Source organism: Astatotilapia calliptera, chromosome 10 (genome assembly GCF_900246225.1).
Source record: "Astatotilapia calliptera chromosome 10, fAstCal1.2, whole genome shotgun sequence".
In the NCBI taxonomy this organism is placed as follows: Eukaryota; Metazoa; Chordata; class Actinopteri; order Cichliformes; family Cichlidae; genus Astatotilapia; species Astatotilapia calliptera.
The window spans coordinates 10,343,453-10,581,667 of NC_039311.1; the positions used below are offsets into that span (position 1 = coordinate 10,343,453).

The 238,215-nt window shown below is 40.5% G+C and overlaps 4 protein-coding genes across 6 annotated transcripts; 3 read left to right on the forward strand and 1 right to left on the reverse strand.

Moving 5' to 3' along the window:
- Positions 1-4,350: 4,350 nt before the first annotated feature.
- On the forward strand, positions 4,351-131,743 carry gabra3 (gamma-aminobutyric acid type A receptor subunit alpha3). 2 transcript variants are annotated; one of them, XM_026181152.1, is made up of 11 exons: positions 4,351-4,771; positions 36,777-36,874; positions 76,009-76,130; positions 81,635-81,702; positions 100,781-101,001; positions 108,879-108,961; positions 109,755-109,898; positions 112,042-112,194; positions 114,556-114,761; positions 125,026-125,064; positions 125,210-131,743. In XM_026181152.1, the coding sequence occupies exons 2-11, from the start codon at positions 36,792-36,794 to the stop codon at positions 125,516-125,518; spliced, it is 1,428 nt and encodes a 475-aa protein (XP_026036937.1). In that variant the 5' UTR covers positions 4,351-4,771; positions 36,777-36,791; the 3' UTR covers positions 125,519-131,743. The 2 variants fall into 2 exon arrangements, with proteins under 2 accessions (XP_026036937.1, XP_026036938.1); XM_026181153.1 differs by lacking the exon at positions 125,026-125,064.
- Positions 131,744-147,673: 15,930 nt separating this feature from the next.
- On the forward strand, positions 147,674-173,693 carry tmem164 (transmembrane protein 164). The gene is made up of 6 exons (XM_026181918.1): positions 147,674-148,549; positions 159,632-159,681; positions 162,029-162,095; positions 163,730-163,808; positions 169,450-169,550; positions 172,251-173,693. The coding sequence occupies exons 1-6, from the start codon at positions 148,112-148,114 to the stop codon at positions 172,455-172,457; spliced, it is 942 nt and encodes a 313-aa protein (XP_026037703.1). The 5' UTR covers positions 147,674-148,111; the 3' UTR covers positions 172,458-173,693.
- A 12,855-nt stretch (positions 173,694-186,548) lies between these two features.
- Positions 186,549-201,193, reverse strand: ammecr1 (AMMECR nuclear protein 1). The gene is made up of 6 exons (XM_026181819.1): positions 199,522-201,193; positions 194,707-194,817; positions 191,095-191,209; positions 190,371-190,461; positions 190,156-190,252; positions 186,549-188,468 (listed from the first exon to the last, which is right to left on the reverse strand). The coding sequence occupies exons 1-6, from the start codon at positions 199,992-199,994 to the stop codon at positions 188,354-188,356; spliced, it is 1,002 nt and encodes a 333-aa protein (XP_026037604.1). The 5' UTR covers positions 199,995-201,193; the 3' UTR covers positions 186,549-188,353.
- Positions 201,194-206,761: 5,568 nt separating this feature from the next.
- kif4 (kinesin family member 4) lies at positions 206,762-224,059 on the forward strand. Of its 2 annotated transcripts, none has more exons than XM_026182532.1 (31): positions 206,762-207,024; positions 207,799-207,943; positions 208,071-208,185; positions 208,368-208,558; positions 208,641-208,730; positions 208,848-209,014; positions 210,429-210,523; positions 210,664-210,783; positions 212,414-212,589; positions 212,721-212,782; positions 212,895-213,027; positions 213,209-213,267; positions 213,444-213,549; positions 213,806-213,913; positions 214,058-214,234; positions 214,498-214,601; positions 214,694-214,838; positions 215,925-216,035; positions 216,177-216,260; positions 216,389-216,502; positions 216,605-216,760; positions 217,885-217,982; positions 219,185-219,314; positions 219,447-219,617; positions 219,704-219,823; positions 219,937-220,014; positions 220,722-220,823; positions 220,902-221,069; positions 221,274-221,399; positions 222,019-222,126; positions 223,377-224,059. In XM_026182532.1, exons 2-31 carry the CDS (start codon positions 207,821-207,823, stop codon positions 223,563-223,565), a joined length of 3,726 nt encoding a protein of 1,241 aa, XP_026038317.1. In that variant the 5' UTR covers positions 206,762-207,024; positions 207,799-207,820; the 3' UTR covers positions 223,566-224,059. The 2 variants fall into 2 exon arrangements, with proteins under 2 accessions (XP_026038317.1, XP_026038318.1); XM_026182533.1 differs by having other exon boundaries at positions 221,274-221,387.
- Positions 224,060-238,215: the final 14,156 nt, after the last annotated feature.

The following is a 238,215-nucleotide window of genomic DNA, read 5'->3' on the forward strand; positions in this document are numbered from 1 at the left end:
GAGCACAGATTCACTACTGGGAACTCAAGTCAGTCTGATCCAATAGCTCAACTGTGCGGTCTCTGGAGGACTGTTTTTGAGACCAAATATAAACTTCTGTTCTGTGCTCAACAATCAAATAGGCTTCAACACACTTCTGGGACAAGCAATACTTATGTAGTCTCACGAGACCTGTTTTACATATACATCTGGGGACGACTGCGCACGGGCTTCTATTTAAATAAGTTCTTGGCCTTCTTTTCAGCCATCTAATCAAGGACTGATTAAGGACCAGAATACTAAGAAAAATGTGATGAGCTTCAATTAAGGAGTTGATGGAATAGAAAAGCAGCCTGTAGCCCAAGCGCCAGGCACCGGATTGAGAAGCATTGCTGTAGTGCATTTGGCTCTAAGCACCTCTTGTCCTCAGAGCAGCTACACATCTTGTGTAGAAAATGCCAGAGTCCCATCTGGGATTATTTTGAGCTAAATGGTCTGAATTCAGATTGCTGCCGAGTCTTTTATTTGTGCAAGTGGTAGTCATGGCCTCATTATACATTTAAATCTCACCCCAGCAAAGTCACTAACTAAATGAAACTGCAAAACGAATGTGGGCACAGAAAAAAAAATTACTCACACAGCAAACAGGCCCTATCAATGAGGCCTAATGGGAAGCCATGCAACAGTTTTATAGCATAGTGTAAGGGAAAGAAAGTAGGTGGAAACTGGAATTGTAGATGGGCAGCTGGCCATTTGGGCTTCCGTTGCTTCCGTTGCATTTGAGTGCCTTTTTTCTTCTTTAACAGTGGGTCTGTTTTTCACTCCCAAAATACAACTAGAAAATCAGTTCATACCACCACTGAATGTTTGGTGGTAAACTTAATTATCCTCACCGCATGCACACGCAGTGCTCTGATCTCCAGCAGCAGCAGCAACACAGTGTCTTCTCACTCTGCTCTGGAGAGCAGGGCAGACAGCTTTATAATCGTAGTGGGGCCATAAAGAAAAGGAGTAGGAGTAGGAGGTCTGATATTGTGGCTTTATAAATTAAAATAAATTAAAATAAATTAACTTATCATTGATGTGAACTGGTGACTCATGCAGATTTAAGCAGGTTACTTCCCCAAAGCAAACGGAGCCTAATATCCGACAAAACTGTCGACTCCTTGTGCTCTCTGTCACATCTGGAGTCTTGCAAACAGGGTGGAAGAGCTAAGCATGTGTCTATAAGTGTGTTGAGAGGTTTTCCACGAGAAAAGTCGATGATAACTATTTGAAAACGACACAGAATGGCCAAGAGTCTTCCGGACATTTCTACCATAAACAGAAAGAGCAGAAAGGGTACAGAATGGTGCATAGAAATTCACCAGAATGTAGGTAATGAAAAGTCTGATGCTCAAATTGTCCTGGGGGAGGACCTCTTGACCCCCCCTTCCCCCCCACCCCCACACACCACACACACTGAATGTTTCCACCCCAGCGCTCTGACAAAACAAACACACACACGCGTAAACACACACAAACACACCAAAAAAGCTGTTTCTTGCTGGAGATAAGCAAAGCTGCTGAAAGTAAATAGACTGATGGATGATGTGAGGACATATTAATGAAGCAGCAATATCTTTCAGTTAATTGCAGGGCTGACAATGATTTGTGTGGCTTGATTTCGAGGCGATGATGCCAGCACTTCCTCAGGAAACAGTCACTCCAGCTGAGGCATCATGCAGCAGTTGGATGTGGTGTTTTGTGTCAAATGTCCATTTATATAGATTCTGCTTTCCATTGGGGTTTTTTTTTCCTCCCATGAGAATAACACACAGTTCAAGATGAAAACGACCAGGGTGCCATGAGATGCCTGCAAATGTCATCGTCATAGGAGACAGGTCTGCAGAAACACACCACAAGCTGCTGTATTTGATTACTGACAGAGGAGATAGAACAGGAAGTGGCCGGGCGGTGTTGTAGAACCGCCGCAAGACGGGATGAGCCTTAAATGAAGCGCTGACAGCTTCAATGAAATGCTTGGCACTAAATGGTGAAGGTAATTAACGCTAATAAGGATCAGCTGATGGCAAGTCGATGCGTTCTGTTTCCTGCCCAAACTCGCGGAAGGTTTCATCTCTAAATACCCCGCTTCTTCACATTTAACGCACCACGCACACGCTCCTGCTTTATGAATGGTGATGGAATGGAGTGTTCATTTACTTAAGCAGCTGCTCAAGGATGCCACAAGGGGGCTCCGCACTTGGTTAGTTACAGTGATGATCTAATCTGACAGGGCAATGCACACATCTGCAAGAACACAACACCCTGCTCCATCTTCATGACAGCAAAGCCATCAGGTTCCACAAATCACTTGTTTACCGGAGCCTCTGAAAACCTGTGCACCTGTGGCTCAGACCTGGCTACATATACACACACATCCACACGGCGTAATGAAAAGTGAGCCACCTTTGCCTGAATTTTCAGTATGAGATCATTATTATAGAAAAAACACAGCATGGAGACTCATATTCGAGAATACGAAATGTCTAAAAGGTCACACTCATTAGGTGCTGGGGGGGGGGGCAAAGGGTTGGATGTAACAATGAGACAGCTTAACAACATATTCATATTGGCTATGTACATTCACATCCTTCACATGGGATGCTGAGAGCAGACTTTTAGGCCAGCAGCACCTCTTGAGGCACAAGTGCCTCATTCAGGGTGACCCCAGAAGCTGTTGTTATCAAGCAATGAGAGTTACTAAATTGCGACTAAACTATGGACAGTGACTCCTCTTTAAATGACACAAAACATGTCAAATCTATTTTTAAATACACTGTGGTCCTATTTCTGCATACCCCCCCCCCCCCCCCAAAAGAAAAAAAGGCTGATTCATCTTTGTCCGACTAATTAAGAAAAGCAGCCCAGACGCACACACACATCTCAGTGTCGGTCTTTCCAGAGTTTATAATTATTAGCTGGAGGACATGATTATGCCGGCTCAAGGAATTTTTGGGGGGAGGGAAATAAAGCGAACTATAAAGCACTTGGTAACTGCAGAAAGCATGGAAATGGCACATTGTGCTCAATTCATTTTATCGCCGTGGGAAAGAAGTGAAGCAGATGTGAAATGTTCTCGGCTGGTCCCCTTTTATGCGAGGCGTCGACTCTTACGCGCACATAAAACAAACAAACAAGCTTCCGCGGCTTGTGGCGTCCGTGATGTAGACACCCGAGTGGGGAACGTTATAGCTCTGGGATGCGTGGCTGAGAAGCAGCCTGGATCCTGTACCAGCGCTCTCTCTCCTCAGCTCACATGCTCCTTTGAAGAACTGGCCAGCACCTCTCTCTCTTTCTCCTTCCCCTCGCCCACAGCAGCTCCCAGCAAATCAAGTTTATTACAGCCTCTAATTACAATTACAGTCTCGAAGGGCTTCACAATGAAACAATAAATGAAAATGATAAATGAAAAAGGCACACCACCCCAACCTTAGACCCCCAGTGAGAGCGGGGAGAAAAGCCTTTCAACGAAACCTAATTAGGGACAAGATGCGAGATGCCTTAGGCTGGACCACACAGCGAGGAATTCCCCTCTTTCCAGGAAAGCAGTGGTGGATGTAGTGAAAGTTTGTGTAGTGTATTTCGTTTAAAAAATAATAATAATAACAATTTGCTGACTTGGTGTTGCACTGTTTCCATTTTGCACTGTTGATGTAAGCAACAGATAGTAGATGAAGACTGACAGGAGGCACAATTTGTGGTCTTTTTTATTGACAGAAATACAGAAGTGTGCGGATTTGTACTGTGAACTGTGAAAAAAAAGGTTCTTATATCGCCTGCAGACTTAAAATGCAGGCTTCACTGGCAGGTCACTTGCAGCAGTTTTGTCTGTTCTTGACAGATTTGTGTATGGCACGGCACACCCGGGAGTTGCAGAGTACAAGAGCAGTCTTGTACTATTTGCTGCTGACTGAGCAGAGGTTAGAGGTGGCATTACGCGCCATGCAAAAAGGGCACTTTGTTCAAACAGAGGTTGAGACGTCTTGTGTTCCTACTGCCTTGCCCAGATTTTTCCCATCTCCACTCCTTGATCAGACCACAACATCCCCCCTCCAAGGTCACAGAGTGGGGATGATCTGCTCCCATTTCCTACCACTGCAATGACTCAGATGAGATTGCTGTATCACTGTCAGCAGCAGCTCTTAGGCTTGGCATCTCTTGTCTGTCGCGGTTGGACCTTGGGCACCTGCGTCAGTGCTCAATCCGCCGGAGTAAGTGGGCCCACTCACTGCTGCCTCTCGCCTGGGAGGTTGCTGTGCAATAACTGCACAAGAGGGGCGGTGGGGGGCGGTGTGTGTTTTGGGGGGCTGGGGGGGAGAGCCCCCTTCCAGCTGTCGGGAACATCAGTGACGAGCTGATCAGTTAACAGTGAGCCCTCCCGCAAACATCCACGCGGGATTTGATCAGCGCGACAGATCACCCCTCCTAAACCAGCCCCCGTTCAAGGTTCAAGGTTTGCCCCTCCCGCCCAGCGCCAATCTGAGATGGGCAGAAGGAGGGGGCGGGAAGGTTAGTTTGAAGAGGGCAGAGCTCTGCGAGAGGACGCCGCTTCCCCCCGTTATTTCACCGCTGGATTAAAAAAAAGAAAGAAAGAGAAAAATTATCCAAATCCAGTGGCCGGTAACAGCTGAGGGAGAAATCAGTCGGACCAAACGGCAGAACCTCATCAACTCCAAGGAAAGCCAGGAGTGAGAGAGAGAGAAGACACACACACACAACAGCAGGAACATCATCCTCATTGCTGCTGGTGAGACTGTTGTTATTTTTCTTATTATTAGTCATTACCTCTGCTGTGTCTTCTGTGATGCGATTTTTTTTCCTTCTTCTTCTTCTTGTTAAGATCTCGCACACGTCGCCGGCAGGATAATTGCCGGAGACGGTTGCAAATGGGCTCAGCGGCAATGTTTCATTCACATGCAACAACTGCTGTTTGTGTAGCTACCGCAGTATAATTGATGGTTTAACAGGTCTCCCCTCGCATGCTGAAGTGGAAAAGATGCACGGTGAGGGGGATGCGCGGCTTGCATGCGACTAGCTCTGGCTCTGCTCAACCGCGACGATTTCGCCCGCGAATTAAAGTAGTAAGCAACAAATGTGAGGGGGTTGTTTTTGTGGAGATACACCTGTCACAGGGGTGGTTGAATTTTATTTATTTGTTTGTTTATTTAAAAGCTTAGGTCGACTTCTAAGGACAGTCAAAATAGCAGCACAATGCGACACTACTGCTTGAGCGGCTGTTACTTTCCCTTAATGGGCAATTAGCGGTGAAGACGCGCGAGACGTTTCTGGTAATGATTAAAAAAAAGAAGGGGAAAAAAAAGCCGCACCTGCACAGGAACTCCGGGCTCGTGCTTTGACCCCGCGTGCTGGGAATCGTGTTCGGAACGAGCTACCGCAACCTGTGACAAGACTGTTGAGCACAGGCTAACTTAACCTTGGATTAAAAACCGTCTTCCATTAAAGCGAAGGGTCTCAACTCCACCGCCAGTGAAATAAACACCACTGCGGTTTGTCTTTTATTAATATCAGTATTTTTTTTTTCTTTAATTCACCGGGACTGACAAGTTTACCAAAAAAAAAAAGCAGATTAAGAGATGACGACAGTGGAAAAACAGTTCCATGTGCATGCGCGTTTTTTATTTCTTATTTAAACGATTTTCTTGCTCTTAATCATTTAAATTCGGCGTAGTTGTGTGCTTTTGCCGTAGCGCAACACGAGAGGGAACACGACTATCTCTTTCGTCATCCTCTCTGTCAGTTAGCCACGCGTGGTGTAGCTTATGGAGTGTCAGTGGGCGCACATGCTGAGCGATGTCCAGCTGGAATGATGCAAATGTAATAATGACATGAGCTTCCCAAGTGCACAAGTAAATCCAGCAATCCCAACCCCTCTTTAAAATCATGTGAAATTGGGTCAACACACACAAACAAGACACAATTAGAGAATTTGCATCTCCTGTTTGTTTGCTGCCTGAGACAAGGGTGACAACAAATGGTATCCATGCTGTCAGAGTGCTGAATGGAGTCCCTGACAGGGTAGTCCTTTGGTTCTGATCTTTTCCTTTTTTGTAATAGACAGTGTGGCACCTTTTCAGACATCTGCTCCTGCATGTCTTTTTTTTTTTAGTGTCATGGTGAAAAGGTTAACAAGCAGGCTCCATATGCAGACACACGTCAGGAAGAGCTGTGGTACACCTGCATGAATCCTTGCATTCATCTTTTCCACGCTTGAATCCAGCCTGTGTCAGAGGCCAGGAGCTGGTTTTAATTGCCAGACCTGGGAGGCGTCGCTCAAGCACAGCACTGAATGGTGCTCATCCTTTCCCTCCCTCACCCTGATGTTGCCACGTTTTTTCAGGCGTTTGCTCCTCTGCAACATCATGCATGAATGTTTTTTTTCTTCCTACCACACCTCATGTTTTGATGTGATGCACAGTCATCCGGCTCTCAGTCTTGCAAGCTACAGGGCTCGTAATGCGATGACGCCCGTGAGTGTGACCACAAGTAAATGACTTTTCTCAGCCAGTTTCTTCATCTGTTGAGACATACGGAGAGAGAGTCTCCGCACACACACAGAACCCTTTTCGCAGTGCATGGGTGTGTGGTGAAAAAGGAAGTAAACTCAGATTTATTGTCCAGCAGGGAATGTGTCAGCCAGAGCAGATTTTGTTTGAAGGAGAAGGTGCTGTCTCATCCGAGAGCTACAGATGGATGTGCCGTGCTTGTGTGAGACTTGTGTGAACCCGTCGCATCTGAAGTGATTAGAGAATCTATTTTGTAATTGCTATTGTTGGGATTCAGCGTGCAGATGCAGGCAAATAAAAGAGAGAGGCAGACTGTTGCAGGGATTTGCATTATTGTTACTCGAGGCACCGTAAGACGTGATGCAGTAAAAATGCAAAGTATCTTGAGTCTTGAGTGATTAGAAAATAAATGGGGGTAATGGCTCCCAGGGAAAAGTAGTATAAGTGTTTATATTTATATATATGTATATACATATATATACATATATAATTGTGAGTTTGTATTTTGTGAGCAGAAAGAAAATAATTCCTGCATAAATAATGGCGTTACCCTCCACTTCACTGAATTTCCGTACAAGTTAGTCTTGTTTTTGAGATGGCAGTGTGTTCTGAGGTTCCACCACACAGGTCAAGTGGGCACAGGAGTCAGGCATGATGCAACGCTCAGAGGATGATAATGAAAACAGCTGACAAGAGGTAATCATCAGAGCCATCCACATACACCGAAACCTCGACCAGGACAGTGTCAGTCACGACCAATAAGCTCTGAGGGGAAATTTTACAGCTTGGCTCCACAGAGTGACAGTGATGATGAGAGGTGGAGCAAAGCAGGACCATGGGAAGGCAGAGCAGGGTTAGCACACAGATTCTGGATGCTCTCCTCATCCAGGAAAAGCCTAATGTTGTTGTTTTGGATGAAGTCAAGAAATGCAGTATGTTGAAGCTGCTGACTTCTTTTGTCTTAACTTTTTTTTTTCTTTGTCTGCATACTTGGAGCTTCCAAGAATTGCACTTGCCTTAGTCTTTTTCCCTTAATGTGAGATCCAATCATTTCCCCATTTCTGTGCACGAGAGACGATTAATCACAGAAGCTCCGTTCACACAGGAATAACGTTACCACCAGACGCCCGCTGATTTATGCTAATTCCCATGATTGTCACTGATTTTCACCCTGCGAGCAGTTGCTCCTTTAAATGTAGTTTATGTTAAAGCCTCCGCCAGTGCGGTGACTTTTATTACTGTATTTTTGGCTGAGACAGAACAGTCCTGACGAGGATGATCATGTGTGGAACGCAAATCCCAGTCATTTATTTAGGAAGTAGAGAACCGCCTGCCAAGGCTGCATAAAGCATTTTCAACAAGTGCATTATGAGCAGAGCAAATTATCATCTGCTGTTTGATAAAAGACTGCAGGAGCCCGAACTGTAGTTGCGCAACGCGCCAACAACAATTCCAACCTTTCTTGTTAGATCATCAGAGGTCAGACTTGATGTTTTATTTTTTGGATGATTTCTTTTTCTTTCAATTGAGCCGTTTTTCATAAAGGCTAAGATAACCTTTAGACGAACATTCAGCATGTTGCAGGATTCGGTACACTTCTATCTTTAATGAATTCATTATTTTTTTCAGTGTTTCCAGCTGAATGGATTTGTACTGGTGGGGTGGGGTGGTGGATATAGATGTACGCACAACAAATCAATATAATCAGCTGCCTCTCCAGTGAGTCTCTTATCTTGCGGATGGACTCCACCTCCACCATGTTGGACTGCAGCTGGTGATGATATTCGCCACAGTTCACCCATCTGCTGCAGGTTGGCCTTAAAGTGGCTCTCCAACTATGAGTGGAGGATCGCTATCACCAGCTGCAGTCAAAGATGCTGAAGTTGGAGTATGTTTCTCTGAGGAAATATTCGAATGATATCAGGACAGCTGCAACATCAACTCGGCCAACAAGACAGAGAAAATACTAAAAACACAAAACATTCAAATGAGTGATCTTTAATTTATCTGAGCAGTGTACCCAAATGAAGTCTGTGTCAGGCACACGGTTACTGTTAAATGAAACGTTCTTCAGCTTTGGAGTCTCTATATAATCTGTATGCTGTAATCCCTGAAATAAAATTGTCATTTAGGGACTTGAATGCATAAGAAGCTGAAGGTTGTATAACATATAGCGTCACCTTGCTCTGACTTATTTTCACCCACTCTTCAAAACCCCACGCGTCTTTCACACTGTCAATGACCTTTAAGATTGACAGTCAAATCTTTCAAATGTCAGAATCTTCTAAGAGCCTAAAGCTTCATATTGGGACCGCCTGTTTCTGAGAGGCAGACTGTCTTTGCAGGTCCTGAGATACTCATAAAATGTCAGCGATTGTTATAGACATTCAGGATCTGAAATGGTGTTTAAAGAAGGATACTTTCTTTCTTTATAACTTTAAAAATGCGTGTGTCCGCTAAGAAATTACCTAAGTCATGCATTTATTTCATCATCTATCAGTGGAAGGGATTTAAAGTATTAAATCGGGGCTTTTGATCGAGGCTGGCAGTCGACTAAAAGGTATTTTTGGCTTTTTAAAGCAAAGACATTGAGTAGCCTGATTTTTGGTTATGATCCAGATAAGCTGAGAAACATTGCTTAAAGGTTATTGGCAAAGACGGCAAGTGTACTTTTCATGAATCAAGGTGCTTGGTAAAAAATGCAGTGAAGTGTAATGTGTGCAGAGGGAGTGGAGGCACACGGGCAAAGATTTACATGACTACATAAATTTCTTGCACACTAGTTTTTGTCTCCTGTCGTGCATGTATGGAATTTAAACCACACACTTAGAGACACAGAAATAATTCAGCCCCAGTCATCTCTGCCACAGGTCTGCCTTGATTGCAATTATAAGTGTGATGCTTCAGGTACCGCTTTTGTCACACACGCTTCCATGAAGCTACACCATCAATGCAGCTGTTGCCCTGGTAACATAGTGTTTTCGGCTGAAGATAGTGGGGATTATTGGGAACCAAAGGTCCTGAGGGGTGAGAGAGAGATGCTTTAATTGTCTCTTCTTTATTTCTTTCTTTCTTTTAAGTATTATATTTAAGTATTTGACTATTTTTTTACTGTATCAAGTGGGACTGTGTGTGGAACATCAAGATACAAGAGATCAATGTGAGGGGCATGCATGTTTGTTCATTATTATGTAACATCCTGGTGTTTGCTGCTGTAATTCTACTGGCAGTTCTTTTATGCATATTTTTGACTGAGCTGTTAAATAAAAAATAAAAAATAAAAGCAGAATAATCAAACACACAAGAGCAAGGGCAAAATCTGACTGTGCCCTTTCATCTAGATGGTGCCTGTTGAGTTTGGGCTTTGAACCAATTTAAATGGCTTCATATTATCTACCAAAAATGTGTACGTGCAAATGACCCACAGACGTTTTATCTAACCCTTCGCTGACTCGAGGCTTGGCACTGCCCTTAAGATAACACTTACTGTAGGCCTCAGCTGGAATATTGAATAGCATGGAAAACAGTAGTATTTTATCCTCTCACTTAATTCTTTTGCTTGTGTTTAGTGTGGTAGTAAAATACCTTCGAGTTGCAGAACAAGCAGTTTTAAGATGACATCTTGGGCTTTAAGATACAGCGTGCTTCATTCAGGTGTCACTAAAATTTGATTTATCAAGAATATATAGCCCGACTGATATAAGATTTTTAAAAGTTATACCGATATTTGGTCCTTTAAAAAATCAGATATATCAACTAATACTTAAATAATGCAGTAATGTGTAAGTAATCCAATGACTAGTGTAACAAATGACTTTTTCTGCTGAGTAATTAAGTAATTTATTGCATTAAATGTGGAGTAATATGTAAAACATTATTTAGGTAGCGACTAATCAAAACTCATAACAAAGTTGAAGAGTAAATCTTTACTTATCATCCATTTTCAAAAGTTTTCATGACGTTTTCACACAGCCATCTCACTGTCCAATATACATTATTCTTTTCTGTAGCCTGTCTCTGCCTGTCTCTGTAGCTTGTTTTGGTGTGTGTTGCCCTATTGAGGAGACAGTGGCTGTAAGGATCTTTCTTGACTATAATGGAACTGGGTGCCATGTTTTTGTGGTGTTCATAAGTTTTTAAAAAAGAAGCAACAACTGCAGTAATATCTGTTTTTTAGAAATTATGATCAAGGTTCTCAAAAAGTCCACAAACCTTTCCATGGGTGGTTTCATGTGAGAACTATTTTATTTAAATGGAGCTACATCTGGCAGTCAAGCAGAGCTTACACTTAGCTAACATTAAAGCTCAGTCAAAGGAGACACACTCATCATTTACATCCTGTCAGAGTAGTCGAAGCATGAGCATCTTGTCATTGGTTGATGATTGCTTTCTTCTCCAGAGCAATATTGTTTGCAAAAGTGTTGTAGTTCAGTAGTTTATACATGAAAGTACTCACTGCAACTTTGTGGTCTTTTGAGAAACTAGGTCAAGATTTCTAGAAAGAGACGTTGTTGCTGAGTTTTTAAAAATGTAACTTTTTGGTGCTTTGAGCTCCCCAAGCAACTGCCATCACATCCCATTATATCTGTACAACAGATAGACCCAAAACTGGGCAAATTGCAGCGAAACAATCTCGATGGATAAATGGCGCTAAAGGCGAGGGGAAAATATGTAAATCATTTTGGTACCGTGAACTGTCCCTTAAAGACATAGTCTATGCAAAGTACTGTAAAGATTTCTATGTGATTCAAAGCATATTTGGATGCAGACAGTTTGTCTTTTTGCTCTCTGAGACCATAGTGTTTATTGTTTTTTATCACAAGCTGCCAGATGATTGTGTCTGGTTTTATTTAATGTGTGTAGCTTTTGGCCACCTTCATGTCATCTCAACCCACACTGTATTACACCAGGTACCGCACAGTAAAAATGTATTCTTCACAGATTATTTTACATCACTGTTGCATTGCTGTGCGCAAACATAGAGTAGGTGTCATTATAGCTGCTGAAACATATCTTTAAGATGCAAAAGGGGATTTTACAGTTTATATTACAACATAAAGTGTTCCTGTCAACAACTGTGACTATGAGATTTCTCGCCATTCGCCACAGGAAATTTGTTAGTCTAGGTTATAATGCCTGACAAACATAAATGCCTTAAACAAAGGGAGTCATTTAGGGATAAGAAATGCGACATCCTGAGAGCCGTCAAAGCAGCAGGGATGCAAGAAGAATAAATATCAAAGATGATTTTTTTTTTTTTTTAAGAAAAAAGCTTTAATTGTGACACGATCTTGCTGGAAAGTGGCTCATAAGTTTTCGGAGCTCTGACAACAACAGCATGGTCACCTTTAGTCTTTAACCTTGACAGAAAAACTGTCAGGTTGCTCCTGTCTGAGGATTTCAGGCTGCACACCGAGCCATAAGGCAGCTTAAGTTCAGAGACAAGCCAGGGCTAGGTCATTCAAAGACTACTAAACATTAGGAGCTCTAAAAAAAAATCAATGCTAAAACAGGCGTCCAGTGAGATGGTAAAACAGAGGGGATGCTCCTGTCCTTTCACTTTAGTGAAAAGCTTTCAAGCAGCTTAGACAAAGCAGGCGCTGCAATATTAAAGCAGTCATTGTGAGCACTTAAAATGCTATCTAGATATTTGAAAGATCATTTTACTGTGTTTTTTATTGCAGCTATAAATATTCAAAACTTACTGAGAGGCAACAAAAAAGCAAGCATGGATTTTCTAAAATGTTATGGCTTCACAAACACTTTTATCAAGAGACAGTGCCACTTTATTAGATTTTGTATTTGCCCATGAAAGTGCATTGTAGACACAATATACATCAAAAACAAAATCTTTTATATCTCAGGTTTTCGCTGTTTGGTTGCAGCCTGCCACAAGCTTTTATTGATGTGATAGTGCATCTTGCATAAAAAATATATACTACACTAAAAACACTTTTATGAAACCTTTATACAAGAGCCAAAGGAGAGACCCGTGAAGGGTTATTCACTGTGAAACTAGGGCTATACAAACAGCAATCCCAGCTGTCAGCAGTGTCAGTTTGTCCTCTAAGAGTGATGGGAGGGTAGTGATATTTATATAAAACAAAGCCTTTAACACATGATGTGCACAAATGTGAGTAGCAAACCCAACTGTGGAAAAGATGATGAAAAGATGATGTTTTTCTGTAATCAGCAAGAATACCACTGTAATGTCCCTGAGCTGTGGAGTCAGACCTTGGCTTTGCCTCGACACATATCCATGAAAACCGCAGACAGGCAAGGTGACAACTTTGCTGGATTGAGACGCCCACCTTGAATAGGCCTGACTTCTTGCCAAGAATGTGAACACAGTTCCCTGGGAGGACAGAATGACTTGCTGTGGTGATTCTGTCCTCCTGTAAAACCTGTCGTGAGTGACCCCCAGATAACGTGGTCATTTCTGCTACGTGTTTAAAATAGGAAGAGCTGGCAGTCCTGCAAAGATGCAGTACATTTTCTGTCAGTGGAATTATATAGCTCAATGATTCTGTTGTCTTAACTGGGTGGCACAGTGGTGGAGAGGACACTGTTGCCTCATCCCTAGAGGGTTCCTGGTTCAAACCCCACCAGGCTGAGTTTTCTCCTGTTCTCCTTGTGCCTGCAAAGGTTTCTTCCAGGTACAGCTTCCTCTCAAGATATTGTCTAAGCAAATTGGGGCTGTTGATGCATATTCACAGTTTAGCGTCACGTCAGTTAAACTTGTGGGATAGAGTTGGCAGAGAGGTTTGTTAATCAGTTTCAGCTACTTTGGTGTTAATGAAATTAAAAACATGTCCACTAGAGGGGCAACAATGAAATAATCACAAAACAGAAATAGTTTTAAAGGTGGAGGCCATTGACATTTTTTCCCTCCACATCTTTTTTGACTGTTCAGACTGTTCTAGTTTTGCACTTGGCTAGGGTCAGTGTAACTACCGGTGGCATAAGGTGATGCCTGGACCGTACAGAGGCTCTACAGGTAGTCTGGCACAATACATGCCATCGCCAGAAGGTTTGGTGTGGCTCCCAGCGAAGTCTCAAGAACATGGAAGCGATTCCAGGAGACAGACAGTTACTCTAGGAGAGCTGGACAGAAGGTCCTTAACCCATCAGCAGGACTGGAATCTGCTCCTTTGTACAAAAAGGAACAGGATGAGCACTGTCAGAGCCCTACGCAACAATGTCCAGCAGACCATTGATGTAAATGTGTCTGACAAAAAAAAAATCACAAACATGGTGACTTGAGGGCACAACATCCTCCATTGGTTTCTGTGCTCTCTGCCCAGCATCCTGACGCTCAATTAGCATTCGGTCAGAAAATACAAGAACTGACAGGCCCACCATTGGTGCCCTGTTCTTTTCACAGATAAATGCAGGTTCACCCTGAGCACATGTGACAGACAAAAAAGGGTCCAGAGAGGACGTGGTAACATGACCGGTTTGATGGTGGGACAGTGGTAGTGTGGGAAGGTATATCCATGAAGGGACACAGACCTCTATAGGCTGGGCCACAGCCCTGTGACTGCCATTACATTTTGGGATGTAATCTTGGATCCACTGTCAGTCCCTACACATCCTACCTGGTGCTCTGGGTCCCGGGGTCCTCCTGGTACACGACAGTGCCTGTCCTCTTATGGTGAGTGCAAACAGTTCCTGGAATGGATACCATTGACTAGCCACCAGGCTCACCTGTCCTCAATCCAATAGAACACCTCTGACACATTATATTTTATTGCCATGAAGTTCTATGAATCACATACTCCAGTGAGCCAAAAGCATCCATATCTAATGTGCTGTTGACCTTTCACATGCTTCCATGTGAAAGGTCAACACGCTGCCTAAGTCTGGACTGAAAAGAGCTCTAAAGGTGCACTGTGTTATCTGGCATCAAGACTGAAGCTACAGAACCTTTTGAGGTCTGTCTTTCCTCGTCATTGTGAATACCAATGCCTATGAACAAGCCCATAACCTCCATAACATACTGCTCCTTTTTGCCAGGTCCTTCCCACACAGTAACCACAGATATACTGGCTATTTTGAGTCATCTAGTCAATCATTAATGTATCGCCTCACCGGTTCTCTCTACCCACAGCTTGCTGTATATTGTAGATTTTAATGCAGAATGTTTATGTTTTTTTAATCTGCATTTTCAAATTTCAGACCTTTTGAGCTATCCTCTTCATAGTTATTAACTGACTATAGTTTCATAATTATTATTGAAACAAAGGCTTCGTCTTTTATTCTATACATTTGTGTATTACACAAGTATTTGAATGACATGACATGCTTATTCAGATGTTAGTCAGGTTTATTACATTTTCAGTAGAAAAGAAATGAGGATGAAGTGAAATTGGAAGCTTGCGTATCATAAAAAAGAATGCCGTCTTTTTCTCTTAATATTGCCCGTTCCTGCCCTCATGAGCTCACTCCTATTTTATTTTATTTTTTTTATGTAGTTGACTTGAATTTTACCTGCAACACACACACACACAATAAACTGGAACGGCCCAGTGGTCTGTGTTTAGTGTTGTGTGACGAGTTACGGTCAGAGTTTTCAAGAAGTAAGTCTAAAAGTTTTCAATTATGGATGAGGAAAGCAGGAAAAAAGAGCAGGGGAGCTTTAGTGAATACAAACTCACTGGAAGCCATTGTTGGGAGTTTTGCTGGCCTTGAAGTCTATTCAGAGAGAGGGCACAAAAATAAATTGTATGTACTCAAGATGCACGTCAATTCAAATGCAGCTACTGAGCTATAATTTAAAAAATGCCAAGTAATCAATGCTTACAATTATTGTTTGCCACTTGACTAATTGATTGAATGTTTCTGTGCTTAGCTGGATTTTTCTATTGATGGGTAAATACCACTTTGCAGCAAATGTTTTTTAAGTACTTTTCATGATAAAAGGCTGCTTTTGTGAATTAGATTGCTCAGTGTTGAAAGCAAAAGACTAAAGCGGTGTGACCTTACACGGACTGACTGCAGTAAGCTGCAGTAACCAAATAATGCAGGCAGGAAGGAAGGAGCGGAAAATCACGCTCAATCACGATATCGTTTTTGTTGCGATGGGTTTTTTGAGTGTTATTAAGAATTACACGTAGAAGCTATATTTTATTTTGATGATGTTAGGTAATGTAGACAGAAATAGCGGTGTTTTATACTGTCATTTTCCATAATGCTGATAGTACGATTACTATGTATATCTCAGGTGCATTCTGTGAAGCAGATGAACTTTGAAACATTTACATCTTTGAACTGATAGACGAGTGAAAAGATTAGTCATTGTGAGCGGTGCCTCGGGAATTGGAAGCACTCACAGCTTTGCTGGGAACATTGGCTGCTGTTTATTTTAAGACCAGACTGTAACCTCACAAGTTTACTTTCTATCAGAAAGAAAGAAAAGAAGGCAACCATACAAGTCAGGAAATTACGACCATGGTGCTGTCCAAGATTTATGAAGCTGGTGAAAAACTTTGTTCTTTTTTTGTTTTAGTTAGTTGTGTACATTTTGGGGCCCTGAATAAAGCAAGAGTACAAGGAGTCTTCTTTCTGTATGAAAAAAATATATATAAGCCTTTTTTAAAAACAGGTTAGCTGTTACTTCTGTTAAGATTAAAGTCCCAGTCAAAGATTATGAAGTGTAGTGATGTTATATGTGATAACTGAGCCCTGTGTAGATGTCCTTGGTGTGCATTAGATAAGTTCTTTTCCAGGACCATTAAAGCCAGTGTTCTTTATGAATTACTTGTATCTGTTATTTAAGTTACATGTTTCAAAGTCAGGATAACTATCTTCTAGTCAGTTGCCATAGCTACATTAACCTCTGGTTTTATCCTAAAACTAAATTCAAGTGATCTAGGCCACATGTAAATTAATGGATGCTTTCTACCTTTGTAACCACAATAATAGTCAACTGTGTGTGTCCAGACTGAAGGTGCTGGAGCCCAACAGTCCACCACTCCATTTGTGCTTGAAATAGTGTAGCTTGAACCATGTTCTACTGAGTCGCATTCACCACTGCTGCAGTCACACTTGTTGTTGTTGTTGTTGTTGTTGTGTTCATCGCAGCCTCTGCCCAACCAGCAAACTCCACCAGAGTGATAACTTGCTGCTCCAGCAGTCAAAGCTGCCGTGATCACAAAATCACCCTCACCAGTTTGCCAGCTTGCGTGGCAGCAGCCTGCACTTACGCCTTCCACAGAAACTCAGTCGCACTTGCCACAGTTGGACTAATGCAGTGACAATCTCAAGCATCCAGATGCACCAAGATGATGTTTTTGGTGAGGTACAGTCAGGGTTGTGCTCACCCCTTGCTGCATTCAGCATCATTCTCGCCAGAGACGTGCTTACCTCAGCCACAATCGGTCGTGCTCACTGGAGTGCTACTCAGCCTGAGCAGCTGGCGTTATACTCTACATGAGACCGAGCAGCCATAGTCAGAATCACACTTGCCAGAGGCACCCTCACAGCTGCCATCATTCACACTAAGTGGGATCCTACTGGCCACACAAAAAGCGCCAGTAAACAGCTCATCCACAGAGACTCACAGCAGGGCCCAAAGCAGATCGCAGCTCTGTTCAGATTCACACGCACCTCATCCAGCTGAAGAGAAAAACAGTTATTATCCAGTCCGGGGAAAGACAACATGGAGTGGTAGGGGACACTGGAAATGCTGCGAATAACTTGCTGTACATGCGTTTGTGCACTGTAGCAATGTCTCTGGATCAAAGTTGTCTTTCCATCCATCTGTGTGGTGTAATAAGAAGGCAATGAAACTCAGTGTGCAACTTTAGATTTGTGGGATCCACATTTGCAACGTAAGGCCTTTTTTTGATGCAGCGCATCTGCTCTTGAGATAAGATTTGCTATTTCTTGCAAGCCTGATGTACTCCATGGAAGAACACCATCAGTAATATCTCTCTGTGTCATATGGAGAAATGGGTGGCCAGCTCTTGCCTATGGCAGAGCCAGAGCCTACATAATGTATTCGGCTGACTGACGATAAGTCTAAATACGAATTGCCTATTTAAAATTCAGTCCGATGACGGTGCTTGTTAAATACATTACCATTTGAAATAATATTCTTCTTGCTCACTTGGGTAATCTGTATCAGATTAAGGTAATTATTCAGGTTTCAGTGGAAATTGTTGAGTTTTTAAGATTGCATATTTCTGCAAATACTCATCAAGGTAAAGCGTTGTGACTGATGTTTTATTCCTTTCTTATTTTATAATTAATTCTTTGCAAGATATTAATAGACTTTCTCTAATGTTAAAAATGCTCTTTTCAAATTGAAATTTAGGTCGATCTTAACTGGAACAACAGATCACATTCAATTTATTTCCGCAAATGAAACAACTGTCTCGCCTTTGAAACTATCCCCATTCACTCTGCTGCACATTTATATTGTGTATTGTTATATAATACATCCTTGAATCCTTACAGTATATCCTTGTTTAGGTAGGATACAAAAACAAGAACTCATATTTAACACAATTTAGCACTAAGTGGCAAAGACAAGCCTGTAGAGCTTCAAGGTGAACTGCTGCATGGATTTTTGATTTATGGTTCAAATTATTCTGTTGGGCCAGTATAGTGCGTGTACTGAACTCTCCTGCTCTTTGTATGGCTATTACCTGGGAGTGAAACCTTGCATTCCAATTACAGTTGGGCTATATAGCTGTCATTCATGTTAGTAATGACTATAGCTTCTACTTACTCTGAATCTTAACCCTGCCTGTGAGTACTTTCCCTTTCAGTATGATCGATGATACTCTTAAGTTACAAGACTTAGCTCTCAAAAATTATTTTAAAAAACAAAGAAGAGTGGGATTTAATTTGTAAACCTTGCTATGTATGTTCCAAATTGATCTTCTTTTCATTGCAGAAGTCAGTATTTACCTTGAGGTCTATCTCGATATTGGATTCACCACGACCATCTGTCTTTGGCATCTAAATTTGATGACTCAATATAATAATTCAGCTCTATTACGTCATAGCTTTAGCACAGTTTTTCGGACTTGATCCTGAGGACGGGGCATGTACGCTTTCAAAATTTTTGGCAACCAGTTCAATAGACATTTAGCTCCAAATCACAAATGCCAACCTCATGTTTGTGCTTTAGGATTTGTAAGTCATTAGAGTTCATCGTCCGTACAAAATTTGCTCTTTTGACTTGCTGCTGCTGTAGAGGAAATGTCAGAAGATGTGTAAAGTCAGCCTCGCTCCTCTGGGAACACAAATGCCTGTCCAGTATTTCACGTCAATCCATCGGACAGTTATTGAAATATTCTGGTCTGGTCCGGAGCAGCAAATTGTCTGACAAACTGACGCTGCCGCACCGAAAACCCTGCAGCTAGCAGTGAAGAATCCCTGACATGTTAATGCACGGACCGTCTTTCCTACAATAGTGATTCAAAGTGACATACAGAGCATTTGATTGATGGCAATGACATGGAAGACCCACTGGAGAATTAACAGCCCGAGTCGTGTTTTTGCACTCATGCACCTGAAAACATGGAAAGAACCACACAACTCTACGGACAAAATGAAGTTGGACAGATATTTGCGCTGTGCCCTGCTTCTTCAGACCCTGTTTAACTGATGACTTTGGGGGACTATCTGTCAGTCTTATGAATGGTCTTTTATGTTGAAATATTAATGCTGTTGCATTTTCCAGACTCACTTTATGTCCTAGAAAGCTTTGATGTAAGTCAGGGTGCACTAGATTAATGGACCAACAAATAAATGATTCTGCAGTGGTAACAGACAACTTGTCAGTATTGCTGTCTAAAAGACCAGGTCACGTCCTCTTTTAAAACACCCAGTCGTATTAGGCTCATAAGTAGGCACCTTTCCTTACATAACTAGTCAACTTAATGCTGTCTGAATTTCATTTAGCCTTTGCAGGCTAGGGCCTCTCTCTAGTGAGTGCAAGCCTGTCCAAGACTCACTCTTGTTTCACTTTCCCTCTTCACCTTCTTTGTCTCCTTAGATAATGAGGTTCTTTTTCACAGGTACACCAGTTGTTCCACTAGCTGCTATTTAAGCTACCAAACAAAGCCTACAGAATAAAATAAAAGCACTTACCTCTTCGTGTTTGTGCGTCTTCATTTCCCCAGGTATGTAAAACAGGCTGGTGTAAAAGACTTAAAGCCAAGTCTAAATGCAGGCGATGTCATTATTTTATAGCCATTAGACTGGACAATCCACGTTTATTGTTATAATTAAAAATAAAGCAGAAAAGTTTCCTAGGTGGCACATTGTGACTCGTTTTAGGTGTCGGTGATAGTGACCGTATGATTTCTTTTAACCTTTTTGCGGCAACCAGGCCGTGGGTGCCGTTCAGCCCTTCACCAATTAGTAAAGCACACCTAGCTCGGCAAAATGAAATCCGCTGTGATGTGACAGCAGATTAAAGTAATGGTTCATTAGTGTTTCAGAATGTATTGAAGTAGCACTTGGAAAAAGCATTTTGCATAGTGCCTGAAAACTTCAATATGGTATGGATGGTAACAAAACTAGACGGTGTGAAAGTGTGAGAGGCTGAGCTGCTGTTGCTCCTGGCCTCATCTTAAAATTGTCTTGTTAGCCGTATACTTTATTGGATGTGAAAGATAAAAATTAACAGGATTGTGAGCTACTCTGTACAGAGTGATTCCTTGTTCATGATTTATTGTGTTCTGGCTTGCAGCCATTGCTCTTTTGGGAAGCGTATTCGATGGAGCTGTGACTTGGCATCTGACGGTGAACAACTGACTGTTCATAGCTGAGTAATGGATATTCTTTCCTCGAAAGCCTTTTACAGATAATTATTCTGAGTTCATAACATGACCATGAGATTAATCTGATTTCTTCGAATCTTTGATGACAGCTGTTAGCATGGTAATTTTTAATATGGGTTATGGAGAAGAAAAATGAACTTGGATTCATTGTGAAATTTCTTTCAGTGATGAAAGCCTTGAAAGCATCCCCTCCAGGTACCAAGTGTGTTGAGGCTGCTGTGAAATCCAACACTTTAGACGGTAATAAGGTGAGCGAGCGCTGTCTCAATGTATCTGTATCTACTTGTTTTTCGATTTCATTTTCCCCTGAATTTATTGGCAAAGGACCGCGATAAAAGGATTGGTTTGCTCCAACAATCAGACATCGGTGAGGTGCTTAAGAAAATGTATCAAGCGAGCAGCCAGCAGGTTAATCATATAACAATTACTGCCATCCAAACAAGTGGAGCATGCTGTGACATGAATAATGCAGGTTACCCCCACCCCAGGCCAGTTAGCAGGGTGCATCGTCACCTAAATCTGATTTCTCACGTGATAATTTAAATGCAAATGGATTTATAGTAACGAAACTGGGTCCAGACTTTGAGCCTTATTGCTTATTTTTATTAGCCCAGAGTTGCCTCAGGGCAATTTATCTTCTACCGTATACGTTATCTTCCCCATTTCATTATATCTGAATTCACATGTCCTTTCTCTCTGGCGAGCCAGTACATGGCGTATCTATTGCACGCTTTGCCAGGCAACGCTCATTTGTATTCCCATAGCAATGTCACTGTTAACTGATTGGCTAAACATGTCTCACTGTGTTCAGCCTTAGTTCTGTGCAGCAGCATCAATATAGCTTCAGAGTAAGATGACGGCAAATCTATCAGTCCGGCTTTCACGTACATCTAAAGAGATATGTTCTTTTTTCTTACTGCACCGTCAATAATGGCTTCTGCAAGGATGTTTTAATTGAAGTAGAAGACGTACACAGTCTCAGATGTGGACTGCCACCATGATGAAATTGGTTCCTCCATTTTTGCGACTGGACCATTTTTTAAAATTTAGAAATATGTAAGGAAAAGAAAAGGCAGCATTTAAAATAAAGCATTTACACACAAAAAACAGATGATCAAAGTGTCTCCAGCCTAATAGAAATCTACCATTAGTGGGGGAACTCTGTAAACAGTCAATACTTTAAACTGTTCATCTTCTCAATCCTTTCCTTCTGGTGCCTACTTCTTCTGATTGTCAGCCAATTTGATTCGCCTCCTACTGGGCAAAGACTTTGTTCCAGCTGTAATCATAATCCATTGAGGAGATGCAGAACTTGTCACAGTCTGAACTGGGATATTAATTTTCCCTCCATGTGGGGACCTGCTTTGCTGGCCATGTAATGCTTTCAGCTTTGAAGGAATTTTGCCTGCTTAAGCCGTGTGAAAATACTCCATTTGACATCTATTTTCTGCTAAGAATATATTTGTGCTAATGGTCAGAGAAAAAACATCTCTTATTTACAATGAGCAGCACATTTAAAGCTCGCGTGTTTTCGTTTCCAGTAGCATGCAAAAAATTTGTGGCTTTTATTAGGAACTATAAACGATCCAAATGTGGTACTTTCGATGTCTGTTAGTAGATCTAAAATTTGTGCCTCAGACAAAATCTTCTTTTTTTCATCTTGATAAATTAATGCTCAAGGAAATATTAGTTGACAATCAGTCTTCTAGTGATCAAAACATGTAGCATTTCATGCATTTTTGAAAGGACACCAGATGGAAATTTCATTTCTTTATGTGATCTAAAGTTATTTTTTCTCTTAAACAACCTCTGATCTTGGACAAACAGGGACTTGGTTTCGTTATCCCAAAAAGCTTTGTGAAGACTTTTTTCTATTTATTTTATGATGGTGTTAAAACTGCATTAGCAGAAAATTACTTGATTGCTTCTCAACAGCTGACAGCTGGGATAGGCCTCTCCGCAACCCTGAATCGGCTAAGTGGTTAAGAAGATGAATGGCTGGATGGATGACTGATTAACTTTTTCTGTCATTCATATTTTTCTATTATTCACACAAAGCATTTACATCCTCAACGATACCATAGAGGACAGAAATATTTTGCCTTTTGTAAAAAGTAAAAAACATAAACAGATTCTGGACAACATGGCGATAAATATATCTGTGATAGAGCAGACGTATCAGTGAGATTCTATCAAAGGTGCAGAATGGAAATGTCAAGACTCAAGGTCTTCATTCTGGATTGTTCAGGCTTTGAGCTGCACACAGTGTAACAAGGCCAGCGTTAACGCATGTGCACAGGTGGTCAGTGCTAGAAAAGGTAATGCTCTTCACCAGGAGTCCTTGATGAACTCTGACAGATTACACCTACGAGGCAGCCACCCTGTCTCCGGTTTAACATCTGCTTTCCAGTTTTTCAAGCTGTGGCGGCGCTGACTTGTGTGCAGAGCCGCACTAGTTTAGTTATAATTGTAAAAGTCGCACTGATTTACATGATTATTCTATTTATCTGATGAAATCTCTTCCTCCCAGCAGAGTAATGAATGTTATTGCAGGCAAAATTGCCCCATTACAGTATCCTTATAATCATGTTTGATTTCAGCATTTATTTTCTCAGCTCCACTCTTATAATAGGAATTACTTTTACAAATAATTGATAGCGACTGGAAAATATTGTGAATAATGGGATGCTCTCTATGACATATTAGCTTTGTTCGCTTTGCTGGGTTAGAGTGGGAATGCATTTTGTTGAGCTCTGTTGGAATCAAATTCCAGCCATTTCTTTATTGTATGCTTTGCAGATTTAATAAATGGATCTCAAATATAGTCGACTCAGCAGTATTTATAGAGAAGCTGTGCTCCATGTGTGCAAATGTGCTCAACTGGGTAAGCTTTATGCTGCAGATCTTTCCCATTTGTAGCTTGACAGGTGAGAACTTTTGATGGTGTATAGAAATATTGAATCAAGGTGTTAGCCAAATCGGCTTTATTCAGACCGAAGGGACTGTTGGATCAATCTGGCTGTGAATGTATTCTGCTCTCTCACTCTTACATGTGAAAGGGGAAGTAAAAATGGGTCGTAATTGATCAAACTGGCCGGGGAGCGGCCTTATATGGCTCACTGGTGCATTTGAACAGTGCGGTAGCTGCAAGTATGTACAGGAATTTGCACTTTCTCTCACTGTTTTATCACTTGTTTCCTCGAGAGAAGCTAAATCCCATGAAAGCTTTGCCTTGTGGAATATCAAATCTCATTTGATGTCACATGCACGTACTGTCACCACACTGTGTACATTTTATTTCCGAAAAAGTTTCAAGTACTCTCTGAACATCAAATGACAAAGGTTTAAGGGCTGTGACAGTGTTTTGCTTTCAACCACTTTGGTCTCATTTTTTTGGAAGCCAGATATCTGTTTTTCCCTCTCTGCTGTCATGTAAATGTGTGCGCTCGGCATGAAAAGTCCAAATCCGTCTCTATAAAAATAACTCCATCTGTTATATATTTTTTATTATGTCCTTTATGCTAATAAACCACTGATGTCATACATTTTTCTGGCCCTGTTAACATTCAGTCAGGAGAGGATGTTTCCTTAAGTAGATCTCGGTAAAAGCAGGAAGTGAGAGACTTCGATTCCTGCCAAGTTCAGCACTAATAAAACCTCTTCGAAGTCACTTCGCTTTATATTCAGACACGATTAAATATGTTTAGCTTTCATTAAACTGGACCATCAGGCCACTTTAGCTGTTTCACGCCATAATTTTATCATTCCTTTCACCACTTGTGAACAACTCTGCAAATGAGTCAGCCAAGCCTTAGCAGTGAGATGGAAATAACTGAATGAAATATATCGTTCTCTCTCCTCCCTAAAAACAGCAACATAGACTTATTGTCATGTGGCGCTGTGTTCATAATGGATTCATTTTACTCTCATTACATGTCTGTGAGGAAGAAACCCAAATCTTGACAAATTATCTCTGGCGTAACATAATCGTGATGGGTCCCAGTAGAAACTGTTTTGCCTTGCAGCCCAATGCATTGATCATTTGGTTGAGAACAGTCTGATGATCATTATATCACACACAGTCCCAAAGCAGAGAGGAAAATCGTGCTTCTTCCCTTATTAGAGCTCCACCTGTCTGCTTTGTAGAAGGAATCATTTACAATGGTGGTTCCCAGACTTTTTTATTTGTCAGACATGGCCGCAGACAGATGAACTCACTCCACGTTCCAAATAGGTTATTATGAACTGGACCACATATCATTAATACACATAATACATCATTTGCTAGGAATTAATAAAGTATTCTGATTCTGATTGCACAGCAAAGTTTACTCTCAAGCATTTTATGGTTTTTATTTTTGTTTTTCCAGTTTCAAATTTCAGCCATATTTCACAATATCTAATAAAGTTTCACATTTTGCATTTAGCTGGATTCATACTCTCAAGCCACTTAATAGCAAATAATAACCAAAACCCATTTTTCACTGTTCACTGTACTTTTTCAACCATTCATTATATTTTGCAAATACAGTTAATCGTTATTTAGTATTTTAGCTGCCAAAAGAGCATAAATGTTTGAAAGTTTTACCATTAATATTTCAAATGACCACGCTGTTTCAGCTCTTATTTAAGCTAACGCTTTGAACTATTTATCAAGTTATTTTTGCTAACTTTCCAACTGTCTACTAGCATTTGCTATTTGAATTCCTTATCCAGGAGGCTACATTAAGCTACTTAAACACCTGTTGTTTACTTTAAGCTATTTTAGCTGTTCATTTATTTTCTTAATAGCTCAATCACACTACAGCAAAAGTACGTTGGCAGCCTCCTTTCAACTTTGAAAACAGTCACAGACTGAAAGTGAGTGCAGACTTGGTCCCCATTTCCAGAGCAACCATTTCAAAGGCAACAAGATCATGAGTTCATTGCACTTGGTGATATCAGCAGTTGATAACCAGTTAATGTTTTCACTGGTCTGACTGTAGGGAGTTATTTCAGCAAACCAATCGATGTGTTTTTTCTTGATCTTTTCTAATTATTGTTCGTGTTTGTATTCATGTTATTACTATTAATTACCAATGACATGATTGTTTTGTTTCATTACTTTAGGACTGTTTTATTTAGTCAATGATTTGTTTCAAGAGAAAGAAACGTATTCAGTTTCAGTACTTGTGCTTTCTTACGACTCTAAATCTGTGGGTTTCTCTGTATTAACTACACTGAATGAAGCTATTTTCAATTCCTAACTTGTCACTCGGTTTTGCAGCTGGGAGTAGCTCCACATGAATGTACGCTTTTAATTCTCTGTGCTTTAATATGATTTTAGACAAACCCCACGATATTAATGTGTCCTGCTATCCTGAACACTAGTGATTCCCTCAACTTTGAAGCAATGAGTCTTTTTTGATGTATGTTGTAAATAATAGACTGCTGGTAGATGCACAGTGCATAATCATTGCATCAAAGCAAATATGACAGGATTTGGGGCTATTTTTAGTTAACAGCCACATGGATTAGATAGCTATAGAGCTGTGCCCTGAATTCAACAATTACTGGAGTGATTGGTATTTATTGGCTGATTAGATTTCCTGTTTTTATTAAATGTTCCTCGTCGTCCCGGCTGTGCAGTAGCTGCAGCAGTAGTATTTTGCACACCGTGAAATGGCCTGTATAATACATTCAGTTTGAATTTCACTTTCTTTTATGTTTCAACTGGCAGTGTAACTACGAACAATAAACAAATTTGTCTCAGAGTGACATTTCGCTTGTAGGAAACTAGGCCCTGACACTTTTTATTTTACCACCTATTATCACTCAGCATAGTTGCCCATTCAGATAATTCACCTCCTTTGCGTCAAAGGCATTTACAGCCTTTAATTCTGTAAAATGTGATTGCATTATTCATAACATATGCTTTTATCCCCAGGAAAAAAATAGACTGACAGCAGAATTGAAAACAAATGTTAGAAGAGCAGGAAACGGAAAGTGGTTTAGGTCTACTGTCACTTTAGGCGAGCTATTTTTAATTTGCCAACAAAAGCACCATGTCTTTATTCCCCCTCCTTCGTTTTCTCTTTTTCAAGCCCAATCTGAGCCCCAGGGACGGCTGGAGCCCTCATTTACATGACAGGTATTGGTAAATCTGGTGCAGAATTGTATACAGTGAATAGAAGCCAGCCTTTTAGTGCCTGTTTGCCTTTTTTATTGGAAAGGACTTAAGGACACTTAATAAGAGTGATGTCTCGTATGCTTTCTAGATGAATTAACAGATAGATTATGGAGTTTATGGGCTGACTAATGAAAATAATTAGGTCATCTTTTTTTTTTTTTTACGTAGTCATTTGAAATAGTCAATATTCTGTATTTTCATCTTTTTAACTAGAAAATACTTTTTCAGCCACAAATTACAAAGACTACTTGTGGTGAAACCGTGTTATGACTGAGCCTAAGGGCACAGAAATGTCTACATATTTTCAAAAGATTTATTCACCCCGGACATTTGAAGCCTTAAAGATGACACATATGCAGTGATGAGTATGAGTGGAAGTGACTCGAATAGGTGGTAATATATGTCAGGAAATTAGCAATGCAATTTTCAGACAGACGTTAGAAGACAAGGAAATGATACCTCTGGTACCAGAGGGCATCAAGTAGCTTTTATGGGAACATAAAATCTTTAATGGCTAACGAGCCAGGATTATTTTTAACAAAAACACAGCGCAGAAGGGAATGAAAGAGAGAGGCAGAGCCTGGAAACCGAATGTGATGTGTGTAAAGAATAAAACAAAATCTTGCATGGCAGACTGCAGCTTTCTGTTTGACCAGCATTTCTTAAGCACAAGATTGGTATAATTTGACACTGGGTCTTGGCATGGCCTCAAGCATGACATGTGTTGAAATGATTAAAAGTAGCATTTCAGCTGATTTGCATGAACCATGCTCAATTCAAATGGCTACATTTACAATTCACCTCCTAATGTGGCTGCTCAAGTAACCCAGTTTTAGGTGAATTCATGTGAAATAATGAGAGTGCTCTTGAATTCTGGTTCAGTTGTCCTGATAAGATTATGTGATAGGTGGGCATGGAAACATGTTCAGATCCCGTCTCTTTCTTCTTTAAAGAGACCATCAGGATTGCGTTTCCATGTTAGAAAAAAGCCCCACTGTAATATTTCTCATCCAAAGGTATACGTGATGCTTTATTTAACAATGACAGCCACTGGTTTATAACAGAGACTGTAAGCATACATCGATTAGGCATATATGACCACCTTCCTAATATTGTTTTTGGTCCCCCTTTTGCTGCCCTGAGAAGTCGAAGCATAAACTCTACTAGACCACTGGAGGTGTGCTGTGGTGTCTGGCACAAAGATGTTAGTAACAGATCCTTTAAGTCCTGTAAGTTTCAAGGTGGGGCATCTTGTCATCTTAATAGGATTGAGATCTGGGGAATTTGGAGGCCAAGTCAACACCTCAGACTCTTTGTTGTGCTCCTCAGACAATCCCTGAGCCATTCTTGCTTTGTGGCAATGCTAGTGCAAGGTGTTCCCCAGGTAAGCGACGCAGCTGGCGATCCACATGATGTTCTTCCATTTCTCCAGGGGTCACTTCTGATGCTCGTGCTTATTGTTGGCGTTTTCGTCACTGGACAGAGGTCATATAGGCACCCTGTTTGGTCTGCAGTCTCTTCTGCAGGCAACAAACTGTATTCTGACATCTTTCTATCAGACCAGCAGTTTTTGCAGGTCTTCAGCAATTTGAGGTAGTGTAGCTCATTTATTGGACTGGACCACACGGATCAGCCTTTGCTCCACATGTGCATCGGTGAGTCTTGGTCTCCCATGACCCTGTCGCTATTCCTACCTTGGACCACGTTTGATAGATACTGACCACTGCAGACCGGGAACATCCCACAAGAGCTGCAGTGCTACTTATCAAACAGTTTGTTCATTGCAGTTTGCATTGTGATGCGGTCTTAGCTATTTAATCTGACAAGGAAATTGTGAAGGCTTGTCCTAAATGCCACCAGCAGCAACACTGAGGCATCTCTTTATTTGCTACTTCGGGTCTTGGAAAAATTTAGGTGACAAACTGCCAAGAAGCATCAAAGACTGTTTAAAATAATTGCCAATTCTCGCAAGCACAGCTGCCAGTATAAAGACTTAAAGTAGATGTGGATCTTGGCTTATCTTGGTGCTTAGCTACTTCAGTCAATATTAAGACACCCTTATTGAAACGGCTTCACCTCAGCTCCATCGCAGATATAGTGTAGGAAGATAGTCACAGGTTGGAACACTGTTAATGCGACTGCATGTTTGAACACCAGCCCGAGTTGTATTTTTGCATCCACTCATTTGTTTACTCCTCCTGTAATGATCAGTGCTCTAAGGTAACATAGAGATCAGTGATTCCCCTGAGGAAAGGGTTTGATCTTCTCTCTGTACGGTGGCAATGGAGAGGGAGGGCTGAATCTCACAAAAGCATGATGAAAGCCTTGAAATTGCCACACGCCTGCTTCACGTGTGTGCGTGCATTCATGTGACTGCGTGACTGCTGTACCCCAGTCATCGGGCTTCTTGTTTCTCATCTTCTCAGTGTTTTCAGACTGCATTCAGTAGAAGCTTTGCCAATTTTTGAATGCATTCATTTTTAATGCAAGGTAATACCTTTCTGTAAATTGCCCCGCTTCTTATTAGCTGCATTATTAATGACCGTTTTAATTTTAAGATAGCAGTTGTTCTGCATCATAAAGAGAGCGCATATACTGTATAAAGGAAACTGTTTTATGTAGGTACATGTACTAATATGTTTGTTTGAGTGCAACAGCAAATGCAGAAGATCCTAACATGAAGCAACAAACTGAACATGTGTGTCATGCAGTGAGTGGTAATAATAGCTTGTATGTTTTCAGCATCATTTGTTTTGAGAATATGTATTTAGAATTTTATGAATTTAGTTTCAGTTTAGCTGTAGGTAATAGTTACATAGACATGAAGGCATAAATAAAGGTTAGTTTTTTTTACTCTAGCCTAACAGCTGTGGAAAGAGTCACAGTATGTGCGTGATTTCACTATGAAGTTGCGTTTATATAGTGTATATGATGTCCCTCACAGACAGGCCCAGAGAGAAGAGATCTCCATTTTTGAGCTTTTATTTACATGCATATCCAAGTCCTTTATTTGGTTTTTGGATGCAGTTCTTTAGTTGTTGTTCTGGGTTCTTTTCTGACCTCCTGATGGGTCGTGAATGTGCTCTTAGATTAATTTTGGTAGGCCAGTCACTCCTGCAAAGGTTCACCACTATTTTAAGTTCTCCATTTGTGATAATGGCTCTTACTGTGGTTTGCTGAGGTCCGATGACCTTAGAAATGGCTTTATAACCACAGATGATGTCTTTGTTTCCCATCTGTTCCTGAGTTCCTTTAGGCTGTGGTACGATCTGTTTCTTTTTGAGATCTTTAAGCCAGCTTCACTTTGTGAGGCTGTTTAAGTGATTTCTTGATTCCACATGTGTAGCAGTAATCAAACCTGGGTGTGGCTGCTGAAACTGAACTCAGCTTTCCAAAAACGAATTTACTAATCACAGTTACAGTTATTTTTTCAGGTAGATTTGGATGGACTTCTTCCTCCTTTATAAATGAAATCATCATTTGAAGACTGCATTTTGAAACATTAATGTATAAGAAATATGAACAAATCTAAGAAATTAACAGGGGACAAAATCATTTTCACGTCATTGTACATTTCTAGTTTGTGCTGTGTTAAACACTATGGATAAATATAGTTAGACATGTCCTTGTAAAATTGATGTTTGGACATTTTTACAGCAGAATTAATGGGCCTGCTCATTCTGGAAACCATGTGTTTATATACTGTTAATCCAATTATGAACTATTACTTTCAATATCTGCCACCAAAGACATTCATGACAAACAATAAAACAATGAATTGAATTTTAACTAAGCACATGCATCACTTCTTTGTCTACAGATGGGCTTGAGCCCAATAATATCATTCCAGCCAGGTCTCAAATCATAAAGTAAATTGGATGTGGAGTAAGGGATAAAAAAGACATTCAGAAAATTAAATGAATGTTACTGTTGCGATAATAGAATTTCAGTCAATAACAATTCTTGATAAAGTGAAGCATTGTTGCAAACAATTTGCAAACACTTGAAACCTGAGTTGAGTGTTAAACTCTGTTCTCTGTCGTGTTGCACACCTGCAGAACAAGTAGAATATAAACCTGTGGTGGCAAAACAACAAACTAACAAGCTGTCTTTGATAATTACCACAGCAGTCTTTATCTAAACCTCATCACATTTTCCGGCAGATTATTTTAAAGCAAGTTTCTAACAAGTGCATGTTGCGTGTTCACAGCTGAGCCTATGGAGCTACATTTTAAACTTTGCTGAAGTCAGGAAGATGATGTGACTTCACTGCAGAACCCAAGGGAGGAAGATGAAGGAGAGGATGAAGGCTGCCACAGAGCCGTTTAGGTTATCCTCTCATGCACACAATGTCTTGAAGACGTTTTTCCCCATCCTGTGCCCCACTTAGACTGGCAGCCACAGTTTTACTGCATGGCCTGAGTTCTTCTCCCAGATAGCCAAAACCCTTGGGCAACCATTAATTAGCGCACAGTATGCGAAGTTGTTTATATAGCCTATGCATGCTTGTTAAAGAGATAAGGTCTAATCATTAATTAAAGTAAAGTATATATTAAGTACTAAACCATGCAGTTTACAATAAGCATGTGCTTAAAGGGATTCTGAAGGCTGTATAAACAGTATTATTACTGACTATTGTAGTCAAATAATTATGTAGAAAAAATAATTATTACTGGTTACAATTTCAGTTCCATAAGTGTACATCTTTAGCAAAGAGTCGTGCCTTATTTCATTGTCTGGTGTGCTAACCAGGCTCGTTTTGGATCAGCAAACGGAAACTCAGAGGGGACTGTTTCCAGCACGGAAGAAAATGAAGTCTTTGCTGATGGGGAACAGCTGTCTGAAGGCATATGATGTATGTGTGGAAGATGTCCATGTGAGTGACCATAGTTGTATATTCTTTAATTTGTCATTTTACGTGGATCCTTCACCTCCTAAATTGATGATCCAAAGGCGGATTATAAACCAGGATGCTGCTAGAAGGTTTTCTGCCATGTTTGTCCCTCGCATGGCTCAAAATGATATGGATTCACTTATTTTGTCTTTTAACAATCAATGTAAATCTATTTTAGATACGGTGGCACCTCTGAAACTAAATGTTGTCCATTCTTCAAATTTCTGTCCTTGGATAAATGAAAGTATTCGAAATTTTAGGAGATATTGTCGCAAATTAGAACGTTTATGGAAGGCTTCCAAGCTTGAGGTCCATAGGGTACATCTCAAGGAATCAATTTTCTCACTTAACAACATGATAAAAAATGCCAGAACGGAATATTTTGCTAATTTAATAGCTTCAAAAAAGAAAAATCCCAGAGTATTGTTTGATACAATTAAAAACATTGTCTCTCCTGATATTCCTCATGTACCAGTCTATACTAAATCTGACTGTAATGACTTTTTAAACTATTTTGTTAATAAGGTCGCTGCTGTCAGGTCTAATATTTCTCCATCATCCTCTCAGTATCACATTGACACGTTGTTTACCTCTGATACCTGGTCCTCTTTTACTCCTGTTACCTTACAGGACATCAGTGCTCTGCTTGGTCGAATGAAACTGACTTCAAGCCACCTTGATGTACTTCCTCCATCATTTTTCATTAGTGTGTTTGACTCTATTGGCCCCTGTATTCTGGAAATAATTAATACTTCTCTTTATACTGGCTCAGTTCCCAGCTATTTTAAACAAGCTATTGTTGAACCAATATTAAAGAAACCAAATTTGGACCCATCTCTTCCAAGCAGTTACAGGCCAATATCAAAACTTCCATTGGTGTCAAAGATTTTGGAAAAAATAGTTGCAGAACAACTTATAAACTTTTTGGAAAAGAACAATGTTCTGGACATTTTCCAGTCTGGTTTCCGCAAATTGCACTCCACTGAAACCGCTTTGCTTAAAGTGTCTAGTGACATTCTGATGGCAGCAGACTCTGGAGAGTACACTGTTCTGGTTATGTTGGATCTCAGCTCTGCTTTTGATACTGTTGATCACAGCATCATGATAAATAGGCTGAAGGACTTGTTTGGGATTACTGGCGTTGTTTTAAAATGGTTTATGTCATATCTATCTGAGAGATCCTTTACTGTCTGTATAAATCATGTGCTGTCGGAAACATCAGTTCTGTCTTCTGGGGTACCTCAAGGATCTGTTTTAGGTCCTATTCTCTTTTTGCTGTATATCCTCCCTCTAGGCCACATTATCAGACGTTACAATAATATTTCTTATCATCTCTATGCTGATGACATTCAGTTGTACTGTTCTTTCAAAGCTTCTGAGTTGTATAAATTGTCTTGTTTAAATAATTGTCTGTCAGAAATCAAACAATGGTTAAATGACAATTTCCTTCAGTTAAATGCAGATAAAACAGAAACTTTGATTATTGCACCTGATCACATGCTCTCAGAAATTAGGCAGCATATCAGTTTTTTAGACCCTTCATTTCAGTCGAGTCTCAGAAACTTAGGTGTTATATTTGACAGTTCGATGTCTCTTGAGAAACACTCTAAACAACTTGTCCGGAACTGTTTTTATCATCTAAGAAACATTTCTAAACTCAGGCTACTGGTGTCAAAGGCAGAACTTGAGATGATTATTCATGCTTTTATCTCTTCTCGTTTGGATTATTGTAACGGTCTTTTTACGTGTCTTAACAAATCAGCTCTGGATCGCCTTCAGTCTGTACAGAATGCAGCGGCAAGACTTTTAACTGGTACAAACAAGAGGTCACACATTACTCCAGTTTTGGCTTCTCTTCATTGGTTGCCTGTAAATTTTAGGGTTCATTTTAAAATTTTAGTTGTAACTTTTAGAGCTCTGCATGGTGAAGCTCCCCAGTATATCTCTGACCTGTTGAAACCTCATGCTTCATCCCGAGCACTTAGGTCTTCAGGTCAGAGGCTACTGGTGGTTCCACGTACTAGATTTAAAACACGTGGGGATCGGGCTTTTCAGGCACTGGCACCTAGGCTGTGGAACTCTCTGCCGTTGTCTTTACGCTGTCTAGACTCTACTGACTCCTTTAAAAAGCAGCTGAAGACATTTTTATACAAACGGGCTTTTAACTAATTTAATTAATTTTAACTTGTATGTCTGATCTTACTGTAAAGCACTTTGTGATTTTTATCTGTGAAATGTGCTATATAAATAAATTTTACTTACTTACTTACTTACTGTCTGTGTTCTTACTCTGTGCACCAGCAAGCTGCAGTTTTGTGTGGTTGGTGCATTAAACTGCAAAACTTCTGCAAGGTTACACATGTATACAAAGAGTGTCTTTTGAGATCACCTGCTGATGCAAGGAGATGCAAAATGCAAAAATACTGTGAAATCTAACTGTTTTTGACACATTTGTCTTCATTGCTGTTCTGTTTTTGTGGTGATGCAAAAGAACCTTATAAGCCCATGTCATTTCAAATCACTAGTGTCCTAAAAGAAATTCTCTATTATGATAAGAAAATAAAGGCGCAGAATAAATGAAGCCAGCTCTCGTAAATAAGTCAGGCCATCCCTGTTAAGCACAGAGGAAATTTATACACATTGCTTTTCTGAGTATTATTTGGACAATGTGTCATTTTTTTCTTCCACACTGATCATTTAAACACTGAGTTGGACATAAAGCGTCTTTTGATTTTAACCCACATAATAGACAGACTCACAGGATTATGTGTTTAAGACTGAAAAACACCATAAATACCATGAATATAACTTATCGAGCACAGGAGAACAGGCAGGTTATTGTTGAGGCTTTGGTGAGTAATTTAAAAGAAAAGCAGTCTTAGGTTTGGTTTGATCAGTAATCAATTCTGTACTTACAGTTGCAAGAAAAATTTTGAACTTTTCACATTTTCACTGAATAAATTGTAATGATTCAAAAGGCAGGCTGGGAAAAATAAGTGAACCTTTGTGCTAAAGCTATTTAAAGTCAGGCATTCAAATTAAGGAGATGAGATTAGAAGTGTGAGTTTTAGAGGTGCCCTGCCCTGTGAATTCAGCCATGCAAAACCCAGTTGCTGAGTCTGCTTTTCTTGAGAAAGAATGACTCGTGCAGCCATGCTTCAATCACGAACGCTCTCATCGCACCTTAGAAGAAGCTGGAAATCCTCCAAAAGCATTTCTAAAGACTTTGGTGTTTCTTTATCCACAATAAGAAAAGCTGTCAACAAATGGATGAAATTCAGTAGAGCTACTAGGTGTGGGCGTCCTACTAAGAGCACACCAAGAGCACACTGTGTAATTTTAAAAGCGTAACAGAAAGAATAGAAAGAATAAACACCTGCAGAAATCTCAACAACTTGCTAAAACATTTGTTCACAGTAGAATCAGTCAATTGCTATTACAAACCTAAAGAAAATATTTTTGCTTGTTGGTGTCGATTGTTGGTGCATCGCATGCAAGAATTTTAAAAAGGAGATTTGGGTTTGTGTCCAAATTGCAAGACAAGCTTTGTCAGTTTAGAAGTATCTTCTCTATTTTCTCAATTTTGCCTCAAGAGCCTTTCTGAAAAGATCAGACAAAAGAGTTCTCCTAAGTGGCCCTCATCAAATACATTTACTGCTATCGTTTTGTTTTTTGGAGTGGGGGAAAAAGGAGACTTTGCGCACCAACATCAAGAACTAGCCCCAACTGTGAGGCAAGGTGGAGGGAGCAACTTGGTTTGGAGCTGCTTTTTGACCTCAAGGGCTGAACAGTTTGCAATAGACTGTAAAGTAAATTGAATTAAACAGTGTTACAGTGTTACAGAAGTATGTCAGGGCAGTCTGGGACCTACAAATAAAGAAAACCCAAGGCACACAAATAAAGAACCGAATAGTTGAGAAAGAATGGAATTCAGACCAAGACTCCTGAACATAATCCAACTTAGATATTGGGGCATCACCTATGGTAATTCACGTTAATAGAACCTCTGTCACCTAGAATCCATAGTTTTGGGTCCAGTTCAATTTGGATCCCCATTACCCCTGAGATTATTTGAATGGCCCGTCTGCAAAATTCTTCTATCACTGCGCAATTCCACAGCATGTATAGGAGATTGCCATCTGTGACCTTACATCTCAAGCATCTGGGGCAATAATTACTATCAATTTTATGTCGTATGTAAGGGGTCTAATATATCCTATGAAATATGTTAAATTGCATTTGCCTGTTCCAATAAGTGGTGCCACTCTACCTCTTCATAGACATAGCCCAGGTCTGTTTTAAAGAGGGCTGTTTAATCATTAAAAGGTTTAAAAAACATTATTATCCGGAGCTTTTAAACAGCTACAAGAAAACACTGATGAGGACGGTTTCTTTTTTTTCTTTTTTTTCATCAGAATTGTTGTCTAAAGGCAAAGAAAGATGCCCAACGGATTTACTTTACCAAATTGACCATCCCAGCCTTGCCGTAATGGTCCATTTGATTCACCTTTTATTGTTTATTTTATTTTCACTTACTGAATACGGGACAGACTTGACTGGGGGAAAGAAAGAGGGAAAGAGAAACAGCTGAGAAGAGGGACGGGGGAGAAGGGCAAAAAACAAAAACCAACAGAACGGGCAGAGAAAAAAAATGCATATATCAATCACCTGGGTCACCTGCTGAGAAAGAAAAAAGAAAACAAGCAAAAGAGAACAAGAGTAATAGAATAAACAACATCACAATGATATATGGGAATATGACAGTAAATACTAAATATTAAACATTATTGTGCAGCACATAAGATCAACAGAACACAGTGTGCTTTGAGGTAGGAGCCAAAAAGGGTGTAGTTTGATGAGGACGGTTTCTACTAAAAGAGGTTCTGAGTTACTATATTTAGTCCAGTTGTTTGTGTTATTTCATCATAGCGTAGTCATGTTGTTTGTTTATAATCATGACTTAGATCGGACAACATTTTGTGAGTAATACATTCAGAAGTCTGAGTAATTCAGAATCACATTTATTGGCCAAGTATGTGCACAAATACAGGGAATTGGGCCTTGTTATTTTCTTTGCTCTCAATGTATTTTGCAGAGTAGACAGACTAGAACAGCATCCATCTATCCATTCTCTTCCGCTTGTTCAATTCGGAGCCTATCCCAGCTACCATAGGGAGAAAGGGCTGGATACAGCCTGGACAGGTCGCAATAACAACATGTATAGCATATTTATATTGATATGTGCAGTGGTGCAGAGTGCGAAGATGAAATAAATTATGGAATAAATAAGGAATGGAAAACTGGATATTTTGGTTGAGTCTCCAAACATAACACCATCCACTTATGTCTCCTCTTTCCTTCTGCAGACCTGCGCAGAGACTATGGCTGCTGCACGTTGGAAGCCTCAGTCAGTGGATATTGGCTTTTGGCTCCTCCTGCTCCTCAGCCTCATTCCTGAATGCAGGTACACAAAAATATATATGTCACGCTGTAATGCCCATTCAAGTTCAGTACTCGGGTGTCTGCTGCTGATGTGGGGTTGTTTTTTTTAGGACCTGTTTGATCAGGCTCGCTTCTGCAGCCTAACCAACTTTTTTTATTTGCATGGAAAATTTAAGAAATGTATGAAATTAGAATCTTAGTTGTGACTGTCAGATGCAATAACTGTAATGCTGTATGGATTACTGAACCACCTATACATTGCACCTGCTCTGCCATGGGAACCCATGCCATGAAGCTCCCGTTGCACAGTTTTTGTGCTGATGTTAACACCAGAGGAGATTTGTTACTCTGCACTTATTCCGTCCGCAGAGCATTGGCAACTTGTTGAGTCTTCATTTAATTTTCCGTGGTCTGAGTTGCTGTGGTTCCTAAATGCTTCCATTTTGCAATACTACCACTTTGAGATTTTAGTGGAACATCCAGGAAGGCAGAAATTTCACAAAGTGAATGTTGCAACAGTGGCATCATATTACAGCACCCCACTTGAGTTCAATGAGTTCTTCAGAGCGACTCATTCTTTCCCAAATATTTTTACAGTAAAGGCAGACTGCAAGGCCAGATGCTCAGTTTATTCACCTGTGACAGTGGGACTGAAAACACCTGAATTGAAATGTTAAGAATTATGGCTCAATTCTTGTGTATATAGTTCTGCAAGAGCTTAATAATTCAGTGTATAGAGAAAAACTCATCTTCTTTTGTTCTTGCACATATTGAAGTTTTTGTACCCAAGGACCTCAGAGCACTGTGACTCTTAAAATAGAATACATGACATGTGTCCTCAAGAACAGAACAGACATAAAGTGAATTATCCTCCCATCTAAATGCACCTAGTGCTGTCTTCACCACTCGTCTAAATTTCACTGACTGCTGAGTTAATTTGCGTTGTGCAGCACAACATAGCTATGATTGTCCATTCACAGCATTTTCACTCCTGCATCCTGTGCATATTTTTTCAGGCTGCGTGTTACGAGTCAGCGAAAAAAGAAAACTCCAGCATGTCTAGGAGTCATTTTAATCATACTCCTTGTAATTTCAAACGCAGAGATTGCACAGGTTGCCTTGTTTGCATTGTTGATAAGGTAGGATGTTATGGCAGGCAGACGCGACGGCGTGTAAATCACTTTAAGATTTTACACGCTAGGAAAGGCTTGCCGAACCTGGAAGAAAGCCGGTCGGGGAAGGAAATCAGAACACTGTGACAGGGATTAGCCCAGTTTGCTTTGTCACTGTGCCACTTGGCTCTTCTTGCTTATTAGGAGCACACAGTGCTTGTAATTACATATATTAAATAGAAATGTGGGACCAGGGGAAGGTGCTGGCCAAGCCTGGCAAGACATCTTTTTACAAGAACCTGTGCCCTGGTCTTAAAGTAGCTTTCAATTCAGCCAGGTTCATACAGTGTATGTAGATCAACAGATCTTTAGTCAGTGATGAACACAGACTAAACTGACTGAAAAAGTGTCCAGACATATAAGACAGAACTTAACTCTAACAGTCAGCTGCACTTGTGCCACATTGTTGTATTTATAAAAAAAAGTTTGACATTTATCTAAATAGATGCAGCAGAACCAGGCAAATTACTTTATTTAAGACATTCTTCTTCTTCATGAAGCTCTGGAGCCTACTTCTTTCAGCCGGCCCAAACACACACGCATGCACACAGTTCTTATTTTGCAAACTTATTGTCTCCAGTAAACAGTGTCTCAGTGACTTCACTGAACGTTTTTCACAGCTGATCTCTGGAGGTGTCACACTACCTCGAGCTAGAGTTTGCATCAAAATTTGTATCCGTACCATAACTCAGTCAAACAGGAGCACGCCGGCGTAACACACATTTTTAGAAAGAGTGTTACCTTTTCTTCTCGAGGTTTTGACTAAACTCCCCTGGTCTTAGAAAACAAGGTGTTCCCTTCATCTGCAGTACTTGGCTAAGACTGATCTAATTTTAAGGTTTACTTCAGTTTAAAAGCATCTGGTGATGGCAGCCATATCTCTATGATCCAAAAGCTCAGGCTGCAGACTATGCTAACGTTTAGTTTCTAACATATCTGATATGAGAGCACATATCCCTTGCATGGCCATCTGGCTTTGAGCACAGCAGCCCTACCCACATGCTGCTGCAGCACTGCCCGAGCAGTCAGAGAAGGTTTTAATGCATGTGCCTGATGTGACACGTGACAGGGACTCACTAAAAATCATCTTCCAGTTATTTCAGACGCAATGTAGCACAGCAGTCTCTGCTTAAAACATTTTTCTTTGGTTTAACTTGTACTACATGAGGCTTCACATTTGCTTATTTGAATAAAGACTTTTTTTATGTGTTGCCTCTCCTGAAATCTAAACCTAAACTGAAAAATGGATTTTTTTGCATCTGAAAGTAAAAGTATATTTTAATTGTCCATCAAACTTTGGGTATAATCCTCAGACCATGAGCTTGCACATGCTCCCAGAATATCTGCATATCAGCAAAGCTGTTTCTCTCTGAGAACTGCCACCTCCCTGATGCCCACTGATGCTATCAACAAGCTCCAAATCGGCTTTACTACAGTTGAAGCAGGAGACTTTCCTAATGGATTAAGGTGTAACAGACAAATCCTCTATATAAGGATCTGTCATTCTGCACATCAACAAATTTCCTCACCCCACACTGAAAGTCAGGGCATGATTAAGCTGTTATTCCCAGCAATCCATGGACCACATATAAATGAGAAGTCTGCATAATGGCGAAGGTCCATCAGTCCTTCAGCTTGCCTCGCTTCCACTCTGCCTTCCACTTATACAGTCAACGCTTAACAAGTGTCGACAGTCAGGCCATCTTGTTGTCTGTTTTGTTTGTAATCTATTGCCAAGCTTCTGGATAACATGGCACATAATCAATAGCTATAAGAATGAAAGTGCTATATGTACACTTTGCCTGTATATTGGCTCTGAAGTTGCCCAGGCTCTGCTGGCTTTGTAAGCTCATCCCACATGAATTATTTACAGCAGGGCAGAGAGGGGCATCACTTTGAGAAGTGACCAGGTCAACAGTTAACATTCTGTTTCAGTGGTGTTGTCAAGGTTAATGTTTCACGGGTCTGGACAAGGGTAAGGTATTCATGGCGGAACTGCTTTCCTGATTGAATGACCAGCCAAATAGTTTCTCAGAGGAGTCAAAAGAAATAGAAAGTCAGAGGTTTGAGAATCTACTTAATGTCAAATCATAGGTTACCTGTCAAGATTTGCCAATTGTATACATTACGTTTCCTTTCTAATTTGATTTAATTAGTTGGCTTATCAGTTATTTTGGCTTAGCCAGTGTTATAGGGGCCTCAATCATTTGAACAATTGAGTCACTGGTCAAGTGGTCAAAGAGCACACACACACACACACAGATCTTTTTTCAATCAAGTTTTTCATTGAACATTAACGTCCTTTTTCACATTCAGGGGATTTTTTTAGTTTGTTTGTTAAGCAACTTAACACTGACCTATGAGCCATTCAAGTTTCGACCATAAAAAGGCACTTATGGGATGAAACAGTGTTGTGTCTACACATAATAGAAAACTTGGCAAAGAACCAATGACGTCTCAGGCACTTTTTACCTGAAGCCTTTTTGCAACACACAAGTTCTTTTCCAATTTCTTTAGCTGAAGCTTTAAAAAGGGGAAAAATAGCAGAGTTTGACATGAAGTAGTAATTCTGCACCAAGCTGATTCCCAGAAGTTGATTTATCTCAGCATGATATGCAGTGCATCCTCCAAAAATATGAGGAAACTGAACAAATGGAGGACAAACAAGTGTCAGGCCAAAAAAAACACAATGTACAGCAGATAAACGGTATCTGAAAGTCATGTTGTTAAGAAATATGAAAAATTCAAGTCTGAAATAAATGGTACAATAAATGGACTGGTCCTTTTAAAACACATTTCTACTCTAGCTGAGTACCGTATTTCCCGGACTACAAAGCGCACCTAAATATTAGCCGCACAAGCTAAAATCAGGGGAAAATCCTGTTTTGTACATACATTAGCCGCACCTGACTAAAAGCCGCAGGTGTTTCAATGTTGACTTATCATATGTAAGAGAATATGCACAAAGGGAATTGTCAGGAAAGAGATGGCTGTTTGGAGACATCACTTTTATTAATATTTTGAAAAACAAGTTATGGGTACATATTTGCACATGTAGTACATAACAATAACCTACAGCACACCAGAACAATAGATTCGGCCTACCTTTTAGGCTCAGGTGCAGTGACACAGCTTTAACAAGAAGAAAAGTCAGTCATTCACCATCATCTTTCTCTTCTTCCTGCGCACTAAAACCACCAAAGTCCTCTTCTCCAGTGTCGGATACAAACAGGCTCAGGATGGCTTCGTCATCCACTCTCAGCTTCTCTCCTTCGTTGTCACTTTCAAAACCAAAGAAATCCTCGTTGTCAGTGTCAGAGTCGAACACCCTCAGAAGGGCCGTGGCGGTGTCCTCCTCTCCATCATGCAGCAGTCCAGCCCTTCAAATCCGTTGGTGATCGTGGATGTTTTCACACTTTTCCACGCTGTCAGAATCCACCGGTGGAGTTGGGCATAACTTGCTTTTCGCAAGTTTATTGCCGCTCATCATCCACGCCTCCCGCTGAACGCGTAGCGCTACTTTGAAGTTTGTTTTTCGAGCTACTTCGTACGGCACTACGTTGCCTGGCGGACGGACATGTGACTAACATACCACTCTTGAACCCCGATCCTTCCGCCAGGCAACGTAGTGCCGTACAACAGCGGAACAAACAAAACAAATCGTCTTACGATATGACAAAAATCATGGACAATCCATAGAAAAGCCGCACCTGACTAAAAGCCGCAGGGTTCAAAGCTTGTGCAAAAAGTAGCGGCTTATAGCCCGACATTTACGGTAATCAAAGCGCTTTATACAGCTTGCGTCATTCACAGAAGTTCTTTTTATCTAACATTCACACTCTGATGGATGCATAGACGAACATTTTGGGGTAAGTATCTTGCCTCCAAGAATACTTCGCATGTAGACGTGAGCAGGCAGGGATTAAACCAGCAACCTTCCAATTAGTAGATGACCTGTTCTACCTCCTGAGCTACAGCCACCAATAGTACTTGACAGGTGTAACTTGGCCTTCTGCAGATCCATCTAACATGCAGAAAAAACCTCATCAAAAGTAGTCTCAGGGGAAGGGTGGCTGTCAAGAAGCCATACTTAAGGAAAGGAAGCAGGGAAAAATGTATGATAAATTATACAAGAACTAAACTGACAGACAGTGACAGAGGTCTTATGGAGTGATGACTCCAAATTTGAACCTTTTGGTTTAAAATCATTGTCAAAATATGTGGAGGAGGTCAAAAGAGAGGTACAAAAGTGAGTGTCTACAGCTGTAATAGATGTTGAATACAGATTTAGATACAATACATGCTCCGTCATGACAATGATTGCAAACATACTGCCAATGCACTAAAAGCATAGATACATACATAGAAAAACACACAGTGGATCATCTAGATGGAGAACAGAACAAAAAGCACACAGCATCCAAAGACGAGTTTTGAATGTCCTTCTAGAAGCCTGGGGAACTATTCCTGAAAATCTCTTCACCTAGTTCCAGTTTTCCTAGCAAAATATAAAAAATTAAGGCGTGGCTCAAGAGGGAGAGAGAGAAAATTGCAGGGGCAGGGCTGTAGGTCACTTGGACCACAAACCAGCTCAACCACAAACCGTGCCAAACTGGGTCCTTTAAGAGCACCAGCAAGACGCTAATATAGAACTGAACAGGGATCATGGACAAAATATACAGTTAGATCAGGTACAGCATGAAAGGGAAAAATTTTTATTGATCCGTGCTCTAATTACTTTGAAGTTTCAGTCAATTTTATATTGATATACTGAAGATCTGGTCAATAATGTTCCAAGCAACCAATTAGCTGACATCCCCAGCAGGCATGAATCAAAATGAAGACAGAATAGATTTCCCAGTGTCTGTGCAGCTGGGTGTTAGACACAGACCGCTCATTCCTGAAAATGCACAAATGTTGAAAATAATGTGTGATCCTTGTTAAAATGGCCCCTCAGATATTACCAGTTTATAGACTTGTTGGATTCAATTTTGCTTTTGTTGTTTTAACATAACTCTGTGGGTTCTGTTCCTTTCTTTTTGGGAAAAGCTCTGACTCACTTTCAGTGGAGCACAATCATTTTCAGTGCATCCCATATTTTTTGCCACCAGCAACATCCACCCCCGACCCCTTCTGAAGTTGAGTCTGAGTCAGTAAAGCTATGGATAAACAAGCCGTACAGATTAAAATACTTAAACGTAGCGGTGCCTTTGAAATTGTCACGCCGACTCCAGTGTTGTGAACAAAAGATTGCAATAGGTTTTCATGGACTATATAGACGTAGATATACAAAAAAAGTGTATAAAAACGTTTTTTTACATCTTATGAGCTAATTTGTATTTTTCATCAAGTGATATGCATCAAAGTTTATTTTTTAGATCATCATCATAACTGCATCTGTGAACTCTGTCCCTCAGAGTACATGGGCTGTTTCAGTTTGAAAGTGATTTTTGTTTTTTTTATTTAGTTTTTTTTTTTTTTTTTTTTTTTTACTCTTCATCTGAAAACACAGTAGAAGTATTACAGTTTACATACTGAATTACACATTATTTGCTTGAAATTTAACAAGCAAACAGGTTCAAATAGCTGTTTGGTCAACAGCCAAAGACTTTATACAAGAAGAGCAGCTTTAGGGTTTGGCTACCAGGGGAGAAGTATGTGGAAGTCAAAGGGAAAAATTTTACTGAAAAAAAAAAAACCTAATGCAAAGAATAGTTTATGGTGAACGAGGCAGGAATAAATAGCAATCGGGAGAAATACATATATACAAAACAAGAGAAATGCAAACAAGACAGGAGGAGCTGGCGATGGCCTCCAGGGATGGCAGAGGGCTTTCTTTACCAGGGCATTTATAATGAGAGGAGATTGAACCTGTCTGTGCCTCCTGAAGTCCATTATGAGTTCTTTTGTTTTAAGCAGAGGTGGGAGCAAGTCATTGTTTTGCAAGTCTCAAGTAAGTCTCAAGTCTTTATCCTCAAGTCTCAAGTCAAGTCTCAAGTAATGTCAGGCAAGTCAGAGTCGAGTCTCAAGTCACTGGTGTAAAAGTCCGAGTCAAGTCACAAGTCTGAAATTTTGAATTTCAAGTCCTTTCGAGTCTTTAAAAAAAAAAACGAAAAAATAATGTTGCAGTTATGCTAAATGTAAATATTAGACCATGTAGTTTTTAAATCTGTGTTTTTCTCAACACATGACAAAATAGTGAACTTAGAAAATATACACAAATTGTGAAATTGCACCTCTTTAGAATGCAGCTGAATTAAACCTAGCTCCAAGAATAATTTTCACCGACAGTTCTGAGATAAGCTGCATGTTATTCTTGGATGCGGTTGTAGGACCAGCTTTAAAATCGCATGACAAAAATATCATACATATTAAAAAAAACTGCATCACCAACGTAGCCTGGACAACATTTGCTAGTTAGATGAAGTCAGCTATCTCATTGTAGCATATTTATATGCATATTTATAATTATACGGTTCTTGGAGTGAGTGCATACACTCATGAAGTTTAGTAACTTCAGGTCACTGCAATAAGCCCAGGTACAGTTTACCGCCGGATGGGTGCAGGACCTTGAAATGCACCGTGTAGAACGAAAGACCATCGTACCCAGGGCCGGCCCGTGGCATAGGCCGTATAGGCAAATGCTAAGGGCGCTGTCCATCAGGGGGCGCCACGCCAGTGCCACAAATGTTGAAAAAAAAAAAAAAAAGTTGGTACTATTATTTCTAAATACAAAAAATAATCCCACGTTAATGAAAATGCAAAGTAAAGCTTATTTAATAGAAATATTATTTGTTACAACATTACACTACACTGCTGATGTAGGGGGGCGCCACCTAAAATCTTGCCTAGGGCGCCAGATTGGTTACGGCCGTTTCTGATCGTACCTATCATAAGTTTACCAGTCTCACAAATTGTCTTCATAAATACACATTCGTTAACCGTTTATTAATAGGACCTTTGAGCTCAAGGGTAATTAATTAGTAGTGGAAATAATTTCTGGTACGCGTTACAGAAATGTAGCAGTGACAATAATATTGTATGCCGTAATCGTACTGGGCAATTAGTGATACAAAAAACCTGTTTTATCCTGTGAATAAAAGTATATGTTTTTGTCAATGTACCATAATAACAGAAGCAAAACGCAATATTGTGTCAGGACAATTCACTATTTATGCACAATAAATAAAGGAGCATAGCGCGACAATTTCTGTTCAGCGCCAGACTTGCTTGTAACCTATATCACCAATTATGTTAAGAACATGACGTATTAACTACTAAAAAACACTGACCTTCGTGTAAATGCTTGGAGCAGACTAACCTGTGAGCTGGAGTGTTCTGGGACGTTATATTTGATCTTTGAATGGCTGCAATCCAGGCCATCCGTCGCGTCTTTGTTACTTCGGAAATATGGCTCGAACAATTTCTCTTCAACGACGTGATCCGATAACAACCGATCTCTTTACCCGTCGGCTTCCCGTGGCTGTCATGCGACCGGCTATTGCAGTTAATAATACAACAGCTTCTTGACATTTTTGTGTTTCTTTTTATCGCTGTGTGACTGATTTCAATTGAAAGCCTGCGTGCGCTAGTACCTCTTGCCACAAGTTCCCAGAATCCTTTGCGGTTCTACCCCTGAATGACGTCACATTTTCAATCTCTATATAATATGCATGTTAAATTTTATATTTGGGGTGAAATATCAAGTCTTTTCAAGTAAACCGGTTCAAGTCCAATTCAAGTCCCAAGTCATTGGTGTAAAAGTCCAAGTCAAGTCACAAGTCTTAGAACATTTTTTCAAGTCAAGTCTAAAGTCATAAAATTAATGACTCGAGTCTGACTCGAGTCAAAGTCATGTGACTCGAGTCCACACCTCTGGTTTTAAGAACGTTCAGCTTCAGGTTATTTTCTAAGCACCAGTGGGACAAGTTCTCTACCTCCATGTACGATGTCTTATCCCCATCGGAGATGAGCCCACCCACAGTGGTGTCATCGGCATACTTGACAATGACGTTGGTTGGATGGGTTGGTGTACAGTCAGGGCAGACCGATTGAGGCCAGTTGGTTAGGAAGTCCTTGATCCAGGATCAGGTGGCGGGGGGATCTGAAGGTGGTCCAGTTTGGTGGTGAGGATGTCTGTGATATTTCTTTATCACAAAATCAAAGGGAGCACAGTATCTTTTGCTTTCAAATTCAGTTACCACAGAATCATTTTTAATTATCTAAAAATAATTATCAGCAAGCTCATAACTTGCTCACATATTAAGTTTTACTCTCATTAATATTAATGTGATATTTACCTTATAGTAAAACTTAAGCTACGTTCACACTGCAGGCGAAAGTGCATCAAATCCTGCTTTTCTGACCCTATGCGACCCATATCCGATCATGGTATGACAGTTTGAACAGCACAAATCTGATATTTTGAAATCCAATCTGGGTCACTTTCATATGTGGTACTGAATCCGATACATATCTGATGTTTTAGAAAGCGACTGCTGTTTGAATGGTCAACATTAAATCCGTCTTTTACGTCACTCACACAAGACAAAAGGCAATTATCAGCGCCGGAGAAGACAAACAAGAAAGCATGGCGGCGGACACTGGAGACGGAGCGAGTCAGTGGACTTGATTAGCATGTGGGGAGACAGTTCTATTCAAGCTAAACAACTCTGTGTCCATATATGCCTCTGCACGGAGGTAGCAGCCACTACTCCAAACAAAGCCATTGTTAAAGCACGGGCTCTCTTTTTTTCTCAGTGTCCTTTTTTCTCTAATTAATTTGTCAAAATTCTGTCGGTTACGACTGCAGAAATCGATAGACTGCTGCAACAACACCTACTAGCTCTGTAGCCACCATTTTTACTTCCGGAAACAGAGCGCGTTGTCTGCGACGTTTTCTTTTGCACATGCGGGGCCGCTCTGAGGGCCATGAACCGTTCACACTAGAGCTGTTTGCTTTCACATTTTATTTGCAGTGTGAACAACCAGACAAAAAAATCGGATTTGATCAAAAAGTTGGAATTGAGCATTAAGGCCTGCAGTGTGAACGTAGCCTTAGTGTTCCTGAAATATTCCTGCAGCTCACTTGAATTTTGGTCTAAACGTGGTAAAAATGTTTAACACAGTCTGCAGAAAGATGAACAAAATACAATGGTGCTACTAGGTCTTATGCATGAGCATCACTATAATGTTTTGGATGAGGTCATGTTGATCTGGAATAAAGTGGAAATATTATTCCAAGGTGCCTTATGTTGTCATTATGCATTACAGTTGTATATTTGGAGAACAGTGTGTGGTTTTTACAAATGCATTTTTGATATGTGGGTTGGACTTGATGCATGAAGACCTTATAAATGTACATATTTTTTCGTGTTTTGAGTCTGTCTTTTCTACGTATTGTAGTGAAATCTGTTTTAACAGCCAACAAGGGGTCAAACAGAATGTGCGTAAGGTGTGTAATATTTAAAATCTTGCATCTATTTACCACTAATAAAGTGCTATTTTTACCACAGCCCTACACCTTCAAGACATCTCAATATATTGACTGTTTATAAGGCTGATATGATACGACACTTGAAATTGAATTTAAGACGAGAACATCTGTGTGTTCAGTTTTCCGTTCAGTCAGAGCTGTGCACATTTATTCTTGTTATATCACAGGAAAAGATTCATAAAATATGGGAGCCGGTGTCGTTCTGGTTATAATTAGCTATGGGAGACTACATGTCTTTAGGAATTTCTTTTTAAATGACTTGCAGATTTAAATGTGGTCAAGATTTTGTATCCACATGATGGGCTCAATGACTATATGGGAAATTACAGTGACTGGCTAGTTAAAGCTGTGCAGCAGGAAGCAATTTTTCCTTAAAGAGTGAAAAAACACATATTGCTGACTATTAGATTATTAATCGATTACATAGCACTTCCTTCCTTCCTTCAGCTGCAGTTGTACCGGTAGCTTTAGCACATGTGGTGTCGCAGGTGGTAGTGTGATGTACACCACCAGGTTGTCACATCTCATTGAAATCGGCAAGCACAATGTTGCCTGGAAGCTTTAGACAGCATCCAGGTGTGCCAGTTGATCTGGGTTTACAGTCCACTTCCCATTTTTTTTATTTTCTCATTAACCAGCTGGTGCCCATTCTTCAGACGTAACATATTTCTGTACAAATTACTTTGTACAGCAGATGGAAACAGACTTTTTTGTTTTTGTTTTTTAAGCATTAAGCGAAAAGAATAGAGACTTCTTCATAATTCATTTAGAGGGATGGGAATCAAGATCTGGTTCTTATAGAGAATCAGCTGATTTTACTTTGGGTCCCAGGGGAGGAAAATAGTGGCGCAGTTACAGCGTGGATATAGATGCATATAGATATAAATATTTTTATTTGGCTGAATATTTTCTATAACCAAGATATGTACAAGTTCTTTTCCTATCACATTCAAGAGCTCATAGTGCAGATTTAACCTACATAGTTATTTAACGTTCTTAACAAATTCAGTAAGTTAATCAACAGAAACTTACTATACAAGTAAGTTTTCATAGTATCTGAAGTACTTTTTTACAGGTGACAATATGCAGCATTTTCAGGCTTGATAACATAGCTCAAACATTATCATTTTATTATTAGCCAAAGCCCCTAACCAGTACCTAGTACCTTAAAGATGACTTAATAGAAAACTAATATGGCTCCAGGTTATTACTAATAGTTAAACAACTAAGGTCAGTATTCCATCAAGGTCATGAAAAGTGTTTAACACTTCAATGTTACTGAACTTTTGAAATTCTTCCTAAAATGTTGTTCAGTGTTGTGGACGTCAACTTTAGCTGCTAATGAGGGGCGGAGCTGTGTGTCTATCTGTCTGCAGTGGTTGTGTGTGAAGTTGTCAACTGGAGGGCGTGAAGAAGTTGTTGGTATAAATACTGCTGCAAATGAGTATCTAATCTGAATTTTTGGTATCAAGTTGTATTTTGTTGTTTGTTTGTTTTTTGGACAATGCTACATTGGGTAGGTCCTCCTTGTGACGCTAGCAGCAGAGTAGGGCTTGTAGGGATCCAACTTGCTTTTTTGTGCACATGCCAAAGGAGCTTGATCGTGCTGCCACCCAGACCAGTTTCTTGAGGAATGATTTTCTGTTGTACCAACCACTCAACTTGGGTTAAAACAGGAACTAAAACAATTATGGGGATTCTTCTATAGTTTTCTGCAGAACATCTCCTCTTTCACAGCTGTTACACTAAATCTGTCACGGACCCAGTTCCAGGGATTCGGGGTCCGTGAGCAGTGTGGACTACTATTGTAGTTATTATTATTATTATTATTATTATTATTATTATTATTATTATTATCATTATTGTGGTTGTTGTTATTATGGTTGTGTCTGCTGTCCTGTTTTTCCGTGTTGGTGTACTGTCAGGTGTTTAGGGGTGTGTGCTTGTGTATGTGAGGGTGCGGTCGTGGCAGGCACTTTTAGGCCTGGTGGGTGTGGCCCTGCCAGCTGACCGGTCCCACCCAGGAATCCACACACACCTGGCGCCGATCAAGCCTCGTCAGAGGAGCTTCAAAACAGTGTGGCTGAGAGCTCCTCGACGCTGGATCGTTGAGTGACTTCCCGAGGAATTGTGGCAACCAGGAGGCAGCACACGGACAGTACACAGGGAACGGAGACAGAGCACGGAGCACGGAGCACGGGATAAAGGAGAAGACACGGAACGGGAGTTGGGATCGCACGGGGAATTTATTGTTGTTTGGATTGTCACCACTGTAAATAAACGCACTGCCTTCAGCGCCAAGTCCTGCATTTTGGGTCCTCATTTCTCACATCCCCACGGTCTGCCAGCCAGACCGTGACAGAACGATCCAGCCATTATGGGCCCAGCGGACTCAAGAACCGTCTCACAGGAGGAATTGCTCGCCCAGCTCTGGAAATACTGTCGGAGCATTATCCAGGCGGCAGATCCACATCAGAGACACTTACAGGTCGTATTTTTTGATTCCTTCTTATCATCAATCACCTCATCTGTGAGCTTTTTGGACATTAAGAGACTAATTTCGATTATAACCACGCTGAGGGAAAGTTCCTGTTTTGAGCTGTTTGGTTTGGGCTGTCCGGGCGAGGAGGATATGGCAACCTCCCTGGGAGCCCTTGCTGCCTATTTCTTTTTTCATAGGCTGATAGCCTCCCCGCCGTCGCTTGCAGCTCGCTTGTTGGACCCTCCATTGCGGGGGAAACGTTTCACACACCCTCTGCACCTCACCACATCTCCACTCACCTCTGCGGCACCTGCTGAGTCAGCAGACCAAGGACCGGCAGCTCAAAATCACACAGCTGCTCTCCTGTCCGGCCGGCTGGTGGAACCTCAGCCTGATACGCTGGCCCCGGCATCGTTAAAGAAGCGACGCTTGCGCCGCCGGCGTGCCTCACCGCAGTCAGACTCTAAAACTTTCCAACAGCCGGCTGTGGTGAGTCATATGGACAATTCATCTTCATTCACCTCATCTGTTTATTCACGGGACTGTCACAGGCTGGGTCTCCGACCCAGCACTCTGAGTTTTCTTTGTATTTTTTGATATGTTATTAGTTTGTGTTATTTCCTATTTTGCCTTTAGTTTAGGCAGTTATTGGTTATTGTTCCTGGGTTTTCTATGTTTTGGGGTTTGGTATTTATTCATCACGTGTTGGGTCTGTTGAGTTGTGTTGTCATGTTTAGTTGTTAGTATTTCCTGTTTTATTTTGACAATGTCATGTGTTCTTTGTTCATTGTATTTAGCTTTCTCTCCTGGTCCTGTCATTAGGTTTATGTCTGTCAGCTGTTCCCCCATGTGTCCCCACTTCCCCTGATCACCTCATGTCTGTATTTAAGCCTTTTGTTTTCTTCATGCCATTGTCGGTTTGTCTGTTTATCTCACCAGGGTCACAGTTTTAGTCATGGTCTTAGCCTGTTTACCTCACCTCAGTCATAGTTCTAGTTTTCATCTGTTATGTATTATTAGTCTTAGTCATGGTCTTTGTTTATTATTTTTCCACCACAGTCATAGTTTAGGTTTTGGTCTCAGTACCATTTAGTATTTTGTTTCTTAGTGTTTTGCCTGTTTGTTTTTGGTCTCTCGGTTCATTTCCCTGCCGTCATCGCATTAAAGGTTCACCTTTCTGTTAATCATTACAATTCCTCGTCATCATTCTGCTTTTGGGTCCTGTTTCCACACACATCGGCGCACCCCGCCGTGACAGTACGAACCGACCAGTCATGGACCCAGCGGATTCTGCTCTCACCGAGTGTCTGGAGGAGACTGCTCGGATCCAAGCGATCCTCGACCGCATCTTTTCAGCGCCCGATTTGAAGAGCAAGTTGGTAATGATTAACGTTGCTGAAGCTATTATGGAGAGGGATCCCCGCCTTCTCCAGCTCCCGGACTCACCTGCCATAGTTGCTGCCTTTACGAGGATAAAGGAGATGCTCCAGGCTCAGGGACTGTCGAGTCAGGAAATGGCTCCCAGCACCCACCAGTCACAACAACCCCACAATCAGTCATCACCATTGCTGCCTCCGGAACCTGAGTGTGTTCGTGTCGGTTCGCTGAGATTCGCTGCAGCGTCACCACCTCTCAGCTCGCCAGTTTCCACGCCCTCATCAAGACTCCAGCCAGCTTCATGCTTCGTTTGCTGGAGGTTCAGGAGAATCCAGCCAGCTTCATGCTTCGTCTGCTGGAGGTTCAGAAGAATCCAGCCAGCTTCATGCTTCGTCTGCTGGAGGTTCAGGAGAACCCAGCCAGCTTCATGCTTCGTCTGCTGGAGGTTCAGGAGAACCCAGCCAGCTTCATGCTTCGTCTGCTGGAGGTTCAGGAGAACCCAGCCAGCTTCAAGTTTCGTCTGCTGGGGGTTCGGGTGAACCCAGCCGGCTTCAAGTTTCGTCTGCTGGGGGTTCGGGTGAACCCAGCCGGCTTCAAGTTTCGTCTGCTGGAGGGCCCGAGGAGCCCGTCCAGCCTCATGCCACGTCAGCTGGGGGTTCAGGAGAACCGCACCAGCCTCATGCCACGTCTGCTGGGGGGCCCGAGGAGCCTTTCCGGCCTCATGCCACGTCTGCTGGGGGGCCCGAGGAGCCCTTCCAGCCTCATGCCACGTCTGCTGGGGGGCCCGAGGAGCCCTTCCGGCCTCATGCCACGTCTGCTGGGGGGCCCGAGGAGCCTTTCCGGCCTCATGCCACGTCTGCTGGGGGGCCCGAGGAGCCTTTCCGGCCTCATGCCACGTCTGCTGGGGGGCCCGAGGAGCCCTTCCGGCCTCATGCCACGTCTGCTGGGGGGCCCGAGGAGCCTTTCCGGCCTCATGCCACGTCTGCTGGGGGGCCCGAGGAGCCTTTCCGGCCTCATGCCACGTCTGCTGGGGGGCCCGAGGAGCCTTTCCGGCCTCATGCCACGTCTGCTGGGGGGCCCGAGGAGCCTTTCCGGCCTCATGCCACGTCTGCTGGGGGGCCCGAGGAGCCTTTCCGGCCTCATGCCACGTCTGCTGGGGGGCCCGAGGAGCCCTTCCGGCCTCATGCCACGTCTGCTGGGGGGCCCGAGGAGCCCTTCCGGCCTCATGCCACGTCTGCTGGGGGGCCCGAGGAGCCCTTCCAGCCTCATGCCACGTCTGCTGGCGGGCCCGAGGAGCTCGTCCAGCCACCTTCTGCTTCTGCTACGCCTGTTCCAGCTTCAGCCTGTGCTTCTGCTTCGCCTGGTCCAGCTTCAGCCTGTGCTTCTGCTTCGCCTGGTCCAGCTTCAGCCTGTGCTTCGCCTGGTCCAGCTTCGGCCTGTGCTTCGCCTGGTCCAGCTTCGGCCTGTGCTTCGCCTGGTCCAGCTTCGGCCTGTGCTTCGCCTGGTCCAGCTTCAGCCTGTGCTTCGCCTGGTCCAGTTCCAGCCTGTGCTCCATCTGCTGCGGCTCCGGCCTGTGCTTCGTCTGCTGCGGCTCCGGCCTGTGCTTCGTCTGCTGCGGCTCCGGCCTGTGCGTCTTCAGCCTCGTCTGGTCCGGCCTGTGCGTCTTCAGCCTCGTCTGGTCCGGCCTCCGTGTCTTCAGCCTCGTCTGGTCCGGCCTCCGTGTCTTCAGCCTCGTCTGGTCCGGCTTCCGTGTCTTCAGCCTCGTCTGGTCCGGCTTCGGTGTCTTCATCTTCGCCTGGTCCGGCTTCGTCAGAGTCGTCATCTTCGCCTGGTCCGGCTTCGTCAGAGTCGTCATCTTCGCCTGGTCCGGCTGCGTCAGAGTCTTCATCTTCGCCTGGTCCGGCTGCGGCCTCTGCTACGCCTGGTCCGGCTTCTGCTTTTGTTTCACCTGGTCCGGTTTCGGCCTCGACTCCTGTTTCGCTGTCGTCAGTTCCGGCCTCGGCTTTTGTTCCTGCTTAGCCTCTGCCTGGTCCAGCTTCGGCTTTTGTTCCTGCTTCGCCTCTGCCTGGTCCGGCTTCGGCCTCTGTTTCTGTGTCGGCCTCGCCTGGTTCTGCGGTTGTGTTGCTGTCGCCCAAGCCTCGTTTTGTCCCTCGGGATCGCCGGCCGCTTTCCGGGCCGTCAGCTAGACATCATTGCCGTCGGGGTCGGCCCCCTGGACCTTTGACCTCCGACCTGCTGTGCTCTCGACCTCCGGGTCGGCCTCCTGAACTTTTGTCTTCTGACCTGCTGTGCTCTCGACCTCCGGGTCGGCCCCCTGAGCTCATGGGTTTTGGACTGCTGGACCGTTGGCCTCCTGGTCGGCCTCCTGAATTTTTGGATTTTCTTTGGTTTTGCTGTCGACCTCCGGGGCGGCCTCCTGAACTTTTGGATTTTCTTTGGTTTCGCTGTCGACCTCCGGGGCGGCCTCCTGAACCGCTTCGCCATGCGCTCCTGTTCTGCCGGGTTCGTGGTCGCCCTCCTGAAGATGGGTCTCGGATTCTTGTGCCCTTGTTGTTTTTGGCCTGTGTGCTTCTGGTGCTTTGTTTTTGGTTTTGTTTCCGGCCGTCCTTCCTGGTCCCCCTCCGCCCGCCCTGGGTGGGTTGTTGTGGTTTTTGTGTTTGTTTTCTGGTTGTTTTCGGGTGTCTGGAATCCGCCCTTAAGGGGGGGGCTCTGTCACAGGCTGGGTCTCCGACCCAGCACTCTGAGTTTTCTTTGTATTTTTTGATATGTTATTAGTTTGTGTTATTTCCTATTTTGCCTTTAGTTTAGGCAGTTATTGGTTATTGTTCCTGGGTTTTCTATGTTTTGGGGTTTGGTATTTATTCATCACGTGTTGGGTCTGTTGAGTTGTGTTGTCATGTTTAGTTGTTAGTATTTCCTGTTTTATTTTGACAATGTCATGTGTTTTTTGTTCATTGTATTTAGCTTTCTCTCCTGGTCCTGTCATTAGGTTTATGTCTGTCAGCTGTTCCCCCATGTGTCCCCACTTCCCCTGATCACCTCATGTCTGTATTTAAGCCTTTTGTTTTCTTCATGCCATTGTCGGTTCGTCTGTTTATCTCACCAGGGTCACAGTTTTAGTCATGGTCTTAGCCTGTTTACCTCACCTCAGTCATAGTTCTAGTTTTCATCTGTTATGTATTATTAGTCTTAGTCATGGTCTTTGTTTATTATTTTTCCACCACAGTCATAGTTTAGGTTTTGGTCTCAGTACCATTTAGTATTTTGTTTCTTAGTGTTTTGCCTGTTTGTTTTTGGTCTCTTGGTTCATTTCCCTGCCGTCATCGCATTAAAGGTTCACCTTTCTGTTAATCATTACAATTCCTCGTCATCATTCTGCTTTTGGGTCCTGTTTCCACACACATCGGCGCACCCCGCCGTGACAGGGACTGTGTGAAAGCTAACCTCGTAGCACAGCCAGCTGCCCAGCCTGTAGCCGTAGCACAGCCAGCCCAGTCAGCCTCTCGTCTTCATCCTCAGTTGGAGGCTGATATGCCTGCTGGAACTACCCTGCCATTATGTCACCCGCCTGTTGTTTCTACATCGCTGTCCAGTCTACCACGAGTAGCTGCCGCACCATTATCACCTCCGCCCTTTGCAGCTACTTCTCCACCAGCGTCCCATCAGACTGCAGCGACCGCAGAACTCTTGACTTCACCATCCACATCACCCGCTCGACCGTCATCTTCGCCACCTGCAGCTTCCGCATCGCCATCTTCACCTCCGGATCAACGACCATCTATACCCGCGTCGCAGCCGGAGGAGCGGCTCAGTGAGCGGGAGGAGCCCGCGTCGCCAGCTGTGGAGCTCAGCGAGCCGGAGGAGCTCAGCATGCCCGAGCGGGAGCTCAGCGAGCGGGAGGAGCCCGCGTCGCCAGCTGTGGAGCTCAGCGAGCCGGAGGAGCCCGCGTCGCCAGCTGTGGAGCTCAGCGAGCCGGAGGAGCTCAGCATGCCCGAGCAGGAGCAGCTCAGCGAGCAGGAGCAGCTCAGCGAGCCGGAGGAGCTCAGCATGCCCGAGCGGGAGCTCAGCGAGCGGGAGGAGCCCGCGTCGCCAGCTGTGGAGCTCAGCGAGCCGGAGGAGCTCAGCATGCCCGAGCCGGAGCAGCTCAGCGAGCCGGAGGAGCTCAGCGAGCTGGAGGAGCTCAGCGAGCCACCAGCAGAGGAGCTCGGCGAGCGGAAGGAACAACCGGCGCTGCCAGCCGAGGAGGGGCTCTCGCTGCCAGCCGAGGAGGGGCTCTCGCTGCCAGCCGAGGAGGGGCTCTCACTGCCAGCCGAGGAGGGACCCGCTCAGCCGGAGGTCAGCGAACCGGAGGGACCTCCACGTCTAGCGCGGCCTCCACGCCATCCACGTCCAGTGCGTCCACGTCAGCGACCGGCGCGTCATAGACCATGTGCCACGCCTCGCTGTTGCTCACCGGAGCAGCGACGTTGCCATCGAACCCGTGGCAGGCCACCAGAACCGTTCCGCCGCCACCGGACCCGTGGCAGGCCGCCGGAGGAGCAGCGCCGCCGCCACCGGACCCGTGGCAGGCCGCCGGAGGAGCAGCGCCGCCGCCACCGGATCCGTGGCAGGCCGCCTGAAGCGTTCCGCTTCCATCATGGGGTTGGAGGTAGGCCGCCCGAACTGTTTTCCCACCACTGCCTGACCCGTAGCGGGTTTTGCCTGCTTGCGGTCCACTGGGTCGGCCGCAAGAACTGTTGTTCCCACCATGGCAGTGGTTGGACATTTGAACTGGGGTTTTGGGGCCCTCCGTCCGGGACCCCCCGCCGCCCGCCCGGGGTTGGTTGTACTGTGGTTTTTGTTTTGTTTTTGTTTTTGGGTCGTCGGGTGCCGACCCTTAGAGGGGGGGTACTGTCACGGACCCAGTTCCAGGGATTCGGGGTCCGTGAGCAGTGTGGACTACTATTGTAGTTGTTATTATTATTATTATTATTATTATTATTATTATTATTATCATTATTGTGGTTGTTGTTATTATGGTTGTGTCTGCTGTCCTGTTTTTCCGTGTTGGTGTACTGTCAGGTGTTTAGGGGTGTGTGCTTGTGTATGTGAGGGTACGGTCGTGGCAGGCACTTTTAGGCCTGGTGGGTGTGGCCCTGCCAGCTGACCGGTCCCACCCAGGAATCCACACACACCTGGCGCCGATCAAGCCTCGTCAGAGGAGCTTCAAAACAGTGTGGCTGAGAGCTCCTCGACGCTGGATCATTGAGTGATTTCCCGAGGAATTGTGGCGACCAGGAGGCAGCACACGGACAGTACACAGGGAACGGAGACAGAGCACGGAGCACGGGATAAAGGAGAAGACACGAAACGGGAGTTGGGATCGCACGGGGAATTTATTGTTGTTCGGATTGTCACCACTGTAAATAAACGCACTGCCTTCAGCGCCAAGTCCTGCATTTTGGGTCCTCATTTCTCACATCCCCACGGTCTGCCAGCCAGACCATGACAAAATCTGGGATTTACCTAATTTACTACCTGTGCTCCTGGATTGATACATCATAGAAATTCTACACAAATGAGACCAACTTGCTTCCAGCTTCGTGACTTTTGCCCAGCCCACTTGGCTGTTTTATGTGACAGATTGCAAAACTTTGCAGGCACATTGCAAGCCAACATAACTCTAGTGGCATGCTGCAGGCTTTCATGCACAGAAACGGCAAAGATGAGAAAAAAAAACTATGTAATATATCAAACTCCCTGACAGGTGGCATTCTAATGAGATCATCAGGGTCACTTCAGCTGTCAGTGGTTCTAATGTTGGAGTTTATTGGTACAAACACTGAATAAAACAGGACTTGATCGATCTATTAATTGAATACTGAAAAAAAGTACATAATGGATATTTTAATTAATAAAGGTATGATAACGATGATAATCTTTGGGTGTAGCATTATTTCGAAAACTCGCATCACATGTTTAAGTTCAGCCAACATCAGGACATCAATGGCCTCCTTCAGAAAAAAATAATGAGACATTTTTTCATCTTACTCTTAAAGACAAATTAGTTTGATTTTCAAATTAAGAGTCCATGATTTCATTTCTAATTCTCAAATGGACCTGAGTACTGCAGATGTGCGATTGTGTGCATGGAAGGTCAGTTGAATGTCCTGGATGTTGCAGTGTAGCTGCTGTGACTGACTCACTGACCACAGGCTTTTACCGCAGGAGCTATTCTGCCAACACCCATGAAAAATGTCACGTCAGATGGTAAATGTTTGCTTCACACATTTACCTTCAACACATGATTGGATATATTGTAATAGATGACACAGTAGTGAATAGTATATACTAGTTCAATAACATTTACATTTTTAGAGGTCGGAAGATGTTTGTTTCTGCTGGAGGCAGCTAAAAACAGAGAGGGGGATATCAAGTTGAAAAGAGAGTAAGGCGGGAGAACATGTGATTCTGAGATGGAAAAACGATGAAAGGATAACACTTCTGTCAAGGAAGAGAAAAAGTGCCGTTCCAGTGATTTCACCTCGCCGTCAGATGGAGATACATATGTTGGTCATAAAAGCTGCAAGATTCTGCTGTGTATACTCTTTAAAGATGGATTCCTAATCAGTAAATCATGACAATCTAAGAAACGTAAAAAGAAATAGACACCCATTTCTTTGCTAGAAATTCCATGGATTGCGACATGTATGACCGAGATTTTAGGTGTAGACTTTACTGCAAAGCGTGCTCCCATGAAATTAATTCTCTTGTAGCTGCAATATATTCAGAAAGAAACTGTGAAGTAATTCTGAATTTAAAGGTGGGAATTGTCATCTAGATCCTAGATGGCACCCAAACGCATATCTAGGATTAAAAATAAAATGAAAATGCCATATTTTCTGCACTATAAGGCACACTTAAAGTCCTTTAATTTTCTCAAAAATCGACAGTGCGCCTTATAATCCGGTGCGCCTTATGTATGAATTCTGGTTGTGCTTACTGACCTCAAACCGATTTTATGTGGTCAAAAATCTGTCAAAAAATGTTTAGTCTTTCATCTTTCATCTTTACTGAAATGATCAGTGTTGCTGCAGGAGTAACAATTAATTTTAACATCCGTTAACGTTAGCAGGAAGTTAGCTTGCTAGTTTCCACTTAAACATGATATATCATGTTCTGACTGAGAGATTTCTAAAAAAATTAAAAAGTACAGCTCTGCTATCACTTCCAACATAAATAAATACAGAAAACTAAAAAGCAGTGACTTTTGTAGGGTTACTGAAGTTGGGCTAGCTGGTATATAATGATGTGCTACGTGATTGCTAGCGACACAGCTATGTTAGCATAACATAAACACAGTGAAGCTGGAGGATGAAAGCTAGCTTTTTTCCACTTGATAAAAGTTAACATAAGGGTTTCACTAAGATAGGAGCAAATGCAATCACATAGCAGGATGCTGTAAACAGACCAAACTTCAGTCAGGAGAACAACTGAAATAATTCATCCACAATACAAGGTTAGTCATTAATATACTACAACAGGGGTCGGCAACCTTTCTGATGATGAGTGCCATCTAAAATTTCCTCAGAAGTCAGTGTGTTATATGATTGCATTAGCAATAAATTTAATAACACTCTATATTAACAGTTACACAATATAGAGAACCACTTTATAGAATTATATTTATTTGCAGATGTTGGCAGCTATCAGCGAAGTTATCAGCTATTTTGAAACAAAAGAAAGACACTTTTTATCCATAACAAGAATTCCATAACAGCAAATGAACTGTACAACAGAAAATGCAAGTGCTATTTATGGTCTCCTCACAAGAATCATAAGAAAAATAAACTGAGCCAATATGGCATGTTTGTTAATACACTCGGATCTCTGGTCTCCCACTGAGAGACACAGGTCTCCGAGTGTCCAGCATTCAGACGGCTACCTGAAGACACTCATGTGAGAGAAAATCTGCTCACACAGATATGTAGAGCCAAATACTGTCAATAGGGCCTCTGCAATGCTCTGAAGACAGTTAAACTTGTCAGGTAGTGATGTTCAGCAGGTGAAAATGCAAGCTCCATGAGCACACACAGCTGTAGATTCCAGCTGCTTCGATGTTGCATTAACTGGCATTAACTGAGCCAGTTAATGCGAGACAAGTCTAGCTGCTCATTAAAGCTTTCTGGTTTGATCAGAAAATAAAACATTGGTCCATACACCTGAAAGTCCCAAAAACGCATTGTGAATTCTGTCTCGAATCTACAGATGTATCCGTGTATTTCTTCCTTCCCTTATAACTTCCCTTCAACTCATTCATGTCACCTAAAAGGTAAACCTGTTTCTCCATCACCTGTTCAGCTCTGATGATTCAGTAAGGACATCTCCTGGTTTCATCTGCATGTTTCCCTCCCACCTGATAACCAAACCAACATCATGACCAGCAGCTTTTACAGCTGTGGCTCCAGCAAACATCAACTGATACTGGAAATTAATGTTAAATAAATTCTAACAACAGCTGATCAAGCTTAAACGTGCTGCTGTAGTTTAACGCGACCTCCGGCGGTTTCCTCTTTCTGGCGAAAAGTGGGCGATAAACAAACGAGAGAAAAGCCGATCAGCTGATCATTGAACGGTTTCATGATTGAAGTAGAAACAGGAGAGGGAGGGGGAGAGAATGACAGAAGACGAGGCAGCTGTGCAGTGTAAAGACACAGAATAACTCCAGCTTTGTGTCAAGACGAAACGCGTAATATTTTCTCTGAATACGGGACGATTCTGTCTTTTTACGGGACGGTTGGCAACTCTACTAACTAACCTTATGAATAAAATAAAGTTCACTATCAGTAACATCATAGCACCGACCCAGCTGTATAGAAACTCCATCATGCTAGCTAGTACGCAGTACGAGTTATTGTAACTGACTGTAAAAAGTCAGCACAATGAAAATAAACTACCCCTAAACTTGGTTTATATCTGACCCAGATAAACTGCAGGTCATAACCTCTTACCTGAAATTCAGTTCACCTGACACTCGGACCAGCGGCCGCCTCGGGTCTCTCCTCCTCCTGCCTCCCCGGGTCTCTCCTCCTCTTGCCTCCCCTTTCCCTCATCCACCTGCTGGCCTCCACCACTTGCTAATGTTACTGAATCTGTGGAAGCTCCGCGATAGCCACCACCAAACAACTGAGTTATTTTTACACACCGGCCAGCATCTGGCCAATCCACAACCTTTCATTGTTTATACCGTTACAAAAAAAAAAAATCATCGGCCCATAAAAACGGAAAATCACCATTGGGCATACCGGGCATTTGCCATTAGCCCAGCTATGGTCGTGCCAGCTGTGGCACGCGCGCCTGGGCTTGCCGACCCCTGTACTACAACAACATGTGAATGGAGCAGCTGCGAAAGAATTTAACGTAATGAATCAATGGTATGGAAGTGGAGGAAACGCATCCAAAATTTGCCGTTTTTTATTCCGCGGGTGCTCTCTAAGTGTAACCCTCAAAAGTTTCGGGAGTCGGCTGCACTTTGGTATACAGATAAGTTCATGGTCGACTCTTTTCCTGTGAATGCAAAATAAGCCCAAACCATAGCCCCTCCACCACCGTGCTTGACAGTTGTAGTGCTGTGTATTATGGCCAAACAGCTGTACTTTGTCTCGCTTGCCTAAAGGACATTGTTCCAGAAGCTTTGTGATTTGTTCAGGTGAATTTTGCAATGGCTGCTACTTACTGTTTTTAATTCCCATGGAAGCAGAAATGATGTGCTTAGACTCCGAGATCTCTCTTTTTCACACGACTGCTGTAATCATGTTTCATAATGAAGACTAATAGTTTGTCAGTTGTTTATGTTTTTTCTTGGAGAGTAATTTGCAAAATCCAGATATTACATATTTTGCAAGCAGAGAGTTAGGGATTAGGGTTACTTAGATGTGAGAGGGTTAAAGTTGTAATTGATATCTTCATTGCTGCTGATGGTGCTGGTAGAGCTTTTGTAATCCCCGATGAAATCAGTAGTGCAGGTGAAACTCTGGGCCTCCAAAGCAGATTGGTGTCGCAACACGTTTCAGATCATATCTCTACGTTAGATAATTTCCTCCTGTTGTAAGGAGTTGTTACACCAAAGCATATATCTATTGTGGTGGCATACTTCCAAATAAAGCATCCAAGGCTTTCCTCTTGCAATGTCTCATCACTACTGGAGTATTAAAGCACGTGTTACTTTAAATTCAGTATGGTATAACCTTGCTGTGGATCTCTGCATGGAGTCCAAATCTGATTAGACTCAAATAGCTGTTATGACAGCAATACTGAACTATGCTGACCTTGCTCTCATTATTTTTGAGATTTCATTTCTCTGGCTTTTCTTTTTCGCTGCAACTCGATCATTTCTGATTAGTCAGTTTTTTGTCTGCGAGCTGAACGGACACCAGAAAGACATTTCTCTGCCCTCTCGCCGACCTTGGTTGTCATGGCACTGAATTAAAGCTAGTTACAGATCAAGGACAACAAGAGAGGCGAAAACTGTTAAATTCCAAGATCAAGTAAGTCAGAGGCTTTTACAGCGATGGACTGGGGAATTCAGACTGTGTGTGGGATGACCATGCAAGATGAATGTGTGTACTGAATGGAAAGAGGAGCTAGTTTTTCTAAAAATGAGCAACTACTAGCTGAAACATACACCTGCTGTACACTTAAAGAAATTACATATTAATGGTTTTAACTCCTATCATAGTATAATATACGTGTAGCTTTTATTTCTGGTGACAGAAATGTCACATACATACAGTGGGGCAAAAAAGTATTTAGTCAGCCACCGATTGTGCAAGTTCCCCCACTTAAAATGATGACAGAGGTCAGTAATTTGCACCAGAGGTACACTTCAACTGTGAGAGACAGAATGTGAAAAAAAAATCCATGAATTCACATGGTAGGATTTGTAAAGAATTTATTTGTAAATTAGGGTGGAAAATAAGTATTTGGTCACCTCAAACAAGGAAAATCTCTGGCTCTCACAGACCTGTAACGTCTTCTGTAAGAAGCTTTTCTGTCCCCCACTCGTTACCTGTATGAATGGCACCTGTTTGAACCCATCATCTGTATAAAAGACACCTGTCCACAGCCTCAAACAGTCAGACTCCAAACTCCGCCATGGCCAAGACCAAAGAGCTTTCGAAGGACACCAGGAAAAGTATTGTAGACCTGCACCAGACTGGGAAGAGTGAATCTACAATAGGCAAGCAGCTTGGTGTGAAAAAATCAACTGTGGGAGCAATCATCAGAAAATGGAAGACATACAAGACCATTGATAATCTCCCTCGATCTGGGGCTCCACGCAAGATCTCATCCCGTGGGGTCAAAATGATCATGAGAACGGTGAGCAAAGATCCCAGAACCACACGGGGGGACCTGGTGAATGACCTGCAGAGAGCTGGGACCAAAGTAACAAAGGTCACCATCAGTAACACACTACAACGGCAGGGAATCAAATCCCGCAGTGCCAGACGTGTTCCGCTGCTGAAGCCAGTGCATGTCCAGGCCCGTCTGAAGTTTGCCAGAGAGCACATGGATGATACAGCAGAGGATTGGGAGAATGTCATGTGGTCAGATGAAACCAAAGTAGAACTTTTTGGTATAAACTCAACTCGTCGTGTTTGGAGGAAGAAGAATACTGAGTTGCATCCCAAGAACACCATACCTACTGTGAAGCATGGGGGTGGAAACATCATGCTATGGGGCTGTTTTTCTGCCAAGGGGACAGGATGACTGATCCATGTTAAGGACAGAATGAATGGGCCAAAATACCAGCTACTGTGTGTGCAAACCTGGTAAAGACCTATAGTAAACGTTTGACCTCTGTTATTGCCAACAAAGGTTATGTTACAAAGTATTGAGTTGTATTTTTGTTATTGACCAAATACTTATTTTCCACCCTAATTTACGAATAAATTCTTTACAAATCCTACCATGTGGATTCATGGATTTTTTTTTTCACATTCTGTCTCTCACAGTTGAAGTGTACCTCTGGTGCAAATTACTGACCTCTGTCATCATTTTAGGTGGGGGAACTTGCACAATCGGTGGCTGACTAAATACTTTTTTGCCCCACTGTATTTCTGTGCAAATCTGTGCAAACTTCCAAAAATACCGATGACACAGCAACCACAAGAGACAGAACAATTTTCGACAAATCTGATGGTAGTACAGCTGGAAATTAACGTTTTTCAATTGATTTTATTTTCCTCTTCTTGTTCTTCTGTCTGAACAGATTGTGCCACAGTCTCCAACTTTAAGCCTAATGGTAATCAATGGGCTGAGGAGGCTCCAAATTGGCCTGCTCCTGTTTCTTTAGTGTTAAACAGATGTTGGGAAGAATTGCTGGACATGCCTGTCATTAATGCTGAACAATTATTGAAAACCTTTTTCCAAAGGTTTCTTTCACTCTTCTGCTCTGAGTGAAAAACTCAATGTAAATCTCCCGACATCGTATGAAATCTGTAGCAGTTTCTCATAAGTCAATACAGTGATATAAAGCTCAGAGGAAATGTTCCCAGTGGACACATAACCTAAGTTGGCATCTACTCCAAACACACACTAGAAAAGTATGTCCAGTACTAAAAATGTCCCCGAGGTGCCTGCCTTAAAAAGAGTGCCAGGTGTGGCATACTTGGTAAAAGGCCTAGGGGGGGCTAACTGAGAAAATACTGGAGGGACTCCAGCCCAGCTGCCAGGGGAGTGCCTGGAGTTCCTGTGGGAAGAGCGCCATAAGAAACTGCATAGGGAAAGATTCAAGGTTTAGTAGAAAGATGATTGGATGAGATGGACTGTAAGAGGAAAATTTATCAGGCTGCATGGTATAAAAAGTCTAGGAATTTAGCACATAATAAGTCCGACATTCTTATTTCTTTGAATCTTAACCAATGCACTGGATGCACAATATGATCGCACTTATAACTGTAATGATGGTAGGAACTGGTACTTATATAGTATAAATATGTCATTAAAAAAAAAGGTGTTATTGTAAAATGGATTCTTTGTACAGGGAGTGAGTGTGTGCACAACAATTTCACAGCATCTGAAATGATAAGTATCAGGGACCAAGCAGTAAGGCATAAAGGACACAGGTGTTTAATTTAAAAAAAAGGGGTTTTATTGACCCCAAAATATGAAAATATATTTAACAAAGCCAAAAAACTTAAACAGGCAGACCAATAAAAGAGGTCAACTCAATAAACTAAACTCAAGATAACAATTAACAAACCCTGAAACAAACATAAGACAAACTGACCTGCTGAAATGACACAGGGGGAACATAAATACTGGTTTAGCTAAACCAAATGACACATACAGGGGGAAAACAAAATGGCTGCCGTATAACCAACTAATACAAAACAATTAAACAAACTTGAAACACCCCCCAGGCAATGAAGCATGTGGTGCTATCCAATTAGGCTGTCAGTGGTACTTCAGCCTCCCAGTCCTTTGCCACACCTTTAGCCAGACAGGAGGAGAAGCCAAACCCCAGGTAACTCAAACAAAGAAAGATGTATTAATATAACATAAAACAGAACTTTGACCTTGCAGTGTTAATATGTGTGCACACCATATAAACATTGGAAGGTGCGATGGAAAAATAAATAAATTTAATAAAGAAACAACATTGAACAATAAGTAGAATATATTTAAAGTAGTGACTGCAAAGTAAACTAAAGTGGCGGTGAGGTGTGGAGCTTACCATGTGTGGCTTGCCATCACAATGAGAAAAATGCTCCCAAAGAAAGTGATGGACAACAAGAACACCGTTAGCACGGCCAAAAGGCCTTTTGTCATTCTGATGTGTTTAAACGCCTGTTTATCACATTTTCAAACAGTTTCCACTCCAACAGATTCTGAACTTCTTTGACTAGCTCCTCTCAAACACTTCAACTACAGTGAGTGAAAGATGTGAGAAATCTTGGCCTAGAGGAATGACTGCAGATGAGACATTTGCAGTCGGGCAAAGGTACCGTTTGATATTACCCAAAGCACTTCACCCCCACCCTCCTACTTCAGCTTCTCTCTGGTGCATATTATCTGCTTAAACCAGGCGAGTGGATGACAGAATAAAGACGCAAGCAAAGAAAAATCAGTCACATTGAAAAGGCTATGAATGATACAAGGCAAGGGACAATATACTGCATAATGCCACGCCGGATAATATTATCAATATATTGTTGGTAGATGTGGCAAGAATATGAGTGGGAGGATCTGGTGAGGAAGATTAGTTATAATGTAAAGGTTATCTCATGCATAAATGCAAACTTTAAATTCAAAAATTATTGACAAAAGGCCTGTAGAAATCTCTTCCCATCATGCCTTCTTCCCAGGAAGATGGAAATATTTGTCTTCATATGTTTAAATTAATTAATTAATCAGTCCCTCCCATAGCTGCAGTCAAGAAAAATGATCAGCTTCCAGTATATCTTTTCTCCCAAAGCTCCAAGCAGCTTCACTAATCCCCTCCATTCGATTTGAGTCGCCTTTGGCTCTCAGCGGCAAGACAGCGAGAAGTTCAGCGGGTGCGTCGTCAGGCCACTTTGGATATCAGGATTCTTATCAGTCATCCGGCAGCTCTCACGTCAACTCAGATGGGGTGACGCACATTTGAGATAGAGACAAGGTAGTTGGACGAGGATGCTGTGGCATTTCCTGAGGTGCCCACTTGGAATTCAGACTGCATGAGCAGTAACAGCAGCAGCAGCCAAATGCTTAAGAGATTAAAAATTTGTTGGAATGGAAGTTAATCAACGAGACCGTTTGTTTGTTCCTTCCTTTTCTCCTGTTCTATTATCAGGGTTCAACAGCTTTTCAAGCCGCTAACTTTAAAAGGGTGCTCTCGGTAATATACGAATGATGCAGCACTACAATAGGTGCGTCAAATCCACATGTACTGCTTTAATATGAGCTGTAGAGTGCTGCATTTACTGTCCAATATATATTGTAATTCTCCAGTGTACAAGTATGTATTCACTATGTGCACAGGAGCAAAAATCATGCCCTTCTTTCTTCATTTAAAAACAATCCAAGGGCACACACTGTTGGGGATTAACATATGAAACACAATTTATGAAGTCCATTGCAAGTACTAGTGTGAAAAGCATTGCACTGTTGTTATTACAATGTAATCTACCAGGAATGAGCATCTATGTGACATCTTTCCAGTTGTTGCCTCCTCCTGTTCCATCAAATGTTAAAGGGGACCCGTTCTGCTCTTTTCCAGCAATATATATTTTTTATTTTGGGACTCCACTAGAGTAGCTTTGCATAATTTACTTTTAAAGCTGCAGATAGAAAAAAGAAAAACCTTTTATTTAACTGATACTGGCCCTTTATGCAGCTCTCTAAAAGATGACTTTCTTCTGATTGACTGACTGCAGAAAAAGAGGCTCCTCTTCCTGCTGCTGTGGAGGTTTCAAACTGTTCCTGGCAACTAATTTGTTTGTTAAGGCAAGATAGATCTATGCTTTCATGCTATTTACACCTAGCTTTTGACCCTATCATCTCAATGTCGCAGCAGAAATCAGACCAACATTTTTCACATCTTCTATCATCCAATTCTAGTGGAATCACTGTGTGAACAGTAGCCTCAGTTTCCTGTTTTTAGCTGACAGGACTGGCAGTTGGGTTTGAATATCAAGACAAGACATTTGTCTTTAAGTGATTTAATGTTGCTTCTACCTCAAAATTCCAGAATAGCTCAGTAGGTATAGTGTTTGCCCCATGATCAGAAGTTCGAGGGTTCAAATCCACTGAACGGCTACCCTGAGGTACCCTTGAGCAAGGTAACGTTTCTACACACTGCTTCCTGGGCTCTGGGGTGAATTTGATGTCTGTGAAATATACAGACAAAAACTTTGGCCGTTAATATCAGCCACGGCCAAAAGTAGAAAAAAATAGTTGGAAAGTAGTTCCTTAGAGCAATTCAATTAGATTTTATTCATACAGCTCCAAAAAACAACAACAGCCACCTTTATATTGCAATACTCGATATTGTAAAGCTAAGACTCAGAGAGAACCCCAACAATCAGACGAACCCCTATGGGCAAGCATTTGGGAATGGTGGGAAGGAAAAACCTGCTACTTTAAATTTTGCCTGTGTTTAACCCTTTAGAGCCGATCGGAGCGGGAACGCTCTGTTATGCGTAACTATTTTTAAATCCCAGTAGCACTGCAACCACGTAAGCTAGCGCAAAAATTTTTTTTGCATATGAAACCGGAGGAGTTGTACTTACATCTGATGCCATCAGCTTGTCCTAGGTCACGGTTTCCTTCCACATAAAGCTTTGCAAAAACTGCATAAAAAGCGCTTGCAGGAACAAAAACATAATATTCCAGAAACACGCTTTACCGATCTGATCAGCTGTTCAAAACACTTCCTACGTTGGAATAGACGTCAGCGCGAACTTTTGCATTTCCGCCATTACCTGCCCGAAACCGGAAGTGACGTCATTTTCGCGGAAATGTAGTCTTTTTTGCGATCAGGGCCTCAGGGCCTATACTGCTCTTTTTAAAAGTTATCTTTGACTTTATGACTTTCTGTGTCGTTTCTGGGATGCTTAGCACTCATATTGCACTGCTGGAAATAGTTTATTTTGATGCATATGCTGCTTTTTTGCAAATTTGCAGTATAATATTTATTTTCGTTTTTCCTGCAGTGTATAAAAATTGGTGTATTTCAAAAATAAAACTATGAAGACACTCAAAATAAATTTCCTGTGGTAGGAAACTATTTTGTGCAACTTTTTTGTATTTACAGTTTTGAGGGATAAGACTCTTAAATTTCTCTAACTACAAATATATGTTAAAAAATCAAAAACGATTTTCAATTTTTTTGTAGTTTATTGCACTTTTTTGCAATTTATGTAATTACTATGCACTTAATGAATACATATTATTAAAATCTGGGCTATAATGGTTGTATTGATGTATAGCAACTTGAAATGCTCCCAAAAATGGCTCCACAGCATGTAAAAATATAATATAAGCTCTGGCGGACTTGGTTCTATGGTAGGTCTTAAAGGGTTAATATGAACATCCACCATTGTAACAGAATCGATGACAGTAAGGAAAAGCAAATAGGTCCATCTATTTTGTATTCTTCAGCGCACTCTGCTTCATTGCTAGACAAGTCACATTCTTGTTAATGAAAAGGCTGGTTTTTTGTTTGTTTTTAAATGGGGTTCAACATGGATTTGGTTTGTTTAGCTGTGTTTAGGTCAAAGCTACTGAGAACCTTCAGGAGAACAAAGCATTTTCAGAGGTGACTCATGCTGCACAAGTGGGTGTAACCTGAAGGTTCAATGAATAAAATCCTCACAATTTTTCCAGCGGCCTCACCTTTCTGACCCTTCTCTCTAATAAAACCACCGAAGCTCATTGCCTCACACTTGAGATTCGCCCCTCACTGTCTTCACAGACATCCTGTTTGAAATGAGGATGCATCACACTGAGGAAGTGACGGGGCGTTTAAGTTGGTGGTAGGTGTATAGCAGTAAATCTTCAAATCCAATCACAACTTTTCTCTAAAATCTGATTTGGTTACCTTTTCCTCTGGCCAGTCCCGATGTAACCTCAGAGCTCCTTTAGCTGGTAATGAAATTCAGTCCCTGTTGTGTGTACAGCGAAGATTTAATCAAATAGTTTGAAACTGCTTTATATATTCAGCATCCTGAGGCTGTGGGATAAAATAACTGGCCCCACAAAACGAGGCAGATCCGTCACCGAGCGAAGCACACATTTGCACACAACAGCACACTTGAACTTTACCTTCCACAATTACTCCTCTTCACTAAGGTTTATTTGCCATCACTCTGTCAGCTCATGAAGCACCTTCATCTCTTCCTGCCACCCGAACAGCTCTCATTACCGCTCACTTCCCTCCAGCCTCGCTGCTCATTCCACACCTTCTGGCTGCCAGCAGGCACCAGCATGCCCTGGGAGACCAACACTACATCTCTTCCCCGGCCAAGAGTGCAATCCTTCACCTGTCAGACTGGTTCAGTGCACTAACCTTGGATTGGCGCCAGTCCACTCACTCAGTGCATGCCCGTTCCACTAACTCAGACTGCTGGGCCCACACGCATTTTGTTCCCACCACCAGCCCAGCGAGTCTGCTTCTTCTTCTCAGGGTGTCAGTCATCCATGTAAGACGCTAACACTACAGCAGAAAGTGACTACATCGAGGTTAGCTTTCACAAACAATATGGTGTGCCACTAAAAGTATCAAAGGCCTTTGATGTTTAGTCCCTTTCATTTCAGCTGAGGAATATTGGAAATCAGGGATGCCCTTCAGAAATGGGACTAAGTAATAATTAATTAAAGAGACACCTTTTACAGAACATTGCTAATTAAGAAACTTTCACAGGATAACATTTAAATCCATAGTGTCTACTACAGAAAGTAAACTTCCCAAAAAGTTTACGCATATATGATTAGGTTAGAAACTTTTCCTTGTGCTCCAGGAGGCAGAATACCCTTGATTTAATACCCGTGTTTATCCCATCTAATGATGCCATCAGAAAATATGCCACCAGCAGCTTGGTTTTAATGCGCTCTCCTGCCTTGTACTGCAACCATGGAAGTGACAAAACAGCCAATTTAAATTCCAAATTAAAGCTTTCTCTGCAAAAGTACGCAGTCAAAATCTAAGCCAAAAATCCAAACTAAATTAAAGTGATTAAATATTATAATTTAGGCTTTAAATATTTTAAAACTATGGTAACACCAACCTCAGGTTAACGGCGTGCACCATTCGCCGCTCCAGTGAGTCGGCGTTTTTGATATCATTAATTTGGTGACAAATGCTGCAGCGTTGGGTTTTTAATTTCAGGGCTGTAAAATGCTTTACTATAATCTGTTTCTGCAACACTGTGTGCTTGCTGCTCCTAAACATCGAGGATAAAGCTCTGCAAAAGTCCATGCAAGTTTGTTTCCTGTCTATAGAAAATAGTCAGTCGTCATCACTTTAACAGGGAGTGTAGTGCTGTTGTGTACAAATATTAATTACTGTCTGGATTTTGAGATATAGCAGCTCACTGTCTGCCTTTTCATGTAAGTGAGCAATTGTGCAGTGTGGGGAAACTGAGACTTTTTGTGGAAAATATGTAGGAATCGGCTATCAAGAGGACCAAAAGCACAGAGTGACTCCTGTTAATGGTTGTTAACAAGTAATCGTTCAGTGTAACACTTCACAGTTCAATTCTTTTTTTAATTTGTGTCATCAAAATAAATAACATAAAAATGGGCTTACACCACCCTTTTAAATAAATAGACAAATGGATATTTTACATGAAAAAAACATGGACTGTACCATTGTCATGTAGGCAGTAATAGACTGCAACTAACAAGTCTTTACTTACATTTCTCTGTCTATTCATTTAACTAGCAGTAGCTAGTCATTGTAACTCAGATATAAGGATCGTTAAATACACAATATATTCAAACCCTCTGCAGTGTGGAAAGAGAGGACATGCTCAAGGTGGGCGCTTTGAAGGTTACTCTGTGTCCTCTCATCAACAATACTTCACTGGCCTTTGGATCCAGTCCACGAGTTAACATTTAATGCCTTAGTGTTGCTGATAAATTAACATGTGTTCAAATGCACATATTACGTCATATTTTCGTCAAGTTAGTGGGTTTAGACACCCCCGGAAACTGGTACAGTCCACTCCCACAGACAAAACAAAGCAAAGAACCAGGTGGCGATGTTACAAATGAAGTGAAGCAACCAGGAAAATAAAATGGATAACGAGAATTTCAAATGCATTTTTCATATGGATAATTTTGCAAATTGAACAAAGAACTACAAAGCACAGACGTTTGTTATCCTTTTGAATTGAATACCATTTATCTGCTCCTGTTTCAGGCTCCTGCTGCTGCCATGCCGTTTTCTGCAGCACGATATAACAGAGCCATTGTTAAAGTTAGTTGTAACACCTGTGCTCTTCCTAGATACAAGTCAAGTACCCACTGTGAAAAAGGCCCATTGTTAGCTTAAAGGTCCTGCACACCCACACAGCTGTTTCCACTTATCCTTATTATTAAACCTGCTCAGGCTGGAGAAGAATACAAGCCGAAGCTCCGAGCACTAGCGCACTGCACCTTTTTTAGAGCAGTCATATCGGTTTCATTTACAGTCACTGCCTCAGTAAATAAAACAGGAGCCACTTGTGTTCAATGTCACAAGTGGCTCGTGTTAGTCTGTGTTAGTCACTCATTTGATATGAAAATGGTCAATAAGAATTAAAAAGTACGAGATCCAACTAATCTTTCCATGTCTTCCTGCAGCCACTAATGAAAATTAATTAATTCTCACAATTCTGTTGCAAACTGATCTGATGATGAATTGGGGCCTTTTACTGATAGTTTTCCGGGCTGTCTTCACACAGCATCGGTAAATATCACTCATCTCATGTTCAAATATTCATAATTCACTTTTAACCATCAAAGTCCAACTTTAGAGTAGCTACACAGAATAATGCGATCAGACATCCTGGAAGTCATTAATAATTAACAGTATTTATATGCTGAGCCTATGACTAATATCAATGTTTAATAAAAGAAAGTATTTGTCAAATTTGGCGTTGACACGAAACTAAGACATACAGCAGTAATTGTTTTTTTCGGGGGTCTTTTTGCTCCTATTGCAACTCCCCCCCCCCCCCCCCCCGAAATTCAAACATCGTGTTATGTGCAGATATAATGGCTGTTTGGTTCTTTGTGCTTCTTTTAAAATTGGATTCATGTGCTTGTGTTGAGATGGTGTGAATAATGAAGGGGGTTGAGGGAGTGAAACACAGCAGCTGGCACGATTATAAAACCTCTGTGTTTCAATAAAAATGATGTCAAATACAGAGGGAATGTCCCATTTCTTTAGTCCTCATCAGTGAATTTAAACAGCTGGCGCCTACTGGAAGAGGTTACAAGAGTGTGTGTTTTTGTGTGTGTGTGTGTCACAGAAAGCGTGTGTGTTTCAGTTAAACATGCAGATGCTACACGCCACACATTTGCTTTGTTTTTTTCTGAAGTGGATATTTGTGCAGCAGATGTTGCTCGAACGGTTTCTTAGCGACTAAGGGGTTCTCATTAATTTTTGAATTTCCATCGGTGCCGTCTGAGAGGCCACAGAGGCTTTTTGTTTGATATATGATTCATGTTAAGTGAGATATCACCTATTGCAGTTAAACTCTTCCCAGCCATTTCTAAAAGCTTTTTTTGTATTTTGGTGTTTTCGGTGTGTCTGAGCTACTTCAAACACACATGCCTGTCCATTTTTGATAAGTTGCGTGAATGGAAAATCCAGAATTATCCAGTATTACTTCATTCAAATATTTATGAGTACACTGTTATGCTGTCATATTTTAATATATTTTTTTGCCAGAGCATAATTATAGAGGTAGGTGCTTATTTGACAGTTGGAATATATCAAAACATGCCCTGCTCGATGGGGTTCAAGTCGTGAGCTTGGAGTTAAAAGGCTCGGTCTCAGTGGAATGCACTCACAAGTTACGAAGCCTCAAACATCTGACATCATCTGTCTTATCACTTGCCCTCGGTTCTGGAAGTTGCATTCTTTATTATTTTCCATGTTCACCTTGGTGCAGAGGTGGCATTAGGTTTTGATTCTGTCATTTTGATGGACGCGGTTGTAAAAAGAAATCCATTGTAATCAGATTTTGTCTTTTTTTAAAATATTTTTTTAATGGTAAAATGATGAGTCATACTAGAAGAGTCAATTTTGTTACAATAACTAATATACAGCATAGAAAAGAGTGTCCATTTATGAGGGCATGAAAAGGAAAGACGAACAGAAATTCCAGTTGTGTCATGTCAACAAAACGAGAAGAAGATTAATGATTTTTTTAAATCTTGTGCAGTTACAGCAGAAATGCACAAAAACACCACTGTCGTTGTTCAAACAAAACGTGCACTTAGTGAACTCGGTGTACTTGCGCCTGCTTGGCATCATCAAGTCTATCAAGGGAGATTGCTGCAGAGGCAATTTCTTCCATTTTACATTTTTCCTCTGGGTAGACAACTTTTTTGGGCCCTATTTGATTTTATTGTGAAGTCTCAACTCGTCCCTCTGCTGCCACCCTGAATGCTAAAATTACCAGCAGCATTTCAGCACAAGTTTCATAACTGAGGAAGGTTTTCACCCGGGGAAGTGATATGAACCCTCTGAAAGTTTCCGACTTTCTTGGGACTTTCTGAGCATGTGCTGTTAATACTTGGGGGTACAGCCAAACCTGTGAACCTGTCGTGGTCATACAGTTAGTCCCAGGTGCACAACTTTTGTACACAACCTCAGTGAATTTTAAATCAAACAACCAAGATGTGATTGAAGGGCATACTTTCCAGCTTTAATTTAAGGGTTTACAACAAATTAGTAACTGTTTAGTAATTGGAGCCATTTTTACTTGAGCCTCAGGCTCAAAACCAGTCGGACAATTGGCTGTAAGCTGTTTGCTGCCCAAGTGAAACCACTGGTTTCAAACAGCTCTCGAACAAGACATTTCAAAGTTCTGAAAAAAATAAACTCATTGGACAGATAAAACCAAGATGAACTTTTCAACCAGAAGCTGTAAAACTGACAGGACTTCACATTGTAAATGGATACTGACCCAAAGCAATCTGCAAAAACAACCCTAGAGTTTCTCAAGGCAGAGAAATGAGAAATTTTTCAGTGGCCAAGTCAGTTACCTGATCTCAGTCCAATAAAGAGCTTGCTTTTCTGCTGTTAAATACAAAACTGGAGGCCGAAAGAAGCACAAACAAGCAGCAACTGAAGGCAGCTGCAGTAAAGGCCTCGAGGGAGGAAACACAGCATTTGGTGATGTTCAAAATAACAGAAAACAAAGTATGAACCTAACTGTAGACATGGTATGAGACCTCAGTGGAAGATTTTACAGCACATCTTGAATGCTATGTTATTAAAGACACAAATCACTGAGTGCTGCAAGTACTTTTCTCAGTAGTGTTGTGTGAGAGTTATGCAATGTACTGGTAGAAGGCCCCCAGTGTTCTTATTTCAAAATGAGCAGCTTTCAGATGAGTTAAATACTTAAAACACACAAGAGCAACTTGTTTCTGTTTACTGTGAAGTCCAACAAACAATGTTTCAAAGAGTCAATCACAAATAATTGGAAGTGTAATTTGCAGACAGTGGAGGTGTGCCGTCTTTCGCCTCCGGCTCTTCATCTAAGAGCTCACCCCATTAAACTTCTATTACTGTCGTCCATAATTAAAACTGATCCACTGTCAAAAAAGAAAATAAAATGTTATTTCATACATGCATTTTATGCAATAACCATCTTGCTTCATTAGCTTTTCACAGTAAAAGTCACCCAACCCAAATGCTTTCCCTGTGAGGCGCCAACAATTTAACGCAGCCCCCAGTACATGTTAGGAAATCGATTAGTAAACAGTCAAGGTTTCTCTACTAATGCAGAACATAAAAGAAAGTTAAAAGCAATAAAAAACACATTGTAAAAGAAGTGCTAACTGTGCCGCATTACATTACCTTTATAATCAATATAAATACAAAGTTCCCTATAATATTGATAGCACAGTATCCTTTATATAAACCAGAGGGTTTTAATGTTTAATTTAACACCGAATAAAGTATAACTGGCAGAGTTTACACATTTCAACCTGCCTAATATAAAAACAGCACTTTATCATATTTTGTAAAGCTTTAAAAGCATTTATGCTTGGTGTATTGTACAACATGAGTGCCACTACATTATGGAGGGAATAATCGCTAGAACACGAAGGAACCCTGATGCTTAATTGATATTTTTTATTGCCCACACATGCCCTCATAATGGCCACTTAGCTAAACTGAAGTACTTTGCCCAGATGCCTCAAAATTATGATGCGTTTTGTGTAGGAAGGCCATTTTTAAGATCCCTAACTCCCCGAGCTGATAATAATTACAATTGCATACATTTAAAGAGGTGACCTTCACCCAGTAAGTGTTTTAATGGATAATGCTGTAGCTCCAGTGGACTCTTTATATTGACTTGTTATTTTAGCAGGCATTAAGCTACAGAAAGTCAAGAGAAAACACAGTTTCCCAGTTTTCTGGGATTTCCTTTGAGGATCTTTCACGGAATATACACGATTCGTTTCCTTCCTTACAGAAGTGTGAAGGGCTGCATGTGGAAGAGTGCATGTGGGCATGGAGGGGTGGTTGACGAGGATTACTTTTATATTATAGGTCAGCTCCCAGGGGGATTTTAACTTAATTAAAGATGGTACTCATTAACTCATCACTGTTCCACATATAGTGGCCTTTTCATTTCACTACAGTATTGTTATGTTGGGGATTGTGGGTCGTGTAAATTAATAACTAATGGTTGATAGCATATGATGAATTCTCTAACAAAATGCTGCTGAGTGTTTTCTTTTTGGGAAACAACTCATTACTATAAATGTATTCTTTTTCTAAAAACGGAGAGTCCACCCAGTCGAGACAGTGGGAGATACTAACAAACAGCAGGCTTTCACACTGTTGTACGCAGTGTCAGCATATCAGTGGTTTTGCTAAATCTGACAGCTTTTGTTATTCTTGAACTCCACTTTCTTTTCCTTGTTTTTCCCTGCAGGGCAGTAGTTGGACACAGAGAGCCGTTGCCTGATGACAGTAAAGACAACATCACCATTTTCACCCGAATCTTAGACAGGCTGTTGGATGGATATGACAACAGGCTCCGTCCCGGGTTGGGAGGTAAGCAGTGCTTAGTTCCTAAACAGCTGTACTGATGATGGATACACAAAAATGTTAATCACACTGTAATCCCAAATGCTGAAAATCATTAAATACATTAATTAATCTACTAGGTCCTATGTCATTTCCTTCCTGTTGCGTTAATGAAATGGATTATTTTTGATTAAGTTGAACTTCTTTTGCAGATTAAGTGAGATTAAGTCATTTTACTTATTTTCATACTTTTCTTTCACTGTTGTGGCTTTTTCCCATTAATATTAGTTAATATAGAGTGGGTGTGCTGGGTAAGTTCTGGATTTAAGTAGCAAATTATCATCGTGTTTTGCAGAGTGATGTTTGCTGTGCAAAGACAGAACTTTGATGTAAACCTCAAGCTGTCGTCCTGATGCGTGAATCATTGCGTACAGTAGAATAAAGCGTAACAGTCGCATTTAATTTAAATATCAGGAGTTTATGTTGTTTCATTTCAGAATAGAATTACTTACATCTTCCTAAGGGAGTGGGAAAAAAGTGCTATAGTGCAAAATTTATTAACATAGTTGTGTAATAGAATATGAGTCCTGTTAAAGAAAATGTTGAAGTTGAATTATTGGCGTTTTTGTAATCAAGGGGTGTGTGAAGCATGAATCCATCTATTTAACTTGTGACTTAAATGCATGGGTTACAAGGTGTCAGATATTTATGGCTCTTTAGCCATTATTAGGGTTGGCGAAAAATAATCTTAATTACAGTGGGGCAAAAAAGTATTTAGTCAGCCACCGATTGTGCAAGTTCCCCCACCTTAAAATGATGACAGAGGTCAGTAATTTGCACCAGTGGTACACTTCAACTGTGAGAGACAGAATGGGAAAAAAAAAATCCATGAATCCACATGGTAGGATTTGTAAAGAATTTATTTGTAAATTAGGGTGGAAAATAAGTATTTGGTCAATAACAAAAATACAACTCAATACTTTGTAACATAACCTTTGTTGGCAATAACAGAGGTCAAACGTTTACTATAGGTCTTTACCAGGTTTGCACACACAGTAGCTGGTATTTTGGCCCATTCCTCCATGCAGATCTTCTCGAGAGCAGTGATGTTTTGGGGCTGTCGCCGAGCAACGCGGACTTTCAACTCCCGCCACAGATTTTCTATGGGGTTGAGGTCTGGAGACTGGCTAGGCCACTCCAGGACTTTCAAATGCTTCTTACGGAGCCACTCCTTTGTTGCCCGGGCGGTGTGTTTTGGATCATTGTCATGTTGGAAGACCCAGCCTCGTTTCATCTTCAAAGTTCTCACTGATGGAAGGAGGTTTTGGCTCAAAATCTCACGATACATGGCCCCATTCATTCTGTCCTTAACACGGATCAGTCGTCCTGTCCCCTTGGCAGAAAAACAGCCCCATAGCATGATGTTTCCACCCCCATGCTTCACAGTAGGTATGGTGTTCTTGGGATGCAACTCAGTATTCTTCTTCCTCCAAACACGACGAGTTGAGTTTATACCAAAAAGTTCTACTTTGGTTTCATCTGACCACATGACATTCTCCCAATCCTCTGCTGTATCATCCATGTGCTCTCTGGCAAACTTCAGACGGGCCTGGACATGCACTGGCTTCAGCAGCGGAACACGTCTGGCACTGCGGGATTTGATTCCCTGCCGTTGTAGTGTGTTACTGATGGTGACCTTTGTTACTTTGGTCCCAGCTCTCTGCAGGTCATTCACCAGGTCCCCCCGTGTGGTTCTGGGATCTTTTCTCACCATTCTCATGATCATTTTGACCCCACGGGATGAGATCTTGCGTGGAGCCCCAGATCGAGGGAGATTATCAGTGGTCTTGTATGTCTTCCATTTTCTGATGATTGCTCCCACAGTTGATTTTTTTCACACCAAGCTGCTTGCCTATTGTAGATTCACTCTTCCCAGTCTGGTGCAGGTCTACAATACTTTTCCTGGTGTCCTTCGAAAGCTCTTTGGTCTTGGCCATGGCAGAGTTTGGAGTCTGACTCTTTGAGGCTGTGGACAGGTGTCTTTTATACAGATGATGAGTTCAAATAGGTGCCATTCATACAGGTAACGAGTGGGGGACAGAAAAGCTTCTTACAGAAGACGTTACAGGTCTGTGAGAGCCAGAGATTTTCCTTGTTTGAGGTGACCAAATACTTATTTTCCACCCTGATTTACGAATAAATTCTTTACAAATCCTACCATGTGGATTCATGGATTTTTTTTTTCACATTCTGTCTCTCACAGTTGAAGTGTACCTCTGGTGCAAATTACTGACCTCTGTCATCATTTTAGGTGGGGGAACTTGCACAATCGGTGGCTGACTAAATACTTTTTTGCCCCACTGTATGTCTTTTGACTATGTTTAGTCAAAAGAGCAGGTCTAAGGAGCAGCATTTCTATGCTTCACTGAGGCACTTATTGATCCAACTGAACACTGTGGTTCAGTCCAGATGTAGAGGAGACACATTTATTTATAAATAGAATTGATATATTTTTTTCTTTAAAAAAAAACTGTTACATAACTGATATGTGTCATGTTCTACATCTCAAACTGGTGCTTGAGGAAGTGAGTTAGGTGAGGTCGGAAGGCTAATTTGGCCCCTTATCAACACAGTCAGCAGTTGCTGCAGCAGTGCCTGACACATATTTATGAAGGTTATAAACTTCTAAGCCTGTAGCACACTCCTGTTCATCAGCACACATACTTACAGGTGCCATTGGCCCAACATGCACAGGGTGCAGGTTATTTTATATATCCTTATGCAATTTTCATGTTGCTCTTTTCTAAATGTATATATTCAAACAAACTACTGACATTTTCTTTGTGGTGTAAATATCAGATATTAGACTAGTGTAGCTGAAACTTCAATTTTCTTCTCAACTGAAGGTTTTTGGCTTCATGAAACCAAACTGACACTATGCACTGCTAGTGGACAATACGGAGCATTTTTTTTTTTTACATCACTCTTGTGGAAAAGTGCGTTCCCTTGGGTGAACATCTTTGTTCAATCATGCCCAAATGGCAAATAAGCACACACGTCAGTGGAAATCCCACTAATTGATGCCATTTCATCCAAATATCCGTGCCCTAAAAGACAACAGCAAGCCCACATGCTCAAACGTGCTTTACCATTTCTCAGCCAGTCAGCTGGAATGTCCAATTCTGCTCTACTGCTTGATTCACATGCCATGAGCATACCTACTGGGCAACAGGCCTACCATGCTGGATGACTCGGGCTCTGTGGCAGTAACCAGGAAAAGGAACCAAACATAGGTTGTTCGTGTTATATTCCCATCTCCAAAGGCAAAACAGATGATCAGGTGTCTCTCTGTACAGAAGTGACTGCCTATAGGTTAAAGCACAATTCTATCAACACCTCTTTACTCACAGTTCTTTAGGAAAATTGTCACTAAGCAAAGCAAATAGTAGGACTGAAGCTGAAATGATTCTGATTGGTTAAAATATGTCAGTTATTTGTATGTAAGTAGGGTGCCATAGCTGTACATATTTCTAAAGTTGCTTTATGCACTGGTGTATCATAGCTTTATTACTTTTTATGAAGGCACAGAATGGGGACCTGTTTGAATTTTTCATATTTGAAATCCTCTTTGATATTTAATAGACAGGAAGGTGGTGACATTTATTATCCTCTTATTTCTTTATTCATCAAAAATATGACAGGAATATATAAAATATATAAATTATAAATTTAACATTTTATGATATATTTTAAAATGTATTTTAAATGTAAAATATTGTAAAACTATTTGACACAGGTTTAAATCTGCAGATTAGATTAGGAGCATCTGCCCTTCACACAGACCAGGCGCCACGCTTTTGTATAGCAGGGACGCTTTAATGTCTAAAGCTGCTGCCTGCACAAGAAGAAAAGCACCAATCTTCCTCCTGCTGGCCACCCCATGCCTTCTGAAAAAACAGTCATGTGGGACCATCTCAGACAAGCAGACTGGGCAGAAACTGGAAAAATGCCATTTCATTTTATTTTCAGCAGCATCTATTAGCTCTGCCCTATGCTCCAGTGCTTTGTTGTAAACAGAAACAGGGCAAATCATTCTGTTCCCCTGCCTATGTCTTCCATGCAAACTGCTGACTTGGTGTTGTGATAATCGTGTATTTGTGAGAGCTATTTGAGTCACAGAAATGATTAATGTGGAAGTGGATCTCCTCCCTTGGGATGGAAAGGGGGGGGTCTTTGCTAAAGGATTAAAGACCTCACCTGTGGGTGGCCATTTAGATCTGGGACACAGTTAGAGCGAGGATCCATTCACTTTTGGAGAAAAGCCTCATCACTCTCTAGTCGTTGCACCACCGGGAGCAGCTATTTGTCTCGCCAGCGGCCCAAGAGCCTGCTTTACACGGTTACCCCAGAGGAGCTGATTCAGCCCACACTGAAGAGGGCAAATTTTGATCTGTCATGACTTTCATCTCATGCCCTACTTAATGCGATGTTAAAATCATTAGTGACGTGTTTGGAAACAATCCTTCCACATCGCATATTTCATATCACAATTAAAGGTCTGCACTAGCATGCCGTATAATGATCAGTGTGATCGGTGTTGCAAATTCAGGAATCATCTATAAATCATTATGACAGAAAAGCAATTATGGGGCTTTTATTGTTACATAACATGCAAGGATGCATGTCATTAAAACTGAAGAAATACATCTTCCTTAAGAATAGACACAGTAGAAAGTCTTATAGAGTTATGACAGAATCAGACTCAGTGTTTGTATGTGTGTGTAACTGCAAAACATGTGTACATTATCTGAGTTAAAAAATGCTTAATGTTAAGCTGCTGCATATTATTCCTGAGCCAGTAGTCCTTTAAGGCTGACTAAAATCATTTTGGGTCAAAAGGGAATCTCATCTCTGAAGATACAGACTTGGGCGTGGCCCAAAGCAAATTTTATGCCTCAGTGGTCAAAAACGAGCTTGAGCCAAACAAATGGTAGTTTTACTGAATGGATAACTTTCAGAAGCATCTGTGAAGCTGCTCGCAGCAACATTTTGCCTCCGAATTGAGGTCAAGGAAGAAGGAAAAAAAACAAACAACAACTCCTGGGCCAAATCCTTAGGACTGTTATAGCCAGTGCTGTGTGTATTTTAGAAAATGTCTTATATTATTGGTGTAGCATTATGTTCTTAAACCAGCAGCCTGTGCTACAAGAACACGGATTTGATGAAATGATCCATAAAGACAGTTTGAATCCAGGTATTAAGCCGTCCAGGAGGACACAAATTCCTCCCTGAGCATGCATAAGTCTTCTGCATTTGTTTTATTTTTTTCCTTCAAATTGAGGTGTTTCTCTAACCGTTTAATACTCTAGGCTTTTTCTAAGGTAGCTTAGTTAAAATCCAACCAGCAAACTTCACTGTCATGCACACAAACAATCAGCTTAACAAAGACAGAGCTCCAGCAATGCTTTTTTTGTGTACAGACTGAGTAATGACCGTAATGTGTTCTGGTCCTCGTTGTCTCTTTTCCTCAGAGAGCGTAACAGAAGTGAGGACAAACATCTATGTCACGAGTTTTGGACCCGTTTCAGACACAGACATGGTGAGTATCAGTTTCCTCAGCTTCCTCCTCACTCTGATCAGAATCATCAAACCTAAGAAGGCTTTCATCCCTTTACCTGTTACTGTTTGGCAGAGGTGCTTAGTGTGGCATTTGGATTGTGTAAGCATCTTTGCTTCAAGGTCCTTGTAGAGGATGTTGGATTTGTTGGTCTTAGCTATTCATGCATTTTTTATTATTATTATTAGTAGTAGTAGTAATGGTTTTGTGTACATATATTTATGTTATATACTAGCAGACAACTTTCGGATGGTGCTGTTCCTTGTCAAAGTGGTCTCCCTGTAAAACACAGCCTTTAAAAGCCTCAGATGACCCTCTTTAAGCAGCAATTGCCTGAGAATTTTTATGCGTTGTCATGAGACCCTGTACAGCATTTGACATATTTGATCATGCAGCTCTAATTGACCGCCTTGAGCTCTGGGTTTGTTTCCGAGGCTGAGCACAGAGCTGGCTTGACAGCCTGCATGACATAGCAAGATTAGTGCGTTTTTGCCAAACTTTGAGTGTTTCGGTCTCACTGGAGCTCTGCTTCACTCTGTTCTGGGGCTCTAAGCGTAGCTCCTCTACAGCAGCTTGTGTTCACACTGTCAGACTCGAACGCGAGTCGATGAGGATCTCCTGAGGATGTCATAAACTTGTGTGAAGACGGTTACAGAGGATGTTAAAGGTGAACGGCTTTACTTCCTTAATGGTATATGACAGATGTTCTTTATGTTAACTAACTCAACTGTAGAGTACAGAGACACATAAATATTCATGCTGTCATGGTTAAGTGTGCCGGGTAACAAAGACACAAATAAAATGAGTGGGTGTATATCTGTATATAATTAGATAAGTACAGTGGGGCAAAAAAGTATTTAGTCAGCCACCGATTGTGCAAGTTCCCCCACTTAAAATGATGACAGAGGTCAGTAATTTGCACCAGAGGTACACTTCAACTGTGAGAGACAGAATGTGAAAAAAAAATCCATGAATTCACATGGTAGGATTTGTAAAGAATTTATTCGTAAATCAGGGTGGAAAATAAGTATTTGGTCACCTCAAACATGGAAAATCTCTGGCCCTCACAGACCTGTAACGTCTTCTGTAAGAAGCTTTTCTGTCCCCCACTCGTTACCTGTATGAATGGCACCTGTTTGAACTCATCATCTGTATAAAAGACACCTGTCCACAGCCTCAAACAGTCAGACTCCAAACTCCGCCATGGCCAAGACCAAAGAGCTTTCGAAGGACACCAGGAAAAGTATTGTAGACCTGCACCAGACTGGGAAGAGTGAATCTACAATAGGCAAGCAGCTTGGTGTGAAAAAATCAACTGTGGGAGCAATCATCAGAAAATGGAAGACATACAAGACCACTGATAATCTCTTTCGATCTGGGGCTCCACGCATCCCGTGGGGTCAAAATGATCATGAGAACGGTGAGTAAAGATCCCAGAACCACACGGGGGGACCTGGTGAATGACCTGCAGAGAGCTGGGACCAAAGTAACAAAGGTCACCATCAGTAACACACTACAACGGCAGGGAATCAAATCCCGCAGTGCCAGACGTGTTCCGCTGCTGAAGCCAGTGCATGTCCAGGCCCGTCTGAAGTTTGCCAGAGAGCACATGGATGATACAGCAGAGGATTGGGAGAATGTCATGTGGTCAGATGAAACCAAAGTAGAACTTTTTGGTATAAACTCAACTCGTCGTGTTTGGAGGAAGAAGAATACTGAGTTGCATCCCAAGAACACCATACCTACTGTGAAGCATGGGGGTGGAAACATCATGCTATGGGGCTGTTTTTCTGCCAAGGGGACAGGACGACTGATCCGTGTTAAGGACAGAATGAATGGGGCCATGTATCGTGAGATTTTGAGCCAAAACCTCCTTCCATCAGTGAGAACTTTGAAGATGAAACGAGGCTGGGTCTTCCAACATGACAATGATCCAAAACACACCGCCCGGGCAACAAAGGAGTGGCTCCGTAAGAAGCATTTGAAAGTCCTGGAGTGGCCTAGCCAGTCTCCAGACCTCAACCCCATAGAAAATCTGTGGCGGGAGTTGAAAGTCCGCGTTGCTCGGCGACAGCCCCAAAACATCACTGCTCTCGAGAAGATCTGCATGGAGGAATGGGCCAAAATACCAGCTACTGTGTGTGCAAACCTGGTAAAGACCTATAGTAAACGTTTGACCTCTGTTATTGCCAACAAAGGTTATGTTACAAAGTATTGAGTTGTATTTTTGTTATTGACCAAATACTTATTTTCCACCCTAATTTACGAATAAATTCTTTACAAATCCTACCATGTGGATTCATGGATTTTTTTTTCACATTCTGTCTCTCACAGTTGAAGTGTACCTCTGGTGCAAATTACTGACCTCTGTCATCATTTTAGGTGGGGGAACTTGCACAATCGGTGGCTGACTAAATACTTTTTTGCCCCACTGTAAATGAAATATAATTAAATGAGATGAAGTAATTAAATGTCAGTATTAGTACACAAAAGAAGAGATTTGTTGGAAGAATCAGAAAATTAATTAATTAGTGAAAAGAAAAAAGAACAAATAGAGGAGGAGACCAGCCAACCGACGACAAAAGAGGTACCGCCATGCAAGTCAGAATTGATATTAGTCTACGTGGTTGGTGGCTTCTTTATTTTCCTATGCTATGCAATCCCTGAGTCAACACACACCTTTCTAATGGCCCAAATCAATCCAAAGTTATTGCAATCATGTGCAGTCAGCTTGCAATCTCAATACTTTAGATTCAAAGACCAGGCCTGCAACCACTTGCAGTCATTCGCTTTCTTTCAAGCAACTTTGGTGTCTCAGGATGGCGATAATCAACAATAAATCTATCTCTCTATCAGTTGAATGGGGTCTGAGATTGATTCAGATGTGTTGGAAATCTGTCCACATTTATAAATTAGACAACAGTTATTTGCAAATGTTTCCAGAGTCGGGACTCAACTGTTTGGAGACCAGTTGCTACCTGTTCAGTAACTCTGCAGTCAACTGTGGTTGTTTCAGCTACTTACTTTTGATTGTCAAATGCGAAAATGTAATGCAATAACTGGGCAGGCACTGGCTTTTGGTAGTCACGAGAAAATTGCCATCCTGTTGCCAACCTATCCCCACAAGCTGCATGTCTTTGGATGGTGGGAGGAAGCCGGAGTACCCAGAGGGAATCCACACAAACACGGGGAGAACATGCAAACTCCACACAGAAAGACCCTGGCCTGATGGTGGAATTGAATTCAGGTCCTTCTTGCTGTTGCTGTACCGCAACAGTGCTAACCACCGTGCTGCCCCGCAATATATAAATATTCAGCATATTGATTGGATGTTCAAACAGCGGTCTTTCAACATTTATTTCAACATAATGTGAGCTACAGTGTGAACACACTGCTTATTTGACAGATGAAATGATAGTGTAGCTTCTGATCAAGCACAGTTCATTTCATGAGCTATTTCTATGTCGATCTAAATAAGCATATCCATAAGTATGTGCTCTATGAGCTATGTGACTGTCATGTAAGGCTGATACAACAGCTGTGTCTTTTGTATTTTGCAAACAGTGCTGGCATCATTTCAGTACATGAACATGCTGACAAACTGTTGTAAAGAAGGAACACTCTCACATCAAAATCTTGATAAATCTTCTCTAAACGTCTTGGAAAAGCTTGAGGCTCTTTGTTAACATACTGACTTGGTTATCCATGGCTCCAGTCACACGGGCTTAGAGATCAGAGGCGACAGCCTGGCAACCACCAACTGTTACAGGAATATTCCCCTGCCAGTTGCTGGAGATTGCAGGCAGACATTGTGATATCGATCGCTAATACCCTCAGTTTCACTGAGACCATTCAGGTGCCCCCTGTCAACAACCGATCGCTAGGGAAAAATGTGCGTTCCCTGGCCAATTGATGAGTTGTTGCTGAAGGTTGCCGAGTGACAGAGGGTTTTGCACCAAAAACCTCCTTGCCGTTTCCTTGGTTGCTAGCAGTTTGCCACAGTTGTCTTTAGTTTGCATGGAAGACTCATCTGCAAACTCTTGTTTATTAACCACAGAGCAAAAGTGAACATTCATAAAGTGCAGATCTGCTGACAACTCTGTATCTTTCAAACAAAAACTCTAGGCCCATAACTTTTCAATGATCATCAAATTCACATGTAAAATACTGCATTTCCATATGGGACTCGTTCTTTGCATTTTTTTTCTCAACATATCGCAGGCCTTTTGATACACCTGCACTCACAGCCACCTTTTCGCACATGCCACATTCCAGCTGCCACAGAACACATCTGTCCCGCTGTACGCAGCCTGCTCCAAATCCAGTGGCAGGCAGTAACTAGCTCGTGAACATAGCATTAAGCAATAAAGGAGACACTTGGCTCATGTGTTGGCAGACACCAAATAAAGTGCTAGAAGAGTTTCCTGGGATCAATGTTCACTATATGGACACAAATAAAACAAAATAAGAGGAAATTTTTATATGTGAATAAGTACCTGTATGCTAACAACTGTGCCATGTCAACTAAAAGTTAATGACATATCAATGTCCCTCCTACAACTAGCCTAAAAAAAGTGATTACTCATTTAATGTTTGCATGTGACACTTGCTGAGTATGATTATTAATATGAGAAAGACAGCAGTTTCCCTGCTTTGAGAGAAGGGCTCTGTTGCATTAGTACAGAAGACAGTGCTTTCTCTTTTTCAGGACATGTCACCTTTGGGGTCTCTCAGAGCTCAGTTCTAGACCCAGTCTTTTATTCTCTTCACATGCTCCACTTGGCAGTTGCATGAATCAACAGAAAACACCACGGGACACAGAAGCCCACTTGTGGTAATGCTTTGGTCAGAGCTGCAGTTAGCTAGGTCAGTGCTGGTTCACACACGCTGGCACCTTTGTCTTGCTGTCAGTGTATGTGGAGTAGCAGCGTGGGAAACACAGCATCAACATATTATTATTATTATTTTAATTTCTTCATTGTCTTGTCAGTTTTAGGTCATTACCCAAGAAGGACTCATCTTGGCCCCAGGCTACACTGGGTTTTCTTGCTCCATGAAAGCTGCATAACGGCTCCAAGTACTTCCTTTCAAGATTTTCCACAGCCTAGTCTGAAAAGATGATCAGGCTTAAGCCGTCAAAAGGCATCCCACAATGGAACTGACGTCGAAAGTCAAGTGTCTGAATATCTGCATTGCAAATGTGTTTATAGGACATCTTTTGCATATGTAGTGCCGACGCTCTTTTTGTTCCTCTCGCTTGCTCACATCTTGTCTGTACCAGTGAACTGCTTAAAGTGTTGTGTTTGCATTGTTGTGCATACATTGCAAGGGTCCAGTTCAGATAGCAACTTTTTGGAGATTAACATCTCTTTTTTTTTATACTCCAGTAATCTCCTCCTACACTATCTACTAAATTCTGTCTTCAAAGGTTTTGTGTAGCATTGCATGAATAAAATGTTGGTCATAGATCAGCACTCTGAGCTTTTTCGGTTCCTTTAAGCAGAGGAAGAAATAACACAAGACAAGAGCAACTGCTGTACAAGGAAAATATGTGGATAGTAGGCTGGGTTAAAATCCCCATTGTGCATTTTAATAAGGAGTTGTCTGAAATTGGTGCCTGTCTCCACATCGACGGGTGACTTCTAGGACAAGTGAAGTTGGCGTAGTTTTTCTTTCAAATTTAGAAAATTAGTGCTGTCTTATATATAATCCTATAGGGTGGGTTATTTTATGGTTGTATATTTGAGCTTTGAAGACACTCGTCAGAGCCGACGGTGGCATCTCTAGAGTAGGTTGAGGTCGCGGGATCGTGTTTTCTGGATGATGAGTTTTCAGGCTAACAAGCTGAATGAGCGTGGAGCAGGACAGCCTCTGAGTAGGGCATTGCAGTAAACAGTACTGGGGAAGCAAAAGCCTGAACCATTTTTCTAGGTCAGTTAAAAAAGAGGAAACGGCTAATCTTGGAGGTATTTCAGAGGTGGAGAGAAGCTTTTTGAGGTATTCCCTTGATGTGTTCACACAAGAGAGTTTTGTTTTGTCTACAGCTAACCGCAGTTTAACTGATTACTTTGAGGCAGCTGCAGAGTCACTGAAACAAAAAGGCAAACCAGCTCTATAGGAGCATAAGATATCTTTTGAATTAGCCATTAAAGTATCTTATCGTGCAACGCTGTCTCCTAAAAAAAAGCGTTCTCATACTAGACCTCATTCTTATGTGTATAAGGGGAAACAAACAATTTCAAGAAGAAAAATATCACCAAACAAAGTCTCATGAAATCAGATCAGGCAATAGGTTGATGTGGGATCATGAAAAAACAAACACTATACTTGTAGAGATATTTCTCTCCAAACTGTTACAAGAAATTCACAGTCAGAGCACACTCAATGACCTCTTAATCTTATCTTCTGCTGTATACATCCAACTACCGATCTCCGTAACATCAAGTGTCCTAGAAATGTCTGCTCGCCCTGGGGCCACACATTTAGACGTCACTTGTACCCCTTTCCGCCACATCTACCTTTAGTGTCCCATACTGGAAGAAGAGGAACGCTCACATCTGCGTATTCATCGTGCTTGATTCAAATATTAGGCCAGTAGCAGGGCACTTTGTACAGTTGTGTCTGACTAAGAGAAGATTTCTGCACTTTGTCACACTAAGACACAGAATGTAGGTTACGATCTTGATGCTGATCTCTAGTAAGTAGGTTGGTGTGTTTCTCTATCCCGAGCTCCCCCTTTCTCACTCGATCTGGTGGATTTTTTTCTGTCTTTCGTATGTGTCTTTCTCCTGCCCTTTCGGTAAGTCAATGGAGTCACGTCGTATCCACATGCATGCTGTGTCACAGCACATGTACCTGTTTCATGGTGGAATTTGACAGGCCTTTGCTGATGAAATGGGAAGCGATTTAGGCTGTCACATGCACTGTGCTGAGGCTCGGTTTGACAAAGACGGCAGTGATGGCCCGATCTCACCAGGGCTGCAAAATTTTCTGGGGATAAAAATTACTGGGTTATGTGAAAAAATGACAGCCTATATTTGTATGTTTACAATTCAGAAAAAATTTGCTCCAAAAACAAACCCCCTACAAGTTAAAATTCTGGAGAGAACAGATGAATCTTTGTGCTGCTAAAATTTGAAGGTTAACTCCTGGAATCTGTATCAATCATGTTGTCCTTATTCAAGGACTTGCTAACCCAGTTATGCCATTTTTAGAGAATAAACCAAATTTAAATTGGTCATCACCACCACCTTTTATAAAAAAAAAAAAGTGAAAAAAAAAAAACTTTACTCTGAAAATAGAGCTTTTTTCCACTCACTGTACAGGTCATTGTATTCCCCAGTGTCGCGGCATGATTCATGTGTCGGACAGGAACAACTTGAAAGCAGAACAGGAAGACTTTTTTGCAACCTAAAAGCCTATATTTTTCTTCTAATAGCAGCCAGAAGTAAGAAGGCTGTAGCATCCTTCATGGGGATGGGAAGTGATAAGAATTTAGCTATTCCAGTTCCATTATCGATATCACTTATTCATTCAATTGCTTATCGGTTCTCACTGGGTTTTCGTTGGCCTCGATGTCACCACACACCATCGCTAAGAAGCATATCCAAGACATTACATTGGTGCAACTTGACAGCATGCTGTGTGGTCAAATCTTTGTGAATGTTGGAGGTATTTCACCTTTTTGTTGTGATCAGCATTAGAGTCATTACTCAAAAAAAGTAATGTATTACAAATATGCCACAGAACAGAACTCTTTAAAGCAATACTCCCAGAATAAAGTTTTCTCTATAAAATGACCCAAAACACAGTCTCATGTGGCTACAGATCTATACACCGAGACAAATCATTATCTGAATGAGGCTACACATATGATCTCTCTCCTCGTATTTAGGTATGAACACAAAGCAAAGACAAAAACCAGTACAAAGAGACTATAAAGTGATCGCCACAGCGATTCACCTTAGAAACATGAATAGGTAGAAACACAGGCTGGAGTCTGACTGCTTATCAGTTTGATACCTGTTGAGGTTTAGGGTCTGCCTGCTGGGCGGGGGTTGGCTCAGCTAACGTTGCTTTGGGTTCTTGGCTAGCTTAGCGTTAGCATGATGTCTGTGCAGATGCTTGCAAAGAGCCAAAGTTGTGTTAGCCGCATAGTGCAATTGTCCCCGATGCACTTTGCACCATAACACTCTTGTTTTTTTGTCCAGTAAAAATAAAAGTAATGTCCATGTTCACGCTGTAGACTGCAACTCTATAGTCGTCCTTCAGCACACAAACTGAAATCAGTTGATTGTAGCGCAAGTGAAAGTGGAACAGATAAGCAGGATCGATAGGCTAGCAGACTACCAATTCCAAGGAATTGAACTACTAACTTGAAACCCCATGATTCCCATCCCTAATCCTAATCCCTTAGCAAGTAAATGGCAGTGGCGGCTTGCGTTTTTTTGATTACAAGCAAAACTGTTGTATGGCTTCTATGCTTTTGAGTCTTGCAGCTGCAGCCATCTTCTCTTTTTTTTAAGGGAAATCTAATGTTAAATACTGGAAAAGTTATAAGGAGCTCATTGTATTGTTTGAAATTGTAGTGAGCCGGTAGCACAGGCTTCAGATAGTTCTAAATGTCCTGTTCTCATACATTCAGACAGACCCAGAGTATCAAAATTTACTGGATACTTTCCCAAAGTGCTGAAAGTGCCCAAAGTGACAGTGAACACAGCTCAAGGACGGAGATGAGTTGGCACCGGATAGTGAAGGTAGTATCCCTGAGATGTCCAACCATTCTGACACAGAATCTGCCTATGGAACCAGAGCAACGCTTCACCAACGCAGCCCAGAGCAAAGCCACAAACAAGTCATACTTTATGCAATTGATTTTTAAAACATAAATACACGCAAGATGTGAACTTGACCAGTGAAACCTTACTCGAGCTTGTAGGCAGTTATTCCATATTTCTAGATATTTCAGTAATCTAAATATTTTGAATGTTTCTGCACAAAATAGGTTAAATCTGCAGAAAAAAATCTTTGTTTGCACTTATAAAGGATGAGAAAACTGTATTCTGGTCATTTAAAATACCAGAATACTGCAATGCATTACTGATTCAAACATACCTCAGGTTTTAAAAATGAAATATTATTAGTATTACAACAAGTAGCATTAGATTCTGTAATTAAATGTAAATGTGTTCATATAGATTTACATTTAAGTGCTTGGTTGCTTGAGGGTTAAATAGAGGAAAGCTAATCAGCTTCTTTCAAACAGGATGAATTAAGGGACTGCACCAAAGGGCAGTGTAAGATAAATACAGACTAGAACTCAAGGGAAGTTCAAGGATAAAAAAAACATCCATGTTAAAGTAGTACAGCAGAGCCACTATAAATCTAATATAGCAGATCTACTATAATGGTATTCAGTTTTTATACATATGCCACACATCAGTTTACATATATTCCATAGTGTGTCCTGGGGGTGGGCGATAGAAACGATATATAATAGAAACGATATAAATCGTATATCTAAATTTGGCCAACGATAGAGATTTTGACTATATCGCTCTATCGCGATAGCGCATGTTGATGATGTCATCAAGCTGTGCCTGTTTTGGTCGAAAGCATCGCAGCGGTTACAACCATTATCATCTGCAAATTATGGCGGGTGACAGTCATAGCAAAGAGATTAATCACTCTTGAAATAAGGGGAAAGCCACAAACTGCGCTTCCTCCACTTCCGTAACATTGATTCATTAATGTTGAATTCTCTCGCAGCTGTTCTATTCCCATATTGTTGCAGTATATCAATAACTAACCTCGTATTGTGGATGAATAATCTCAGTTGTTCTCTTGACTGAAGTTTGGCCCGTGTATAGCATCTTGCTATGCGATTGCATTTGTCCCTGACCACCAGAATCCCTCACGTTAACTTTTATTGAGTGGAAACAAAAGCTGGTGTTCATCCTCCAGCTTCACTGTGCTAAAGTTATGCTAACATAGCTGTGTCACTAGCAATCATGTAGCACAACATTATATACCAGGTAGTCCAACTTCAGTAACCCTGCAAACGCCACTGCTGTTTAGTTTTCTGTCTTCATTTATGTTAGAAGTGGTAGCAGAGCTGTACGTTTTAATTATTTTCAAAAAATCTCTCGTTCAGAACATGGTATGAAATGTTTAGGTGTAAACTAGCGAGCTAACTTCCTGTAACTTCTAAAACTTAATTGTCACACCTGACAAAGCAGCAACGCTGATGATTTAATTAAAGATGAAAGAATTTAGACCGTTTTTTAACTCTCAGTGTTCGTTTGACTTTGGGACCTGAAATGGACGGAGTTTTGGACCCAGATTACTCCGCGAAGCTCCTCACTACGGCAGCCGTAATGCTCCGACAATCCATCAAGCAGTGCGGCTTACCAAAGTTGTACTAAAACATTTTTTAACAGATTTCTGCACGCCCAAATCGGTTCGAGGTCAGTAAGCACAACCAGAATTCATACATAAGGCACACTCTCGATTTTTGAGAAAATTAAAGGATTTTAAGTGTGCCTTATAGTGTAGAAAATACGTTATACAGAAGAAAAGAATATATCGTGATATATATGCTTCAAATTATATCGCGATATGAATTTTAGGCCATATAGCCCAGCTCTAGTGTGTCCTTTGTTCTGGCTGCCCCTCCCTGAGCTGGGTTCTGCCGGAGGTTTCTTCCTTTTAAAAAGGAGTTTTTCCTTCCCACTGTTGCCAAGTGCTTGCTCAGAGGGACAGATGTCTGGTTGTTGGGATTTTCCTCTGATATTGTAGGGTCTTACAATATAAAGCACTTCAAGGCAACTCTTGTTGTGATTTGGTGATATATAAATTGAATTGAATATGTTCCATCTAAATCACGTGATTTCCATTGGACACAAGATGGAAACCCTGATCTCTCATAAATCTCTCTTGCATTTTCTACTGCGGACTGTGAAAACACTGTCAGGGGACACTACGTATGCATTTTTTTAACATGCATGGATGGATTTATTCTATTTTTGTAGTAGTGATGATGGATAAACCAAAATTTCCTTTCTAAATGTAATTCATTCATGTTTGCATCACTGCATGCAGCTCCAAACAGTCATAATTTGCTAATGAGTCCCATTTCCATATTGCTTTTATGTGATTACTGCTACATACTTGACTTTATATTCGTGGAACAAAATGTTCCTATTTGAAGTGTGATGCAGTGAAGTGCTAAAACATGTTTACGGCTCAGAGCTGCAGAAGCTTGTGAGCTCTGACAATAATTGGAGTTGGTATGGGATTCACAACTCAATGCAAGTCTCACGCAGGTTCTACTCTCAGCAGGGAAAGGTGAACAGCAAACAAGAATCCAAGTGAGACAGAATAATTGGCAAGGGGAGAGAGAAAGGCGAAATTGTAATTATTAATCAAGCCTCTGACTGATCGACACGATGCCCACAGAAGAGAAGAACTGGGCCCAAAAGCTGTGTTAATTCTGTATCATTACCACACCAGCGAACCAGTATCTTATCTCTGGGCTGCTGTGCACTGTCAAAAACAAGACATGATGACATATTGTGTACCACGCATAGCATTTCTGCACAGTAAATTGGGGAAACGGCGCTTGTGCACAATATGCTATCTTGTCAGAGGCACTAAATCAAACCTGTCAAACCAGTCTGCTAATCTAAAGAAAAAATGTCTCCAGTTGTAGTCACGAATAACAGTAGCATGGGTTACCGAGTGGAAATTCCCTGGCATAAACGGCTTGTTCAGGTTGCTTGGCTAAAAACTGATTTGATAAAAAGAACTCATTGAAACGAAAAAAAGAAAAGAAACAATTTAAAACAAAGCCATAGTGACATTATTACAAGAGGATGTAATAATTAAATGTTTAGAATTTAATGAACTCATTAATTTATGATAAAAGGCTGCATTAATATTCTATCAGATATTAGACACAACCTTCCTGCCATTACCAGAGATCCAGACACTCGATCTCGTTTTTTAACATCTAGACTCATTTAGCCCAGTCTCGTGTACATCCTACCTCAACAACTGTTCATATTTTCCTAATTTCCTTTCATTCCATAATTCACTAATGTGAATTATTTTTTTTACTGCAGTGGCAAGCCCTTCAGTATCTACTGAAATTTCTCAGCCATTAAACCCAACTTGAAAACATTAGAGACCCATTTAGTTGTGGCATGTGAGAGAGTGGCAGAGATTTGGTTTTACCTAATTCATTTTAGTTCATTTGGTTCTGCAGTACCCAAGGCAGAAAAAACATGAACACAAATATGTTCGATTTTATTAAGAGTTGTTCCCATAATGCACTGTGCTCTTTATACGCAACAAATAAAATGAAACCTTATCTGATTTCCCCAGTAAACCTTCTCACAAGATGGTGAAACAGACATACAGTGGGGCAAAAAAGTATTTAGTCAGCCACCGATTGTGCAAGCTCCCCCACCTAAAATGATGACAGAGGTCAGTAATTTGCACCAGAGGTACACTTCAACTGTGAGAGACAGAATATGAAAAAAAAATCCATGAATCCACATGGTAGGATTTGTAAAGAATTTATTCGTAAATTAGGGTGGAAAATAAGTATTTGGTCAATAACAAAAATACAACTCAATACTTTGTAACATAACCTTTGTTGGCAATAACAGAGGTCAAACGTTTACTATAGGTCTTTACCAGGTTTGCACACACAGTAGCTGGTATTTTGGCCCATTCCTCCATGCAGATCTTCTCGAGAGCAGTGATGTTTTGGGGCTGTCGCCGAGCAACGCGGACTTTCAACTCCCGCCACAGATTTTCTATGGGGTTGAGGTCTGGAGACTGGCTAGGCCACTCCAGGACTTTCAAATGCTTCTTACGGAGCCACTCCTTTGTTGCCCGGGCGGTGTGTTTTGGATCATTGTCATGTTGGAAGACCCAGCCTCGTTTCATCTTCAAAGTTCTCACTGATGGAAGGAGGTTTTGGCTCAAAATCTCACGATACATGGCCCCATTCATTCTGTCCTTAACACGGATCAGTCGTCCTGTCCCCTTGGCAGAAAAACAGCCCCATAGCATGATGTTTCCACCCCCATGCTTCACAGTAGGTATGGTGTTCTTGGGATGCAACTCAGTATTCTTCTTCCTCCAAACACGACGAGTTGAGTTTATACCAAAAAGTTCTACTTTGGTTTCATCTGACCACATGACATTCTCCCAATCCTCTGCTGCATCATCCATGTGCTCTCTGGCAAACTTCAGACGGGCCTGGACATGCACTGGCTTCAGCAGCGGAACACGTCTGGCACCGCGGGATTTGATTCCCTGCCGTTGTAGTGTGTTACTGATGGTGACCTTTGTTACTTTGGTCCCAGCTCTCTGCAGGTCATTCACCAGGTCCCCCCGTGTGGTTCTGGGATCTTTGCTCACCGTTCTCATGATCATTTTGACCCCACGGGATGAGATCTTGCGTGGAGCCCCAGATCGAGGGAGATTATCAGTGGTCTTGTATGTCTTCCATTTTCTGATGATTGCTCCCACAGTTGATTTTTTCACACCAAGCTGCTTGCCTATTATAGATTCACTCTTCCCAGTCTGGTGCAGGTCTACAATACTTTTCCTGGTGTCCTTCGAAAGCTCTTTGGTCTTGGCCATGGCGGAGTTTGGAGTCTGACTGTTTGAGGCTGTGGACAGGTGTCTTTTATACAGATGATGAGTTCAAACAGGTGCCATTCATACAGGTAACGTGTGGGGGACAGAAAAGCTTCTTACAGAAGACGTTACAGGTCTGTGAGAGCCAGAGATTTTCCTTGTTTGAGGTGACCAAATACTTATTTTCCACCCTAATTTACGAATAAATTCTTTACAAATCCTACCATGTGGATTCATGGATTTTTTTTCACATTCTGTTTCTCACAGTTGAAGTGTACCTCTGGTGCAAATTACTGACCTCTGTCATCATTTTAGGTGGGGGAACTTGCACAATCGGTGGCTGAATAAATTCTTTTTTGCCCCACTGTAACCCCAGCTGTGCCCTTTGAAGCTTTCACTTCATGAAATTTCATTTTTTTATGGTCTTAGAGGGGTGCAGTTAGGCAGTTTAGGAGGAATTTAATTTACATCTAAGCCCATTAAAAGAGGACATTTATTATCAAACATCTGCAGCTGGTGATAAATCTGTTGATGATATAGTGAGAAAAAAATCAAATGGAAACTGTTTGTACTTACACATCTAACTCAAAAGTCATTATTAGCATTTATTTGGAGTCATCGCTGTGTTTATCAGATCAAAGTCCAGATTTTCTCGCCGTTTAGCCACATTGTGGTCCTTTCACAACATGTGAGAAAAATGTCAGTCTAATCTATCTGTCCATCCCAGCTCGTAGCTATCTTTGGTGAGCAGCGAGGGTACAGAGGCTTCATCAAAGCTCCGTAGCTGAAAATTGCTGCTTCTCGAAACAACTAAGGGCTTGAAAGATAATTTGTGACTTTGTAACTGTGACTGAATCCTTTCATAAAATACACTCACTGGCCACTTTTTTGGGTCCACCTGTCCAACTTCTCTTTAATGCAAATATAATTAGCCATTCACATGGCAGTAAGAGTGCATTTAGGCATGTAATCATGGTCAAGATGACTTTTGGAAGTTCAAACCAAACATCTGAATGGGGAGGAAACAGTATTTAAGTGACTTTGAATGTGACATGGTCGTTGGTGCCATATGGGCTAAACTAAAAATTTCAGAAACTGATGATGTGCTACAATTTTCCCACATATACTGTCTATAGGGTTTACAGAAAATGGTCTGAAAAAGAGAAAATATCCATTAAGTGTCAGTTCTCTGTGCAAAAACACCTTGCTAATTCGAGAGGTCAGAGGAAAATGGTTTTTTAGCTGATATGGAGGCAAAATTAACTCAAATAACTAGTCTTTACAACCAAGGTATGCAGAAGCTAATATGTTACAGCAACAGAAGACCACACCAGTTGCCACTTGTGTATACTAAGAACAGGAAACTATATTTGCGAGTCTCACCAAAATTGGGCAATAGAAGATTTGAAAAGCATGACGAGTCCTGATTTTTTCTGATGAGTCTGAGTCTTGTGACATTCAGTTAGAATTTGGTATAAACAGCAAGAAAGCATGGATCCATCTTGCCTTGTATCAATGATTCAGGCTGTCGGTGATGTAATGTTGTGTGGAACATTTTCCTGCCACCTTTTGGGTGTTTAGTACCAAATCAGCATCATTTGAGTATTGGTGTTGTCCGTTCCTTTATAACCACATTGACAAAGGCGCATTATCCCAGCAGGATAACCCACCATATGACAAAGCTCAGATCACCTTAGATTGGTTTCTTCAACGCAATATTAAGTTTATTTTACTTAAATGACCATCAGATTTATATCCAGTAGTACCTGTGGGATTTAGTGGAACAAGAGATTCATATCATGGGTTACAAACATGCAGCTGGCACATCTGCAGCCACAATCTCTGAGGAATGTTTCTATCACCTTGTGGATTTATGGCATGAAGAAATAAGGCAATTCTGAAAAGAAAAGGGGCATTCAGTGAAGTGGCCAGTGAGCTCATCTTAGTTTACTTTAGTCTTGGTTTAATTGTTATTCTAATATTGATTATAGCAGTCATTTACGGTATTTTGTTGTGAAGTACCTTTCTTTAGTTCTTTTTCACATTAAGTAATGACTATAATAAGGGTAGCCTTAGATAATTACTTTCTATAGTAATTAAACTGTAACTTCACCCCACTGCTAAATTACAAAAGAACAACAGTCCAAGACTGCACACCCACACAAAGGCTGACTATTCCCTCCACATCATACCTGAACTGAGTTCCTGCTTCCAGAAGTATGTCATCAAGAGAATGTCTCCCATTTTTTCCTGTGTTGCTGCGGTAATTAATCCTACTGAAAATTCATGAACCCAAATTTCAGTCAACTCCAAAAGTAACAGTTTCATGCAAATTGTTTTAGAATTTTTTAATAGATCTGCTCGCAAACAGTGGGCTAAAAATTGGTTGTTGTGGAAAACTACATCTCTATCAATTAGAGTTGTTGCTATATCCCCAATAATGTCAAAAGCAGGGATATTTTTTATTGTTTAGTCAATGCGAGACCAAGAGAGGAGTAAAATGAGTCAAGGAGCCCATCCTGCCAGCTGCTACCTTTGCCAAGTCATCTAAAAGTCTAGGTTAGGGTTAATGTCTAGGGTTAATGTACAGTGATGCTTCTACAGACATCAGAAGTCCAAGTTTAAACTATAGCTCCAAACATCACTCCTGTGAATCGGGAGCCTTGAGGATTAATTGAAAATGAGCGCCGTTTCACAGACCTGCCACTGAAGGGTGGGCAGCTGAAGGAAGTGGACCACCCACCTCTGATTGGTCTCAAGCTGTTGACTTTATGTCAGCACTAGCTTTACAAGGTGACCCTTCATCTGCTCATTTTCAAAACTGAATATCCAACTAGGATTCCAGGGAAATAGATTCAGTCTCAGCTGATAGTGAACAGATTAGAGTACATCCTGTACAGGTCAGCAGTCCTTCACAGGTTATATATACATGTCCACAATACATAACATTTAAAGGCACCTTTTTGTTTTAAGGTGAGCTTATACATCCTGTTGAGGAATTTTCAACCCATAAAATGCAAATCTTTACATTTTTTTATCAGAGCCCAATCAAATGATTTAATTTACAGCTCAGCATGCTCCACAAATTTTCTTGTAGTCTAGATCCAGTTGCCACTTTTATGATGTCATTGGTTTTTTTAACTGCAGCAATAAACATACATCCTTAGCAAATATGTTTTTACAGTTATGGAATTTGTACTTATTTGTGGGCTGTCTGGGTAAAAAAAGGCAGAGCATCTGCACCTTTCACTTTGAATCCATCCAGGGCACATCAATCACCCCAAATATCCATCTTTCTAATAAAGGCAAGATGCCAGCAATCTTGTAAAAAATGGTCTGTGTATTATGTGAAGACAAATAATGAATGCAGTTGCAATACTTGTGTCATGTGTTTAAAGGGGTTCTTTAAATTAGAGTTGTTTGCCATAGTTAATCTATTCATGATTCTGACTGCTGTAAAAAAAGATATTTGACAGCCACTGTTGGGTAGACGCTCCGCTCTGTCTCCTCTGTCAAGGAGAAATCAATCACTCAGTCCCTGGAGGAACACCAGCTGGCATCTGAATGGTTTGTGCCATTTGGCCTTGTGGAGATTGACTATACTTTTCCTCACTTCTGTCTTTCAGTCTTCAAATTAATTCCCCATGTTTACAGAAGGTTCTGTCCAAAAGAAACAAACAAATGATGGCTTCACCCCAGCTGGGCCAAGCTCACTATTGTCAGTTTACATCACTGCATGTTTTACACTAATTGAGGCCTGATTTGGCATCTCATAAAGACGTGATTAACATGCATAACAAAAGGATAACCTTGGCGATGGGGATTTAAATGTTTTACTAGGGTTCCTTTTTTGTATGCCAAGATAGAGCAAACTTTCTTAGACTGTGCAGGAAAGTTTTTGTTAAAGATGCACAGGACAGAACAATAAATCAGTGTCATGGTTGCCCTACTGTCCACATGTGTTTGGTCATTAGTCTTTTTTGTGATCTGGAGAGTCCTTTGATGACAGCACTGAGAACTTAGTGCATGAAGGAATCAGTCTGACATAATTAATGGGAAAAACAGTTAACGATTTACTTTTTGAACTCTTTAGTAGGTGATTGTGGCTCAAGAGTTGGGCGTTCGTCTTGTAATCGGAAGGTTGCCGGTTCGAGCCCCGGCTCCGACAGTCTCTCGTTGTGTCCTTGTGCAAGACACTTCACCCGTTACCTACTGGTGGTGGTCAGAGGGCCCGGTGGCGCCAGTGTCTGGCAGCCTCGCCTCTGTCAGTGCGCCCCAGGGTGGCTGTGGCTACACTGAAGCTTGCTGTCACCAGTGTGTGAATGGGTGGATGATTGTGTATAGTGTAAAGTGCTTTGGGGTCCTTAGGACCAAGTAAAGCGCTATACAAATACAGACCATTTACCATTTTAAAAAAAGAAAGAACCAGAGACTGCAGTTAATTAATAAATGGGGCAAAGATGAAATAAAGTGATTGAGGGTTGCGCACGTTAGTCACATTCTGGCTTTTATCAGTCTGTGAAGCTCTCTGTGGGCTTTATTTAGAGCACTGCTGTGAGGACAGATGCGATGTAATTATTGTATAGCATTGCAAGTTTGCAGGCCTTTAGGAGGTCAATCGCATCAATTAACAGACGTCCATCCTGTGCTGTTTAGAGGAGACCTGTTGCTGTATTGAATGAAAGCTGCACACCCTCTCCCACTGAGCATGACGGGATCCTGTTGTTAAAACCAATGGGAAATGACTTAATCAAGGTGTCACTCAGGGGGGCAGCCAGTTACAGTTCACAGTACCTGAGCTGTTTCAGTGAACAAGCAAAAAGCTCCAAAATGGCTAGCAACACGTGGACCGTGCCTTTGTTGCGCACTGTTGTGGCATAGCTTCCCCACATCTCACTCTGTTCAAGCTTCAGCTCTCTGTCTGCAAAGCCGCTGTACACAGCTGGCGAGGAAAAGCAGTTGCTAGGACACCAAGACCCATTGAATGAATAATGTGAAATAAATTCATTTTGAACAGCTACTTCCCGCATTTGTTTTAGTTTGTTTGGTCTTTCGTGTGTTGGTGACGATGCAGAAATACTGTGTCGCACATTAATAAAACATGAAACAGATGTTCTACAAGCTTTCTCGCTGAGGCTCCAACACCTTAAGTGTGAGAGAAACACAACATTGTTAACGGAGCAGTAATCGTGTCACACAAAAAAGGAAATGCACTTTGACTCATTAAAGCAGGAAAAGCAAAAGTGGAAATAAAGGAACAAAAAAGGTGGCTCAACTTAACATCATGTAGCCTTTTTTTTGTATGCTTTCACAAATAAGAGCATCGTAAGGCTTGAATGAGAGCCATGTTCCCAGTTTTGTGAATTGTTGCCTTGCTAACTATTTCTTCAAACTCTCTTCCCATCAGGAGTACACCATCGATGTCTTCTTTCGCCAGAGTTGGAGGGATGAGCGGCTGAAGTTCGATGGGCCCATGCAGGTTTTACCCCTCAACAACCTCCTGGCCAGTAAGATCTGGACTCCTGATACTTTTTTCCACAACGGAAAGAAATCTGTAGCCCACAACATGACAACTCCTAACAAACTGCTACGACTAGTCGACAACGGCACGCTTCTATACACAATGAGGTGAGCATTTTTTGTGGTGATTCGGAGGTCAACACCATCACTTGAAAAAAAAAAATCTGCAGGTGCTGTTTAGTAGATATATTAACCGTCTTAATTTGGCATGAGAGCATCCTTATTTTGATATTCCTAAAAGAAAAAAGAAAGCATAATAAAAGATTTCACCCACTGGCACTCAGCACTTTTTACAGCCAGAAGTTCTCCATATGTATGAAAGGGTGACTCGCTTCCTTATAAGCTTATGCTAGGAAGCTTGGGATACAGTTGACTGTGACAGCATTCCTCTCCTATCATTCAGCCTCAAATACACTAACCGGTCGTTAAGTGATGACATGACGAATCCTACTTCTGGGCCTAAAGTAGTCTGTGTTTAATATGGCTTTTGTGTTGTTAACATGTTTAATGTTTTGTATTTTCTTCTATTTAATCTCAAAAAGCTCCTAAAACAGTCAGTAATCACTGTTGACCTCCCTCGGCTTTTATTACCACTAATCATTTATTTAAGCTCAGTTTTTAAAACCTTAGGATGTAACTACAGCTCAGCACTCACGTTAACTTTTATCGAGTGGAAAAAAAGTTAGCTTGTTTATATTATACTAACATAGCTGTGTCGCTAGCGGTCATGTAGCACATCATTAGCTACAGCTAGCCAAACTTCAGTAACCCTACAAACGTCACTGCTGTTTCGTTTTCTTTCTTCATTTATGTTTGAAGTGATAACAGAGCTGTATGTTTTAATTTGTTTCCAAAACCACGCAGTCAGGACATGCTATATTGTATTTCGATGGAAGCTAGCAAGCTAACTTCCTGCTAACTTCCAACTCCGTTAAATGTCATAAATTCCGTTTTCATGGATGCCTGGATGTTAAACTCAATTGTTACACCTGGTAGAGCAGAACGTTGATCATTTTATTAAAGATGAAAGACTTTAGACAGTTTTTCAACTCTCAGTAATGCCATAGTGATCGACCTGCAGCGGAGTTTAGGCCCAGACACGGCTAGTGACGTCAGACTTAACGACTGGATTATTATTATTAGTTGTAGTAATAGTAGTAGTAGTATTATACACTACCAGTAAAAACTTTTAGAACACCCCAATTTTTCTAATTTTTGACTCATCAAAGTAGCCACCTTTGACAGATATAACAGCTGAACACACCCTTGGCATTCTTTCTACAATAGACATCAAATGTTTTTCAGAAAGTTTTTCATATATCTGTTGCAGAAGTTCTCATAAATGTGTGGCACTTAAAGGTTGCTCTGCTTTCACTCTTCTGTCCTGTTCATCCCAAACGATCTCACTGAGGTTTAAGTCCGGAGACTGTGCTGGCCACTCCATGTTTTCAAGCTTACCATCTTGTTCTTTTTTCCTGAGGTAGTTCTGGCATGTCTTGGACTTAAGTTTTGGGTCACTATCTGGCTGTAGGATGAACCCCTGACCAACTAGGTGCAACCAGTGGGTACTGCAGAATTCTGTGGTAGCTGTTTTAGTTTAGTTTCTCACTCTGTACAAGTCACCGACCCTGGATCCAGCAAAACAGCCCCAGACCATCACACCTCCTCCTCCATGTCTGACAGTTGATGCCACACACTGTGGAACCATCCTTTTCGTCTGCTTGATGGCATACTGTTGAACCTTATTTTTTAAATCTGAGCACTTACTTTTGTAACATTTCAAGCTATGCATTGGACTTAAACAACTTGAATCACAATAAATAACTGAAAAAAATGGGGTGTTCTAAAACTTTTGACCAGTAGTTTATGTAGATGGGTTGATTCAAACAAAATTGACCCACCATATGAAAAGGAAAACTATCCATAAAGATCAAAGCCATTTTCTGTATCAGTGTGTAAAAATGTTGTGTTAATGTTGTTTTGTTGGACGAATAAAACTCCAGCCTGTGGGCAGTTTTTGCCAGGCCTGTAATGGTTTTTCAAATTCATCATCCTGTATTTAGTCAAGTCAAGCAAAATTCTGTCGCCAATATTAAAACATTTTTAAAAACTTAGTTTTGATTTATAATAAATGGGGTTTTTTAAAGATCATATAGAAGTTACTGGAAGTTACTGTATATGTCACCATGTCCATGCAAAGTTTCATTCAGATTGGCCCAATGTTAAGGGTACATAGAGGCATATTTACATAAATATGCTCTAATCATTATATACAGATATTTGAACATGGCAGTCTATTGACTCACTTTCCCAGCTTGCCTCAACTGGCTATTAGAGGAACAGCAGCAATAATAGTCAATATTGAATCATTGAAAACATTTTTCAAGCTGAGAATTTACAAAATTCTCATCCTTCATCAAATGAAATCGGAATGTTTGTCATATTTTTTTCAGTTAGAACATGAACATTTGATAGAAAGAAAATTGGAAACTATAGTCCCGGATTCCAAAGAAAAGTTAGAAGATTATGAGAGAACCAAGTTTAGCTTTTACAAGATGATGTGTGTATATCAGCAAATTCAATAGCTAGAGACATTTTATTTAAAAGCATGAATGCAAACACCGTGGTGGCACTAGGGTGAAAATTAACATCTTAGGAATAAAATTGTGCTTTTTACCTGTCTGTGAGTCAGATAGCTGATTTGCAGCCAGTCTGGCCCATATATGTATCACACGCAGACAGCCGAGTGAATAATACTCACTTGATCAAAGGAGTGTCATTGTGTGTATGTCATGCGTAAAGTACACTGTAAATAGCATCAGCAAGACAGTCATAGTCACTGAATACCATTATGTACTGAATAACAGCAAAAATAATTCTGTGATTGCTTTGGCTGGAAACACTGAACCTGTCGATCAGCATTCACCAGCTTTGCACTAGGCCGTGAAAAGGCTGCAGAAATGTTTTTATGATGCTCGTGCACAAGGTCAGTATAGATTTTTAGGGGTGAAAATGAAATGGTGAAAAAAATCATTTTGTGCTCCCACATGAGTAGATCTGATGCTGTGGCAGTTCTGCCAAGGCCAACAAAGATCCCTGAGCTCTGATGTAGTATTACAAGGACTAACATGTTTAAATAAGCAGGGAAATGTATTGTGAGATGATGAAAAAGTTGCATGATTAAGTATGATAATCCTTGGCATCCTTGATAATCCTTAGAGGCCCAAAAGCATTTTTGGAACCAGCTTAGTTGTATTATGGAGCTAAAATAAACACCAGCAAATAAAACTCATTTATAGGAATTCTGTATTTCCCATTGCAATGCTTTTGGGGGGGGGGGGGGTATGGCATACTTTAATATTATTAACACTATTATACATTAGAGACCTTAATATTATTACATTATATAATATTAGCATTAAAACCATAGTTCCGCAGTGTGCTATTTGTCCTCCCATCATCCCCAAATGGTTGCAGCACATGGCTACCCCTCCTTCCTGTTAAAAGGGAGTTTTTCCTTCCCACTGTCGCCAATTGCACGTTCAAATGTGGTTATTTGATCGTTGGGGTTTTCTCTACATTATTAAAGGGTCTTAACTTAAGAATGTAAAGCACCCTGAGGCGATGGAATGGAAATGAACTGAATAGTTCAAGTAAAAATAGTGTTATTACATAAATCCAAATGTTGTTAACCATCTTTACTGCCTGAATAAAGAAAATAAACACTTACTTCATGCAAATTTACAACTGCATCCCCCTCTATCATTGCAGAGTTGAGCCAAAAAAGTAAAAACACTAAGATCTGGAATTCTAATGTGTGAGCAGTCGGCGAGAGAGATTAACTGTTTTGAACCGCTAAAATGCATGTAGGTGAAAATCTGCGCGCTCAATGTACAGCATCAATAATGTCATGTCTTATATAAAATTCTGTCAAATATATTGATATCTTGCCAAGCCCTAATGAAAAACTGCAAAGTATTCTTTAGACCATCCCTACTTTTACTGACTCTATCATAAAACTCATATCATAAACTTAATATGGAATGTATTTTTGAAAGCACTGGCAAAGAACTTTCTCAATTTTAGGGCTACCTTTCATCTATCTTAAGCTTTGGGTGATTAGTTGAAGGGGATCTGCATGAAAATATTGCTGTGTTATTAGAGGTACTGGAAAACACTCCCAAGGAGAGACTGATACCTTAAATTTCCACATACTGCACAGGTATTAGGCTTTAGAATATAAATCTGTCTCACGGGAAGTTTAGTGCACAGTGCGTCACCATAGCGCCCCGCTTTGATTGACATTCCTCACTAAACAACTGCTTAAATCCATTTAATCAGCACGTCTACAGGATCTGAACTGACAAATGCTATGAAGGCCTCGGCTCTGCAGGATTGCATCATTATTTCTGAATTTAGAGAGCTGGTATTGTCTGCCAGCGCTGCTGCGGTTATTTTTTGTGAAAGCATTTGTCACTCATTTACAGTTCACCTCATTTTAACTCAACCTCCTTGCTTCTTCTTCGGCATTTCTCTGTCCCTCACTAATATTAATTTGTGAGAAGACTCGGGTGTACTTTTTAAAGAGAGAGAGGTTTATGCAGGTTTATATTTGTCATTAAAAGCTGTTTCAAGAATTTATTGTATGCGAATGTATCATTTACTAAGTGGACTTAACAGCTTAGAGACCACCAAAAACAAATACAACTGTACAGCCGTACTTGGGGATTTACAATGCCAGAAAGCCCTTTCAACACGGCCAAAGCTGAGAAGTAATGCTTCACTTAACACGCTGCTATGTGACTATAAAAGCAACACAATACAAAAGCAATGCTGCTAAGACACAAGTTTTTGTCTTGTCTTTAAACATTTGGTATATTTAGCATATAAAAAACTAAATAAATAGATTGTTTTATATGATCTATAGCTTGCTAGTAGCATGACTCCTGTGTCTCCCCCCCCCCCCCCCCCCCCCTTTTCCAGAGTGAAATACATTTTTACTTTAACAAAAGAATTGTATTTAACTAAAGAAAGACTTCAGTGATGGCAGTGGGTGTGATCCACATGAACAAATAAAGACAGGCATCAAACAAATATAAAAACTGGTATCTGTGAAGGCAAGTGTTGTATTATTGTACACAGTGAATACACTGCAAAGCAGCTAAGCAGTGTGAGGATTAAAAGTCTGAAGACATGGTTCTCTGCTGGAAGAGGGTGGACTGATCACTCTACCTTGAAGCAGCAGGTTGATCAGTGGATCAGTGCAGCTATAGAGGTCTGTTGTGGTGAAAACAGCCACAAGGCATAGCTGTTGATTTTCTGGGCAGCAACTGTTCAGACCCTCCCTTATGGCCACAACCAGTCAGTAGCGAGCAAAACAAAAGGACCGACACAATGAGCTTTTCCTGAAGGATGTCTGGGTTCACTCTAAGAAGGGAGTTCAGGAGGGAGAAGATTCCGATGAGGTTCTGGGACACACTTGGGAAATTTTTACTCCCTGGTGGTTTGGAAGCTTTCTGATATCCGAAACACACATATGCACACATACACAAGAAGTGGAGGAGGTGGTGGGGTTCTGCTTAGACTGCTGCCCCCACAGTCCTGGATTAGAAAATAGTTGGGTGGTACCCATCATGTCTCACATTGTTCAAAAGAGCACAGTGGTAGCAGTCGCCTCATTAATTCTTTGCTTTGTCTTCCTTTATTATTGTTCTAGTCTGGCTGTTCTTGCATATGCCTGCAAATGTTTCAAGCCCTTCAAGAAATTAAGAATTTCTGTGGGGGCAGATCAAAACGATGCTTTCCAAATGAAGCTTTCTACTCAAATTATACTAATATTTTAGTAACATGTTTTAACAGCTATTCAGTCGATTGTCATTCACTTTGCACATCAATATTTACTTTGTAATAACGATCACTTAACTTGCACCAGTCATCAGATCCAATTTCAAATTGCCCAGTGCTTTGGTTTATGAACAGTGCTGCATTTCCTGTCACCCGTCATCAGCAGTACTTTAATAAATTAATACTGGAAGGAGTAATACTGTTAAATTAAATTTGAGTAATCAGTCACTGTCAATCAGTTAAGTGTTTTTGTTTGATTTGATAAGTCTCGGGTTATGAAACAGAGCATAAGTGATGGGTGAAATAATACTTTTTTATAATATATATACATTTTATTTTTTTTGTCCGGTTGCACATATAAGTGTGGCCAATTCTTTCTGTATATATTTAATTATCATATGATTTTAAATATATACATATATTTTAATATATATATGCTAAAACTAAAATTAGGCATGAGAGGTTTAATAAGGCTTTGAAAGTATAATAAGCTAGGTCTATTTAAATACATTAAAGTGGAATATATTATTTTAGAGAAAATGCCAGAACAAATTGTAAGGCAAGAGGAAGGGTTAAGAGAAGAAAGGCAGAAATGTCGGTTCAGACAAGAATTCCATTCAGCGGCTTGAAGGCAGCAAAGAAACATTAAGCAAAATACATTTAACTTAATTTTTAGACGCAATCACACTGTAATGTTAGACAACCCTACCAAAAAACTACTAGTACTAATTTTATTTTTGCAATTTTATTATTTTCGTTAATTTTTTTCTCTCTATCATATATTGGAACATGTGGTCCATTTCACCTGATTACAATCCTGAGTCTGAAATGTAAACACCTCTAGAATATAAAAAATACCATTTACTAGGTTACTAAGGGTGGCTAAGGAGAAGTGGCTGACAGAAAAAGGAACCTTTTTTTAGAGGTTTCAATGTGTGTTCATATGGTTCTGTAAACGTTGCCAAAGTTTATCAGACTTCACCTCCCCAAAAAACACCAGCATGTCTGCATTGTCATTGTGAGTACCATAAATTGCTGACACATGCTGTGTAAGGTACCTCTATGCCCAAGCGCTTCTTTGCAAGGCTGATGATATAGTTGTAAGCTCTGTATGAAGACAGCTTGCCTTTTTGTCTTTAATCAAAACCATTCTGTCTTCTTGTAGCCTTTGTTTCTGTCAGAGTATAAGTACAGCGCGTGAATGTTGATTTTAAGTGCCGTGTGATGCAAAAGATTCTCACATTTATGTTGTAAAGCATTAGCTTGTGTAGATAGTGAGCCACTTATCAGTAATGAGGCAGCAACAGAGAGCACAGAAGCGAGTTAGAGGCAAAAACAGGCTTGGCATTGTTGTAAATACAACACAATGAGCTAATTGGAAACAGAAAGTTTGTCTGTGGAGGCAGCCTGCGATGTTACACATTTTAAGGCTGTGGCTACAAATAAACTTGTGGGACTTTCTGCAACATTAAACAGTGAGACCAAAAGAATCTACCCAATAAAAACCCAGTTTTCAATGGATGTACAGGGTAAATATGGTATAATTGAGTTTAAATAACCCAGTTTGGGGGGTTTATGTGTGAGTTAGTGCACCAAAGGATGGCATTTAATTAATTGCTGTGTTGTTTGAACTCGGCAAATGTAGCCCCGATGTTGATTAAACATGTATGAGTGAGATAACGTGCACAATTTCTCTGTTTACTTGCAGAGTGCCTTTTGTGGCCTGGCCATTTGACCAACTGAAACAAATTTGGGTGCTCTCTGGAGATTTAGTCCATGTCTGCCTTCTAATTACCACTGACAGGGTGGTGATGCAAAGGAGGAGAGAGAGAGAGGATATAATCTGTTCTCCTTCAGTTTTTATTCACACGTACACAAATCCCTGGTTTTGAAATAAACTCAGAGATTAAAGCATTATTTGGTCTACATTTGGATTTGTGGGAAAGCCAATTTTGATGCACGATAAAGCAATTTGCATAAGACCTTCCCAACATGTCTCACATATCTCTATGAAAATGCTCCAAATTATGTTTCTGCAGAAATATTTGACATCATTATGCATCATCATTTGTTTATAATGACCTGTTCAACCATCCTGCAGACTGAACAGTGATGCATTTTCTTTCCCTCTGCCCCCACAGGTTGACCATTCATGCCGAGTGCCCCATGCACCTGGAGGATTTCCCGATGGATGCACACGCCTGTCCTCTGAAGTTTGGAAGTTGTAAGTCAGTCCAGATGGTCAAAACAAAAGTGTTTTATATAAGATCAGACATCTGAAACAGTGGGGATGGTTCTCTGCAGGTGTTAGGAACCTTTTCCTGAACTATAAAAAAAGAAGAAAAACAAAACAAAGGCTAAAACTACACTGCAGTATGATGTTTGGTAATATAACAAAAGCAGTTAAGAGAAAATTTTATTAATAAAGATCTTCTCCCTCTTTGGGCTGCACCCTTTAGGCATCGCCACAGCGACAGTTAATGTGCTTAAATTACTTTCAGTATGCTCATAGTGCGGGGCATGTAACCATCCATACACAAGCATAGGCTATTTACTGTTTCAAACACAGCATTAGATATAGTTTGATGTGTTAGCATCAATGCTTATATCTCTCAACATAAAATGATGCTGATAGGTAGAGCATTCATTTTGGATACATTTAGTTAAAAAAGTGGCAATGGAGGAAAAGTCAGTGATCCCCTGAAGCGTGAGGATTAAATCTCAGGGTGGTGAACACAGTAAAAGGAATTTTTTTGTGAAACCTGATATCATTATCGGCCGCAGGTCTATCAGCCCGATCAATACTGGATGGACGCTGCGTATTATCATGAATGACTTACTGGAATTTAGGAAAAATGTCTTTTAGATCCTGAAGTCAGCAGTTAACTTTTTGCCAAAGCAAATGCTGATAATCCTACAATGTGCAGAGGTAGGAGAAAAACAGAAAATATTGCACCCATATTTTGAGCTCTCACCTATGCTGTCTGTTTTTTGGGGGCTGTCTTCTGTTTGCTCAGATGCTTACACAAATAATGAGGTGATCTACCTGTGGACCCAGGGTGACGAGAGGTCTGTCGCTGTGGCAGAGGACGGCTCCAGGCTGAACCAATATGACTTACTGGGACATGTTATTGGCAAAGAAACCATCAGTTCCAGCACAGGTATGCCATTCTGGGTACAGACAGCAGCATACAATACACTGTAAGGGAAATCAGAGTTTGTCTGGAACAGGCAAAAAGTTGATTTTGAGTACTCAAAAGTGATCGAATTCTCACTTTTGAAAGATAAACTGCATATAATCTATTCCACTGAGATATAGTGGCTCTTGTGTAATTTGTCTTCCTAATTAATAAACAGTCTGCAGTTTCTCAACAGTTTCTGTCAGTTTAAATTCATCTTGCATTGTTTGGCTCCATCGAGAAAATGATGACTGAAACTATTCAGCATATTTACCAAGATAATATGAAGACGTTTGCCAGAGGTGAAAGTTTCTTTTTGGTTTTTTTCACTTTCCTTTGGGGTTCAGCCAAGAGTCAACTATGATAACCATCGTCTAGCCCTTTCTTTTGATTGCATATTCATTTGATCTTAAAATCTTATCTTCAAAACTGTTGCAGAATCCTTTTTATCTGTCACACAAAAATAAATGTTTTTGTTATTTCCCCATTGGAGGGCTTAAAGCTTATGTTAGCAATTTAATATAAAGGGATGAAATAGCACGGTGAGGGCAGGGTACTCACATATGCTGAAAATATTTACAGCAGCAGCATCTCACTGGTAATAGATCATTTGAGTTCAAACACCTTCAAGAATGTGCTGCATTTTTATTATACTTATCAGTCACTATCATGTACCGCTAACATCAATCAGCAGCTTTAGTTAATGGTGTAATAGGACTAGATAAAGTACCAAAGAGCTTGTAATGGTAAAGCTAAAAATAAAAAGTTGCTTTAGTGGGGCATTTGGAAATCACAAGAGTAAAACAGCTTACCAGCGAGCCACGCTGCTCTCAGTTTTGAGAGATTTAACCTTTGCATTCAAGCTGTTTGCTTGTGAAACTTTCAAGAGGTGAGCCACAGAGTCGCTGATATCTGTCAGACTTCAGTTGTCTTTGGAGACTAAAGCACCAAGAATCCACTTTGTTAGATGGCACTCCTGTTTTCCAAGAAATAAAAGTGTGTGTGTGTATGTGTGTGTCTCCTTTAAATAACTGCACCTGTTTAACTCTACAGAGGATGCGTTCCTTGAGAGTATCTTTATTGTTTGTGCTGTTTGGTGGGTTGAATGTAAGTCAGGAGAATTGCAGCGATGGAAGAAGACCAACAGAAGTCTGACAAGTACCAAAGATTCATGATAGAGTCAGTGCGATTTCTTTCATAAACCACTTCAGCTTATGGCGGTTGGAAAAGCTCATTTCCTTAGACTTTAAACCTAATGGACTATAGTGATCTAGGGGGATGGGAGGATTTGAGCCCGTTCAGCTCTGGTTTGATTCTCCTCAGAAAAAAACAAAACCAAAAAAACACCTCAGGGATGGAAATCTGTTTTTCGTCCTATCTTCGTAACACAGATTGCAAACATGGCACTGAGAGCTGGCAGTTGGAGAAGATGTGAGTTTATCCATTTGCTAGTATAATTGACATATTTATATGAACAGCAAAAAACATCCCAAAGAACATGTAAATGTGCACTTAAAAGAATGTGACACTTTGTATATGTCTTATTAATGACATCAATGTGATGTCATCTGCCAGTCTGTTTGTTTACAGTCTTTATTATTTAGTTATTATTATACTTTTTTGTCTCTTACGGTTAAAAACTCTTGCTGTAAGTAAAAGATGGACATAGCTTCTCATCTGAGCCAATGCAAGTTACTTAAACTTACATTCTTACTATCAGCCAGCAGGTGGCGACTCCTGTTGTTCCAAAATCAAATCATGTTGTATAGAAACCTTTGAGAATGCAGTCCTTCAGCTCATTAGGACCTAGCATTCTCAGCTTGAGGCATTAAGGCCAAACTAGCCAATGGGTGTTGACACAGTGGCTATGTCCATCTTTTATATACAGTCTGTAGCTTAAGGTTTGGAAGTGTGCATCAACATCTTTGGAATATTTTAAGCATCTAAGCATTTTCTGTCTCAATACTGCTCACGTCTTGTCACATGCACGTTAATGTTCAAACATTAATGCATCAATTTTCAAATATTTTTCCTTGTGTTGCTCTGAGCGAGGAACAAGTATATTAATAATCATGACCCTGTCTGTGTCTCTCCATCTTTTTCTGTTTGTCTCTTTTCCCCTCAGGCGAATATGTAGTGATGACAACATATTTCCATTTGAAAAGGAAAATTGGCTATTTTGTGATTCAAACCTACCTTCCGTGCATCATGACTGTCATACTGTCTCAGGTCTCCTTCTGGCTAAACAGAGAATCCGTTCCGGCGCGCACAGTATTCGGTGAGTGCTATCTCGTGTTTTAAATCCAGCTCAAATAAATGCATTAAATGATTCATTGAAGAAGCTAGTTAATCAGAGGGCTATTAAATGATGAGGTAACAGAAATGCACTGTCTAAGGACTTGGCAAACAAGTAAACGGTTTGAAAAGGTTTGAGCATGAAAGTTCTCTTTTTTTAGCTTTAGTTAGCTTAGTACATTCAGGTGCACAGGAGCACTGAAAATAATTTATTTTATCAGTTCTGACTTTATTCTGCTGTTAATACAGAGAACATAAAACAAGATTTAAAGCATTTACATGTCATATTTTTCCTTTATTTTTCATAACAATTCCTCTTTAATATAGAGACATTTCCCAGTTGCCATCGCGACAATTGACTGTGTTTTCTCCCTTTAAGCCATGAATAATAATAGATTCAATTTGTCCATCGAACTTGATTCATGCTAAGAACATTGCGTCAGATGTGATCAACTCAAAGGTACTCAAATAAGGAATGTAATTTTCCTTCTCCTGCAGTTGTTGTTATTGCGCTGCATAATCAATATGAGTAGTCTTATGTAATTCTAAACATGGTTAGCATTTTTGCATTTAGACAGGTACATGCAGAAGCATATATTGCGCAAAAGATTTTAAAAATGTATGCAAGGCAAAGCGTTGCTGAGAAGATAAAAACTGTTCCAGCTCCCTTTGTGCAGTCTGAATAACCATATCTCCTTCACTTCTGCACAAATACACCCACTATTAGATTTTTCTTACACAGTCGTCTAAGAATCACTTCAGCCCCATAAGAGGTTGAATTTTTAGGGGACAATTTCCTTCACATTATGATAGTAATTTTAATCAGTGCCGTTTTCTCAGTGGACAGTTTCAAGCTGTGTTGGTTTTAGTTTTCTCGCCATCATGCTTACAGTCCCTTGGTTTATGAGAGCATGTGGCTGTCATTACCTGCGTAATCTAATTTATTTTTTTTGTTTTTGCATCCTCAGTCACCTTCCAAGTTATATTTCTAGTTAAGACTCGATACTTTTTGATTTATACCTGCATTTTATATAAGAGCATTACTCACTGTTACCGCAAGCACCGGATGTCCTCGTCTCTGACACCAGTTAATTGCTGTTGTAATGAGGACTGCTTTTTGTACAGATGAATATTCTAATTTTATGTAAATGGTGGAACAAAGTCAAGATTAGAAATGCATTACCTGCAAATCAATCAGCCCATGAATAGCCATGTATCACTCTTTTGTTGCAGCCTTTTTAAGCCTCCTTTGTATCCGTCTTTTATCAGATGAGAAAGGTTGGAACAGATAAAGCGATGCGCTTCGATGGGCGAACATTGTCCGAGCTGCCTTTCATTTCCATTCGCCCTGACTGTAAAGGCCAGGTTGTGAAATGATCTGCGAAATTTAGAAAGTTTTAAGACATCGTTTTCGCCTTAATTAATTTTAGCAGATGTAGATCTGCTGCTCATTTTTCAAAAGTGGTGTCATTTAGCGATTTACCTTTGCACGCAATCCTGCAGCTTAGACAGGTTGTGCTTTATGTATGCAGGTCAATAGCATGTCTCTTTGTTTGTGTATAAGCTAAAGGAAACTTTCAATATTTTCATTCGTTGTACTGTAGATAAGTCTAGTAAGAAAATACATTCATCAGACTGGTTTGAACAGAAGAACATAGCCTGAAAAATCCTCCGTAGTGGGTCATTACAGAGATTCTACATTCTCATTGTTTGAACTTGCAAGACTGACCCAGTGTACTTTGAATGTTTATGCACCACTGAGTTGTGTCATCTGTATGAGGCTAGACTTTTTGATTTCATACAGTAGATTATGTAAAGCTCTGCAATGCAGGGAACTACACCATCATTTTTAGTTTATAACTTACACCTAATACCAAACCCAGGAAAGTGAATCTATATTAGGTTTAAAGAGACAGTACGCATTAACATTTCTTTTTCTAGCCATAATCCAGACTATTGTTATGTTGCAGTGCAGCTTTCTTTTCTCTTAAATCTCTAAAGAGATGTTGGTCAGTATAAAGTGAGAGTTTAGTGCCAGGATAGCAAAACCCAAACAAACCATGACTGAGTTGTAAGTAACTTTCTTTTAAAGGGACAGTTCACTGCCACATTGTTATTTATCCAATTTTTGAAGAGAATTTCCCAGTGACTGAAGACATTGGTAGAAAATTTCCTTCTCTTGAATGCACAGGAACTACATGGCACTTGCTTACGCTTAATATAAAGCACCTTGAGGCGACTGTTGTTGTGATTGGCGCTATATAAATAAAATTGAATTGAATTACCGCAAATGTTTAATTTCAGAAATAATGAAATATCTGCTGATCTTTTATTTTCTCCTCAGGTGTCACCACTGTCCTAACCATGACTACCTTGAGCATCAGTGCTAGAAACTCCCTTCCTAAAGTGGCCTATGCCACCGCCATGGACTGGTTCATGGCTGTGTGCTATGCCTTTGTCTTCTCTGCCTTGATTGAGTTTGCCACAGTCAACTACTTCACCAAGCGCAGCTGGGCATGGGATGGGAAAAAAGAGGGCATGGAAATAAGGGTGAGTGATTCTCATTTGCAACAGTTTCATGTAATCAAAAAAAAAATGATGGATGTGTGACGCCTGCTCTTTCGATTCATCGCAGCGCACCAACATTAACTATCACCAATATGTGAGGACAAAAACAGAATGAAAGGCAGCTAGTTCAGGGGAAAGGCTCACGCAACTTTTCTTTGCTTACTAAATTCAAAATTAATCCAAAAAAAAGAAGTTGCTAAAAATGTCACTTGATTCTGGAGGAGTGATGAGGGGAAATTGCAGTTTGGAAACACATAGAAAGTATCCTTAATGCAGCATGGAGTACTTTGTAAAGCCTGTAAAGAGACCTTTTATTTATTCATTGCCAAATGGAACAGAGACAGTGGGGCGGAACAGTGAGAGCAAAAACAGAGGTAAACTCCTAGAGACGCTGGCCCTGATTTATGATGGCAGCATATGTTCAACTCTCATCCTAAAGTCAATGCAGCCTTATTCTCCCCAGAAAAGATGGTGCATTTACATCTATATAGTATATTGTTTAAAATGAATCACGTGATATTGAAGATAAATCACATCTTGTACATTATCAATAGCCAAACAAAGAAAATAAAATAAAAAGATCTCCGTGCCTGAGCCTATTTAATGGTTTATATTGAGGGAACAACCAGATATGTATCCAAAGAAGTTGTTGTTCAAAGAGAAAAAAAAAACACCTAAATCAAGCCACATGTTTCTCATGACAGCTTCAGCCTTTAAATGCAATATGATCTGTATGATTACCTTACTGGAAAGATCATTCCGTCTGTAATCACGACAGCTTGAAAAGTTTTCAATGAATTCTGATCAAACTTTTTTGTAGTGTAGAGCACGAGCCATTAAAAAGTGTCTTAGATCCACCACGGTCTTCATGGTCACCCTCGTGATTTATTGGTCGAAGAGTGACAAAAAGCCTTATAACTTAAAACGTATGGCAAGCGTTGTGTTTGCTGTCAACATATAGAAAGATTTAAAATATCATGTCACATTTGACCTCTGACCTCTTCTTTAACTCAATGATTTGAAGGTCAAAGTGATAATAACTGATTGATAATAATTGAAATAATAATAATGGTGATAAAATAAGGCCAGACCTTCATAAAATGACCTTTATGTGCTTAAAATTTCACAGCCTTTGTTTGTATTGGAAGATTTAGGAAATGCTGCCAGTATATGGAGGTTCTAAATATTAACACTATAGTTTGCATCTAAATGTCATGTCACATTTGACCTCTGACCTCACTTTTACATCTGCCTTTTTTTGAAGTTATTTGTCGTATGTTTAAAGTATTGTCAAAATCTGCTCAGTTAGTTAAAAATATATACAGTAGTATAATATTATATAATAATATAATAATTATATCCAATTATTTACAAATCCATACCTATTATCTATTACCTACTCCCACATAAAATACTCTGCTGTTCCCTTAAAAGTTAATCCTGCCCAGGGCGAGCCTCTCTGGTGGACTTTTCATGTGTTTGTAAATGATAGCATTAAATCAAAAACAATTGTAGGCACACAGATGTAGTGAAATGAAAGAAACTAAGTCAGATTAAAAACTTACATTAAATATCAAAATAGTCTTCTTTTCTTTTAACATCAATCTCACCAGGCACTAAATACCAGTTTAAAATCAGGCTGTGTCATTTACTGTTATGATATAAGATTCTCATGTTATTTAGCTCTTTTACAAAAGCCTTAGATAGACATATGTAAAAATGCTCCTAGAAAGTCAAAAGCAAAAGACTTTAGCATGTACTGAACATCACCTTTATTTCTCTTAACTTACATAGTGAGTCACTGACATTGGAACCATGGAGAGATTCTTGGAGGAGCATTTTGCATGTCAGCCAGTTACAACAACAACAACAACAATCTTTATTTATAGAGCACATTAAAAGCCCGGGGCATGCCAAAGTGCTTTACATGAAACAATAAAACAATAAAATGATTTACACTAAAACATCAGAATCATATAGGTGTGGGATTATGTTCACAGGTAAAAACCACTAATAGGAACAGTCAATAGCACACAGCTGTAGCAAAGAGAACTGTACCATCATACACAGTGATAGAGGACATAGGCAACGCAACAATAAAATAATAAAATAATTAAGACTATAACGTCAGAGTCATATAAGTGTGAGATTATGTTCACAGGTAAAAACCACTAATAAGAATAAACTATAGCACAGAGCTATAGCAGAGTAAAGCTGTAAAGCTGAACCATCAAACACAGTGATGGAAAACATTGACAGCACAGGACAACGCAAAACAACCAGACACATTAGAACATTAGAACAACACACTAGAAGCAAGGCGAGAAATTAACTGGTAGGAAAAGCAAGTTCAAACAGATATGTTTTAAGCCGTGATTTAAAAGATTGAATAGAATCAGACGCCCGGATGCCAATCGGGAGACTGTTCCACAGCTCAGGTGCAGCTAGAGCGAACGCTCGATCACCTCTAGACTTCAAGCGAGTTAGAACTATAGACTGCATATAAAACACTGACGTAGCTTCCAGGTCTGAAAAGTGAAAGTGCTAAAGTCGCTCAGGTTTGGATTCTTTCTTGTGGCCAGCAGGAGGCAACTTCTCTGGATGCAAGAAGAAGTCTCTCTTTGGGGAAATGACCCTACTGCTCACTTAAACTTTGACTTCACTAAACACTTTTCTGCAGTCCCCAGCCATGAGAGCTATAGTTTCAAGTCTTACTGAATGTGCATGATATTCTTTTTACAGCTTTCTGTCCTCATTAGACTCAAAAAGGAGCAAAAGGCTGGGTATGCTTTGGGGTGATCAGTCAGACTTTTCCTGTTTTTGTCAAAAAAACAAAAAAACAAAACAGGGTCTTGGTGGCTACACCCATCTTTTATATAAAGTCAAAAGTCAAAGTCAAAGTCAACTTTATTTGTCGATTCTGCCACATGTACAGGACATACAGAGAATAGAAATTGCGTTACTCTCAATCCCTGGATAAATAGCAAATGAACATTTAAATACAGTCTATGATCAGAGTGAGTTCATCTAAAAAAGGGGGGGCTGCATGAAGAAGTAGCTTAAGTTCAATAAGGACAGACCTGGTACATAGAACTGAACATTAGAACAATAAAAACAAAGCACACCAGCATAAAAAGACTAATATAAGTTAGTAATTGTGCAGCTAAAATGAGTTTACCTGATATATGTATAACACAGTCCATTTCAAACTGAGAAAAGGAGTATTAACTGTGGCTTATAAGCAAAGCTATATTAAAAGGACAGCCTTCTGGGGTGCTTGGAAAAACATATAAGACTCATATAAGAAACATTATGAAGCTGTGCCAGTGGTAAATAGTGGCAGTGCTATTACTGTATTGCTGTGAGCGCATAAAAACACAGCCACAGACACAACATAAAGGGAAAGTTATTTCTTCTGTGACAGACAGTGCCACGAATCTATTTTCTGCTACCATTGTACAAACTGTTTGACACAATCAGTACAGCCTTTTCCCGCTTTTTCTATAGTTTGACATTTGGTCCTCGGAGCGATTGGCAGAAATGCATATTGCTGCCACAGAACTTTTCAGTTGGTGGGGATAATTTGCTGCGTTACACTGCTGCAGAGAGGAGGTTTTTTTCTCTTTTCTTTTTCTTTTTTTTCCCCGCCCCTCCTCTTTGATGGCTCGTCTTAATGGCAACAGCCTGGACTGGGTTCTCAGGGACTGTGCTGAGCATGCAGTTGTCATGATAGATAAAATAGAATGGGGTCACAGAGGGAGACGTGACACTCCTAACACACTGCCTGCTAGAACGAGCTACTGGAATCCAAAGCAATCAGGCACTGCATATATTTCCCTTTTTTGTTTTAGCAAATTTAGAAAAATGACTGTTAATGAGCACGAGCTACATAAGCAAAACCTCTTCTTCAGGAGAGAAGTTTTAGCTAGTAAGTCTTTTTTAAAAATCTAGCCCCGCAGCCATCAGAGCTAGGGTTTCAGCCACCACTCCTACCGGAACCAAATGATGACTTCATCACCCTTAGGCTGCTTTCTTTTTTTAGGTCTCAGATATGATCCACAGATGAGTGTGTGCGCACTAATTTACTTTACTGGTTATGGAGCATCGATGTAGTTTTCCTTTGCTTTTATTCGACCATTTTCTGTGACAGGCAATCTGCCTAATTAGCTCTCCCCTCTCCGGCTGAAGGTGAGGTTATTACAGAAATTAGCCGGTGGGGAGTTTGGTTGGAAAAGCCTGCATATTCTCAGCACTCTGTGACACATGATTGGACACTGCTATGTTGGATATCATGTGCTGTTTTATCAGCAGAGGCAGAAGCACTGGCTGTGGGTTGCACTGGCTGTGGGTTGCTCTGCTGCGGCCAAGGGGTGATCGCGGTTTCGTGTGTGCGTGTGTGTGCGCATGTGTGTGTCTACGCACCTGCAGTACATAATAACTTCATCAACATTTTACCAGAATAATTCATTATCTCTTATTAGCACAAGCACTTGCATGTCAGTAGAATGTATTCTGGAAGTTTTGATGCACTCAGGTGGAAAGAACAAAGGTGAGTTGACATTTCTGGAGGCCAGGGGTGCACTTTTGTACTTTTTCAGTCCCAATAATGATAGAGATACTTGGGTGTTAAGCTGTGTTCCTCACTGCAAGGAGGATACTTGGAAGCATTCTTTTGTACAAGTTTTTTGATGTAGCAAGCATGAAATACCACTAAATTGCTGACCCCTTGTTGTTGGCGTTTTCCATGCGATGCTATATTAACAAATGTAATAGGCCGCCTACACACTAGACCCTACAGGAACTGCTCTCCTAAAGAAACCCATGTCATGAAGCTCCTGGTGCACCATTTTTGTGCTGATGTTAATGCCAGAGTTAGCAGACTGTTGGTGGCTTTCACACCCTATGCACCTCAGCACATGGCAGCCCCACTCTGTAAATTTACGTTGCCCGAGTTCATCCAGTTCTCAAGATTCTCACAGCTGTTTGTGGAATAGCTTGCAACTTTTACGAACTGACTTGTTGCCATCATGGCACCCTATTACAGTGCCACACTTGAAATCAGTGAACTCTTTAGAGTGACTCATTCTTTAACAAATGTTTGTAAAGGCAGACCGCATGGCTAGGTGTTTGATTTCATAGATCTGTGGCAAAAGGACAGAAAACACCTGAATTCAAATGTTAGAATCCTTTTTTTCCATATAGTGTACATTAACACATCCTTAAGTGAAATCAGAAAGGTCTATTTCATGTTTATATATAATATCATAAGTAAATGACATAATTATTAAGAGAGGCCACCCATGCAACTAGCAAGTTCCTCCAAATTTTGATAGTGCAAGTGCCTCTACCTAAATACACACTTAAATGCTCACGTCAAAACGTGTCCACAGGAACACAAACAGGGACATCGTGGCTCCCTATAGACAGTCTGCACACTCACATACCCACATGCTCACATACTTGGGGCTATTTATTACGCCAACACTTCAGCTCCAGTCTTAGAGAGGGACAGACTGTCACAAGGTTCAGTTACACGCACACATGCACACACTGAGCTCCAAACAGCAGGACACAGCAAGGCACAATTACCCCCAGGACACTTAAACACACTCATCAAGAAATTCTGATGCAACAATTTTCAGAAGTTACAAAGACAAGGTCAATAGATGCATTGTATTCATGGAGTATTTTTGCCTGCAGCTATTGAAATGACTTTGAATAGTACACAGGAATCTGTGGCTGCTAGTGAATTATGTGCTCTGTTACATAAGGTTCATAAAAACATGCATACAGCCCAGTGCTACATACTGTTCCCCCAATAATTAGACCATATAAATTATTACCTACAAGGACAATGGAACAGCAAAAAAGAAGAGAAAATTTGCTACATTACTGTGCAGATAGCATCCATAGTCTAAAAGACTGAACAGTTTGGGATGGTATTATTAGAGCTTAGAGGTGTAAGTGCAGAACATTCACTGATCAGTATGAAAATTGGTTTTAGAAGTTTGGTACACAGCCTTCATAATGTACAGCAAGTTAAATTGAGACGGCCAAACACTTTTAGTACTCACTGAAAGTTTCACTATAAACAGACATAAACTGACCTCTAATTTAGCGACCATAAAATTGCAATTTATGTTTTCTAAATACAGGCTAATAACCACTTTCATTCAGGCTTTCTTCTCCAGACTGGTGGAGAACTCTAAACATAATATTTCTGTTGATTAAAAATGCTCTTAAAGGCAGCACCGCAGGAACATTTGAGAGTTTTCTCAAGTTAGCCATTCAAGTTAACTCAGGGGAAGGCAAACAGGCGGTTAGCAACTACAGAATCCTTTGTTAGCACCCACCTGTCATTCAAAGCGGCTACATACTTATTAATTTGAAGCTCCCTCTCCAAACATACATACCGTAGGCCTCTTATACAATTTCCGTGAAGATACTATAGTGGCCAGAATGGTAGCATCTGTTAGCATCTGTTAGCTGTTGAGGACAAAAATATAGCATCTGTTAGGTATCAACTCTAAAAATATACTGTCTGCTAGCAATCAAAGCTAAAACAATAGCGCCTGACAGGTACAGTGGCAAAAGGTATAGCGGTCATTAGCTATCGAGGCTAAAATTGAGTGTCTGTTAGCTATCGAGGCCAAAACTGATTTTTGTAGCAGGCTGTGAAAACACAGGAGTCTGTGTGGACTTGCGTTTGGAGCCAGTCTCAAGTGGCCATTATAGGAAATCAAGTTGTGGTTTGGCTTCATTTCTCAGGACTGGTGTTTGCCACTTCGGATACACATATTCATCAGCCAAGTCATTCTACTGTCGGACATGACACTCACCACTGGCAGTGACTGATGGCTATCTGCTGTGTTCCATCCATTTTGCAGTCGATCCAGTTTCACAAATTTTATGATTGAATTTCTGCTCTTTAAAGATGCGTGACGGGTAGCCATATTGAGCTATATTGTTACTACAATTGATGTATCCCTGATGCGTGATATTGTAGTAATTTGCCTTTCCTGCTGACAGAAACCTCCAATAGAGCAGCTCATTCTGTGTTAGAATTAGGGTTGCCAACTCCCTGAAAAATAAATAAGGGACACCTCGTGGCCAGGGCCGGGCGACCCAGTTGTCTTCACCCTTCCCAGTGTGGTGAATTTTCTAGCTCTTTTTTTGTGTGTGAAATTATTTTTTTAACCATTTGACTTGAAGTTGATTTAAGTAGATGCATATTCTATTCTTTGTGATATGAACACATGTGAAACAAATGATCATTTAGCCATTTATTTTTAGCTCAAAATGACAACATTAACACAGTAAAACAGGCCTCTTTCTTAAACAGAAGCCTGTCATGCTTAACTTTTGAGAATATAAGTAAATCTTTCTTTAAAAGCACTCTGTCCTGCTTAACTTAAAATAATAGAAAACAATAGAAAGAAAAATATTCTTGTAACAGTGCACATTTAGTGCATTTAGTACAATTGGCTTCAGCTGAGGTATTATTTCAGCTTTTGTAATGCTAATCAGCTGCTCCTGTTTGTAAACCCGCTTGTTCCCATGATTACGCATCATAACTCATCATCATTATTCATCTATGTATTACTTTTATGTATTAGTCATCAATTTGTTGTAATCATCTATCCTTGCAGTTGTTTATTACACAAAATAAATTATATTATCACACTTCTGGCCACATAGCGCTGATATTCACTGCACATGCCCATATTAACTTTTTCCAGCCAGGTGTTTTCCTTTTCCCATTCTTCCCTTTCTCTGAGGGGAACAAACATTGCTGCTCTAATGCTGGGCTCACACTGTGCGATTTTTGGCCCATTTTGAGACGATTTTTGAGTATTCGGACCGATTTTGGCCTTCATCGTGCGTCGTGTAGTATACGTGGGGTAAAGAGAAGTGATTAACACCTCACGACCAGCTCCCGATCATCAATCGCTCGTGAGGGTCTCACCACAGGGGCTCACACTGCTCACGCGCCAACGTAAACGTTGGTGAAAAAGACGGAGCAGCACGGCTGTGCAGCGTGTGATCTGGACACAAGCGATGGAGGCACAACTTGTAGAACTTTGGAAAGCTCATCCGAGCCTTTTCGATGTGGCATCACAAAATTATCACGACCACAACAACCGTGAAAATAGTTGGATCTACACTGCTGCTCAATCACAGCTGCCTGATCAATGTTTTTCATTAGCAATTTAGCAAAGTTGATGGTGGTGGTGGTGTGTCTGTGTGAGTGAAAGACAGAGCGAGCGACAGATTTTCTGTTATAACCTTCATGTTATGGACGCACAGTGTGAGCACTCAGGTCGCATCAGAGCATCGGGCGGTATAGTGTGAGAGTACATCGTGACATACGAACTTCTAACCCCTGCGAGTCAATCGTGCAGTTTGAGCAGGAGCTGAATAACGTGACTGAAAAAATCGCACAGTGTTTGCCCAGCTTTAGGTGTACTGTCGTCCGAGACTTGCACCGCAGTGTCGGCGTTTGTTCCCCTGTTGGCCATGCTTCTTGTTGTGGTCATCTGTTGTCTTCCGGTATTTTCTCCGTAAGCGACCTTTCCTCGACCAATGAGATGAGCGGTAATCTGAATTGTCATACTCGAATTGTCATAAGTGTGCTGTCAGCTCATTGGTCACAAAGCAGGAGAGGGGCTGGGAATTATGTTTTCAAACAAAGCGTTAATTCCATAAACATTTATAGACTACTTTTGATTCTCACTGTATTACGGGACAAAGTGCGTCCCTTATTAGCTCAATACGGGACGTGTACTTTTGTTTCGAAATACGGGACGATTCCGTATTTTAAGGGACGGTTGGCAACCCTAGTTAGAATCAATATCATTGAAAGGTACCTGGTTATCTGGGAGCAAGAGTGTGACTCTTCTGTCTTTCTTTCTTTTTCTGTTCAAATTGACTTAAGATAGCAGGTGCTTCAAGCACCGGTTTAAAGCAATCAACTGCCTGCAAGTTTGTTAGCTCTCCTCAAGGTTGAAGGATCATACTCATCCTGTTGCCCTGCTCACTCAAGGAAACACACTTATGACAGTAAATATATTTCCTCCTCAATCCTGCTGCCTCCAGTACAAAGTAAAAAAAAAACAAACAAGCAAAACCTACTGGCAGACATTAAAAAGGACTCCCTGTGAGATTTACACGCACTCGAGACACTGAACATAGCCACGGCACATGTCTTGTCACGTGTAAAACCATTGCTGTGCCTCCATTCGTGAGTATATGTGAACACTGAGCATAAAGACCAAACAAAATATTTGGTGATGAGCTGTGCGCTGTAAGAGATTCACCGTGAAGCACTTTGGGGTAGAGGGGACATTAGTTATGCTAATTAAAAAGATGGAGAGAAGCAAAAAGGAAGGAAAATTAAATGAAGCTAAAAAAAAAAAAGTGGAGCAAAAATTAAAACTGGGCTCAAAGCAAAAGTGAAAAGGGGGAGCTGTGAAAGTGAAAATCTGTTACAAGACACGCACTGAATTAGTTTCTTAAAGTGGCCACAGTGGGGATGAATGGTGTGAAGGAAATTACCACAGTACAGACTCGCACACTGGATGCCACACAGGAAACTAAAACTCTGCCTGGTAATCAATCTTAGTGTCCTACTTGCTCTCCCACATCTACTGTGTGCGCTGTACTGTTCTTCGCTAGGCTGACAGGATCCTCTAGTGATGCAAGTTTAGCTATTTGAGCCAGTACCAATTTAGCAAATAAAATTCTGGCTCCCTGTGCGACTTCAATATGAAAGACAGTCTAATGATTTCCCTCTAGTAGAACTAAGACGGCAGTCTCTCCAGCCAGCTTTATCACACAGAGCCTTTGTCGTGTTTGTTGTATCGCAATCTGTTTGCCTGCAGAGGTCTGGCTGCTCTCATTGATACAGTTTGTCAGACATGTTTTCAGGCGCTGTTATTTTGCTTTTCCTTCTAATCCTGCTCTGTGCTGCTACTGCTACTGCTAGCAGTATCAGACGCCAGTCCAGCCTGGTTCTGCAATGATGCAAATCAGAACTGTTCCTATTCCCATACTTTTAATTTCATCATGATTTTCTTTTTTTCGATCTTGGTCCTTTACGTTCTGCAATCCAGATTTGTATGATGCAGATTTGATTTGACGGTATGTTCAAAAGTAGTTCCAGCTAGATACTGATGAATACAGTATGTAAGTTGGGTAATTTTAATATAATTGGTAAACTTTTTTTCTTTTCTACTTTTCTTTTCAGGAACCGTTTCAGGCTAACATGGCCAGGATTAAAGATATGGTTAGGCTTTTGTTTTGTTCTTGTGTGTGTCGTGTCTCGTGGTGTTGCTTCTATTTCCTCTTTATGAGTTCAAATGGAAGTATGGTTGAGTCTGGTGCCCCCCCCTTCCTAACGACCTTTGCTTTACTTCCTTCTTCCTTTTCAGAGAAGAGAATCTGCGACTTTGTCCAAAAAGGCGAACAACACCTTCAACATTGTCGGAACCACCTACGCCATCAACGTAGCTAAAGATCAAGGTTTAACGACCATTTCCAAGAGCGCGGGAGCATCGGCGAAGCATCCCTATATGCCTGACCCCTACATAGAGGCCAAGAAATCCTACAACCGCGTCAGCAAAGTGGACAAGATATCACGCATCATTTTCCCAATTTTGTTCTTCATCTTCAACTTGGGTTACTGGGCCACATATGTCAACAGAAAGCCCGCTATCATGAAGGCAAACAACCTAAACTGAGTCTGACCAAATGCTCGGCTTGATTGGGTTTGGTTTCGGTGTGCCAAGTCCATTACATCTTTTTTTGTGCGTGTGTACGTGTGTGCGCGCATGTTTTGTGTGTCTGTTTTTTCTTAGGCATCTGATATTTTGCACGTCCGTATAGATCGAAGGCAAATTTGACCATACAGTAGATTCACATAGAGTAGTGGACCGTGGAGGAAGCACATTGTCACGTCAGTCTGTGTTTGTGCAGCATTTCTTTTTAGTTTCGTCCCCTCCACACTTAGCTCTGGCCCTGTTCTCTGTTGTGAGTAACCCGGTGATCTTTGCTGTACCTTTGACGGCTTGCTGTTTTGTAGAGTAGTCAAATTGCATTTTCCACCAAATTTGGACATGTTTGCGCTTTTCTTATGATAAGTCAGGGCAAGCATGCGTTCAACGTTCTCGTTGTAGCTCATTACCAATAATAAGACTGTCACGTGCATTGAGTTGAGATATGCATGCAGACATGCACACGAACACATGCATCAGAAGACACCAAGAGAGCCATTTGCTGGTCGCTTTACTGTTATTCTGTTAGCTGGGGGCAGCCTGTGTAGGTCCATAGGAACATCGTTAATAATCGTCAGTGTCTGACCTTCAGCTTGCGGTGAAGTTCAACAGTCCCAATACAGTATTATCTGCAACTGCTTTCGCGTCTCATTGGGCTGCCTGTACATTTTCTAGTTCAGTGGCTCTTTGAGGTTTAATTGGCTATGTCCTACGACAGAGAAGCTACGTGCCTTGGTAAATACACACATCACGAAGCAAAAAAGGCTTTGACATGCTTACACTTGCATTTCCACACATATAGACGACGGTCTGTGTGTTTACATTACATACAAACATTTACAAACTGGCATCCATGCTCTGCAGTGTAGTGCAGTATGGGATGTGCATCACGCACCGCGCCGGGGGAGATGGGTATAAAGTGTAAATGTTTCCCATGAGTGCCGAAGGCTAACAGACCTTTCAGCACTAGTGAAAAGCTGAAGCAAAGATATTAAAGGATATATCATAGTCCGTGTGCCATTTATGTTTTGACATCTCTGTGAGCTGAGCAGTCATTACAAACTACCGCCATTACCTCAGACTGAAGTCGAATTCACACATTATTTTTTTTCGCCGTTCAAATGCAAATAACGTGACACGTTTCACAAATTAAATCATAGCAGACACTCGCCCTTTAAGTAAACTGTGAGCAGGCACCTTGAAACCTTTTTTTTTATTGTTTTTGTTTTTCACCCTTATTTTGTTTCCATCGGTCACCGTAGCCACACTCATGCACAAGCGTTTTGATTCGTGCTGTATTTTTTGCCCTTTTATACTTTATCGTGTAAAGTCGGTCGGTGTTGATTTGATTGTCTCCATATACTGTGTTTTGTAGTAAAAGTCGAGTCACAGTCATGCAGCATTTCTGAACACATTTCGGAGACACTGCCATCGCTGGCGACAGTTGCATTGCAAAATTCATAATAATAAAACAACAACAAATTGTTCTGATCGCGCCAAAGAGCCACTAACGATGGAGCGATGATCGCTCGTGCATTGAATTTGTCTCTGATTTGTTTAGCGGTGTCTGTATTCCTGTGACACTCTGTGTTATGTGTGCTAAGCATTTATGCAGGTGTAACTCTAAAGCCATTTCTGTTGCTTTTTATGCTAAGCAAACTGTTTTTCATCATGTTAAATACCTGCTCTGACAACCACTGTACTCGATACTCTTTCATACATTAAGCTTACCATTTTCAGTGGTAAGCTTAGGACAGTGAGTGAACCGTGTTGTGGCACCTGTAAAGGTTTGTTAATACAAACCACGTAGAAGTGTTCAGTCATAGCTTAATGCATGGTGAAGTCTGTACACGTTTTTTCATCTTTGGCCTCAAATATTGGTGTTTGTCACTAAGGAAATAGGGCTTGGTATCAATGTGTTGTACTTCATCCCAGTTACTCATAACCTCTCATAACCCAGCATCTGTATAAACACGCATAATTCCAACTATTTGTGCATACTAATGCAATGTTTATGCTTTACAGCTGGTACAGAGTTTTGGGAGTGTTTTTACCCTTATTTGGTCACACACGCACAGTTCGCACATACTGAACTGGCTCTGCAGTCATCTTAAATAATGTTAAGCCAGTTCATACATGAAGATACAGGACAACAACAATACAATAGAAAATTTTGTTCCATGATTGAAAGAATTAAGTTAAGTACATCGAACAAGTTGTGAATTTAACCGACATATAACATGATGAAAACAAGCTATTCTTATCAAATAATGTGTATAATTTAACACAAGATGTATTATTATAATTTTTAAAAACTGATATATAATCAAATGAAGAACAAATGAGATATTTACATTTTTATTATTATAAAATGTAATCAGTGGCTATTTGTAGAGCACTGACTCTTTTAGCCATTACGATAAATCAGTGCGTCTAATTTCAAGCCATATGTATGTGGACATACACACAAAGCTAGACCCTATCTCTCTCTTCCACATGCAGCTAAATTGCAACAGCATGTGCATTTCTTTGTAAACCTTATACAGACATTAGAAACACAGTGGCTATAATGGCAAAATAAGGCGTGATACTAACCTCTGCACTGAAATCGAGGAATAGAAATTCATTTCATTTCATCGGGCAAATTAAATGTATAATAACAAACAGGGTGAAGCACGTCGCTGTGTCTTAATGATACGTATTACCTCTAAATATTTCTGAACACCACACATCATCCCGGCGCGGTATAGCTTTTTTTAATCCGATACATTTCATTGATTTATACACTTTTCAATGAAAACACCCTGTTTCCTCTTCTTTATTTCTTCTTTTTTTTTAGAATTTAGTCTCAAACAAAATGATCCATTTTACACATCCACTGAGGGTTTATAAACCCTGCTGGCTGCTGCTAAACAGCATTAATGTTTGTGTATGACTCTTCTGGGTAGTGGGATAAATGTACTGTAGGTACGTACTTCTAAGCAGAAACAGTCACTTTACTTAATATGCCCAAAGACCCTTGTCATGTCAGGATCTGGTATAATGTGATAACCAAAGATCAATTTGCTTTGTGATTTCATGTGTACTACAGCATTCATAAACTCATGTCTAACCCCATTCACAACATGAAATTAGTGTGACTGCCAAGCTGTACTGACTGTACTGATCAAGTTAAATATTTACAGAATAACATACTTCTCTACACCTCTTCAATTATAAAAAAAATTTAAATCCGCATATGTTGTGTGTTTGTGACTAGCAAACAAGGGTAAAACACTTCCGGAGCTATAAGACCATGACCACTTCACTCTGCCGCTAAACTACAGCGTAATCATCGTCATCCAGTCTGCTTGGAAAGACCATAGCAGCCAACACATGTCATAGTGCAGAAATAAGAATCTGAGCAGTTTTTAAAACTAGAAATTGTAAGAAAAAACTGTGTTTTGAAGAGTCTGCATGTACACCTGTGGTAATTGTTTTATTTCGTTTTGATTGATTGATTGATTTGAACATTCCTGGGATGATTTCGATGAGCAGGACTCCACTGTACTGTTGCCATTTAGGCTCTGCTATGATTGTGTTAGTCACGTGGTAAATCCTTTTCTCACAGGGCCAGAGTTAACTTCAGCAGAAACATGTCATCCATATGAGATAGAGTATATTAAGACTATATTACTATATTAATATATTTATGCTATTCAGTACAGCATTAAATATTCTATGTTTTATACGACGTAACCTCAACAGCATTTATGCAAAACTCCTGATGCGTAGAAAGCTGTAGATAAAATAGGCAAACTAAACAAATGATTCAACTAAATGGCAACAATTCTAATTGCGCAGAATAATTGCTCAGAATAGTACTAAGTTGTGAATTTGTAGATATTGTGAAATTAATTCCGATAGTTTTTGTGAATATTGATATGTCATGTCATTTATTTTTACATTTGATAAGTACTGCTGTCTTACATTGAGCTCTGTAACACTACGTGTTATGGTATTATAAAGATGTACAGTAGAGATAATACTCATCGAGCTATTAACACGATCCGTACCTTGTGTGCACTTTTCAAACCTAACTGTGAATAAGCAGCTGTCTGCAAGCAGAGTCGTACACACTGTGTTCTCTCTCCAGCAATTTCACTGCATGTCTCTACGCATTGAGAGATCAAAGACTTCCTCTACAAAGACAGCTCCGGGAACTTTGTGGACTTTGTGTTTTCGTTAGGAAGTGGTCTCTATATGCTCAGTGACTGGACTCTGTGTTGCCCTCTGTCATTCGTGTGCTTACTGTATGGGATATAGCAAATGGAAATGAGGATTAAAAGGACCGTGTATTTTGTCTTGGAGTTAAAAGGCCCTTCTTGGTGACATCCGAGCCTCAAAGGTGCACGCTTTCAACACGCTGGACTCACCTGATGCTCCTTTAGAGGCTCATTTGACGACTATTGTTGTTTAACCCTTTGTGTGTTTGTCTGTGCTGTGCATGCGGGTCCTTTTTGTTTGTGGTTGATTAGGGGAAAATTCAGTTACAGCCTGAAGACATCCTACAGGGAACAAACATATTGCACACATTCAAGTCAAAGCACAGTCACCTAAAATTTATTATATTTCACAACATTTATAGCCACTGTAGATTACACACAAATCAGACAAAACAGCAAGGGCACAACATCTGGCTTAAAGTGTATGCTGACGATTTTAATATATGTCATGATAAATAGTCTATATTTAATGTTGTACCTCATTTATATGGTTATTTAACATGTGCTGCCTGCTATTAATGAATTGTCCAAATTAACAGATGCAGTGTTATTCCCATACATTTTAATGGTCAGGATTTATGAAATTACAGTTTTCTATTACACACAAAAAACTGTTGGTAGATGTACACACACTGGAGGTTACCTGTAAAACTTGATTTAATGCTGCACATTGGCCAGAAGGCACATGAGCCAGACATTACATTACACACATTACGTTACAAAGTAAAAAAAAAAAATGCAACCCTCGAGAGCCTTTCACTTTGAGTAAACTGCCAAAAACTGCCAGACGGCTTTTAGAGGGGAGGGAGGCATCAGTGTTACAAAGAGTAACTGCAACTGAAGTGACAGCAGAGAATTAAAAATGAAGTAAAATCTGCACAGCACAAGAGTTTTGATGATGAACATTTGATGAACACTAGCTTGTGTTTTTGACAAAGGCAGCTGTGCTGTTGTCCACAGACTTTGAAAGTTGTTGCTGTCTGGCTGGAGTCCAGTTCTGACTGCCCTGTAGGTGCCTTCAACTGCACAGGAACGGCGTCATGTGTAAAACTACAACCTTTAAATTTAGCTACAACCGCACGCCTGAGAAAATTAGACCACCACCCCGCCCACGACATAGACACAAAAGGTTGTTTTCATGCTTGTGCAATGATAAATGAAGTTACTCATTAACACTAAAAGGATATTGTGCGCGCTATCTCTTAGCCCGTAAAGTGCTTTGTTTTTCTTTGTTTTATTGTCTGCGCGCCTGTTTTGTTCATCTCCCAGAGCTCAAACGTGGAAAAAGGCTTTGACTACAGCAACACTAAAGACCTGTTCACACTCAGTGGAGTGAACACCATCTTCCACTGGGATAACCACTCCGTTTGCTAAAATGAGAGTCCCGACACACATCTCGGAACAACGTGATGACACACAAATGTTTTGTGAACCCAGTGGAATTAGCAGGACACTGAGTAAAGCATCAAAGATAAGTTTTATTTTCACTTCACCAGTGACCTGACATCACACAAAGGATGCTTTTCTTTCAGTAAGATGCCAAGTTGCATAGATCGCACATGCCATCAGTAAATTTATTGTATAATTTATGCAAACTGGAGACCAGTTACTATGGTAAGCCAGTAGATGATGACACCTAACTTGCTAATAGGGCTAATGCGCTTCTTTTTGTGACGTGAAGTTGGTTTGATGAAGGATGGAACTCACTGATGTAAAAAGAGAAGAAAGAAAAAAAATGGGTTGCTGTGGTAAAGGACGCTCATCTCTAATTACTTGTGAAGCAAAGCTGTTAGGCATAAGCTCTTTTATTTTAACCTTTCACCTTTCTATTACACAGGGTTTGTGTGGGGCTGCTGACAAGCTGTCTCCATCCTTTTGTCCGGGAATCGCTGTTCTTTACAGTAAATAAAGTTAAAGTGCTTTCATGCTTCTGCTAGTGTGACTGAGTGTTTGGTCAGATAAATGTCTGATTTCAGTTAATGAAAACCATTATAGAGAATAGGCTACTGAACCTCAAGTCTAGTCCACCAAAAGCCACTCAGGGGAGTCTTCAATCTCACAGACGTGCAACTCTGCACAAGGGACAATACCGTCAGAATGCAGCTAGCTCAGGGGGGTGACTTTAATGTAATTCAAAGGTGCAGAAACACGTCTTAACATTACAGCCAGCCAGCTCACGTGGAACAGATTCATATGAATGCAGAACGGACAAGGTTAATAGGGTTTGTGTAAACCCCAGCCTAGTCATTGCCTGAAACCAGACACACCACGTTTAGAACAGCAAGACAGCAAAAACAAAGTGGACCAAAGTCACATGGATTATGTAGAAGAGAGGAACAACTGCAGCTGACATGTGACCACTGCAAAACAAAGCACAACCAAACATCCCAGAGAATTTGTTTCAATTCAATTCATTTTCAGTTTAAGATAGATAGATTGATAGATTGTCTCCATGAGCAAGCGCTTGGTGACAGTGGAAAAGAAAAACTCTTTTAACAAGAAGAAACGTCAGGCAAACCAGGCACAGGGAGGCCCTGTCATCTGCCACAACCAATTGGAGGCGAAAGGAGAAAAGACACACTGTTGAAGAGAGCCAGAGATTAATAATAACTAATGATTAAATGCATATTAGTGTATAAACACATGGAGAGTAAAAAAAAAGTTAAGTGAAGATGAAACGGTCAGTGCATTATGGGAAGTCCAGCAACAGCTTAGATCTATTGCAGCATAATTCATTGATCATTCTGGGTCCAGCTGTAGCTATGTGTTTTATCCCAAAAGAAAGTTTTAAGACTAATCTTAAAAGTGGAGAGGGTGTTTGCCTCATGAATCCAATCCGGGAGCTGATTTCACAGAAGAGGAGCAGGAAAGCTGAAGGCTCTGCCTCCCATTCTACTATTAAATAGGCTACTAATAGGCTAATATAATAGGAACCAAAAATAAGGCTGCAGTCTGAGAGAAAAGTGCCCTGTTGGGATGATAAGATACTCTGAGGTCTTTAAGATAAAATAGGCCTGATTATTCAAGAGGAGAAGTCTTATAAAAGAAATAATAATTAAACAAATACTGGATCTTCAAAGGCAGATGGAAAATTTAACTCGAGAGCTATTCTATGCTAAGTAAACTATATTAATATTTCAGAAGCTCTACCATTATACAGCAAATGACCTTCAGTACAGATACGAGTGAAGCTATGAATGAGTGCAGCTGAGTGTGGCAGTAGCATAAACTAACCTTGACAGAGAAAAAAAAAGGTATAAAAAGATTGTGACATTAACCCAAACATAATTATGTGACAACCAAAAAGACTAGAAGAGTCTCCCAAGCAACAAGAAGCAGAGAGGAAGTAGCCAGCTCTGCTGATGTAATCCTGTAATCCAACACTTGAGGTTATTCTTGTTTAGTTATGGTTCAACAATCTGGCCAAAGGATTGATAGAATTACAATTGGCAATCTGACTCACAATTTAGGACTAATTTGTTTATTTGAGTAATTCGGCATGCTGCATACTCTGTTAAGTGGCACGGCAACCACGTGAATAGGCTTTATACTGAATGGGATGCTAATTAAAGTTACTGAAAACGGGCACAAAAAAGTGTTCTTACCAGAAAAAGGGGAATAGCCAACTCTTTAACACACCCGAATCTAGAACGTTATATACTGTTGTGTACAACACGTCACTACTTATTGTGAGTTTTTGCCACATTAAAGTGAGAACGTGCACCATGTTGGGTTTTTTTGGATTGCTTGATTGTTTTTTGAGGGGTGGGGGGGTGGTATTTAGATGAGATGTTGACTGCTATCTTATCAGTTAATGCAAGCAAGCTCACTTAAGCTGTGTCCTTTCCCTCTTCACACACATTATATATCCTTTCATTCATCCATCAAGTTTACCACTTGGACAGGAGCTGACACCAGGAGAGAGACGGAATACAGCCTGGATCGCACGCCATTCATCAGATACTTAATGTATAACACAGAAACTTGTAATATTTGTCCATTCATTCAGTTAGCGACTCAAATTAGTATAAGTGAGACCTGGCCATGGACTGCAGCTGCCAACTGTCAATCAAAGCAGCCGTGTTCCCATTGTACGTGAAACTGAGATGAAACCATGATTATTTTGAGACAGCCTCAAGTTGCAACTCCCACAACTGCATTTTTTTTGGCACTTGTGCTTTGGCTTTATTTTTCAGCACCAGAGGTTATTGCTTGCTTAATGTTTGACAGTCTGCACTCCTCATCCTTGGAGGCAGGTGCCTTTGCTGGCATGGATTTAGTATCAACAACCAATCACAATCAACTACAACCTCACCTTGAAGTTTTTGTTTAAAACAAGAGACAAGTCGAACTGCAGTAATGCAAACATCTTCAAAACACTCCGAAAATATGGTGCTTCTGCAACAATAGAGTCACACAGTCGAATTATCTCTAGTTTAATTCCACTAATCAACCACTGACCCTTTTTAAATTAAGATACAGATATATTTGAGGTGTTATTACTTTTCCAAGTTGGTTATTTGTAATGATTTAGCCACCAGAACACCTATTCAAGAGTTCCCTAATTAAGAGAATAAGTAAAAAAAAAAAAAAAAAAAGTGGACATAATTCTGATGCAGGGGCTAGAGGTCAGGATTTGTGATGACACACAGGAAGGAGATCTGAAGCGCAGCGAAAAAAACATCAGGGAGCCTGACTGATACAATCACAGAGCTGGCAGAAAGATCTGGCAAAGAGTGGGTGGAAGAGCTGGTGTTTAAATTCAGAGGGTGAGTGAGCAGTTAACAGAGAGCAGGTGCACCAGCCAGAGAACCAGCGTGACCAGCAGAAGCCATGCCTCTTGGGACGTAGCAGTGACAAACACCACAGACAAGGAGAGACAGAAAGAGAGCAAAAGAGGTTTAAAATGTTTTTTAAGAAAAAGAAATAAATAAATAAAATGAAGCACGAGAAGAAAAAAGGGACCAGCACATTTGGCTTTGTTTGTCCAACTGCTATTTAACGCACCAAATAATATGTGTTTGCTACTTTGAAGGTTGTCTACCATTTCCTTGGGTGTGTGATAGCTGAAATATAGCAGTATCTATAGAATTGAATTTTAGATATCAAAAATCATTTCCACTGGTCACTAAAGCTGTTATCCACGAGTTTAAAATCTCAAACAAATCTGCGCTCTTGCTAAATGTGGTGGAAGCAGGTTAAAAACACCAAATTACTGGGTGTCAACATTTAATTTTCATGGTTAGCTGACATTAATAGGGGCGTTTTGAGCGTGCTCTTACACTTTCTTGAATAGTGTTCAGCAATCTGGTCCAGTGTATCAAACCAAGAGCTTAATAAGATCCAGATGACTCAAACCAGAGCTGGTTATCTTCCTTCTTGTTGCTCAGTGAGGGGCAGTATGGAAGGCTGGAACAGAGACCTGCCTGCTGCCTCTTGTCATGAGGCTATGAATGTAAAATGACCGTTTATTATTTTCCCTTTAGTTTCTATTTCATTTTTTATTGATGCTATGGATTGTCATTTATGTGATGTTACCTAGTTTTTATGCGTAATAACAAGCTGAATTGAATTAAAGCATTTAAAAAAAAAATACTTAAACCAACATATGAATCACAAATATGCTACATTTAGTTGACATAACTTAAAATCCCAAATTAATACGATTATTAAAATGACATATCTGCAATGATGAAATGGTTTCAGGCTACATATCCAAGCTGAATATATTCATCAGCATGAACTATCTGCAATGATTAAACAAATTTAGGCCACGTATCCATAATGCAAATGCTTAGGGTAAAAACTAAAAAAATGAATGTGCTAATTATTGTTAGCACTACTTGCATTAGCCTACAGATGACTATTATTGAATTAAAGATATCTATGAATTAGTTTGGACAAGTTAAAATGTCACTTCTTCATGCATTAGACACCTTCAGCCATGCATGGAGGAATAGATATCATAGATATCCTTATGTAAACTGGAAACCTCGCAAAAATATTTCTTACTTTTTGAAGTAACTGCCTGTGAACCAAGTTTGTGACTGCAGCAAATTTGTTCTATAAAAAACAGTTTTTTAATATGACTTACTGCATGACTTTTATCGCTAAATACATATCTCCTGGGAATGACACTGTCACAGCTGTCAGACGGTTGGAAAAGCATCTATGTGGACTGATACATACTTCGATCAGCTTTCAGCATCTTCCTTACTGTTATTTATCGTGGTGTCTCTGACACTCATAGAGATATTGAACTTTATTACTGATAATAGCCTTGAAACAATAAAGGGTACTAGCTTGCTATCTTGGAGCCATAGCTGTGGCTTCTCATGAGTATTAACTTTAGTTTTTGCAAAGACTGGTGTTAGCTGCAACTCACTTTGGAACAGAAAAAGGAACTAAATTGTTGAAAATGACTGGATTGGAACAATCAGTATAAAAATGATTCACTGTCCACTGCAAGCAGAAGACCAGGCACAGTGTGACATTTCTCTTTTACTAACAAAAAAACTTTACAAACAACATATGAATGAAATGTAAGTAGCTCTGTCAATAGGGTATAGTACTTTCTTTGGTGTTGACCTTTACTAACATCCATTCTATTAGGCACACTTGGTCAGCTGCTCTTTACTGCAAATATCTAACCAGCCAGGCACATGGCAGCACGATCAAGGCAACCTGCTGAAGATCAAATTGATAATAACTTAAAATAAAGAAGAAATGTGTTTTAAGTAACTTTGAACATGGCATGGTTGTTGGTGGTAGGTGGGCTGGATCCAGAAACCGTTGATCTGCTGGGATTTATCTGTGCAATCATCTCAAGTATTTACAGAGAATAGTCTGAAAAAGAAAAAGAAAGAGTATCCAGTCAGCTGCTGTTCTATGGGTAAAAATGCCACGTTGATGCCAGAGGTCAGAAGACAAACTGTCACACTGCTGTGACCTGATAAAAAGGCAACAGTAGCTCAAAAACCCCCACTTGATTCCAAAGTACACAGAAGACCCTTATCCTATAAAAAATTATTTTGAAACAGAAACATCAATGGTAGGAGGTGGTCCGTGTGCCTCCACCCCAGAGAGAAGGGTTACATCTCCTGTGTCTAGGTGCGGCTTGCCCCTCTGAGGGCGGGGGTACCTGGACCTGGGATATAGAGTATGTTTGGGGAGTGCGACTGTCTGTGCAGTGTCTATTTGTGTCTGTCTACACGTTGGGTGAGTGCCGAGTATTTGGTTGTGCATATGGGGTGGGAATGCACGTTTGTGTCCGCGTGCGCCTGTTCGTCTGTGTCTATATGTCAGGTTGGGTCTTAGACTCAACCTCTCTGGGTACATCTCAGGCCCTCTAAAGTACGGAGGCCTATCTCCCCTCACCACACTCCCTGCCGGTGGCTGATGCCCTCAGACGTTGGTGTGTTGGTGGTCCTTGTCGTCTGGGGCTGGGCGCTCATGTATGTACCGGCTCACTCCTGGTGGCCGATTGGCGGGGCCGGGCGCCTGTGGCCCAGCTGGGCCCCTTCCGGGGGGTGGGATGCCCTCGGGCCTCTGGGCCTGAAGCTCGGTCCTCTCTGGCACAGCTGGCTGCCGGCAGAACCTGCGGGCACGCCACTGCAGCCCCCTCTGGCCTCTGCTCCGTAGCTGCGGGGTGACCTCTCCTTTGGGGCTCTACTCAGCTCTTCCCAGGAGGGTGGCACGGCTCCCCCCTTTGGTGGTCCTCCTCGGGTCCTTGTACTCTGGGGCCTCTGGATATCTGGGGCCTGGATCTCCTCCATACCTGCTTCATACCCTGGTGGACGGGGCTATGGCTCCCCACACTCCCTAGCAGATCGTTACATGGAGAAACCTTTGGAATACAAGCATGCTGATCCACACAGGTGTACACACGGGTGTTCACAGCTTTCTTGGCTGCTGCCTCAAAGCACATTGTGCGCTGTCTATCTTGCGTGCTGCACAATATCGTTTATTATTTAGTATCTACTGTTATCTACTGCTAGCTAGTTTATTGTGATGGTGCTGTTTTTTATTATGTTGCTCTTTGTTGTTTGCTTTCTCTTCTGTTTCTTTTCTCCATACAGGTGATCCAGGTGTTTTGTTTGTTTTTCTTTCTTTCTTCCCCTCCTTCTCACCGTCTCTTCTCCCCTTTGGTTTTCTTTCTCTCCCTCTCTTTCTTTCATTCTTTCTCCCTGTCCTATCCCCCAGTCACGTCTGTCCTGTTTGTAGCAACTGAAAATAAAATAAATTCATAATTATAATAAAGGTCAATCAAATGGACCAATATGGCAAGGCCATGATGATCCACTTGGTAAAATAAATCCGCTTGGCATCTTTCTTGGCCTTAAGACAACAATTCTGATGGCTAAAGATCCAAACGGGACACAAAAAAAAAACCAAAAAAAAGAAAAAAAAAAGAAGAGCATCTGTGAACCTTGAAGCAGATGAACAGACCAGCAGAAGACCACACCGAATGCCACTCCTGTCAGGTAAGGACGGGAAACTGAGGCTAGAAGTTGGAAGTCTGGAAAAAACATCTGGTCCTGACTCTTGATTACAGCTGCAATATTTGAATAGTAATAGGTCAGAATTTAACGCTTTCCTGCCTTCCATCAATGATTTGCTTTGTTGTTGGTGCCGTAATGCTGTGTGTGCGTGTGTGTGTGTGTGTGTGTGGGGGGGGGGGGGGGTTCTTAGCACTTTCTGGACCCCTTAGTACCAACTGAGCATGATTCAAAAACAACAACCTACTTGTGTATTGTTGCTGACCGTATCCATCCTTTATAATCACAGTGTACCCATCTCCTCATGGCTGCTTCCAGCACAATAACACACCATATCACACAGCTCAAATCATGTCAAAGTGGTTTCCTGAAGACGACAAGACAGTAACATGACATTCATTGTACTTAAATGGCCTCCAGGGTTACCAGATCTCAAACCCATCCAGTCCAAAGCGGTGGAATGGGAGATTCACATCATGGATGTGCATCTGATGAATCTGCAGTGACTGTGTGATGCTATCATGTCAATATGGACAAAAATCTCTCAGCAATGTTTCTAGCATCTTGTTGACTCCATGCCACAAAGAATTAAAGCCAAAAGAAGGCCCAAGATGGTACTAGCAAGGTGTAACTAATACAGGGCACTAATTCTTCATACATACCTAATACTATGTAAAATTCACAGTACAGTAATATGACCATGTGGCAGTGGGTCATTGTAAAGACTTGTTAAGACTTGTTGTTAATTGTTATGTAGGTTTTCTACGAAAAGGTTGTGAACAAAACGTGTGAGGCGAAACTCAAATATCGAACCTTTACATCAGCTTCGATGTCTTTCATCCACCTTCAGTCACACCTTGCAATTTTAGCATTTTTCTCAGTTACAGAACGTCAGCTCAGCTCGTCGGTTTGTACTGAAGAAGACACCGCTGGCACTTGGTGCTTTTCAGTGATTAGTTTAGGTACTGTAACCCTGCAGGCAGATACTTTGCCTGAAGGCTGTTTCAGGGCTGTCTCTTGTAGCTTTGTTGTTAATTAGCTTGCTTGTTTGCAATACAAGTGATAGTAATGCTGGAATTGCCTCTATCCATGCCTAGTTTCTTCTACTATGGAGCGTTCGATGGTTTGTGTTTACCAGAAAAGAAGTATGCTAATCTGGAAAAAACATGCGAGTGGAAACAGCTCTGTGGAAAACGTTTCATCAATCAGTAAATATTTTGGAAAATAAACATAACAGAAACTGAAAAGCATCACGTGTAGTAGGCATTTTAGTGGCATGATAGGCATGTACAAAGCAGAATTAGCCTGATTCATAAGGACTAATTTAACTTCACAGTCAAATCACAGGATTTATCACCCAGAGAATAATTTTAGAATTTCTGTTTTAGATCTTGGTTGTTTGATAAAGAATCAGTCAAATCTTTTTTTTAAAATTCCCTTTGAATAAGCTGATTTTTTTTTGCTCAGCAATTTTGTATTTTCAATCAAGCCATGCTAAATTACGCCTTTGAAAATGGTCCAAGTTACAGGCCCTCATAGCTTACATGGGTGGCCCAATTTTTATTAGTAGCACATGAAACTCTCATGGCTGAAAAACACATTAAAGAAAAGAAAATTAAGAAAAGAAAAGAAAACCAGCCACCTCTTAACAACAATATCATGTCATATGTTATGACTGCAATAGCACCAGGTGCTACCAGTTGTTGTTCACTGGTGAAAATGTTTTTTAATTATTAATATTATTTTGGCTAAACTTTCAGGGGTCATATCACCATAGATGGCTGGTCAAAATAAGGTGCCGCATTTCAAAGGTCTCCTTTTGCACCTATGTTTTGATCTTCTACCAGTGCTTGTTTCTTTAACTCTAGTGCAATTTGAAATTTTCTTTAATACTTTCCTGCTTCAGACCTGATAATTTTATACAGACATCTCCGGTACTTTATAAGTCGTTAGGGCTCAAATATGCTGGAAAAAATTAGTATCAAGTAGTGCCAAATTCTGACTCACTCCTATGTTCTTGGAGGGCCTGGACCCCCTGCAAAGTAATGATAGTATGAAAAGTCTTCATCAATATGCTAAAGTCACAGCATGAAAACATCAGCTTATCCCGAGAGGTCAGATGGGCTGCACACATTAATTTTTTTTTTTTACGCAATGTCCTATCTAATAATACTGAACTATGATGTCCATGAAACAAGCTGTAATTTTCTATTACATGCCTGTGTGTGACACATTTCACTGTAATCTATCCATAAAGAAAATTGTCCCCCTCCAAAAAAAACGTAGCCCCCCTCTCTCTCTCAGGCGTCTCATTTGATGGTTTGTCATTTTATCTGCCTGGGAAGCGACTGCCTCGCTATCTCTAATGATTTATCAAGCATATAAAAGCAGACGGACTGTTCTAAAGATTGCAATGAGGCTGTTCATCTGGCTTTAACTTGTGATGCTGCACTCTGCTGATGCTGAAACGAGTTAAAGTCCCCGTGGCTGCACGCTGTGAGCGACTATAAGGAACGGGGCTGGAAAGAAATATGTCACGACCACAGGAAAGATAAGGGAAGAAAACTTGATTTGGAGAAAAGTTGCCTTGTTTACTTGTCTTAAATGAAGTTGAGACACTGGACACATAAGAGACGTGAGCTGAAGTCAAAGGAAAACCATCAGCATTGTGATAAAGTTTGTCCTTTTTTGTGTGTGTGTGAATTGTGCTTTTATAATGCAAACAGAGTGGACACTTTTATTTATCAAATGGCCAGAAATGCAGAGATTGCTGTCATGTAAGGCAACACAAACCTATTGCCCTTACTCGAATGCTCTTGCATGTATATCCCCCACCCCTCCTCTGCACCGCTCTGAGTCAACCAAACCCCTGCAGACAGCTGTAACAATACCCAGTGAGTTCTTACTCTCTGACTTACAGAGCAAACATAACAAGACTTTTCTGAAATCTCTGCTATTACTTTACCTTTTCTTAAGAAATGTATTGATCTTGTAGAACAGATACCACAGCAGCAATATGGATTGGGTGAGAAAGCTCCCCCCTGCTCTGCTGTACCGTGTCGCTGGGAGTTTCATTTCAAATCCCCCTCCTATGCCCCATGATTTTTTGCCCATGTTTTAGTATCGATTAGCGGGTAAAAATGAACTATGTTGGCCTGTTTCTGTAGCTGTTAGCACACTTGACAGTTGCGGTACATTAGATTAACTGCAGAGTGGAAAGCTCAGATGCCCTGCAGTCAGTGTGGAGGATCCTCGTAGAGGAAACAGCTCAACAGCTGCATTCGTCCTTGGAAAGATAACGCAGTTCGAACGGCTTAAACAGAGAGGCAGAGAGGAGAAAATGAACTGTGGCATATTGGCGGTAATGAGAAAATGAACCCTGAATTATAATATGTGAAGCTACCTGTGTGGCTTTTCAGGGATGGCTGGAGGATTAGGCTGCAAGCAGAGGAATTACATTTACATATAAGAGAAATAAAGCGCAGCATTTCCCACACACATTGTTCTTTGCTGTTCGCAGTTTGAACTGTGCATTTCTCAGCTTTATCTGACATTATAATGTGGCTCGCTGGGTTTTGATGGTGCCAGCATCTGCCTCGGTTTGAGTTTCATTGACTGTGCGCCTCAAGTCGGCCCACATGGCATCTCCCGAGATGATACCCTGACGCATTTACCCATTCCAGTCCCTCCTCTAAGCGCCCCTACCTCCCCCCAGGAGATGCATGGATGAGCAGGCTCATTCACCTCGTGGGGTGTTCCCCATGCATGACTGATGTTGAGATTAATATCCTTGACTGAGTCCCGCTCTGCAGTGCAAAGAGGAGGAGCAGGCCTATGAAAGCAAGGCCTCCCCACTCAGGAGTCCATTGATTTTTCTCACTATTCTGCCAAACACAAACACAGAGTCACAAAACTGTTTATCTGTTGTTCATGTAGAAGCCATCACCTCGAGGGCACAGCTGGCCATGTCTGATCCCCCTTTTTTCTTTCTTTCTGTGTGCATGCAAAATTGAGACTGCTGCAAGAAATGAATGCCAACCAGCTCATCAAGAAAATTAGCCTAATTTAAACATATATACATGAATTGTAAACACATAGACACAGAATGTAGGAAGCAGAATCCAAATGGAATGATAATTCATGTTAAACTGAAATGTCTTACAATTATTTCTATAAATTGAATTTTATAATGGGAGTTGAAAATGAGGTTTGGCAGCTGCACAGTGTGGAGTTGGCTCCAAGCTCTCTCTGTCAAAGTGAAAATGATTCAAAGACAACAAAATACTGTTTGCAGTCTTTTCACTTAAAGCACATTAACCAGCTAAGGAGCCAGAACTATAAAAGCAATTGGCCTGTTTTCTTTTTAAGAGGGTTGGGATTCTCAGTAAAGTGAGGCTTTTTCAAACATTAACAAAAAAGAAGAAGAAAAAGGGCCTCATGTGGAGTGAATCCACACAGAGCAGGGAAAATGGTAACATCGCCCCCTGGTGACACTGACAACACCGAGAAACTGCTTGTTCTTTTTGAAAGAAGTTTAAACTGTAGTCTGAGTGAAACTGAAATGAGGACTTGCTTTGTTGAGAAAGCGATGCGATATGCGCAGATCCAGGACATTACAAATGGCTTTGATAGCATAGAGTGGGACAGGATGTTATGTGTCTGTGTGTGTGCTTTTATAGGACAGTCCGTGTTATATTTTAAAATGAGGTTGAGTAGTGACAGCACTGTCATGTAAATCCTAAAGCGTCCGAATTCTAAAGACTTTTCGGTACACAAATTCTTCTTTTTGCAGATAATGTATCGTGGAGGGAACCTTGAGAGGAAAAACATGTGTTTAGCGGTGCAAAGTAAATCTCAGGCTAATGTTAAAATGGCAGCTTTGTTGAAAAAGCTTCTGACCAAAAATATTCTTTTCAGTTTTCTTCCTAAGCTTTGATATTCTGTGTGTACCCACACAGCCTTGAACCTGAGTCATCAAATAAGAAGAGGTGCATTAACAGTCCCGAAATCCATTTTCTCTGTAACAAAAGCCAGGCTTCTGTTTTCCTCCCTGTTTCCTGCTCATCTTAGTTTCATCTAAAAGATCTCTTTCCAGCAGGCCTAAAGGGTTAGATTCACTAAGTTGCTTCTATCTGACTGTTTTTTCTTTTCTTTTTCTTTTCTTTTTCTTTTTTGAGGTGTTCAGCATCTATCTACTCTATCTACTTAGCACTTTTAATTCTTTTATGTCTATTTAAGCGTTATATGACAGTATGTTTGCACTAAGTACCGCAGCAATTTCCTAATGTTGTAAACCTGCTCAACATTTGGCAATAAAACCCTTTCTGATCCTGATTCTGATTCTGATCTCAAGCCAGGAAAACGTTTCACTCTTTTCCCCTTGAGATCACGTGCAAGGAGGCCAGTTGATCTTTAGCCCTCTTTCCGCTCTGCTCCACATCCTGAAGCGAGGCCTGTTGGACTTTGTAGCTTGTAAACTGAGTCAGAGCATTTTCCCTCGTGGGACTGAGAGAACATACTGTATTACCCTTTTCACGATGTTGAAAATTGGGTCCAGTTTATTTTCCTGGACAGCACTGTGAGAAAGGCTCTGCCGAGTTGCCTTATCAAATGTGAGCAGCTTCTCTGGTACCTGAATAGAAGCCTGTCTCCACAGCAACCTGTTTCCATACTGCTTAGTTACATTTTTACGTGGCTTTTCCGATAATAATAAAAGATAGATAAATGTGGCTAAAACAGAGCTGGAGTAGAAATGAATGATCAGATAATGGCACTCTAGTATACAGGATGATTTTATGCAGGTGCTGTAATACCGCTCTAACTGGTTTTAACTCATATCTTTTCTTCCTTATGCGATCTCACTGTCGATGTCAGGAAATTAGATAACCAAGAAATTATATCTTATCTATGTCATAACTTTTCAAATGAACCTCCAGTGCTCGTCCTTTCCATTTTCCACAAGGAAGCAGTTTTGGCCACAACTACAAGTAGTCAAACATGCCACCAAGCTATGGCAAAAAAAAAAAAAGTAAGTACATGCAAATCAAAGCGAGCACCTTAGGAGACACATTAGTTTCATCCCCGGTCTTATTTTTACTGCTCTTTCTTTCCTTGCCTTATGAGTCCATTTTCATCCAATCCCCACGACATCATCCAATCCACAGCGTCTCTCCTTGCATGTTTGTGAAAAATATTTGCTACACTGAAGTGCACTCCAAACCAATTAGTGAGGAGAGTGCAGACGTCACTACCCTCTTCTAGAATGGAAATTCAATGCTAAGCAAGGAAGAAAGAAAGCAGCTTACAAATGAGTTCTCCGAGGACTTTCATGAGCCTGTTCCTCATCCTTAATAACCTGGTTTTCGAAAGGCAGTATTTTGGTCCCATTATAATTTTAATCATATAGCCTTTATGTTCCTCTGGCCTTTCTTGTCCATAGATATGAGATGATGGAGAAAAGTTTGGTGGCGTGCATTGGTGGGGTTTACATGGAGAGCTGAAAAGATGGCAAATAACTGCATGAATTCAGTTCAGTTCAATTCAATTTAATTTAATTAAGTTTTATTTATATAGTGATAAATCACAACAACAATCACCTCAAGCTGCTTTATATTGTAAGGTAAAGACCCTACAATAATATAAAGAAAGCTCCAACAATCATATGATCTCATACAGTGGGGCAAAAAAGTATTTAGTCAGCCACCGATTGTGCAAGTTCCCCCACCTAAAATGATGACAGAGGTCAGTAATTTGCACCAGAGGTACACTTCAACTGTGAGAGACAGAATGTGAAAAAAAAATCCATGAATTCACATGGTAGGATTTGTAAAGAATTTATTCGTAAATCAGGGTGGAAAATAAGTATTTGGTCACCTCAAACAAGGAAAATCTCTGGCTCTCACAGACCTGTAACGTCTTCTGTAAGAAGCTTTTCTGTCCCCCACTCGTTACCTGTATGAATGGCACCTGTTTGAACTCATCATCTGTATAAAAGACACCTGTCCACAGCCTCAAACAGTCAGACTCCAAACTCTGCCATGGCCAAGACCAAATAGCTTTCGAAGGACACCAGGAAAAGTATTGTAGACGTGCACCAGACTGGGAAGAGTGAATCTACAATAGGCAAGCAGCTTGGTGTGAAAAAATCAACTGTGGGAGCAATCATCAGAAAATGGAAGACATACAAGACCACTGATAATCTCCCTCGATCTGGGGCTCCACGCAAGATCTCATCCCGTGGGGTCAAAATGATCATGAGAATGGTGAGCAAAGATCCCAGAACCACACGGGGGGACCTGGTGAATGACCTGCACAGAGCTGGGACCAAAGTAACAAAGGTCACCATCAGTAACACACTACAACGGCAGGGAATCAAATCCCGCAGTGCCAGACGTGTTCCGCTGCTGAAGCCAGTGCATGTCCAGGCCCGTCTGAAGTTTGCCAGAGAGCACATGGATGATACAGCAGAGGATTGGGAGAATGTCATGTGGTCAGATGAAACCAAAGTAGAACTTTTTGGTATAAACTCAACTCGTCGTGTTTGGAGGAAGAAGAATACTGAGTTGCATCCCAAGAACACCATACCTACTGTGAAGCATGGGGGTGGAAACATCATGCTATGGGGCTGTTTTTCTGCCAAGGGGACAGGACGACTGATCTGTGTTAAGGACAGAATGAATGGGGCCATGTATCGTGAGATTTTGAGCCAAAACCTCCTTCCATCAGTGAGAACTTTGAAGATGAAACGAGGCTGGGTCTTCCAACATGACAATGATCCAAAACACACTGCCCGGGCAACAAAGGAGTGGCTCCGTAAGAAGCATTTGAAAGTCCTGGAGTGGCCTAGCCAGTCTCCAGACCTCAACCCCATAGAAAATCTGTGGCGGGAGTTGAAAGTCCGCGTTGCTCGGCGACAGCCCCAAAACATCACTGCTCTCGAGAAGATCTGCATGGAGGAATGGGCCAAAATACCAGCTACTGTGTGTGCAAACCTGGTAAAGACCTATAGTAAACGTTTGACCTCTGTTATTGCCAACAAAGGTTATGTTACAAAGTATTGAGTTGTATTTTTGTTATTGACCAAATACTTATTTTCCACCCTAATTTACGAATAAATTCTTTACAAATCCTACCATGTGGATTCATTGATTTTTTTTTTTTTTTTTTCACATTCTGTCTCTCACAGTTGAAGTGTACCTCTGGTGCAAATTACTGACCTCTGTCATCATTTTAGGTGGGGGAACTTGCACAATCGGTGGCTGACTAAATACTTTTTTGCCCCACTGTATATGTATGAATTGCATTTAAGTGAACAGCTGTTTTTAGCCTAGATGTTGCCCTTGTGGAGAAGTGTTGATATATGACTAAAGCATGTCATTTTCTCTCTCACGCACATAGATTGTATTTTCTCTTGTTTGTGTCCTTGTACTCGTGTTTTGGTGTCTTCTCATTCCCGTCATTCTCAACCAGCTACAATAGATGGTTTGGTAGCAGAACTAGCTTCTGATGGATTTCTTACACTTCAAGAAAATCTCTTCTTCCCTACTATCACTTTCTGAGTGCTTTTTCATAAGGATCATGACTGGTATTCATCTTGAAAAAAGAAGCACATTGGGGATTATTTTTGTGAACTGGTGCCAAATAAATAAAGTTAAATAGAACTGAATTGAAAGCATTAGTGATTTGTACTGATAAAGCAACGGAGACTTAAACAGAAACATTACTATGCCTGTATTGACTGGCTGCTAAATTTTTCCTCTCCCAAATGCAACGAGATGCTTAGTATTAGGTTTCCGTATTTTCCCTGAACGCCCCATCGGCAAGTGTCACGTGTGTCAAAGAAGAGACTGTTTTATGTGCCCTCAGAAGAGAGACTCAGGCAGTGTGTATATTCATTGAACCAAGTTAATTCCTCGGGTCACTCAAACTTTTTTTTTTTAGTTTCTTTTGAGTTTTTTACAATTTAATTGCACATTCAAACAGTCGTAAATATCACCTGTGAACATCAAGTGATTAATGAGACGTAACAACATAGCTTAGATATACAGACATCAATATCTCGAACTTTAATATTAGCATATAATTGAACATGGTATCGATTAATTTGGAAATTCACATAAGAGGAAAACTGCATTCTTTTTTTCATTTTGGATGTAAGATTTATTTATATTTCGGCTTCCTTCTGTACAGCTGTGTACTGTATTTATTCTTAGTGTATTCTAATTTTTGCGTCATAACTTTTGCACTGTCCACTTCCTGCTGTGACAAAACAAATTTCCCACGTGTGGGACTAATAAAGGTTATCTTATCTTATCTTATCTTATCTTCCTTTAGCATTGTGATGAGCCTGTAAGGCAAAACTCGGGGTCAAATCTATAATGTATACCTGTTCGTTTCAGTAAGGCTCGGTAGATGAGCTAGCTACCTAACGGCTGTCGGCGCTGTTGCTAACACATGCTAACTATACCAGCTCTCCAGCTTGATGTGTCTGAGAGCTGATAGCCAGCGCACTGGCTTGCTTTGTATGATGCCGACTACAGTTTAACTGTCCATGCTAGCGAGCTAAGTGTGTGAGGAACGTGAAAGAAGAGAGGCTTGGCAGCACCCTCTAACACCACCACCACCACCGGCAGCATCCACTGGTAATCTTGACTACGGCTGTCTGTTGTCGCTAGCTGAAGTTCCTCCTCCGTTTGTGGATGAGGTAGTTTAGCTAGCTCAGACGAACCGGGGCGACAGTCTATACATGTCTATCTGTCGACCACGAGGCGAGCTGCGAAAGGCAAATCTTGCAGTTCATGTTTCGCCAAGAGGTCGGTGTGGCGTCTTTTATTCCATCCTGTTCGTATCTTTTCCAACACGAGAAGAGGAATATGTCCAGATATAACATATACAGCCTGCTGGACTGGATCTACGGCGGGGTGGACCCCAAGTTTGAGGGCAACGGGGGCCCCGAGTGTGCTGCCTTCCTCGCTCCACAGCAGCGCATCAGCGAGAGTCTGGTCATCGTCCTCATCTCCTTGGTGGAGATTCTGGTGGCACTGAAGAAAATAAACATCTCCAAAGAGCTCAGAGTAGCCGGGAAAGACTGCATAAGGGCAAAGGAGGATAGTCTGGGCAAGAACCTGTTGCTGGTTACCCTGTGCATGACTTTCGGAGTGGAGGTTGGCTTCAAGTTTGCAACCAAGACTTTGATATATCTGCTGAATCCTTGCCATGTCGTCACCATGGTGCAGGTAAGCATGACACTGGAGGGAAAGAGCTGATGTGTGCCCTTTAGGATTACGAGTATGACTAGTGGGGATTTATTAGAAGATGTCATCTTCTCTTCCGAGCTGTCCTCTCAAAGCTGATGGGTTGATGGGGTATAAATTTTAGTGTGCTGGCTGGACTTCGAAGCCCTTGTTTTCATTAACTGGTTGTTGACCTGATCTCACCCATCTCCAGCTCTGGTGGAGCACCCTGATCGATATTTTGCAATCACTGTCTCTTAATGGCTTTATGGCGCCTTGAGATACATGAGCATGCTTTTTATTGAGCCATGCGAGGCTTAGAACAGGGGAAGAAATTATAAACTAATATATGTAGCACATTTAAAGCTTTTTAATAAAGTAATAGAAGCAAATTGATTCTAAAAACCACAGGAAATTCGGTAAGAAAGTACAAGTTTGAGCCTTGTTTGGACATCATTGTTCCGTGTGTTAGGGAGTTGGTCCAGTGCTGCCACGAAAGAAGACATCTCAAGTTCATTCCTTGGCTGTGAAACCAGAGCTGTCCCCCTCTTTGTCTCCAAATATTATTTTATGAAGCTGTTGTATCAACAGCCTGTAAGCCGGTGAGGTCAATTCCAGCCTGAGGTCGATGTCAAACTCTTTAATCAGCATTAGGGAGCTGTGTCTTTGCTTTTATGTGTTAAATAACACTTAGATCATGGTAAATGGACTGGTTCTTATGTAGCACTTTTCTACTCATCTGAACACTCAAAGCGCTTTACTCAACTTGTGCATTCACCCATTCGCACAAGCACATTTTTCTAAGTGCTTTATAGCTAACATTCACACACATTCATACTCCGATGGATACACCGGAGAGCAATTTGGGGTTAGTATTGTCGCGAAATCGATCAATGTAGAGCAGTGAGACAAACCATGGAGGGCCCAGAAAAATAGGTTCCAGACATTAGTCACAGTTAATGGTACATCTTGTACATCTTTAATGGCTACAAACAGACATAGAACTTCTCTTTTCTATAACACCTTCCATACAAGGTAATAAACTTCAAGCCCTCAGGGTCTCTGGGGCTAATTATTGACTGTGGTCATCTGTTGCCAAGTAGAGTAAAATATAGTGAGACACCAAATGAGTTAAGGCCTCAGGCCTGACACATTCCTAGATTATATGTGTTATATGTATTGTAAGCATGCATGCAATCATCCTTCTATGTTCTAGTTTCCCTCAGCATGTATCACCTGGACAGTCACGCCAGTGACGCTTAAGACCCTTAATGAACCGAACATCAACTCGAAATAAGCACAAATATGCAATGTGTATGAAATCCTTCTGACCGTACTTGTAATAAAAGTTAACATAATGGAAGGATCCTCAAATGAACATCTTCAATAGACAACTTTAATGCAATATCAATATCCCAATAGGGCTGCCACGATTTGTCGACTAGTCACGATTACGTCGACTATCAAAATCGTCGACGACTGATTTAATAGTCGAAGCGTCGTTTGAAGCTTTGTAAGATCACAAAAGACGCAGGAATAAGTGGCAGGATTTAAGAGTGTAATAACGGACTGAAACAGAAGATGGCAGCATTGCATGTACAAGGATGCCAGCTACCGTTAAACCCCGAAGAAGAAGAAGAAGAAGCAGCTGTGTCCCAGAATTCATAGCGCGGCCCAGCGCAGTTTCCAACAATGGCGGCAGCTAGTTAGTTTTAATGTTACTCTTATTATTCTTTCTGGGTCACAAAATAAACGTTTAACATATTTTCAGGCGAGAATGTAGCTGTGTAAACCTCAAATATCTGCTCAGTTTATCAGGACACCACATATTTTCAAAAGCGCTCCGACGTTTTCGGAGACATCTGTTACCCACTAGCTCGTTAGCGAGCCGGGGGCTAGGCTCACTAGCGCCGCGAGAACACCGGACTCCCCGCAAATCGTTTTCAAACCCACCGCCATCTTTCGCTACTCAGGTTAAATATATATAAGTCACTTAGATAACTTAAAATGTTATTGTTTGGCTTTTTTTTTTAGTATTTTATTTGTTCCTGAGTAAATCAGTTTGTCTGAGGTTAAAGTTATAGTTTTTACACAGCTGAATAAACTCAAGCAGACAACTGATTATCAGAAGTGTGAGATGCTCCAGAATATACCCCAGTGTCCTGGGGTATATTCTGGAGCATATTCTGGGGTATATTTTAGATAGCAAGGAGTTTATTAAACTTCACCGAAACAATCTGCAAATTTCATTAAAATTTAATAAACTATCATCTTGTCTTTATTTTTAGTTAGCACAGACCTTAAACACTTAAAGCTGTAAGCTAATGATATATATCTAAGAGCAGATGCTGCTGGTGCAATAAGCTGTAGTTTTACGTCCAATGGATGATGATCTGATTAGTCGACTAATCGCAAAAATAATCGGTGACTAGTCGACTATCAAAATAATCGTTTGTGGCAGCCCTATATCCCAAGGATATTTGGCATGCAGACTAGGGGAAGCCAGGAATCAACCACCAACCTTCCGATCAGTAGATGACCTGCTCTACCACCTGAGCTACAGCCGCCCCATCATGAGTCAAAATATGCAGTACCTGCTTGTTTACACATGCAGACTGCTTGATCTTCATGGTGCATGACTGCCATGTGACAAGTCATCATGAAAATTGAAGAGTAGAGCAAAGCTGATGTGCTCAATGATGATGGATTTTTCAGGTTTCAGGGAGGTAGCATGACAACCAGCGGACACTGAAGAATTGCTGGCTGTGATGAAAAATTGACTGACTGTAGTAAAATGTCCTTGATGTAAGGGCGAGATGGACAGCAGTGTATGTGTTGTTGGTGTTAAAAGGGGCGTGATCAAATGAGGAAATGGGTTTTAAAAGGAAGTTGTACAGCTTTCACAACTTGTGAAAATCATCTACGTATAGATTTTTTTTTTCTCCCATCCAGAGGAGGGGTGGGTGAGGGGGTGTTGACACTGGCACCAACTGATTATTTGTAGCACGTGCTTGCTGGAGCTTGAATCTCATGTGGGGAGAAAAAAAGCTGGAAAAGAGAAGGCGTCATGCATTCCTGCATTCTTGCTTTATTAAAGGTAGTGCCTGTGGGCTCGGCTGTCTTTGTTGAACATTCTTCTAAAGAAATCGTGGCTTATTAATTGTTCTTTGTTTTGTTTCATGCATGCATGAGCTCCTATCGTGATCACACTTTCCTCATGTTGCATCTCTAGCGTATGGGTGTGGTTTTAATCCCTTTCAGGCCTGATGGAAACCTCAGATAAAAACATCTAAAGAGGGATGCAGAGCTCTCCAAGCACCCATTTATTTCCTGTCTCATTTGAGCTTGTTAAAGCTGTGCATCTGGAAACAATAGTGAGTTTCAGTTCACTCTTAAGTACACTCAATGAGGAACGAACACCACCTCTGTGCTGTTGAAAAGAAAATACCCTCTCGTTGCTACACTGCGTCAGTTTGCGTGCCTTTCAGTGTTGTTATGCAGCAGCTGGTTTTCATGACTGTTAACCAAATCCACATTTTGAAGAGGACTGGCATTATTCTTGAAAACACAAATTTGGTGTGCTAGTGAGTTTGATATTTTCCTTCTCCGAGCACAAAGCAATGCGACTTTGGGAAAATGTGGTGCTTGTTGGCACAGTCATAGTATTTGATTGGTAATTTATTTCAACATGTGAACAATATACAAGTACATTTAGAAAAGAAATGAGAGAAAAAAAATATACTATACAAATTACATACAAAAAAACATTCTGATTAATTTACATGTTGAAAGGGAGTGGGAAGAAGTATACACTTATTTAATCCCACCCCTGTCCCATAAATTATCAGTGAATATTTAGTCAGCTTCCTTACTGATATAATTTGTAATAAAAATAGTGAACAGATTTCTGATATACTATATACTATAATATCACATCATGAATTTTTTGTTTGTTTGTTTTTAAATAGAGACATTCACTTAATTTAAATATTTTCCTTTTCTTTATAGATCGAGAAGATCATATTTTTATAACTCTTTTTGAACAGTTTTATGTTTGGACATTGCTTTAATTCCATATTCAGTTTGTTCCATAGTTTCACTCCTTGAACAGAAACACAAAAGCCTTTTCTTGTAGTACGTACCTTCATTGTTTTGAAGTTACAAAAACCCCTTAAATTATAACTTCCTTCTTTCAAAAAAAACATACTCTGAATATTACCTGGCAGTTCTTTATTTTTTGCTTTGAATAGAATTTGTGCTGTTTGGAATTTCACTATATCGTCAATTTTCAATATTTCAGACTGCAAAAATAGTGAGTTTGTATGTTCCCTATAACCTGCATTGTGGATGATTCGAATTGCTTTCTTTTGAAGAGTAAAAAGTGAATGTAATGTGGTTTTATAGTTATTGCCCCAGACCTCTGCACAATAGCTTAAGTATGGTGAAACCAGTGAACAGTAGAGAATATGAAGTGATGTTCTGTGGAATACCTGTTTTGCCTTGTTTAGTACTGCAATGCTTCGTGATACTTTGGAATGAATATATCTTACGTGAGCTCTCCAGTTAAGTTTTTCATCTATTATTACCCCCAGAAATTTATTTTCACTGACTCTTTCAATATCAACACCATTTATTTGAATCTTTGCATTTGTATTTAAACTACTATTTCCAAATAACATAAGTTTAGATTTATTCAAATTTAATGATAATTTATTTTTATCAAGCCAGAACTTCACTTCACTTATTTCATTAGTCATATCCTCCAATAAATTCTGCAGATCATCACCAGAGCAAAAAATGTTTGTATCGTCAGCAAAGAGAACCATTTTTAATACTTTGGACACTTTACAGATGTCGTTAATGTACAAGTTGAAGAATTTTGGACCCAAAACTGACCCTTGGGGTACACCACAAGCAATGTCCATACATAAGGAGCAACCACCATTTATTTTCACAAACTGCTTTCTGTCACTTAAATAACTCCGGACCCAATCTAGAACTACCCCTCTGATAGTATCTGTAGGTGGAGGAATAGAGGCGGTGTCAGTAGGAGCTTTTACAGAGCAGCAAGTATGAGCAAATATCAAGGTGAGAAAGCCCCACAGGGGATGGAGTTTAGTGTGTGATGACTGAGTGCTTCACATCCAGCAGCACGGGTTTTTCGTACGTTTTCCACCACATAGTACCGCAGCAGTCATCGTGGCACGCTGAGGGTCTCCCGACTGATCAGTTTATTATCGTGTATTTCCGTTTGAGGCCAGCGGAAATGGGTGTGGTTCCATAAACAACTAAATCACATAATGGGTATATCAAGTTGGAGAAATCGATATATGGAGGGGCACGCACTTTATGCTTCTTCTATGGCTTGCGATTGGTGCTAATACGAAGACAGTACGAACTTCCCCTGCCGTTTTATAGATTTCTAGATTTCAGAACTAGCTTGCACAAAGATAAAGAACAAAGAGCTTGAACATAACAGCTATTAAAAGACCTATTATACAAATTTCCAGGTTCATAGTTCTGTGTTCTGCTTATGATGGACCTCTGTGCAAACTGTTCATCAGTCCGACCTTACTGATTTACACTTCAATGGGGAATGAAAAACACCATGAACCCAGAAGGAGAGAAGTCCCAGCATTTATTTTTGTTTGTTTCCATCACGTATAATGCCAGCACTGACAGGTAGTGTCAGTGCTGGCATTAACTACCAAATGCCAGCACTGACATTTATGCTTGTAACCGCTTATGTAGGTTACGTTGTATGTTCTACATAGATTCTGTGTTGAACTCTGGTGCGGTCCCTCTGCTGTCTGAAACTGAAACAAGCCATTCTGTTTTTATCGACATAAAGAAGTTTTTTCATTGGCTCTCCCTCATAAATATGTTTGTACGTGAGCCACCTGCAGCCCACTATCACCTTAAGTGGATCAAACCAGTGAAACATTTAGAGTGAAAGTGTTTACACAGCAAGTCCCACAAATATCTTCATATAAAAAAGTGCAGTTTTAATAACAAGTCTGGTTTTCTACATGACAGAAATTCTGCTGTAAATGAAAGAAATCTGTCAGCATTTCTGAGCTGTAGCTCTAAGCTGTGTAAAATGACCAAAAATGTTGGTATCCAAGTTTTTCTTAATTCACAGACAGTGGATTCGCTCTGAAAATGGAAAATTATGTACTAAATAGTCATTATGTTATTTAAATGTTTATTTGTTACTTCAGTGCACTATAAATGGCCATGCAGGTCTTTATCAGTAGGAAAAGCTGTAGGAAAAAAATCCTATTTAAAAAATACAGTTATTCTAAAATCCCTCTTTCACATTTTCTAGTGGGCCAGATTGGAGTCTTGGCAGGCCAGTTCTGGCCCCTGGGCCTTATGTTTGACACCCCTGGCGTAGAGCCTTGGATTCTGTCTGAGCTCTTTGCTTGTCATCATGAGTGTTCAGGGATAAAGGTTAAAGGCATTTACATCCATACAGTGTAACGTTTATACGCTGTCCAAATGAGGCATCGCCTGCCACTGGATTCTCCCTTTTTCTTTTTCTTCTTTTTTTTCCCACAAGTTAAAGACACACGACCTTCTTTTATCAAGTGAACTTTCTTCCCTTGTAGATCTCGCCAGGCACAGCTGAACTCGCAGCTAACAGATATCACGTGGGCACGTGATAAATGTTGCTGTCGGCTGCAGGAAACGTCAAGTCATCTGTCTGCAAAGCAGGTATCTTGCATTTCTGCAGCAGCTTTGAATGGATGCGCGTAGGCTGCCGATAAATGGATGTATCGCAATATTAACAGTCTGTGTATGGCAAAAATAATCAGCACCATTATAACAGATCATCGGCCTCATCGTTAGGTATAGCCACATTTAATGTAGCAGCTGTCGCAATAACCCTGAGCATCACAGTATGTTTACTCATGTGCCTCGCACTCGAAACACTGCGGCATGTCACTCTATGGTTGCACTCGTTAAAAGGAAGTCTGACTTATTAGCAATGATGTATTTTAATCTATAAATAACTCCTTTATCTTTCTATGCAAACAACTTTCAGCTGTACCCTTACCTTGACACAAGTTGGTACACACTGTGAAGGTAGTTTAAATGTCCCCATCATATTCGCCCATGCTGAACTATATTTGTCTGCAAGGTCATGTTCTCAAATTTTTTATTTATTTTGTCTTGTTGAATGACTGCTTTCCCTTTTACTCCCTGTAATTCCAGAAAATGCTTCGAGTCAACACTACTTAATTATTGTTATATTTATTTCTGGTCTTTTCCTTCTCCACTGCTAGTAGAAGGGCAACAGGAACCTGACAATATTTGGGGCACAATGTTCCAGCAAGCTGTACCTTGAGATAAAATTGTGTTTCAGCTGTAAAATTAATAGGGAGAAGCAGCAGTTAGACTTAACAGTGTCTTTATTAGTACAACAAGAGCATCAAGGCTGGTTTGACTCATTACTGTGATTATACAAGTGGAGATAATTCTATTAACTGTTGTTTTTGTTGTTGTTGTTGGCGGGGGGGGGGGGGGGGGGGGGCGGTATTATTGGTGCTCTGAGCTTTCTTTGCAGTCTAGACCCTTTCCCTGGCATTTATTTACATAGTCATATTTATTTCCTCATATTAGTTCTCCACATTGTGGACACTCTGCTCCGTTTAGCCATGGGTGCACCGCTGCTCTGCACAGCCAACAGCAACATGCCTGGTTCTCCGCTCATCCACTTAAATATAAAATATCAAATATGGAGTTACCTATAGTTCGTTGTATGTTAATCCTATCAATTGCTTCATCTAGCTAGTTCTGGCTAACGTTAGGGCCTTGATATCAAAATATGTTTAAACAAACAACCTGTTGCTAGGCAACCAAGGATGCCATGAGCATTTTTCATTGATTTCTATGGGTGTCAAAATGACTCTTTTAGCAATTCTTTGTTTCTTGCACACCCTGAAATTCACTATATGATGAATGAACCCATTTTAGAGTGAAATCTGACATGCTGGTATTTTTATTTCTAACAGAATTACATGGGTTTGAAAATTACAAGGGTTCTATGATATGGGAGCATTTTGATGCACTTGTGTGGTTGAGGTTTGCATGTTTTAGTGTGGTTGACGACTACAAAAACACCCACTCGCAATGCGTTGCTTTTTGAGCACATGACGCACTGTGTGATGTGTTTCCTGCAGAGAAATCCTACAGCTGTAAACTGTGTAATAGACCACAAAGAACAAACTGGACTTATTACAGATTAGCTTCACCAGCTTTAGCTTCAGTGTATGTGAGGAGTGGACCCAGTTCCAGCCTTGTTAATCCATCCTACAGCTCAGGTAACAAAACAGGCTCTCATATTAATTATGAAAAACTTGCTTCACACAATTCCGTCAGCACGCTAAATAGTTAACCAGCCCAGTTTGTTTGCTTTCAGCGGCAGAGCGAAATTCACACTGCATACCAGTCTGTCTTTTGTCACTGAGCTCGCCTCCTGGAAGGTTCATGGTCACAACTCTGTCAATGTTCACAGCAATCAGGAAGTCATTTCCTGTCAATGCCAATTAACTCAATGAGCATCGAAGAACATGCCAGTGACGACGCACGGGAGAGAACTGCGTTTCCTGAACCAGGAAATAAAAATATCTAGTACCTACTTATTAATTGATGGCCTTTCTCAGAGAGCGCAAATATGATTCATTTCTGTACCTTTTAGTTTGTTCAGTGAAAAAATGAACGTCAGATCTGGCATTAACTGACACCTAATTTTTACTGTGCATACCTGATTTGCATATTTTTGTACTTGCATCACAGCAGATTTTATACCTTTTTTTTTTCCTTTCTTTGTTTTTTAATCCAGGACTTCTTTGAAAATATACAGCAGTCACTGGATTACACTTAAGTAGTCTTTCTCACCTATAAATAGGATCATGACTTCTTGGGCCAGTGTCCCACCCAGAGATCAATCCTAGTTATAGGCTTAAGTGGGATTTTGAATTGAATTAACACAGAACGTCTTTCCCTGAATACTTCTTGGATCAGACCCAACCTTAGCATAATTTCAAATGAACTCAACTTATTTTGATTGAGGAATATCAGTGTCCGTCCAAGGTTGGAGTGCCGGCATGACCACATGAATTTCTCTTTCTTTTTGCTTGCATAAAGTCAACAATCAGAAGTGTTTATGGGCTAAATCTTCTTGCTCAGTAATTTGCATGAAATCCATTTCTGAGTCTATTCTCTTGTGTGCTGTTAAAGTAGAGCTAATGGCACCGCTGGAGCCAAGACCTTTACTGCTGCCACATACAGAAAAGCATCCACTTACTTCTCTTAAAAATGTGTGCAAATACAACCCTTTATAACATTTGACATTTTATGATATTATGTTAATGTTATTTGCTGAATGTTGACTGTCAGTTTTTTTTTTTTTTTCTTAGTTGGCTCGTACTGCAAAACTGTGGAAGTTGTCGTTATAAGAAAAATACTTCAGCGAATGTTGTGAATTATATACTTCTATCCTTCACGGCATTAATGTTCAAATAAAACAATATTTTGCAGTGAAGGCTGCCCTAAGGCTCTGGCTAACAGTCAAGCAAGGAGTGACAAACATAAGAAAGGCAAATTTAATGTTCTCCTCTGATTCTGTGATGCAAAAAGTGAACAAGGTCAAGCCGTTACAAATAAGTAAAGGATCAGAGGGTAAAGTGACACTAATGCCAAAAGGGTAGCGTTACACTAGCGATTAACAGGTGCCATAAACTGGTGATTGGCTGAAAGGTGATGGAGAAAATGACGGCATCACTGCCACGTTCAGGCAAAATATTAAATCGTCACACAATATCAAAACTGATTGACACAGAAGTGTTCATATGAGACTGAAATGAGCTAAAGAAACCTTACATAGTCTGTACAACCAATTATATGCAACATTTATTTGATAATAGCTCGCAACTCTATGGCATGTTTATTTTATAACGACTTCTTATTCATTTAAAATGAGAGACTTGAGGGCTCCAAGTTGCAGAACGTTGTCTAATTGCTTTGATAGCTCAGACATGAGACAAATTATCAAAGTGACAACGTTTAACTGCCAGCAACGTATCGCCAACCCCTGTTTACAATGGAGGCTGACAGTAATGACATCTGCAGGAACCAACAAACTGTCAGCTTTGGCAAGCACGTTTTATCCACGGCAAAACATTTTCACGCATTGTTTCCTTCTCGTGACTTTATTGTGGTGTTTTAAAACGCGAAACATGACTCACGTGTTAGAATGAGGGAGAAATATGTAGAAAAGACTGAAGATGTAAATATAACTATGAAAGTCTGAGTGTTTTTTAATAGTCCCACACACGCTGCAGATTAATAAAGTTGATAGGCACGCCACAGATCAATCCCGGAGACGCATTTAAAACAAAAAACAAACCAAATATATCAACTGTGTGTTTGGAGAATGAATCTCGGGTCAGTTTCTTTTCTGTAATTCTGTTTCCAGCCTTCAGGCAAACTAAGTTTTCGTGTGTCAGATGGTGTTTTGAACAAATTCCTGTTTGAACTATTCTCGGGGCCCAGTAGCCCAATCACCATGCACAGATTGCAGGCTGTCTTTTGATCCACTCTCCTTTACAAGAATAAAGTCAGATTGTTGGTAGAAATCATTTTTGGCAATGGAAATATATCAGGAAGTCACTTCACCTTTGTTTTCAAATGCTGCCTCCCTTTTCTTGTGAAAGCTGACTTCCAAGTAGTGAGCTGTGAACTGAGATTGTTTAGCATGAAATCAGCTCATTAGTGCCAACACCCAGCAGCTCTAATGCCTCAAATTCCATCCTAATTGTGGGCCTATCCTCTTGTCTGAACCTCTTCTATGTATTTTTTTTTTTTCTTAATTTGGACTAAAGTGACCTCACAGTTGCCTTTGGGATGTTCTGTTCAATGCTTCTGCTCTTGTGTTAGCACAAACTTGTTAAAGCAGTTCATTTTCTCTTGCAGAACTCGGAGCTGAAAGCTCTTAAAAGCCTTCGAGCTGTTCCATAACAACCGTATGAGCTTAATGCAATAATGTCGTTGCTCATTTCTCTCTGCTTTCCTCAACAGATCTTCCTGCTGGCCTGCCCGCCATGTAAGACAGCTATGGTTGTGTTCAGGTGAGCGTACGTGCACTCCTGGGTTCTTCCTGTTTAGTGTTTTCAACTTGTCGTCTACATTTAAGTTAAACTTTAAAGGTCTGAATTGGCAAAATATAGAGTTTTTTAGTGCAGACTGTAGAAAGGCCACGACTGCCATATGAGCCGCTTGTCCTGCTGAATGTAACGTCTAATGACTGGGCAGACAAAGCTCATGGTTTTTGTTTTCATATAATCCAAATTGTGGTTGACGTTGATTGTAATTACTTATTGGTTTCCCCCATAGTAAGCAGTTGTATAGTAATGTATTTGGGTTTATAGTCTCCTCTTCAACAACTCATCCGGTCTGAGCAGTTAATTATTCAGCAGAAATGACTCTGGTTTTGCCGGTGGGAACACGATGTGGGATTTACTCAGAAATAAATACAAGCAGGGTCACTTTCTGTTCCAGTAGCCCACGGGAGCCTCACAGTGAACACAGTGTCCAGAGTCATAGCAACTTTATGAAACCACAAAAAGCTGGTTCTTACATGGGATAGAAATGTGAAACATGCCCCAATAAATATCCAATCGTTTGAAGAATTACTGAACTGCCAACATTATTTATCCACCAGGTCAAGATGTTCGTTCACATAGTCGCCTAGTTCATTTGTTGTCGTAACAACATATTTTAATTTGTCTCATTTATGTAAGAAATAGAGTCATGGCCTTTTGTTCGAGGCGCTTGTCATTTGTTTGTGTAAACATGGCATTTTACTCTGTGATGGTGGTGTGGAACCAGGCCCACTAACTGAAACATGCAAACCTCAAGTTTATTTCACCACATTTACAGTTTCAAAGTGACTGCCGTGTAGAATGCCCCAACTAATCCTGCTGCCCACCAAAGAGGGTTTGGTCTTCTACCTGCAATGAGCACAGCACATAACAAGTTTAAAATAGATCCTTTTTTATTATTTTAATATTTGACATTTTTGATGTGCTACATTTCCTGTGACTGCTTCACAATAACAGTCACTGTACCTTTCTGTAATGTGAAGTAGTAGCTGCTGGAAACGTTTGCTTGTTGCGTGTAAAGCTCAGATTCTCCTGCAGTAGCAAATGGTAAATCTATGTTTAAGATTACATCTTTATCCCTTTTATGTATGAAGGCAGTTCAACAACCACTGGACTGTACTTGCCAAATAAAAATTGTAAAATTAGCAGGAGCAGCGTCATATTAAATAGTTACTACATAAAGTAGATGTTTACGCTACAACAGTATCAGAGGTTCAGGTCTTGGCCTATGACATGCAATTAATTACAGTGATGGAAAAATATAAGGTCGCTAATGCTCGTTACGCTTTGTAAATTTTGAATTTGAATGAACCGCTTTTCAGAAGAGTGACAGCCGGACTTATTTGAAGCGGCATTACTTCGGCACTGCTGTTTTCCCGGCGACCTCGTCTGTCACAACAGTTATTTTGGCTCATTTGACAAAAAGAGCAGTCACAGGAGATAGATGGAGCTCCACACTCTGACACACATGCTCCTTGGCTTCTGTTCTGTATTTGGAGCCTCTTAACATTAATGTTAGTTCAAAAGACACATTTTTCCTTATGCTGGGTTTATTTATACAGGTTTACTAAATAAGCATCGCAGCTCCCACTAGGAGCAGATAGGCTATATGTGTGCGCTGGATGGTGCAACTAAAAGCTTCAAACCAAATTATACTAATTAGTCTGAATGAGTAGATGGATGCACTGATTTGTTAAATCGTGACATCAAAGCAAATTTATTTTGAGAGTGATCGCCTGAAACTTTACTGACCTGACTTTAGACAATAAGCGCTCCCACAAGAAACTGACCTTGACAAAGAGTAAGAGGCAGCTGCTGCTAACAGCATCAGGGAGGAGTCTGATTGGTTTTCGGCAACATGGGATAGAATCTAAGCTGTCCTCCACCTGTTCCTCTGTCCCTTATATCAGCTGGAATTGATTCATATGTCAGTAGTGGCAGAGTCTTCTATGGGTTGAATGCTTTGGGGAGGGCAAATGGCCTGCAGAAGTCAAGAGGGGAGTGTAGTAATAACAGCCCTTTTCCCTCCCTCTCCTATTCTGTTTTTTCCTCTTTTCTTTCATTGATGATAAATCTGAAAGAGATGCTTTAGACAGACTCACACTTGTTAGAAAGCCTTTATTGTTTTAACCATAGCTCAACCCCGGTAACTTCTCTCCTCTGCGCTGCTCTGTGTCTGGAGAGGGAAGAGAGCAAAGTGAAACCAGAAGGACAGGAGAGAAACTAACATGACTCAGAAAGGTTTACACAGATTAGGTAAATAGCAAGTGACCTTGTAGGTATTTTTAATGTCTGACATTTTTATTGTTTTCAGGCTGCAGGTCCACATGTTGAATGGTGCATTACTTGCTTTAATGTTCCCTGTAGTCAACACCAGACTGGTAAGTAGACCGTGATCTTCAGATCTCATTTATGAGCAGCCCTCTTCTAGCCTTTGTTAGGTCTCCAAGGTGTACAAGGTTAAGTGTCGCACTCACTGAGCAGCTAAACGAATGTTATCACTTACCTCTGGAACGGCGATGTTGTGTTGAAAAAGACTACACTGTGTCTGTGCAGGTATCATTGGTTTCCTCTATAATATCGTAAGCTCTAGAACTTGCTGTGTAAAGAGACCTATGATGATGATTATGTTATGATTTGGCGCCGTATAAAACGATTGAATTAAAATTGAAAGCTCTGACTCACTCAAGGCGCAGCTTGAGTGGGTGCAGGAGATATTTCACAAATTTAAACTTGATCTGTTTGAATGAAGTCACTTTGGTAAGTTTTAAACTTAAAAAAAAAAACCAGCATAGCCATTAAGACTAAGTGCTTTTCCTTTTATAACAGTTCTCACAGAAATAAGGCTGAGCTGTTCTGCCATATCTGCAGTTCCCTATCAGATAAACTTGTTTTTCTCAAGCAGGGAATGAAGGCTTACACAGCTGTTTTGCATTTTATAACATCAATAAACTTTATGTCAGTATTTCTTACAGAGCACACTAAACTATGATTGCACCCTGAACATTACGTGCCTGCCAACCAACAGGAAAAGAGGCAGTTTACATCAGTCACTTGTAAATTAAAAAAAACACTGTGGACAAAGATCTCATGCGTTTCTTGAGTTATACCATAAAAGGGAACCCATATTATGCTTTTGTGGTCGACACAGTGGATCATCTGTCTCCATCTAAGCCTGTTCCTACCATTCTCCTCGGTCACACCAACCCTTTACATGTCCTCCTGCTTTACATCCATAAATCTTCTCTTTTGCCTTTTCCTGCTGCCTGACAGCAGGACAAACAAAGGGTGTAGCCATATTCAACATCTGTTGTTCAATATTTGCACTGCATCTGTCCTCTGCACATATCTAAACCATCTCAGCCTTCCCTCTCTAACTTTTGTCTTTAAAATGTCCATGAGATTCACTTGTTTCTAAACTATCCATCTATCTTGGGCTCTGCAGCTCTTCCTGCTGTCTTTTTGGTTGCGCCACTGTTTCTAAACCAGACATCATAGCAAGTCTGACTGCAATCTTGTAAATCTTCCCTTTCACTTTTGCTGCCATTCTTCTTTCACAAATCACCGCGACACTCGTCTCCACCCACTCCACCCAGTTTTAAAAAAACAAAAAAAACATGGTCAACATATGTACACGTAATCCCTGAGAAACGAAAGCTCCAACTTCAAACTGCTGTAAACACTCAAGTTTCATACAATTTTATTATTATTATTATTATTATTATTATAGATTTTGTATGATGACAGTGATCATTAATGAGGCCATACATTTTTAGAAGAAAGGTGCCTTATAAAGGCAGCTAAAATAGACAGACGGTGTACCTGCTGTTCTTCCATCTCTTTGTTCACTTGGGTAATGTTCTGTCATGGTTGCTTGTTAAGCAGTAGCATAGCTGGAGACTGTAAGGCCACAGGTCTTTAAGATTTCAGGGCCCAGAGCAAGTTGGGGGCTGTTCTGCTATATCTGGGTGCTGTAAAAGAATTAAAGTGGTTTGTTTGCTTTTCATTTTCTCAGCTGCCATTTGAGAAAGAGATCTATTACATCCAGCACTCCATGATGTACCTGGTGCCTGTTTATCTTTTCAGGAAAGGAGGTAGGTGTTTCTTCATTCTGACTTTTCACATGTCAGCCGAGCAAAGTGATAATATCTCCATGGATGGATTCACTTTTTGTCTGTGTCATTTGAGATGCTGTGGATACCAGCTTTTTGTTTTGTCTGTTCAGTGTCTGTTAATGAAAGATTGTTTGGTCATTTCCACTTACATAGATGATACTGAAGAGCAACTATAAAACCAGTTTAACTAAAAGGAGTTCTCTAAAGAGCTTGGAAGGAAAAGCGTCTGGACTTCTTTAAGTTGCTTGAAGACGTTTCACCTCTCATCCGAGAAGCTTCTTCAGTTCAAAGTTCAAATGGTGTCGAATCCCAGATTTAACATGTGTCCTAGGGGAGTGTCCCCCCAAGAGGGTCATTCAATTCAATTCAATTCAATTTTATTTATATAGCGCCAAATCACAACAAAAGTCGCCTCAAGGCGCTTCATAGATACAGAGAAAAACCCAACAATCATATGACCCCCTATGAGCAAGCACTTTGGCGACAGTGGGAAGGAAAAACTCCCTTTTAACAGGAAGAAACCTCCGGCAGAACCAGGCTCAGGGAGGGGCGGCCATCTGCTGCGACCGGTTGGGGTGAGAGAAGGAAGACAGGATAAAGACATGCTGTGGAAGAGAGACAGAGGTTAATAACAGATATGATTCAATGCAGAGAGGTCTATTAATACATAGTGAGTGAGAAAGGTGACTGGAAAGGAAAAACTCAATGCATCATGGGAATCCCCCGGCAGCCTACATCTATTGCAGCATAACAAAGGGAGGATTCAGGGTCACCTGGTCCAGCCCTAACTATATGCTTTAGAAAAAAGGAAAGTTTTAAGCCTAATCTTAAAAGTAGAGATAGTGTCTGTCTCCCGAATCCAAACTGGAAGCTGGTTCCACAGAAGAGGGGCCTGAAAACTGAAGGCTCTCCCTCCCATTCTACTTTTAAATACTCTAGGAACAACAAGTAGGCCTGCAGAGCGAGAGCGGAGCGCTCTAATAGGGTGATATGGTACTACAAGGTCATTAAGATAAGATGGGGCCTGATTATTTAAGACCTTGTATGTGAGGAGCAGGATTTTGAATTCAATTCTGGATTTAACAGGAAGCCAATGAAGGGAAGCCAAAACAGGAGAAATATGCTCTCTCTTTCTAGTCCCTGTCAGGACTCTTGCTGCAGCATTTTGGATTAGCTGAAGGCTTTTCAGGGAGTTTTTTGGACATCCTGATAATAATGAATTACAGTAGTCCAGCCTGGAAGTAATAAATGCATGAACTAGTTTTTCAGCGTCACTCTGAGACAGGATATTTCTAATTTTAGAGATGTTGCGCAAATGGAAGAAAGCAGTCTTACATATTTGTTTAATATGTGCGTTGAAGGACATGTGTTGGTCAAAAATAACTCCAAGGTTCCTCACAGCGTTACTGGAGGCCAAGGTAATGCCATCCAGAGTAAGAATCTGATTAGATACCATATTTCTAAGATTTTCAGGGCCGAGTACAATAACCTCAGTTTTATCTGAATTAAGAAGCAGAAAGTTAGCGGCCATCCAGGTCTTTATGTCTTTAAGACATTCCTGCAGTTTAACTAATTGGTGTGTGTTATCTGGCTTCATGGACAGATAGAGCTGGGTGTCATCTGCATAGCAGTGAAAATGTATGCTATGTCTTCTAATGATACTGCCTAAGGGAAGCATGTATAATGTAAACAGAATTGGTCCTAGCACTGAACCCTGTGGAACTCCATAATTAACCTCAGTGTGTGAAGAGGACTCTCCATTTACATGCACGAATTGGAGTCTGTTAGATAGATATGATACAAACCACTGCAGCGCAGTACTTGTAATACCTACAGCATGTTCTAATCGCTCTAATAGGATATTATGATCAACAGTATCGAACGCTGCACTGAGGTCTAGCAGGACAAGCACAGAGATGAGTCCACTGTCAGAGGCCATAAGAAGATCATTTGTAACCTTCACTAAAGCTGTTTCTGTGCTGTGCTGAGCTCTGAAACCTGACTGAAACTCTTCAAATAAACCATTCCTCTGCAGATGATCTGTTAGCTGTTTGACAACTACTCTTTCAAGGATTTTTGATATGAAAGGAAGGTTGGAGATTGGCCTATAATTAGCTAAGACTGCTGGGTCTAGAGATGGCTTTTTGAGTAAAGGTTTAACTACAGCCAGCTTGAAGGCCTGTGGTACATAGCCGATTATTAGAGATAGGTTGATCATATTTAAGATCGAAGAATTAATTAATGGCAGGACTTCTTTGAGCAGTTTTGTAGGAATGGGGTCTAAAAGACACGTTGATGGTTTGGAGGAAGTAATTATTGAAGTTAACTCAGAAAGATCAATTGGAGAAAAAGAGTCTAACTTAATATCAATGGTACTAAGAGTAGCTGTAGATAATATTACATCTGTGGGATGATTATTGGTAATTTTTTCTCTAATGATAAAAATTTTATTTGTGAAGAAGTTCATGAAGTCATTACTAGTTAACGTTAAAGGGATGGTTGGCTCAAAAGAGCTCTGACTTTTTGTCAGCCTGGCTACAGTGCTGAAGAGAAACCTAGGGTTGTTCTTATTTACTTCAATCAGTGATGAATAGTAAGATGTTCTGGCTTTGCGGAGGGCTTTCTTATAAAGCAGCAAACTATTTCTCCAGGCTAAATGATGATCCTCTAGATTTGTGACACGCCATTTCCTCTCCAGATTACGAGTCATCTGCTTTAGGGTACGTGTTTCAGAATTATACTCCCTGTTGATCCTCCACCTAATCACACGAGCCAAGATGTGAAAAGGGGTGTAGGTCACAATCAGCCAAGGTTTCGGGTGAACCCGCTATAAAAACCTAGCTCTTTAGACTACAATGACCTGGATGACATAAAAGGAGTCTCATACAACCATATACAGGAGGCCCTTTAATACAGCTAACTTTCAAACAGTACTACTAAATTGCTCAATCTCTATATAGCAGATTTCATACTGCTTATGGCTGAAAGTACTGCACCTCTTACATGTTACATCTATAGGAACTGCCATTGGTGCTTAATGTCAGAGAAACCCATACTACGAAGCACCAACTGCAGTTTCTGTGCTGACGATAATGTCAGAGGAGGTTTGGGACTCTGCAGTTATCATGTAATTTTGACAGCAAATTTTGATTTAGTTAGGACCTATTTGGACCATTAAAACAAACACACACACACACACACACACACACACACACACAGGGGCAGATCAAATGTGCTCATCCAACCTTACAGTACAAGGAGATCACTTCCAAACTTGTCTTTTCTTTCAACACAACTTGATTATGTCTGATTTGAATTGCATCTCTCCAGAATATTTTCGTAAAATGTTTAATCACTGAAGTGTCAGTACATTTCATCATAGTTTTTGCCCTCCTACATTTGTTTTTATTTAGCCATCTTCTTATTTTCGCCCGATGATAAAAGTCATGGACAAAAACTATGACGAAAATCATTGGTCAACAAAATTAACAGTGGTGTCAGAAGAGTGTTGGTGAATTTTGCATATAGTGCATTTCAACAGTTGTGAACCCCACTCTGTAGCTTGGCATGGGCTGAAGTTTCTGTCGCTCCTAGATGCAATAAAACCTTTTACAGATAACTGTGAAATTTCATCCCTCCCAGACATTTCAAACACTGACTTGTTGCAACGGTGGCTTCGTATTACAACAGAGCGAGTACAGAGCTCTGTAAAACAACCTATTTTTCTGCAAGTGTTTGTGTATGTGGTAATAGGCGCCAAAACACCTGAATTTCAAAGATTAAAAGACTTTGTCCCCCTTGTCCATGTGGTGTCCCGACTGACAATGTCTGTGGTAAAACTTAGTGGACAATTACAAGTAAGCACAAAGGGAAAAACCAGTGTGTCCAAGCCATGTGACTGCACAACTTTGAAAAAAATTCACTGACAGTTATTTTGTTCACACACCATCACTTGAACCCAACCACCAATCCCCATCCCAACCCGTCATGGCAGATGCCTACCCCTCCCTGAGCCGCCTTGTGCCAGAAGTTTCTTCCTGTTTAAAAGGGAGTTTTTCCTTCCCACTGTCGCCAAGTGCTTGCCCATAGGGGGTAATCTTTTTTGATTATTAGGCTTTTCTCTGCATTATTGTAGTGTCTTTACTTTACAGCGTAAAGCTTGAGGCCACTATTGTTATGATTTGATACTGTATTAGTTAAAGTTTAACTGAATTATTGGACTAATTTTTTGATTATTTGGCAACAGTAGATCTATTATGCATTAGACATTATTGAAAGCTCAGTAAAGCACAATAGAGAGCCTTTGAAAGCTGGATATGGACTTGGGTTTAAAAAAGCGACCAGGTTATAGTTTCTGATTATGGACTTGGTGAGTGATGCCTTTTTTTGTAGCTCATGGTGATCCACACTCAGTTATGTTTACTCTCTGGAAGTTTCACTTCTAGTTTGTTAACTAGTCTTATTTCCTTGTTGTGTGCCTCTTTTTGATTTTGCCAATCTCAGTAAACTAGTTAACATGGTTCCTAAAAATTGTTTATGCAACGTGTTGTGAATGCAGACAGATTTGAACATGAGCACAGCTCTTACTGAAGACATCTGAGCTGTTAAAACCCAGGGGTTGATAAAAGGAACTAAATGAGTGAGTCTAAAGCAGGACATCAGTGGGAGCAACGTTTATTCAACTTTATTCAAACCTTGATCTGTAAGCACAGATGACAGTTCATCTTGTTTAACTGGTAAAACTGACATCGATGCAAATTTTCAAGCTTGTAACCCAGTAATAGAATAGAAGTGCCTGATCATGTTTATTAGCAATGTAACAGTAGAGCTCAACAGATGGGGTTATTTTCTTGCCTATGCAAATCCAATTCCAGAAAAGTTGGGATGCTGTTTAGCATATAAATGAATGCAGAATGCAATGGTTTGCAGACCTCAAAGCTGTAATTTCTTCACAGTAGAACACGTTTTAAATTCACACATTTTACATGTGAAAAATATTAGCTCGTTTTGACTTTGATGGCAACAACAAAAAGTGAAAATGGGCAGCGGTTCTCCATTCTGCGATAAATTGCATTTCAGATTAATGTTCCTCATCTACAGTGCATCTCTATCATCAAAAATTCAGAAAATCTGAAGAAATCTCTGTGCGCAAAGAACACAGAAAACCAATATTGGAAACCTGTGATTGTCATTCCCTCAGTGTGCATTGCATTAAAAGCAGGAATGATCCTGTCAGAGCCTAATTTCTGTCCCATTCATAAATGCAGCTTAAAGCATTAAATTGCATTACATTTACAGCATGCCAATATCTTCAGAATTAAGGTTGTACAATTAGAGCACATTTGATACGACTTCCTGGTACTTGTCCTCCGAATGCCAGCAATGAGCAAACAGGAAAAGCCAGTTTGACACCATATCCTGTTTCTTGTTTTTTCTGCGGTTCCACTTTCTCTCTATGAACTCTGCTGACGTGTTAAGGACACATAAAAGAGGAAGTGTATAGAAATAGCTTTTGGTTCTTCTCTAGATTACATGTCGTCAAACAGGTGGCCAGGACTGGCACATATGACACATTTTGTGTGTTTGCTGTCTCTTTAACTCAAAGTGTTTCTTTTTGCAGGTGTGTACAAGCCTGAGCCTCTGGGAGATATGTGGTGGGCTGTGCTCTCTACAGGCATCCTGTTCTTCTATCACTTCACCTTCCTGCAGCTCCTTGGCCTGGTAAGATGGAGCCCTCTGCTGGACACTGTGTGCTATTTCACTATATTTTTATTACACCATCACTGCCTTAGACATAAAGTTGTGGTAAAGCTTTAAGATTTAAAAAACAAACAAACTGAAATTGTAGGTTTTTGTTTTTAAAAAAAAAATAATAACATAAACCTAAAAAATAGTAGTTACACAGGTACAGAGGGAAAAAAGTATTTCAGCATTGGCCTAGACTGTTAAGGTCTAAGCTTAATGAGCAAACCCTTGTGAAAATACTAGATATTTTTGTTTAGAGTTCACAGTGTAGCTAGAGCTGTTCATCCATTCACCCATCCACTCTGTCATAGGAGGGGTTGGAGCCTGTCTCAGCTGACATTAGGCGGGGTACACCCTGAGCAGGTCAACACTATCGCAACCATTTACTCTCGTATCCAACTTAAAATGACCAACACGCATAACTTTGAACTATGGGTGAAAACCCACACGAGGAGAACTATTGGTCAATTTAAAAGTGAAGAAAATGTATATTTGGATTTAAAATTATGGCCTTTTATCTAGAGCTAAAAAACATTACACACTGCAGTTGATAAAATGGAGCTTAGTTAAGTACTCTGAATGATTTCTCATTGAGCAACATGCATACTTTTCCCCCAATATGTCCTGGATAGTTAATCATCTGCCAATTTTTGGATTGGTCTGCAGCAGGCAGCTAAACAGAGACAGCAGGTATAATCATTGTCATGTTTTTAATCCATGCATGTCTGAACTGGTCCCCACAGTGATGCACACATGTTAGGCCTGTTTCTGAACATGCGACGTGCTTATGAACACCAACAAACAACCTCTTTTTCCCATTTTACAAAGTTAATACTTAAATTTTCAGATAAATAATTTACAATAAGTAAATATTAAAACCGAAAGAGCTGATTCAGATCATTTTATACCAGCTTGTACAAGCAAACTGTAGGTGCATTTCCTTTATACTACTCTTAAAAATAATAAGTGAGTAATAAAAATAAACTAAACAGGGTGTCACTGGGGTAGAAAGGGAAGAGTGAGGTTTATTTGTAATAGAAGCAGGAAAATTTGGCAGGCGTAGGCTTCTGAGCGATGAGGGCCAAACTGTGACAGCACAGGCTCAGAGCTTCATGTGGACTGTTGTCAGCATGCTGTTGGTAATACTTATCAAAATTCTTCAAGGAAGGACAACCTGTGTACCAGTTGCTGCAGTTGCTGCAGATGATACAAATATCCTGTTGTATCAAATCCCAAAGGTTCTCTATTGAACTGAGATCTGGTGACTGTGGAGGCCAGTGAGTACAGTGAGCTCATTGTTGAAGAAAGCAGATTACGGGGTACGCTGTGATTATAGAAGGATGGACACGGTCAGCTCCCTGTTTGGCTTGTTCATGCAGGCTGTGGTGTTTGAATCGTGCTCACTTTGGTACTAAGGGGCCCCACCTGTGCCAAGAAAATATCCACACCATTACAGCACCAGCAGCCTGAACCACAGTCTGACTCTGACTCTACCATCTGAATGACACAGCAAAAATCAAGAGATCAGACCGAGCAACGTTTTTCTAATCTTCTGTCCAATTTTGCTGTGCAGTGAGAATTGTAGCTTCAGTTTCCTGTTCTTAGCTGGCAGCAGTGGTTAAAGGTTTGACATGCTGTGCGTTGAGAGATGCTCTGCTGAATACCTACAGTCCAGCCATTCTCCTCTGACCTCTGGCATCAATGACACATTTTCACCAGCAGAGCTGCTGCTCACTGGGTATTTTCTTCTTTTCAGACCATTCTCTGTAAACCCTAGAGATGGCTGCGTGGGAAAATTCCCAGTTGGGTCAGCAGTTAATGAAATACTCAGACCAACCAGTCTGGTGCCAACAACCACATTCAAAGCCACTTAAATCACCTTTCTTCCTCATTCTGATGCTACGTTTGAACTCAGATTGTCTCTACCATGTCTACATGCCTAAATGGTATTGAGCTGCTGCCACGTGATTGGCTGAGATATTTGCATTAATGAGCAGTTGAACGGGTGTACCTAACAAAGTGTGTGTGTGATATTGTTAGTCATAAATCCTGAGATATTAACACCTAATTATTGATGATCCACTGATGCTCCCTGTTTGGCTTGTTCACAACTTTAGAGTTTATAGTAAAAAATTATGCAGCCTGTTGCCTCCAAATTGATCTCCTATTTTGGACCAACATTCAGTTTATTTTCTGCTGGATGCAAATCAGCATTATTCCCTAACAAAGCAATTCATCAGCTTTAAGTTCCAGGGTGTTTCTGGCACAAAGAGGGCAGAGAGTAGCTGCTTGATTGAAAAATGATAGTACAGAGTAATCAATGAATTGTGATTGTAAGGCCCACAGTGCTGATGTTTGTCTTTTCTAGCATGTGCTGACTAAATGGTTGTAAAACCCCTGAAAATCTTTAGTAATTACAATGATACGACTCATTCAACAGCCGGTTAATAAGTCATGGAGGATTTCCAGGCAATGAAGTCTGACATCAGTCAATTAAGTGTCTGCTTTTTGGAGCTGAAATCTATTGGAAGAGAATGATTGTAAAGATATGTACAGCAAAGTCAACCATAATGTTTGCTTAAAAAAATTAAAATAATGAATTATCCACTGGATAAATTTGGATTCATATTGGCATCAAATTAGGTCTTACTCTGTCTCGTCTCTGCTCTCCTCCAGGCGACTGAGGTCAACTTGAATAACATGCTCTGCCCGGCTGTGTCCGATCCATTTTACGGCCCTTGGTACCGGGTTTGGGCGACGGGCCACCAGACCTTGCTGACGCTCATCCACGGGAAGCTCCTCACACTCCTCTCGCAGCACAGCGGCACCGCCTGCAGATACCTGCTGGACACACTCAGACTGCGCAGCAAGAAAGTTGACTGAATGTCCACGAAGGTGCATTCAGACCTAGCCTTTCACTCCTTTTACTCCAAATGCCTGCTTTTACAGTGTCTTTTTTTTTGTCTTTCTTTTTAAATCAACATTTTAATGCATCTTTTAAGACTTGTTTCACAGAAACAAGCGAGCATTTCAGGGCCAGTGAATCTTCGTGTCATTCTTTTAGCGTTGTAGTTGGCTTGCATGCACAAACGTACTGGGCATTTTAAAGCTGGCACTTAGAATTGTGGCGTTGGCCAGATTTTAGCCCTTGTTCGTTTTTTTTTTTTTTTGTTGTTGTTGTTTTTTATTTTCAGAAATATGTCAGCGAATTTGTGGCAATTACTCCAGCTGCTTCTTTTTAAGCTTTGAGGACAGAAAATAGGGGTCACCCAAATGTCACTACTGATCTCCAGCTGTTACACTTTTCTGATTGTTGTCGGGGTTTTTTTTTAAAGTTGCACTAGATCATATGTTAGCGAGTTTATTTGCTTCAAACTTGAACTTTGGAGCTGAATGAAAATCTGAGCAGTTGTAAAAGTTACTGCCTGTGTATAGCGTGAGGATTTCTGTTTGACACTCTGTGTTGTTACGACTGAAAGCTTTCTGGCGTTCTTCTGTTCCCACTTGACTCCACGGCTGTGCGGGTTATGAAAGCATCGCCGTGGAGGTTTCTTTTGCCTTTCTGTCTCCAACTTGTTCAGATCATTCCAGTTGTGATAATCAGGGGACAGACTGCGACTCAAAGCAGTGAAAGAGGATCCAGAAATCTACAGTGGGATGTTAATATTATCTCTGTGAAGGAGTTTTTTTGTTTATTAGTCTTTGTTTTATTGTGCCGTTAGACCATAATAAGTGAGGTATAATCTCGAGTGGGAGGAATTCGGTGTTTCCCAAGATAAAGTGTCTTTCTGGGTTGGATTAATGTATCTTACAAAACATCCATTCTCTCCACCGCAACTGTAACGAGCCACACTCCAGTTTGTATTTTAAGAAATGCATCTGATGTTCTGCATCAGGTCACTGTGGGTCATTTATTCATGGCCCGTTTGAAAGGAAGTATTAACTGATAAGTTAGAAGATGTCAGTCATGGTATGTATCATTTCAAATATGAGGGATGTGTGTGTATATTACTGTAGCATATTCTAAACTTCACTGCAAAGAAGGGATAAGAGGAACTTTTGTATTTCTATCAGTTTGAGTGTATGTGCTGTATTGAAAATAAAGGTGATTGTAGCTCATCACAGTTCTCCTTGTGTGTATGTTTAAGCGTGTATTTTTTGCCTTTTAACCATGTTGCTTGCGTTAGTATTAAATCTGACTTTATTCTGCTGACGACCAACAGATATTACCACTTTGTGTCTCCGTTAATACCGTGATCATGAATTGGAGCTCGCCAAATAGACTGGCATTGTGGGAAATGTGCATATTGTTACAAAGAGCTGAGAAGATTAAGAGGATTTGCCATGCAGCCAGCATGGAAGTAAAAAGGTATCTAAGCTCTACACTGCAGAAAATGCCCTGCTTCAAACAATATAAATTATAATTCAGGATTTCACACCACAGTGCTCATGCTGATAATGAGGTCCATAGTTTTTTGTGGGGTTTTTTGGAACTGTAATACATATTTTTAAAGTTTTTCCTCTGTGCACTGTCACAGTGGATTTTAAATCAAGTGTAATGAAAATAGAGACTTTTAGCTTTAATTTAAGGTTGGCTAAAACAAAATTTGCATCAGTTTTTTAGGAATTTTTGCAGAACTAACTGTGCAGACTCTTTTTGTCTGCCACATTCTAATCTGACTTTATATTGGAGCGGTTTACACCGTGTTTTCACATTTATGGGGCAGGACGGTGGTTAGCACAGTTGCCTCACAGCAAGAAGGTGCTGAGTTCAATTCCACCATCACGCCAGGGCCTTTGTGTGGAGTTTGCATGTTCTTTCCGTGTTTGTGTGGGTTCTCTCCGGGTACTCCGGCTTCCTCCCACAGTCCTAAGACATTCAGTTAGTGGGGTTAGGTTATTGGAAACTCTAAATTAGGTGTGAGTGCGAATGGTTGTGTGTGTCCAGGAGACCTGTCCAGGGTGTACCCTGCTGGGATAGGCTCCAGCGCCCCCCGCGACCCTGAAAAAGGAGACGTGGAAGTGAATGAATTAGGCATGTGTTGATTTCACACTGAGACAATTTTAAAGTCTAAAAAGTGTCCTTGGGTGTTCATGATTTGGTTGATGTTGTTTTTCTGAACCAATGAAAGTATACTGTAGTTCTTCTGTGACCTTACAGTGAGCTGCTCACTGCTTTTCTTATTTGCAAGAATGTTTCCGATTGTTGATTTGGCCACTTCTACATTTCTTTTTTTTTTCTTTTTTAATTTATGAGGGCCTCCCTCATTTGTACTCGTATCTCTTCGTACATCATATTGAGAGTTTTGATGAAAAGCTACAAATTGCACATTTATCACTTGGATCAACTCTATTATCTGCTTAATTTCTCATAGAATAACAAGGGAACCGGTCTGAACCTGCCCTACTTGCCCATCAATTATCCAATTGCTTTTGTCTGACAATGGGAGACTATAAAAATGGATGTAATATGCTTGTCAAATATCTTGAATTTATTTATTTTTAGAAAAAAAAATTACCCAGCATGACATACTAAGTTCATTATTTTTATGAATTGACTTAAAACTCAGACAGAACAGAGAGACCGCAAAGTTTAAGAGCTGATCTAATTAAGCTCACTAGAAATGAGCGATGGAGGTGGCAAAGACCAAATTACTCATCTTGTTAGATTCAAGATTGACAACCACCGTTGGCCTATTTTAAAAACCGGTTTTCTCCCAGTCCCACCAGTATTGTCTGTTACTCTCTCTGCAACCTTGATATCCGTAGGAGCATATTTGACAGGCAGCAAGCACAACTCGACAACAAACAGTGACATGCTAGATTAAATTTGGACAGCCATCCATCAAACATTCTGCCCCTATTATTGTTGCGCCTGTTAATAAGGGTTGCACACACGTTTCATACACTGAGCACAAACTGTAGTAACATAGCCAGTATAAAAGGGAACACCACAGCCAAAAACCAACTGGATTATTCAAACCAAATATCAAACCAAGTTGAGAGAGAATCCTAAACAGTGAGCTTGTCAGAGACGGTGGTGCTATGCTACAAGAAGTTACTAACAAAGTCTCAATTCATGTAGCTACAAACTAGGGAAAAATTTTTTTTTTATTTTTTGTTAAAAAGCCATCATCACAAACCAACTGAAGGCTAAGATTAAATAGGGAGACCACAAAATTCATTTCTTCTCATTTTACATCTCTGCAAGAAGGGAATGAATTTGTCCTAAATTGTCAAACTGTTCTTCAGATAATAAGACCTTCAGATATACTACAAAATCCGTTTGCTGCCAAGTTGCAGCATGACTCATGAGCACTCAAGCCTCAGCACTGTACGTTACGGTTGGCTGTTCTCTCTGAGGCCAGACAGGGTAAAAAGCTTTAAGTGCAGCATATTGACTGAAGTGAGCTGCAGAGAGTCTTCACGGGCCTGTAGCACCTCATGATTCCAGACAGTCAAGAGTGGAGGTTGATCTAAAACCACCGCAGTGGCTGCAAAGAGACGCTGGATTACAATACACGTTGCTCTCCTTGAAATACTGGTAAGCAAAGTAACATACTGCTCGGCCAAGGAGGGAACTTTTTGATTTGTTACGGTTGATTACGGAACTCGATGGCACGTTTTGTAACTCTTGGCACATGACGTATAATAATTGCTCCGAATTATAGAAAATGAATCCAAGAGAAATTGAAAGAGGTGGCGTTTCTTGCATTTACACCACCACCATTAATTTCCCTCACTCACCGATATCATTTATTCTGGCAGATGGAAGCCCGGAGGCAGACTCAGGAGAGAATGTGATGTGTCGGACAGATTTGACCTCACGCCAGGGTTCACGTGTGCTTACATGCAGGCAGCAGACTGAGCCACTCAACTGTCTCTGAGCTCTTAGCCCCAAAGTGTCATGTAACAAGTATTTTCAGATACACCTGCCCAGACTGTGACGGGAGTGCAGCTCAGACATTTCGGTGGGAGAAATAGTAGAAAAGTAGAGCAAGTATGTGAAATCTCTTATTATGTTCACAGCTCCACACAACCCCTAACACACACACATTTGCTTTTTTTTTTTTTTTTGATTTATTTTCATGAGAACACAAATATAGAAATCTGTCAGATGATGCATTAATAATGATATCCACTTTCTAAATATAGTGTAGATTCTACATGCATTTTACAACAGAGAGAACTGCATAGCGCTGCTTTTATGTCTCATTGCAGAGATGCTTAGTTTGACTTGTATTTCCTATATATAATTAGTATAAATTATAGCATATGCAGTGCTATGCAAAAGTCTTGACCCACATTTCTTTACAGTTTGCAAGGAAAATGGGATATCAGTGCAGGGATTTATTGAAATGTGCCAACATACTTGGAAATACATTGTTAGGCACAACCTGAACTCTTTTAGACAAGCTCTCTTGTAATTTCTTTAGCCTTTAGGAATAGTTCTCCCGGCTCATCGAAGGACATTCAAAGATACAAAGGAGTATTATGGCCAGATTAAGGAAAAATAATATTATTGTTAATTTTGAGAAAAAGTCAGAGTCAAAATTTAGAATTTAAAGTAGTCGTTTCAAGTCAAACTACTGCCATGGCCGCTCTACGCATGTGACCAGCTCTCATGTGGCTTCAACAAACCATAGACGGATCAGCTGAAGTGCCAGAGGTGACTGCTGTTTTGAATTGGTGCTATGTAAATAAAATTGAATTGAACAGAATTTATGCTACCACTTCTTCTTGTTTCCTGTAATGTCCAGTTTCCTCAGTTTCTAGGGAGACATTGCACACCATGCTCAGAATCACCTTAGTGTACAAATACAATTTTGTGCCTGTCAAAAGTGTTTTTGTGACTGGTTGCTAGCACCTAAAGATAAAATTAAAGCTGGTTCTTTGCTAAGCTGTCAGTTAAGTTTAGGCACAACACTGGTTCATCCCTCGAATTTTTTTATGCTTGAGGGATTAATAGGTCAGCAAAACATTCCTCTAGAAATGGTCAGGTACAAAGAAAAGCCGTGTCCAAAAAAAGACCTTCAGAAAGTCAAGGGAACTGCTGCTCTAGGCCACTTAAAAAAATTGAAAGTGTGTCCTTTGGAGCAAAATATAGAGAAATGAGAGGGGCTCCAGACATTTGCACTGTACTGGATCCTGTTAAAAATAATTGCATTAAAAGGCTAGTCATGCTAGCTGTACTGACCTAACTGCTAAACAGGTGCGTTCTGACTTATTGTAAACTGATAGCTTGTTATAGAGCAATACAAGTGCAACCAAAGCTAATGTGGATGTCAATCATTTTGTTGGTATTTCATCATAATGTATTGAATAAATGGAGAAAAGTGAACATTTTTGCCATGCTATTTCAATAAATTCTTGTGGAGTATTAATTATTTCTACAAAATTCGGTAGTTACATGTCCAAGTTGAAGTTGAAGTGTCGGATAGATCAAAATTGTTACTAGCTATGCATGTTTCAGCCCTTCATCCCATAGGGTGCAGGCCATCAACAAGATCTGTTGTTGGGTGTTATTTAGAGTCTTTGCCTTTAGCTGGTTCCAAGTAAGGCCCACTTTCTGGGAGTTTGCCTGGAGGTGTAGCTTGACCTTTCTTTCTTTCTTTTCCCTTGAGGAGTTCTATGTCAGGGCCTCTCTGGTAATGCTCTGGATTCCATAGAATGTGCCCAATCCAACCTCATCATCTTCTCACTCATTCCAAGCAGGGTCATGTTGTACTTTTGCATTTCTACTCCTGTTGGTGTAGTCTTCCCACTCTGGTACACAGTCTTCCATATCCCACGAATTAGGGTGTCAGAGAAAGAGTGTTTGGTCCTGTGGCTTCCAAGAACTCCTGGCTTTCATTACACAGCATCATATTCTTCAGATGCCCATCTTAGAGTCTTGGAGTTTTCTACCATTGATGTTTCTTTTTTTTTTGTGTGTCCCGTTTGGATCTTTAGCGATCAGAATTGTTGTCTTAAGGCCAAGAAAGATGCCAAGCAGATTTATTTTACCAAGTGGATCATCATGGCCTTGCCATATTGGTCCATTTGATTGACCTTTATTATAATTATGAATTTATTTTATTTTCGGTTGCTACAAACGGGACAGACATGACTGGGGGTTAGGACAGGGAGAAAGAATGAAAGAAAGAGAGGGAGAGAAAGAAAACCAAAGGGGAGAAGAGACATGAGAAGGGGGGAAGAAAGAAAAACAAAAACAAAAACAAAAAAACACATGGATCAGGTGTATGGAGAAAAAAAACAGAAGAGAAAGCAAACAAAAAAAGAGCAACATAATAAAAAACAGCACCATCACAATAAACTAGCTAGCAGTAGATAACAGTAGATACTAAATATTAAACGCTATTGTGCAGCACGCAAGATAGACAGCGCACAATGTGCTTTGAGGCAGCAGCCAAGAAAGCTCTAGTCCGCGTCTGTGAACACCCGTGTGTACACCTGTGTGCATACCTGTGTGGATCAGCATGCTTGTATTCCAAAGGTTTCTCCATGTAACGATCTGCTAGGGAGTTTGGGGAGCCATAGCCCCGTCCACCAGGGTATGAAGCAGGTATGGAGGAGATCCAGGCCCCAGATATCCAGAGGCCCCAGAGTACAAGGACCCGAGGAGGACCACCAAAAGGGGGGAACCGTGCCACCCTCCTGGGAAGAGCTGAGTAGAGCCCCAAAGGAGAGGTCCCCCCGCAGCTACGGAGCAGAGGCCAGAGGGGGTTGCAGTGGCGTGCCCGCGGGCTCTGCTGGCAGCCAGCTGTGCCAGAGAGGACCAAGCTTCAGGCCCAGAGGCCCGAGGGCATCCCACCAGCCAGGCCACAGGCGCCAGGCCCCGCCAATCGGCCACCAGGAGTGAGCCGGTAAATACATGAGCGCCCAGCCCAAGACGACAAGGACCACCAACACACCAACGTCTGAGGGCATCAGCCACCGGCAGGGAGTGTGGTGAGGGGAGATAGGCCTCCGTACTTTAGAGGGCCTGTGATGTACCCAGAGAGGTTGAGTCTAAGACCCAACCTGACATATAGACACAGACGAACAGGCGCACGCGGACACAAACGTGCATTCCCACCCCATATGCACAACCAAATACTCGGCACTCACCCAACGTGTAGACAGACACAAATAGACACTGCACAGACAGTCGCACTCCCCAAACATACTCTATATCCCAGGTCCAGGTACCCCCGCCCTCAGAGGGGCAAGCCGCACCTAGACACAGGAGATGTAACCCTTCTCTCTAGGGTGGAGGCACACGGACCACCTCCTACCATTGATGTTTCTGTTTCAAAATAATTTTTATAGGATAAGGGTCTCGACCTGGAATCAATCCTTGCTCCAAGCTCCTACCCTTTAACCTGTCCATCATGGGTGACCATAAAAGGCACAGCTCTTAGTGTCCCTATGGCACGCAAGCTCCCTGCCCATGACAAGGTGGCAACCCAGAGAATGCAGAGACTGAAGAAGCATGAAGAAAACATGCAGATTGGACAAACTGATGCCAACAGTAGTGTATTATGAAAATAATACTTGTGTATTTGTGAGCTTTACAATACATTAATGCCACGTTTGTCAAGTTTTCTGTTCTTAATGTTGAAGCAACCAGCTGTTACATGCTTTGAACAAGACAACACAGTTTCAATTTACACCTTGCGTATCAAGTTGGTGGCACATATTTTTGAGATAGATATCTTTAAGTCGTTGTTAAACACTTTACTAGGAACATAATGCTAATATTGGGTAGAGGCTCCTTTTGCTCAAAGGATCCTTAGTTTTGAGCAGATTGTACAATATTCATACCACATCCCAAAGATATTCAAGGGATTCACATGTTGTGACATGTGGGGAGGACATTAAAGTCCAGTGAATTCACTGGTATGTTCGTGAGACCTTTTGAAGACAACATGATGTATTAACTTGCTTTAGGTCATAGGTGTCAAACTCTGGCCCGCGGGCCAAATTTGGCCCACAGCCTAATTACATTTGGCCCGCGAAGCCATACCAAATTACTATTAGAGCTGGTCTACTGGTATTATACAGCTAATATATATATTGTTTAGTATTAAGCTTTGCTTGTTCCATATTCAGTTTTTCAGCAAAGCTTGTTTGAGTCCATAAGAAAAGATTCATTCTTATATCTGGAGGAAGATTTTTTTTTCAATAAATATTAACGTTAGCCCGCGACTTTGTTCCAGTTTTGAATTTTGGCCCACTGTGTATTTGAGTTTGACACCCCTGCTTTAGGTATTCATTAAAAGATAAAAGCTTACAGAGTAGTAATTCAGCATGTGTGGACTGTAATAACGTTCAAACCACGATTGATTGGTATTGAAGGGCCAGAGTCTGCCAGGAAAACCCTGCACCATTTCACCATAACCTGCCTACACTGTTAGCACAAGGCACAGTCAATGAATTTGCACTGTTGAAGCTAAATCTTGATGCTTCAACAGTAATTATCTGCTTTTAAAATTAGGCTTTTGAAAAAGTTTGCACTGCATTTAATCATTAGTTGTTTTTAATCTATGGCTCTTCTACAGTGTGTCTATTGTCCTGTCTTCCTCACCTCACCACAGATAGCTTCCCCCTCCCTGAGCCTGACTCTGCCACAGGTTTCTTCCTGTTAAGGGGAGCTTTTCCTTCCCGCTGTTGTCAAGTGTTCACTCATACGGGGTTTATTGCTGAGGTTTTCTCTTTTTTTGTAATATATCTTGAGGTGACTGATGTTTTAATTTGGTGCTATATAAATACGACTGAGTTGAACTGAATTGAAAATAGAGATTTATGAGACCAGACTACACTTTTCCTGCCTTCAACTGGCCAGTTATAGTGAGACTATGCCTACTGCAGCCCCAAAGTTTTGTTTTTGCCAGGTGGGAGTGAAACCTGAAGTGGCGTTCTGATGTAATCTATCTGCCTCATGATTGGCTCTGATTTTATGATTACCACATTGTTCTTGGGTTTTAAAGTGTGATCTGGCGCACATTTTCCTAGCAAAGATGGAACTTTACACCCTGGTACAACACAGCAGGACTTCAGGGAAATACTTAAGTTTTAAAAAAGCAGTTATGATTGTGTTGATAATTTGAGCTTTGGATCATTTCACGATGCCTAGTGGTTGCAAAATGCAAATATGGCCCAGTTTTGCGTTAAATTATTGGAGCCAGAAATATCACATCTTCATTTAGCCCATTGTCTCAGCATGTACCCAGCATGCTCCATTGCTAATCCAAACATCATAAAAGTATGTGTTGCCTGAAGTCATTTTGAATAATTATAGAAAAGCACTGATAGAACACTGCATACTAACATGAGGCTACAGGGGGATTGAAATGTGATCAAAATTTAAAGGGCCAATTCACATACGCTTACAGCCAATTTATTAGGTATACATTGTCATCTGGTTGTTAACGACAAAATCTTAACAGCCAATCATACAGGCAGGTAGACATGGACCAGAGAACCTGCCAAAGTTCAAACTGAGCTTTAGAATGAAGAAAGGTGATTTAAGTGGCATTGAACATGGCTTATGGTACCAGACTGGCAAGTTAGAGTATTTCAGAAATTGCTGATCTAGCTGGGACTTTCCCACATAACAATCTCTAGGGTTTACAGAGAATGGCCTGAAAGAGTGAGCAGAAGTTCTCTGGGTTAAAAATGTCCTTGTTGTTGCCAGAGGTCAGAGGAGAATCAACACACAGCCTCTCAAACCTTGAAGCAGATGAGCCACTACTCCTCTGTCAGCTAGCAAAAGCAGAAGCTACAGATCTCACAGGTGCAGACAACAGAAGAATGCAAAAACGTTGCCTACTCAGGTGAGTCGTGATTTCTTCTGCGACATTCAGATGGTAGGGTAATAATTTGGTGTTAACAGTGAAAGCATGAATCCATCATGTCTTATATCAAGGGTTCAGGCTATTAGTCATGGCTTAATGGGGTAACTCGGCCTCAAGAGTCGGTGTCATGCAGGTTTTAGATGTGTCCTTGATCCATCACAGCTGATTTAAATTGCTAAATTAGCTCCTCAACATGTCCTGAAGTTCTCTAGAGGCCTGGTAACGAACTAATCATGTGATTCAGGTGTGTTGACCCAAGGTGAGATCTAAAACCTGCAGGGACACCGGCCCTCGTGGACTGAGATTGCCCACCCCTGCACTAGAGCAGCGTTGGGATCCGCAGCATTAGTAGATTTGTATCATGTGTGTACAACAACTGTGTCAACATGGACCAAAATCTCAGAGCAATGTTTCCAGCACTGTGGTGAATCTCATGGATTTTGTTTTTTGAGGATTTGCCTGGAAATTGCCCTCCACCCCATCACAGCAAGGGTAAAGGAAACATAATGTGCTCTTAGTAAACATACCATTCACAGTTTTCATTAGGGGAAACCTCCATGTACAATGCAAAACAATGAGAATTGCTGAGGGCAAATTTGGTGTTTAAAAAGAAAATAAGATGCCAGAACACTCACGGGGGATCACATTGTTCTGCCAATTACACCAAATATTATCCTGCTCCATTACTGAAGACCATACAAGTTAACCGGACTCTTGCCCATGCTGCTGCCTTTAAACTGGACCATGTTCCCTGAAAAATAAATGTTTAGGCATACATTAGTTCAACACGTAATTAAAGCAGGACAAACTGTAACTGTCCAAACAGCATAATGCATAGGTGTAATATAAAGTTTAGACCACCATCAGTCAGCTGAAGATACTGGAGGTTAGTTTAGCTAATTTAGTGTACATGCTGCAAGAAAGTAGAATGACACGTTCTCTTTCAAGTTGATTTTGTAATTTTTTTTATTGAATAAATGATTTTAAAAGGTAACAATGTTTAAAACTACATGATCTTCACAGCCATTGCTTACATACTCAGATAACCCATCTATATATATTCTTTCAACCCTCCCCACACTTGTCTTTTGCAATTTTTTGCTAATTTCTTTTTTTATGGTTTTTTTTTTTTTTTATTGAGTCATACTATCATAATAAATGCCCATTTCAAGTCTTGTCACACTAACAGCTATTCAATAGGAAAAAAGGAAGGGTCTAGCTCTACAGGGGTTGGATTTGAAGTTCCCAGTTCATATTATTCCATCAACAATTTGTCAAGTTACTAAAGCAGAAGGAAAAAAACAAGGATCCAAAATGTTTTTTTGTTTTTTTTTAAAGAAATGAAATAAAAGTTGGTATGAGGAGTTACACCAGGTAACCCTCCCAGCCCATCAGGCCACTGCAACAGAAAAAAGTCATTTTGTACAGTGACACGTCTTAAGAAGTCAGTGTCTCAAAAATTCAGAACATAGAAAACCACTAAAATAATTTTGAAACTAGATCCAAAATATTCCTTTGAAAAGAATTTATTTTGATGTACAAAAACAGTCATTTTCCTTTTTTTTTTTCTTAGGTTTTTTTTTTTATAATAAAACTCTCAAACACAAGTTTATTGTAGTTCTTATTTCTTTTGTCATTATTATTATCATTATTATTATTATTATTATTATTGATTCATTTCTTCTTTTTTTCTAAATTCATCTATCAGTGCGATTGTATACCAGTGCAGCTACTGGGTCCAGAGTAAAGAAAACAGGCTTTTTCATCTTTAATGGCATAAAAAATAAGGAATAAATCCATAGTTCATACAAAGTATAACTGCTGGTCTTTAGGGGGAAAAAAAACATTTATAAACCCATAAAGCTAGGAGGCACACCATGGGATTTTCATTTTTGAAAATTATAGCAATAATAATAATAATAATAGTAATAATAATAATAATATTAATAAAACAAAACAAGTAACAACAACTTGCAACCATTTTTAACCATCCTTGAGGCCAATTACGGCTTCAGAGATAGAGTCAATGAAAAAAAATCATTGAAAAATTGAGTTGCTTATTAAGTCAAGACAGTTGAGAAAAATCGCACATTTAAAACAAACGAAAAGAAAAGAAAGAAAAAAAAAAAAGACAAAACATTTTGTCAATTGCAGGGTTTTTTGTTTTTTTTTTTGTTTTTTTGGAAGGACAGGAAGCCAGGCCTGAAGAGCAGCATTTGGGCATGGCCGCTGGCATCTTTGGTTCAGTCAAACATACGAAGGTAACACGAGCTTGAGCATTCCACGAAATATGAGAATGACCACGCAAGGAATGCTGAGGCTGAACTCTAACCCTGGTATGGAACCAAAACACAATCTGCTACAGACAAACTACAAATGTCGTTCCATAAGATCCCATGAGGTATTAATGCTTTAAACAGTTAAACCAGTACAGAAGCAGGACTGTTTTCTGTGTCCTTACGTAAAATATTAACTCTCCGTCCCATTTTAGGAGATGCTTTCCTTCAACGTGGCTAAAAAAAAAAAAAAAAAAAAAAAAACCAGGATCGTTCACTAGTCAACAACTCAAACTCTTTGAGGAGGTCAAACGATTCAGCAGCTAGAAGAAAAACTAAGGATTTGTTGTTTTCTTTTAAAAAAAAAGAAAACGGAGAAGAAGAAGAAGAAGAAAAAAAAAAAAAAAAAAAACAGCATCAAATTTTGCAGGAGGAGGCTAAAGACGACCACGACTACTGTCACCATCTACCGAACGACATACATCACACACCTTGACAAACTAGGCCATGAGGCTGGGCCACAGTGTAGGGAGCGATCAAGGGGAATGAGGTTAACTTGTGACTTCTTGTCCTTTCAAACCTGCAAGGGGTGTTGACTTGCACTGGTAGGAAAAAAACTAAACAAAAACAAACAAAATACAAACAAAATAAAAACACCTGTTGAACAGATCTGCATATATCAAGGATAGTAAAGGTAAAACATGTAAGATTTTCTCTTAATATATCACTGGTAAATTGTAATGACGACCGCAGACAGTACATTCCATAGCCCCTGTAACGTGTTGCTTCTGGGACTTTTCCTTCTTCACTATATTCCGTATTTCCCATAGGGAATTGATCCCAAAATAACCCACAGTGAACTTCGTGAAAGCAGAGGTTGCTGGGGGCTACTGTATGAATTGGTGACTATCATACTTCGGTATTAAAATGTGCCGTCATGACTCATTTCACAGGAATGTACTAAAGAGAAAATCTTATATGTATCATCTTTAAGTATGATATGATCAATGAGTCCGCATGACCAGTCACGAGCTGTGACCACCCCAATATGAGGTCAGATAGCACCATATTTGTCTTAAATCTCTTAATGGTTAATAAGAGTGTGTAAGCCATAGATCAAGCATATCATGGATAAAACCATAGGTCTCATACTCATACATACATGCAACAAAATACATTGCATGTGTATACAAAGACATATGTAAAAGAGCATGGTCAATTTGGTTTTGCAGCAGAAAAATTCAGGTTGTGCTGTGTTTAAATGGACCAGGAAATGACCACCTGGCTGTTCCTCCTCGTCATGTAGTGTACAAGGAGACGCAGTTTGAACACCACAGCGGCTGACGTCACCTTTAAGAGCAGGGGTTGGGTTTGTTTTTTTTCGCCAGCTGGGTGAAAAAACTGAAGGCTGCGGGCATCCAGCTGCCCTCTTAGAGAGAGCACTGGCATTCTAAAGCAGGAAAACGTCATGTGGCTCTTTCCTACGCTGTGGTGTGATGATGGAAAAGAGAAGAGCGACAGAGGGACACTCAGGGCATCATCTACTGGTCCATTGTTTTTTTTCCTTTCTTTAAATCATTCATTTAAGGCAACACAACTGAAATCTGGGTCATTTCGGGTTACTGTGGATGGAGTGCCAAAAGCCCTTGACATTTTTGCATAAAGAAAAAAATACCTGTCAGTTAGTAAAGGCTGTTACAAAGAAAGATGTTGGTCAAGTAACAAGAACCTCTCAAAAATTCCAGTTAGCGAACTAAAACCCGAAACAAGCGACCCGCACGACGATCCTCCAAGACTCAAACGTTCTGACAAGTAAAGCCAACTATCCAGGTGTGTGTGCGGATGAGACTCACAGCAAGTAAATATCTGGATGGGAGATGGCTTGTTGAGTCTTTATGTGTAGGCTTTTTCATATATACGTAGACCTCGACTGCGAGCCACTGAGCCCCGTGCAGAGAATCTGTTCCAACTAATTCAACTGTGTTTGCTTCAACCTGACTGCCCATACAAGCTGACAAAAACGTTACTAGCGCCGTGGACACACAAACAGGATCAATGGGATCTCACTAAAGTACCGGAGCAGAATGGCAGTAGTGCAGTTTCAACAACTACGTTGACTGGCTGCACTTCTAAACAGCACAATGACATGAACGTCTACATGACACAAACATGGTAATGAGATCACTTCCTTTGTGCGTCTTCAATGGATCAAAATGACAGCTTTGATACATAATACTTTGTGGACGAGTGACCATTGTTAGCTATAATGTAAAGAGACGAGACAATCTTTCCCCATTAGCGTGGGCAACATGCAGCACATTCAGCAAATGACTAAACCCACCTGGTTTGACAAGTATATCAAGTGATGCGGTCTGTCTCGAAACTGGTTTTGCATTCAGAAGCTGGAGACTTGATACATCTACCAGAGGTTAAAGAATGCAAAACCAAACAACGGACTACAAAGTGTGGAATAGAGAGAAGACATTATGGCTTTGAGTAGTTATAGCATGTCCCTGTCAAGTGACTCCCTGCCAGTAAACTCAGAAACAAACACATACGTTCAACTTAAATCTAAGTATTACTCAGCCATGCTTTTTGGGGTGTTTTTCCTCCCCTCTGTAGGGACCTGTAGTTGTGCCCGCTCCCCCTCTCCAATGCAGAGAATTTTACACTGTTTATTAATAAATCACTGTGACACGATTATCCCTGGACAAAATGGCTTCCTCCAGCAGTTACTTTAAACTGAAAGAAGTTAAAAAAAATGATTAAAACAAAAACCGATAAGGGACACAGCTGTTCATGGTTTAGAGCTTCCACACCAAAACACTACAAATACTCAGAGGGGGAGGTTTCCAAACTCTTTTGTAGGGGAATCTTTAAGTATCATCCAATTTCTACTAGTTTTTTGTCTTGTGGCAGACCAATGTCTATATCCACACACAGAAATCACACACACGATTGTGAGCTCAATCAATAAATATTGCCAGCAAAAGCTGGTCAAGAGGCACCACAATCCTACCATCTATACTTTGGAGTATACATATTCCAATACATAGTTCCAACTACAACACTACAAGAGTTTACAAGCTAAAACAAACCTCAGTCTTTTTTTTTTGTTTTGTTTTTTTGAGAGGAATCAAGAAGAGACGACAGCCTTTGAAAACTGCAGTTGCCTTGCTACATGGTGTTACATGTTTAAGAGTAGGTTAACGTAAAGATTAAGAAAAAAAGAAAATTCTTAGTAAATGTAAAAATTGTAGCAAAGCTTAAACAACAGAAGCGCGAGACTAATCCACTCGAAGAGACTTCCTTCCATCCACAGACTTAAACACCTGATTAGGTTCGCTGAAAAGATTAATAAAATCTAACGTTTGATTAAATTTCCAAAAATATGAATGAACGGGGGGTTTCAGATATAGGAATACATATGCTGCAAAAACGTAACCACAGGCAAAGAAAAGGAAACGTGTGGATTTCTTGTCAGAATCAAATAACGCTTCGTTGCCACCCGTTGCCATGTCAACGTCTGGGAGACGGCCAGCATGGCAACGGAAACTATCATCATAAAATGGTACAGTAGTAGAAATAGCTAGACCAGGAGGGGGCGGGCTCTCCTGGGAAAAGGTCCGCGGAGAGGTCCAATGATTGGTCATGCGGCTCGCTGTCAGGAATAATGGTTGTAGGGTGGTAGAGGGTGCCCAATGCCATTCTGGTAGTGATGGTGCTGGCGGTGGGCGATGTACTCTGCATAGCCCATCGTCATCTTCTCGCTACGGTACCTGGGGACAAAAAGAGATGTGTTGTGATGGCTAACTGCTCTAATCCAGTGTTAGGAGAGTCATGATCACTCTCACTTTGCTCTTCATATACAGTCCAGTGTCAGTACTAAAATAGGCTGCATGTTCAGTAGCTATCAAAACTAAAGCAGCAGGCCCACAGATGATACTTTACTTGTATGCGTGATTTCTTTTACTAAACCTGACTCATACAATAACCATGATGCAACTTCCTGGAAAGAATTACGTTTAAAACAAAATTTACATAAAAGATGGATGTAGGCAATGTGCATCACACGTTGGCTAGCAACGTGAACATTTTCTAAACTTCAAGCTCAGCATTTCCACTGTTGCCATCTTAGCTTTTTGAAACCAGACATCAGTATCACTCAAAGAGACAGACAGCGCACACACTGCAGTAAACCATACATTAACTTTCTTTTTTTTACTAAAGGGGACCATAAGTTACTAAATGAACATCCTGTTATATTCAGCAAGGCTTTTAACTAGTAACTGAGACCAAACAGGAAGATATTTACTGAGGATACAGATTGAGGAAAGTCAGGGACATCTTTCCATATATTTCAGTACAACTGGTCTTGTTTGCCACCAGGGGTCAACCCTTGCTGGCCATTAAAAGATTACAGATTTCTAGCACTTCTGTTAATACAGTCTGCTAATACAGTCTACAATATGGACTTTAGCTGTGTTATGCTAATGAGGGCTAATGTGGCCTCAAGAAGGGATATTCAAGCAGAGGAGAGTCTTTTTTTTTTAGTGTCCACGAAGTAGCAACGAAAACTGCAGCCAGAAATTTCAATTTCACTTAACCTCCTAGGACCTGGTGTCCGCATATGTGAACATCACATTTTGGGATGTCTAGACCAAAAATACTACATTTTTCTCTACAAGAAAATACAAAATTTAGGTTAAAAAAAATAAATCTGCTAATTCTTTGTTTTTACATTCATCAGGTCCCAATCAATCCAAATAGCAAAGAAAAATTCAAAATGCATGTCATGAAAGAGTTCGGGTTTTAGGAGGTTAATGGGAGCTCTAAAAGCAAATGAGTCACCGCAAACTGATAGTTTTATACCAGAATATATTTAATATTTTATATTTACATCTAAATATTTTATAGCCTAGTGCAAGGCAGAATGCATTACTGGTGAAGTTATGATCCTGATTTTTATATTACTGAAGAGTAAATAGCAGCTAGCCACAGTAACTGGATGCAGCTTGATAGTGTTAGCTGAAACTTTGTCCAAAAAACAAAAAACCCTTGGACAAAGCCCCTTGAGCTAAGGTTTTAAACCATTACTTCACATAACAAAAGGGTGATGTCACTGTGGTTACACCCATCTCTTACATCCTGGGTTTTCTTCTTTTGCCTGCCACTGTCTCACTTCAGCCTCAACAAAAGTGGCATGGCAGTTCCTGGAACATTTGCACATAGTTTCCTCAAGAGCCACAAAAGGTTTAATCAACAGACTCAACATATGCCTTTTCACATATGCACATAGGTACATCCAGACACACTGACGTATACAACTATTTGTGCTGGTTCTGTTAAGCCTTGTGCACGTCAGGTAAAAGGATCTAAATGAAAGTGTGCTGCAAGAACAGAGTACAGCAGTGACGCATTAATGTTTCAGCATTAGATAATTCAATCAATTAAATGTAATCTTACCTGGTTAACTTAATGGTCTTCCTGAAGTCATTTGTGATGGGAGCTTTGTAACCTCCCTTTCGTAGTAAGGAATCTATGGTTTGAATGTGGTCCCAACCTAGTTAAAGTAAAAGGAGTGAAAAGCAATTCCACATATTCCCTACTCTGTTCAATACAACTCAGTCTTTATTAAAAGCAGAGGAAGCTATATTGTTAGAGGCACAAGAAGATCTTACCTTGCTCCTTTGCAACCTCTGGTAGGTAGGTGGCGGTGCGTTTTGATCCTTTTTCATTGAAAAATTCTATCCTAATACCGTGAACACCCACCTAGAATTCAAGACAGGCACAAAAATAAATCCCTATAAATCTCTTCATCCAATGAAGACAGAGCTGTGGAGAAACAGGTTATTCCATTCAAAATGCACTTCCAAGTTAATGATGGAATCCGTTTTACATTTTTCATCTAAATGCAATGTACTGCATGGTTGAAGCTCCAGTTTATTACACGATATTCTCATTTCTGTTCACATATTATTCTTAATTTTCAGTCTTCTGCTGGAAATTAAAACTACAATTAAAAAATGGTACTATTGATCAAACTGTAGCTACAAATCATATTTATTTTCACAGATAACAGCTGGTAAAGACATCTACTGATGTTTTGGAAAAGCATACAGCACCCAATCAAACTAATCCAATTTTGAAAGCCAGAAAACTTTAATTTAAAGCAGACTTTTTTCTCTTTTATAAATACAATGCTTTAGAACTATGCTGCCACTTCAAGAATGCTGGGTATGCCTTCAAGTGACAAACCCAGAAATAACGTGTGGACACATTCGTGTACAATAATAGCTTGAAGAATGAGATGCACGTGAGTCTGCATCAAAGCTGCAAAGCACCACAAAAGTGCGGGGGCAAAAGCCTGTGCTCAGCCATGTTCAAGCAAATAACATCTCTTACCTCCCAGTCAAGGTAATCACCGACGTCTTCAAAGTTGGTGAGAAGAGACACTGAGCAGAAGAGGCGAGGCAGCTCATCCCTTGTCATAGGGGGGAAGCGGCTGTCTTTAAGGGCACTGGAGACATCAAAGTACAAAAGCAAAACAGCATTACAAGAGGTGACTCAGCACAGGGATGCAGGGTGCTGGTATGTAACAGATATAGTAGCACACTTTGCAACAGAATGAAATATGTTTTGCTTGTTTTGGGGGGGTTTTTGTCTTTTTTGGGGGGGGGGGGGGGGGGGGAGACGACTAGTGGACTTTCCATGTCCACAAGTCTGTGTGATATAAATTTCCTCATCAGACAGTGAATGTGAAGACCCATTCGGATGGCCAGCCGGCCTGTTTTGTTTTTGTTGACTTGTCCACAGAGAATTTACATTACAATGTATCAACTGCACATGCACCTCAGGTGGCGTTCTTCAAAGGAGTATGACAGGAACGACTATTTAGCCATCGGGTCTCCAGCTGTCCGCATCCACAACAGAGTATAATCGAGGCAGTCTCAGTTACACCACTTGCACCGTTTAGTTGTGACTCAACTTCTCTTCTACGACTGGCCATAAACAAACCAAGCCTATTTAGGAGTGGGGATACAAGTGCACAAGCTTGTAATAAAGCATACTTGCAGCCATGTTGAATGTCGGATACTGCCTTTCATGAAACCAGACTATTTGAGGAAAAGGAAAAGCCATCTCCTGAACATATTTAACATTTACAAGCTAACTGACAGGTTTTAATTCTATATGAGCTATTTATCTGTATATACTACAAGGATGTCAAAGGAACAGAAGCAGGTCAGCACTGCTGCTTTCCACAGTGGCAAAAACCAGTAAAAGGTGGTTTAGCCTCACCAAAAACATGAATTACACCACTGTTTACTGATAACACTAGTGGAAGATCCATATGTCTGATTACCCCACCTTTCTTGAATTGATTGGGAGGATCTGACGCTTTTCCCATGATTGTTTGCTTAGCATAAGATGCTCCATTCCCAACAACTTTCTATCTATTTATTTCCTAATCCACTACGGTTTCTTGATCTTTTGCCACTCAGACAAGTTTTTGTGCAGATTGCACACTTTTTAATTGTCTTAGGCCTAGAGCTGGGCGATAGAACGATAACGATATGTATCGCGATATAACTTTTACTCGATAGAGAAATTAAGCTATCGCGATAGACCTCGCCGCTCTTGTCCTCTTAAAAAAAAAAAAAAAAATAATAATAATAATAATAATAATAATAATAATAATAATAATAATAATGTCAGCCAATCCAAATTAAGTAGCGCAGAGCCGAACCAATCACAGCCGCAGCGTCACGTCGCGTGACTTGTTAGTACAGCACAAGTGCCAAGCCGCACGTGTGTTTGTTTGGGAAGCAGCCAGCGCGTAATGGAGGAAATGAGTGTGCCGACTAGAAAAATCAACCGAGCGTGACCGAAGAGAAAACAGATGACGGTTCCAATGCCGGAGAGATTGTCGAACGGAAGAGCCATAGAAGTTCCGTAGTGTGAAGGTATTTCGGCTATTTCAAGTCTGACAAAAAAACAGAGTAGCGTGCACTGTAAATTGTGCCGAAAGCAAGTCTGGAAATACAATAAACTGGTGCATGCGTCACACTGCGCCACGTTATTGTTTCGGTGAAATGAATTTCTACAATACTGTTAATTCTACTCTCTGCAGTGTTTAAATGCTTACATATACACACAGTTACTGTCCCTCCACACATACGACTCGGTTCTGCTTCTATGCCCCAGCTTTGTTTACTTTTTCCCACCGAGGCTTCTAGACTTCTGATTGACCAATATTTCTGCACGGTTAGGAATCTAGCTCCACCTGCTGCTTTGGCATGTTCATAGCAGCGTTTTCCTTCATTTCTGCCTTTATGTGTGGACGGGATTATTTTTTAAAACGAAAACGGAAAATCTCCGTTTTCAAAAATACCCGTGTACGTGTGGACGTAGCCTCAGTCTCTGACTGGAAGCGCTAATTCGTCATTCGGCTTTTGTCAGACTAAAGTAACTGTTAAAACTGTTTGAAAAGCTAAGCTATACAACAAGGAGAGATTGAGAATTTCCTTTTAGTTCTCAGTTTATTTGATATTGACAAAAGTTAGTCAGTTTTGTCTGTTCTTCTGTAAAACAAACTAAGATTTATTTTTAGAATTAATATTTTGTTTCTAAGTGGAATTGACAATTTAGTCTGTTTCGTTTGTTCTATTTTGAAACTTAAACGCTTTAGCGGCTGTCTTTTGTGTAGTTTGCAATATTTGCCTTTTATTTATCTGAAAAAGTCTCATGTTCCTTAAGTACATCTACCCTGTTGAACTTATTATGGGAAATAAATATTTAAATAAAAACAAGCTGCTGATTATTTCACATTTTACTTGTGAGCAACGGCACATTTAAATCTTACAAATATAGTTATTTGGCTTATATCGTGATAGATATCGTTATTGCCTGAAATGAAAAAAACATATCGTGATATGAAAAAAATCTCATATCGCCCAGCTCTACTTAGGCCTTTTTTAAGCGATTTTGCCTTTTTCTTTTTTTTTTTGCTTTGGTCATTCATAATCATCACAAACGGGGGTAGTTAAGACTTGGTGAATGTGAGTGTCATTCTACAGACACGTCCTAGCAAAGACCAACACAGCAGTTAAGACCAGCTGTTGAAACTTATCCAAGATCCTAATGGAGATAGATTACATGCCAACACATACCACACACAGGCAGTGTAGTTCAAGAACAGTGATGCGTGGCACAAATGTCCTAACAACTGCTAGTGAATGGTGCACTTTCGTGTTGTTTAGCCTTGTCGCATGGACAGTGTTATGGCACCTGCACTGAGACAAGACAACTGCATTTTTGCATGAGCATAAATGGTTATGTAGCATTCTGCTTGACAAATGACAAACACAATCGTGGCACTGCACATTCAGAACCTAAACAGTATTTTTATTTGTCTTCTTTAGACAAAGGTAAATCTTTATGTCGCTTGTTTTTAATACCAAAAGAAAAGGTGGTCACAAGATAGGAGACCTCCATGTATCTCCAGAACAGCTTCAGTCCATGTTGGCATTGATTCTCTCAGTGTTTGGAAGTCTACTATAGGAGCAAAAACACTGTCCACAGTGTTCGGCATCTGATAACCGAGGGGAAGAACTAACGTCTTTCCAAAAAGCCTACGATGACTTCTCCTTATTACACCCTTCAGTGATCTGCATTCCTGGGATTCAAGGGTTCATGTTTGTCCTTTAATCACACTACTTTTTTTTCCCCCAAATAGATGTCATTAATTCAAACCTTTACGGAAAACTAAAGAACATTATTGTGGAATATTTTCCAAGCCCCAGGATCAGGAATCAAAGACAAACATCAGTTCCACTCAAAACGCAGCACAAATGAAATTTAAAAAATAAATGAATTAAAAAAAAAACCTTCAATATGACTTCAATTTACTCTTTTTTCCCCACTAATAACATTTTGTGCCATTTCTGAATGTTTCTTCTCTGTGACAGAGGTCTGCAGCTCTGAAGCACAAATTAGCGAGTCCCCATTTTTGCTTACCTGGTAAGGGTGTACTCCCTGAGTCCTGAGTGCAGATTCATGGCAGAAAATGTACCTATACAACCCCTCAACCGCTTGTCTCTGCCTATTTTCCATGTGACAAACAGCGGGCTGAAAAACAACAGACGAACAAGATACTGTGTTAAAGTAGTTGAACATTAATGTGTTTACACAAGATGAGAAATGCCTACTCAGGGCTTATAAAAGCTCATTAGAAGTACACATCGGCGAGTTTTTTGCAGCTAGTAAGACAGACCTTTTCACATTGGACTGAAATGGGACAAGTGTCTCACATTATTACGGATTAATTGTCATCAAAGACTTTAGCCCATAGCACTGGGCCATATGTCCAGCCACAACAGAATAACCCAAATCTCTTTTTGAAACAATGATTTTCTACACTTACTACATTTTCCAGCTTTTATGGTAGCGGGTAAAAAAACAAAAAAAACAAAAAAAACAAAAAAACATACTGGAAAAAAGAAACCAACTACACAAGTTTTTTGTTTGTTTTTAAATTCCTCATTGGACTCACTGTGTGGAAAAACACCGAATTACTTAGTTACATGCTGTTTCACTGGAGCCAAAAGTGCATTAGGCAGAGAACAGGACAGTAAAAGGTACACACCTCCTTTTGGTTTGCATACATTCATCAAGCATTGCTGAGTACAACAGTCAATGCTGGAAGGCATCATGGCATGTCCATGGCAAAAACCATGCAAAACCGGGTGTATGGCCCATGGAGAATTATGGAAATAAGAACACACACCCCATCTACCCTGCATACCTTTTTGTCATCTGTCCAATGTGTGTCTGAAACACTATACTTAAAGGGTTTTTTTGTCATCTATAGCTTCACATTGTAAAAAAACGAAAAGAAAATAATAAATACATAAATTTTATATACACACACTATATATGTATATTGCATCATGTACAGTCATTTGATTATGTAAAGTTATATTCTCACATGCCACTGTAGGGCTCCAAATGATCTCTTTCCAGATTAAAACCACCAGTCAGATTCTAAGTACAGATAAAAATAATTCAGCATTCAATTCAAAATTCAGCATGACACTTTTACAGTTTAGCTACAAAGGTTTCACAGTATTATTATATCCCTGCCAAATTATTCAGTGACAGAACAGTCTTTTCCAGCATCTCTGAGTTCACTCCTAAAATATTGGACATGCGCAAAGCCTAAGAAAAAAAAAAAGGGTGTGTTTTATCTGAAAACATTTAAATGATATTTTATACAAATCAAAATGACTCCTGGTTCAATGAAGTTTCATTTATCTAAAAAAAAATAAAATACATTTAAAAAACTAAAACTTAACTAGTTTAAGTGGCTTCAGCTGGCAACAGAAGTGAATGATTTTCTTCCATTAGATGGTAATGTAGTCAAAAAAGGAGCCATTATTCATTTATTCTGGTAACGCAGTGGATCAGTACACTCAGAAACTTAGCATGATTTCTACATTTTAATTTATTTATTTATTTTAAATTGTAAACCTTAAATTTCAGTGGCTGCTTCACTTCAAAACTTTTACAAAATTTGTATCCAATAAAACATTTTATTAAGCAATGCCTACCCATTCAACATTGCTCATTCCTACTAGGGGTCCACTATGCGTGTAGTTCCCAAAGCGCATATGGATGCATCTCAAAACCAGCTCTCTGCTTTACTAACAACACACGCCGAGTCTATTTTTAATGGGAGCCGGGTCAAGCTGCACAAACCAGATGGTGAGGGCAGGAAGTCAGATGCAGGAACGGCACAGAGCATCCGGTCTGGAGTTTCAAATTAACCTCACCCAGACTAAAGGGTCTGGTATGATTTGAAAGAACTGAACAAAACGGTCACAGTCACGAGCACGCCATATTCCTGCTGTGTCAGCTAGCAGCTAGTCAGCTAATTTAGCTGACGAGCCTTGCTAACATGACTGTGGGAGCAGCTGGTGGACGGCATAATTTATTAGTCTCCTTGCAGTAAAAATACAGCAAATGTATTTTAAATACACTCAAATATTTCATTACATTTAAAGCGGATGCTAAATAGCTGTAAATCCAAAACTAGAATAAAACAGAAAAAAATGCAGACAATGTTTAATGTTGTTTGATCATTGAAATGGATGCACGGGAAACACAACAAACTCATGTTTATGTCTTCAGAACACACATTTTTATCCCTCAAAATTTTGATATCATCACAACTAATGTGACTTTGCAGAGCTGATCGACTAACTGCGCAGAGCAGTGCATCCATGTCAAATACAGCAGCATTGTTGCAGCATTTAAATAATTCAAACTGACAATGGCCCCAAGAGAAGGGCATGTCAAGGGCACCCAAGACCATGAGTTGCTCAAACCTGTGGGAGTTTTTCTGTGTGGCCATTAGCATGCTACATTCCTAGACACGAGTACATGTCTGGGTTTAATCTGAAGGTTAAGCCCTAGCCCAATGCTCAGCCTTAAAGACTGGCCAGCCAGAGTTAAAAATGGACAAGATTTGTGCCTTTAAGAGAGGCTCCCAAATGTAAATATTGCATGATCACTTCAGTAAATTTGTTCTGCTGTGGAGAATATACCCTTACTGCAATATTTAGAAAGTCAGCACCAAATACTCGCCATTTATTAAACTGCATGACACTTTGCTGGACACGGAAATATTCAGTAAATATGGGATTTACCAAGGTCTGTGCCCCATTGCTGGCATTTCAAATACTCATACTCTCCTTGCAGTGATGCACTTATCCTGATTACCAACGCAATGTCGCTTAATGTTTGAGGGGGGTTTTTTTGCTAAGAGTGGACAAGAGACTGTGGAGTAATTTGCACTAATTTTTTTTTCACAGTTTTTCCTTCTCCATAGTCTCTTATTGGGAGGTACAACAGAAAATGTGGGCTTGAGTGTATCATCACTGGAAACACCTATATAGGCTGCAAGACCAGTATGGGGGCCAACATGAGGAGAATTCTCTTATGAAGGATTTTTGCATTTGTCAGTGCAGTCCTGGAATTAATGAGCAAAAAAATGACTACAACTTAAATATGAAAAATAAACATTTTTTAGTTTTACCACCAAGAATGCATTTCTTATTTAGCTTATTGTGCATTAGGTAAGTCTAGCAACATAAACTCTGGCCTAACAAGCTCTATCTATTTTGTCAGAGACATGTCAGGTGACACCCACCACTGAGTTTTGAGCAATCTGTATATTTGAATGTGTAAGCATTTCTGCCTAGTTTTCTGACATGCAGTTGAGAGAGACTTGGAAATGTCTGACAGACTTCGAGGATGCCCTTTTATCATTAAAGATTCCTGCAAGCTGGATTTCCTTTCAGAGGTCAAGATGTCAAAATCAGCATCTCTGCATATTCAACACAATAAATGCAAATAAACACTTGCAAAAAGCAGTGTGTACAGGGGACCGTTTGCCATGGTAGGTAATGATTTCCATAAACACTGGAACGTTTGAGCTGGTAGATACAAACAACCCACAGCATGCATACACCCAACATGTATACAGCAATGTAATTTATTGTCTGTCTAAAGGGATAAGAATGCCTCTGTGTCACGTGACAGTACAATGGAAAGACAAGATTTCTCATTATTTTAGTAATGATCACACAAGATCAAAAAGTTATTTCAAAGTCATCTGGTCTATTATATTTATAATGGTTAATGAAATTGTTGGGTAGGGCTGCCAATGTAAACAACCGTCTTACAGGCTTATGTTGGGTTAAACAACCGCAAGCCAGACGCTATAACATAAGGTGGAGACAAAATGTCTCGGTTGAGGGCGCAGGAATCATACATTTATTGATTTTTTTTTAAACAATTAATACAAAAAACACCTCGTTCAACGAATGCTTCTTTTAGCTCTATTTATCTAACGCCGCCACTGCTCTTCTTTTATCGCCGGTTAAATTAAGCAAAGATTAGTGCTGCTAAGTACTTAGCAAGCACCACCTTTTCTTTGTTGTTTGGTGCCAAAAATCGGGTATTTTTATGTGTTTCTACACTGGTCTTGTCCACACTACACAAAAACTTGCTGTGAAACCCGCCGGCTGGTTTCGTAGTCATGGTAGCCGAGGTTCTCAGCATATTTACCATTAATTTAATTCCTAAAAGCTTGTTAATACTTCGTTACTAAGCTAATGTAGCTCAAAGCTAAGCCTAGTATGTGGCAAAGCAGAGTTCATTCAGGGCGACTTAAAATATTCTTGATATTAACATACAAAATATTAAAAGTTAACACGTTGAGTCGTATGTTTCACCTAACGAAGCTATCGGTGTTACACTAAAATAAAGTCAACGACGTTATCTTCGTTCAAACCTCTATGATTTTAGACTAAGTGGCTAGCTGGTAACAGCTAAAGCTAGTAGCAAACACCCTTAGCTTACGTTAGCAGTGTTATTAAAGAGTTCGTCTGACAGCACTGTAAACGGTTTCTTTCGCAAAGTGCCAACAGGAAATATAAGAGTGACCTTTCACTCTATCCAGTGACATAAAAGATTACTTTATAAGCACTATATCAAATTCGCTGTAGCGTTAGTGGTCAGCTAGTTTAGCGACAGGCCAGTGTAGACAGTCTCTTCGACAAGGCCCGATATTCCAACTTGGCCAATTCAAGCTGTATTCGCGAGCTTTTCGGTGTATATTCACGAGAAGCAAAAGGGTGTTTCGAAGTGACAGTTTGAACAGAACCCGGAGCTGAAGCCACGAAGCGTGCTGCCACATACATTTTCTGGGAGAATAGCATAGTGAGCCTTTGACATGCAGCAAACAACAGCAGACAAGAAAATACTCACTAGGGATCATTTGTAAACCTGGGTGTTCTCGGAGGTTGGTATCCGTACAGATGGCAATAAAGCACGTCAAAACAGAAGCAGCACATCTCCGCCGAAACGACCATTTTTCTGCCTCCACTTCCCGAACCAGGTCCTGGGCTGAGATTCGGGGAGAGGCCGGATGTATTATATCCGGCCGGGGCTGGGGACAGAGCGTTTGTGCCGCTGCTACCACTACTACTACTGCCGCTAACGTTACCCCCGGGTCCCCCCAGGCCGTTGGCTCGGCTCACGTTCGCCGCCGCTGCAACTGTCGCGGAGGAGCCAATCCCCAGCTCCGAGCCACAATGTCCGGTTCCTGCCACCCCGCTTCCCGCCCCCACCCCGCCGGGACCCCCTGATCCGGGCGATCCCGACAGTTTCTGCTTCTTCACCCCGCAGCACCCGGCCGCCATCTTGGAACAATCTGCACCGACACACCGCTTCCGACCCATAACCGTCACCGCGGGAAGGGTGGGGGGGAACGCCGGCCAGACGTAGAAATCCCACTGCGTTGATACGTACGACGGACAATACTCCACTTTCACTCTTTTATTTTTTGTCGGACGACGAAATAACCGATGTGGCGAGAAGACTGCAGTGTCACCCTAGCGTTGCCTTTAAAAATGCGTGACTTTGCTACGGAAAATCCATAGCTGGGATAAGCAGTTTTTTTCTCGAGTAGTCAGCCAGTCCAGCTTTGGATCTCGGTGTTCCAGTGGATCACCTATAACGTCAACTCCCAGCCTAATAGCCCCCCGTTCTCCCTAACACGACACCATCCGCATCCGAGGAGATCACAGTCAGTCCCCCTTAAAACACACAAGTTCAGGGTGGGCACGGTCCGAACAGGCCGCAGATGACAGTAGCCAAGCGGTCCAGATGTGAAGCCGACAGCCAGTGCGCTGTAGCCCCGCTGCACACCTCTCCAAGTGGAAGCCGGGAGCTTGAGTACGCAGGACCCATAAGCTTCAGCACAAATTGCGCACAGTGTCTTGGACAGCGTAGCCCCTCATTGCACCAGCTTGTTTGCTACTGCCTCACGAACTTCTAATTACACAACAGGCCCAGTATGTTGGAATTCCAGACGCTGGGATAGCGCAGAGTAAAATGGCATCTGACAATGCAGGGTTGTCATGGCACAATGAAACGCGTCAGCGCCCAGCAAGTCATATCAGTAACGTTAGCCCACAGTTTGCACCTGCATGATGCCTTTTTCTTGAATCTGGTGAGAAGGAGGGGGGAAGAAATCTCAATAACACCCCCGCGTCAAACGGACAGCTGAAAGTTTTCAGTATAGGTTTGTTTGGAGGTTGTCATCCGTTCATGGGGATACACAGAGAAGAGCATTCTAGTCCGTGAGCCGTGAGAAATCCTCTGGATTTGACGAGCCCCGCATTCGTCTCTCAGCTGCTACAATTCGGTGCTGTTCGGGTAAAAGCCCTGTGATCAGTCTGTGGGCACGGGCATCGGTGTCGTCGGCACACCGGAACCGGATTCAGAAAACGTGTTGCGCCCACTTGCTACACATAATGCGTAGCTTCTGGGGTATCAGATTTGCAATTCAGAAGAAGTGCACGGGGCCGTGGAAGCATGCGCGCTCTTGACGTCCATGCGTGTGTATGTGTATATGCGTGCGTGCATGGTAAAGTATCGGTGCCGACGCCCCCCAAGTTATAAAAGGCATAGGAGCCGACTGACTGCTGTAAACTGATTTGACAGTGTCTGGATTTCACAGCGCTGTGAGTTCGGATAAAGTTACGCACACCGATGCACGTTCTTTTGAGAAACTGCCTCTAATGTAATTTATTCCGAGTGGCCGATTTGAAATGTGGCACACAGACATATCATATGGCCGCTCTCGGGGCTGCTGCTGCTGCTGCTAGAAATGTCGTGGCTTCATCTCATCCAGGACCCTGGAAGAGTAAACAAATAAATACATCCACACACGTCTAATGTCGAGTTCTGTGTTTCCTGAATCGTTCTCTTACCCCACCTCCTTCCCATTCTGCCCTTCAGTCAGGAATTAATATATCAATAAAGAACGGAGTGGGTAGACATTAAACACTGCATGTACAGCAGAGGGAAATAATGCTTAGATGCAGTTGGGAAAGGACATCTTCTTTTCTACGGGCTCTGATAAAGGATGTAGACAGTGAAATTAGCACCTTCACTCCCGTATATTCAAAATACTTGCAGTCAGCTACACAAATACACCTGCCATTAGGTTCACTTTCATTTGAAGGGGGATCACTGATGTCTGTCATATTTAAGACAAGTATTATTTAGACCATTTGCTGCTTTGAACCAGAGTCAAAAAACCAAATTTTTAACTAGATGCTTTGACCAGATTCAATTACATTTGTTTTACAATGTACTTTGTAAAGAAATTACATGCAAAATTTAGATGTGATCAAATTAATTAAAGTCAGCATTTTGGGCTTTGCCTGTGTGTAGGTCTTATCAACACCTACTCCATGATGCAAAAATGAACAAAAATATAACATTCTCATAGATATGTGAACATAACAATAATAACAGGCGACAGTAATATCATTATGACCACAGTGAGAACTCAGCAAAACAGAGAAGTCAAACCACTTATTTACCAAGCCAGCTCTTCCTCATATTCTTTGTTTTTTGTTTTTATACAGCTGTGTGAACATAGGCAGTGACATGCAAGTTTTTGTTTCCTCTGTGCAGTTATTCCGCAGTTTTAGTCTCTTGACTGTAATACTGAAATATTTACCATAGGTTCTTACAGCCTGTTTATTAAATATATAGTTTTATGATACTACGTGATGTTTTTGTCTAACTTGAAACAAATTCTTTATATTTGTGCGTTTGGACAGTTTTAAGCTCAACCAGGTCATTAAATTAAAATGTTCATCTTTAATTTACTTAACTCTTTCCCCAGTGCATTCAGAAGTTGTTCCAAATTATTATCACAACATAGAAGTTTGGTGTCATCTGCAAATAATATTGTTTGTAGTGATCTGGAAATTACACAATGTCATTAATGCATAAAATGAACAAGAATGGTCCTAATACAGATCCATGAGGAACCCCCCAGTTTTAAGTTGTTTGTTATTAATTTGAACAAAAGATGTGTTTGATAAAAGGAGAAAAAGATGTATGTTTGTCAGTATAAATTTATTTAATTCCATTTTATATGTGTTGTATTATCATTTACCCAAACAGAATAAACAACAGTTTTTAGAATCTTTTAAATTTAAGTGTATCAATTTCAGTTTTAACCAAAGCTGAATTACTAAATTTATATGGCAAAACAATTTCTATTTGAGGGATTCAAACAAAATTACAATTTGGCCAACTTTCTAACTCTGAATAGTTAAAATGTACAAAATAAACCCCCACAAAAAACCCCCACAAAAACCCAGAAATAGTGCAATTAATTATCAATTATATTCTAAAATAACCATGTCCAGACAATACATGAATGCAATTTTTAAAAAAAGTTAACAGTTGTCATCTTTACCAAATGTCAATATTCAACAAACGTGAAGTTGAATGAAAGCAGAAAAACATATTTACTTGGATACATATGTGCCACATCAGAGCTAAATTTAGCTCTGATTTGGGTCCCATCAGACCCCGAGAACAATATTAGGCTTTTTAGCTGATTAACTTTCCAGCAGCCAATGACTTTTTTTTCTGTCAGCTGTTTGTTCTGTGTTACAGTGGGCTTACCAAAGCATTTTCTTTCTTCTTTTTTTTTGCTGGAAACGGTGCTGCTGAAAGCAGTTTCTTACAGATTAAGGTGTTTTTCTGTGTTTTTTTCACTTACATAAGCAGCAACATCTAGTTTGACATTTGCTATCCTTAACATTATATAGTCATTTGGTGACATTATTACTTGACTTATATTTTTTTGTGCTGGATTGTGATATAAGATGAAATCCATACTTTGAGCTCCAAGATGATGTTTTGCAGGTTCAACACAGCTAACTGTCGTCTGCTAAATATGAGAACAGACAGCAGAGGGGCAACATCAAACTAAAGTTACTCAGTCTTTGTTCCTTTTTTGTGCTACTAAACACATAATACTATAATAACACTATGATAATACTATGCCTATAAGATAACTATTTTTGCTATATTCAGAGCTAACGACAACATTGTCATTTTACAAAACATGGCTACGGGTACTAACACTCTCTTAACCAGGTGTCATGCCTTAACCCTTGACTGTTTGGCATTTCACATTCTCTCACATGTTTTTTATGTCCATACATCTGTATGTTTTAAAATAATCATTTATGTTCAACAGTGTCAAAGGCTGTTTTTTAATCTATAAGTACTCCACTGGCATATTCCCCAATATCAATTGCTGTTGCTGTGTTATCAGTAAACTCTAAGGAACTTTATTGTAACCATGGTCAACAAAAAAAGAAAAATAATCAAAACAATATTATTATAGTATCTACAGAAAGTTTAAAAAAATAATTTAAGTAATATTATCAGCTAAATTCATATATAACTTTGCTTGTTGTGTGTCTTTTTATTTGTTTTTTATGGCAAATAAATCTCAAAATTCAGTCAAGTTCCTTAGAGTCCAACTGTAACGACAAAAGCACTGAAAAAGAATAATTACACAGTACAATATTTTCATATGTGCTTAAATTAAACATCAGTATATCATCCTTAAATATTACTGTCAGCATCAGTTCAATGCCAGTGTAGCAACCCAACAGCATCCTCGGTTCTTCCAGAGCCAAAAAATTTATGTCAATTTCTGTAATGCTGCCTATGCCCAAAGTATTAGTATGCTTATACTTATATTATCATTGACAGTATTTTCCTTGATTTGGCTTCACCTCCTTGGCTGTCAAGTTCAGACATATTTCTGTTTATCAGAGCAGTAACCTACAGACACCGCTCCCATAAAGTGCCTCATGACTGACTCAGCATAAGGCTTCAAACCTCTTTGAAAATGTACAACTAATTATTGTTGGCTGTGCTGCTGACTGATCCCTTTCCGGCTCCAAACAGGCTTTCTTGTGCAGAGCACTGCAGGTTTTAAGTGTTCTAAGCTTCCATTTTCCTGCTTGGCTGAATTGCTTGCTAGTTTTTTCTGTTGTCCCTTTTATGGGGAAAAACATGTAACCCTAACATTGGATATAAATGTAGTCATATTATATACTCACATTTTGTATCTATGCAGGATCCTGAAAGCACTCAAAAATGATGTGAAGTGCGCAGACAAAACAGTTGTAAAAAATTGTTTTAAAAGAAAAATAATAGTAAAAAAAAAAATGCAGATGCCTGCATTTATTGTATTACACAATAAATGAAGCAAGTAAAAATTGTCTTGTGTTTTCTTATGTGGCAACATATAATTTCACTTATTGTCACATGGACCTCTACACAGTCAGTTAATCTCGCTGACATCTCAGTGATTTATTTCTGTAGGCAATTGTTCAAGTTTACTCAACTCAACAGATATTTAGCATATTTTTAATTATTAATACATTTTTGTGAAACAGAAATGAGTTTGATCATATGTTAAACTTTCCGTGGTTAATGGCAAACACCATTATGGGGCTTTTAGCTCAGTAGAGCATGAAGCTGGTATGTACACATAGCTTAGTGCAGCTGAGCAGACTGTATTCTCTTTGAAACCCTGTTCGTGTAACCATTGGAACTGAGGCACGGGTGATGTCATTGCAATGCAATCCACCACGTCCAGATTATCTTTTGAAGCTGCAACAGGAAAGGGGGAAGCAGGCTGAATTTCCTCCCCTTCTAGCTGCAGTCTAAGTGCGTGTACTGTTGTCAAGGTCGTGATGGCTTTAAGTAACCCCCACACTGAGAGAATTTATCACTGGCTCTGCAGTTTTACCTTTTTAAGAAAAATACATGTATCTGCACTAATCATTATGTGAATATAAATGGAAAGATTAGGCTGTTTTGTTCCATTCATTTACTGTCTGCTCTATTCCTGGGAGCTGGGACTGTCTGGCATGTTGTTATTACGCCTTGTGGTGGAATTTCCCACAGCAGCAGGACTCACTTGCCTCTGAGATCACAGCTGAGAGGAGACATGATGATGAACATGATTCACATAAGCATGGAGTTAGGTATAGGGGCAACACCAGGGTTTTCTGGTTTTTTAAATCAATAGTAAGGATTCATTGGTTCTCAAATCTCCTTCAACATATTGTGACAAACGACTCAATAGCAAAACAATCACGTAATGGTGAGCAATTGCAAAATACCTCTATTTCATAGCACTGTCAGTGTGTCGTAACTGTAGGGTTTTAGAAATGGCAGGATAGTGGCTAATTCTTAGGATGAATATAGGACATGCCCGTGGTTGATATGTGTTATTATATTTCATTTAATCACACTGCAAAAATGTGATATGAGGTCAAGAGCTTCAGTCAGAGGAGGGGTGGGGCTGAGTCAGACATCTGTGTTGGCTGGTGAGGATAAGCTCTATTGGCGCTTATGCTTCTCCCAAGGAGTTCCAAGTATTGACAGAGGTCAAAGTTTGCATATGGTCCAATTATGTGCTCACTTGTCCCATTCATTCAATAAATTTCCTTGATGTGTTTGGTTGGACTGGTTACTGTCATAAAATGATACGTTACTGCATATTATCAGAAACACATAAATGCAATGTGAATCTGTGCCCCAGTTTCTGCTGCTCTTATTGTCAGCTTAGCTCTGTCTTCCCTGCAGAAACCTTGTCATCATCGTTTTATCTGGACTCAGCTGTTTTCCCCCTCTGGCTCCCAGCGTAATGACCTTTCTCTTCCAGCCAGCAGACAAGAGTCACTCCCCCATTTCTCCATTGTAGGCTGAAAAACTCATCTCATCGAGTGGGGCGTTATGTCACTCACCCATCTCTCCTTATATTCCTCCTGTCTTTTTGAAAAAACAAATAGTCCCCTCTTGCGCTTTCATTCTTTTGTTCATTTATTTATTTGTGTTTATTAATCCTGGCATCTCTACCTTAGCTACTGAGTTTCGTGTTGTTGCCTGGACAGTAAAACTCTAGTGCTTTCCTCACTGTGTCTGTGGTTAATTACTTTTTTAGTATGGCTATTTAAATATCAAGTAGGGATTTCATTTACTAATCGCACCTTCAAGTATATTTCGAAGTTCAGAAACATTGAGGAGAAAGGGTGTAACGGATAACACAGAACAACGTACTAACGCTGTACTCTTCCGTTTATCCTGTAGAGGTCGGTAGCGTTGCGTTTCTGCATTGACTCTGCAGTAAAATTACAAGTAGAAGAAGAAACAGGAGGCGGAGCTGAGTGTTTGAAAGTGGCGGGCAGTAACAACTCCTCTTAGGGACCTGACTTGAGTAAAATTTAAAAAGTCGAGGAAGTTAGCGTTAATAATTTGATATATTTAAGGCTTAATGTTTATTTGAGAGCGTCTATCAGGCAGAACCAACGAATGTAGTTTTCGCTATACTTAATTAAACACTGGCTCTGGAGGAAACGTGTAAAGGTAACGTTAATGTCAATGTTTGCTGATAACTCCCGCTAGTTAGCTACGGTTAAGCTGTCGCTGGTTTCAGCTGAGCTAATTAACAGTTATCTTGATGCATTTTTGGTAGTGCTTTCTGTTCTGGAAAAGTAGCACCGCTAACTATGAAATGTGAATTGCTCGAGTGGACTTAAAGTATGGCTGCTGTTTGTGTCCTCCAGACAAACAGTTAAAATTTATCGTCAACGATACAACCCCCTCCGTGGAAAATGGTAGATTTCCACCAGGACAGGGAGTCATTGCACAGCTCTGTTTTGTTCCGATTAATCTCCAGAAGGGCTGAAAGCTGTGGTGCACAGAGACTGATCACGGAGTCGCAACATAGGAAGTCAATAATGGAGCAATTTTTTAGATACTGACACCACCCATTGTTTTATTAAGTCATTTTCACAAATAAGCACTTATGTAAAAAAAAGACAACCGCATAAATGTTTGACACTCAGCCATATAAAGTGTGTAACCGTAAACTATCAGAAGAGATTTCTATTTTATTTCTAGGACGTTTTTTTGGTCTGTCAAATTGTCTAGCAAAAGTAAAGTCTTATATTTGAACATACAGGGAGTCCCTATTACACCACCTGCCTTAATATTGAGTACTCAGAACTTTTTTTATTTTGTATAAATTATAAAGTTTTTTTTTAAACATATTTGTTCTGCAAATATATAGTAACATGCCTTTTAATCACATCAGTGCCCAGCTTTTTTTGGTAATCCCTTCATTTTGTTGTTTTGCAGTTATTCATTGGAATATTGCATCATGACAAACGAGGATGAGAAGGTCATTCCGGTGCGAGTTGCCTTACGATGTCGCCCACTAGTACCAAAAGAAATCAACGAGGGATGTCAGTCCTGCCTCACTTTCGTCCCTGGGGAGCCACAGGTGCTCAACTGCCTTTCTTTTACAGGCATGCCTCACAATATATCAAAATCAAACTACACTGTGTTTTCGTTTTGTACTTACATTGCATGTTGTGTGTAAAAACTGCTGCATGTTTGTTTGGTTTCAGGTGATTGTTGGCACAGAGAAGGCATTCACTTATGATTATGTATTTGAGCCCACTGCTGAACAAGAAGAAGTCTTCAGTACAGCGGTTTCCCCTTTATTGTCTGGGCTTTTCAAAGGTAGCTTTTAACTTGATGCTTTTTAAGTGAATGTCTTAAGATTTAATCTTCTTCCTGAGACGTGATTATGTAGGCTCGAAAAATAAAATAGCTGTGTTTATTTTTTGTATTCCTTTAAATCTATTGAATAATTTTGCAGCTAATTATGCTCCATCCATCATGTGATGTTATTGTTACTGTAGGCTACCATGCCACAGTTCTTGCCTATGGACAGACGGGATCTGGAAAGACCTTTTCGATGGGAGGAACCTATACAACGGCTCAAGAAAACGAGCCATCTGTTGGAGTCATTCCTCGAGTTATCAGGTGCATCTTTGCAGAAAAGGAGCAAAGGACAGACTGTGAATTCTGTCTGGCAGTGTCTTACCTGGAGGTTGGTGAATGTTTTTGGTTTGTGGTGTGTATGTACAATAGCCCTATAAAGTAAAGTAGTTAAGGTTTTCTTTTGATTGTAGATTTATAATGAAGAAATATTAGACTTGCTGTGTTCATCCAAAGACAAACCTGCTATCAGCATTCGGGAAGATCCTAAAGAAGGCATCAAGGTGAGTGACTTGTATGTTAAAAGCAAATTCAAATTTTTTGACAGCCCACCTGAACCACATATGTGCATTTTTCTCCATCTTTAGTTGAACTTTTATTAAAAATGTCCTGCTTTCCAGATTGTCGGCTTAACTGAGAAGCAGGTATTTTCTGCCCCTGAAATGGTGAGCTGTCTGGAGCTTGGAAACTCTGCTCGTACCGTGGGCTCCACAGCCATGAACGCTGCCTCTTCACGTTCCCATGCTATCTTCACCATCACACTGGAACAGCGCAGAGGGACAGATAAGTTAGTTTGGCTCCCTTTTTCCTTGATAAAACATGTTTCATCTTATTGTCCAAACATTTTTTTCTGATATAGACACAGAATACCTGCTCACAGTGCTCAGATATAAGGTGACAGTCATTTGAATTCTGTACATTTTCATATTCCTGTTATGGGTATTTGTTATAGAATTGCTCTAAATGTTACAGTTTTAATTTAACATTTGTCCAGTAAAAACTTTGCCTTGGGTTGTTATTATATTGTCAATCTTTGATTTACTGGAACCGGCTTTGGACACTATGTTTCTGTTATTTTGCCTTTGTACATCACCACAGCAGGTTGTTGGTTTTTTTTTGTTTGTTTTTTTAATGTAATCCTCAACATGAGGCATTTGGTTCTATTTCAAGGGGTATTATGAAAGAACTGTATGAACTGCTTAGGAATTAAAGTTGTTTTTGTACATAATGCCCCACTGTCAAAGTGTCAAAAGAAACTGGACAAGCTGCTTCATGACCGGGTGTTGCTTGTTGCCTCATTAAGAGATTAGGCAGATAAAAGATCTGGAGTTGATTCCAATTGTTGAACTTGCATTTGTTGGTTTTTCATAGAGCTGGGCGATATGAGATTTTTTCATATCACGATATGTTTTTTTCATTTCAGGCGATAACGATATCTATCACGATATAAGCCAAATAACTATATTTGTAAGATTTAAATGTGCCGTTGCTCACAAGTAAAATGTGAAATAATCAGCAGCTTGTTTTTATTTAAATATTTATTTCCCATAATAAGTTCAACAGGGTAGATGTACTTAAGGAACATGAGACTTTTTCAGATAAATAAAAGGCAAATATTGCAAACTACACAAAAGGCAGCCGCTAAAGCGTTTAAGTTTCAAAATAGAACAAATGAAACAGACGACTAAATTAGCCTGATAAAAACATAGTGAATACATCAGACAAAGAGAGAAAATGTATGAAGTTGCTGAATCAACAATCTAGTCCGTTCTTTAAAAAAAAAAACCAACAACAACCTAATCCACTCACCAGCTCAGCAACACCAAAAGGACCACAGAAGGCACCACCACAACCTAAAACTAACAGCAAATATTCTTGTTTTTTAATGTCATTATAAGGTGTTTGTTTGTTGAATTTTGAGGTGAAAAATGAATCCATGTTCGAATAAGACTGTAACATGACAAAATGTGGAACAAGTGAAGCGCTGTGAATACTTTTTAGATACATTGTATCAGCTAAATTGTTGATTTACACAGAGGGTGGGCCCAGAATTTCAGTGTTTCTCTTTTGTAAGCTACTATAATATTTTCCCTTAAACTGGGTTAGTGTGTTTGTGCACGTCCTCATTCTACAACACCCAACAGGCATTTCCAAAATATTGCCTACTGCAGTCTGAATATTTGTACAATCCTTTGTTTCAGGGCTGATTCAGTTGTTTCAAAGTTGCATCTTGTGGATCTGGCTGGATCCGAGAGACAAAAAAAAACCAAAGCAGAAGGAGATCGTTTAAAGGAAGGTAACCAAGATCAGTTAAAAGTTGTAAGCCTTTAATGTGCGATTATCACGGAGACATGTGCTGCTATGTAAGGTGTATTAAGCTACATTTCTGTGTTTAATAACAGTACTTCTGGTCATGCCGTCCATATTTATGTGCAGGTATCAGCATCAATCGTGGCCTTTTGTCTTTGGGAAATGTGATCAGTGCTTTGGGGGATGAAAGCAAGAAAAACACCTTTGTTCCTTACAGAGACTCTAAGCTCACCCGCCTGCTGCAAGGTAAGCTTTGATGTAGATGGCCAGATGTTACATTATGGTCATTAGGTCAGACATGGATACATTCTCACTGTGAGGATTTTCAAAGTCAGTCAGGGTTTTATTTAGGTTTTCAGAAGGCTTAGGCTACGTTCACACTGCAGGCGAACGCGCATCAAATCCGATTTTTTGACCCTATGCGACCCATATCCGATCATGCTATGACAGTGTGAACGGCGCAAATCCGATATTTTCAAATCCGATCTGGGTCACTTTCGTATGTGGTACTGAATCCGATACATATCCGATGTTTTAGAAAGCGACTGCTGTTTGAACGGTCAAGTCGCATTAAATCCGCCTTTTACGTCACCGACACAAGACTGAAGCCAATTATCAGCGCCAGAGAAGCGCCCGAGAAGACATCGCGAACGCTTCCTGGCCATCCAGTGTGGATGTCAGTGAAACTGTTGGGAAGACAACGTAAACATTTTATTTGTACTGTATAATCTGCAGATTCTGACAGAAATCTACAGCTATCCTTTGAAGCACCGCTCCTCTCTTAAATGGCAATAAGGATCATTATTAGGTTATTTACATTATTATGTAAATAACAAAATAACTTAAAGCAAAAATTGGGAAACGTGAAGACCGAAGTCTTTATATTAAGGGCCATCAGTCAAACAATACTGTTGCTCTGGGTCTAAACAGAGCGCGTTGTGTGTGACATCTTCTTTTGCGCATGCGGGCCGCTTTGAGCGTTCACACTAGAGAGCGTTTGCTGTCGCATTTTATTTGTAGTGTGAACGAGCAGACAAAAAAATCGGATTTGATCAAAAAATCGGAATTGAGCATTAAGACCTGCAGTGTGAACGTAGCCTTAGATGCCTGGAGTCCAGGATTGGTGATGCTTTTATTTACCTTTAATCTTGAATTTGAAGAAAAATGCAAGAAATAAGACTCATAATTCACAAACATGAATTTAATTTGAGTTAAACTGGATATGTGCTGCCCTTTTCTTTTTCTTTAAGTGTTTCTTTGTTTTGCTCATTATATTCTCTAGCAAAACCAATTTTATTAAAACATTTTAAATCTGTCATATATTTTGTCCTGATTCCTTTAAAGTTGTATTTGTGGACTCTGCTGGAGTCGATAATTCCATTTTAAATCATTCTTATTTAGCTTATACCAGACTTTGGTGTGATTCCTCGATTCTTCCACTGTCTGAAACAAGACTTTTAAGGTCCCTTTCATATGAGGCCTTTAAGCCAGCTATGTTCTGAATGGCTGCATTCTGCAAACAAGGTTTGAACAGCAAGTGGAGGCTGCCATTCTACTTTCAGAAAGACCTGTATGACTGAGATGATCATAAGATGTTGTCACATAGGCCCGCTTCTACTTTCAGCAGACACAAACATTATGCCTTTCTATGGTAGGGCTTGTAGTATGTGGTATTTTCTTTTTTCCTGCTTGTTTCACTTCCATTACCATGAAAAACTGAAACATCTTCAGACTCCTTGAACAGGATTCGCATTAAGCTTAGGTTTTTATTTATTTGAGGGAGAAAAGCTACGGGTGTTCAAAGTGGTAACAATGCATTGTAGAACTTAACTGCACCCCTGTAAACGTATACATGTATATGTGTGTTTGTCCTCAGATTCTCTGGGAGGCAACAGCCACACTTTGATGATTGCTTGCGTCAGTCCTGCAGACTCCAACATGGAGGAAACCATCAACACGCTGCGATATGCTGACAGAGCTCGCAAGATTAAAAATAAACCAGTTGTCAACATCGACCCCAGAGCTGCAGAAATGAACCGCTTGAAACAACAGGTGCAAAAATGGGTGTTGGGCCTCATTATCATCAGCACTCAAATTACTAGTGTTGCAGTTTTTCATTGAGTGGTTTAGTTTGAAAAAGATTAAAGCATGTTCCAAATGTTTTCAATGGTACCCTGGTGTAGGTCCAAGAGCTGCAGGTGATGCTACTTCATGCACGTGGAGGAGTAGCTCCGGTGCTCTCTGGGTAAGACAGCTTTCTCAGTAAACCTCAGGGTTCAAAGAGGATGCCAAATAAATGCAGCCAGGATAAACATCACCTATAAAGCAAAAGGCCATAATAGTTGCCCCTGTTGCAGGTCAGAGAGTGCAGAGAACGTGACTAAACTGCTGGAACGAAACCGCGCTCTGCGGGATGAGAACAATAAACTGAGCAGAGAGCTGAGTGAGGCAGCTGGACAGACGGCCCACATGTTTGAGAAGATCATTATGGTGAGCCTGGTCACAGCAGCATCCTGTTATTACTGCTTATGAAAACAAAAGGATTGGATTTGACACGAACAAAAACAGTTGCAAATTATTTACAGTTGATCTTTTGACCTTAGTTTCTTTCTTACATTTCCACTGTTTTGCATCATCATAGTTTTTATATGCTGTTTGTTTTATTTTGTAGACAGAGCAAGCAAATGAGAAAATGCAAAGCAAGCTGGAGCAACTGCGGCACCATGCAGCGTGAGTTTGCTAAAGCAAAAAGCCAGCAAAGCTTTAGAAGAGGTCTCAAAAAGCTTTAACAGTAGCTGTGCTGAAATCTGTTCCTACAAAAAGCAGTTTCATTTTTTTAATTTGACTCAGGATTTCAGCTTGTCAACAAATCCACTGAGTCACATTGATGTCCGATGGTTTTTCAGATGTACTGTAGATCTGGAGAAAGTGATGAAAACGCTGGAGGACCAGGAGCTCAAGGAGAATGTTGAAGTGATGAAGAATCTGCAAAACATCATCTTGGAGCTCAAAGTATGGATGTCTTCTTACATTACAATCCAGTCAAAGAAATATAAGTCAAGTAATAATAGAGTAAATTGGTGCTTCTTTTTTAAATAGAGAGCTTTGCCTGATGTTAAATATAGAAAGAAATGGGTTAAATAAATTTGATGACAACTTTCTTTTGCTGCTGTGTTATTAAACTATTTTGCAATTCTTCAATTTTTCCACTATTAAATTTGAATATTCTTCTTGAATGTTATGGTTTACTCCTTGTTTGCTTTGTCAGAATGAGAGTGCGGGCATCGCCGCCTCCATTGATGCAGTGGCTGCAGGAGAGGATTTACCTGAAGTGTCTGGGAATGGCAATAAATGTTCACCAGAGGGATCCCCATCAGTATGTTTTCAGTTTTGTTTTCTTAACGTATCTTCCACGAGTAGCGGAGCATCACATTTCTTTTATCTTGGCCAAACTAACTTGACTGAAGACTGAACCAGATGTAATTTTAGATGTTTTCCAACTCTAATACTCTCCAAATAGGATGCCACTGCCCTAAAGGACTCCCCAGAAGCCTTCACAGCCCATCATGCATTGCGGCAAGCCCAGCTCTCCAAGGAGCTGATTGAGCTTAACAAAGTCTTAAGCCTGAAAGAAGCATTTGTTAAAAAAATGTGCCAAAATGACAGCCAGCTGGAGCCGATGCAATCTGAGCACCAGGTCAGCATTACAGAGTCACTTAACTGTCATCTCACTACAGTAGACAAGTTTAAGCGAGGTGTTATTGACTGCCAAGTCACAGTTTATTATTGGCATTTTTAAACTTTGCAGACGTTTCTACTTGAATAACAAATTCTAAATGGTTTTATTAGTAGAGGCTGTCACATACACAGATCTCAAAGTGTAGTGCAAATACGTGTAAGCCATATTTCAAAATATCATGAAACGGTAGACACATTTTAATCTTTCGGACTCTCTTCCAGAAAAATGTACAAACTCTACAGTCTGCTGTGGATTCACTGCAGAAGGAGAAAGAGGAACTCGTTTTGGCCCTTCAGTCTGCAAAGAAAGACACCAACCAGGCTAAGTAGGAAAGCCCTTTCTTTGTTTTGGTGCTTGTTGTAATATACGTGCAGGTTCTTATACTTGACCTGACTTGACTCCACCATCCTCGCCCAGGCTCAGCGAGCAACGGAGGAAGAGACTGCAGGAGCTTGAGAGCCAGCTGGTAGACATGAAGAAGAAACTTCTCGAGCAGTCCAAACTGTTGAAACTCAAAGAGTCGTCTGTTCAGAAAGTTAGCAAGCTCATGGAGGAAATACAGGTAACGGTTTATTTTCCTTTAATGGTGTGTTGAATATTTTGTGTGGCATGGGTTTTGTTTTGTTTTGTTTTTTAAACTGATCTTTAAATTGAAGTATGAGACAAAACAACACAGTTGGGAATTGTGATATAAACCACAGCTGAGATGCTTAATCTAACACTGAGTCCTGTAAAAGCAGGGTGTAGGGCTGGGCTATTAGTTAAATCTTATTTCTAATTGTGCTTTTTGGCTTTAGGGGATTATGAAAACAAGATGGTTGATTTTTTTTTTTTTTTTTTTTTTTTTTTAAATCTCTTTAGATTCGTTTTCATTACAAAGTTCTTGTGATACCAATCCAAATCTCAACTGGCCTGTTATACAATACATGCTTTTATTTTAGGTTTAGAATTGCTTTATGTCATATTTACCTCTTTCTTTTCGTTTTAAAAAATTTGATCTCCTTCTTTACCGTTTTTGTGTTGGCTATTTTTAATGGGAGAAATACTTTAGAGCAGCTTTTTTTTTTATTTTTTATTTTTTATTTTTTTTAATTACTTTTTCCTTCATAAAATCGCAAACTAACAAACAGTTTATTTGGCTTCAGCCATGATGACAAGTCTTGATGAACAAAGGCTCTCTTTCTGTCTAGTGAAAGCTAAAATTGTAACAAGATCACAAGTTGTGAACCTTTGGAAGGATCATTAACTGCTGCCTGCAGCTGATTTGTCTGCAGATCACACACGAGAGCCTGTGATCGTATCTCCATATCAGACAATTATAGTTTTTGTTTATATTAAAAATCTCTGGCAGAGTTTTCAGATATTGTTTTTATAGTCAGAAACTAATTAAGTCAATGTGATGAGAGCCACCATGTAACTGATGAGTCATTTTTGGATCATCAAGCAGCCTCAGTAATAGATGTAATAGTTTATCTATTATCTTTGTTCAGTAACATATTTCTCTTCTGCATTATATGGCACTTTGTGAGCATGCAGTACAGAAACCTTTTGTCACATGGCGTCATCGCGTGTACTCTGAGCTTTGTTTTTCTTTAAAGCGTTTGAGTAACTACAGACACAAGTTTCAAATGTCGCTGTGTTCTCACAGGCTATGAAGACCCAACGTACACAGCTAATGCGGCAGATGAGAGAGGACTCTGAGAAATTCAGGCAGTGGAAGAACAAAAAGGACAGGGAGGTACTGCAGCTGAAGGAGAAGGTGAGTAGAGATAAGACTCTTATGGAGACATAAGAGGGATGACTTCAGTTGTTGCACTCTCTAGCCTTTTCTTGTCAAAAACCTGTTTATTCTGGAGGTTCTTTGACTTCTGTAATCCGTTTATTTTGTATTTTTTTGCAGGATCGTAAACGGCAGTATGAGCTGCTTAAACTGGAGAGAGATTTTCAGAAACAAGCCAACGTCCTGCGTCGTAAAACCGAAGAGGTGTGGCCATTCACTGTTGCACAGTTTGTTTGTTTTTTACCATTTGAAATTTTTGTGTTCATAGGGTTGAAGAATCACTGGAAAAGGTTTGTAGCTGTTTATGAGGTGCTCTTTTTTTTTGCTTAAAGGCTGCAGCTGCAAACAAGAGATTAAAAGATGCTCTACAGAAGAGAAGTGAGGTAGCAGAGAAGCGCAAAGATGCCCAGAACAAAGGCATGGAGGGAGCAGCTGCGAGAGTGAAGGTAGAAAAACATGATTCTTGAGAAATGGTCAAATATTTTGTGTTGGAGATAACTCGGACTTAAAGTTTCACAATATGAACCGTTTTCCTTTTCTGTCATCAGACATGGTTTCTCAACGAGGTGGAGGTGATGGTTAGCACGGAGGAGGCCCGGCGCCATCTCAATGATCTTCTGGAGGACAGGAAGGTTTTGGCTCAGGAGATCAACCACCTCAAACAGCAGCTGGAGGCTGGGGAGAGGCCGGCTCCCAAAATCAGGGTGAGCTGACACATCTGTACAGTTGTTATAGAAAACGAAACATGCAGCAAGGCCCTGTTTCAGTGCCAGGTTTGGCTAACAACACTGAGTTTGATAACCCTGGGATTAGCTGGGTTTAAGATCTAAGCTGGTTACTGTGGAAACGGACTCTTTGACGGGCTTTCTTTTGCAAACTTTGGTGTTTCTCTCTGACTCTGCCCTCTGGCTACACCTGAACCAGCTGTCTGACACTGTTTAATATCCTCATTCACAAAGTGGCTATCAAAGATCAGAGTGGAGCCAATTAAGCTACAGAAGTTTACATTTTTACACACGCTGAAATCTCAAGAACACGTTAGCTTGCCGTTTGTTTGCTAAAGTTTTTTTTTAAGTAACACGAGCAGTTGAATAATAAATGAGTGATAGAAGGACAGAGACAGTTGTCATTACACTGTATATTTATAATCGCCTCAGGATAAAATCTTTAGTGTCTAACTCTGTTTCTCTAGATAGAAACAGAGCTGTGTAAGTGTTTAAACATGTAACACGCTGATCAATAATCAACCATTTGTTGTGTTGTAATCGCTCACAATGATGGAAAAATGTCTGTCACAGTTGAGATCTTCCAGATGAAGCTGAATGATTCTTAAATATGTTTGTGACCTTTTAAATTCAGACTGCAGCAGGCAGCAGTCAATAAATCGGCCTTTAAATGATGTTAAACAATATTTTGAAAGGTACAATGTGTGAAATTCAAAGACTGAACTCATCTGAACAGATGAGAACCACAGATTCAGACCGGATGAGGACCAGATCCAATTTAGATGTGGTTATTTTCCAGCTCATCGTGTCCATTTTGGATCCATTCACAGTGACTTATTTACACGAGTTAAATGCAAAACCAACTTGCTTAACTCTTAGTTTTAATAGCAACTCTGTAAACATCTCTGCTACAGCAGAGACAGCCATCATCTATCAGTGAACTCTGATTGGCTATAATTATAAACATTCCTCTGGGGACCATTAAAGCAGAGTTTGTCTATAAATCTAATTAAGTGTTTTCTTTTTTAAATAAAATAGTTAAAGTGACATGGATGCAGAGAAATGTGGTTAAATCATTTACTTTATGTCATCTCTCCATGCAGCGTCGGACACTGATCATATCTGAACTGGAGAGCCAGGGGGCGCTGGAAACCCCTCTGACGAAACAGGTGGAGAACCTGGAGACAGAAATTGGCCTCAGGTGAGTCATAAAAACCAGCCAAACAAGACACCTCAGTCTGTCAAAACCAGACAGTATAATACCTAGCTGCCATGACATTTCCTTTGGTTTGATAAGTTCCACTGGCTTCATTCTGTTTCGAGGCCACTTAGATGAGCGTCTCTGCTGCTGTCATCTTGGTTACAAAAGTGACGAGGAGGGGTGGGTCTGAAAGCATTGTAGTGGCTAATGACCTGTGATTGAGAAGTCGTTAGTAACTGAGGACATAAACCTAGCAGCAAAGTGTTTACAGAGGTGAGGCCAGAAAGCTGATTTCTCATAGACTTCTATAGGACCAAAAGCCTATGTGCCTAATTGCAACTACTGCCACCTGATGGCCTTCACAAAGAATGCAGGTTTTAGGCACTTGCCCATTGGCTGAATTTTTTCCAACCTGAAAGTACATCCATATTTTTTTACTGTCTGTGGTCCAAACTGTTTGTGTGATTTAATGACTATTTCAAGCAGCCCTTTTTTCCCCCCTTTATATGTGAAAAAAACTCTATTGTCTATTTCTAAGATGCTCTCTGTAATAAGTAATAGCGGTTTAAAAAAAAAACAAACAAAAAACCCTGAATTTGTTCACTGATTATTTCAGGGTTTTTTTTGTTTGTTTGTTTGTTTTTCGATTTTCCTTGAAGCCTCTCAAGCTTTTAGCAAAAGATAAGTTTGGAGTCCAGTTTATGCCAAACTTACACCAAACCAAGGGTTCAGAGCTGCAAAGAAACATCTGATGTTGCATTTAAGTACAGTTGTTGCAATTTTAGTAATAACTGTACTTAAATGCAACATGTGTGAGCTGTCACTTTATCATTTTAATATTGCAATAAATTCGCAAACGTTTAATATACTTCTTTTTCTTGGTTCATGCAAATAGCGAAGGTCAGTCGTGTAAATGTTGTCAACAACCAGTAACTTGGTTCTCTCTGGTTTCTCAGCCACAGTCGGTATCTTCATTTTTCTTTTAGGCTGTTTTTCCAGAACAAACGATCACACATGCTGCACTTGTGGCCAAAGGTTCTGTACTCAAGCTAAAAGGTCCGCTGTATTAGCAAAATCCTGCTAACGAAGCTATGTACAAGCTTGTTTTATTTGGACTAAAATGCTGTTTGCGTTTGTTTTGTGCGTATATGCTACACGTTAAAGGTTTTATAAGATCTGCAGAGTGATTTGCACCTTCACAGGAATGCCCAGATAGCGGACCTGCAGCAGAAAGTTCTCGCTGCAGACAGCGAGGGACGTTTTAAGCAACGCATAGACAACATCACCAGTATAGTTGAGACCAAGTGTGCCCTCAAGGTCCTGATGTCAGAGGTAGATAAAATGAAATGAGAATGCATGCATATATTCCATGACCATAACTGAATTGTTTAATTGTACAATAGTCAAATCACTTAATGGTGTTTGGTTTAGAAAAGAAAATCTAATATTTTTTTCTTTTTTAAGTTGGTTTCTGCTAAAACAGCCCATGCCAAGCTAGAGAGCGAGGTGACACAGGAAAAGGCAAATGCACAAGACTTAAGGAAGATGCTGGCTGAAGAGAGAAATGTCATGTCCACCATGGACATGGAGCACCAGCAGCAGCTGGTTGAACTCGAGCAGAGGCATCAAGAGAAGGTGCTTCATAGATGGGCTCGCTTTAGACTCAAAAATATTGACCTGTCGCAGCTCCATATATTTACCTTTCTACCTTGTTTCTTCAGGTTCTTTACCTCCTTAACCAGCTTCAGAACAAACCTATCGGTGAAGATTCAGACGAAACAAACTTCACCATCAAGGAGAGTTCAAAGGAGAAGGAGCTCCTGCAGCGCCTCAATGTTCAGGTTTGTCTGGACAGATTTTACAGCCGTTTGTGGTTTAATTAACTTTAGCTTTCTTTGTTTTAATTAATTAATGCAGAGTTGTGCCCAGAGCTTATGTTGTAATATCATTATAGGAGGAAGAGCTTGAAAAGCTACGGGAATTAAGCGAGCAGAACCAGAAACTGGTGGAGCAGAATGAAGAGTACAGACGGGTAATGGTGTTTTTTGTTGTTGTTGTTCTTTTTTTCCCTCCAATGTCATTATATTTCTGTTGTCATGACTAGCCAGTTGTTCAGCCAGTTAAGTATGGCAGTCTGAGTGTTTTCTCTTATTAATTTTTTAAAGCAATCAATTGCAGCAGATGGCGGCCCCTCCCTGAGCCTGGCTCTGCCAGAGGTTTCTTTCTGTTAAAAAGGGAGTTTTTCTTTCCCACTGTTGCCAAGTGCTTGCTCAAAAGGGAAATTTCTGATTACTCGGGTTTTCTCTCTACTATGGTTGGGTTTTTCCTTACAATATAAAGCGCATTGAGGTGACTGTTGTTTTGGTGTTTTATAAATAAAATTAAGTGGAATTATTTAAGGCCCCCCTAAAGACGTTCATGCAATCCTGATTATGTCCTTATCTCTACATATTTTGCATCATACTAGTCTTTGATTGTTATTGACGAGGGCGCTAAGTGCTGCAGTGGAGACAGAGTAGACTACAGTTACTACCTGTATGCTGGAAATGTTGAAAAAAGTGTTTGCCTAGATGAAAAGAAACCCTGTCATAAAGAAAGTATTTGTGTAATTTCACTCACTGCCAGAAGGAAGAAATAAAAGTTCTGCAGTGCAGGTTTGAATAGTGAAAAGCAAAAAAAAGCATTGCAATTCTCTTCACCTAAGTTATATGACTAACCTAAACCTGCCCGTGTCTGCAGAAACTCTCAATGGTGCACCTGGCAAGTGAGAAGAAAATCCTTGTGCCTAAAACCAACAAAGAAAACAACCCAGATGATTCGTTTGAGTACGTCCCTCCAAAGGTAAGTTTTTCTTGCAGATTTACTTGAAGTAGCTTCAATTTATGATTATTTGAACATAACATGGTGCTTTCTCTGTAGCCTAAATCAAGGCGCTTTACCACAGCTAAAGCGCAGCTGAATGCGACCATCAACATCGAAGAGCTGATGTCACCCAGCGAGGACGAAAACGAGGAGGAAACGGAAGAGTGGCGACCTGAGAAACAGGAGAGAGGACGCAGAGTCTCAAAGAAACCGAAACAAACCGGGGTAAGACGGGAAGAGGAGTCTGGCACTTTTTTTGAATTGAACTCCTTGATCTTATAGAAACAGACTGTCCACAGTGAAAACAAATCATGTGCATCTTATCATCATGTCATTTCTTTGAAAATGTCACATATTTCAGACCAAAACAGAAATGAAACTGTTTGCATCAGGATAGAAGGCCTATGAACCTGGTTTCTCTTCTTTTAGTGTGCGTGTAAAGGTCGCTGCAGCAACAAGCAGTGCAGGTGCCGCAAAGGGAAGATGACATGTGGGGAGAACTGCCAATGTGATCACGAGAAGTGTCGAAATATGGATAACCAGGTGCCCGCTGAGGCAGGTTTTTCCTCATTCTTGCTCCCTGTTCTTAATTTGGGATAAATGATGGGTTGTTGGTGTAGATGTAAGATTTCCGTGCAGATTTAGAGCTGCACAAGCATAGCAGTCACTCTTAGCTTTTGGGGTAGAAATATATAAGAATCAGATTTCACACCAGTTTCATGTATGAAAAATGTGCTTAAAATGAACTTTTACTAACTGCTTTAGAAGAGAATAAAAGCTCATATGCTGCAGGGCTCCAGTTTTACTCATTAATTGCATCACAAAGAGTTTAGAGATCAGCCACCGAAGTCTGGCCTGATGTACTAGAAACAACATGTATTTTTTTTAATGCAGTGAAAGAGTAAAACTGGATCCCCACAGTGTTTGGTTGTCAGTTTAATTTCAGGCCATTTCCTGCACGCTTCTGGGATGGATTTTTATAGTGTGTATTATACAATAAACATGTTTCATAATGAAAATGATTGAAAAACCTAAGAAGTGAAAATAAGACTCAGAACTGAAGTGAATGTTAGCCTAAGAGGTGTGTTTCTGTGTAGTCAGGTCTGGCTTTCACTGCCCAGCATATTTCTATCAGTGAGCATTGTTCTGAATTTGGGACTGTTCATTATTTCAGGATGCAAGCTCCACAGAAAGCACTTCCCGAGACTCTCTATCTCTTCAGGATTCCAGTCCAGGCAACAATACGTTCTTCAAGCCGCCGTCTTGCACTCCCACAAAAAAGGTAAGAACAAGAGTTGACTGGCATGCACAGGACTTTGTACCAAGGCTGCGTGTGAGTGAATGTAAACATATTTCTCAGTTACATTAGTTAACATTAGTTTTCTCATTCAATGAGGCAACTCAACTGTAGAAATATAGAATTGCAGCGAGAAAAAACTGCTACAGTCGTATAAATCATCAGTTCTAAGATTTTAAGTATCAAGATAAGGGGGGGAGGATCTGATCCTTGAGAGGGTCTAAATGATTTAAGTACAACGAGAGATGAACACGTGGGATACTGCACCTTATTGGGGTTTTTTTGTTTTGTTTTGTTTTGTTTTTTTAGCAATGTCAAAATGCCAAAGTTTTTTGTGAAAAGTGCACCTGTACAGTTTCCAGAGGAATTAAGAGTGTAAGTAGCATCCAGGTGCTGATAATCAAATTGAGTTGATTATTGGATTATCAGTAGGTGAGAGCTCCTCTGAAAGCAGACGTTTAGGCAGTTTGCAGCTCTGGTCATTCAGGTGTATGCTAGCACACGCAGGAGAGACGTCATCAATGATCTTGGAGAACAATTGTTGCTGCCCATCAATCTGGAAAGGGTCACAAGGTCAACCTGAAGTCCTGGAAAATATTCAAGGCAGTTGCCAGTCTTCTCAGGAGTGGACGTTCCAGCAAATCCATCCCACAGTAAGACTGTGCAGTGCTCAGAGGAACTACTAAAAAAAACCCAGAGCTACTTCATACTCTACCAGCTTCAGCTAAATGAAAAGGAAGAAAAAACAGTGTGGCTTGTTTGTGTCTTCTCTCTAAATAGAGCACAGCATCACAGTTTAGCTTTACAGAGTTTTGTCTGAACAAACCACAGGACTTCTGCAACAATGTCCTGTGGTCAGACACGACCAAAGTGGAGATGTTTGGTGATGATACACAGCACCACGTTTGGAGAAAACCAAACGCAGCATATCAGCAAAAAAGGAGGGGACCTACGATGTGAGAGGCTAATAAGGTCATTTAGGAAAGAAGGTGGTTCTATAAACTGTTGAATCATGGGATGCATTTTTGCAGTTTTCCACAAACGGCTTCTGGATTTTCTTTGTCTTTGTTAAATGACTGGGTGTTGTTCATCTGAGGTTGTATTTAAGTAAGAAGACTTTTTTTTTTTTTTTTTTTTTAACATCCTGACACTTAAAATCGAGAGTAAACTTAGACTGTTTATGTCTTGCATGTTGCATAACCAGCTAACAGTGTTGTGCTCATTTACTATTTTAGGTGCTAAAAGAAATTGGAGATATGGGACACACCACCGCAGACTTGAAGGTGGCAGAGGAAGAGCAGGAGGACAACGATGATGAAGAGGACAAAACAACAGTCAGCTTCCTCAAGAAGAAGAAACGACTCCTGACGAGTTTCCAGAACAGTTTTTTCTCGGGATGCACTCCAATCAGAGAGGAGTCCTAATCTGGACACTAGCTGTCAATGTTTTTTAGATGAATGTTGTCCGTGCGTTTAAGTCTTTCTGTTTATATGTGACTAACGTGTTACTTGAAAGTAGCTATTGACACTTCAGTTTCAGTAGATGCTGATCAAAGAACTGTGAATAGCACTCAATGATTCACAATGACACGATCAAACTGTACCTGACTCATTTATCCCCCCAAATGATAATAAACTCACTTTTCTAACACATTAAACCGGTTGTCACTACAGGTGCATAACATCTTCTTATGGATTAAATTTGAGTCCTTTTTACTGCATACTATCTGCTGAATAAAGTTTTGAAGTCTATTCTTTTTCTTTTTTTTAAAGCAAATTGATGTTTTTTCTTTTGTAACTGAAAGATAATTTATTTGAATCCTTCTGGTAGGATTAATGTGGAACTTCTGATTTGTTTTGTTGTTGTGTAGGTTAAATTAGTGTAAATGATAGATGAAATAAATGTTTCACCAGGAAAACAGTATTCAGTTGATGATGCTTTTGGAAAATGTACATCATGTCCCGGCTGAGCAGTGTGAGTACTGAATGTATTAAATTCTTCCAAATCAAATTCTCAGGTGGAGAATAAGCACTTATCAAGATGCCAAGTCATGTATTGCATGAAAACATTGTGATGTCAGGTTTTGTTGTTGCTTTTCTCCAGTCCACACATCCGAGTGCCTCAGCTGAGAGCAATCTTAGGTTTGTTTAACTGGTTCATCAAAGCAACTCCTGGTCAGATCTCATATGGTCATGGGGGGTTGTACAAAAACATTATGTACTGTGATACACAGGCATGAACAATGAATCCTTTAAGTATACAAAGGACGAGGCTTTTAGATTTGTACTGTCACCTCAGACACCACATATGAATTCTCATACCCATGTTTCATTACCGTATGTAAGGCTGTCTTTGCTGAAGAAATGAAAATGTGCAGAAAAGAGACCACGACCAACGTATAGATGACAAGTTGTGACTTTTTAACACAGATATGCTCATTTATTTTCAGCAGATTAAATAATTGACCCTCCCTCTCCGGACAGCTGACAACAGCTAAACAACAACTGGTTATATACCAACACTTCCCCTGGGATTAACAGTTTGATTCACTTCTCAGATCAGTTTTGAGAGTTTATTCACTAAGTGTCTAAATCCAACATTATTTGAGCTACTTCAAAGAATGTTTCACTAATAGCAGCTAACAGTGGATAACAGCAGCAAAAACAGGAGCACTTACAGACAGAAGTTCAGGATATCCTCAATAACTCACCTCTCTGAGCTCTGTTTCATTATCTTTTCAGCACTCGCTGCGGAGCTGTCAAGAAGCACTGAAAGGGGGGGAAACAAAAGAAGACACGATAGCAACAGGTGCATGTGCAAGCACAAAAACATACATTAGAATATAATTGTTATATTTAAAAAAAAGGCTCTGACTCTGGTACTTTAGAGCTTTTATTGACTCATTAAAGTGCAATGCTCTCAATTTGGAGCTATTCTGAGGACACGTGTGTCCACAATCCTGCATGTTATGTCTGATTATTGAAGACAGAAAAGAAGTCTGATCATCAAAACAAGCTGGGCAGGGACTAGCAAACATTTGTCCCAGGGGTCTGTAACTTGATGATCCAGACATCATGAAAGGATCCATCTGACCTACATGTAGATACCACACTCATCTTCTTGTTGCATTTTTTCTGAGCCAAAATAATTGAATAATCTTGTCATATTTTAAGATTTGTGAAAACAGCTTTTGGCTACAATGTCATATTGAATCACGTTCAGTATGACATCACACTAATCAAAGATCTTTAGGTACTTATAGTAGTTTTTACTTCGGGCACACACAAAGTCCCGATGACAGCGTCAGTGCAGGATCTGAGTATGAGCTGGCAGATGATGAAACTGCGGTGAACAATAAGTCTGGAAAACTGGATGTTCCTTGGTAAAGATTATAAAGTGGGTAAAACGAACATGCCAAAAGCAAACTGTCACAAGCTGAACGGAAAGAAGCAACAAATTGCAAAGAGAATATCCACCGATCCCAAAGCCAATTCCAGCACAAAACCAAGTTCAGCACAATTTTTCATGGAGATCACCGATTTAACAGTTAAATGTCTCATAAGGTGCTTCAAAGTTCTCCTCTTGGAACATTTTCATCCGATCTAGAAGCTCTTATGGGATGTTATTGGCCATGACAGCTGCTTCCCAGGCCAAATGAATTACAAGACAAAGCATCACTGTTAAACAGAAAAGTCTGCTTGACTTTTTTTTACCCGCCCCCAGATAAAAAGCATTCAGGCTAGTGCAAAAACACTTTACCAGAAAAGGCCACGGAGGCGGAGGACTAAATTACAGATTTACGCAAGAAAATAAATAGACGGGGATGAGCACGAAGAGGCGCATCTAGTTTAAGAGGAGAAAGATTTCATCAAGCCTCAGGGAGATGGGTTATGAAGGCTCCCTTCATGAATACAGAAGACATTTTGTCTCAATAACACAGCAGGATGAAAAGGAAATGAGAGGTCTCTCCCATTTGATTGGATTCAGACGTGAGGGTCGAGGACACCGAGGCGAGAAGTACTTTGAGAAACAAGAGGCGATGAGTTTTAAAGGCAGCGTCCTTCGTAGTGTGCAGCTGGCGTCACGTTTATGAATGGAAACTTTATCACACGTCCAAGTAAAATGCACAAGTTGAAGTGTGTCATTCAGTGTAATGGCTCCCTGCTCTCATGAAAACATAATGGTTTCAGCTCAGGAAGGTAATCTGAGCCAGAGGCCTGTTTTTTTTCTCGTGCACAGCATGCTGGTCACCAATAGAGGGCACTAAATGTCAGAATACAACTTCTTGTAATTAAGGTTACTTCTCATGGGGTAATCATGGTTCAGGGGTGGAAGTGTGCACCTGTCTACCTGCAGAGAGCGTCTGCTGTCAGATGGGTGCACAGTCAAAAAGTGTGTGGTACAGCCGTCACTCCCTTTCCTCTTCTGGCCCACAGCATCGTCTACATTTGGCACTATGCAGTTGGGATTTTGGAAAACTGGACAGGAGCAAAAAACTGCTCTCTGCAGTCTGTCTGAATGGAAATACCTCTGCAAGCACGGTAGCATAAATTATTATAACTATAATTAAATAAAATTATACATTATTATTTCAGAATTTTCTGATTGTTTTCATGAGATGTCAGGAGACATCACATGATGCTCTACTGTTAAAATAGATTAATTTCTGATGTTCTGTTCAACAGATCTGTGGCGGCTAAACGCATAGTGAGGGTGTGCTGAGAACGCTAGACGCCCCAGTCTGCAAGATCTTCAACTCTTTCCCCTGGCAACTCTTTCCTTCAACGTCTCTTTGAAAAGCTGTCAAAGCAATTCAAAGGGACATTGAGTCTTAATGGACCACATTAAATTGCTTAATCTGCTGCACTGAGCTGCAGCCACAAGGTGGTTGGTGCCTGGTGTGGAAGTTGCTATGAGCCATTTGATCCTTACACAACTGTTGCAAGAGCATGGTCAACATAGCCGGCAATAAGTCAGAGTCGTTCTCGGTGGGTGTTGGACTTCACCAGGGACAGAATTACTAGGTGTAGCCAAGTAGTGGAAGGATTCCACTTGGGTGGTCTCAGAATCTAATCTCTGCCTTTTGCAGATGATGTTGTTCTGTTGGCTTTATCAGGTGGTGGCCTCCAACTCACGCTGGAGTGGTTCGCAGCCAAGTGTGAAGTGGTGGGAATGAAAATCAGCACCTGAAAATCTGAGGCAATGGTTCTCAGCCCACTCTGCGTCGGGACAAGTTTCCACCCCGAGTGGAGGAGCTTAAATATCTCGGGTCTTGTTCACAAGTGAGGTGAGCGGGAGATCGACAGATGGATTGGTGCTGTGGCTGCAGTGATGTAGACGCTGTACCGAGGGCAGACCCAAGCTACACTGGAAAGAGGTTATATATTTCGGCTGGCCTGGGAATGTCTTGGTATTCCTCTGGACAAGCTGGAGGTGTTGGCCAGGGAGAGGGAGGTCTTGGCTTCTTTGCTTAGGCTGCTGTCCCCATGACCCAACCCCAGATAAGCAGAGGAAAACGGATGGATGGATGGATGGATGAATGGATGGATGGATGGATGGATGAATGGATGGATGGATGAATGGACTGAGTCCATGAAGTCAACGTAGAGTTTACTGAGGTCACAAATGTCGCAACCAGAAGAGTCGCCCCCTCCTGGCCATTTACAAAAAAGGCAGGTTTGAGGCAATTCAAAGCTAATGGCTTCATTTTTTAGACCAAGAAGTGGTCACCATCTTCGTATGCAGTCTAGATATACACTGAAAAAAAGGGACTGGCCATCTCTTGGATTTATGTAAGCATCTTGCATGCATTTAACACAATTGCCTCATGTTTTAAAGTTAAATGTAACTATATAGTGTAAAAACTACATGATATGCAGAAAGGGTGTATTAAATTGTTCATATCATGTTCAGGTGACGTAAGTCAATAAGATAGCAACGTTAAATCTCGTGAAACCACGCGTGATTTCATCTCGCGGGCTTTGGATCGTGGTTTAAAAAAGGCATCCATCTCAGTCAAGTCGAGCAGCCAACTCTACGTTTTTGGTATGTCTTGATTTTTTGAATTCATTTTTACCATAATTCAGCCAAATGTAGTTAAACGTCTAGAGTGTCGCCATGTAACATGCTAAAAAAGAGCCGTTAGCTTATTTGCTGTTTTATCTGTTGTCAAAGAATTGGCGCTTTTTCATTTGAATTTGTCTTTGGCACAAGAGCCGTAATATCACATTAAACCTAATTACGAGGCACTCATAACATAATTTGGTTTTCTGTGTGAATAGATTTGTCAACTGACTCTTCAGTTACATTGTGTATTTACTGCACCGTGGTGTTAGTGAGATTTTGGACATTGAACAGCTTTAGCTAATATCATCAGCGGCATTATGCTAGCTTACATCCCTACCCCTCCTGCCCTCACCTGCTGTCCTTTTGTTTTTGTTTTTTTTGCTGCACATTGAGAGATGACCTCTATTCTGCATTTCACCAGGAGTCAGCTGATGGATTGTGGGTTCAAGGTGTTATGGTAAGAAAGTATATTCTATTTTCGTTTCTGTAACTTAATTATAATAGGTTTTTTATAATTATTAGGTGCATGCATACTCACCCTATTAATACAACTGAGAGATCCAAAATCTGCCATAGGTTTAACTTATACCTGTATGTATTGCCAGAAAGGTGATTACTGGACTCGCATTAATGCACACTTGAACTGAAATGAGGTTGTAACTTGTGGGTTGTTGGGTTGCAAATCAGAAACAAACATCTTTGGATTTTTTTTAATCCCATAAGATCTGGAAACACAGTTTTTATTCAACAAAACATTACTGATTAACCAAGCACAGTGCCTGCTGTTATTTCAAAATAATTTTATGTCATTTCAGATAAAATGCAGCATTCCAGTGCATCCCAACCATGCCTTTACAGTCAAGGTTTCTGACGGAGCTGAGTTTTTCTCTGACAGTCTGCTGAAAGTGTTTGCAAAGTGATCGGGGGAACAGGGCACAAAGCTAAAGGATGTAGCGGCCATAATGACAGTAAGAACTTTAAAATTCTTTAACTACAAAGTGTATATGTATTGCATTAGGTCAGTAAAAGATTTTTATGCTACATCCATTGAAACAGTCAACTATTACCTGTGAGTAATGATTCCACTAAAAGGATGCCATAATTTTCGTCATGCATTTACTGGCCCACTGAGAAAAAATTATCTTTTTTTAAAAATAAATGTTCTGGAAACTATATATCCATAAAGTTGATGTCAAACAGGAACTTTTGATATTGCTTTGTAGATGCTGGTGTTGCATGTTGACTGGTTTAAAAAGTCAAGAGTTTTTGTCTGGGATCATTTTCTTCTGTGCTACTGAAAAGTTCACAAATCTCTGTTTTCTTTGTTATAATAGTCAAGGATGACATTAATGCTCGGAGTCCCTCATCAAAGTGCTCCGCATCTGTGTGAAAGACAATTGCAACATCTTGGTGCAGGAGTTCATGGTGAGTGTTTTATGAGTAGATTGTGGCTTTGCAACATTTAAAAATGCATTTAGTTATCCACTTGATCCTCATTGGACTGGTTAGGACCAGTAGTCCTCTTTAATAATTTGAAGTTCACATGAGGCCTGGTAGTGAACTCGGCCGCCGGCCCTTGAGGCCCCATCCCCACCCCTGTATTAGGGGTCACATCAGTGTGAAAAAACTTTAAATTTGTCATTCTAATGAACAAAGGAAAATCCCACCAATATTTATATTAGCTTTTGTTTGAAAAAATGACCAACTGACCAACAGCTAACCAAATTGTGGGGCTGAAAGTCTAAATTCTAACATCTTCTGAGTGACATAACCTGGATTTCTGATGGGCCGGTGTCTTTCTAACAAAAACTAATGTAAAGCATTTGAAATTATTATGTTTTTCACCCTCTCTTAGAAACTCTGTTAGACCATGAATGGCAGCATGGCAGGCCACTCTTTGGCTATAGCTATTTACTATGTTGCTTGCATTGGTTTAAATTACTCTAACATTAGAACTGGTAGATTCAAAAGAGATGAGTTTAAAAAGGAATCTTAAAGAAATGTTTTGTGTTTAACCAGGACTTGACTGAGGCCACTGCACAGATTGAGAAAACCACAATGAACATCTGTCTCCAGAGGATGCACCAGGCAATGACTTTTCTGATGTTGTTCTTCAAGATCTGGATAACGTGACCTTTGCAGTAGCCATGCTGTTTGGACCTTTTTTATTCCTTCAACATGAGTTACCCATCACAACTCTGCTACACTTTTGAGGTGATTCAATGGGTGGTAATGGAGTTGGATGCAACTCAGCTCTCAAGAAAAGCTCACAACTAAGACAAAACTGCTCCTGCAACGAAGCTCACTGTTATGCATGTGAGGTGACCAGCTCTAGGTGAGAGGACATTTAAATCTCACACTTGTTCTGCTGCATTTTTGAAGCTCAATTCCAGGAACGGATCGCAGGGTTCATTTTTATATACTCTGCAACTGCCATGAGGACGAGCCGTTTTTTGTTGTTGTTTGTTTTTCCTTTTGCTCTGTACAAGTTCTGTTTGTCTGTTTGGCAGCATTTTTAAATTTCTCTTTGTATTTTTTCTTTCTTTTACTAGTGAAGAGATGTAGCGTGAACAGTTATACAGTCTAAATATCCCATATGGGTCGTGTGAAATGGTATTTTCAGTTTCATTCAGTTGAAGTAAAGAACGTTGAATATTTCTAAGTGTGCTGTTTTGAACCAAGATGTCACAGTATGATCAGTGCTGTAATTTTTGACAGTCACTGTATCAATGTTATTTTTGCGTCTCTTGAATAAAGGTTTTGACCTGCAAGTGCTAATTTCTTTAGTTATTGGGGTAAAATGGGTAGTGTTAATAGGAAGGTGTTTGCCAATTCAGTAACCTAATTTAATGTTAATGGAAACTAACATTACCTCAAATTGTTTAGTCATAATTGTTGTTTAACTGAATCTTGACGTTAGAGGCCTTAAATAGAATGTTTTGTATTGTTCTTTCCCAACATTTTTCAAAAGAAACAGTCCAATTTCTTTGCTGTGATTGATTCCAGAGAACACGGAAGAACTGACATTATTTAACTGTTGATTTATATAGATTCAGTAGAGGAGTAATGTCAGTTTAATTCTTTACCTACTGTCAATGCAGTGAAATTAGACATTTTGTTTTGAAAGGTTACTGGTGGATGCCAGCAACCATCTTGGAAGAGAACAATACAATCTGTTATAAGGCCTCCATTTGAAAATTGTGTATTTGATACTAGAATATAATAGCAAAATGTAATTTGAAGATAACATGTAGTATTTAAGTGACCAAGTAGTATTGGGTAAAAGTTATTGAATCGTGTTGGGATAACGTGAGAAAATTGTGAAGGATTAAAATATTCCAAGAGCTCAAATTACTTCATCAAAACATGTTTAAGTCACATTTTATCAACACAAATTGCACAAGTTTATTGAACATGAATAAATTGTGTTAATTTAACTCAATTGTTTAAGTTGCTGCCAAAGCAAAACATCTGTGTGCAACAAATGTCCACCATTGAATTAAGTAAATCCAACAACATATTTTTTTCAGTGTAGCATGCACCGAATCAACAAATAAATATAATAAAAATAATTAGAATACATTATTCTTTACATGTGCATTCTTTAGGTTTAAAAATCTGTTATCAAATAATCCAAGTTCATTCAAGACCTTCAACACTTTTGAAGCCACTTAAAGTATCATTAAATATTAATGACTAAATGAGCATCAGTCAGCTTTTAAAAACATATAGTATAGTTAGAGCAGTACACAGTGTGCACTGGGTGTTCTGTTTTAGGAGTGTATCACTAATCTAGATCTTTGTGGCGAGATTTGATCAGATTTGGTGGGCAATGGTCAAACAGGCCATAAACGCTAATCTGATTTCATTCGAATGCTGTTTCAAACCCTGATTGGGCCACTGAAGTAGCAGATGTCGCCTTTGTCCAACTGAGCTTTGCCACCTTCCAAAGGAGCAGGAAGTACACAGATAAGAAGCATAAATAAGCTAAACTCTGGAACATAAGAGAAACTGTGAGTCATAGTAGGGAGATAAATAAGCAATAGGTTTTCAGAACCTTTTCGTGCAGTTCTCCGGCTGTTCCGGGGATTGTCACATGTTTGGCACAAGTCAACCAAAGTCCAGCAAAACTCTGAGGGTAATTAACCTAAAGCAAGATATCAAACTGTAAAACCTAGTCCAGATTTAACATAGAGAAAACAAATCAAAAGGAGACATTCGAACCCAGAGCTACGTATTTTCTTTTAAAATCTGACATATTCGTAAGAAAAACTGGCACAATTGAAAGAACATCAATAACCCCGATGGAGTCAATCATTTCTGAAGTGAGATCACTGTCCTCACCACACCAATCTCAGCTAAGATTCTGCATGTGACCTTGTACGTGAGATCATTTTATGCCCAGTAAACTGATGTCGCTATCTGCTTTAAATTGCACCTCAAATGATTATGACCAAAGTCGATTCAGAGGAACAAGAAACGACTTATCAATGTGGAAGATTAATGCTGTGCACATATTCTCCCTCTTAGAGACACTGGACTCTGCACTCAGGTGGAGCAATCTCTTGAATGTCTGCGATAAGATAGGCCAAGTGCATGAATAAAAGAGGCACAAAATGCCATTACTTAAAATAAAAGATGATTGATACACATTTGCTTTTACTTTTTTCAGGGAGTTTGCGCTGTTTTGCATAGTGGGAACATTAAAACAGTGGCTCCCGTGAAAGGAGGAGAAAAACAGCAGAGCACCAGCTGCTTTTCCTGCTGATCATCACTAGGCGTTAATATGGATCTGATTGGTAACCATAACAAGATTGTTTTCCCTTGTTAGATGTCATAAAAGGTATTAAGTCATTAATCAAGTAAAGATGGATGCAAAAATGCAGGGGACGTGAGTGTGACTTACAAGCCTGTCTTTGAAAAGATCCGGGACAGTGTGTAACTGAAGTAAAAACAGTGCTTTGCATTATTTAAACTCTGCATTTAGACCATATAGCGCAACATTTAACTGCTGAGGGAAAAGTATAAAAGGTCATTTTGACTTTCATTCAAGCATCACATTCGAGAAACGTTGTGACGAGGGCAACGAGACACTGGGAAAGCATTAGATATTGACAGTTAACCATGTCACACACGGCTCAAGCCTCTTAATTTCAGCAAATGTATTTTTTAGTTATTAATATTTTTGTATACATATATTTATCAAGATATAGACGTGTATGTCTGAGCTGAACGGATGAACAGCTTCTTTGTTTTTCAGAAAAACGTGGCATTTCAGGACAGCCACTACAAACAGAGGTTTCTTCCTGTTAAAAGGGAGTTTTTCCTTCCCGCTGTCGCCAAGTGCTTACTCACTGAGGATCGTCTGATTGTTGGGGTAAGATCCTTACTTTACAAATTAAAGTAATCCGAGGCACTGGTTTGGTGCTATATATATTTCATGAAAAAAGATTTCCCCTTTCGGCCTTGCAGCCGGTCTTTATCCTTTCAAGCTCAGGTCCTCCACCGGAGGCCTGGGAGCTTGAGGGCACTGCACTCTTCTGGGATCTGCTGAAGCCACTCGCCTAGCTCAGCAGATCCCAGGAACAACATCTGAGACGAATTAAAGTGAACCAAATTCAATTGTCTTTGTGCTGTTTTTACGTTGAATGCAGTACCACTTTTACACAATATCTCAACCTCATTCAGAGATGTGGTTGTACTGGCACGTGTTGAGCAGCTACTTTAAAGCATCGCTAAACACTGTGTTACTGTGTGCTACTTTTAGTATCAGTGCTTTGTGTCACATGTCGTGCTGTTTTTCTCCAATGCATCAAAGTGCCCTCTTCCAATCTTTAATGCACTGCTTAATCAGCCTTTTACTGTCCTGTTGTTCAGCCTGGCTCTGTTGCTACACTCCACAGTATTTTGATTCCTCTTGCTATTGCTTCATACTTCTCAGCTACATTACTGCTTATTCCACTAAGTGTGCTTAGGTGTGTGTGTTTGTATGCATGTATGAGAAAAACAGTAAATGTACATTGCACCCCATCCTATTATTGTTACTACTGCTATTGTTAAAACAATCCTTTAAGATAGAGGCTCACAAGAGCTGAACTTTTTCAAACTCAGAGAAAGCCCAGTTCTCTGAGGGTTTCGTTTTTTATTTTATTTCGCAGGCCATTTGAGGCAGTGAATACATATTTTGTGCAGGGCGACAAAAGAGATGTGCTTGACACTGGCCCTACCCTCCGTGCCACTCAGTATGGAATCAGGATGTTGGACAGAGGGGCCGGGCGCTGGGCCTGTTAAATATTGACTGCGAGTATAATAATTAACTTTGCACCAACTCCTGATCTCATAAACTGGCCGCTCTGCTTCGTTGCCATTTCTCTGCTGTCACTGCTGACATTTACGTCTTAAAAAACCAAACCATGCACTGTCAGTATCCACGAAGGTGTGACTTCACCTGTGTCGGTCCCGTGTGCTGAGTTTCTACTCGTCTTGGCTGTAACCCGCTTTCTGCTGCTCCCAGCGCTGGCTCTGTGTGTCACGACACCCTGCTGCTCAAACCTTTGGCCTCCTCTGCGAAATCCACTGCGCCCCGTTGAGCGAGAAGGTGAGTATGACTTATTTTTTGTTTGTTTTTTCAGTCACAATAACAAAACAAAACCAAGCAATGACCAGGCAAGACCCAGCTTCATCCTTCCTACGTTTATACCTTCAGAACATAACTAAATGTAGTGTAAGCACTGGATCGTTGTTTGGATCAGTGATCAGAAGAAACACGTGCTGTTTTCAAATGAATGCTAATGTGTCTGCTTGAAAGCAATTTAGTGCAGTCTGATTGATTCGTTCAAAACAATTAAAACAAACCAAGTACAAGAACAGCAGCTGGTCTAAGTGTAACTGCTGGTCTTTGAATTGCTTTATTGTTCTGTTTTTCTTTTCTTTTCTTTTTTCTGTGCAGTTTTACTACAAGGCAAAGTCTACACAGACATAACCCTGCAAGCTGAACAAGGCAGGGTGAAAAAGAAACTTACTTTTACTTACGTTTACTACAAGACCTAAAACCAACTTGATTAAAGTCAAACTGGGTAATCTGACGTTTGAGATTTATCCTCATAATTACTTAGTAAGAACTTGATAGTTATTAGAAGACTCATTTAGGCGCAAGCAGGAAATGCTAGGATAGCAGGTACACAGGTCAGACACACCCTTTTACTCACACATTGAAAGCCCTCATGTTGACAGCTGCCATAAAATCTGTGTTATCTCTACAGGCCTTGGCCCTTTGGACATGCTGTTGGAGCAGCGTGAGCAATGATGCCGTTTACTTCAGGTTATAAAAACTGGGAGGAGGAAATTGCCAGGTCAAAGTCACTTGCAAGAGGAGACTCCTCTCTTACTAAAGCAGCTGCCTCCGAGTCCAAATGCTGAGTCCACCTCTGGGCTCTCTTTTGGTGCTTCTCTCCTCTTCAATAAACTGGACCCTGATCCAAAGACAGGTTTGTTCATCAGCCTCGTGCTGTTTATCATCGGCGACGAGCCTTCTGGTGCTTGCTGGATGTAACAGCAACTCCATGTGGAAGCTGTGTCAGTTCCAGTGGAGGTGCTGTTACTTGCAGAGATCTACCAAAGACGACAAGAAGCCAGCACGCAATTGCTTTTATTTTCCATTCTGCTTTTTTTGTGAGTGTGGGTTACTGCATCTTTGAAAGATCGATATGTAGCTAAAGAGAGATGGGGCACAAGGTGATGACCTATGAATTGACAGCCAGTGATTTCCAGCCTCTGCCTGTCAGTTCTGTAGGCCACTGCCGCGTTCGTCCTGCTGAGCGTGTACAGGTACACAACGGTTTTATCTCCCACGTGCCTTCACTAATAAATAAACTGTGACTTTTTTGTGATTTTTTTTTTTTTTTAAAGATGGCATTGCTGAAGAAAAGCATATACGGTGAATAAAGCCTTATTGTGTTGCTCAGCGAGTCTCTCATTTTGCACTGATGGTCTATTCAAATAACCACCTGTAACCTCAAACAGTGAAATTGTAAATGACGAGCTCACCCTGAAAGTGCGCCAGCATATTGCACGAATATATTTATGATCTACTTATCATTACAGGACAATGATACTAACTGCAAAGAGGAAGTAAGCTCAGTGCAAAAGTGCTGATGTGACACTGGACCAGTGCAGAACCTGATGTGTCTGCATGCCTGTAAATTAAACTGGCAACAAGTAGTGCAGATAAATTTAACCCTACTAAAAAACCTGTCATAAATCAGTGATTTCCATATTGGAAATTATATAATGAATGTCTTCATAATATATAATGTGGCAGGGAGCTATATAATGTCCTCTTAATTAAAATACAACCTCCAGGATAATTGCATTATTATAACAATCATCCTTAAACAAAGGATGTTCACTTTTTGAATGCACCGTTTTAAATATGTTGCATGTTTGTGGAACTCTTAAATGTTGTATTGGATATTTTTAATAAATAAAACACAATGAATTCTTATCAGAGAGTTTGTGTGTTCATGACATTCAGCCATCTTCGACTGCTCCTCATAATACAGTGTGAGGCAGTGCAGGAGGAGTCTTGTTTGACTTTAACTGAGGTAAAAAGGTAAGCTACCATCAGCTCTGCCTGTTTTTATCAGGGGGTTATGATGCAGTGATGATCAGAGAAATTCCTGCTTAAAAGAAATGTTGTTGTCCCTGTGCTGCACAGTGTTGCACAGATAAGACAGATGTGGGAAGATTAATGATCTTTATTGCCGTTATGCAAGCATATTGCCAGCAAATTACAGTTATACTAACCTCACATGGTGCCTGACACTTCAGCAAGAGATAAATACTGACACGTATAAATTCCAACAAGCATATATTATAGTTTTTTCTTTTTAAATACTTCACTTACATCAATAAAATGAAAATGGCTACATCTGCAGTAGTAGAGTATTGGACTAACTGTGCAAAATGAATATATATATTTAAAATATATGGAAGTATTTAAACTTGTACTCCAGAAAATAAACTTCAGTGCACCCGTTTGTTTCTGTTGATAGTTGAACTGATATGTGCAGCAAGAAACTAACAGTGACATGAGCTGGAGTGCCTACTACCACAGTGTTGCAGACTATCCTGACAATCATGCACTCCCCAACAGAGCCATCCCCCAGCAGCAGGGCGCAAAAAGAAATCGACTCACGACCTACAAACTCTCCAGATTCTGAGCGAGCTTTTGTGAGACCTGCTGGAACTAGCTCAGTCCACACAGTCCCCACCCCACAACATAAGGATCCAAAGGGTCTGTGCCAAGCACCACAGCAAGGTGTGGGGGTCTTTACAATATTAGAGTCTGAATGTGGTGGTTGATCAGTGAACTCCTGCTCTTTTGGGGTGGCTTATATGAGGGGGGAATTGTGACACAGGCTAAAATGAATCCAGTGTGAATTTCGTGCTGTAAACTTCTGTATTACTCTCTGTTGTAGTAAAATACCTCTATATTAGTCTTTGGGAAGTCACAGCACAACGAGCCACTTTACAACATCCGCCATTTTGACTTAAGGAATGAAGCAAGCAGCGCACGTAATTTCCAATATTTTCTGACAGCAGTCACACTGAGCCAACACAATATGCTATCTCTTAAACATATGTGTAAGATTTTATTGTGGATAACGTCCAGCTATCCTTCCTGACATCAAACCAACGTTGGCGCGATTTTATTTATTTATTATTTCAACAATGTAAGTTTCCCTGTGGCAGATCAGACACATGCATGTACTGTCTTTATAGAACAAAAATAGGAACCTAGGTTTGCTGTATATTTTTAGATTTATTATTGCGTTTTTCTTCTTTTAAAAACACAGCTTCGTAGATACTGACAGTGCAACAACGTAAATAATTAATTTAGTCTTTCAGTGTTCTCAGATGACTTGCTCACTGGTGCCCTCTGCTGTGCCTCTGACTGAATTGCTCTCTATTGCAGTTTTAAAAGGGAACTTTAATTTATTACTCAAA

Coding starts and splice junctions, on each gene's coding strand:
- gabra3 (XM_026181152.1), top strand. CDS start 36,792: ATGGCTGCTGCACGTTGGAAGCCTCAGTCAGTGGATATTGGCTTTTGG. Junction 101,002..108,878: donor ACGCTTCTATACACAATGAG/GTGAGCATTTTT, acceptor CTGCCCCCACAG/GTTGACCATTCATGCCGAGT. Junction 109,899..112,041: donor AACCATCAGTTCCAGCACAG/GTATGCCATTCT, acceptor TTTTCCCCTCAG/GCGAATATGTAGTGATGACA.
- tmem164 (XM_026181918.1), top strand. CDS start 148,112: ATGTTTCGCCAAGAGGTCGGTGTGGCGTCTTTTATTCCATCCTGTTCG. Junction 148,550..159,631: donor ATGTCGTCACCATGGTGCAG/GTAAGCATGACA, acceptor TTTCCTCAACAG/ATCTTCCTGCTGGCCTGCCC. Junction 169,551..172,250: donor TCCTGCAGCTCCTTGGCCTG/GTAAGATGGAGC, acceptor GCTCTCCTCCAG/GCGACTGAGGTCAACTTGAA.
- ammecr1 (XM_026181819.1), bottom strand. CDS start 199,994: ATGGGTCGGAAGCGGTGTGTCGGTGCAGATTGTTCCAAGATGGCGGCC. Junction 190,462..191,094: donor GTGATTACCTTGACTGGGAG/GTAAGAGATGTT, acceptor CTTGAATTCTAG/GTGGGTGTTCACGGTATTAG. Junction 190,253..190,370: donor AGAGGTTGCAAAGGAGCAAG/GTAAGATCTTCT, acceptor TACTTTAACTAG/GTTGGGACCACATTCAAACC.
- kif4 (XM_026182532.1), top strand. CDS start 207,821: ATGACAAACGAGGATGAGAAGGTCATTCCGGTGCGAGTTGCCTTACGA. Junction 214,602..214,693: donor AAAGACACCAACCAGGCTAA/GTAGGAAAGCCC, acceptor ATCCTCGCCCAG/GCTCAGCGAGCAACGGAGGA. Junction 222,127..223,376: donor CTTGCACTCCCACAAAAAAG/GTAAGAACAAGA, acceptor TTACTATTTTAG/GTGCTAAAAGAAATTGGAGA.